At 38.4% G+C, this 288,358-nt stretch overlaps 17 protein-coding genes, 2 long non-coding RNA genes and 2 other non-coding genes across 37 annotated transcripts; 9 read left to right on the forward strand and 12 right to left on the reverse strand.

The window, feature by feature from the left end:
- Nucleotides 1-11,082: 11,082 nt before the first annotated feature.
- On the reverse strand, nucleotides 11,083-15,166 carry LOC126375092 (uncharacterized protein K02A2.6-like). The gene is made up of 4 exons (XM_050021935.1): nucleotides 15,127-15,166; nucleotides 13,799-14,999; nucleotides 13,510-13,645; nucleotides 11,083-13,365 (listed from the first exon to the last, which is right to left on the reverse strand). Exons 1-4 carry the CDS (start codon nucleotides 15,164-15,166, stop codon nucleotides 11,083-11,085), a joined length of 3,660 nt encoding a protein of 1,219 aa, XP_049877892.1.
- Nucleotides 15,167-83,633: 68,467 nt separating this feature from the next.
- Nucleotides 83,634-91,189, forward strand: LOC126375093 (dihydrolipoyllysine-residue succinyltransferase component of 2-oxoglutarate dehydrogenase complex, mitochondrial-like). The gene is made up of 8 exons (XM_050021936.1): nucleotides 83,634-83,809; nucleotides 84,718-84,880; nucleotides 85,761-85,952; nucleotides 86,730-86,890; nucleotides 87,907-88,065; nucleotides 89,304-89,437; nucleotides 90,011-90,168; nucleotides 91,055-91,189. Exons 1-8 carry the CDS (start codon nucleotides 83,634-83,636, stop codon nucleotides 91,187-91,189), a joined length of 1,278 nt encoding a protein of 425 aa, XP_049877893.1.
- Nucleotides 91,190-92,899: 1,710 nt separating this feature from the next.
- Nucleotides 92,900-101,545, forward strand: LOC126375195 (uncharacterized). The gene is made up of 7 exons (XM_050022073.1): nucleotides 92,900-93,197; nucleotides 94,124-97,889; nucleotides 98,194-98,385; nucleotides 99,007-99,126; nucleotides 99,329-99,586; nucleotides 100,128-100,316; nucleotides 101,319-101,545. Exons 1-7 carry the CDS (start codon nucleotides 93,073-93,075, stop codon nucleotides 101,394-101,396), a joined length of 4,728 nt encoding a protein of 1,575 aa, XP_049878030.1. The 5' UTR covers nucleotides 92,900-93,072; the 3' UTR covers nucleotides 101,397-101,545.
- Nucleotides 101,546-101,783: 238 nt separating this feature from the next.
- Nucleotides 101,784-112,434, forward strand: LOC126375220 (ras-related protein Rab-1A). Its single transcript, XM_050022118.1, has 5 exons — nucleotides 101,784-101,970; nucleotides 102,483-102,747; nucleotides 107,809-107,940; nucleotides 110,014-110,228; nucleotides 110,794-112,434. The coding sequence occupies exons 1-4, from the start codon at nucleotides 101,957-101,959 to the stop codon at nucleotides 110,212-110,214; spliced, it is 612 nt and encodes a 203-aa protein (XP_049878075.1). The 5' UTR covers nucleotides 101,784-101,956; the 3' UTR covers nucleotides 110,215-110,228; nucleotides 110,794-112,434.
- Nucleotides 112,435-113,776: 1,342 nt separating this feature from the next.
- On the reverse strand, nucleotides 113,777-116,080 carry LOC126375094 (uncharacterized). Its single transcript, XM_050021937.1, has 3 exons — nucleotides 115,957-116,080; nucleotides 114,934-115,047; nucleotides 113,777-113,896 (listed from the first exon to the last, which is right to left on the reverse strand). The coding sequence occupies exons 1-3, from the start codon at nucleotides 116,078-116,080 to the stop codon at nucleotides 113,799-113,801; spliced, it is 336 nt and encodes a 111-aa protein (XP_049877894.1). The 3' UTR covers nucleotides 113,777-113,798.
- Nucleotides 116,081-116,800: 720 nt separating this feature from the next.
- Nucleotides 116,801-116,993, forward strand: LOC126375370 (U2 spliceosomal RNA). The gene has a single exon (XR_007567575.1). It is a non-coding gene; the product is annotated as a U2 spliceosomal RNA (small nuclear RNA).
- Nucleotides 116,994-117,580: 587 nt separating this feature from the next.
- LOC126375214 (potassium channel subfamily K member 9) lies at nucleotides 117,581-123,506 on the reverse strand. Its single transcript, XM_050022111.1, has 7 exons — nucleotides 123,373-123,506; nucleotides 123,015-123,232; nucleotides 122,564-122,738; nucleotides 122,192-122,298; nucleotides 121,258-121,376; nucleotides 120,571-120,682; nucleotides 117,581-119,506 (listed from the first exon to the last, which is right to left on the reverse strand). Exons 1-7 carry the CDS (start codon nucleotides 123,503-123,505, stop codon nucleotides 119,375-119,377), a joined length of 996 nt encoding a protein of 331 aa, XP_049878068.1. The 5' UTR covers nucleotide 123,506; the 3' UTR covers nucleotides 117,581-119,374.
- Nucleotides 119,719-119,911, reverse strand: LOC126375371 (U2 spliceosomal RNA). The gene has a single exon (XR_007567576.1). It is a non-coding gene; the product is annotated as a U2 spliceosomal RNA (small nuclear RNA).
- On the forward strand, nucleotides 123,027-123,888 carry LOC126375222 (uncharacterized). The gene is made up of 2 exons (XR_007567544.1): nucleotides 123,027-123,148; nucleotides 123,403-123,888. It is a non-coding gene; the product is annotated as an uncharacterized LOC126375222 (long non-coding RNA).
- A 454-nt stretch (nucleotides 123,889-124,342) lies between these two features.
- LOC126375192 (bifunctional glutamate/proline--tRNA ligase) lies at nucleotides 124,343-181,263 on the forward strand. 8 transcript variants are annotated; one of them, XM_050022063.1, is made up of 30 exons: nucleotides 124,343-124,470; nucleotides 124,557-124,889; nucleotides 125,303-125,453; nucleotides 126,105-126,227; nucleotides 126,470-126,596; nucleotides 128,481-128,673; nucleotides 128,840-129,011; nucleotides 130,360-130,518; nucleotides 130,695-130,769; nucleotides 131,571-131,715; nucleotides 132,207-132,451; nucleotides 133,101-133,308; nucleotides 134,224-134,412; nucleotides 161,192-161,392; nucleotides 162,007-162,210; nucleotides 163,540-163,743; nucleotides 164,601-164,816; nucleotides 168,365-168,523; nucleotides 169,699-169,899; nucleotides 170,299-170,472; nucleotides 171,492-171,615; nucleotides 171,723-171,871; nucleotides 172,837-173,037; nucleotides 173,774-173,891; nucleotides 175,938-176,077; nucleotides 177,160-177,286; nucleotides 177,777-178,018; nucleotides 178,884-179,044; nucleotides 180,100-180,243; nucleotides 181,010-181,263. In XM_050022063.1, the coding sequence occupies exons 1-30, from the start codon at nucleotides 124,434-124,436 to the stop codon at nucleotides 181,173-181,175; spliced, it is 5,088 nt and encodes a 1,695-aa protein (XP_049878020.1). In that variant the 5' UTR covers nucleotides 124,343-124,433; the 3' UTR covers nucleotides 181,176-181,263. The 8 variants fall into 8 exon arrangements, with proteins under 8 accessions (XP_049878020.1, XP_049878023.1, XP_049878022.1 ...); XM_050022066.1 differs by having other exon boundaries at nucleotides 163,540-163,638; nucleotides 164,712-164,816; XM_050022065.1 differs by lacking the exon at nucleotides 164,601-164,816.
- Nucleotides 142,209-151,022, reverse strand: LOC126375194 (uncharacterized). The gene is made up of 8 exons (XM_050022072.1): nucleotides 150,942-151,022; nucleotides 150,221-150,659; nucleotides 146,635-148,586; nucleotides 144,990-146,555; nucleotides 144,584-144,852; nucleotides 144,081-144,236; nucleotides 143,418-143,623; nucleotides 142,209-142,454 (listed from the first exon to the last, which is right to left on the reverse strand). Exons 2-8 carry the CDS (start codon nucleotides 150,650-150,652, stop codon nucleotides 142,212-142,214), a joined length of 4,824 nt encoding a protein of 1,607 aa, XP_049878029.1. The 5' UTR covers nucleotides 150,653-150,659; nucleotides 150,942-151,022; the 3' UTR covers nucleotides 142,209-142,211.
- On the reverse strand, nucleotides 154,827-157,808 carry LOC126375208 (uncharacterized). 2 transcript variants are annotated; one of them, XM_050022104.1, is made up of 4 exons: nucleotides 157,540-157,808; nucleotides 156,911-157,352; nucleotides 156,373-156,540; nucleotides 154,827-156,031 (listed from the first exon to the last, which is right to left on the reverse strand). In XM_050022104.1, exons 2-4 carry the CDS (start codon nucleotides 157,334-157,336, stop codon nucleotides 155,258-155,260), a joined length of 1,368 nt encoding a protein of 455 aa, XP_049878061.1. In that variant the 5' UTR covers nucleotides 157,337-157,352; nucleotides 157,540-157,808; the 3' UTR covers nucleotides 154,827-155,257. The 2 variants fall into 2 exon arrangements, with proteins under 2 accessions (XP_049878061.1, XP_049878060.1); XM_050022103.1 differs by having other exon boundaries at nucleotides 154,834-156,031; nucleotides 157,544-157,807.
- Nucleotides 181,264-181,723: 460 nt separating the features above from the next.
- On the reverse strand, nucleotides 181,724-182,590 carry LOC126375219 (uncharacterized). Its single transcript, XM_050022117.1, has one exon. The coding sequence runs from the start codon at nucleotides 182,526-182,528 to the stop codon at nucleotides 181,848-181,850; it is 681 nt and encodes a 226-aa protein (XP_049878074.1). The 5' UTR covers nucleotides 182,529-182,590; the 3' UTR covers nucleotides 181,724-181,847.
- A 1,821-nt stretch (nucleotides 182,591-184,411) lies between these two features.
- On the reverse strand, nucleotides 184,412-185,056 carry LOC126375095 (uncharacterized). Its single transcript, XM_050021938.1, has one exon. It carries the CDS (start codon nucleotides 185,054-185,056, stop codon nucleotides 184,412-184,414), a length of 645 nt encoding a protein of 214 aa, XP_049877895.1.
- Nucleotides 185,057-187,990: 2,934 nt separating this feature from the next.
- LOC126375216 (uncharacterized) lies at nucleotides 187,991-217,662 on the forward strand. The gene is made up of 7 exons (XM_050022113.1): nucleotides 187,991-188,039; nucleotides 205,323-205,340; nucleotides 205,885-206,084; nucleotides 214,762-214,882; nucleotides 215,931-216,104; nucleotides 216,687-216,862; nucleotides 217,471-217,662. Exons 1-7 carry the CDS (start codon nucleotides 187,991-187,993, stop codon nucleotides 217,588-217,590), a joined length of 858 nt encoding a protein of 285 aa, XP_049878070.1. The 3' UTR covers nucleotides 217,591-217,662.
- Nucleotides 206,578-212,774, forward strand: LOC126375197 (uncharacterized). 9 transcript variants are annotated; one of them, XM_050022081.1, is made up of 4 exons: nucleotides 206,578-207,416; nucleotides 207,733-207,825; nucleotides 208,101-208,863; nucleotides 209,442-212,774. In XM_050022081.1, the coding sequence occupies exon 4, from the start codon at nucleotides 209,454-209,456 to the stop codon at nucleotides 212,037-212,039; it is 2,586 nt and encodes an 861-aa protein (XP_049878038.1). In that variant the 5' UTR covers nucleotides 206,578-207,416; nucleotides 207,733-207,825; nucleotides 208,101-208,863; nucleotides 209,442-209,453; the 3' UTR covers nucleotides 212,040-212,774. The 9 variants fall into 9 exon arrangements, 8 of the variants coding, with proteins under 8 accessions (XP_049878038.1, XP_049878035.1, XP_049878040.1 ...); XM_050022078.1 differs by having other exon boundaries at nucleotides 206,578-208,301; nucleotides 208,741-208,863; XM_050022083.1 differs by having other exon boundaries at nucleotides 206,578-208,220; nucleotides 208,741-208,863.
- A 4,824-nt stretch (nucleotides 217,663-222,486) lies between the features above and the next one.
- LOC126375097 (macrophage-capping protein-like) lies at nucleotides 222,487-223,890 on the forward strand. The gene has a single exon (XM_050021939.1). The coding sequence runs from the start codon at nucleotides 222,487-222,489 to the stop codon at nucleotides 223,888-223,890; it is 1,404 nt and encodes a 467-aa protein (XP_049877896.1).
- Nucleotides 223,891-227,158: 3,268 nt separating this feature from the next.
- LOC126375217 (ribosomal RNA processing protein 36 homolog) lies at nucleotides 227,159-235,388 on the reverse strand. The gene is made up of 4 exons (XM_050022115.1): nucleotides 235,238-235,388; nucleotides 234,912-235,156; nucleotides 234,120-234,400; nucleotides 227,159-228,683 (listed from the first exon to the last, which is right to left on the reverse strand). The coding sequence occupies exons 1-4, from the start codon at nucleotides 235,298-235,300 to the stop codon at nucleotides 228,544-228,546; spliced, it is 729 nt and encodes a 242-aa protein (XP_049878072.1). The 5' UTR covers nucleotides 235,301-235,388; the 3' UTR covers nucleotides 227,159-228,543.
- A 1,113-nt stretch (nucleotides 235,389-236,501) lies between these two features.
- Nucleotides 236,502-239,271, reverse strand: LOC126375099 (uncharacterized). Its single transcript, XM_050021941.1, has 7 exons — nucleotides 239,223-239,271; nucleotides 238,903-238,920; nucleotides 237,858-238,057; nucleotides 237,476-237,596; nucleotides 237,018-237,191; nucleotides 236,710-236,885; nucleotides 236,502-236,624 (listed from the first exon to the last, which is right to left on the reverse strand). The coding sequence occupies exons 1-7, from the start codon at nucleotides 239,269-239,271 to the stop codon at nucleotides 236,502-236,504; spliced, it is 861 nt and encodes a 286-aa protein (XP_049877898.1).
- Nucleotides 239,272-241,733: 2,462 nt separating this feature from the next.
- Nucleotides 241,734-244,386, reverse strand: LOC126375223 (uncharacterized). Its single transcript, XR_007567545.1, has 2 exons — nucleotides 243,634-244,386; nucleotides 241,734-242,559 (listed from the first exon to the last, which is right to left on the reverse strand). It is a non-coding gene; the product is annotated as an uncharacterized LOC126375223 (long non-coding RNA).
- A 4,458-nt stretch (nucleotides 244,387-248,844) lies between these two features.
- Nucleotides 248,845-263,941, reverse strand: LOC126375215 (uncharacterized). The gene is made up of 8 exons (XM_050022112.1): nucleotides 263,809-263,941; nucleotides 261,160-261,183; nucleotides 259,557-259,762; nucleotides 253,126-253,255; nucleotides 252,276-252,440; nucleotides 250,641-250,819; nucleotides 249,757-249,863; nucleotides 248,845-249,054 (listed from the first exon to the last, which is right to left on the reverse strand). The coding sequence occupies exons 1-8, from the start codon at nucleotides 263,852-263,854 to the stop codon at nucleotides 248,946-248,948; spliced, it is 966 nt and encodes a 321-aa protein (XP_049878069.1). The 5' UTR covers nucleotides 263,855-263,941; the 3' UTR covers nucleotides 248,845-248,945.
- Nucleotides 263,942-288,358: the final 24,417 nt, after the last annotated feature.

Below are 288,358 nucleotides of genomic sequence, written 5' to 3' on the forward strand. Positions count from 1 at the left end.
TAGGACATTACAGGCTGATCAACTGATTGTCCAAAAAATAAAATGATCCGTGCATCGGAAGGCACGTTAAGCCGTGGGTCACGGTGCTTACTAATATAAGTAAGTAGTCGTTACAGGAGCCATGTCAGGGGCCTTTGGCGGCTCAATAATAACCCTGACACCGGGGTTGATAAGGTTGGTAATTCACCTCACAACCCACACGATAGAAGAATTTACATTTACAATTGCAAGTTTTATGAAATAGGCCCCAGGTGGCAAATATTCACGCTCAAACTCATTGGTGCACAGTATGATCCATGAAATTCGATTTCTACGCTCGTCTTCCGTCACCGTCTCGAAACGTGTTGATAAACTAACGAAACGAAACGATATAACCACAGATCATATAATATGGAGCCAACCTACGGATTTTGAGTATGGCTTTTTGGCGACAGTCTTCTTCGCTTATACTCGTAATACTCATCATCCGATAGCATCCGGTCAGGGTCCGCTTACCTAACCTGACAATTTTACAGGTCCGGTTTATTACAGAAACTGTCTGTCTTACCTTCCTTCGCGGGTGCGAAGGGAAAAGGAAAAAGCCAATACAGGTTAGGTCACATACCTCACAAAACCTCAAAATATACACGCTCCTAGTACCAATTCAGGTAAAAAAAATGTGGTCTTAATATTAAGCTGGATTGAAAATAAATGAAATGATTAGAGGTTTTGTTAAAGTCGGTAACAAGGTAACGTGTAAGTTGTGAGGTGGATTCAATCTCATTAACCGTGGTATCAGGGTTATTATCGAGCCTCCCAAGGCCCCTGACATGGTTCATGTAACGACTACGTACTTATATAGTAAATAGTAACCGAAACCAACGTTTCCACTATTAGGCGACGATCCACAGAGCCTATCTACCCATAGATATACCTTTCACTCGCAACTTTCCCCCTTCAAAGAATGAATGACAAAACCCCCCAAATTTCCCCCGCGTGATATTCAAGACATCTCGTTTGCATATTTCCAAAACACGGTACATCGGATTAAAGCAACCGCCGGCAATTACGACGGACCAATCGAATTATCTTCGCAGTGTCTGGGGCATTGAAGATACTCAGCACTTAGATGTGTTTCTAATGGCTTGATAATTATACCGATGGAATGTGTCACTTCAAACAAACATTATGGGGACGTAGAGCTTAATGAATACCAACCGATAAACTTTTTAAATACAAGCTAAATTTTTTGTTACGAAATAAATGCTACTATTCAGTTAAACAATTTTTGACAGACAGACATACATACACATACATATATAAACTCACGCCTATTTCCTACCGGGGTAAGCAGAGACTATAGAATTCCATTTGCTTCGATCCTGATACACTTCTCTTGCTTCCTCCACATTCATCAATCGCTTCATACACGCACGCCGGTTCAGAGTAGATCGAGAGTAGAACCTTTCCTAAGGACATCTCCAATTTGGTCAATGTAAGTCTTTCTCGGTCTTCCACAGACCGGATCTTTCGGGTTTGACACTGAGTTAAATATCAAATATAATTGTATCTAAAGCGGTTATCACACGACGCGGTCGACCGCGCGATAAACCACGCGGTTAGACGGTGCTCGTGTGTTAAGAATCGACGAAATACTACCTTGTCGACGGCTTCGACGCCAAACCGCGACATGTGATAACTACCTAAAAGATTAAATTTCACAATATGCAGTGAGGATTTATCAGCTCATCGCCTATACCACCTATTACGACGGTCTAACAGGAAACTGAGTGAGGTATGGATACTTAGTTCATCTTGCGATGGATGTACCTCTGACTACCCCAATTGGGATATAGTCGTGAGCTTATGTTATGCCTGTACTTATTATACACATTTTTAATTTAAGAAGACAGGAACAACCATTCCTCAAAATAAAAAAAAGAATGTAAATTGGTTGATTTCCATAAACAGCACACCACCGGTACATTCACACTACATCTTACTTTATTCACACAACGCTGTACCCGATGTAAACCCGTTTCAGACACACACATACACAAGAAGAGCTCATAAGACAACGGTTCTCTTAGAGCAATTATTCTCGGGACGCCGGGGTGACCCCCTGGGGGTGAGGGTGACTCCCCCCTACAATTTCGCCAAATCATCTTCACCCCACCTTTTCACTGATGAAGATATGTAAATGGTCGCGCTTCCGACATAGTTTGTCTCCGGATAAAATGCCAGGGGTTTTCAACCTTTATTCGCTTTTTAGTTTTAGGTTGTTTTAGTTGGATTGTTAAATAATACTACATAATACTGTATCGTTTTTGAATGGTTACCATTCTTTTTTTGTTATTCGTTTATGTTATTTGCCTAAAAAATTGATCTGACTGAATTGAGCGAAATTGTACTGTATTCATGTGTTATGTATGTCTGATTGTTGAAATGACAATGGGCACTTTTGTATGAAACTTGGTCCAAGAACCTCCACTGATGAGACTTATATGTAATGAAAGCTTATGCTTCCCCTATGATTCTGGCAAAGTCCTATCAGATTCTGTCCCGGGGTTCTTTTTTTACGGCCATGTTTGTCCTGGCTAAAAATGTGATAAAATACAGTGGGAGCTAAAATCGACTCAAGATTTGTTGCTGGATAACTAAGTCTACATAAATAATTATGTATCATATTGTATATCATTTTAAAGAGGATCTTTTCCAGAATCCGAAACATAAAAAAAAAACAAAAAAAATGTTTTTGTAAGCGAATTATAGTCAATTTATATCTGCAGCGCCATTGTTTCTCGGTAGCTAAGTTCAAGTTTCATGCCTTTTACCCATTCCAAAAGTATCTTACCGATTTTTTTTATATTGCTTCCGGAATTTGATCTGAGTGATAATAACAAGAAAAATAAATAAACACCTCTCCGATAGAGACCGGCTAAGCTATTGCCTATTGCAAGAAATCGTCATCATTAGCAAGTCATTACGGTATTGCATATTATAAGCTTATCAGCAACTTGGAAATTGGTCCAAGAACCTCCACTGGTGAGACTTGCATGTAATGATAGCTTATACTTGTCCTATGATTCTGGCAAAGTTCTATCAAACTCTGTCCTAGGGTTTTTTTTACGGCCATGTTTGTCCTGAGTGTACAGTAGTGGACTGCAAAATCACCTCAGGATTTGTTGTCGAAAAACTATTTAACTAAGTCTATATACATAATTATATATCATAATGTATATCAATTTTAAAGGGGAAGGTTATCAGAATCAGAAACACAAATAAAAAAAATGCATTATGTAAACGACTTTTAGCCAACTCACGTCCGTAGCACCATTTTTCTCAGCAGCTACGTACGAGTTTCGCGCCTTCCAACCTTTCCAAAGGAGCCCAATCATTTTTTCCTTCTTCTGATATTGCATTCTTAACCTGACAAGTGACAACAAAGAAAAAAAAAAAAAAACAAATAGATACCATTCCGATAGAGGCCGCGTAAGCTATGGACCTATTGCAAGATAACGTACTCAAAGGCTAGTCATTATAATCCAACAGACGTAACATGATTAGAATGCGGGAGGACGCAAATGTAGTATGTTTTCTTTCACCACAATCTTGTTTTATTAATCCAGGCTTATATCTTGTCTTATAAACAATGCCGAATGGTACAACAAACGTATCGTAAACGTAAGGTTGCCTGGTAGTAATTGCTACCTTGGCAATAAAGCCGCCTTTTGCACCTGTTATTGCCTGAACTTGTTTAATAAATGTGTTTCTTTTGTATACAATAGAGTCATTGTATTGCATCTTGATTAGAATGACTTATTTCTTGTTTCTCTCGTACTAAGCTGTATGGTTGTATTGCTGTTAGTGTTAAAGAGACACATATTTCGTCTCTTTCGCATAAGGCGATGTACTACATTTCCGTCCCGCCGCATTCTAATCATGTTACGTCTGTTGGATTATAATGACTAGCCTTTGAGTACGTTATCTTGCAATAGGTCCATAGCTTACGCGGCCTCTATCGGAATGGTATCTATTTTATTTTTTTAATTTTTTTTTCTTTGTTGTCACTTGTCAGATTAAGAATGCAATATCAGAAGAAGGAAAAAATGATTGGGCTCCTTTGGAAAGGTTGGAAGGCACGAAACTCGTACGTAGCTGCTGAGAAAAATGGTGCTACGGACGTGAGTTGGCTAAAAGTCGTTTACATAATGCATTTTTTTATTTGTGTTTCTGATTCTGATAACCTTCCCCTTTAAAATTGATATACATTATGATATATAATTATGTATATAGACTTAGTTAAATAGTTTTTCGACAACAAATCCTGAGGTGACTTTGCAGTCCACTACTGTACACTCAGGACAAACATGGCCGTAAAAAAACCCTAGGACAGAGTTTGATAGAACTTTGCCAGAATCATAGGACAAGTATAAGCTATCATTACATGCAAGTCTCATCAGTGGAGGTTCTTGGACCAAGTTCCAAGTTGCTGATAAGCTTATAATATGCAATACCGTAATGACTTGCTAATGATGACGATTTCTTGCAATAGGCAATAGCTTAGTCGGTCTCTATCGGAGAGGTGTTTATTTATTTTTCTTGTTATTATCACTCAGATCAAATTCCGGAAGCAATATAAAAAAAATCGGTAAGATACTTTTGGAATGGGTAAAAGGCATGAAACTTGAACTTAGCTACCGAGAAACAATGGCGCTGCAGATATAAATTGACTATAATTCGCTTACAAAAACATTTTTTTTTGTTTTTTTTTTATGTTTCGGATTCTGGAAAAGATCCTCTTTAAAATGATATACAATATGATACATAATTATTTATGTAGACTTAGTTATCCAGCAACAAATCTTGAGTCGATTTTAGCTCCCACTGTATTTTATCACATTTTTAGCCAGGACAAACATGGCCGTAAAAAAAGAACCCCGGGACAGAATCTGATAGGACTTTGCCAGATTCATAGAGAAAGCATAAGCTTTCATTACATATAAGTCTCATCAGTGGAGGTTCTTGGACCAGATTCGCCCATTCTCCTTTAGTTCTGTGCAGTATATTTGATTTGATTTGATCTGAAAATAAGACATTTAATAAACACTAGAAATCTCCTACTATCTCAATATATCACAATCAATTTAACAGATAATATATTATATATCCATGTAACAACACAATAATGTAATATAATGTGTGACGTGCCGTATAATACTTACCGTTAATTACAATTTAAAATGGAAGAGAACCACAAAACTGTTTCGCTCCCCTGCCTGACATAAAGTTGTAATAGTTGTTCGCTCGGAGCTCAATTAATCACGTTCTTCATATCATACACGATATGGTTATACACATACGGCTTTACAAATAAAAACTGACTTTACCATCCTTATTTCAAGATTGTACTAGGAATAGATAAACCTGGTATAAGCCGATAATAAGGAGAGATAATTTAAAAAATCCCTGATCGAACCATAAAATCACATCCGTCAATGTCAGTGAGCTTTAGGTATTCCGAAATTAAACCAGGCTGAGGGCTGGTTTAGCGATAGTATGAGACGTTACGCTGAGGTATAAGTTATTCCGAGTTTATTAGTAGTTTTGCTTATTCTTAGATAGATATTCCGGCCAAGTAATTAGTGCCATCTGCGGCAAATCTACAATAAGTCACTTAAGAAAAAACTTAGATAGATAAAATACTTAATTGAGCACAATAAACACAAAATAAAGAGATAAAGACAACATATACAGAAAATCAAAACAGGCGGCCTTATTGCTCATGCAGCAATTTCTTCCAGGCAACCTTTGGGTACAGGAAAAATTTGTACAAATATAATAATAACGGGTTATGATCGGTATAAAAAGTTACACCAGGTTATTTCTAAGGCCGATAAAGCTTACATACAAAGACAAACATATCCTATTCATAACAAAAAACATACAAAATCAAACCGATCACGATGAGATAGCCACAAGTCGTCGATAGTAAAATTTGCAGCCACACCACTTAGCCCAGTTTCAAATAATAACATGCAAATAATTTATTGTTTATTATCAAAATATACAGTCGGCATAATAAATACGTAGTTGTCGGTATTCGAGTGCAGTTTATTAATTAACAATTTGTAGGAAATACCAAAGCAGTTTTGACAGTATGTTTGTCGGAACTTAGTACACATTTTTGTTACGAGGTGCGCTGGAATTAACCCAAAATTCGATGACTATGAACAAACGCCACTGTAAATAGTCGGCAGTGAGTGGGCGGAAATAAAAAAGAAAATTAAATGTATGACACTTTTACGAAATAATTACACCAAAGAAAAGGAAAATACCTAAAACAAAAGCGAAAATTTTAATAGAAAGAAAAAAGACAGAAAAAAAAACAGAAAAATAACACATAAAAATTCTTGTAAACTGAGGAGATTGAATATTATAATTTATAAAAAGTATAAAATCCATTATGAAAAAATTTACGTGTGTCGTTTACAGCTACGATATTACGGCGTAGCATTTGCTACGTTAGCTACGATCGACAACAAAGTAGTTACGGATTCTGTTTTATAAATTCTTATTACTTTATGTAAAGTATAACTTTATTTAAGGTATCAAAATAATAATTCAAGATGCAAATACTATTTAATAATGCTCTTTTGTTTTACGTCCAAACTGTACTCTTAATTAGTAATTATTACACTACTACTACGAAATAATCAATTTTATACTTACAGCTTTTTTGCATTATTTTGTGTGTTTGCATGTCTTGTCTGACAATTGTCTTTCCTAAGAACATAAAAAAGCTGAATATATTTTAGCTGGTTTATATTAAAATGAACTATTTTTCATTTTCCATTAACAAGATTAACAGTGGGACAACATTGGCTATTGAAATAAGATGACTGAATAAAACCTACCAACAGCAGGTGTACATCTCAACACTTCCATGTTACAAACGAGCGTTCCAACCGCGGCTTGCGCCCGCTCGCCGGCAACCGCGGCACCCACGCAGCGAAGATCATTATCTAGCGCGCGAAAGTTGGGAGGAATCCAGTTACCCCGCCACTAACTTGGTATAACTAATTTAGTAGTTGCGTTTAGCTGGCCACCTGCGATACAAGCCCACCCGCCCGTTTGTCTTCATCCTATTTGATTAGCTCTTGTTTTGAATATTAGTTTAATTCTCTGGTTTATATAGTGGATAAGATTTTTTTTTAATTAGTGGATTGAATATAGAATACCTACTGTTAAACTTCTTAGTAATTGTGGTAATCCTGCGGTTCACCAGCTTGCTACTCAAACGGGAAGCGCCGGTTCGAACCGGACCTGTACCAATGAGTTATTAATGTATCTTTAGTGCAGTTTTCACTAACATAGTTGGCTCGGCCATTATAGACGGCGACCTATCACATTGGTCTAACAGAAAGCTCGGTTTATCTTAGTTCATCTTGCGATAGATGTACTTCTGACTACCCCTATTGGGGTATAGTCACCGTGACAGCGTAAAATCTCACATGTCAGTGATTAAAATTCGACATCAATCTTATCAGTTGAATGAAAAAGATCCGACATACCTATCCGCAGTAATCCATCAATTCAGGCATATTTTTTAAAAAATAATTACTTAATGTTATTTGTCGGATGACAACGTATACCGAAAAGTATCGGCGTCCGATCGATATACGATCCCGAAGATCCGATTACTCAAGCCATAGAGGCGGCCAATCAGCTCGCGAAAACAAACACTTCAGAACCCCGATACCGACCCCGCCGGTGTGGTTGATGATTTCCCTCATTCAGCGCTTATCACTATCGACACGCCAGGGTCGATTAATACTTTCAAATATTTTCCTCTCAGGCGACGCCCTGAGCCGTTCGCGGAGAGCCCTCAGAGTTCCCCATTTATCCGGCCGAGTATTTTATGCCATTTGCAGCAAATACTACAAAAAAGGATGACATTGTGATGTACGCCGAAAAGCAAATGAAAGGGTGGTGAGAAAGAAAGGAGGGCTATACCCAGCAGTGGGTGGATACAGGCTGAGTAGATAGAATGTTATTAAAAGTTAAGCTGCCCTTAGAAAAGGTTTAGTACGATCTACTCTGAACCGGCGTGCGTGTATGAAACGATTGATGAATGTGGAGGAAACAAGAGGAGTGTGTCAAGATCGAAGCAAATGGAATTCCATAGTCTCGGCTTACCCCGGTGGGAAATAGGCGTGAGTTTATGTATGTATTTTCAATCCAGTGCCTGTGTCTAATTAAAACTAAATAAATAATTAAAATCTTAAAGCTACTTATCACGTTGGTACAATATAACTCTGTGAAACGTGGGTACCTAATACGATCACGCGATGCTCTATGCTCTACCTCTGACTACCCTCATTGGGAGGATGGTTACGAACTTATATTTATATTTTATAAGTGGTTAAATAGATATAACTAAACAATTTTCTTTACGTACAAGAGAAGTGAGCCTGGTGGCTAACTTCTGAAACAAATAAAAAAGCATGTATTTTTTATGCAATAAAGTGTATTGTATTGTATGTAGAGGGTACATTCCAACCCCTTCACTTATTCTATATTCTGCGTATCGATGACGTAATCTGCACTATCAGGTCATTCTATCACATTTATATCTTACTAGAGGCGTAGTAAAATAAGAGCAGCATGTTAACTCCATACAAACACCTGCCGGGTCTACATGACAACCGCGTCGCGCGCTGCGCGAATTATATCGAGCGCTTGGACCAATAAATGATACAAATGCTATTTACGTAGATGGACGTCAAACGGCTATTGGTCGAAGCGCGACTGGCGTAGATAACTTATATTGTTTGTAAATTCTCACGTGTGAAGCCGGTTACCTATTATCACACTACTCACGCATATACTACTTACATATTTAGATATACCAGTTTGCCACAGTAACCATCTTTCCACTGTATAGATTGATAGTGTGACCCAACGAGTAGTCGTCACATTTCTATATTTGTTTTTTTTAAACACACCTACCAACCCGCAATGGACGAGCAAGGTGGAGTATACTCCATCTATATCCCCTCCGAGTGATTGACGTATATACAATATTATGTTGTGTTGTGAAAGCGAGAGAAAGAGATGGGAGATTTTACCTAGCATGATATTCATTGAGGAACGGTCCGGTGGCACTGAAAGAAAAAAAAAGTGGACCGCGGAAGTAGTTGTAAGAATTTACTATGGCGAGGCTCACGATCCGAAGGTCCAGGGTTCAATTCCCGGTGGGGACATATCACAAAAATTACTTTGTAGTCTCTAGTTTGGTTAGGACATTACAGGCGGATCACCTAATTGTCCGAAAGTAAGATGATCCGTGCTGCGAAAGGCACGTTAAGTCGTTGGTCACTGTTACTACTTACTGATGTAAGTAGTCGTTACATAAGCCATGTCAGGGGCTATTGGCGGCCCAATAGTAATCCTGACACCAGGATTGATGAGGTTGGTACTCCACCTCACAACCCACACGATAGAAGACTGTAGTATATTATAAAGTTGGCCTACGGTTCTGCGTATACTATGACTACAGAAGGCATATTCCTTGCAGGTTGAACGACACGGCACGCAGGGTGCGTGCGCCCCGGTTGCGCGGCGGAGCGTGGGCACGCTCGACCGCGCCGTCTATGTCTTGCTTTATACTATGCTTTATTTTTATCGTCACTGCGATAGCTTCAAATGGAACGTAGGCACGATATCCTTGCAATTTCCACACACAATAAGTAATAGTCATTACGGTCCTGTGGTACAGCGGCTTGCTTCTCAAACGGGGAGCGACGGTTCGAATCCCGGTACCGGACTTACATCAATGAGTTATTAATTTATCTTAAGTGCAGTTTTCACTTACACAGTAATCTCGACCATTACAGACGGCGATACGGCTCACTCACCTACCACGTTGGTCTAACAGAAAACTCAACGTTCTCCTTGATCTACGCCTTCCTCTCTTTCCTTAATTTTTTTCTTCTACGATGTTTTTTTATAAACGAATCGTGTCGTATCCGGTGGCCAATCAACTCTCCGGTTCTTTATAGTCTTTATTATGGTTATTTTTTCTTCTAGTCTTTCCCCCACCTCACACTATCTACTTATTTATAAAAACACATTAAAACTTACACAATAACAAGTCAAACAGCAATCAAAGTTGTATGTAAGCAATAGCCGTGGTATCGGCTAAGTGATCTGCACACAACGGTGCGGAGCACGTAAAATGTGGCGGCACATAAAGTGTTTATCTACGCGACGCCTTAGGCGAGAGAAGAGAAAGTTTGCGGGCTAAACTGTGAGATACAGCGATTAGTATTTAAGTACATAGATAATAAAACATAATATAAGGTCACAACTCACAACTAGGGAACGCAATCCCGACTCGAGATCGCAAATTCGAGATCCCGCGGGATTGGAAATATTGAATTCATCGAATTCACGCCGGCGGGGTCGGTATCGGGGTCCTGAAGTGTTTGGTGTCGCGAGCTGATTGGCTGCCTCTATGGCTAGAGTAATCGGGTCCTCGGGATTGTATATTACGTCCTTCGGACGCCGATACTTTTTAGTTTTACTAAACGTCAAAACGCTAAATTACTATGGAATTTGTATAAAAAAGCACATTGTGACGTCATGGAGAAACGTGACAAAAAGTCTGACTTATTATTATAAAATAAAATTCGTAAATAATTTAAATAGAAAAAAGAAAATGTTTTTAGTTACTTTTAGATCTGTCTTTATCTAGTAATCAGAATTTCATAATTTATCTTGAACCAGTGCGACATTGTTGTAGAGTACACCTTTTGTATACTGCCATGATTTGGCTCGCCAACACACCATCACTCTGTACAGGCAGACCGTCCTGCATTGACTGACTGTTTGTCTTGCTCTGTATTCAGATGACGTATGCGCCCGAGACAAGGATAGCAATATCAATACACTACATCCCTTCCTTATTTTAATTTTATTTAATTATTCTTTAAAACAACAATATTTAAAACAAATGCTTTAATTTTGTTCTATTTTACAACAACAATATTCAAGACATTTGCTAGACCACAAAATATAAGTATTTTGAATATTTGACCCTTAGCCACTAACTATGCTTTCCTGATTTCCATCACCTTCTTTCTCTTCTCTCTGCTCACTTTCATTTTCATTACAAACCTTCCATTGCCCTTCTACTCTTTTCAAATGTACTATGTTTCTTCTACATATCTGTCCTGTTTCGTCATTTTCAACTAATATATCTCCCCCATGACTTTTCCTTACAGTATGAGGTGTAGAATCATAATTGAGACTCAATTTATTATCCTTGCTCATCTGTTTGACATATACTTTATCACCAGCTTCTAAAGTACATCTTTCTGCTTTTCTCTTCCGGTCCGAATATATTTTACCTTTCTCTTTATTTACACGATCCCTGTCTCTCATTTCCAAGTCTCCTTCCTGTGGTTTTCCATGAATGTCATTAATCATGGGTAACTTATCTCTAAATCTTCGTTTAAAAAATAACTCCGACGGAGTTTTTCCGGTCACTGTATGTGGTGTGCTATTGTACATCATTAGGTAATCCAGTAATGATTCTCGCCAGTTTTTCTTTTCGACTTGGCTAATTTTGAGCCTTTTTAAAATGTCACGATTTTGGCGCTCAACTTCTCCATTTTGTTGGGGCCAGTAGGGTACGGTGTTGAAAAGGACTATATTTCTTTGGGTACAGAAAGACTTGAACTCCTCACTACAAAATTGCTTGCCGTTATCGGCAGTGATCGAGGCTGGATTCCCTAAACGACTGAAAATTTCTTTCAGGTGGGTTACCACTTCCACGGTGGTTATTTTCCGACATATTTTAATTTCTTTATAGCGACTGTAGTAGTCGACAATGACGAATAAATAATCACCACTAGGAAGTGGGCCCATCAGATCCACCGCTACATCCATCCATGGTTCTTCTGGCAATTCTCTTCGCTTTAAAGGATGCGGCGGATTTGGTCCTGATACTAAAGTGCAACCTTTGCATGATTTCACCATGGTTTCAGCATCTTTGTCACATTTTGGCCACCATACTTTTGTCCTTAGCCTAGCCTTCATTCCTACTATGCCAGGGTGTCCTTCGTGGGCTGCCTTTAACACTCGTTCACGAAGTGACTCCGGAACCACGATTCTCGTTCCTCGCAGTAAAATTCCCTCGTAAAAACAGAGTTCGTCTTGGAAGATTTTGAACAATTTGACATCCTCGTGCCAGTTACTATTATAAACACCATCTTTTACTTTTAAGATCTCCTGGTCCTCTGAGGAGCACCGCATGATTTCTGTGAGGGAAACTGCTACTGGTAAACTATTTTCCACGATTTGGTGAACGTAGTTGTCCCTTGTAGCAGTGTGCCCAGACTTTGGTTCATTACACAATCGTGAAAACGGATCGGCGATATTCGTTTTGCCCGGACGATAAACCACCTTATAATTATAAGATTGCAAGCGCAAAACCCATCTTTCAATTCTCGCACACGGTTTTGATCTGATTCCAAATATCACTTCTAGTGGCTTATGATCTGTGACCAATTCAAATTGTTTGCCATACAGAAATATATGAAAGTGTTCGATAGCCCATACGAGGGCCAAGGCTTCCTTTTCAGTCTGACAATAACGGCGTTCGCAATCTGTCAGAGTTTTATGGCCATAAGCAATGACTCGTGGGCCGTGTCCATCCACTTGAATCAGGACACTTCCAAGTCCTACTGAGCTGGCGTCCGCCACTACAATTGTGCGGTCTTTAACGTTATAATAGCCCAAAGTCGTCACGTTAGTGAGTGCAGACTTTAAAGCATTAAAGCTTTGTCGCTGGTTTTCCCCCCATCCATTCGTAATATCAAAATTATCACCGTGTTTATTTCTCAATAATTCTTTCAGGGGTTCGGTTAATGTCGCTACATTGGGTATCCATTTACTGACAAAATTTATAAGTCCCAGAAAGCTACGAATTTCTCCAACAGTTGTGGGGGGTCTAAATTGCTGAACAGTAGAAATATATTTTTCTAATGGCCTTATTCCATGCTCTGACAACTCATGTCCCAAAAAACTTACTTTCTTCAATCTATAACGACATTTATCTTTGTTCAACATCACATTATTTTCTTTCAATACCTTCATGACTTTTTCTAATCTTCTATCATGCTCGGCAAGATCTTTCCCGAATATTAAGATGTCGTCGATAAAGTTAATAACTCCATCGCAACCTACTAATATTCTTTCCAGTGTCTTTTGAAAGATTTCTGGAGCGCATGATATACCAAACATCAGACGTTTGTATTGGTATAGTCCTTTACTCGTGATGAATGTCGTTATATATCGAGAATGTGGATCAATCTCAATCTGGTGAAAAGCGTCTTTTATATCGAGTCTAGTGAAAAATTTTGCTTCTCGTACTTTTGGTAGTAATTTATCCATAGTAGGCAAAGGATGATTTTCACGCACAATTGCTTCATTTGCTCGCCGCATATCGATACATATACGTACATCCCCATTATCTTTTAAAATGGGTACTATTGGAGAGACCCATTTAGAAGAACCTCTAACCTCTTCAATAATATCTCTTCTAGCTAACTCGTCTATTTTCGCTGCAACTTTGTCTTCAATAGGTATCGGAATCCTCCTAAGATTAAAACAATAAAAATTAACAATACGTTTTTCTTTATTATACTTAAATCAAATTGAACAAAACCACTAAATTAACTAAACAATCTATCTTAGCATTTATTATTAATTATTATATTTATTGTTATTTTATTACAATTATTTTAGGTACCTGTATGGCTGAGAAATAGGTGTTACAGAATCATCAATTGGCAGTTCAATTAACACGTCCTTTAACTTAGGAAATGTCGAAATGTCTAGCTGATTGATTTCTTCTAAGTTTAATCCAATTTTGAGAATGCCCAAAGCCATTGCCGTCAACTTTCCTAGCAAATTCCGTGTTCCGTTCTTGATAACGTAAAACGTTGCTTTTTTCGTACTGCCTCCAACTTGTATGTTTGCTTCAAAAGAACCTTTGATTTCTAATGGTACATTGCTACCATATGCCATAAATTTCACATCAGGATTCGGAATCTGCTTATCCACTGTCACTTTCTTAGTTTTCATCTTATTCCAAGTTTCCTCCATAATAAGATTTTGTTTACAGCCGGAATCTACTAGCATAGTAACATTGACTCCTCCAATCATACATTCAAACTCATCGTCATCATCTATGTGGAAAACATAGTGAGGTGTCTCAGATTCTATATTTTTTGATATTTTCTCTAGTTCATCTACCTGGTTTATGTCATCTTGCTTATCATTCACTTTAGCCTTTTTTTTTCCTTCAGTATGTCGTTCCGCTTCAAGTTTCCTTTTCAATGGCTGTTTAGTTTTGCAGTACTGTCTAAAATGTCCCACAAGACCACATTTAAGACAGTCTTTATTTCTAGCAGGGCATAATGGACTGCTAGGTCCGTGGTTTCGATTACCGCATCTCCCACAATTCGTCTGTATTTTCAGCTTTGTTTTGTGCATAGTGCTGGTTCCATAGGTATTATTAGCTTTAGTGAAGATCTTATTGATACCTTGCATTGTCTTGTTTACTGAATCAAACCCTTCTAACTGCATGTTGACTGATTCTAGTGAATTAGCTTCTTTAATAATTCTTTCTAGAGTCACATCATCTCCCATTTGCAGGATTTTCTTTCGCAGTTCAATAGATGCACACTTCTCAACAATTTGATCAATTATATTGTCATTTCTGTCTTGAAACTGACATTTGTTGGCTTGCTGTCTCAATCTTACTAAAAACTTTTCAAATTTCTCATTGGGCTCTTGCTTGAGCAGCCGGAACAAATGCCTTTCATATACTTTATTTTGTTTTGGAGCAAAATAATCATCCAGTCTAGATATGGCAACTGCAAATACATCCGTACCCCCTCTAGTTGTCACATTGGCATCTGGTATGTTGTAGAATATTTCTTGTAAATCTAGCCCGCCAAAATGCAACAAGTTTGCTCTTTTTTTTTTCAGTATCTGTGATATTAGCGGCTTCCAGGTAGATGTATAACGCTCTCTTCCACCGCTCCCATCTGGATACTACGGAGCTTGGTTCACCATCGCAATCAAATTTGTCCAAAGTCAAAGCCAAAGCCATTTTGATTGTGGACAATCTGAAATCAAATGCCATCTAATTACACATTTGAATATAAATACAAATGTTATGATGATGGTCACCAAAAGATTAATTATCTAAACCGAAACTTTGTCATAAACAATTTAATGTACACTTTTCTACTCCAATGGAGTACTCATATACACCCATAAAATATAAGGTCATAGTTCCGTTCATGTATATGCTATGCTAAAAGTCAATTTAATGAAACACCACAGCCTTTGCTGACAATCAATTTAATGATATTTACTCATACATGAGGTTACTTCCGTTTGTATTAGTCTTTGCTAATAGTCAATTTAATGAAACACCTTAGTAAGTCTTTGTTGACAATCAATTTAATGATATGCACCCATTCATGAGGCTACTTCCGTTTGTATTAGTCTTTGCTAATAGTCAATTTAATGAAACACCTTAGTAAGTCTTTCTTGACAATCAATTTAATGATATGCACCCATACATGATGCTACTTCCGTTTGTATTAGTCTTTGCTAATAGTCAATTTAATGAAACAACCTTGTCTTTGTTGACAATCAATTTAATGATTATGTACCCATACATGAGGTTCCTTCCGTTAGTCTTTACTAACTAAGTTAATTCAATAAAACACATTTAAGTACTTGTCTACATGTATCAACCATTTTCAAGTCCGAAATCCGAATGTCTTCAGATCTAATTCAATTTAGGAGATAAATTTATACTGATCAATTCAATGATAGGTGCCCATACTAAAATAATTAGTAAGTATGTCTGGAAAATGTTTCCAATAGTTGATCTTGTTTATTTAATTTATACTTTGTAGTGAATTACTATTATAACATTAAACTTAAATTACATACCCTAAATTACTGCAAAATAGGGTACTTAATTAGGTACTTCAAATTATCTTTATTCAAAGTTTCACAATGAGAACTCCACAAAACCCGTTTCTCAGTTTTCATGTGGGATTACATTTTGTATAATATATCTGATACATATTAATTATTATCTTACCTGGAACACTCGTCGGAACAGGATTCTTCACAGAAAACACCAGTAGTAATCAGTTAGAAATATAATTAAAATTCATTCGCTAAGAACACATTTACATTCAATTTGAAGTATTTTGGAGGGAAAAGAAAACATGAAAAAGGAAAACCAAAGTTATTATTTTTTTATTATATATTTCCCGCCCGAATGTAAAAAAAAAATACAAAATTAAATTAAATTAAAATCACGAGTTTTAATTCATCAACTGTCATGTGACACAGGTCAATTACAAATTAAAACACAAGTAGGTACTTATAATAATTTATTTATATACATGTCGTTATTTTAAAATTACGTAATCCAGTAACCGCCTAACCGGGTTATTTTTTCCACTATATCTTCCGCAACAGAATAGGCTGTATATACTCTAATCTCATGCCCTTCCATAATGGAATAAATTAAAGAGCAATAACCCTCATCTCTATAATGCAGAATCGTAAAGTTTTCACTGTTTCTGGACAAATATAGTAAATCCACATACCTTTCCCTCCTTTTTCAAGGTTTACTTACGGTCTTTATCCTCGTCGCCACATATGTAGAGTACACCTTTTGTATACTGCCATGATTTGGCTCGCCAACACACCATCACTCTGTACAGGCAGACCGTCCTGCATTGACTGACTGTTTGTCTTGCTCTGTATTCAGATGACGTATGCGCCCGAGACAAGGATAGCAATATCAATACACTACAATTGTAATATAAATGCCATTAAATATTTTATAAAACAAAGTAAAGATAACATCTAGTACCCACTGAAATAATTTCACATCGAAGCAATTCATCTAAAAAAGCAATATTGCAATTTGACATTTGCGCATATAAAAGTAAGTGCGCAATGCACACAAATCTCAAATAGCAATATTGCTTTTTTAGACGAATTGCTTCGATGTGACGTTTTTAACTCCCAGTTTAGAACTTCATGTCATCAGTGGTTGTAAGTTGTCTTTATTTATAAATGTTCATTATATTATCATCTCTCTAGAGTTACCCCGTTTTCACAGGGCCCGCTTACCTAAACTGAAAATTTTACAGGTTTTTTACTGAAACGACTGTCTGGCTGTCTGATCTTCCAACCTGAAGTAAACCAGCCAGTTATGGGTTAAGTCATATACCTCCGAAACGCAGGAATGTGAGTTATCTCACGATGTTTCAATTCACCGCTGACCACATAATATTTTTTTTTTTCTGTAAATTTTAAGAAAACCAGCCCATCATCATCATCACCACCCTAGTCATCCCGTTTTCATAGGGTCTGCTTACCTAACCTGAAGATTTGACAGGTCCGGTTTTGTTACAGAAGCGACTGCCTGACCTTCCAACCTGTGAAGGAAAAACCAGCCGAATACAGGATAAGCCACATAACTCCGGAACGCATTTCTCGGGGATATATGTCCATTATATAAATGTAGAATATTCTAGAACACTACAGTACCTCCACAATACAGGTCGCTACAGACGGAGTGCGGAGGGCCGCCCTCCTCTGTTCACGTTCATTTCCTCTCGCTAATCGTCTTCGTCGGCGTCTCCTTTGCGCTTCACAACCTATTTCACCCGGCCGTGGAGGTTGCATAATAGCCTGTATATGTGTACGGTCACGAGCATTAATATGTATACACTTTGGTACCATGTCACATTAACTTTTTTGACAAATTGAACTGTAAGTCTCACTAAATGTCAAATATGTGAGTGCGACAGAGTCCTAAAGTGTCTTCATTTATTAATCAGAAATTAATAATTTATCTTTGCCCTAGGAAACTACCCAATTATTCCAATTAGACTCTATTTAAATGTAATTGTGTCTTATGTTATGCGATATCAAATATTTATATAATAAAATTAACAACTTGGTTTTATTTACGAATATGATTATCAGCGAGCGATCTTAAATAATTAAATTAAATACTTAAATTCAAAAAGTTTTTTAAGTAAATAAAAATCTTATAAACGTTCCAGAGTCTTCCAACGACCCTTTCGTAAGATTCCCACAGAATCCCATCAGGGATAGTATCCCACGACATTATGGATGCCCAGGGTCAACGGGCAAGAGTTCAAATCGAACACTCCCTTCAAAAGGACACAGCATCACCTATCTCATTTTGTATGCACACACCTTTACTTATAACTAACCTATCTTTTACCATCCACAATTTAAAAACTACGCGAATTTTAATCCAAAAGTTAAGGGCATAAAAGCGAAAGGGTGGAGTTTTAAATGTAAAATAATCGTGGTTCTCATATGTTCACCCCTAATTTATCTGAAAGAAACCAGTTTCTGGACAATACCTAGGCTTATTACCATAACTCCTTGACCAGTCTGCTAATAAATATTTATAAAACTCAACCATGTTATAATTTACAGTCAAACAGTCAGTCTTTAGGAAGACGCTGTGCTGAGAAGACTCAAATTGAAATACTGAAAATAGAAGTGGCTGAAAATGTAACTGGAATACGGTGAGTGACTATTTATCTTCACGGTATATCCCTTATGGGGTAGTTAGTTTGGAGTTTATTTTACATTGCGTATATTTTCTGTGTTGGGAAAAGTTTTAATATAGGAATATACTTAAGTATATTCGAAAAACGGAATTTGATATCCGCGACATCCATTCAAAATGAGGCATACTTATTATTTATATCCTAAATACAATACTAGGTATTAAATTAAGTTTATTGGAGAAATGCGTCTGACGACATTCACAACTTGACTGAGTAAAGTTACGTGACGTGAGTTCACTAACTGACGTAGGTATCTGAAATTTTTCGAAATCTGATTTGCGCCTTTTGGCAATGTTAATAAAACATAAATTATTGTAGGGATATGAAAGGAAAAGCTCCGAATTCGTTTCCGTCGTTTATTTTATTTTCTCCAAGTCCTCCGTAACCGTCCTTCCAATCGTCCTTCCTCCCTCGCCTCTCTCCTCTCTCTCGCACACTATCATCCTTCCCTTTCACTCACCTTACGTTCCGTTACACGCCAAATCCCACATTCGGCCATCCTGCTCTCATGCTTGTCCCCAAGCATGCCTCTAATATTTTTTATATAAATCAAAACATCTTAATCTAAACCAACCTTAACTGCTAAAAACTTCCTTATCTCTAAACATCGTGAAAACTCTTACATAACACAATCCTGACAGTTTACAATTAACTATGCTATAAGTACATCCTTTTCAACTTTAAATCTTTAAAAACATACTAGAAAAACCTCCACTACAAGTTAATGCCTAAGTTCTGAATGATATCACCATTTAATGACGAGGACACCATGACTGAAACATAAAAACATATTGAATAAAAAAAATAAAAAAATACCTCTGTGCTATCTAGGACAGAACTTCATAGCCCTCAAGAGTCTAAAGTCTCCTGGTCACCATATTGAGGCCACTTCTTCATCTGATCGGCCGAGCTCGATGTTCTGATTGGTCCCTCTAAAGAACTATCAAATTTTTCCACATCGTATCTGTCATTACGCTTACACTTGGTTACTTTGTATGGACCAAGGTACTTAGGTTTCAGTTTGAGCCCTGGGCCGAACTGAGTTCGCTTTACTAGTACTAGATCTCCTTCCTTATAGGTAGTACTCTCCTTCCTCTTCCTGTTGTATGTCTTTCTATTTTCCTCTTGCACTTTTAATATTTGTTCCCTTGCTTGTAGTCTAATATTCTCTCTATTTTCATTATATTGAAGTGTGTGTTCTTTCTCTAATAATTGTAAAATTTCCAGGTCTTCCTTGTTCCTCATCTTACTACCAATCAGCAGCTCAAATGGGGTAGTGTTAATGGTCCTTTGATATGTGCTATTTAAGGCTCTTTGCACCCTCCCAACATGCCGGTACCATAATCCTGGGCTTTCAACTGATAATTTGGTTAACACTGGTATTATTATTCGGTGTACGCGTTCCACCTGACCATTACCTCGTGGTACTCCAGTGGTTATTTTCACATGAAGTATATTTTCCTCCTCACAATAGTCCTCAAACTCTTTACTTGTAAAAGCTGTACCACGATCCGTTATCATCCTACGTGGGTTCCCAAAGATGTTCTGGTGCAATTGAAGCTTACTTATAGTTTCATGACTCGTCGTAGTCCTAACCGGAAATAACCACACAAACTTTGTAAATGCATCTATGATGGTTAATATGTAATTATACTGCTTCTTCGTTTCTGTGAGTGGTCCAATGTGATCCAAATGTAGTGTATCAAAGGGGATACTTTCTTTTTCAATTGGGTTAAGGAATCCCTCCTGTTTTCCTTCTTTCCTCATTGATAATAAACATGGCACACAAGATAGTATAAATTCTTCAATTTTATTATCTACATCGCGTATATAGTAATCTCTGCTTAACAATTCTTTCATTTTAAGTTTTCCAAAGTGACCATTGCTGTGCACTTTTCTTATAATTTCTTTCTCCATAGATCTGGGTATCACTAGCTGTTTCTGCATTCCTTTGTATAACACACCGTTGTCCAACGAATAATCCTCATAAGCACCTCCTTTAAGAATTTCCTTAATTGCCATTAAGCCATCGTCCTTGTCCTGAGCCAATCTAATGCCATCGTTCAAAGTTATTACTGCTACCAAGGGTGTACGGCTTAGAGCGTCTACATGCCTCATTCTAGACCCACTTCTATGTTCCACCTCGAAATCATACTCGTCCAACATCATGACCCATCTTGCTACTTTGGGTGTTACATCCTTTTTCTTAAGCGTCAACTCAAATGCTTTACAATCGGTTATAATCTTGAAATGTATACCGTAAAGGTAATGTCTAAACTTTTTTACTCCCTCTACAACGGCTAATGCTTCCAGTTCGTAGCTAGAGTATCGACTTTGAGTGTCATTAGTAGTTCGGCTCATATACTGTACTGGATGTAGTCCGGAACCTGGATGATACTGCATGAGAATTGCCGCTAGGGCAATACTTGAGGCATCTGTGTGCAACTCCGTTCTCAACTTCGGGTCATATATTTTCAATACAGGGCCACTTGCCAGCATGTATTTTAATTTTTCAAAAGCTACTCGTTGTTCTTCTGCAAATAGAAACTCCTGATCATTTTTTAACAGGTTAGTTAAAGGCTTAGCGATCATTGCATAATTTTCTATGTATTTTCTGAAATAGCCTGTAAGTCCTATGAAGCTTTGTAACTGCTTAACTGTTTTTGGTTCAGGATATCTGAGCACGGCGTCCACTTTATCTGTACCTGGTCTCACCTCTCCATCCTTCACAATATGCCCAAGGTATTCAATTTCTCGCTGTAGCAGCTTGGCCTTTTTCCAGTTCATTTGTAGTCCATATCGTGAAGCTACGCTCAACATCATTCGTAGTCTCTCAAGTCCTTGCCTCTCATCCTGAGCTGGAATGATTATATCATCAATAAATATCAATAAAATGCCCTGAGCTATTAGCTCCCTGAATATTATAGTGACAAACCTCATAAATGTCTTCGGACAAATGGACAACCCAAATGGGGCACGTAAAAACTCAAACTGACCACTGTGTGTTACGAATGATGTATAACTAACTGATTCCTCACTGACCTTTAGGTGGAAAAACCCATTCTTTAAGTCCAACACACTAAACACCTTGGCCCCCCTTAACTTGTCAATAACATCATCGATTATGGGCAATGGAAACTCATCCTTTACTATCTTTTTGTTTATCAGCCGATAGTCAACACAAACACGAACTGTGCCATCCTTCTTCCTCACTAGTACTAAAGGGCTTGAATATTCGGAATAACTCACCCGTATAATTCCTTTGCGCAACCATTCATCTACCTGTTCCTCTACAACTTGCTGCTCCATTAATGATAATCGTCGTGGCCGTTGACGTATGGGAATGTCATCCTTCAGTATAATTTTTAATTGTATGGGTGCTTCCTCCTCTTGAGTGGGCTGGTATTCCTGTACACACTGCATTACCTCATTCCGGATGCTTATGTCCTGCACATGAGCTACATCTACTTCAGTAGAACCTGCAAAAGAATCAATGTTACCTATCCAATTGTCATTCCTCAATGTTACTACTCCTGCATTCATTATCATGGTGACACCACTCAGAAACTCCTGGCCTAATATTACATCGTAGGGCATAACTTCATCAGGAACTAAATGAAATACAACATTGTTATACACATTATCATCTACTAACATTTCAACGTAAACTTTTCCCATGGAACAAACCTGGCATTCGCCTAAACCCGTCATGGTTATCTTTTCATCAATAATTTCGCTACCTATCTTTGAACACACTGACCTAGCCATTAAATTACAATCACTGCCGGTGTCGAACAGTGAATTTACACTAAACTTGTTCAATAAAACTAACTTTTCCGGCTTCTTCACTTGAAATTCTTTGTTTACGCCATGAAAAATATTGAAGTGATCTGTCAAATCTTTTTTTTTTTCGCGATCATTTTCTGGCTCGGTATACGTGTCATGGCCGCTTGCGTCCTTCGTTCGTACGTTCAATTCATTCTCTTCAGTGTTGCCATATCTCGGCAATGCACCATAGACCTCAGACTTCACTCCGAACATAGCCGACCGCTTTCGCCACCCGTCGCCGCCGAAAGCGCCCGAACTCACCCGACGATCGCCGATGTCGCATTCCGCCTGTTCTCGTCTAGCCGACGCCATGTCTGCGTTCCGTCCACTAACACCCGTATGCACTGGATTCGCCTTACAATTTTGCCGAATATGTCCAAACTGATTGCACCTAAAGCACTTTAGTCCATTTTTGCACTCACTTGATACATGGTCCATCTCTCCACAGTTATAGCAGCGCTTATGCACGTATTGCACTTGAACTGGTCGTGAATATCTCGTTCCCGGTTGATTATAAACCGCCCGGTTTCTCTCGGTTTCTCGCTGTCGGCTTGCTTCACTGGCTTTTGTTTTGATTTTTTCGTAGATAGCCAACTTCGTTTTGAGATCGGAGTACGTCGTCACACCGTGTAGCATATGTTTATTATATTCGTGATCTACTATACCGTCTATTATGTATTGAATCGCTATGTAGTCGGGAAATCTTGCTCTCTTTCCCAGCTCCTTCATAATCAGCATGTACTGGTACACAGATTCGTTACTATGCTTTTTGCGAGCCGCCATTAACTCGTGCATTTCCTTCACATTAACGGTGTCTGGAAACTCCTTGGTCAGCGCCGCTTTCAGGTCATCGTAGCTTTTAAAAACTCGCTCTGATCTAAGCCACAAAGCTGCCGTCCCGCTTAGCGTTCGCCTGGCTATAATAAGTTTTTGATGCGGCGTCCATGAAAAAATCTCCGCATTGTCCTCTATATCCTGACACCATTTGCTTGATGAATACGTCGGATCCTCTCCTGTGAATTGGGTGATGTTGCAGCCTTCCAGAAACATCGTTGTCGCCGTCGTCGTCTTTTCTTCCGCCATATTTTTTTTTCGTCGTTCCGTCGTTAACCAAAAATCCGCGTGGCAATCCAACCGTCGTCGTCCTGTTGCACCCGGCACCCGTTCTCCAACCGTAACTTCTCCTTTCAATCCCGGACGAGCCCCCAAAATTGTAGGGATATGAAAGGAAAAGCTCCGAATTCGTTTCCGTCGTTTATTTTATTTTCTCCAAGTCCTCCGTAACCGTCCTTCCAATCGTCCTTCCTCCCTCGCCTCTCTCCTCTCTCTCGCACACTATCATCCTTCCCTTTCACTCACCTTACGTTCCGTTACACGCCAAATCCCACATTATTTTAGCAAAAAATTGCAGATACGTCGGTTTGTAAAGTCATTCGCGAAATGGGAAGCGATTATGCTCTCACCGATCTATCTATTAAATTCTATTAACACGTTTCTAGACAGAGCGTCCAAAGACGAAAACGAAAATCGAATTCAATGTGACACAACTTCTGTTGACGCAAGGTTTTGAGTTTAAAAATCTCCATGTAAAATGTGGTACTTGATGTACTTATATCCGTGTCGTTTTATGACATTTAAAAGCCCAGTAGTATAGTAAAGTAAAGTAAACGTAAAGTTTTACAGGATGAATTGTGTAGAAAATGTTCGGAGAAAAAGTGTATAGGGGAGAAATAACATTTCCTTTGACAGTATTGGCAAAAGAGTAATGTCATTGGAAATGTTCTTTTAGCCATGATACACCCGTGGTACTGCCAGTAGATTAATAGGAAAGTAAAATTCCCGGCACTACTCGTAATGCCATGCAGTAGTGCCAACAGTAAAAAAAAACATTCGTCATTTTCATGTGCGTATCTAGACCCCAGTGTCCCGAAACTCGAAACATGTTCATTAACATCAACAGCCTATATACGTCCCACTGCTGGGCACAGGCCTCCCCTCAACCGGAGGGGGTATGGAGCATGCTCCACCACGCTGCTCCACTGCAGGTTGGTGGTGTTTTTACGGCTAATAGCCGGGACCAACGGCTTAACGTGCCCGCCGAAGCACGGAATCATCTTACTTTTTCGGACAATCAGGTGATTCAAGCCTGAAAAGTCCTGACCAAAAAAAAAGACAATCTCACAAAGTGATTTCGACAATGTCCCCATCGGGAATCGAACCCGGACCTCCAGATCGTGAGCCTAACGCTCTAACCACTAGACCACGGAGGCTGTTAAACATATGTTAATACCCTTTAATACTTCTATACAAACCTTAACCTAAGCTTACCTTGACCGCATATAAAACGAAACATTTTTCAACCACGAAGGAAAACTGATACAAGCAAGAGTAATTAAACCGTATTACCGTAGCATAAAGTTGCATGTAGGAGTATCTCTACCTAAGTTTTGTTTTGCGGCTCGGGGTAAGTGTTACAAATATAGCTTAGATGTAATTATGTCGATAAAGTAACGTAATAATAATGAGTGAAACTTAACATCTTCATCACTTAACATCAAGTGGGAATTAAGTTGTGAAGTTATTAGAAGAAACATAGGTAAATAGGTATACTAAAATAACATAACATAAACTCACGACCATCTTTCCAATTAGGCTAATCAGAGGTACATCTCTAGCAAGATGAAATGAGTACGCATACTTCACCGACTTTTCGGTCTTTCTGTCACCAATTAAAAACAAATATATTTATTTCTTTAAAAAAAAATATTCCATTCATATAAACATGCCGCATGAATAACAAGCTAAAGAGATGGCGGACTTCGTAACTGAAATATACAATATGGATTAATATTAATACTACTTACCTACTAAATGACTGATAGCTCAACCAATATTCATAAACCATTCAAAAGACTAGTTTCCAACTAGTCAAATCAGTTACTTTTTACTCAATGTCAAAACACGAAACTACTATGGAATTTGTATGGAAAAGCACACTGTGACGTCATAGTAACATAGTAAAATGTCGGACTTATTATTACGTTTCTCTTGATTAAAATTTATAAATAAGTAAATTGAAAAAAGAATTTCATAATTTATCTTGAACCTAGTACACGACCCAATTAAATTCCAAATTCAAAACTATTCATCATATTCAATTATTTGAAAACAGAACGTTCCTCGTTTAAAAAGATAAAGTTACAACCCTTGGCACAATTTTAATTTCCCTCCATTTTTGCTTGAGCACAGTGATCATCTTTGACAGACGTACAGTAGTGTCCAAAATGCCAATAAATCGATAGTGGCCGGTGGCGGCTCATCACTAATTTACAATTTTATGGCCTGTGCCCGCGGGAGGGGGGTACCACTCCATTAGTAGAGTTTCACCCCACCCCCTACAGTTAACCCTTTAGGACCGTTGGGACGACAGTTTCGTTTCAAGGACGACGATTTTCTTGTTGATGTGAAATAGTTTTTTTTATTGTTTTGTTCGTATATTTTATTTTTGAACGCCATTACCCTGGATACAGTAAAATATATTAATGTAGAGATATTATGTACCTACGTAAAAGAACTGATTGTCCGAAATAATAAGATGATTTAATGCATTAGAGCCGTTAAGCCGTTGGTGCCAGTTATTAGCCGTAAAAAAACACCTCTTCCAACCCGCAGTGGAGCAACGTGGTGGAGTATGCTCCATATCCACTCCTGTTGATTGAGGCCTGTGCACGTGTACGTATAACATAATATGTGAGTACTTTACTTACTATCGTTTTGATATCGAAATAATTAGATTAAGTATAAATAACTTAAACTAAAGGCATTAATCAGAAATTGAATTTGTATAATATTGCTAACTTATAAAGTTTTATCTGGGCCTTTCTCATTTTAATCAACGTCACGTATTATTACAAACGCTAAATTTACCGAAATTTTCCCGTATGCCAAACAGACCAATAAACTCCCTTTACGCAACTAAAAACTAACTAAAATTTATTAAATACATAAAAAACTACTTCTATTATTATAGGCACAAATAACCATACATACTGAAGTATTTACTTACATACACTTACGTTTAAAGAGCCCTTTACCTTTAACATCACCATAAATTCCTAATTTAATTATGTCAAAGCTATATTTTTAACACTTTCGCCAAATCTGACAGTTAAATGTAATAAAATATCTTTTTTTTCAGTAAGTACTTAAAAAAAGTATCTAATTTCAAATCAAATTTCGAATTCCTAAATCTATTCTGCGCACGGTACGCTCCACGCCTCCCAACAAGAAACGCGTGCAAAGGAGAAAGGAGAAAACTGAGACGGGGAGGGAGGCAGATCTTTAAGATACGTCGCCATGGCAACCGCGACCCACGCACACACTCTCACCCACCCACACTACGTGGCGGAGGTATTAAGAGAATTCGACCCAGCCCCTAAAGTTCCAGTTATTAAGCAAATGCTTTGTAAACATTTCGGGTGGGCACCTTTAGTTTCGCTTATAAATAGGTTTGGTGTAGCTTAAGCTGTGTTTCAAGTAAATGAACGTGGAATAATGGATGGTGTTTTCGAGGTGATGTTTAGACGTTTGCTTCAGTCTCGTGTTTCGTGATCGTTCGATTGAGATACTTTAGGGACAAAAGAATCGGTTTATTCGTAATAAAATTTTCTAAATAAAGTAATTAGTCTGCAACAATATCCAGTTTATTCAAATAAAGAAATATATTTAGAATCATAACAATATAATAATTTATAAACTGTAGCTATATTTTTATTGTTACTTATTAAAATAGGTATCTATGCGAAAGGACAAACATATAACGCAACCGCTATATTCCATTCCTTGAAATATAATCCAATTAACATAACATAAACAGCCTATATACGTTCCACTGCTGGGCACAGGCCTCCCCTCAATCAACCGAAAGGGGTATGGAGCATACTCCACCACGCTGCAAAAAATCCAATTAATATAAGAAATAAAATCAAAGTAATTTTAAATAAATCGAATCAAACGAGAACAGCGATACTGACTGAATCTTGATACTTACTCTATTACAAGTATCAATAACATAACATGTAAGATAAGCTCACAACTAGACCATTCATTGCAAGATGAACTAAGTACCCACGCTTCACCGAGCTTTCTGTTAGACCAGCGTGATAGGTCCAGTGAGACTTTCCAAGTTACCTACTTGATGGCGCTGTAGACATTTAACGTGATAATTACCTATTTTCTCATTACTCGGGTGCATAATTTTTTTTTTTTTGACGTGAATTATTGTAGATTTGCCGCAGATGGCATTAACTACTTGGCCGGAACATAATTATTCAAACATACAAAGTAATGGCAGAAGATTATTATTATACAGGTATAAAAATATTTTTTGCTTGATACTTGGATCACCTGATTGTCCGAAAAAGTAAGATGATTCCGTGCTTCGGAGGGCACGTTAAGCCGTTGGTCCCGGCTATTAGCCGTAAAACCACCTCCACCAACCCGCAGTGGAGCAGCGTGGTGGAGTAAGCTCCATACCCCCTCCGGTTGATTGAGGGGAGGCCTGTGCCCAGCAGTGGGACGTATATAGGCAGTTTATGTTATGTTATTTGGATCACATCATAAGTATATAGAATCACGATATTTATTTTGATCAGAATAATAATGGTAGGAAGATGTAATTTTGCCTGGGTGTAAGAAAAAGGGTCATTATGTATACCCAAAAACGAAGATAAAGATGCATAATATCTGTTGTACATGAAATTAGAAGGTTAAAAAACGAAGGAAAATATTTACAGCGCCATCTATATTGTTTTTGAGTAACGTTGCCTGGATAGTCCCTCGTTATAATTTTAATACATAAAATGGCTTCGTTTCCTTCACGAGTGGGCCGAGCCATTAGTCATCAATAGGACAATCCTCACCCACTTTTAATATTTGTCCCAATATAGATAATAATAAAATAGATATAAATGATATGAACAGCCTCGTGGTCTAGTGGTTAGAGCGTTAGGCTCACGATCTGGAGGTCCGGGTTCGATTCCCGATGGGGACATTGTCGAAATCACTTTGTGAGACTGTCCTTTGTTTGGTAAGGACTTTTCAGGATTGAATCACCTGTTTGTCCGAAAAAGTAAGATGATTCCGTGCTTCGGAGGGCACGTTAAGCCGTTAGTCCCGGCTATTAGCCGTAAAAACACCTCCACCAACCCGCAGTGGAGCAGCGTGGTGGAGTATGCTCCATACCTTCTCCAGTTGATTGAGGGGAGGCCTGTGCCCAGCAGTGGGACGTATATAGGCAGTTTATGTATGTTATGTGATATGAAGTTATGATAAGAAGTAGATACAAACATAACATAAGCTCACGGCTATATCCACGTAGTCAGAGGTACATCCATCGCAAGATGGACTGAGTAGGCCAACGTGTAAAGGTAAATACATAAAATATCGCTATATAACTAGGTAGCTATGTATACTATACAGTACTCCACCGAAGCAATCGGGTGGTGGAGCAAAGTCGCCGTCAACTCGCGACAAATTGCCCGAGCCGCTAACGACTTCAGTTCCAACTTGTTTTACCAGTTTGCGATTCTGCCACCCACCTGGGTTTGCTTGCCTTTTAAGTAAAAGACTTTTCTTTAAAAATCATACTTACTAATAGACCCAACTTTTTAAGGCTATCTTTATTACGCCTTCTGTGTGTGTAAGTGATAGATAAAGAATATCGTAGCAAAATATTTTCATTTTGAAAGAAAGATTTGGTACGATCTACTAACTACAGAAATCGAATATTGATACTTACCTCTAATCAAGTCTGATTCCTTGAGTTATTAAGTGTACCTATGCGTGATTTTTTAACTGTATGTAGTCTATTTTTATGTATGGTATGGTAGAAAACTAAACCGGACCTAAAGCTAAGCACAGACAAATATTAAATATACCGAGCTAGTAATTTTATCGAGAAATTAGTCGGCTACCTTCCAGGCAAATAGGCGCCCCCCTCGCTAAGTTCTGTCCCCCTAATGCGCGGGCTTAAGGCGTCCTTAATTCGACCCCACGGGGGGGGTCACAGAGTCACGACCCCCCCTTACCCCCTAAGACATATTTCATCGGAAACTCCTCCTTAACTACCGCTCGGGTGTAACTTCGAGTAATATTTCACACGTAAATATAAATAATATGTAAGATACGTGAGTTGGTAACTATTTGGTGTCACGTAGAGGCTTTATAGCACTTTGTTGTTTGGGGAAGACAATGCTATGGAGCTGTCTTGTTTATTGAGGTCCGGCGGTTAATGTGCTTTGTCCACGAATTAAACGTAATACAAGTTCTAAAGTACGTTCTTTCTTTACTTTGTATGTTGACGAAATCGTCACTGACTTTACCAACTGACGTATCTGTTTTATTGCTAAAGCGATTTGTATCTTATAGAAAGAAAAAATACTTATTGATGAAATTCGATAGAGTTAACAATCACTGCTCTCTTACGAATATTCAAACTCGTGAAAAACTTTATATTTTTTCTACCGGAAGGGTAACATAACTTATCATAAGCATCAGTGGTACATACATCGCAAGTACCCACACCTCATCGAGCTTTTTGTTAAACCAATATTTACACTCAACCAAACACACACACACACAATCTACACATAAACACACACGCATTTAAGAAGTTTTACTTTTAAGTAGTAAGTAAGTTATTTTATTACCTTTTCGATTTATAAAGTGGGCTAGGAGGAAGTAGTGAATTATTTTACTTACTGGGAAGGCCTATTTTATGTATTACAATGTAATTAAGCAAATAAATGCCTTTTTCATTTCATTTTCAATATGAGCAACGTGAGATGTATCGCCATCTGTAATGGTCGAGCCAAGCCAACTGTATCTTGTTCTTATCGTGTGGGTTGTGAGGTGGAATACCAGCCTCATCAACCCTCGTGTCAGGGTTATGAATGAGCCGCCAAAGGCTGACATGGCTCATGTAACGATTACTCACTTACATCAGTAAATAGTAACCGGGACCAACGACTTAACGTGCCTTCCGAAGCACGGATCATCTTTCTGTGTTAGTGGAAATTGCACTTAAAATAACTCATTGGTGCAAGTTCGGTACCAGAGATCGACCCGGCTCTCCCGTGATATATCATACCTCTATTCAAACTCTTTCTTCTCATGAATATTTTTGATGAAAATAAATTCAAATAAAAATTTGTAATGTTTGACGCTCAGTGGGTAGGCCCGCGACAAGGTGGACCAACGATCTGGTGAAGGTCGCGGGAAGCCGCTGGATGCGGGCAGCGCAGGACCGATCGTCGTGGAGATCTTTGGGGGAGGCCTATGCCCAGCAGTGGGCGTCGTACGGCTGATAATGATGATGAATGTTTCCGATCACCAACATCTATAGTCTCATCATGGTTCATCATAACCATCTTAGGACTTCGTATCAACGGTGGCTGAAAGTTGTGTTTGATTATTTGTGGGTCTCAGTCATTGGGGATAACTAATGTGAGTTTAAGTATGTATGTAATGGTTCCATGTAAGTAGATAAGTCATCAAGAAACGGACTTATGGTTCTCACCGCGATATACGAACTGGGGGGGTTAAAATAGCCACATCGAAGCAATTCATCTAAAAAAGCAATATTGCAATTTGTCATTTGTGCATATAAAAGTAAGTGCGCAATGCAAACAAATGTCAAATAGCAATATTGCTTTCTTAGATGAATTGCTTCGATGTGGCTATTTTAACCCCCCTGTTTGAGCACTCGTGTAGGCTATTCGTTCCGGACAATAATGGGCTTTGCAGGCTACGTTTCCCAAAAAAACATATAGATGGCGCTGTATAAATTCCTCTTCGTTTAACCTTGTAATTTCATGGATAACAGACGCATGCGTCTTTTACTATTGTTTTTGGATATACATTATGACACTTGTTATCTTCCACTCATTACTATTCTGACCAAAGCCCAAGCTAGTGCCCATTTTTTCGCAGCAAAGGTAAATTGTTAAAATAAATATTTTAAACAGATTCACTTGTTGAAACCGTGATAGCTCAGTTCGGAGGACGCGTGTCACGGGTTCGAATACTGGCTTGGGATCTAAACCATTAGAAATTAAATTAGAATTTATGAGTTTGAATTCATGTTTGGATCGTAGATAATTTATATCAGGAAATTTCCAGTATTTGCGCCCGGTTAATGGCACTAGACTCGCGTCCTATTACTTGAGACTTGAGGCTGGCGAGGAGTGGATGTACTACTTATACACTTTGCCTACCCCTTGGAGGATACAAGCCCGGCCAAGTAGTTCATGCCATCCGCGGCAAATCTACAATAAGTCACGTCAAAAAAAAAAAAGGATACAAGCGTGATGCTATATTATGTTTATGTTTATAATATGTTGAATTGTTGACAGACATAATATGTATTCGTAATATTCATAATTATCTAGTTCTTATAGGAAAATGTAAACTGTTACTGGCAATACATCAATCAATAATACTTTATTGCACAGGCATAAACATACGAATAAAAATAAGCACAATAGGCGGTGATATACATTTATTTTATTTCATGTTTTTACCTTAAAATATAATTCAACATTGTAATTATATTCTAAATGTAACACCTACCATCATTTCGAACAAGAATACGCAGAACTATTAATTAAACAGAACATCTACAGCAGTAGTAGAAACATCATGGCTCGTTAAACTATATCGGTGTACCCCCCCGCCGCCGATATCAGTTCTTACTCCCTTCATCTGGGGTCTTGCCCCTCAAAACTCCCGGCCCGCCTTAAAATGAGGGGGGCGCCCTCCTTCGATTATTAGTTTGGGGGTGGCCTTCAATCTCATCCTTGCAACAATATCTAGGGGTGAACCGTAGGCGGTTACATTCTTAACTTACGCGAATTTGCGAAACTGTTTCTCATTATTTTAACTATAACTACCTATATATATAGTCGTAAGACTATATGTCCTTTTAAAATCCAAACCTCATTGTTAAACTATTGCGTTTGGAAATCTCGACCTTAGCAGGATATTACTATTACTATTATTCGTATGTTATCATCATTTGAAATTAGATTAGATATGGCCTTGTCGACGTTGTGTTGAAGAAAATCACATCAAAATGTGATGTTTCAAACAGGCTCTGACGTGGTTTTCATTGTAAGGCGTAGCATGATTAGGTAGTGTGACACATATCTCTTTTCCCAAAAACTCCTTCCGCCCTATTTACTCCCATGCCAGACAGATGATTTACACGACCAACCTATCCTAACGTCAAAACAAAAAATCAATACAGTGGAAGATCTCTTCTGTGGCCAGTGGAATAAATGACCCAATTTCATAAGAGGCCCTTGGTCCCTCCATGGCATGGGGCTGTGAAGGGAGCAGGCTCTGTGAAGGGGTTAAGTGCCCAGTTGGCCTAGTTGGCAAAACTGTGGAATGATTTCCGGGAGAAAAAATAGACAGGTACTTTTGTTGTAGTCGTTTTTAACTGTCAACTGGAAATAGGCGTTATCTTATGTATGTAAGTTAGTAAATGCTTCTAAGACCAGCCAGGTCAAAATCCAATTCCAAGAGGGAAAGTAAAGCAGACGCGCCGTAGAAACACGCGAATTCACATTCGTAATTCAAATATCTTTACAAATACAAATACAATTACACTTTATTGCACCAAAATAAAAATAAATAATTACAAAAAGACTCTATCTTTATTCAGTAGTATTTTTTTACATAACGAACGTGTCATCCGCCTAAAACAACTGCAGTCTACTATTATGACGTCGAGCCACTCGCCGTAAAGAGACTCGCCGTAGCGGGAATCGCCGTTCGGGAAGTCGCTGTCAACGCCATAATTCACTAATACACCTTAAGAAAAGTATCTTTTATTTTGAAATCAATATAAGGCGGGGCTTAAGATTCTCTTCCGTTGCTTAAATAAGAAGTATTTCCCGTGGTCTAGGCGCGTTTATAAATACGTAGACGTAGATATACATATATTGTGTTTGTTAACAGTAATTAAGGTGCCGGCACATCAAAAAATTTCCGCAACGTACTTACGTACTTCTCAGTTTTATATGGTATTTACAATCACTATCAGAGAACAACAAGGTCGGTTTTTGTTGTGTTAAAATCAAAAAATAGTACCAACTTAATAAAACTAATTTATCACGTGGTTCGCCATTCTATCCGATGATACATCAAATTACACCTCTCTCCCTCCTGGAAGATGATAATTTAATTTAGGGAAACCTTTCTACGAAGGGTCAAGGGTCTGAAAGAATGGCGCAATCTTGTGGTAACTCTACCTAGGCATCCACTATGGTATTTGTGTATGTATGATCGTGTATGAATGTGTGTACGTAAGTGTTGGTGTTTGCCGAGTACCGCTTTCATTAAAACTTACTTGGCTTCGACACGTTGGGTTATTCAGATGCTGTTATGGATGGTTGATTGCTGATCTTGTAAAGTTTAAAAAATTTGTATGTAGCTTTAATTAAATTTATTTACGGCCTCCGTGGTCCAGTTTTTGAGCGTCGGGCTCACGATCCGGAGGCCCCGGGTTCTAATCCCGGTGATAATTTTCAATATTTTATCCTTCGGATTACCTAACAGACAGTTTTTGCATATTTGCCTCACCTTATGGTTGTCTGGATGAAATCGCTTTAAACGATAAAGCATTTGCCATGTGCATAGTTAAGTCTCATAACTAGGTACGGTCACGAGTATTAATATTGTGTACACTTTGGTACCATGTCACATTAACTTTTTTGACAAATTGAACTGTAAGTCTCACTAATTGTCAAATAATGTTAGTGCGATTGGGTTCTAAATTGTCTGTGTCCACTTTAGAACCCTATCAGACTAACATGCTCATAACTTTACCTACATTGCCAATGTAGTTTTGTAACTATTTTCTTTTATTTAAGTGCACTATAGTGTAAGTACTTGAATTTGAATTTGACAGCAGCGCCGATCGCATATTCTCCTTAAAATGCGGCGCCTGAAATCTTAATTCGATGCAGAGAAGCTTATATTTAGCCGAGTGGTTTGGCACGCTATCTTACCCGCTACGGAGCCAGCACAATAAACCGTCGCCGCCTAGATTTTATTACAGCCTCGGCCCCGGACACATAAACTATATGAACTGCTCTCCTATAAACTACTCGCAGGGGTTGTCAACTTTTCTTATGTTAAAATTCGAATGTCGAACTTTCCATACCAAAAAATATAGATGGCTTTGTATACTTTTAACGTGATAATTGCCTATTTCCTCTTTCATCAGGTATATTATTATTTAAAAATATAATGTAATGGCAGAGGGGTCATTGATATTTGTATCGGATATGGTATAGAATTATGTTGCTTTCTCATTATTTTGATCAGAATATGACACAGAAGTTCCTTAATATTTGAATCAGATATATATAGACTTAAGTTGCTGCCTATATAGCTTCTCTTCATTTTGATTAGAATAATAATGATTGGAAGTAGTTTTGATACCTGAGTGTACAAGGGTCATCATTTTAACCCAAAACAAAGATAAAAAATGCATATGTCTATTATTCATGAAGTTAGATGGTTAAACGAAAGCAACAATAAACTACGCCATATTTTATGGGAAACGTAACCTGAAAAGTCCCTTATTGAAGTAACAACTTCATCTGACTATAGACAGCCATCATTTTTTATTTTTGCGTTTATTGTTATTTTACAATAAAAACTAGTTATTTGTATTGCAGTTACAGTTTTAATGTCTTAATGTAACGAAAAATACCTGTATAAAAATACGATCTTGGCGAAGCGTGGATACTGAGTTGATCTTGTAAAAGATGTACCTCTGACTACCCCAATTGGGGTATAGTCGTGAGTTAAAGAAGGAAAGAAACATATATTATTTAGGACACCACAGACATGGGTTACATATACATACATTATAATGACATCACATCAAAAGTCAACGCACACATGAAATATTCGTAAATATTCGTATTAGTTCGTGGTATGTTCTTTTTATTATACTTACATACAAATACATCACACACAAACATTATTACACATTAAACATAGCTGGCGTAGAGTTATATATACGGTACACCTCTGCCTACCTGATAAGTTATAAAAGAGTACAAATTCAAAAGGGTTTTTCACCCCTGCTATTGATCCCTCCTAGGAAGATCCTCACGCTTCTACTCGACGATTAAGTCTAATTGCTGTGAAATTTATCGCCGGCCGCGTTGTTTGCATGGAATCTTATTTACTGGCCGCGAATTTTGGCCACCACCTTATGTGGGACTTAGGTTTTTGTTTATTTTTGTCCTCACTTACATTATGAGCCGTGATAGCCGAGTTGGTAGAACGCTTGCCTCTCACTTTGAGGTCGTAGGTTCGAATCCAGCATAGGGCTAAACCAATGATAATCGAATTTGTTTTCGAATTTATGTTTGGACCATAAATGATTATCACGTGCTCGGCGGTGAAGGAAAACACCGTGAGGAATGTTTTCCTTCACCGCGTAGGTCACGGTATGTGACCTACCCTGTATTGGGCTGGTTTTCCCTTCGCCGGTTGGTAGGTCAGACAGGCAGTCGCTTCTGTAAAAAAAACTGGACCTGTCAAATCTTCAGGTTAGGTAAGCGGACCCTGTGAAAAATCGGGATTATGCTAGGGGATGATTTCCTCACTTACATCTACCAATACAGATTTATCCCAATGCGATAACACTATCGCTATTACTACACAGTAATTACGTAAATAACAAGTTTTTTTTTTTAAATAGATAGATAAACTGACATATAAATTCAAGCATTTAATCTTTAATGAGGTGGGAGCCATAAGTATTCTAAAGACAACTTCCCACTTTTGATACATAGTCCTAAGATCGGTATGAAGGATTTGTATCCTTCAAACCCTCTGTCGGTTTTTACGACACAAAAATCCGGGAGCTAACTACGGTCTATGATTTAAAAGCTCAAAAAATCTAGTAGTACAAATAAGTAGGTAGTAATTCTTCTTCTTCTTCTTCTTCTTCCTAGCGTGAATCCCGCCGTCTTGCGCCGGGGTCCGCTTTCCTACTGTTGGTGTTGTTGTTGTAGTAATTACATAATATAATAAGTTTACGACTATATTCCGATGGGATAGTCAGAGGTACATCTATCACAAGATGAACTAAGTTACTCACGCTTCACCAAGCTTTCTGTTAGACACTAACGTGATGATAGGTGGTAAGCCGTATCGTCAGCTATATTATGATTTTTCCTCGAAGTCGAAGAACGAGGCTCGTGGGCTAACAAACAAGCATGTAAGCGCACTAAGGTCTCGTAATATTGTGCGGTCGGAGTTATGCACTATAGTTGCTCTGTTATGCACTAGAGTTGCTCAGTTATGCTCTAGAGTTGCTCAATTATGCATTAGAGTTGCTCAGTTATGCACTAGAGTTACTCAGTTATGCACTATACACGCTTAAGACAGATTAGCATACGACCACGGATATCTTCTAAACATCACTATTCGGAAGAATTTCAGAGAAATATACCTATTTTCTTTTTTTTTAACCAAAAAAATGTACATATAAATGGAATAATGCAGACATACCAATAAACCGTCTTGGGTTTGTCCTGGCATGCCATATATAATTTAGAGCGTTATTTTTCCGTGGTCCGGTTTTAGTTTTTTAACTTGTATTGTTCTTTTTTTCTATGACGTGTGATTACGAACGTAAATCTGGGTCTATCCGGGTACCAGTACGGGTAAGAATACCGACGTGCAGAACCCTAGGGGCGGCAAATAACAAACTTGTTCATACAGCTGTTATACTCGCCCGCGGCCGCTATAGCCGCTATTACTTTCCAACTTCGTCTTACGTGCTATACTATTCGTGCAATATAATGGTATACGTGCTCCTATTATACGTGCTTTTCGTGCTCACAATGCTCGAATGTTTACTGAAGAACTTTATATATCAATTTATAGGCGCGCTATTTCTCACCGTAGTAAGCAGACTGAAATTCCATTTGCTTCGTTTCTGACATACTTCTCTTGCTTCATACACGCACGCTAGTTCAAAGTAAATCTTACTAAACCTTTTCTAAGGACATCTCGAATTTGGTCATATATGTATAGATTAATTATAGATAGTATAAACTAGCATAGATAGTTTTGTATAGTATAGTTTGGTTACCTATATATAGATGGTATAAAAGGAAGGAGAAAATATTGTCTCCCTAGCATACTTAATTACGTTTTCTGAGGGTTAGGACCCGAACAGAAGATTTTACAGGTCCGGTTTTTTTACAGAAGCGGCTCCCTTTTTGACCTTCCAAGTTCCAGCCCGAAGAGTAAACCAGCCCAATTACAAGTTAGATCACATAACTCCGAAAACACTTTTCTCGGCTGGGTTTCCTCCCGATGTTTTATTTCACCGCTGGCCACACGATAATCATAGATCCAAACATGAAATCGAAAATCATTTGTTTAAACCCGTGCCGGAATTGAACTTGCGACCTCGCAAAAAATGACAACCGTTTTTTAAACTAGGCTGCCACGAGTCTTGCTTAATGATAACAAAATCAATTATTATAATTTTTTGCCATTATTTCACTTAAATTTAGAATTTCAAAAACATTTATCAACAATAGTTGGAATTGACAGCAGTTGTAATCTGAATATGTGATATTCGTAAACTCAGTCGGAAGCCATCAAAGCTCTTCTGAAACCGTTCTCCGGATCAGTCAGCTATCACTCCTACCCGCAAACCTTAACCTATTTCACCTCTCCTAATTAATTAGAGAGCATAACACCTCGGTCCAACTTCAATTTAAATTTAAAGTTGTAAAGAGGTATCTCACATCCTCATCATAGAACGATGGACAAAGAGCCTGGGCGTGCGAATTTAAATCCTACCCGCACGAAGGACCTTAGAAACAAACAAATCGACCCTCCCACCACCCGGGGGGGAACGATGGCCGCCTTATACGACCACATCTTACAGGCCCCAATTTCTACTTCCTTTCCATTACACGCTTCACAGGGGTAGCTTTAGGTTTGTGTTTATTTATTTTATTATATTGGATTGATTTTTTTACAGCCTCCGTGGTCTAGTGGTTAGAGTGTTAAGGCTCACGATCTGGAGGTCCAGGTTCGATTCCCGATAAGGACATTGTCGAAATCACTTTGTGAGACTGTCCTTTGTTTGGTAAGGACTTTTCAGGCTTGAATCACCTGATTTTCCGAAAAAGTAACACGTTACGCCGTTGGTCCCGGTTACTACTTACTGAAGTAAGTAAGTAGTTGTTACGTGAGCCATGTCAGGGGCCTTTGGTGGCTCTGTAGTAACCCTGACACCAGAGTTGATGGGGTTGGTAATCCACCTTACAACCCACACGATAGAAGAAGAAGTAGGCGTTAAATAGTCGTTCAATAATAACCTTTAAACCAGTATCGCTGAGGTTGGTAATCCATCTTACAACCCACACTATGGAAGATGGGTATCCAGAACAAATAAAAACATCTTTGGCATAAAGTCTTACAGTCGATATAATGGATACGAGGTTATCATTACGTCACTCATAGTAACTAGTTCACCATGTCGAAGAGGTGATATTCTCTAGTGAACTATTACATCATGCTCGGGTTAACAAGCATCCGATAAAACCGTAGGAGTTCCGTGTTGCTCTAAGGATAAAAGATGCGGAATTTCACATTTTCTTCAGATTTGTCTTCACGTGGTTTTCATCACCGTTAAGAACATCTATTTCAATGTCTTCTATTAATAAAATCCCACTGACTCCTTCTCTGCTCCGCGCTGACTAAACATAATCGCAGAACTTCCTTACGACTCTACCCTTCCTCTGAACTGCTCAGCAGCTCCACACACAAATAACACCTCTACAAACCACTAACAAGGTCTATTTTCCTCTAGCTAGTTGTCGCACTATCATTATCTGATGCCGTTGGGAATTGGAACTAATGTTGATGGGGTTAGAGTGTATTTTGGAGTGGGAGGAAGCTGGATCCAATTTTCGTAGAGCGACCGCTGAAGCGTCGGAGTTAAGAACGGCTCCGTACACGGGGAGGCATTTGGCTAGCGAATGTTGTTTTAAGTACGATGTTCCACGTTGATGTACATTTCGTAGATAGTGGTAAAACAATTCAAGATGGTTTAGTTTATCCACCACTATAGACGGCGATACGGCTCACCACCTACCACGTTGGTGTAACAGAAAGGTCAATGCGACGCGTGCCTGTTGAATTTTACAATCTTGTTTGAGCCCCGTGACTTTTTGATTCTTGTAACATGATTCGCCATTTAGCGTCAAAGTTTTCGCTGTTTGCCACAACTGCAACAAATGCACCAGTATTTTATTATAAGTATAGAATTTTTAGAGGCACATCAACCCGCAATGGACAGCCACCACCTTCAGCATACTTCTCACAAGCCACTAACAGAATCAAAAGCAAGAACAGTTCCGTCCAAGTTACGATGTTACCGCCGACTGTTTGAATAGTAGTCGTGTCGAAACTTGTTTGCTAGATTGTTCCGGGTGTTTCTTACAGCCCGGGGAGACAGGGCAGAACCGGGTAGGACAGGGTAAAACAGGGTAGGGGGGGCCGTGATAAATGCTCGGATATTAATACCCGCCCGTATAGTTTTATGATCTTAGTTGGGTCGTAATATAAATCTGCTTTTCCGGGCTGATACTCCGCCATTGTAAAGGTTAGTGACGCTACTTGAATATTCTAGGACGAAGTACTCAACAGTAATGATGTTCCCGTTTATTCAAATGTCCGTAAACTTATTTAAGTAGAGAGGACTTAAAAGATGTAGAGAGAAATTCCGGTATAAATTTATTGTACAGAATTGTGTGGCGGAAACTTGTGTGATTTTCTTTGTACTGTTTAAATATTTTGTTTATATTGAGATGTATTTCATAATGATTTTTTACTAAAGCCCTTAGGCTCTGTTCATACTTAGATATACTATATACGCAGCTCGCGTGCACTAGTCTATTGTAGATTTTTACGATATAATTATAATCCTTATAAGAAGCTGAACGCATTTGCAGTGCGTATCGACTAATGCTGTTTTGAATGGGTCGTTTGCTGTGGTAAGAGTGATGCGAATTACCTCAGGTTTTTTCGAATTCATTCATTTCAGATTGATTCAGCTCATATGGTCATCATCATCAATTTAAGAGCCACGCTCTTGTCGGTGTAGCATTTTCCATTCCAGTCTATCAAAGGCCAATTCCTTGACTTCCCTATAAGACACGACGTTAACCTTTTCTTTAATCTGTTCCATGTAAGCTCTTCTTGGTCTTCCCCTTCCTCTCTTTCCTTCTAGCTTTCCTTCTATGATGTTTTTAATGAATTCGTCGTGTCTTATTAGGTGTCCAATCATCTTGCCTCTTCTGTCCTCAATAATTCTCAGTATTTGTCTCTTTTCCCTTACTCTTACTAGCACTTCCTCATTTTTAACCCTTTCTGTTCAGCTCATATGGTAGAAATGAAATATAAGTAAATACTTTATTCACTAGAGAAGTGCGAGTGTGTGTTTGAGAGAAAGAGAGTATAGAGAGTAGTGTGTGTGTGTGTGTGTGTTTCTTCTAGAGAAGTGTGTCAGGATCGAAGCAAATAGAATTCCATAGTCTCTGCTTACCCCGATGAGAAATAAGCGTGAATTTCCATATGTATGTATGTGTACTTTCTTTACTACTATTTAATTAAGTACTTAATCTAAGCATTTGGCGGCACAATCCATACGAAAAGAAAAGAAGACATTATCCAAACCCATTGCGGTTCGAATGGACCTAATACAAAAAGTTTTTCGGCGACTCGCACCACGGTCCGAACCGCTTGTGGTCCGAATCGACTAAAGATCTTTAGGCCAGCAAATAAAATTATAGAAATAATTAATTACGTTTGTTGTTGTCTTGTGTTAGTCCCACGTGAACATTTTATGTGCGTGGTCACGTATAACCAATATTCTATAAGATATTGCTAGAAGACATACCAGACCTTAGTAAGCGTATAGCCTTTCATAGATAAATGTGTTTGTTTGGGAACTAGGTAAGGTCCGAACACTACTCTATTGTATGTATAACATAATTATGTTATACCTAGTTGTTGCTTGCAACTTTAACGTTATAGCGGTGAATCCGACCAAGAAAAGTATACCAGTACAGTACAGTCATGAGCAATATAATGTACCCACTTTAAGACCCTGTCGCACTAACATATTTGACATTTAGTGAGACTTACAGTTCAATTTGTCAAAAAAGTTTATGTGACATGGTACCAAAGTGTATATAAATTAATGCTCGTGACCGTACATTGCAATGAAAGACATTTTTAATATTATTAAAAAATAAAAATAGTTCTCAAGAACTCGTCAGATGGCGCTTAACTAACTACGTTACTGGGACATTGCCAAGATGCCACAAACATAATAGGAGATTAATTTCTTTTGCCTTGTAATTTCTTCTTTTATTAAGTTATGTGCTATAAAGTGTATTTGATTTCATAATAATTGCGACAAATATTTTTTTTATTTAATAAAAATACATAAACAATTACATTCCATTCAACTACAATTGTAACAACACACATACTATTAAAAAACAAAATATAAAAAGCTATAAATAAAAAATGTCCTCCAGCTCACCACATCGAGGCAAAGTCCCCAGAATACTAAAAATAATTGTGACTTGTATGTTTCGTTTTGTGATTACAAAAATATATCGAAGAAAATCAGAAATAATGTAATGTAACATTCCTTTTCTTGTAACCTACCAAGGTCAACGCCATCTATTCAGTAGCTAGGAAACAAATTAAAAAAATTAAATAAACTCCCTGATTATGCCATTATAATCACTATCACAGAACTGATTAGGACGATTTTTGTTTAGTTAATTTGAAAACTTCAGATGCCATCCGGTGACGTACGCGTCGAATTCTTCTGATGACGTCACCAGTCTTTTTCACAATATTATAATTCCATATGAAACTAAAATACTGACCTCACGAACGCGCGTACGGTGTGGAAGAATTTCGTTCGGCTTTCAGCTTATGTGCTCATTCAAATCGGTTCACCATTAGGCGTGAAAATGTAACAAATTGACGACATAAAACCATAGAGGTATTTATGTGGAGTAGTTCACTAATAAAATAGTGTTACGTTACCATACATGAATATTTGAATTTAATGACAATTTTTTTTTTATAATAATTCATATTTTTTTACTTACTACGTATAGTGATATAAAAATACAGTTTCCAATTCTAACCCTTCACATGTCGCTCATGTCGTGACCGGGGGTCAAACTCTGACCCTGGCGGTCAGGTTGCCGACATCTACCGTCCATTTCTCACGGTTTTTTTTTATTATATTTTTTATTAACCTGTTGTTAAGAGTTTTATACATATTTATTAATAATCAGAATTTACAGAAACTTTACAGAATATGAATTACTTATACGAATATTAAAAGTAGGTACCTACCTGGCTAGACATAGGAAATAATTTAGGCGTGCCATAAAAGGTGCAAAAAATGAGAAAGACGTTTTTAAAGTCTAATGCAAAATTTAATAGATACATGTAAATAGGTAAGAGGAGCTCGGTGGCGCAGCGGTAAACGCGCTCGGTCTGCGATTGTTAAAGTTAAGCAACTTTCGCAAAGGCCGGTCATAGGATGGGTGACCACAAAAAAAAAGTTTTCATCTCGAGCTCCTTCGTGCTTCGGAAGGCACGTTAAGCCGTTGGTCCCGGCTGCATTAGCAGTCGTTAATAACCGTCAATCCGCACTAGCCCCGCATGATGGTTTAAGGCCCGATCTCCCTATCCATCCATAGGGAAAGCCCGTGCCCCAGCAGTCGGGACGTTAATGGGCTGATGATTATCATGAAATAAGTAAGTACACTAAGATATTAACAAACCTATCGTGGGTACATATTTTCTAGTCAAGTGTATTTATTTGCCGCAATACGATCAAGCTAGTAAAAAGATTGCATTTTCGAAAAAGAAAAACAATAAAAAAACAGTATACTATAAGAAAATATTCTCAGCGTATTTTAAAGAAACTTAAAAAGAAAAATGCATGTCAAAGCGTCCGCCATTGACCTTTGGGTCACACTGACCCCTTTTTTACGTTCTCACGATGCACGATGCATGCACAGGGTTGACTGAATAAAGATTTGCTCTTGGAACTAAGATCATACCAGTTTCATCTCCTGCCAAGTAGTAAACTCCATCCAAGGCAATACAATTAATGATGTCAAAAAATACGAGTTTAATCTTATACTCTCGATGACCTAAGGTCAGTTTAACCCTTATTTTCCCATGGACGCAGCATCCCGTTAAAACGGTTAGTGTTCCAACGAGTTCTCAAATAACTTGTTTTTGAATAATTGTGTTTGTAGGATAATGTACGAGCTTCTTTGCCTTCAATGTATGATAATACTTATTAGCCAGTATTATTATGATAGAAAGATACGTTTTTCTAGGAAATAACTAGAAGCTAGTTTCAAGCGTAGGTAAATGTCTTGCTTACTAAACTCTATCCGCCGTATTATGAAAAAAAAACTAAGTAACCAGGTTTAAAAAATATAGTCCACGGCACGAGAAAAGTCCCCGGATTTCAATTGAACTAATTGATAATAATTGGGGTCGTGTACTAGGATCAAGATGAATTATGAAATTCTGATTACTTACTAAATAAAGACAGATGTAAAACCAACGGAAAACATTTTCTCTTTTTTATTTAACTTATTTACGAATTTTAATCAATAGAAACGAAATAATAAGTCCGACATTTCATCACGTTTTTCTATGACGTCACAGTGTGCTTTTTCTTACAAATTCAATAGTAATTTTGTGTACTTATTGACATTTAGAAAAAAGTAACTGATTTCACTAGTAGGAAAGTAGCCTTTTCTATGCAAAATCTACGACACTAGACGGTCGCGGGACTTCTTTTATCGGTATGGACTGTATTTTCACACCTGGTTTTATCTTTAGTCTTCGTTTTGTAATATGTATAATGGTACACGCATCAAGTTTAAATAAACAATATTAAGGTGACGCATTGATAAACAAATTGTTCAACACTTAAACCTACGCCAGCTAGAGAAATAACCCCTTCAAACAAAGACGTATATAATATAATGACACAACTTATGTAAAGTAGGTATGTAAGGGGGGATGATAAGATGGGGGTGGAGGGAGTTGACGCCCGAGGGTGAACCAAGCACGTGAAGACTGCTACGAAGACGTGTTAGGAACTCTATAGAGCTGAAAGTACCATGTGTAAAGTTAACGAAATTGGGACCCTCACAATCTGGTACTGGCATTAGATGTGACAAATATATATACTGGGTGTTAGTGACATCGTAACGAAAACTTTGAGGGATGATTGAGACCATGATTATGAGATGATATCAAGTGGAATTTTCCGTCGCAAAAGTATGGAACAGAAAATAACTTTAAAAAAAACAAAAATGTTCATGAATTTTCCGACTGAAAATTCCACTTGATTTCAACTCAGAATCATGGTCTGAATCATCCCCCTCAGTATTCGTTACGGTGTCACTAACACCCATACCCACTTGTATGGCTACAGTATGTACTTGTGCGGGGTGTAAGTGTCATCGTAACGAATACTGAGGGGTATGATTCAGCTGATTATTCTGAGTTAATATCAAGTGGAATTTTTCATCGCAAAAGTATAGAATTGAAAATAATTTAAAAAAACTAAAAAAAAATCATGAATTTTGCGACGGAAAATTCCACTTGATATGAACTCAGAATCATGGTCTGAATCATCCCCCTCAGTATTCGTTACGATGTCACTAACACCCTGTATATAGCATCGACATAATTGACAATGAATAGGAAATTATAACAATATCATGTTTATATACCCTGTATCTCTTTGCCATTTCCCTTATTTATGTATTTATTGTCTGACAAAACTTTGGACTCCTAAATTATGAAGAATTAAAAAATGAGAATTTGATAACCGGCATAGATAAATGTTGACGAGGGGATTCATTAATGTTTGTATGGCTTAAATAGCGTTTAGAGGTAATAATAGTTTGTTTTTTTGTTACAGAACTTAAAGATGGTCATCTGGTCCCAAAATGCAGCGCCTTTTGGTAACAAAAGCTCATCACAGCGAAAGAAACAGAAATAATCTACCCACTTGATCCAGACACATCATTTTATATAGTTGAAGGTAAAATATAGTTTAAGTACATACATACATATACATTTACCCACACTTATACCGCTACCCACCAATTTTACGATAACTTCAACATTTCCAAGGCGGTAATAACATCTCTATACAGATCACTCGAGCTCCGCTCGGGTAGAGTCCGGGCGACTTTCGTGAGGGTGAAAGCAGTTTGAAAGTCGGGTCGGTATTGATCGAGTGTCTTACCCTCCCTCCCTCACCCTCTGTTCCCCGCCCGGGGAAGGAGCGCCCAATTCTGAGGACGAGTCTTTACTAAGGAGCGTATTATAGTTGCCTATAGATCCGTCGTGTTGGTAGGTATTTATAGAAAGCCACGGGTGCGTAGCGTATTTGTAATTGATTGCGATGTAAGGGTACATAGATAGATACGTCCACAATATATTAGATAAATGTCTGTAAAACGTGTAATGTATCTTGAATTCTAGATCTGGTTAACACGTGCCTATGTGCGATTCATTTGAAGTTCAACCATTAAATTATACTTATATCATGTTTACTGACATGGGGATATTAAACTGTCTAAATGGACACAATTTCTGAAACTGTTTCAAATAATTTGAATAATAGTTGATAATGGATTTCCAATAAGAAAAAATGTTGATTGACTACTTATTTGAACTATGTAGAAGGTTGTGTTACTTCGCTTTGTAAGTTTTCTACAAGTTGGGTCTCTAGTTGTTTCGGACCACAAACGGTTCGGACCGCGATGCGAATCGACTAATGCACTTTTTGATTGAGTCATTTTACACAGCTATGATTGGAGCGGTGCGAAGTGCCCCGTATTTTTAATGGGTCGATTTGGTCCAGAATGTAAAAGAAAATTAAATAAAAACTCACTAAAGTGAACTTCACTATCCGAACTCACTGCGGTTCCTATAGATAATTTACAAAAAACCTCTGCTTGTGATTTGTTTTCTTATTTCCTTAATAAGAGTTCTTAGTCGATTCGCACCGCCGCGCCGCGGTCCGAAACAACTTCAGAGCCGACTCGTTGCACTAGTGCGCATATATTTATCGATATAAAGCAATTTACAGCTAAGCGCATTCTATATTTGTCGCTACTACTCCAGCAGAGTAGATAAAATCACGTGGCAAACAAGAAATTAAGTATGAACCTACATCATTAGTGAAGTTTTCTAGTGTTAGATTAATAACTGAGGACGGTGTTGTGTGTCGCCACCTGAGAGCGGCCCTGGCCAAATTAAAGGGATGATGTCACATGCCCTATTCTGTGCGTAGTTTCCATGTTGTAACGATAAATCCTACTTTTCTGGCTTATAAATACGTAACAACGATAAAATATGTATAGATTTGACGTTGCAATGACTATTCTCATGTAAATATTATAATACTTGCCTCATTGTGAATAAATAAATAATGTCATTGTCGCTTTTCGAAATTGCTTGCAACTTGGCTAAGCCTACTGTTCTATAACATATTAGACAATAAATTTACCTTTGCGCCTCGTGATCAGTAAACAGTAACAGCGCAGATGCTAAGCAATTCTTATGCCTTCTATGATATTTTCTTGTTTGACTTATTAAGTGTCCAATCATCTTGCCCCTTCTGTCTTCAATAACTATTTACAAAATAATAATTATTGGGGAATACCAGAATAATACTTAAGAGCCATAGCAGCCCATTTGGTAGAACGCTTGCCTCTCACTTTGAGGTCGCAGGTTCGAATCCAGCACAGGCCGAAACCAATGATTGTCGAATTTGTTTTCGAATTCATGTTTGGATAATAAATCACGTGCGCAGCGGTGAAGGAAAACATCGTGAGGTAACCCACATTCCCGAGAAATACATTTTCATAGACATGTGACCTAACCTGTATTAGGACCCGGCCAAGTAGTTAATGCCATCTGCGGCAAATCTACAATAAGTCACGTCAAAAAAAAAGTATTGGGCTGGTTTTCCTTTCAAGTACTACTACTACTTACCGTTACTACTTGCCGTTGCCGTCGTTGGTGTACTTGCCGTTGGTTGACCAAATAAATAAATAAATAATAAAATAATAAATAAGTGTTGGAAGGTCAGACAAGCAGTCGCTTCTGTAAAAAGCAGACCTGTCAATTCTTCAGGTTAGGTAAGCGAACCCTGTGAAAAACGGAATAATGCCAGGGTGATGACCAGAATAATACTTAAGGGTAGGCAACGTAATACTTTCGTCGGTCTCGCCTTACTCTCTTCACTTGATTAATGTGTGTGCCCCGCTAATCGCCACTCGAGATCACCAACCTATCTAGATATTATATACTTTAGTCTCACCAGGGAATATTATTTATGACGAGAATAACTCAAGGATTGCGGTCCCAAGTGTGGCTATAAATGTCTTTTCGCAAATATAGGGTATTCCATGGTATGATAAAACAAGGTAAGAAAAACCGCCATTGCTAGCCGTTTGATGACGTAAGTGTTACAGTTACCATTAAATTGCTCTCCAACATTCCAAGGACTTAAATTTTATTACTGAAAACTAAGCGAATTAACGTACTTAATTACTATCACTTGGCAGATATATAAAACCATTAAAACTGTAAGTAAATCTTTTACTGAAAGTTCAAAATTGCCTTATTACAAAGTAAATTTGTGGGTAAGTACCTAATGTATTTTTTACAAAATGGCTGCGGAAGGTGAGATGACGTCAGCGCGGCTAACCTTGAAATGTCAGCTGTCACTTTTGAGCTACCTTGTTTTATTATACCATCCATCCATCTAGTTCCATAGTTCTAGTTCTAGTTAGTTGGTATTCCATCTAGTTCTTTTTAATCTCAATTATTGTTCTAGTTCGGCAACCATCATTCGGTTCTTTATCATAAGCACGCGACTCTTTCTCGCCGCAACAGAGATCATCTGTTTCTTTCCGTGCAGTACTGTGAGAGAGAGACGGATGACGTATGTCGAGGAGAGAAAGAGTCGCGCGCTTACGGAGCTAAGCCCACAGACGTGGTTATCATAAAAATAGGATGTGACAAAACTATGGTTAGTCACAAGTCGTTAGAAAACTTTTTTTATAGTATGTTAACATAACATAAGCTCACGACTATATCCAAATTGGTAGTGAGAGACATCCATCGCAAGATGAACTACGTACCCACACATCACCGAGCTTTTTGTTAGACCAACGTAATAGCCTATATATATATCCTTCCAGCCGTATTCGGCCATGACGACAAGTCTCCAATCTAGGAACGCCTAAGATGCGCTCTTATATGGCTGACGTAACCGATCTTAGCAGTGAATGTACGGCCACATTCACTGCACGTCAGCACACCTCCGGTATAATTATATGTTATGGCCGCAGATGGTCGGGCCAACAGTGTTAATGAAAACTGCACTAGTAATATTAGTTTATAGTAGTTCCGAATAGTAGTTTCAAATAGGCTGAATAAAAAGTTGCGAATTAACTTGAAAATCACTTAAGCGAAGTGTGTCAGGATCAAAGCAAGTGGAATTCCATATTCTCTACTTAACTCGGTGATAAATAGGTGTATGTATGTACTTATTCTAAATTCGAAAAAATACATTCTGGGGCCCTACCGGGTAAGACGAAGCCGATGCAAATCGATTTGATTTTGTCGTACCGCGTAAGCAGCCAAGAAGGAGATCCCCGATTTGTGACGTCATATTATGAAGTTCGACAAGCCGATTGAACGAATGATTTCATTATTTTTGACAATTCATCGGTACCGGCTAAGAAATCGAAGTTCGGCGTTTGAAGCCCTGATGTTTTCTTAACCGCCACTTTAGACAATAAATAAGAGAATATTGTGTACGGTTAGAGAGCTCTATTTTCGTTAGAGTAGGGATTCAATTCCAAGTAAATAATTCAGTACGATCTAGATACCTAAAATAAAAGCACCTACAGCTATTTAGGAATCTCGGTCACAGAACGTCCAACTAAACTTGGGCGGCCAAGAAACCTATTATTGGTGCTCATTCCAGTATACACCATCTAAGGTTATTTTAAGTTATACCTATCATTTTCTTATCCACCGAAAAGGAAAGGGACGGGCAATCGACAAGCATATTATGGAACACACGTCAATTTCAGGTCGGCAAAATTTTATTTTGGCCAATAATCCAACAGAATTAAGTTAATAACACACTTCAAACGGGTTGCTATTTGACATTTTGTTGACATTGCGCACTTAATTTTATATGCGCAAATGTCAAATTGCTGTTTAGAGGAATTACTTTGATATGGACTTTTTAGATCCCTAATTTTGCATAGAAACTACAAAGATTCTTTTTCTAAGGGTCAGATTTCATGGCTATGATTGTCGGTCACAGCGACATCTCCCTGAGAGCCCTCTGCGCGTCCTATTTGTCCGACCAAGTAGTTAAGGCCATACGCGGCAAGTCTACGATAGATCACGTTAAAAGCGACATCTCAGTTAACTGAGGAAAAATTGTATCCACTTATTTATACAGGATGTTAGTGACACAGTAACGAAAACTATGAGGGATGATTCTGAGTCGATATCGAGTGGAAATTTCCAATTTTTACAGTGTATAAGTAATCGGTCGTCAAACCCTAATGTACCTACGTACCTTAGATAAGATTACTTAATTATTTATTCTATGAAACAAACATTTATAAACCAGCCAAAAATACGAGCACCCAATACTACTTTAGTATCTCGGGCAGGGCGACATCTCAAATAACCCGGGTAAAATTCGGACGGGGTAAGCCGATCGTCGCAACGTTCCATTTCAGCCGGCATAATTAATGACAACCTACAAAGTAGACATTAAGACGAGTCGGCTTTGGATCGATAGGGCAACACTTTGTCGCCAGTGTTGCTCTATCGAAAATTTTATCGAGAATTTTTTGGGTGGTTATCAGAAATCAGAATCATTTATGCAACGTAATTATTATAGATAAACTTGTTGAAGGTCAATTTAACATTTTTGAATCTACGTCATTTGACAAGGTGTTATGGCTGAGGAAAAAAAATGACAAGAAACTGCAACAGCGACACGTCTTTTAATCTTGTATACATTACACGTTATTTATATCTAGAGGAACACAATATTAATACCACAATCTCTATGGTAGATTCAAGACGATGTGTTACAATTATATAGAAAAGGCATTTACTAGAAAAGCGTGACCATCAGGTAAGATTAACTGTGGACAAAAATTCAAACTATATAACTAGATAAGTGAGCGATTTTGATTAATTAATTATATAAAGTCGAATGTTAGTTATTCATACGTAGCCAATAGTAGGTAACACCATATATATACTAAATTTAATCAGCTGAGACACATTAATGTACATCCATCGCAAGATAAACTAAGTACCCACACCTCACCGAGGTTTCTGATAGAGCTGTATCGCTTTCTAATAATGGGCGAGCCAAGTGTGTTAATGAAAACTGCACTTGAGATACATTAATAACTCATTAAGTAGGGGTTCGAACCGGCGCTCTCCATTTATTAGTAAGAACGATAAATACCGTATTTATGTTAAATTGAATACAAAGTATTACTTACTTACTCTCAACTGGAACATAGAATTCATAATGCAAAATCCCGTTACTCAACTAAAGTGTTTCTCTACAATAACTGAGATTAAATTACGAAATCCAATTCCAAATTCATAGCTGGTAACCCTTGCTCCTTGCGGGGGCGTCCATCCCAGTTTTCGCAGGGTGTTTCTTCTTTCGTTCCTTATCTCCCACCACCCTAGAGTTTACGACCACTTTACCCAGAACTTTCAAACTTCATTGGTTGTTGCTCGTGGGTTCTGTAAACAGTTGGGGCGCGGGGCGGAAGAGAGGTCTAGTTTAACTGGTGGAGTTTATATCTTCGCTCCTTGTGGGTTGGGTCGGGGGTTCTGTGTGTGTGTGAGTGGGTTTCTCAACTTTAAGACTGTTAGTGGGGTCGCAATCAGCGGCGGCTAGTGCTTTTCATTAGAGTAGATGGTTATCGCGCTACGTGCCTTGTTTGATGAGATCGGCTCCGTATTTACTCTGTCCTCCTCTTTGTTTTGAGTTCGTTACTGTGTAAATAGTTTTTGGTATTGATTTTGTTGGTGACGCCGAGGCCTCAAGTCATGTTTGTTTAGCCGCCAATTAATATTTTTGTTCTATTCGAATTTCGAAAAGTGAGCACGTACGACCTTGAAGGAACAGACCAAACTTTTCCTAGATTTCTCTTTTGTAACTATTTTCTTTTATTTTGCTGCAATAAAGTATATTTGAATTTGTTTTTTTTACTGTTCCATATATGAACAATGACGAAAGGATGGAAAAAGATCCTTTTTTGTTTTTATTGTAACCGATATTAAATGTAGGTACATACATCTGTGTGCTATTCAAATTATCCCGCGTCATATTACAGTAATAGCTACAGAGCAAACCATTTTTAGCTCCATTACAAGCGTAATTGCTGGCTGTCGCATTGATGTGATGTGCTGCAGAGTATACTATATAATACGAAGTTTGGATGATCACTCATATACATAAATGTTCGAAAATCAAATATCATGTTATACTATGTATTTACATATTTTTAGGATATCTTGTTAGACCAAGATAATCGACAGTTTGCAGTCGGCTGCTAATAAAAAAAGTCAATATTTTAAGTCAAATAAAATCATGTCAGTATAGTTCATAATCCTATCGACTGATATATAATGGTGCTGATTCCAGTACACACCACCTAATTTTATTTTAAGCTATACCTGTCATTTTCCTATCCACTGAAAAGGAAAGGGACAATCGATAAGCATAAAATGTATAGAAATTTAAAAAACTCTCCCAAAATTTCATCTTGGCCAATAACCCGACAGAATCAAGTTGACAGCACACGTCAAACAGGTTGGATATCGGCGGAATGCCTATATTATACGCCCGGGTTATTCATTCATTCGAAAATTTATTTTAAAATTTAAAAAAGAGACCTAAACCCTAGAAAAAGTAAACGTTCAAAAACTTGGAATCCATTTTTAATCCAGCTGGTTAATTTGGTATTCCGCCGTCGTACACGGAATGCACTTCTTTAATTCCCAGCCAGACGGCTGAGACGTGCACTGAACGGACCGGAACATAATTAGAACGTTCTAGAACATTCCAGACGGAAGATTTTTACGAAAGATATTATCGTGAGGATAGACCTGCCCTAATAGCGAATGATAACTTATTATCACTAAACGTTTTATATTTATTTTGAACATCAAATCTTCAAGAAGCAAGGCTTTCTCGCTGAGTGAACTTGTATTAGGAAATTAACACTACACCTCTTATAACACAGCATGATTATAATGACAGCAGGAGGAAAACCACTGCTCTATTTTGCTCTAAAAAGTACGTATAGCATGGAGAATGCTACACCGACAAGAGCGTGGCTCTTAAATCAGTGATGATGATAAGTATGAAAGAGACAGGATATATGTCACTGTAATTATAATACGTTATAATATAAGGGATATAAAGAGTCTATCAATGTTAAACACAATATAAACCAGTTTATACGACATAATCTAGTAAACACATGTTTTAAAAAACGTTTTCTCATATAAAACAAAAATAGGTACATAAAACTAAATTGGACTCTAGAGAAACATCTTCGCGAATAAAGAATGGGTTTCTTAACGAGTAAAAATAGAAGCGACAGTTCGTACTTACATGAGGTGGCGTCTACGACTGCGAGAAAAATAATTTCACTACCTCCCACCTCGGTAGGGGTGCCGCACCGTGATGTTATATTGGCACATCGATTTTTTTTTATACTAATTCCGTTTATAATAAAATGAAGACTAAAGATACTAAGTTTAAAACATAGTCCACACGATATAATTGACATTATTTGACAGGACATAATAATTCTATGCAGATTCTGCGCCGGAGTTCTTTCGTGGCGCGGACTATGTTTCAAAACCTTGTTTCAAAACTCTAGTCTTTATTTTGTAGAAAGGCAGTTTTACTTTACCTTACCTTTAAAACATACACATTTAAAGCAGTTTTCTCAGATTTTTTGAGGCAAATAAGGAATTAATTAACCCAACTACTATCCAAAACGCGTCATTTACAACTTTATCAATACGAGATTTTATAGAAAAATTGTTTAAAACCTATGAGTGTAAAAAACAATCGATTTTTTTCCGTGACCATAACAACAACATAACAAATACTTTATTGCACAAACAGGAAAAAACAAAATACAAAACAAAAGAGAAATAACCCATCATCATCATCTTATTAATTAAAACATAAGTCAACTAAATATTAAAGAATAAGTAAGGTATAATCCATTTTTAGAATGTCTTCGCCGACAACCCTAATCTAGAAAACATTTTGTTGCTGAATGCTAAAGTAGCGGAAAAAGATTTGCATAAAATTATTTTCTTATAAGGTCTCGCTCGGTGCCTAATGCCTGGGTATATTTTTTTATTTTATTTTCTTTTTTAGCGGGGTGTTTTCAATTTACTGTCGCACCACCCCAGCGGGGTAATTTTCATAAATTAGGACTTTTTATGTTTTTGAATCTGTTCTTTTTATTATTTTTTCTTTGAATATCTTAGCAAAGATTGTGTGTTGAAAGACTTTTTTTATATTAAGTATTTCTTTAAATAGTACACCGGCGAGCGTGTGGTTCGAATCCCGGTACCAGACTTGCACCAATAAGTGTCAGTGTCAGTCTTAGGGTGGTAATGGTGCTAATTCCTGTAAATACCATCTAATTTTATTTTAAGTTATATCTGTCATTTTCTTATCCGCCGAAAAGGAAAGGGACGGGTAATCGACAAGCATAAAATTTATGGAACACACGTCAATTTTAAGCACAAATCTAAACCAACCGTCTAAAAATTTTACATCCGTCAATAACCCGACACAGTTAAGTAGACAGCACGTCAAACGGATTGCATACCTGCGACGTACCTTTTTGATTCGCCCGGGTTATTCATTCATTTACTCATTCTTCCTAAAATTAAGAGCTGTGAATCATCCGTCCCTTTCCTTTTCGACGGATATGAAAATGACGGATATAACTTAAAATAAAATTAGGCGGTGTTTGCAGGAATCGGGGCCATTAATAAACTAAACTCAGCTGAGACTGCCCTCAAGACCATGCTCAAGTCCCTGTTTTTATATGAAAACTGTCACATTGACACGATCTTCAGAGCAGTCTCAAAGCTGAGATTAGTTTATTAATACCACCCTCAGTGTATCTGTTTATCTTAAGTGCAGTTTTCACTAACACAGTTAGCTCGATCATTATAGACAGCGATACGGCTCTCCACCTATCACGTTGGTCTAACAAAAAGCTCTGTGAGGTGTGGGTACTTAATTCATCTTGCGATGGACGTGAGCTTATGTTAGGTTATGTTATTTAAATACACATTATGAATATGTGATTCAGGTTTTATTAGGTAGTATAACAGAGTAATTTCTTATAGGTAGTATAATTTTACTTACGCAATCTAAGTAAATTATGTGTCAAATCATTAGGAACTAACATTAAACCATTTTTAGTGTTTGTAACTCACGAACGGTGATATGCCGTCCCATCCCGAGAAACTTTTTTTTCTTTTATTTTATAGGGTTTTTTTTCTATACAGAATATGCCACCCTCATAGTTCTTACAATATTATAGGTTTAACCTACGTTTCTCCGCTGTCCCGAGAAACTTAAAAAAACGTAAAACATTTTACATTTTACATAAGTTTACAAAAGAGGTTTATTACCTAACCTTTAGACACCCAAGATCAGTGTACAAGAAAGAACAATTTGAAAAGTAAAAGCAGCCAGTGTCCTTACTATTAAATGCATGCATGCAAAATGCATGATTTTTTGGGATTTTAAAATTATTTTCAGTTCCTTACTTTTGCGCCGGAAACTTCCACTTTATATCAACTCTATCAAAATCATAACTTGATCATCCCTCAAAGTTTTAGTTACGTTGTCACTAACACCCTGTATAAAATTAATCCCTAAAACACAAACGACAAACACGGCTGGCGAGGAGAGGGGGCATATACTATACAGCTCTGCCTACCCCTTCGGGGATACAGGCGTGTTGCGATGTATGTATGTACCTACAAAAGCTATAAATAATAATATAGGTACGTATATAAACGTCCTTATTAAGTTTAAATTCGGCAATAAAACGGCTGCCGCGCAGAATTAAACGATTCAATTGACGACAAAGATTTACGTGTAGGAATCCGTATTATGTGCCCCTCCAATTGAGTGAGCCTCTAATAAAGAAATTCCAATTGTCCCCAGTGTACCGACAGGAGAAACATTCGTATTACCCGGAACATACATACACTCACGCCTATTTCCCACCGGGGTAAGCAGAGACTATAGAATTCCATTTGCTTCGATCCTGACACACTTCTCTTACTTCCTCCACATTCATCAATCGCTTCATACACGCACGCCGGTTCAGAGTAGATCGTATTAAACCTTTTCTAAGGACATCTCCAATTTGGTCATCGTAAGTCCTTCTCAGTCTTCCTCTGCCAGCCCTACCATCAACTTTTGCTTTATATACCGCTTTTGCAATTCTATTATCCTTCATCCGCTCTACGTGTCCAAACCAACCTAACATTCCCTTCTCAATCTTAGTCACTATTACCCGGAAAAGAGTATTTATTAGAAAAAAATCCTTCAAAGATATAATTAAAATCCGTGATAGCCCTGCCCGTCTTCTTCTTCTTCTCTTCTTCTTCCTCTTATCGGTTGTGAGTTGGAATACCAACCTCATCAACCTTGGTGTCAGGGTTACTATTGAGCCGCGAAAGGCCCCTGACATGGCTCATGTAACGACTACGTATTTACATCAGTTAGTAGTAACCGGTACCAACGGCTGAAGGACACAACGGTGGCGCAACCGCAGTCACGCCACCAACAAAACACATGCAGTTGTATAAGAGTAGACTAACTGTGGTAACGTCTCAGTGGTGTTCTAGTGAGACATGGTCCTTAAATATACCTTTCTCTCTATAGCATTTTTTCTGACGCTACTTAACTCATTTAAAGCGAGCGCTAAATCGTACTCTACACACCCTGACGAATGTAATTTCTTTCACACTTTTATTTACAATAAACAGTTTTCCAAATATTGACTAAGCGAATCGTGAAGAAGCACTTAGTACGCCTACCATAGGCGCAACTGTTATCAGTTGCTACTGCAATTAGGACTTCTCTATGATTACCATCAGACAATACATCAGAGAATTCTAATGTTTAATTTGTTTATAATATCAATGTTTAATTAATTTATATTTGTACGCCGACTGGCAGATCACAGCGCTCTAACTTATATTATTATAACACACACACCCTACGCTACCTGTGTTTCACAAATAAATCATTTTGTATTTGTACTTAACAGTTGTAACAATAAAATATGAAATATGTCGGATATGACATAGTCAACAACTTGGCTATTAATAAAAAAAAATAAGACAAGTTACAGTTACTTTAATGCCTTTTAGGACGAAAGTAGTCTAGTAATTCAGACGCCAGGGTTGATAAGGTCTGTATTGTAAGATCAATGTCAGACCTCATCAGCCTTGGCGTCAGGATTACTCTTTAGCCACCAAAGGAGGACATGGCCCGATGACTACATACTTTATTTATTTATTTATTTACTTTATCATCATCAGCCGGAAATCATCCCGCAAGGCTGGCGAAAATAACTGATCTTCGATTTCAATGTTCTTTTGTTTATTTGTTTCAATATGACTAAACAAGACTAATTACTAAATTACTTTGTGGTCCCTATTTTGGTAAGGATATTACTGGCTGATCACCTGATTGTCCAAAAGTAAGATGATCCGTGCTTCGGAAGGCACGTTAAACTGTTGGTTCCGGTTACTACTTACTGATGTAAGTAAGTAGTCGTTACATGAGCCATGTCAGAGGCCTTTAGCGGCTCAATAGTAACCTTGACACCAGGGTTGATGAGGTTAGTACTCCACCTCACAGCCCACACGATAGAAGAAGAAGACTAAGAATTTCTATCCTGACGATCTATTACCAAATAAATGACTAAATAACAAAATACTAAACTAGAACAAACTAACAAATTTCCACGTAATACCGAGCCCGGAAAACGCGGCAACGGAGCTCTGAATAGTCCGACACAGCTCAGTACATAAGCCCGGTGTCGGGTCCAATCCACAGAATCGTCCTCCATGGATGGAAATCTCTAAGAGTCCGCGCGAAATCGTAAACGGCAACGGGCAGAATACAAAGCAGGTCCGTCCCCTTCACCCCACCACCCCGCCCGTCTTCATGCCCTTCTTCCTTAATGTGTAACAAAGACTCCCCTCTTACACACTATATTCACACATTTGCCCCAGTGTGCGTGTAGTTTTGCGACCCCTGTGTGCGTTCCAAATATTTCATATTAAATTTCAGGCCTCTATCAATATGAAGTTGGGTTATCTATTGTTTTGCGAGGGTTTCGTTTTTAGGTTAGGTTTGTAATGTGGCCTATATTTTCGTGAATATATAATAATATGTTCATGAGAATGGGGTTTTCGATTCTTATCTTACAAAGAAATACAGGGAGAAATATTTTCTTTTTACTTCGCAAACTCTTTTCGTCAGTAGAGTTAGAATTCGTATATATAAATTCCGATAAGTACTCAACAAAATAAACTTTTAAAAGCAATGATTGTCATAATAGACATAATAATTAACTTACCTATAGAGAAAACATAAATAAAATGATTCATTCACAACGTGCTAGACATTAAGAATGAATTTTGTTTTAAATACAAAATAATGTTGTTATGGCGCGGAGTCGTCTCGACGGCTTTTCGCGGGAAAAAGTGTGAAACTTCTCCCTCCCTTCCCGCGCGGACGGTTTAAGAATGCATAATTTCACTTTTTAATTTTATTTCGTTCCACCAATTAGAGGCAGACGGAGTTTTATTTTTAAAAAGAAATGGCGTCTAGGATTCATTTCTTTATTTAAACTAGTTGTTAGTGTCTTGTTGCTTAATTTAGTTTTTATTTTAAAAACATACTTAATAACAATGTTTGATTCATTGGATTGTTGCGTCTTATGAATATGACTATAGTAAGAATAAGTAAAAACTTTTTAGGACCGTTTTTTTGTTCTTTTTTATGATGGTTTTGCAAAGGGCCTGTGCAGTCCCTTGTATTAACATTATACTTGAATATCATTGTCCTTTGCGAATTACTTGTTATTTCGCGTAGGTACTTCGTCTGATTTATGTGAGTAAGTTCCGGAGCCGCGTCGTTATGCTAATCATAGCGGGTTCGAGTTTATTTTCATATACAATTATGTAACTTATGTACCTATTTAAATAACATTGCGAATTTATGCAAGATACTGGAAGATGTAACTTCGCTAGTTTGAAAGCATTCTTGAAACATTCATTGTAATTAGGCATATTTTACAATGAACACGCACTTATCTACTAGATAATCATTGTAATTCAACCTATCTCTAAATGTCAACGGATTTTTTTCTACATCTGAGGGTTTCTGTCGACTATTTATATTATGTTTACATAATGTATGTGACAACGACAACACGAAGTAGACAATCCAACACCACTATATCTGCAAACGGCAAAAAAAAAAAAGCAAAACCTATAAAATAAAAATATATTCACACTTTTTTTGTTTCAGGTCATGGCATTTCTCAACGCAGCAGAAAATAATTGTGAAGAAGCGAATGCATTTGAAGACTCAATTTTTCCTAAAAAACCATCAAAAGGATCATATTAGAAATAGTCTATTGGAATAACTAAAATTGAATTAGTTTGCTACACACTCTGGTGGAAAATTTGATAAATTGATTTCATCATGAAGAATGAATGACAAACGGAAACTGGGTCAATAATTTTAAAATAAGAACCCACTTTTTTATGAAACTCAGCTTGGGCGCTGCTACATAAAAAACATAAAAACTGACTAAACTGAAATTTTTGATCAGCTGTCCACACTAAAGCCTCACTAACCGAAAATTAACCTCAATAGGGGACTGTAACCACGTTAGTGTTTACCAGGTCATGGCAGATAATGCCTAAACACTACCACCCTATTCACACCTACAAAAGACACAAAAACAAACCAAAATCAACCCTAAATCAGTTACGCAAAAAAGCTAAACTTTTTTTCTAACAGAAAAATAGAAATTGGTAAAGGTATTGGGCTAGGGCGGGCTGGTAATTTTCTTTACAACGCTCCGATGGCGCGAAAAATTGTGTTTTTCAAAGGAACAGTTTGTCTGCTTGAAATAGCTGAGTAAAAATAAGTGCGGGGTGGCAGTATTATGGAAAATTCGGGGCTAAACTCTTCACACGTGTATTGATTCATAAGTAGAAACTTATAGACAGATTAAAAAATCATTTATTTATGAAAATCAGTCATCTAGACAAAAGACTTTCTCACTGGAAACTTGTGTTGTAATAACATTCAGCAATTTTCTAAAAATCAGTATTAACAGGTAACAAACCAAACTGATTACTATTTATTTCAGAAAATTCTTTCAAAACCTGTTAATAATTCCACAATACACGTTTTTAAACCATGTGCTGCCATCTATCGCCGAGTAGCAAAAAGTTATTAGTATATGCTACTGAACCCCAGATGAACAAAATTAAAAATAGTAAGGCTACTCGTCGTTTTGATCGCTAGTGTAGTTTCTGCGCCATCTGTCGTCAAGTAGTAGTACTGTTATTTAACAAAGTTATGTAACTGAAAAAAATAAAACTGACTAAGCAACTAGAAGCTTAAAATATTGGTAATAATTACTAGATCTCAAATTTATATCTGTTTATGACTTGCATAAAACGATTGCATGTTCAGTTAAGTATTTCGTAGTACTTACATAACAGACTGGGCTGACAAAAATACTTATAATATCTAACAAAAAATAAAAAATACTGACTTGCAAAACAACAGACTGGACAAATATTCTAGTTTCTTTTTTATTTTAAACAGTTTTTCAATAGTACGACACTGTTCTCCAAAACCATATTCTTTCTTTTTCACCTTGGTGTACATTTTGACGTAAACCAAAAATGAAACCACGCATTCTTGCATTCAGCTTTGTACCGGATGATTTTGATGAAAACCATTTAAAAAAACAAAAACTAAAATCTGCACTAACAGTGTTTAACGTTCCCTAAATCTTTCTTATTTTAATAACATCCAACAAAGTATCAAAAATAGTTTATTTTCAATGTAGAATCGTCAAGGAAATTTAGGATTCTTATTTTAAACATTAATAATCGCTGTCCACTTTGAAAACTGTGCTGTAAACAAAACACGAATGGACAACCAGTGTCATAAGACCCTCCCCCTTTCGATACCCATAAAACACCTCCCATCAGAAAAAATGAAACTCCGCGCAAGTTTATGTTCCCTGATAATCCAGAAAAATATTAAATACGAATCTTAAGAATAAAAATTAAATGTCATTTCTACAGTGGCTATTACAACGTTTTAAATTCTGATATCGATGTTCCAAATTCAAATTTGAATTTTCATTAAACTCGTGTTTTGTGAAACAAAAATTCATAAGGACTTTTTTGATGAGAAGGATAAATCATTATTATCATCACACTGCTGCATATATGCATGTTAAATACATCCCTGATTCACTAAATTCTCCTTAGATATCCTAAAAACAGATCTGTGAAAAAAAACTAAATCCTAAAAAAGTAAAAAATAAACCATTAAAATCAATAACCCTCTCGGTTTCCCAGTTTCACCCTAAAACGTTTAAAATGGGATGTAGACACAATGGATGATATTAGAATAACAAACAGATCGACACAGCTGCCGGACCGGTCGACGGACGACCGCTTGGTGGTCATTCCACTTTATAAACTGTTTGAAACATTTGAAAAAGGAATCCAATTTCTTTTAAAATCTCTTGCTAAGAAACTTTTTGAATGCTTCCTTTTTAAAACAAAAACTTGTTTTAAATATTACATTTAAAATCTCTTTTCAACAAATTCTTATTAAAAATATGTTTTTATTTGCTTTATTTGCTTTTAAAAGAATAACTGTTAAATTCTCTGTTTGTTTTGAAATAAGAATGCAGTTTGCTTTCAACCAATTACTCAATAAGAAAAACTGTTATCATGTCACCGATAATACCTCAGTGCCTTGCTTTTGTGCATATATTTCAAAACAATTTAAGTATTAAATTTTCTTTGAATTCAATAATGTATAAACTACCAGCATATTCATAATTACAAGTATGACAAGTACCTAATTACATATTTAAATATGGTTCTGGCGTAACGTCTTAAGACGTAACTGATATGCATACTTATCTGTTTGTAATTTATTACTTATAATTAATATTCATAGTGTACTAAAGACTTGTTGTAAACGAAATGTCTCTATATCAAAACCTCATAATTGCATAATAGTGTAACTTAACCTAATTTTAGTTTGCCAGCTCTATAAATTAGTTCCGTGCTTTATTTACTTTCAATATGTGTAAGAAAGAGATAGAGCGAGTTTTAGTCCTGTCAAATTTAAATTAAATTTAAGTTGATGGATGTCCGAATCGGGACCAATGGAGCCTACCTAATAGCGTAGTAGCAAGCGGTGACTAAGTGGTGACGTCACAACTGCGTCAGACGAGTCGACCGCATAACTACATCGTTAATAGTAACACTAATTACCCAATCGAGTGCACACACCTGAAATACTCATTTATTTAACACAGCATCTATATTATATTCCGATAAATGTTTATGAATTCCAAATCCAAACTCACTTTCAAAACTGCCAACTTGTTGAAAGTGTAACAAATTGATAAAATATTGGCATTTATTCGCTCCTAAAACGCAAACATAGAGACTAACGCTAAAGGAACAAGAAAAAAGCGAGTTTGGTACAGTTACCAACAAAAGTGTTATAACAATAGTATAGTATAAATAAAGTGTTTTATTGCATGAACATTCACAAGATTTTTACAGAAAAAACTGTGACAACTATTCTTTCTTTTATGTATTCGTTCTTTTTTTAATCATTATTTATTTGTTTAAATCAGGCAACAAGCTACCTAAAATGTGTTAAAAAAAAGTATATTAGTTGATTTATTTCGACACATCATTCATTGTCTTTTGGTCTATTTTGTGTTGGTTAAGTTTTTTCGGATTGTGTTTTGTCAATAAATGAAATTCAAAATTCGAAATGCTTTTTATTTTTAAATTGGTGTGGTTCAAGTAAGGGTCCTTAAATTGTCCTGTACATTTAATAGAAGTGAATCGTCGCATTGAATAGAAGAAATATATAGTACTTAGCTCAGTAATAATAAGAATAATATTTCTGCAAAATTATTTTTCTAAGTATTATTATCAGTAAGTATTACTAGTATTCATCTCAACTAAAACGTCCCCGATCTAATAACACATTATGACTCATTAATTGGCACTAAGTACTTTCATGTTGACTGTGGTGTGAGGTGGATTACCAACTTCATCAACCCTCAGGGCTATTAGTAAGCCTCCTAAGGCCTCTTACATGGCTCATGTTACAACCCAATGAACAATCAGATCTAAATGTCCGTTACAATCACCTCTGTCGCCGACGGTACCTGTTGAACTCGCGTCTTTTTATTCCCGTACACCGGTCGCGCACTAAAAATGGAATAAATCAAAATATAACCGATCGCGGGACAAAAGCTCATTCACGATTAAACCAGTTTTTTTATTCCCTTTTCCAAAAGCACGTTCAAAAACCGCGACCGACGCAGCATCCGCCAGCATCTGGACGTATCTTTTGTCAGTTGTCAAAAGACAATGCTCATAGTAACCGGTTTACATTATTGTGTGTATTTTATTGAAATATCTGGGTCAGCAACGCTTCCGAACGGACTCAGTTTTGATTTGATTTTCGAACGTGACGTATCGATTTATTTGTAGTCTTAAATTACGTGAGTGTTAATTTAAATTTAATTTGGTAAGTCGTTCATATTCTGTACTCGAATGTCCTGAACTTTTTAAAAAAAACACAATCAACTGTAATTTTTAGTACCCTCCTATTATATCTCGCAAATTTAAAGTTAACGGCTTTTGAACGTACTTTTCGCGCTTTCTTCCTTCCAAGGTAGGCAGCTTAAAGTAGGGAAAACCCCTAAGACATAAATAAGAATAAAATAAATTTATTGCCAGCATTAATTTATTTTATTTATATTGGGGTGACCTTTGGCCAGCAATGGGACATAAATTAGGCCACAAAAAAATAAAAGTAAACCTGTACAAGACTGTTACCAATACAACTTTTTTAAACCATTTTCCAACAGTTTTTTTTTTTACCTTATTATAGTTACACCACGCAAAGACCTATTAAAATCTTATAGTATGCTTATACTTAATATTAATATAATAACATTTAAACAAACAAGGAAAAAGTAACTTTGTATTGCACCCCTATAAGTACTAATATATACTTAGATCCTACGTCAATGATCCGGCCAAGTTACGGCAAAAAAACCAAGTATTCATAAAAAAGATTCAACTACGCGTACTTTTGAAAGGTTCGAAACCCACCTCCATACAATTGCCAACAACAATTGAAGTTACATTACGACCCGAAAAACGCAAAAAAAAATTCGCCATCGGATCTCCATACCGCCAATGGGATATCGATTTGGGTAGCCCCTTTCTCTTATTATTATTTTTTTACATAACAAAGAAAATATAAAGGAGGAGTTTGGAAGGGCCGCAAGCCCTTGTGTGTGAGTGAGTGTGAGAATAGTGTGGAGTGTGTGTGTGTGTGTGCGTGGCGCGGAGACGATCGGCCGACGAAAGTGGAAGAAGGGGAATGATTTGACAGGGGAGTGAATGGTTTTGATATTTTCGCATTTTTTTCCAAGTAATTTGTACTATTTGTAGTTTTGCCTATTAAAATATTATCTTGATTCACTTTCTCCAGGGTTAACATGCGCAATGTTTATTTTATTTATTTATTTAAATAAACCACAATTTACATTACATTTAACATAAACATGATAAATTTTTGTCACGGTCATTCTATCGATTGTGACGATATAATTAAGTATGTCGTTCTGTCAAAATACGAACAAAACGTGACACGCTTGTAAGAAAAAACAAACTTATCGATTTCTAAAAAAAATATTGAATCGATCGATAATTTTATCACGTTGCGCATGTTAGCCCTGCTAGTTGGACAAATGGGGACATTAGATGCTTTTCATTATACAGACCAAAGGTTTTCTAGGGAATACTTCGTGTCGGGAATTGGCTGAGAAACTTTGGGATAGAAGCGGAGTGCGCCGATAGTGGTATAGATACACGCTAAAAGGGTAAAGTGAACAGAATAGGCACACCCAGGACACTTCATACAAAACACATCGTTTTACACAGACACTACACACTGACGTTATCGTACACCCGCATCTGTGTGTGACGTCTGATGCCATACGATTGAAGACTAAACTATGTTCGAAGGGGGGTGAGGTAAACCTAGCTTAGCCGTTTTATACGTAGTATTATTCCTTATTCATTCATTACATTCCCACTCTAGGAACATCAGTGATCGAAAAGCTTTACTTAAGCTATCGTTTTTTGGCTTCGCCGTAGTCAGATATAACTTATACATGTCATCGAATATTAATTTGTGTCAGTGCAGTCCTTGCGGCACGGCAACTATGTCTAAAAATAAAATAAAATATCTACGTGGATAGCATTCACTGCGTGCGGCATGGTTGTCGTGCAGATACTCGTCGTGGACTACACCGTAGGTACTTACATTTAAAAATCTCTTTACAATAGTAGTTTAGATGTAGACAAGCGAAAACTACATGACTTCTTCAAAAACATTACATGCACTTGACAAGTATCAACCAGTAAATATCGCCGTACAAGAAGCGAGGGGCCGAAGAAAGCATCTCTTAGCCTCCCCTCCTTGCACACAGCCACAGTTGGTGTATTAAAAAAATACTTAACACATATACCTACCTACCTCTATCAATACAATCATTAGACGCACTTCTTTGACGTAGCCAGCTTTTAGCCCTACCACCGACAAAGTTAAATTTACCACTGAAAATGAGAACTTTCCTACTTTTCGTACTTTTGAACAGCAAAGTTAACTTAGCCGAGAAGTAATTGCGTCTTTACTTGTGATTTTTTTTCTTTTTCAAGGGCTCGGGGCTGCACTAAGGTTCCCTTTAGGATTCCGTTTGAAGTGCGTCTTAGGAAAGGGTTGTGAATTTTTGATTATTCTGTCTCTGACGTGAGACGTCGACGTGAGGGCGAAGGGTCCCAAAGAGATGCTATATCAAAAATAAAAACATAACATAACATAAGCTCACTATATTCCAATTGGGGTAGTCAGAGGTACATCCATCGCAATATGACTTAAGTACCCACACCTCACCGAGCTTTCTATTACATCAACGTGATTGTTGGTGAGACAAAAAAATAAGTATGTCCTTACACAAACTATACCAGCAGGCTTAGCACCGTAAGCGCGCGACTCTTTCTCGCCTCAATATACGTCACCCGTCACCCTCTCACAGTACTGCACAGAAAGAGACAGACGATCTCTGTCGCGGCGAGAAAGAGTCGCGTGGTTACGGTACTAGGCCCGCTGCGAACGTTATATTTCAAAATCCGTGATAAGTAGTCCAGTTTGGAGAAAACGTGACTTAAGACGCGTGTTATGGGTTTGAATCCCGGGTTGGACTCTAAACCACTGAACTCGACATTATGACCTTGAATTCATGTTTGGATCGTAGATAATTGATATCACGTGGTTTCCTTACTTTGTGTCCAGTATAGCTCGTCACTTGCCCCACTAGGGTCGATTAATTCTTTCAAATATTTTTCCTCTCAGACGCCCTGAGCAGAGGTTCGCACCCAACTGGTCACCCTCAGCCCTGTTGTCTTAAACGTTGTACCGGGTGAGAGCCTTCAGCGCTCCGCATTTGTCCGGCCAATTAGTTAATGCCATCTGCGGCAAACCTACAATAAGTCACGTCAAAAAAAACAGCTCGCCACCTATGGGACTTAAACATTAGTTGGCGAGGAGTTGTAGTCTAGTCACATTATCATCATCATCATACACATCAGCCTGCAACCGTGTTGCTATGTTATGTTGATAACGACACCACGTCCAACCCCTAAAACTATGTGCGAGGATCTTTTTCCAACAATATAAGCTATATAAGCCACATGTACGTCGGAGTTGAAGCAGTCGCCGTTGCCGAAATCGGCTGGATCACATTATCATCATCATACAACTCAGCCTGCAACCGTGTTGCTACGTTATGTTGATAACGAAACCATGTCCAACCGCTTCTTCTTCTTATCGCGAGGATTGTGAGGTAGAATACCAGTCAGGGTTATTATTAAGCCGTCAAAGGCGCCTGACATGGTTCATGTACGACTAGATACTTACATCAGTAAGTAGTAACCGGGACCGACAGCTTAACGTGCCTTCCGAAGTACGGATCATCTTACTTTCGGACAATCAGGTGATCAGCCTGTAATGTCCTAACCAAACTAGGGATCACAAAGTGATTTATAAAAGTGTTTTTTTTTTTTAAATATGTATTGAGCAAATATCTTTCAATAAATTAAGATCAAAGTATTTACAGATAAATCTCCCTCCTTGAAGCCCCTCATCCGGAATGTTATAAATACGACTCGCGAGGGAGATCGATTTGTGATCAGTTATGCGGGGGTTGTAGTACAGGGTAGACAGACATAAATCTTAAACAAGATATATGCACATACATGGTGATGCTGTGATGCTGAATCGTAGTCATCATCATCAGCCCATTAACGTCCCCACTGCTGGGGCACGAGCCTTCTCTATGGATGGATAGGGAGATCGGGCCTTAAACCATCACGCGGGCCCAGTGCGGATTGATGGTTATTAACGACTGCTAATGCAGCCGGGACCAATGGCTTAACGTGCCTTCCGTTAGCACGGAGGAGCTCGAGATGAAAACTTTTTTTTTGTGGTCACCCATCCTATGACCAGCCTTAGCGAAAGTTGCTTAACTTCAACAATCGCAGACCGAGCGCGTTAACGCTGCGCCACCGAGCTCCTAGACTTATGTGGAATTCCGTGGTGTCTACCTACACCAACGGGAAATAGTCGTCATCTAATGTATGTATGATGACATACATCTTTGTCGGCTGCAATAGCGACTCCAAGACATTCATATATAATATGTTTGGAATAATATGGTTATCTACGGAGGTTTGAAATTTGGATTGAAAATGTATATGTCATTTTCCGTATGGCTTCATGGCTGACGAAATGTTTGTACTAAATTCATTCTTGTAAGTATTGTGAGACTGTGTCTGTAATACTGTTATTTCTTAAATGATAATAAAGACTTTTGAGATCAATCAATCAGTTATACCATTTGCAGCAAATCTACAAAAAGACACGTCAAAAACAAAACAAAAATGAAAGAGGTCCAGGGTATTGTAACCATATATAAGGTAAATGTAAAGACATAAAAAGCCATAACTATCTATAAACAATAATATAAAAAGTGCCTATATGTAATACAAATGGGATAAGATGGAGAAACAGAATGCGCCTTATAAAACTAGAGATAATATAACCAGTTCGTTACAAACTAATCTCACACCAACACCCACACCAGAAGAAAAAGAATAATCGTATTTATTACAAAAAAAAACATTGATCGTCATCATCAACCCACTAAAGACCAAAGACCACAGCTGGACATAGGCTTCGCCCAAGGCACACCACAAAACTATATGACGCATCCAGTTGCTACCAGCCACCTTCTGCAAGACGTTCCGCCATCTTGTAAAAAAAACATTGGTTTTTACTTACCTATTGTGGTTTTCACTTGCAGAATTTTAAGGGTAAATTGCCTTAAATGTAAAGTGAATCTAAGCTACCCTTTTCCTACTTGTAAATGGAATAGTGGACGGTTATTTCTGTAGACATGGACCAATTTGTCTTACAATTGGTCGTCGTTTGACCACGGAAAGGAGGGCCCGTGTTCTTTGCAAGGGTGACATGATGGGCTCTCAAGCTTCCCTTGTCTCTTACTGAGATCTGTATCAACCCTCTGCTAGTAGTTAAGATTGCTTTGATTTCAAACGGAGAGATCTGTAATTATGTAATTAACATATCATAACATAATCAGCTTGTGAGTGACATAAATGTGCTGAGTTTCATTAGTTGTATGTATGTATTTATGTATATATTATTTGACTTAGTTTTATATTAGTAAGTGGATTTGTTCATCTATTTTGAATTTAAATATAGTACTAGCTATGTCTATCTATATAGTATTATACACTGCATGTTTCCTTGTCACGTAGGCCAGCTGGAAGAAATCTCTTTCTTAGAGATAGGTAAGCTAACCTGTACTGTAGGTTTTCTTTGTATGTTTCTTTTATCTGTTCTACTGTGTGCAAATAAATAAATAAAATAAAAATAATCATAACGAAGCATTCAACGAAGCAAAATTGCTATTAAAAATTCTAAAATAAGCAAATTAAACTCATTCTTTTTGATACATACACACATACATAAACTCACGCATATTTCCCACCGGGGTAAGCAGAGACTTTGGAATTCCGAAGCAAGTGGAAATGTTTCTTCGTTCCTGACATACTTCTCTTGCTTCGTCCACATTCATCAATCGTTTCATACACGCACGCCGGTTCAGAGTAGATTGAACTGAACCTTTTCTAAGGAAATCTCCAATTTGGTCAATGATAATCTTCATTTTTTTCTCCTTCTTTTGTTGATGTTCTTTTTGATGACTTAAAATAATTAATTCTAAATTTGAAAATTTATTTAAAACCAGCGAATCTTTTGTCAAAGCAGTTTAATCAATGTGGCGTAGTATACGATTTCTCAATCTTACGTACTTATAAGTAGTAATTTCCTATCGAGAAATGTCTATTAGCAATCAGATTAGGGGTTCGAGTCATCTCGTCGGTATAACTAGCGTTTCCGCCGGATTCGCCCGCCCTCTGGTCAGAGCGCCGGGCAGGACACACCTACATACTATTTCTATAATTATCTATAGGTACCTACCCAAACTGACATCCAACATTTTTATTCTTTTTTCTACAGCCACGGAAAATCGAAAGCAATTAACCTGTCAATATCAAAGTATTATAGATAGGTAAGTAAAAGCATTGTTCTAAATTTCAAATCTAAACAAAAAAGAAAAATCTTTTCATTATGATATTGCTTACAAGATATATGTACTTACCTATATATAGAAGACAATATAACCAAATGAAGTCTTTGGTAAGAGTGTAAGAAGCGAAAGTGGTGTTTCAGGATCGGAGTAAATGGAATTCCATAGTCTCTGCCTACCCTGACGGGAAATAGGCGTGGTCTTATGTATTTACAATATTTACACGCAACAGAATTACGTTTGCCTTTTTCCTTTGACCATACCCAATAAAAAATAAACTGACAGTGAACGTGTTATGTTCAAATCAAATCAAATCAAATCAAAATTTAATCATATCAAATCAATTTATTTGCGAGAACACATAGAATACAAAAAGGTGGTAAAATTATTCAAATAACAATGTAGTGATTTGTTCGGCCTGCATGCAGGCGTACAAATATACATAAAATAATAATAAAGTAGTGGTACATTGAAAATTAAGAAAATTATTGAAAATTATACTTATTATAAAAAAAAATACAAAATGTAATTATTTTTATGTTCAAAATATTCCTTATTCTTTATTTATTTATTTTTTTCCTTTAATGTTAATCGAATAGTTTGATAATTGGGGATACAAGTTTATCAATTGGGCTAGTCTGAGCTACATCCAACGCAAGATGAACTAAGTACCCACACCGAGCTTTCTGTTTGACCAATGTGATAGGTGGTGCACCGTATCGCCATCTACCCCGCTAGATAAAGTGGGCGTGATGCGACGTTACAATAGGCAATCAATTAATAGAACATGATGTATAGGAAGCATCGAGTAAGCGACAAACTGGTTTTAGAGGGAATCTCGTATACGAGGTACGCCGCATTGATTGGCATTTATGCCTACTCGGTACGACAGTGCACTGTTTTGATGCGACGAATAGGTGCCGAGACAAACCTCTGTGGTTTAACGGCATCATTCAAACTATGTATTTATATTAAGGATATAAAGAAAATAAATAAAAAAAAAAAAAAAAAAAATCTATAATGGTAGAGCCAACTGTGTTCATTTAATTTAAGAACGACGCTCTTGTCAGTGTAGCATTCTCTATGCTACATTTTTAAGCAAACATAGGGCAGTGGTTTCCCTCTTGCCTTCCGCCTTACAGTACTCTGTCTGTCGCGAGTGGGATGGCGCCCAGAGTAGTCTATTTCAAAGCCGTACTAGGACCAACTGCGCCAACTGTGTTAGTCAAAGATAAATTAATATCTCATTGGTGCAAGTCCGGTACTGGGTTTCGAACCGACGGCGGTCCCCGTTAGTTCACTATTTGGCTAATCCAGTCCATCTGAAATATGAAATAATCCAGTGTTCAAAAACAATATTTATTAATACTGGAATATGTATAATAATAGTCTGCGTGTCTGTCTGTAACTTGATCACGTTTCCCTGTCCATTGGCTTATGTCCACACAAACTGTCCACTTATCAGTTGCCAAGTAGGCGGCGGATATTTTTAGTCTGTGGCCCGAGTTATGAGAGACTAGTTTCATTTTAGTATCTTAACGGTGTAAAGCAGTCAGCCTCGGTTGTATGCTGATGCCGATCATACCCCGGACCCATACAAAAATGTCATTATCGTGTGCTGCCTAACGAGTAAATGCGAGCGAGACAGATAGAGGCCTCCTCTTTACTCCTTACTTTCGGCATAGAATAAGAAATAATACTACAACAGAAGACCCAGAGGGGGTAAAGTCGGCACCCAATAAGAATTGGTGCACGGAGAATTACCGTTCTATTCTTTCCTTTATTCTATGAACCAACTGCGTGCGTTTGGCGCGATACAGTCCGACTGACTATATCTTCGGCCATATCTTCACGTTCCTTTTTCAAATGGGTAGTAGTAGTAGGTTTTTGTGACTTTTCGGAGATTTGCCGCAAATGGCATTTAACTATTTGGCCGAAAATACGTTACTACGTATTTCCGGTCACTAGATACTTCTAGTGATGTGTCGTTCTAGTAAATGTTCCTAAAGTAAGAAAGAGTGTTCCCGTTGTACACTTTGATAGCAAGGACGCTGGCTGCTTTTCTTTTCCAAATTGTTTTTTCTTGTACTCTGATGCTATATGCCTAAAGATTAGGAAATAAATAATGCTCTTTTTACAAATTATGCTTTGCGCCTTTTACTTCCGGAAACGTTCCCAATATAGTAACTTTCCTGGGACGACACACCACTGGCAGTATCGCATGTTTTGCCCCACAACCGTATGTCCAAGCAACTCGTCTCGACACAGCGGGGTCTCGAGCCGGCCGCCTGTACAGGATCGTTTCATTACACACTTCGACGACTGTACCGCCGTGTTTTGTTTCGGACAGATTATGAATAGGTAAGTAATCGTTATGGCGGAGGTATTCAATGTTTATTTATGGGTGAAGTGAATACTTGACGTAACCTAGATGAGGATCGGGATGTAAAGAGAGTAAAAAGGAGTGTGTATGTATTTCAACAGCACAGCTGGATTCGAGAAGGGAGTGTTCTTAGGGGCCTACTGTTATTTGCTACTTTATTCTAAACTTGGACACTGACACAGAAAGAAAGAGACTCGAGGCCTTTGAAATGTGGTGTTCGAGGAGGATGGAAAGAATAAGTTGGACAAAAGGGTTACTAATAAGAAAGTGCTAGTAAGAGTACGAGAAAATAGGTAAATATTGTGAGTTATTGAGGACAGAAGAGGCAAGATGATTAGACATCTAAATAAGACACGATACATTTATTAAAAACATCATAGAAGGTAAGCTACAAGGAAAGAGAGAAAGGGGAAGACCAAGAAGAGCTTATATGGAACAGATTAAAGAAAAGGTTAACGTTGTGTCTTATAGGGAAGTCAAGGAATTGGCCGTTGAAAGACTGGAATGGAAAATGTTACACCGACAAGAGCGTGGCTCTTAAATAGATGATGATGATACACAATAATTATGCGGAAGCCCGTGGAAAACTCAAATGAAACTTAACTGGACACTTTTATCAGACAAAATCCTACTGTGTTATTTTCTCTCTTTTTGATAAGATAAGATAAGATAAGATTCTTTATTTGCTATAAATGCAGTGTGACAGATGTTACAAAAAAATATAGTTTACCGTGCATTTAGATTACATAAATCATGCAAAATTTATAAAATTTAAAATATAAAAGTGTCAATACAAAGGTCCTCAAAGATGTCTTCCTATATATCAATAAATTAATAAACCATTAAACAAATAACTTTCATAGCAATGTATTCGTTAATAAATCTGCGCGGTCGACTAGACCCCCTCAGCACGGTAGAAGAAATATCTACATCAAAACTAAAATTATTATTTAAGGGGAGGATACACATAATCGATTTCAATATCTTATACCGATGACGACCGCAGAATTTAGGGGTAGCTATTACCACAACGATTCACATTAATCTTAATAACGTTTTGTAGGTACTTTAGAACGCATTTTATTTTGTCGATTTGTATTTGAATCTAGAAGGAAAGAGAGGAAGGGTCCTCTCTTTCCTTCTAGCTTTCTACAAAAACAATGTAGATGGCGCTGTACAGATTTCACGTGCTAATTACCTATTTTTTCATTCCTCGGGTACATAATTATTCAAACATACAATGTAATGGCAGATTATTGTTGTTTGATATATTTGGATCACATTATGTATAGAATGATATTGCTACCTATATTGCTTCTCTTTATTTTGATCAGAATAATAATGAGTGGAAGATGTAATTGTGCCTGGGTGTAATGAAAAGGGTCACCATTTATAGCCAAAAACAAAGATTAAGAAATTAGAACGTTAAACGAAGGAAAATCTTTACAACGCCATCTATATGGTTTTTGAGGAACGTAGCCTAAAAGGCCCCTAATTGCGATTCTTTCTAACACGCCGGCGAAAGTAAACACTGATTCGATCACCGGGTGAAATCCCGGACCACGTGACCGGATCTAACCGGGTGCTAACCAGTTTTATCCGGTAAATATTTATAGAGTTGTCACCCGCAATCTACACGTTTTACAATACATTTTTTATAGAAAAATACGGTTTTATTTTTAACTTTTGTTATGGAAAACTTTGTCTTTCATATAAGAGTCTACTAAAATAGTGATTATGACCGCTTGTTTATACTATGAGAATTAGTTGTGGTAAGGAGGCGAAATATTGTGAAAGAACGAAATATTTCTAGATCAATCAAATAGTCGAAAAATAATTAGATATAAGTACCTGTAAGGACTTACATTGACCAAATAGGAATTAGAAGTTTAATCTACTCTGAACCGGCGTGCGTGTATCAAGCGATTGATGAATGTGGAGGAAGCAAGAGAAGTGTTTCAGGATCGAAGCAAATGGAATTCTATAGTCTCTGCTTACCCCGGTGGGAAATAGGCGTGAGTTTATGTATGTATGTACCTGTAAGGCAACTAAAAAAACTTAGAGCATAAAGAACACAATCTGCCATGCTATTCATCATCTCCCTAGCATTATCCCGTTTTTCACAGGGTCCGCTTACCAATCTACCATGCTATGGTAGGCAGGCAACTAATTGTCGACGACCACGCCAGAATCAGAATCAGAATCATTTATTCAACGTAATTATCATGGATAAACTTGTTGAAGGTCAATGTAACATTTTTGAATTTACGTCATTTCGCAAGGTGTTATGGCTGAGGAGAAGAAATGACAAGAAACTGCAACAGCAACACATCTTTTAAATCAATGAGGGTACATTACAAGTTATTTAATAACTAGAGGAACACATTCAATACCAGACATTTTTATCATTTAGGTAATCATTAATCTTATAATAGGCTTTTTTACATAAAGTAAGCTTCACGTGAGCTTTAAATTTGTTCTCTGACAAATTTAAAATATTATCTGGTATTTTATTGTAAAAACGTATACATAACCCCAAAAAAGATGAATTTAATTTACTTAATCTAGAATTTTGAACACCGGCGCTTTCCGCCGGCGGGGATTACCCTCATCGTTATCGCTATCGGCCCACTAGGTTTGATTGATTCTTTCTAAGACGACGACTTGAGACGAGTTTTGCGCCTGAACGGTCACCCTCAGGCTTGTTGTTTAAAATTATGTACCGGGCGAGAGCTCTCAGCGCTCCCCATAGAGGCAAGACTTACAATAAATCACATCAAGAAAACACAGAAGATTTTCTATTGATTATTTCTATAAAAAATGTCGTTTGAAACAAGGTAAAGTATTCCATGATGCTGCCACGCTAATTATGATAACGTTATTTTCTATTGTTTCCTACCTTATCTAGCCTATTCAATCCCACTGCTGGGCAAAAGCCTCCCCTAGATTTTTCCACTCCTGTCGACTTTGCGCGATCTCTGGCCAATCCCTCCGATAAGCATTGAGGTCGTCTGCCTCGACTTCTATGCGCGCCTTGAGGTGTCCACTGTTTCTAATACGCCCAAATAGAGAACACCTTTCAAGGGAAATCTAGAATAAATTGTGTCCCAAATAAAAAAAACATGTCAGCCGCGCTTGTTTACATTATGCACGCAACAATTTTATTTTTATTCTGTAGCTAGCTTTCGATAAAAATAAACTTATGGACATTGACATAGAGGTGTGGTTTTTTGTAAGTATTGACAGTTTATGTGGGCGTAAACAGACGTGCAGAAATAACAAGCATAGTTACAGCAACGAAGTAATATTCAACATTTTCAATGTTTTGATTACGAGACTTCTCGATTGTAAAAAGTTGATAAAGCAAGCGGTGCAACTTTAGCGAATCAACGAGTTTCGCTAAGAGGGGAAAAAAATACCCTACCCCGAAATTACGCAATGGAACGAACGCTGAACACGCGCAATAAATCCACAAATCTCGATACGGTGGCGGTGGTATAAATGTACAAATACCGACCCTTTAACAGCTCCCCTTCGATATTTGAAAAAGCAAAATGGCGCCCGCGTCTTGTCTTTATCTTTTCCTTATGTAAATGGCGACATAAATTATTGGTTTTAATGAGGTTAAGAACTTTCCCGCCATCGTCGGCGCCGCCCCGAGCGCTCGTTAGCCCATCGTTTCGCGTTCTTGTTCGAAAAAAGAATGAATTTTGATGCAAGCAACTTTTACGTTCGAAAATGAGTTTTATGCAACTTTAAATCTGCGTAAGGAAACTTCCTATTAGGTCCTTGTTAGTATGACATTAAGTTGAGTTTTCTGCGAATGTCGTAATGGAAGGTGAAAGACGCTGTTTGGAAGATGTAGTCCAAACAGTCTTCTGTGGGACATCTTCCCTTTTTTTTGGTTTTTTCAGTACATCAACATGGCCTTCATAAAATTGTAGCGACACTGTGAACTGTTACTAGTTCATAGACAGTTTAGGACCCTTGTTTCACTAGGACACCATGGTAGCGCCACAAACGGAGAAATCATTAGGGATTCTCTCTCTTTTCTTTTTTTTTTTTGTTGTCCTAGTGATATAGGACGTAACCCAATCGAATTTCATGACTTTCTATACCGAACAATAAAATAAGTAGCCGAACGCATTTTTACTTTTATCTAAGTAATGTTAATTATAACAGAATTGATCGGCTTAATCTTGACTGATACACACTATTCTAATGAACGTCACAACACTGGCTTCTGTAAGTACTTTGACAGATCTAAATCGTACCGCGCATTTAACTATAATCACTAATTGTACTGAACTAGACATTTGTATAATAAGTACTAGCTATAAAGTAAGAATAAAGCAGTATTTTGTGTCTTAAGAAAACAACAAACATACAAGTACATTATAACTCTCCTAGCCTCCTAAGAGGAGGTTGCCAAAATCTCGCGCCAAATTTATTGCCAAGCGGAAGTCTTCGCTACTTCCGGCGCGTCACAATGGCTCTAGATCCGTTTCCTGCACACTCGAGTATGAATATATTAAGAACTTCCTTATACTTAGAGGCAATTTATTTTGTACTCAGGTGCGTATGAGTCATGACTAGTTTTGTATGCCTATAGAAGTAATAAAGAGGTACAACACTGGCCACTGATTTCGTTAGAAATTAAAAAGACAAATGCGAAAAAATTTAAATGTATTTCTGTAGAACAAATTCAGAACTAATTATTTAGCTAGCTCTTAATCTATTTTTTATTTTCTGTAACTTTGCATGTGCAGAGCGTAGCTTGTAAGTTGTCCATAATATAAATAAATTTAGAGCATTCACTATCCCACATTGTTTTAGGTTTACGCGGTAATTATCATAATTAAAACACATAATAACGGGTTCTTACGGCATTTAAATCAGGGATATGAGCAAAAAAAAAACAATTAAATCTCATCAGTCATCCCGTGATCATGGCACTTGCAACAGTGACGAAATATCTCGATTTAAACACGGTAAGAATGCGTTATTATGTGTTTTAATTATTCACTATCATAGATATCTATTGGTACCACAAAAGCTATCAAACTAACGACAAATTTACCGTGCAAACTGACGACGAGATCCACGATTCGAGACCCCAATATCCCGAGGAGCACTCAAGTCAAATACCTTGTCGATAAACTCCGACAAACGATATAGTTCACAACAATCCCGCTTATATCATTGTCTGTAAGACAAACTGGATATCTGTTGTATTGTAGCAACAATTCGTAGACGTACAATAAATCGACAAGTTGCCAACTTGCCAAAGACCGGACTTACGGCCGAAGAAAGTATCTAACTCGCTTACTGGCCGCTCGGGCGGGTAGTGATGGGAAAAAGATGTCGATAAATTCATAAAAAAAATATATTACAAAAAATTGTAACAGTAATTATTTTAAGTATTAATGAAACATAGTCGAAAGCTGTCAATTCACACCACGCTCGCATACATTATTTGTACATTATTATTAATATACAATGATAACACAATCCGTTTTTCAATTGAAAATTGAAATTGAATTAATTAATTTTTACATATTTCCTCGCCTTATGTTTGTCTGGAGGACATCGCTTTAAGCGATAAGGCCGCCATTTGCCATGTACTATCTAGTCTTTTGTTAATATTTCCTATTAATTTTGGATTTATTTTGGTGCAATAAAGTACCTACATTTGTATTGTATTGTATGAACAGTAAAAGGCTGAAATATCCTGCCTATCTGTTCCTGGAACATTATAAATAAACTTAAATATCTTTGAAACTATTATGTCAAAAGTGTGATTCTAAACCGGTAAACCCGTCCTTACAAGAACCAAATAATGAATTGTTTTCGACTTATCCATTATCGAACGACATGAAAGTGCGCCGTGCTTTATCCCTATTAGAGTTTTTAATTATTTTATTTTCCCCGGATGGTATTCATTATTTGGCCACGGACATTACTGCGATACTAATTAACACATAAACAAACTTGAGACTTAAACATAGCTAGCGCGGATTGGGTATATTATAGACCTCTGCCGACTAGGTTATGCTATGTTATGTTATGCTAATTAACACACCGACTGGACCGCAACTGGAGCATAATCGCAGACAGAACGCAAATGCTTCTGAGATGTTTGTTTATTGAATTACGGCGAACGGGCAGCTGTTATCGACGTCACTATCGACCTCGTCCCAGGCCTATGTTTGCGGACGGCAAGGCGAAACGTTTAAGCTGAAACAGTAGCTTACTTATTACCTGAGACGGCACAACTTGCTCTACAGACTTCGTGCTGAAGAAGGAGGCTACCGTCCTACTCTACTTCATAATTTTGGTCATAATTCTTTGAGTATAGAGTTTTTGTAGTTGGATAAAAACTCTTTAATCTTCTCTTCTTTCTACCGATGCCGTTAAAAATATAAGTTTTAAAAGATTAGTAGATAGACGTGGTCGTATGCCGTGGTAAGGGAACTCTTTAAGACATATTGATTGACGGAAGAATGTCAAAGAACCTACCTACAAGGGGTGCTCCCCTACTAATTTGCTAAGATTCTAGTTTTATATATTTTTTTTTAACGTGATTTTCCCGAAGTCGGGTTTTTAGTTTTTGAACTTATATTTTTATTTTTATTATGTCGGGGTCTTATTTATTAAGATAACGTAGGCCTTGTTCTGCCCACCCCAACAATAACTGCAGGAGTGTAGCTATTTGTAAATTTTCACTAGCACCACTCTCTCGGAAAGGCAGGCTTACTTAGTGAGCCAGGTTTGCACGGGTCCTAAACAATACACAAAGTATTAATAACTTAAGACTTCGCAACTTAGAGCTCGGCAGATGCTACAACTATTTTATCGGACCGACCAAATTGTCCCATGATGAATTGCCGCTTCGGAAGCTTCGGAACAACCTAGTTTTAGTTAGAAGGTACAATGTAGAAGGAAATATACTTCTGTACCCTACCAACACCAGTATAGCACAAAAAAGCAACTCAAGTTGTGTTGCTTGGGGTTTGGGCAAATCACTCAGACTAAGAGTTATACGAACCATGTGGCAGTACTAATAATACAGAGTGTTAGTGACATCGTAACGAATACTAAGGGGAATGATTCAAACCATGATTCTGAGTTAATATCAAGTGGAATTTTCCGTCGCAAAAGTATAGAATTGAAAATAATTTAAAAAAACACTAAAATTTTCATGAATTTTTCGTCAGGACAATCCACATGATATCAACCGATTGCATATAATAGATTTTACTATAAAAATTCCAAAATATGCATGCATTTAGATGCACAAAATATTCTATCTATCTATCTAAAAGTTTCAAGGTGCTTAATATTTCAATAAAAATATTATTTTCGTTGATATACTTACTTATAAACAGACACAGCGACACAAAAACAATTCAATTGTGTTAGGCGCGTATGCATCAGCAAGATTCTAAGCACACATACATAACATCATAAATCAGTATCATAAGTCTACTAAGTATGTATAGTATATGTACATTGATGAGCAATATAAATGTACCCACTTTAGGACTCTATCGCACTAACATATTTGACATTTAGTGAGACTTACAGTTCAATTTGTCAAAAAAGTTAATGTGACATGGTACCAAGGTGTGAAATGAAATGAAATGAAATGAAATAAATGAAATAAAATTTATTCGCTCTAGAGTGGTACAAAAGATCTTAAATATACATTATACACACATACATACACATACTAATGCTCACATGCTGTGCTTTGTGTACATATTAATGCTCGTGACCGTACATAAGTATGATCTATGTTTACAGATAGGTATTTGAAAATATTCAATAGAGTAGACACACCGTCTGCCGCATAGATTCCTAATCAAAGATGCGGGCCGGAGAATCTTAGCAAATTAGTAGGGGAGCACCCCTTGTATGCAGGGTTGTCACTAACGACTTTAATACAATTGTCACGATATTATTTATTTATTCCACTAGACGTCCAATTATTCGGTTGAAATTAAAAATAAAAGTTATAGAAAGTGAATTGATTGGATAAATAACCATTAAAATAAAATTTATTATATAGCTTATTGTTTTAGGCACCTCAGCGCTTTGTAGGGCTGGTAAATGGGCGGGCAAAATGGACGCGTAAAATGGACATAAAAATTGATCCATCGAAATATTAAATTCATCGTCTTATCTATCACATTGGACAGAAAAAAAAAACAATTTCCACTATGAGGATTAAAACTAAAAGCTTAAATGTAGGTGGCAGCACTATTGAGTATTCCTAAACGTTGAGAGTTACGAAAAAGATAAGCAGCCAATTGGAAAAAGGCAGATTTGATTGAGTTTTTCTATAAGTTTTTCTCAGTTTTCTTCTTTCCGATCTTTAGATAATAAATAATAACACTATGATTTTGCAGCTATACGCTGCGCAAAGGGATATAGTGTAAAAAAAAACAAGATGTTTGTTTACTCAAATAGTATGGCGAACTGTCAAAATTTAAAGACACTCAACAGTAGCTACACCTGATGGAAAAGTAGGCAGTTTTTATCCTCATTTAAATAATTTGCCACCCCTGCCCATCGCAAGGAGTAACTGCAACTCTTGAGTGGTCCCCGCTAAATGTGCGTCTCAAAGGCTCTCACTACCTTATTTTAAGTGCAATTTGTGACGTCATCATATCGAGCCTTCCTGGCTGCCCCAAGCCCGAACTAATCAAGTAATGTCTCACTTCTTCATTCAAGGTTCAACAGAGTCTAATGGAATGTCTGTATTTATTTTAATATCGAATAGAATATGGAATGTTGCAAACGTAGACGATGGATTTTCTTTTTCTTTCGTTTTGAATTTCTCCGAGTGAAGCCATACGCTTTAAAATAATAACAAATAGATAGGTGCTTCATGAACTTTTTTGCCAAAAGTACAATATTGATGCAAGTTTTTTCTTTTATACGAATATTTCTCTCCAAAAATAATGAATCTGTTATTTATGAAGCTAAATAAATATTAATATAATTATAGGTATCTATTGGAACATTCTATTTTCTGGATGTAGACCTAAGAGGTTGGCAGAATGAGTTTTGAAACTTTCCGATACCATGCGTCAAGTAGCGGAACTAACTTTTACGGCGCCATCTATATTCGAATAGTAGTTACTATATTTGTCTGCCATCTAGTGTCGAGTAGAATAACCTTACCTAAACAAATTATCTTCGCTGAAAACTTTTTCACGAATATGAAACCTTTTTATAACATCTGTGATACATGACATTTCTGCTAGAATAGTGTCGAGAAAAAATATTTTTGACGTAGCTATTGGTACCGACTGAGAAATATTTTTGCTATAATGTTTTATTGTAATACTTAAATTTACACGGAATAGACATCATTGAGGGTAATATTACTGGAAAATGATAAGGCAGACCATAGTTCCCGTCGCATCTACTTTACCTGTGAGTGTTTGTCTACTAGGTACATACTGTCACGACCTGGGGCCTGTTTCATAAAACTTACAATTGTAAATTACAATGACAATTTGGTGTTCATTACGTAGCTAATATGAAACTGCAAAATATTCGTGATCTCCGCAATGTACATCAAATTATCATTGTAATTTACAATTGTAAGTTTTATTAAACAAGGTCTGAATGTTCTGTTCGGAGAAAGCGTGACTTACGCGTATCACGGATTCCACTCCCGGCTCAGGCCAACCACTTTAACCACTGAATTCACCATATTTTGATGGAGTGTACTCAAAATAAATCCGCGAGGTTCAATTTGTACAATACTTTTAGTTATTTAAGATATGTTGGAGGATGTAACATTGCTTTGGCAAACCCATTATCGAAAAGGACCAAACCACTTTATAAATTGGTCAATATAGGCGTAAACTTAAGACAAGTACTTAATGTAATTTGTTTTTAGTACTCATTTTTGTTGCCTTATAGAGCGACATAGTTTCTGTTTGTGACTAAGCTCTTAAATAGAGATTTAAAAAAAACCACTGAATTCGACTTATGAGTTTGAATTCATGTTTGGTTATTCATAGATAATTGATAAGACGTGGTTTCCAAGATTTGTGCCCGGTAAATAACAAAAGGTTGGCCGTCTATTAGCCGGGAATTAAGCTGGCGAGGAATGCGTCTATACTGTATGGTCACGAGTACTAATTAGGACCCCGATACCGACCCCGCCGGCGTGGTCGACGATTTCCCTCATTCAGCGCTTATCGCTATCGACCCACTAGGGTCGATTAATTCTTTCAAATATTTTTCCTCTCAGACGACGCCCTGAGCCGAGGTTCGCGCCCAACTGGGCACCCTCAGGCCTGTTGTCTTAAACGTTGTACCGGGTGAGAGCCTTCAGCGCTCCCCATTTGTCCGGCCAAGTAGTTAATGCCATCTGCGGCAAATCTACAATAAGTCACGTCAAAAAAAAAAAAAAAAAAAAAAAAAAAAAAAAAAAAAAAAAACGAGTACTAATATGTGTAGACTTTGAAACCATGTCACATTAACTTTTTTGACAAATTAAACCGTTCTCATTAAATGTCAAATATGATAGTGCGACAGGGTTCTAACGTGGGTACATGATATTGCTCATTATGGTACACCTCTGCCTACGCTTTCGGGATTCATGCGTGATGCTGTGTTATGTTATGCAATCTGTAATATATAACTAAATAACTTCTTTTTTTTTTCAGGGTATTATAAGTAAACACAGGTGGATTCACACCAACATACTCTGTTCGATTCAACAACGAAGAAAATCGACATCAATCAATCCGTAAGCAAAAATGATTAATTACTTACCTATTAATTACTTACATATTAATTACCGTCAATGTGGCTCACCGGTTTGCTTCTTCGGCTTCTCAAACGGGGAGCGCCGGTTCAAATCCCAGAAACGAACTTGCACCAATAAGTTATTAATTTATTTTAAGTGCAATTTTCATTAACCCAGTTGAAAGGAAAATTCCACTTGGCCTGAATCAACCCTCAATGTTTTCGTTACGATGTCACTAACACCCTGTATAATTTTGTAACTTGTTGCAAACACCTACCTATCTAATTTGATAAGCGTCTTCTTCTTCTTCTATCGTGTGGGTTGTGAGGAAGAATAGAATAGAATAGAAAAAGTTTATATTATAAAAGGTCGCCACACACAAAAAAAGACAACAACATCATATCAAATTTCCACTAAAACAATTACAAAAAAGCAAGACGGATGTTTGTCGAAATGACCATAAATAAATACCAATCTCATCAACCCTGGTGTCAGGGTTATTATTGAGCCGCCAAAGGCCCCTGACATGGTTCATGCTTCAATGCTTCTGTAACAGGTACTCACGATGCACTCCGGAAGCGACCCAGGTGTTGACGTACAGCTGCGTCCGCTCAGGCCGCCGCGGCCTCCACCGGAGTCTGGTCCTTAGGGGCGTTGAAGACGTGTCATCGCCCACATTCCCGGACTCGGTCTCTTCAGGGGATGCTAAGTAAGCAATAAATGTAATCAAAATATTATGTACATTGTTAAACAGGTTAGACTGCCGGTAGAATAACCGTCACACCCATTTCGGGTTTCAGAATAAAAATATTTACACGTCCACACGTTTGTCTAGTATCTATGTAGTTACCTTGTGTTATTGTTAACACACATGAAATACTTACTATATAGGTAACATAGGCAGGCTGCATAGGTTGGTAAGGTAAATATTATGTGTATATTTCTTTTGTATTTGAAAGCAATAAAGAGCATACAAATAAACAAGCCTATGTTAAAAAAATGCTTAGACCTGTTTCGGTTTTGGGAGGAAAGAAAGAAAGAAACATTTATTGTTTTAGGACAACATAGATATCAATATAGATTAAAAAATAATATAGATGTGATGAAACTATATATATATATATATATATATATATATATATATATTAATTATATTCACCTAATATTTGTAAGGACAAATATCATTAATTGCGTGTTAACCTTCTTACGTTACCTGGAAGAAATCCCATTTAGGAATGAGCTCGCCTACGCTTTTATGTAAGGACAATATATATATATATATATTAATTATATTAATTATATTCACATAATATTTGTAAGTATTTATTTTATAAAATATTTGTATAGACAATATTTGTCCTAGTAGTGTGTAGTGTGTTTGTTTGTTTGTAGTTATATAGACTAATCTAATCTAGCCTACAAGATCCCACTTTTGGACAAAGGCCTCCCCTTCCTCTTTCCATTTTTCGCGGTCCTCTGCGTATTCCGGCCAGTCCCTCCGGCAAGCGTCCAAGTATATAGACTAGGCAAGCGTATGTAGACTAGGTACTTATTATTTAGGTGCTGGAGTCAACTAACAAACATGAAACTAAGTACCTCACAATAAACGATTCTCAGATTGTTAAAAAAAGAAGGGGACCCAGTCGCCATGGACGAGGTGGTGATGGAGATAGAGACAGACAAGACAGCCATCCCCATCATGTCACCAGGACACGGCAAGATCGTCAAGTTCTATATCAAGAACGGTGACCCTGTCAAACCACAGATGAAGGTCTTTCAGGTGAGTGGTGCTCCGAAACTATTTTAACGTCAGCTTTACAATTTAATAGACCTAATGAATTTTGCTGAATAATCTAAATATATAAAAGGAGAAACTGACTGACTGATATATATATCAACGCACAGCCTAAACGGCTAAACGTAGACACGTAGAAATTTGGAAGAGACATAGCTTAGGTACCGTAGAGGTGCACTAAGAAAGGAATTCCCGGAATTCCCATAGGAACGGGAATTAGCGGGAAAATCTTTTTGTATGAAAAATCTAAACCGCTTAAGTTAGACGCTTGAAATTTGGCATGCGGGTACCACAGTAAACTTAAAGCTTAGTTGCAACGGGATATTGCAAAATTCCCACGAGAACGGGAGTTAGCGGGAAAAAAACATTTGTATGGAAAAATGTAAACTGCATAGGTTAGATGCTTGAAATTTGACATGCACTCCCCACACACAAAGATTTCTCTCTTTTATAACACGCCACGCGAACAAAGTCGCGGGCAAAAGCTAGTTTGCTATAAAGTTTATTACTTATTTTAAAATGAATGAAAACCAGGGCGAATTATACAGGCATCTCACTGATATGCGACCCGTTTCACGTGTGTTGTCAACTTAATTCTGTCGGCCAATATACAATTTTGGGAAGGTTTTTAAATTTCTGCCTAAAATTGACGTGTGTTGCATATATTTTATGCCTGTCGGTTACCCGTCCCTTTCCTTTTCGGTGGATAAGAAAATGACAGGTATAACTTAAAATAAAATTAGATGGTGTGTACAGGAATCAGCACCAACATCTTAATGTACACGTATTTACAACACGGTTCTGTGTGTGAATTTGTTTATGATGTCAGTGGTAAGGACTTATTGATTTTAAAAACTTGTCGCAGGTGGATATAACAGGTGTAGCGCCAGCAGCGGCTGCGCCGGCGCCGGCCGCTGCGCCCGCGCCTGCGCCCGCCGCCGCCCCTGCCGCCGCGCCTGCGCCCGCTGCCGCACCCCGTCCCGCTCCCGCCGCCGCTGCGCCCGCTGGCCCCACTGCTGTCGTGACCAAAAAGGCGAAAGCACCTGCCGGACCCACAGTAAGCCAATAACTTTGTCATTGAACTTACTTTGTCATTATTGCTTTTTAGGTAAATTGCTTCAATGTGGAACACCTGGAACATCACTGACACTGTCCATGATTGAGGCATATATATTCATCATCATCATCATCTCCCTAGCCTTATCCCGTTTCTCACAGGGTCCGCTTACCTAACCTGAAGATTTGACAGGTCCAGTTTTTCACAGAAGCACCTGCCTGTCTAACCTTCCAACCCGCGAAGGGAAAACCATCCCTCCGAAAATGGATTTCTCGGGAATGTGATTTCATCACTATGTTTTCCTTCAATAAGGCATAATATATCATTCGATGCAATTGTATGAAGATATATAAGAAGCTTAGTTACCCTTCTGACTGTCCTTTTTAGGCCTCCGAACCGGTTAGTAATTTTATAACCCACCTAACTTCATTTCCCTCAAATAGCATTCGCTACTTGGCCGAATATAAGCGTGGAACCAATTAAGTAATCTATACTATATCTACATAACATGAACGGCCTATACCTATACGTCCCACTGCTGGGCACAAACCTCCCCTCAATCAACCGGAGGAGGAAGGAGCATACTCCACCACGCAGCTCCACTTCGGAGTGGCGGATATTGGTGTTTTTTACGGCTAATAGCCGGGACCCACGGCTTAACGTGTTGTCCGAAGCACGGAATCATGTAAAGAAAAATACTAAGAAAAAATAAATATAAAAAGGAAAGTAAGATACTATACATATACCTAACTAAAAAGAAAATATCTTGATTTCCAGGAAGCGGCATTGAGAATAACAGACCCTACAAAGTCGATCTCAGGAACCCGCACAGAGTTCCCGGTGCCGATGAACAAGATGCGCAAACGCATCGCAGAGCGACTGAAGGAGGCGCAGAACACCACGGCCATGCTTACAACGTACAACGAATGCGATATGAGGTGATCATCTTAGTATGTATATAGGAAGAATCTTTTACTTTATCTTTTAACACTATCAAGGACAGAACGTCTACAGGAAAGGTCCCAATTCCAAGTATACTATTATTAGAAGGTCAATAACCCCTGGTTGGCATCCTTGAAAGTGTTAAATAGAAATGAAGTACTTAAATTAATGCCACATCCAGATTTTTGTCACTGATTCTTTCTTCTTCTTCTTCTATCGTGCGGGTTGTGAGGTCAATTACCAACCTCATGGAAACCCTTGTATTAAGGTTATAATACAGGGACCTGGGACATGGCTCATGTAACGACTACTTAATTACATCAGTAAGTAGTAACCGGGACGAACAGCTTAACGTGCCATCTGAAGCACGGATCATCTTACTTTCGGACATTCGGGTAATCAGCCTGCCATGTCCTAACCAAACTAGGCATCACGAAGTATTTTTTGTGTTATGTACCCACCGGGATTCGAACCCGGGACCTCCGCATCGCGACATTTTCTTTCGATCAATCCGACTCTTATCTACATAGGTACTTTTCTTGCGTGAGCTATCACTCTGTCAATCTTTATAACATGTGTAGGTAACTGCTTCAGAGCAATAAAGCCTCACATTTGCACTGTTGTCATTTGTTTTATAAATGTTTGTTTGTTCTCTTTGTGTGCAACAAAGTGTATTTGATTTGATTTGAATTTGGTACTTGCGATGGATGTACGATAAGGTGCAAAAGTCCAATCAGATTCTTGCAAAGTAATAAATTAACTGCTTGCACTTAAGACCTCCTGGTTACATGTCGTTTCTGTAATAAACCAAACACACCTACAAAAATATATTTTTTATAATTATGACAAGTAATGGTTCATAATTTCACCACTGTTTACAAATAATTCGCTGGGCTCAGTGACTGCACTTTTGCTCTTTGATCGTACCTCTGGGTACCCCCATCGGGATGTAGCCGTGAGCTTATGTCAATCTTTAAACCATCTAAGTAACAATCTTTATAACGTCTTTCAGCAAATTGATGGCATTCAGGAAAGCGAACTTGGAAGCATTCGTGAAGAAGTATGGAGTGAAGCTATCATTTATGTCACCATTTCTGAAAGCCGCTGCAAACGCATTGAAAGACCAGCCAGTTGTAAACGGAGTCATTGTCGGGGACAATGTCATATACAGGTACAGAGATTTTTTTTAACGTAAAATAACATAACAGCCTCTGTGGTCTAGTGGTTAGAGCGTTAGGCTCACGATCTGGAGGTCCGGGTTTGATTTCCGACGGGGACATTATATTGTCGAAATCACTTTGTGAGACTGTCCTTTATTTGGTAAGGACTTTTCAGGCTTGAATCACCTGATTGTCCGAAAAAGTAAGATGATTCCGTGGTTCGGAGGGTACGTTAAGCCGTTGGTCCCGGCTATTAGCCGTAAAAACACCTCCACCAACCCGCAGTGGAGCAGCGTGGTGGAGTATGCTCCATACCCCCTCCGGTTGATTGAGGGGAGGCCAGTGCCCAGCAGTGGGACGTATATAGGCTGTTTATGTATGTATGTAACATAACATAAACTAACGACTATATCCCAATTGGGGTAGTACCGGCCTCCGTGGTCCAGTGGTTGAGCGTTGTTATCACCTGATTGTCCGACAGTAAGATGATCCGTGCTTCAGAACCGGAAGGCACGTTAAGCGGTCCTGGGTAACCAGGACCGCTAAAGTTACTACTTACATCATAAGTAGTAACTTTAGCGGCTCAATAACTACCCCGACACCAGGGTTGATGAGGTCACCCACACTATAAGAAGAAGACTTGGGATAGTCAAAGATACATCCATCACAAAATTTATTTATTTATTTATTTATTTATCTAATAATTACAACTATAAGTTACCATACAGGCATATGCCCAAGGCGGTAACTTAGACACATTAATATAAACTTAAATTATTATTTCAATATTTACAATATTATACTTATATACCTAGATATACAAAACAGATAATCTAATAGATACTAAACTTATCAAATATCTTACCTATTATCACATAAAATTTTAATTATAGCCTCTGCGAACTTCGCCAATGAACAATTGAACAGGTCTATTTCCTTGGCAAAATGAACTAGGTACCCACTCCTCATCGAGCTTTCTGTTAGACCAACGTGTAGTGGTGAGTCGTATCGCAGTCTATAATGGTCGAGCCAGCTGTGTTAGTGAAAATTGCAGTTAAGGTCAATTAATAACTCATTGGTGCAGGTCCGGTACCGGGGTATACTATAGATGGCAATACGGCTCACCACCTATCACGTTGGTCTAACAGAATGCACGGTGAGGTGTGGGTACTTAGTTCGTGTCGCGATGGACGTACCTCTGACTTCCTTAATTGGGCTATAGTCATGAGCTCATGTTATTGTTCACCAGGGACTACGTGGACATATCTGTGGCAGTAGCGACACCGAAAGGGCTGCTGGTGCCGATACTCCGAAACGTGGACTCCCTTGATTACCCTGGCATTGAACTTGGACTGAGCGCACTCGCAGAAAAGGCGAGGAAAGGTAAGTTTAAGAATTACGATTCTGCTGAATGCCTTTATATCCGTGAAAGCTCTATAGTTCTTCTTCTATATTATAGGTTGTGAGGTGGATTCCCAACTCCAACAACCCTGGTGTCAGGGTTACTATTGAGTCGCCAAAGGCCCGTGACGTGGTTCATGTAACGTATTAACGTTCATCAGTAAGTAGTAACCGGCACCAAGCCAAGGTGAAGCACGGATCATTTTACTTTAGGACAATCAGGTGATCAGTCTGTAATGTCCTAACCTAGGGTGATTCGAACTCGGAACCTCCGGATCGTGAACCCAACGCTCAACCACTGGACCACGGAGGCCTTAAAAGCTCTAATCCGGTATTATGTAGCGTGCAGCGTCGACGGAAAATTCCACTTGATATTAACTCAGAATCATGGTCTGAATCACCCCCTGAGTATTCGTTATGATATCACTAACACACTGTAATAGGTATTGCACTATCCCTGAATGCATGAGATTCGTTAGTACATATGCATCTGAAAAACTGTACTTATAGTCGAAATATTGATATATGTGATCATATTCTTTTTTTATTTTGCAGGAAAATTAACTCCAGGCGACATGCAGGGTGGAACGTTCACGATTAGCAACGGTGGGGTCTTCGGCTCGCTAATGTCCATGCCTATCATCAATTTACCACAATCCGCCATTCTGGGCATGCATTCTATCGTGCAGAGGCCTGTCGCTATCGCTGGCAAGGTAACGTTCAGTTTATGACGTCATAATGTGCTAATAACGCCAAACCACATTGAACCACATTGGTTACTCAATTGAATCTGAAGGAATTGAATGATTCAAATGAATCTGAAGGAATAAACATCTCCTCTTTTCTAGTATGTCCTGAGTTTAGGTCGTCGACCATGCCGGTGGGGTTGGTATCGGGGTCCTGAAGTGTTTGTTCTCTGGAGCTGATTGGCCGCTGATTAATCGGGTCGTCGGGATCGTATATTACGCCCTTCGGGCGCTGATACTTCTCAAGACCGTCCCCAAGCGGGTTTTAAGTATTCGGAAGCCGCATCTACCAAGGGATTTGGCTGGTGAGGAAGGACTGATCTTGATATGCCTCTAAAAGCAAGAAGATGCTCAACATAATGACAGTCAAAGCATCAATATCTCAACTTCCTTATACGTGACGACATAACAACCACATCAACACAATTTACCAACAATATTGTTGATTCCAGTACACAAAATTTAATTTTATTTTAAGTTATAAGTACCTGTCGTTTTTTATCCACCGAAAAGGAAAGGGACGGGTAAACGACAGGCATAAAATTAATGGAACACACGTCAATTTTAAGCATAAAACTAAAACAACTTTCTAAAAATTTTACCTTGGGACAGAATTAAGTTGACAGCACACGCCCAACGGTTTGCATACCAACAAGGTACCTATTTGATTTATTTTGAAAATGAACATTTGCCAGTCATCTGTCTCTTTCCTTTTCAGCTGATTAGAAAATGACAGGTGCAACTTAAAATTAGGAGATCTCTGCAGGAATCGGAGCCATTATCGCGTCGATCTTGCCATCTAAATACTAATTATGTGTGATATATTTAAATACTGTGTTTTAATTATTTTCAGGTGGAAATAAGGCCAATGATGTACCTAGCATTGACGTATGACCACAGACTCATAGACGGCCGCGAAGCAGTGCTGTTTCTAAGAAAAGTGAAGTCCGGTGTAGAAGATCCTACATCTATCCTAGCTGGCGTATGATTCCTACTAATAAGATGATATTAAAACATTATCTACGGTTTAGACATGGTTTAGGAATATCTTATTGTTTAACTAGCAATGATTTATTTATATTTATGTAACTAAGCACTTTGAAGTCGCTACGTCAAACTTTTAACGTTTCATGGTTCGGCTCTCAAATGAAACCCACCGCACGCAGCGATTTCATTGAAAGTAAGACACATGTTGAATATCCGAATTGCCGATATCGATATGTGGATTAAGCTGCGACCAGGTAAATAAAAAAATACTGAACAACAGGCAAAACCTTAGCCTCTAATAATGGGTTAAACGTATTTATTTTATTGATGGTGACGCGACTTTACATTTAGGTACTCACTTACACAGGAATTTTAAATTAATAGGTACTTATCATGTAATTTATTGGATGTTTTTCATGTTTTTAATACTTAATTTCTGCCTATAAAGTTATTAAAATGAATAGATAACTTTCGTTGAACATCGGACATTATTTATGTATCCAATTTATGTAATCCCTTGAAACTTGCAGTGAGCAATAAATCGTTGCATACTTAGATAACGGTTGTTTTTTTTTTTTGCATAAGTAATAAAAGTCTCGCAAGATCCCAAGAATTATGATAATTTTGACATCCTCGCTGACTACAAAGTCCAAATTCCATTGTGTGGCCAAACTCTTTCCTTGATCTCTCTTCCAATGGGAAATTTTCTTTTGTAGCAGCTCTTAAATAAAGAGAGAGAGAGAATGAGGAACTATCCAGGTGTCGTTCCCCACAAAATACAGATGGCGCTGTATAGTTTTATCTTCGTTTAACCTTCTAATTTCATGGATAAAGACATAAGCAACTTTTATCTTTCTCTTTGGGTACAAACGATGACCCTTCTTATTGTAAACCATGTGGCAGTACTAATTAAATAAATAAAAAAATACCCAGGCATAGCACATCTTTCATCCATTATTATTATAGGTAGCAACATAATTCTATACGTATCTGATCCAAATATCAAGCAGCAGTTATTTTTATATATGCTTCTGCCATTAGATTATATTGAATAATGATGTATCCCGAGCAATGACAAAAAAAGTAGTTAACACGTTAAATCTGAACAGCGCCATCTATAATATTCTGAGGAAAGTAGCCTTGAAAGGCCCTCATTAAAAATGAGAATAACGTGCTCAATAACTCGTTAGATGGCGCTTAACCTGCTACGTTACTGGGCCATTGCCAAAATACCAAGAACGAATAAGAGATTGATTTCTTTTTTCCTTGTTATTTGTTTATTTTCAGAACATAATAATTCTTGTGACATATACGTTTTATGTTTTCAAAATTTCATCGAAGTTAACGAAGTTAAACCAAAAGAACAGAAATAATTAAAGTTTCGTTCCTTGCCAGTAACGTACCAAGTTCAGCGCCATCTATCCAACAGCTAGGAAAAAAACCCTCATTGCTATTTTTCTCTACGGTCTTTTCGGGACGCCGCGTTTATAAAAACCAGGAGTAAAGTTATATCAAAGGAACATAGGAGAAAAGTAAGTTAATATAATTTATCTGTAGCTTATTATATTTTAAATTATACAATCATTTCGAAGTTCGCCACGTTACGCTATAAATTAGATGGCGCTACTGAATTAATACGTTATAACGATTAAATTCTCTTGAACGCATCGTTACCAATGAAATAATACTCTAAAATGGCAACACGAAACGTCAACAAATGTCAAAATTGGTGTCTTATTTTTGTTCAGTGAGACATTGACCAAACTTCTTATTTCGAAATATTTCATTGTTTCGGTGTTTGATAATACCTTATTTGAGTGTTAGAAAATAAATAGCTCCTATTGTGTCCGTTTTTGTAATTGGATATGTGCTAAAAGTGGCAAAATGAGGCGAGGTCATCCTGGCGCTGGTGGCTGGCGGAGCGATAATTCCAGGCATTTCAGGCCTAGAGGAGGCGGTACGCCGCATTTCAGGCACCCGCGAGGCTATGGGCATTCTGAAGGCTCCAGGTAATTATTGGATAGTTCGTCTTTATTGTATTCCTATTGCATCACTGTTCCCGCCGAACAGGTTCGTTCTTGACTTTCATAGTTGTTTTTTATGTACATAGGTACGTACATAAAATAATACGCCGAATCTGCAAAATCGCTTCTGTAATCTGATAAGTTTTTGAAAAGAAATTAGATTACCATGTAAGCACACACCTCATGGTTAGTGTTTGTATAACAGCAATAAATATTATGTGTTTACCTACAAGTTTTTTTCTTATTTTTTAATGCGCTTATAACTTGTGTGTATCAATCAATATTAGGAATAGAAAATAAGAAATACTATAACTATTAAATCTTGTTGGAAAAGGTTTATAGAAATAAAATACTTTTTTGAATTTATTAACCTAACTTTTTTAATTTTATACTATTTAATAACTGGTGTTTCTGATATTGGTGATTCAAGATAGTATGATAATCGTAGGGTTATAGGTTAGGAAATGTCTTATTTTTTAAGACCGGGTTCTTGGTGGTTTAACAATAACCCAGACACCAGGGTTGATAATGAGAATAATAAGAAAGGATACCTAAGTCAACTTCTATAATGTGCATGAAAACGTTTTAGGGTTATGTGCCAGAAGTACATATAATAATTATAGTATAGGTGTAGGAATGTGACATCCCACCACCCTCTGGTGAATTAATCAGTGAACCTGGTGAATTCAACAGTGCAGTCAGTCTCCGCAGGCCTGTTTGTGGCGGGCTGTTAGTGAGTCACAACACACTAGGCTAAGATCCCCAGAGAGACAGACAGGCTCTCCGTCTCCGGCTTGCCTTTCACGATTTTGACTATAGCATATGCATCTGTATTTTTCTGAATTAATAATAAAAGTTAGCAAAAAGGTGGAATATAATTTAATCTACAATAAATTCATTATCATTTTCAGGTTTCCTCATCCTGGCGGAAGGCACTTCTCAGGTCCACCACCTAACATCTACAACTCACCCAGTAAAGACCATGACCACTACCGAGGCAACCGACATAACAGCCAACACAGGATGCAAGATAGAGGGCATCAATATAGTCACGGACCACCTCCCAGACAAATATTCCCACTTGTGCAACGAATGCGCCATAATGCACCACCAGATCACAGCAATACATATCAGGATATGCCAAACTACTATGACAATAATAAAAAAACAAGTCATATTAACAGCATGGGTGATGTTGATGACAGACAACAAGTCAATGTTCCTCAAAATCGAGAATCTTATCAACGCCCTTCACCTTGGGTGAATCCTCCGTATTATGATGATAGAAGCCCATCTAAATCTTATAAACATTCTGATACTGGCGAGTACAACAAAAGTTCACAAAGTACACCAATAAACACCGGCCACAGGCCCCCAGCCTCTGATCATTATGGAAGTAATCATGGCTCGACTATGGACAACTCAAATACCTTCAGTAGGTCAATCGATGATACTGTAAATATAATCCGTAAGAGGCTCTTAACTAGAGAATCGCAGCTTACCTCAGACAATTCCCAGCCAAATCAAAGTGATGTTGACAAATCCAGAGAACCATTGGCCTCATACCCCAGTGCTCCACAAGAACAACCTACAAAAAGGAAGCCTCACAACAATCAAAGATCAAGGAATGTTAAATTAAATTGTGACAAGATAAAAAATAAAATTGTAGATCAACTCTTCATGATGGACAAAGATAAAATTCATAAGTTAATGGATAATCCAAATTCTTCATCAAAATTCGAATTTGCAATCAACAGCCTTGTGACCGAGTCACAGAATAGTTTAAATCGCCATTTAAGATCTGTTGCTGAAAAATCTCTTTGCAGTTCCAGTTCTACAGAATTTATTCATCATGACAACAACACCATTTATGAGGACACTTTCATGAAACAGATGCAGTGCATTTTAGACCCACAAGATACAGTTCTGCTTGAAGACATCAAGCCCATGGTGTTAGCTGAACTGAGCAAAGTCCTCCAATTAGACAACATTGAACAAAGTTGTGAAGTAGATGAAACAACTTACCGAGCAGATGAACCATATCACAAATACCCATCATATGATTATGAAAATTATGAACCTTACAGTGCTGGTGAAGATCAGGACAACTATTATGAGCAAAAGCCCCAAACTGATTATGAACAACCGGACTCCCCTTGTTACGGAAATAAAAACAACATAGATTGTAGCACCAGGCTGCAAGAATTTGACTCGACAAATCTATTTGAAAGACGATCAGGGAGAAAAAGTAAGGATTATGATGAGAGCAGAAGGATAAGTTCCGAAATTCGAAGCAAGGAACGTAGAAATATAGAATGTAATTTGGATGACAACTTGAGGCGAAGTGTAACTACGCCTCCCCTGTTTGATACCAATCCCAACCAACTGTCGGAAGAAGAAGATGATCCTTTTGCTGAGTTAGACAAGCAATATCATGTTGCTGTTGATCACAATTTCATTGAAAATGATGATATTTCTAGTCCACAACCAGTCAAAAGTAATTCACCTTTAATTAAATCAGAACTTACTCCTGAAAAACCTTATAGTGTCACACCACCTGGCAGAATATATGTGAAGGTTCCTGATGACTCACCAGAGAAACTCAAAGAAGAAATTGACCATCAGTTACAGGATATGGCCAAATCTCCATTAAAATTTTCGCCTCTTAATATTAATAGTAAATACGAACTGGAATGTATTTCAAACTCTTTAGAATCAAAAGTAAAACAGGAATCGCACTATTTTAATAATTCCAACAAAACGCCAGAAAAGCAAATGGACGTGGATAACAGAGAAACAGAAAACTTAAGCGCAGAACACATCCCTGAACCTAAAGCAGTAGAAGTGACAGAAAAATCAGAGTCTTCAAGTTGTACTGTAAAATCTTCTACCCCCTGTCAGTCAAGAAAAAGGTCCATTGATCAAAGACCTTCTCATCGAAAGGAAAAACGCAAGAAAAGCGAATCTACCCAATCAGACAACTTATCAACAAACAAACAGATATTAAATAAGAATATCATCATTAACGTTAATGACTGTCCTGCTACAAAATCGGAAAAGTGCGATACCACAAAATCAATTTTCAACTTATACTTCTCAAAAGAGAAAAATAGTAAAGAGCCGCCTAAAGATACCGTAAAAAAAGTAGATACTGTCGACAAAGGATACTCTGATAAATACGTTAAAAGAAAAGATGAACGGAAAAAGTCAAGAGACAAAGATAGTGATGTTAAAAAGAAACATGATTCTAGTTCCTCCAGTCATTCCATGCTTAGTCCTGATTTAAGTAAGAGCCAGACTCCAACGAAAGGAGATGGGCAAACGAAATTAAAACCTATAGACATGTTTGTAGAACAACCACGAAAGCCAAGCGCACATCAAGCGCACAGAAACTCTGCACCGTTGCCTACCGTTCATAATAAAGTTACTGTAGAGACCAAACCATTAGTATTAAGTCGTAAGTTAACCAAAAGACATGTAGCTACTCAAGTAGCAAGAAAATGTGTTTCCAGAGAAAGTCAGACAATGTCAAGTAAGTGCAGCATCTCAAGACATTCTCAGACAGAAAGGAAGAAATTATTCACTAGAGGTGCACAAACTGAGTCTATTTCATTCAACCCAAAAATAAAAGCGACTGATGCCTTTGAAAGAATGAAAGAAATCGACATGGAAATTCAAGCTTTGCTTCAAGAGAAATTCAAATTATACAACTCATTAGAGTCTAAAGAATCTGGTCCGCGTACAATGCAATCTTTAGGCATGACTGTATTAAATGTCACCCCAATAGATGATACACATGCGGACAACGATAGTCCATCGGGAGATACAATCGTAGATGAGTTCACAAACATCCCTGTTGAAGAACTAGAACAGATAGCTCTTGAAACTGTTGAAGAAGAAATACATGAAATTGAACAGTGTGAAAAGAAGAGTAGGCGACAGAAAATTTTGGCGGAAGAGAGGAAGAGATCTATCAGCCCTGCTACGAGCACAACAAGTACAAGAAGCAAGAAAAACACAAAAGCACCCAACATTTCTCTCATAGAACAAATCATAACCGATGATAGACCTTTAGAAGACATTATAGCTCTGGACGATTTCGAAGTTTCGCCTGTAAAAACTAGAAATAAATCACTGAAATCGAAAGGCAAACCAAAAAAGAAAACAACTAAAAAGCGTAAAGTATCCAAGTCTTGTGAGATCGTTAAAGAGCTGGTTGAATATGATTTGAAAGAATGTTCAGTTGCATTGATTCGAGAAGATTTTAGTAAGTATTATCCCATTTTGGAAACTGAGTTGCAATTTTCCACTGGCGAAGTTTTACCTGAACCGGAGACCGCTGCAACAAATGAATCTCAGACTCCGGAAGCTTCTCAGAATGTGGTAGAAGAGCCAGTGAATGATATACAGTTTGATATGCTTGATGTGTCTGAGGACATCGTTATTGGGGATGTGTGCGAGGTGAAGTGTTCTGAGGACAAAGAATTGGGTTATGCTGGTAACCCGTCGATTTGCGAGGAGATAATTCTGGACAACAGTCAGTCGTCGATGGAGGAGGCGACTGCGGACCACGGCTGTGGCAACGAGTGCAAGATGTATGACTACTCCGTTGACGAGAACTTGCGGCGAGACTGCGTCACTGTGTCTGGACATGCTGATGCTGTTCTTGCTATTGAGGTAAGGAATTGCAGTTTGACTGCTTCTTTATTTTTATATAAATCTTATTCATCTATTATAATTAAAAGTCTAATCGTTGCGGATTACCGTCCATCTATACCACTATCGGCGCACTCCGCTTCTATCCCAAAGTTTCTCAGCCAATTCCCGACACGAAGTATTCCCTAGAAAACCTTTGGTCTGTATAATGAAAACCATCTAATGTCCCCATTTGTCCAACTAGCAGGGCTAACATGCGCAACGTGATAAAATTATATTTGTATGAAGTGTCCAGGGTGTGCTTACGAAGTTCTTCCCCCAACAGTGCATAGAGAACAATTTCGTGGCGGCTTGCCTGGACGGCAACGTGTACCACTTCAGCGGCGACGGGCAGCTGCTGAGCACGCTGCGGGGCTCCAACCTCGCCGTCACCTGCCTCACCATCGTCAAGGAGAAGTACGGGACGACCGTCTACACCGGCTCCTTGGACTCGAGGATACGCTACTATGATTTGGAGGTGAGGAAAAACTCATTCTGTATAAGGCTCCATGTACGCTCTCCTTGGTCTTCCCCTTCCTCTCTTTCTTTCTAGCTTCCCTTCTATGATGTTTTTAATAAATTCGTTGTGTCTTATTAAGTGTACAATCATCTTGCCTCTTCTATTCTCAATAACTCTCAGTATTTGTCTAGACAACTACAAGAGTGTGGCCCTTAAATGCCTGTAATGTAAAGTTACAGATCCGAGCATTACATGAACGTATTAAGTATCCCTAGCATTATCCCGTTCTTCACAGGATCCGCCCACCCAACCTGAAGATTTAACAGGTCCGGTTTTTTACAGAAGTCACTGCCTGTCTGACCTTCCAACCCGCGAAGGGAAAACCAGCCCAACACAGATTAATGCATTTCTCAGGAATGTGTTTCCTCACGATGTTTTCCTTCACCGCTGAGCAAGTGATAATTATTTATGATCCAAACATAAATTCGAAAAAAAATTCGACAATCATTGGTTAGGCCTGTGTGGATTCGAACCTGCGACCTCAAAGTGAGAGACAAGCGTTCTACCAACTGGGCTACCACGGCTCTAATCGGATCTTGTACGTAAGGATAAATGTAAAATTCATATGATGTATTTCAGACGGGGCTGGAGAAGGGTCCAGAATGCAACGTGTTGAGTCCCATACAGACGATGGACCGCGCCTGGGAGACCGTGTTCGTTGGCACCAGGACTGGTTTTGTGCTGCAGTTTGAGTGCAAAGTAAGTTATTAATCAATCAATCAATAATCAATAATACTTTACACAGTTGGCTCGACCATTATAGACGGCGCTACGGCTCACCACCTATCACGTTGGTCTAACAGAAAGCTCGGTGAGGCGTGGGTACTTAGTTCATCTTGCGATGGGATACAGTCGTTAGTTTGTTATAAAAAATCTTAACACAACTTCACCTTCTTTGCAGAACAACATGCTAATTCCAGTGAGCACAGTAAAGTTCTCGGAGCAGTCGATTTTAGCCCTCAGGGCCATGAAAGAGGGCCCCCGTAAGGTCCTCTTGGTGGCCGCTCGCTCTGAGCCGGTGACCATAAAAGATGCACAAACTGGACTGCTTCTAAGGACGCTAGAGGGACCCAAGATGACCGTTTATACGTTGCTGTTTGAAGATGGAAAGGTGTACTGTGGGACCAGCAGTCATTTAATACATGTGTTTGATTATTCTGTAAGTATGAGTTTTTCTAAGTAATGTTATTTCTCGTCAAATAAGTAGCGTTGATATACCGCGTGATAAATGTGAAGGAAGCAAGAGAATCCCATAGTCTCTGCTAACCGGGTGGGAAATAGGCGTATGTACGTATTTATGTAGTTAGTTTGGCTTTCGATATTTTCCTCACAAATTAAATATATATAAGATAATATTTGTATCTTTATCTACGAATTTCTGTCCATCTACTCTATGGATTTCCAATCTTCTTCTATCGTGTGGATTAAAGGTGGTTTACCAACCTCATCAACCCTGGTGTCAGAGTTACTATTGAGCCGCCAAAGGCCCCTGACATGGCTCATGTAACGACTACATACTTACATCAGTAAGTAGTAACCGGGACCAACGGCTTAACGTGCCTTCCGATGCACGGATCGTCTTACTTTCGGACAATCAGGTGATCAGCCTGTAATGTCCTAACCAAACTAGGGATCACAAAGGATTCTAATATATATAAATATATATGGATTTCCAATAACTTGTCGTGTTTCTCCCTCAGAGCGGGTCCCACGTAGGATCTCACGAGGGCGGTAAAGGCGCGGTGTGTCTCCGCGCGACCGGAGGCCTACTGTTCGCGGGCTGCTACGACGGCTGCGTCTACGTGTACCGCGAAGGAGACTCCCGCCCACTGGCGCAGCTGCGCGGACCCAGCCTCATGCTGCTCTCGCTAGCTGTCGTCGGCAGCAAGGTGGGGAATCTTAGCAACATTAATAACACACACACATCGAGAACACAGCTACAATAGGGTAGTTACCATTTGGTAACTATTCAAGTATTTTTAATAACTGGTCAAGTATTTTCGTGTTTTGACGTTTAGTAAAAAGTAAAAGTGACTATTTAGTCAAATCAGTAGTAGTCAGAATCTCATATTTATCTTTGACCTAAGAAACTACCCAATTATACATAAAACATACAGAATATACATAACAATAACAAATTTACCATTACAAAGGGTTATTCCTGAAATCTCTTAACCGGGCCAATGACGAAACGTCCTAACGCAGTTTTTGTCGTGCCTTTATGTCATCTTATCGAGCTTGTAACCACTGCTGGTCAAATGCCTCCTTCCAGTTCTTCCACATCAAACGGCCTCCATGGTCTAGTGGTTGAGCGTGGGGCCCACGATCCAGAGGTCCCGGGTTCGAATCCCGGTGGGGACGTAACACAAAAATCACTTTGTGACCCCTCCTGATTTAGTTAGGACAATGCAAATAATCACCCGATTGGTCGAAGGTAAGATGATCCGTGCTTCGGAAGCCACGTTAAGCCGTTGGTCCCGGTTACTACTTATTGATGTAAGTGCGTAGTCTTTTCGGGGGTAGACACCAGGGTTGATGAGGTCGGTAATCCACCTTATAACATAACCCACTCGATAGAAGTTCCTCGACAACTCAGTCGTCTCGCCATCTCCGGCTTGGTCTGCCGTGTGTGCGTCTGTCCCATGTCTTATATAATATAATGGTATTAGGTATTATGTTCTCATCATCATGTATACAACTTGCCAATAAATTGGCGTGGGATTGGTCAATCTGCCGGAGATGTCGGAGATAAAATAAAATTGTTATGACCTTGCGACACACGTTGTTGCCCTAATCAAGAAAATATATACTACTAAAATGTGGAATAAATAGTATTTTACTAAAACTAACTTATTTTTCTATTCATTCAATGTTATTATGTTTTGTTACAGATAATTGCCGGCTACAAAGACAGAAGTTTGTACATATGGAAGATTCCACTTAGTATATTGCAAGAGATGATTTTATAAACTACTTATACATTGGAGTTAATATCCTAATCTACCCGAGTGCAGTAGAATCTTTTAATAAAATACCTGTTTCTTTAATTACAAATAACTAGTAATACGTATTTTTTAGTTTTTATTGTGTAAATACACATTAAAGTTGAAGTTTTAGATATTTGTGTTTTTATTCCATAACCCGCCTGATAGTATGTAAAGTATTTTTTGCTTGTACACAAAAATCTTTATCTTTGTTTTATGGTTTTATATTGGTATGGAACATAATTATAAATGTCTACCATCTCTACCGTAACTTCTTCAAAAACTACCAAATTGGTTTTTTTACTGCGGTTAAAAGTAACGTTATTGTTTAAGGCGTCGTTATATTGAACGCACTTTAGTTTTTGCCAAGTGGCACTCCTGTCGACTGACTTACGTCAGTGTGGGTGTTTCAGTGTCGGCGGCCATTATTCTACGTATAATTTTAATTTTTTTTGCTGTTTAGTGCTTCGAAACAAAGGACTAAACTATTTTCTACATATTTCTCAGCTTCATAATTTGGGAAATAATACAAACATAGTACAAAAATGAATCCAGAATAGTGAGTATCTTTTCGTTTCTATCATGTCTGGAAACAAGGATGGGCAACAATTTCATTCTTTTTTCGCAAATTCATTGTTGTAACTTTCGATTTTTACCTTGCGACCTAAAATATTTGTGCATTTGAGTTCACGGCAGATCGAGTGGTATTAATTTGATAAAATGTGCATCTGGTGACTCATTGTGTATTCGTGGTATATACCATCAAAGTCTACGTAAAAACGTAATCGTACGGATCGTGAATGGCGTATTTATGATCGTTTGGTTGTATCACATTGGTCACTTCCTCGTTCCGAGTTGAAAAACATTGATTTTTGTATATGCTATACTCGGTAACGTGGTGTTTTCTTTGTTTATGGAAGTGAACAGACAAAGATACGCCTCCTTTGATCAGTCCTCGCGGTTATCTGTAGTTTACTGAGTCATATGTTTAGTTTGATACGTGATTGCGTCTCGATGTTAGAGTTCACAATGGTTTTTCTTGTTTATGAATGAGCATTTTGTTATTTTCAGCGACTATTTATTCAAGCTACTCCTGATTGGTGACTCCGGAGTGGGCAAGTCATGTCTGCTGCTCAGATTTGCCGACGATACTTACACAGAGAGCTACATCAGTACTATTGGAGTGGACTTTAAAATTAGGACTGTAGAATTAGACGGCAAGACAATAAAGCTACAGATATGGGACACGGCAGGACAGGAACGGTTTAGGACAATCACGTCATCATACTACAGAGGAGCGCACGGAATTATCATTGTTTACGACTGCACAGACCAGGTGAGAAACTATGATTACAATTATAAAATAAATCATGATTACAAGGGTACTCCTTATAAAAGTAGGTATTTATGTTTTTTTACATAAATCATAGTCCACTTAGCTAGCATATTGTATATTAGTACATGAATGGATTTATAATTAGTCTCAGCATTTAGTCACAAACAGAAATAACAAATTCAATGTAATTTAACTAATTACCTCTTGTTTAACATCATTAATGTCAACAAAAAACAATTAAGAAGCATACTCATTAACATTAAACTATATTAAAGCAAGAGAGAAAAGTAGTAACTTTGATTTATAGAGAAAGGAGCCAATACTGATTAAAAAAAATCTTTCTATCTTTCTTCCTTACTTTTTTTAATTCCTTGAAAGTATTTTCATTCTTGGTTTTATTATTGAACAGGCTATTAAAATATAAAGGAGATCATCGGCTCTCCATACTTTGGCCGGCCCAAATTCGAAAGTGCCGGCCAGAGAAAAAAAATGTGTCGAACCTTTCGAGTACATTGCTGTGAACATTTTTTACTATGAAACCAAACGTGTATGACCATTAGTTTGGCTTTAATTGGATTTTAAAAATCTCGATTTTTCATACATTTTGTAAAAAAAATATTATGTCCGTTGGGAATAAAAGGGATGCAGGCGTATTACAAAGAACCGTTAGAACATTTATTAGTATGGCGCCAGACTTCTATAACCATTATTTTGACGTTTATTGGACTTTCCGTTTTGGTTAATATGTTAAAATGCCGGCCATCGAATTAAATACGTCAAATCTGTCTAATAGTTGCTTCTCAATATTTTTTAATATGACACCAAATATCTATTACCATTATTTTGACTTTTATTGGAATTTACGTTTTAGTTCAAATGTGAAAAGTGCCGACCACCAAAAATACCATGTTGAGAGTATTGAGTAGATGCCTGTTAACATTTTTTTCTATAGCGCCAAACGTGTATGACCATTAGTTTACCTTTTATTGTATTTTAAAAATCTTGATTTATTTTTTGTTTTGTTTAAAAATAAAGTGCTTTAGGCAAAACTTGCGGTACGGCGGATTACAAAGGACCTTTAGAACATTTAATAATCTGGCGCAAAACATTTTTGACCATTATTTTGACTTTTATTCGTCTCTCTTTCCGTTTTGGTTCAAATGGGAAAATGTCAGCCAGCGAAATAAAATAAGTCAAATCTTTTGGTAAACGACTTGAAACGTATTTTTTTACTATATTACCAAATATCGACTTTGGCTTTTTTAAAAAAAACTTTTTATATACATTTTAACAATGACAATAAGCAGAGCTTTCCCTATGACTAGTTATTAGTCAGATAAATACTTTGTGTTTTTGTTTTGTGTGTTGTTAGGTGAACTTCTATATTAATACTATCTGATTTTAGATATGACGTTGGCTGTAGTTATTGCATTCGACTCAACGTTACGGCCTAAGTTTAGGTCGAATTATGGTATTGATTCATCTTGACCGTAGATGGTTACCACCCTCCAAAGATAAGCTTGCTATCTAGTGACGAAACACGTATTTTGGCATGACGTCTGAAGTAGCTGTTAGGGAAGACAGGAGTCGGGCAGTTGTACTTTGTATGTATGCCGATCACAATGTCCTGGTGCTACTCGGCCGACATAGCATCGTAACTCACTTTTCTTAAAAAAAAAAATAAGCTTCTAAAGCGTCTATCACCATCAGGTGAGATAGTGGTCAAACGAAAACCTATTTTTGATTAATAAAAATGTGTCCAAAGACGACCACGATATTACGCCTTTACCTGCATTATCGCCAGATAAAACTTTTTTCGCCAAAGTGTAGGTATCTATGAAAACTCCAGATTTTTGAGAAATCTAATTGAGTTCAAAATAGTGGTCATAGACGTTTAATGTCATAGTAATAAACATTCTCACGATCCTTTAAATAACGCGCCTGTCATATTTTATTTTATAACAAAATAAATCAAGAATCGAGATTTTAAAAATCCAACAACAGCCAAACTAATGGTCATACACGTTTATTGTCATAGTGAATAATGTTTACAGGTATCTTCTCGATAGTTTTGACATGTGTTTTTGCTGACCGGCACTTTTCACTTAGAAACTAAAACGTAAAGTCCAATAAAAGCCAAAATAATGGTCATAGACGTTTGGTGCCATAATAATAAATGGTCAAAGGGATAAGTTTTAACGGGATATACCAATATTGTTTCTTGGCCGGCACTTTACATTTTCACCAAAATGTATGAAAAAACAAGTTTACTTTTTAATTCGAATAAAAACAGAAATATTGACGCTACGGCTTTGGTGCCATAGTAATAAATGCTCAGATGGATAAGTTCTAAGGATATATACCATTATTGTTACTTGGCCGGCACTTTACATTTTCACCAAAAATGTATGAAAAATACAGTTCTTTTAATTCGAATAAAACCGAAGATATTGACCCTACAGCTTTGGTGCCATAGTAATAAATACTCAGACGGATAAGGTCTAACGGAATATAGCAAAATTATTTTTTGGCCGGCACTTTGACTTCTGGGCCGAAATCCGATGATCTCCTTTACTAAATCCATATATTGAGACAATACTTAGTGGCTGTGACAAATTAAATACTGTCAGTTCAAAAATCAACAAAGGACAGTTAAAATGCTTAGTTAACAAGAATAGACAATCAATTACTGTATTAGGTAATTGCTTTCAAAATTTTGCAGCATATTGTCTGTTGTAACAAACCTTGCTTTGTTACCAAGAACAAAAAAAAAATATAAAAAGCCACCCTACCCAACCAGATGCCATTGTCATGTGCCCAAAAAAAATACACCCTTTGTATTTCCTTCCTTTTCGTTCATTTGAATTCTAAAGTACCTAAATGACCATTTAAAATCATTTGGTATCATCCTGGAATTTTGTTGTTAACAATTTCAAAATCATTAGAAAAGTGAGATAACAAATAGTATTGATTTTAGTTTAACTAAATTATCAGTATGATAAATGCATAAAGCAGCTGAATAGATAACTAATTTCCACACAATGATTTCTTTTGTGTATCTATTTATACGAATAACAATAATCATAATGGTACTGTTTCATTTATATTGACCTAGAGGGCAGATCAACAAAGACTTGCAAGACTGACCTTCACACAATTATAGCAATCTGCCTTGTAGCATCAATTGTACTCCAGATTCTATGATGTTATTCATCAAATTCCTTCAATTGTTTAAAAAAAACGTTTTGGCCTGTCCAACTTACGACTCCCGAACTAGTAATCTGTCTGATGATAGATTACTATGATTAGTAATAGTGCTAGTTTCCAACTAGTCAAATCAGTTACTTTTTACTAAACTTCAAAACACGAAATTCCTATGGAATTTGTATGGTAAAGCACACTGTGACATCATAGAAAAACGTGACAAAATGTCGCACTTATTATTACGGATTTCTTGATTGAAATTCATAAATAAGTTAAATAGAAAAAAAATAAATGTTTTTCGTTACTTTCTAGATCTGTCTGTATTTATTAATAATTTCATAATTTATCTTGAACCTAGTATTCCGGTTACATGTGGCTGTCTGACCAGATAGGTTGATTACCTCTCTGTCCAAAATCGAAAGCTACTTAATCAAAACCAGGCTAGTTTGCCCCACTAACCTGGGCTTTGTTTACAAACTGTGCAAGTACCCCTTAACATTGGCAACCTGCCAGCATGTTCTGAAAGCTCTGCTGTAATGTACTGCACATTTACACGCCTCTTCGCCTCATTTACGTGTACTGTGGTGTTCAGTTTCATTAACTTTTACTTTTTTACTTAAAACTTGACATTGGATATGTTTATCATTTCTTTCTTCGTCTTTAGCTTGGATATTTATTTAAGTTTGTTTCAAATTTTTTTGATGAATGAAATTTTGGTCACGGCAGCTATCTGGTTATCTATGTGTCATTTTTTTATCATTTACAACATACTGATTTAATCAATCTTTAATACAAATGTTGCGTATCGGTCATTTACTACTTATTCAAATAGTTTAGGTGACTCATTTTATACTTGAGACAATGATTAAGCTTATTAAGGTACCTATGACTGATGCGTTTGCAGTAGAAGCAGCAATCATCATTACCGTAAGGACTATGCTGTTATCGGTTTAGCGTACTCCATTCTTGTCTACCCAAGGCCAATTCTTTGACTTCTTTATAAGACACGACATTCGCCTTCTCTTCAATTTATTCAACTTAAAAGCTCTTCTTGGTCTTCCCCTTCCTCTCTTTCCTTCTGTCTTTTGTCCCTTTCATAATGTTTGTAATAAATTCGTCGTGACTTATTAAGTGTTAAATCCATAGTCTCTGCTTACCCTTTAACTTTAACTATAACTCATTTCATAAAGGTTTTTTTAACACTTACTCGTGGTTAGGGAATCCCGATGTTTCGGATAGATAACGCAAGCACCGTCGAGATAATGACGATATAGATCGAAAAATTCGTATGGACATGAGGAGGTAGATTAATCATCATCATCATTAGCCCATTACCTAACTTCCCCACTGCTGGGGCACGGACCTTCCCTATAGATGGATAGGGAGATCGGGCCTTAAACCATCACGCGGGCCCAGTGCGGATTGATGGTTATTAACGACTGCTAATGCAGCCGGGACCAACGGCTTAACGTGCCTTCCGAAGCACGGAGGAGCTCGAGATAAGTACATTAATAGTTAAGAATAATACTGTAAATAATTCTGAATAGTCACTGTGGTACACCAGCTTGCTTCATAGTCGGAGAGCTCCGGTTCAAACCCGGACTTAATGGAGTTATTAATTTATCTTAAGTAGGTACCTACAGTTTTCACTAACACAGTTGACTCGACCATTATAGACGGCGATACAGCTCACCACCTATCACGTTGGTCTAACAGAAAGCTCGGTGAGGTGTGGGTACTTACTTCATCTTGCGATGGATGTACCTCTGACAACCCCAATTGGGATATAGTCGTGACCATATGTTATGTATACTGCGTCTTCACTCTTTATAATATATTTTTTTATTATCTTTCCAGGACTCGTTCAGCAACGTGAAGCAGTGGCTGGAGGAGATCGACCGCTACGCGTGCGACAACGTGAACAAATTGCTCGTCGGCAATAAGTGCGACCTCACCACTAAGAAGGTCGTCGACTACACCACAGCCAACGTAAGTACTGTTTAGATAGAAGAGAATCGATCGACCTAATCTCAGCTGATACATCACTATGCTAATAAATGTCACAACAGTAGTTTATGTACCTACTTTGACAGATCTAATTCTTACTTTTTTTATTTATTTCTTTCTCTTGAATGGATTAGCCTTCGCATTTAGCCAATCACCAAAGTTAGGGAAACATGGATATACTCACGATATATACATACACGATATATATATATATATATATATATACTCATGGATATGGATATAAAATTAACGGAAAAGACACGGAAAAGGATTAGTTTGGGATGTTATAATCATAAATAAACTTAATTATTTACACTAATTCTTACTGCAGATTGAGACTATAGGCTACTTGACAACTAGTCAAATGAGATACTTTTTACGAAACGTCAAAAGAAAAGTTTTCTTTGGAGTTTGTATGGAAATCCTGTCTTGTGACGTCATCAATAAAAGCAATCAAACGTCGTACTCACTGTTACTCAATTCATTAAATAAAATTCTAAAATGAGTCGAAAACTAAAATGAGATAGATTTTGGAACATGTTAGTTAGACTGGCTTCTATTTCTAATCACTTATTGTACGGTACATACATACATACATAAACTCACGCCCGTAATCCCAAATGGGGTGGGCAGAGCCACAAATAATGAAAGACAACTTGCAGCCACTGTTGATACGATGTCGTAAGCTGGATATGGTGAACCTTATGGTGATAAGGGATCAGCCTATCGCCCATAACATTAGTCCATCATGTTAGAGGGCGCAATCCCTCTGTCGGTTTTTACGACATTCCCGGGAAGACAAGCAGCTGAACGTGTTCTATGTTTTTTATTTGCTCCCAGAACAGCATAGAAGCAAATTGTACGGTAATTACAGTAATTATTGAACGGTCATACTGTTTAATAGTACCTATATGATAATGAGGGAGTTTTGAGGCTACTCTCTCTCTCTCTCTCTATTTAAGAGCTGCGCTCTTGTCGGTGGAGTAATCGCCATTCCTCTCTTCTTCCCGCCAAAACCTTCACCTACCGATACGACACGACCTGCACCTTCTCTTTAGTTTGTTTCATAAATGTTATCCTAGGTCTACCCCTTCCTCTCTTCCCTTCAATTTTTCCTTCTATAATGTTTGTTATAAATGAATCGTGTCGTATCAGGTGGCCAATCATATTTCCTCTCCAGTTTTCTATAGTCTTCAATATGGTTCTCTTTCCTTCATTTTGAGACGTTCCTCAAAAATCACATAGAACGTGATTTTTCAAAAAGGCGTAAGTGGTTTTCACTATAACTATATAGCTGATAATCATCGATTCCAAAGTCATCGACACAACTTGCTACCTTTTAATTATTTCTTAAATACTTTCCTAATAGTGTTTGAAAGTAATAATAAGAATGTTTGCGGTTAGCCCTAAAACACTAATAGTTTAACGCAATTAATTTCCATTTCACTTGTCTGAGTGACCTTAAAACCCACTTTGTAATCAGTTCGACGTTCATAATGTTGACTTGTGACTCTTAGCACAGCTAGAGTGATACTTTATAGATGCATGTGTGACGCGCGTGCTAACGATAATAATCGTGTCGTAGAATTGAAAATCAAATCATTTATTGTATGAATTTGGATACATAATGGTGCTGATTCCCTTACACACCATTTTAAGTTATACCTGTCATTCTCTTAGCCGTCGAAAAGGAAAGGGACTTGAAAAATGCCCTCCCAAAATTTTATAATGGTCAGTAAACCAGACAGAATTAAGTTGACAGCACTTCAACTTCACATCAACTCAGAATCATGGCCTGAATCATCCCTGTCAGTATTCGTTACGATGTCACTTACACCCCGTACAAGTACATACAGGTAGCCATACAAGTAGGTATCTTATTTTCAGTTCCATACTTTTGCGACAGAAAATTCCACTTGATATCAACAGAGAATCATGGTCTGAATAATCCCTCAAAGTTTTCGTTACGATGTCACCAACACCCTGTATGCTATGTACCTTCGGGGATACAGGCATGATACTATGTTGTGTTATAAATTAATCTCTCTCCTGCAGCAATACGCGGAGCAACTAGGCATCCCGTTCCTGGAGACGTCGGCGAAGAACTCCACGAACGTGGAGCAAGCGTTCATGACCATGGCGGCGGAGATCAAGGCGCGCGTGGGCCCGCCCTCGGCCGGCGCCGCGCCGCCCGGCCAGGCCGTCAAGATCGACCAGGGACGCCCCATCGACACCGGCAAGTCCTCTTGCTGCTGAATGCCAGCCCAACGGTGAGTTGCACATAGATACCAGTCAATATTGTGCCACATGTAAAATTTACGTTTTACAAGCATTGACTAATAGACTACCAATCTGTGTAAAGTTGTGAGGTGGATTACCAACCCCATCAACCCTGGTGTCAGGGTTACTATTGAGCCGCCAAAGGCCCCAGACATGGCTCATGTAACGACTACATACTTAAATCAGTAAGTATTAACCGGGACCAAGAGCTGAACGTGCCTTCCGAAGCACGGATCAGCTTACTTTTGTGATATGTCCCCACCGGGATTGGAACCCGGGATCTCCGGATCGTGAGCCCAACGTTCAAACCACTGGTCTACGCAGGCCGTTAATTAATAATAATATTATAATTAATACACATAATAACGGGTTCTTACCGCGTTTGAAATAAGGATATGAGACTCCCGATATTTCGACACTGTTGCAAGTGCCATGATCATCATGATCATGCCATCACGGGATGAACCCCGAACCCGAACCCGTTATTATGTGTTTTAATTATGATAATAACCGCATAAACTTAAAACAATGAATAATAATATTGTTTTATTCCAGGCTGGCGGCAATACGCATGTGAAGTGGGAGACGCAGGCGCCGGCCACACCCGCAACTAAAATGCAATTACCACAAACTATTAATACATGTCTACAGTTTCAAGATACAAGTACGAGATAGAATAGTCCGCGAGGAACCACCGTCGCCACGCCGGCCACCGCTACCGACCCGGTGGATCTGTGTATGTTTATACAATACATGTTTATATATAATGAATATTGTAGGTTAATTTTGTGCTGTTTCCAAACGATGCAGGTCACTGAACTAGGTAATTGTATGTGAGGATATCCACTGGTATTTTGTATGGTGTAGCGTAACTCGAGCCTTGTATCATACTCGGGCCGTGATGATAGCTGTAAAGTTAACGTAAGTTGAATTTTTATCCTCTCGGAAGCTGTCCATTATTGAAATGTAGGCTAATTTTTGTTTTTATTCCAGCTTATGTTAAATTTTAATTTCTGATCACTTTGAGGTACTAATTATAAATCTACGTATGCACTGGGTGTTTATATTATTCGGTATGTATCTATGTAACTATAGCGTTCTGGGGTTGTGCTGTATGGAAAATTTTGTGTTAGATCTTAAAGTACGAATAGACGATCGAACCTGTGCGGACCGCACCAACAACTCGGTAAGGCTGCGTTTCCATTGACGCGGAGCTGGGCGTAGAGGAGCGGAGATTTGCAGGAATCGACCAATCACCGTGAGGGAGAGAGTGACAGAGCGTCTTCGTTTTTCGCTCTCTCGAACGCCGTGATTGGTCAAATCCGCACATCTCCGCTCTTCTCCGCCCATCTCCGCGTCAGTGCAAACCCGGGCACCCCCAACTCTCCAGTCGTGTCCGAGCTAGCGGTATGTGAACTCGCCTCCCTTATCCAAAACGAGCTAAAATTGCATTATTTGCAGCTACCTTTCTTCCTTCGACACCTATACCACGTTAAATGGAAAGAAAACATAAAAGAATGAGCTAAATTCTATAAAAACAGACATCACTACATGTGCGTACGAAAGTAGAATAGCGACTGGACTGATTTCGATTTTCGGTGCGGTGCGCCATCCACACGATCTAACTTGTCCGGTACCGCTCCGGGTAATAATATGCGGCGCTCCACACGATCAAAATGATGCGATACCGGACCGGCTTCGTGGTCCGTCCCGCACAGATTCGATCCTCTGTTACTACTATTACTTGATAAATGCAATGTTTAACACAAAATTGTAGATATAGCTGATTGGCCTTAGATAATTTAGCCAGATAATATTATAGTATGTAGCCATCGATTACAATCCAGCGGGAACATAGTATTAATTAAAAGACATTCAAGTATCAGTGTCACAGTAATATTGTGATAGTTTTAAATTGTGAAGGGCCGGTGTGGGGTGTGGCTGTAGACATAATTTCGCGGTTAAGTTATTTTGATCCATATTTTTACTTTAAAGTATTAAGAGAGAATTTGGTAAGGAATGCGCGCGACCTCCGCCGGCCCTGTATACACAACTATTGTCGCTCTATATCTTACTCACGTATGTCATTATTTTTGTACTATTATGTCAGAGTTAAGTTTACTTAAATCAATCCGCTAACCCACTGTTATTATGTATTGAGGGTTTCTTAGAAATTAAAACAGTATGCTAATATAAGGATGTTTTATTTTACTCTAATTAAAACACATAATAACGGGTTCTTACCGCGTCTCATCAGTCATCCCGTGATCATGGCACTTGCAACAGTGTCGAAATATCAGGAGTCTCATATCCCTACTTTAAACGCGGTAAGAACTAGTTATGTATTTTAATTCAGATAAGGACGTTATCCTAAACAATCGCCACGCTATAATGGTTGTTTTGACATAATAAAATACAGCTATTTGCGAAGGTTTTATACGAAACTTGAAAACCCAGTTTACAAACACAAATCAATTATTTATTACTTAGTTAAGGTTATCTATTCCGACGCGCACAGCTGATCCGAAAGAATGTACGAGACGATGACGGCTGGCCGAGTGAGTGAATGATCGGTGGCCCCGCGCTCCGCACCTCCGCCCGCTCTCGCCTTTGCCGCCGTCCCTGAGCAAGCAGCGATTAACATGAGAGGGGGACAAACGTCAAAACTGCCATCACAGCGTATCCATTCCAAGAAGGCAAATCACTACACACCATCCTGCGCGCGCTAGCTGACCGGTGGGACTCTCCGATGCTGGCTCGCCGGATTCGGCTGCACGCAGTCGTATGATTGGCCGCCAGCGTCGGGGAGTCCATCCGGATTTGCCATTTTAATATATTTGTATGTTACTAACACTAGTTTGTAAGCTTGCAATTTTACTAACAAATATGGATGTAGTCAATGTGGATAAGTCCGAAATAAATGATTATTATTAAATCAATTTTAAGTTACAATGGTTCAGCAAGAATGAAGAAATAAGAAGTACAACGCCATCTTTATTGTTTTTGAGGAACGTAACTTGGAAAGTCATTCATTTTCTACTATCCGTCATTCACGGGATCGGGTGTGCGAAAACGCCTTTGGTTCATTCTTCTTTTTTATCCACAATAAGAAGTCATTTTCTCGTTATATCGGATTTAACATCTTTCATTATAACGGCAATAAATATTTAAAAAACATCATATAGAGATGTGTCTGTAGAGGAGTATTTAGTGTTTCTCTTTATCTTGGTAATATACTGTTCCTTGCAGGCGCATTGCAAAATATATTGTGACAGAGTGGCCCTTTTCATCGGAGACAGCATTTCGATTTACCACTCTGTCACAGAATTTTGTGAAAAACAACCAAGCTACGTTAATCACTAATCGAGGAACCGATTAGTATTTCGCTAGTATTTTAAGTATAATAAGATAACTATATTTTTGGACAATGGAAAGATTAAATAAAATTCTAAAACATGCTATGTTATAGCAGAGCGAAGGACAGATCATTGTCGATAAAAAAGAAGAACGACCCCTTTACCATTTGACACGGCTAGTTGTTCCGACCCACTTCTTTCCAGTTAACAACAGCATCGCATCATATACTCGTAGTCGTGACAGAGTCCTTGCAGGTTAAGTGGACACTGAAGGAACTGAGGACACATCACTGGAAGTCGGTCTGGAGAAGAGAAATGTTATTTAGCAGGCAGGCAGTTGTAAACGACTGATGAATGCCTGTTGTACAGTCATGAGCAACATTAAGAAACACAATTTATCTGGTTTTTAGTTTCTGCTTACCCCGTTACATGTACCATGGTGTAAGTAGTCGTTACATAAGCCATGTAAGTAGTCGTTACATGAGCCATGTAAGTAGTCGTTACATGAGCCATGTAAGTAGTCGTTACATGAGCCATGTAACGACTAATTACACGAGTATACACGTTGAAGCCATGTCACATTAACTTTTTTGACAAATTAAACCGCAGTCTCAATAAATGTGAAAGTGCGACAGGGTTCTAAAGTGGGTACATGATATTGATCATGACTTCTTCTATCGTGTGGGTGGTAAGATGGAATACCAACAACCCTGGTGTCAGGGTTACTATTGAGCCGCCAAAGGCCCCTGACATGGCTCATGTAACGACTACGTACATACATCAGTAAGTAGTAACCGAGACCAACGGCTTAACGTGCCTTCGGAAGCACGGATCGTCTTACTTTCAGACAATCAGGTGATCAGCCTTTAATGTCTTAACCGAACTAGAGATCGCAAAGTGATTTTTGTGATATGTCCCTACCGGGATTCGAACCCGGGACCTCCGGATCGTGAGCCCAACGCTCAACCACTGGACCACCACGGAGCTCGTTATGTTCCCTTACTATATCAATCTTACATGCACGATTATAAATAGGATAAATAGTAGGCATCAGATATTTAAATGCGCTACGTGAAACTAGTATAATTTTTCCAAAAGTATAATAGCTATTGGCGCCTCCAGAAACTTCCACGATGTCCAGGATTGTGCCCAATCTAGTTGCTCCCCTCTAGATCCGAGCCTGCTGTTCAGAGTGGTCCTGTCTTGGTTGATTTTGGCGCCCCTACTAGGACGGACGGCGCCCGGTACCGTAGCAACCCTCGCGCCGCCAATGTGTCGAACACTTATTAGCAACTTTTGATACAGGTACCTTGCGTCATATTTCTATCAGAACACTTACCGCCAGAATACGCGCACCCACAGCAGTATCCATGTATGACGGCCTCATCATCCTCGCAACTCTTTGGTGGACAGCCGTTACATTGTATGCCGATGTTTAGCCATGGAATGTTCCCTGAAAGAAAATATAGATGGCAGTGTTCAGCTTTAACGTGATAATTATTATCTATTTTCCCATTGCTCAAGGTACATAATTAGGCAATTAATTGTTCAAAAATATAATGTAATGACAGAGGCAATATAAAAATTATTGTTGCTTGACTTCTGGATCAGATAGATAGTACGGTCAAGATACTTTTTGTAATTATTTCTTTTTATTTTAGTGCAATAAAGTGTATTTGTATTGTATTGTACGGTCACGAGCATTAATATGTATACACTTTGGTACCATGTCACATTAACTTTTTTGACAAGTTGAACTGTAAGTCTCACTAAATGTCAAATATGTTAGTGCGACAGAGTCCTAAAGTGGGTACATTATATTGCTCATGACTGTACATATTACCTACCTTTTTTTCTACTGCTGCCTAAGTATATTGGTTCGCATTATTTTGATCAGAATAATAATGGGTGGAAGATGTATTGTGCTGGAGTGTACTAATAAAAAGGGTCATCATTTATACCCAAAAACCAAGATAAAAGTTGCTTATGTCTGTTGTCCATGAAATTAGAAGGGTAAACGAAGGCAACACTGAACAAGGCCAGGTATATTTTTTGAAGAACGTAGCCTAGAAAATCCCTCTTTGATCCTACAGACTAAGGTAATATGCGCTCTTCGATGCCGTTGTAAATAATCTGTTTTAACGGATATTTTTAAAAGTATCCTATGGTGATGTCTCGTCTGCACAAGGCTTAGGTATAACCAATAAGCTGGTATCACCATGCAGAAAGCGGAACCGGGAATCGAAACCCAGGACTATCTCTGATTGATCAGGCAATAGATAGGTCTCAAGAATAACTAATTGGTAAGTATAGGCATGATTTATGTATAAACAATAATAAAATAACACATATAGGTACTTACATCTCGATGCTTTCTTCACAGCACTTATTCCCGTCTCTAAATGTGAAGGAAACCAGAAACCTACAGCACATTTGAAAGTAACGGATAAAATCACAAGGCAAAGCCATTGCTTTGTCCAATACATTTTGGTAAATGACACATAAAAGGTAAAAGGAGCAATTTATAGACTCAAATCCCTTGTAAACTAATTTAGAATAATGAGGGATAGGTCAGTGCCTCGAGATAACATTGTCGTTTCGTTACTAATTTCATATTTCCTTGAAAACCATATTTTATCTTTAAAAAGTAGTTGCCTAAAATACTCAGACCAATCAACAACAAATATAACTAATTTGAACAAAATTTGAATTTAGTTTCTAAAATATCCAATAGATGTCGCTGCGCCGTGGTAGCGTTACAAACTTATATTTTGCGGCTCCTACAATCGTTAAAAGTTATCATAAAGCAATATTTACAATATAATTCATGTTTTAATACAATTTCATGTCATTTTAATACGAATTAGTACCCAAATAATGTTATCGAAATATAGACGGGCAATCAACCTTGTATTTGGGATTGGGAACATTCCCATTTAGACCCATTATTTTATCCTACGTACGCATTGGAAAAGTGGGTAATCTACTTGATATTTTTAATTGAAATATCCCAAAATACCAGATTGCCCACCCATCTATAAATGGAACTAAAATTTAAATACGTTTTTGTATTTTGGGACAAAACTGGTGTACTACATAATGAAGTAACGATTTCGTGGACGGCAAAATAACTTTGTAAAATTCTACATCGCGGTGTTAAGATTTCTGCGCAAACAATGACCCGATCGCACCTCGGAATTTTTGGTATCGCTTCTCGGCCTTTTGGCTAAGATCAAAGTGTAGTATCTGTTCTTTTCAGCTTAATATCTGAAAGTTCCCTCACTGAGGGACCAGTATATTAAACTGATTTTTGTGACCAGACGGGATGTTCGGGGCTCGCTCCACTCCCGTCGCGGGTCGGCCCGGCATTGCAGTGCCGCCGGGATCGGCCCACATAATACCTTGTAATACCTTGGATGATTTCATCTAAACACTGTTGTTGATTGCAGTGGAATTGATGAATTAAAGTTTGCTGAAACGTGGCAGTTACGTTCTGTATGTTCGCAGACTGTGTAAATAATGTTTGGCATGACTCACGTAGGCAATTATTAACTAGATAAAACAAACTCAACAACAAATTAGATCACAAAGAGAAAATAATTCGCTACGGTTTATTAGATAAGTAAGTAGGTAGATACTCGAAAATTATAAAGTTTATCAATGTCAAAATTTACTCTGTGTACTTATTACTTTACTTATTAGTTTAAGTATAGATAGAATAGACTTTGGTGTTTATCTTAGCATTTGCCTATTAGTGGGATCAAGCAGGTAGGTTGGATCAGTGAACTATATTATCTTTCGGTTGGATTAACTATGAAATAATCGTTCCACAAATCCATTCCACAAAAAAGATCTATGGCCCTTGCGAGGCAAAACCGGGATGCACAACTCGAGATGCATCATCAGGAAAATATGAAATGCATTTTTCTTTTATATAAAAACATTTATTTTGACATCAATCCATTTGGCACGTACGACATTTATAATTGTATTAAAATACAAATACACAATTGATAATTACCTATAACATTGAACCCAAAATAACAGAATAAGTACATTATGCTAACAAAAAAAGAGACCAAATCATATCACATACTTGTTTGTGCTATCAACTCAATATAACACTGTTGTGTGTGTGTGTGTGTTAAGCTCGCTCCACCGTCGACCCCTTCTTTACCTCGTGGAAGAATGGAGACAAGAGCAAATCCAACTTAATTAAAAAAAAAAAACTCATTATAATCATACGTATACTAAGTATAGGATATTTAAAAATGGAAGGTGAATCCACAAATATTGTCTTTATTTACTGTGCATTAGTGTGTTAGTGGGTATTTAGTTCATCATGCGACGGATAGTAGGCACCTCTGACTAACCCAGTTCTGAACATAGTCGTATCGTGAACTAGGGTAGCATGTAACGACTACGTACGCCTTAACGTGCCTTCCGAAGCACGGACCATCTTACCTTTAGATGTCCTAACCAAAGCAGGGAACACAAAGTGATTTTTGTGATATATCCCCAACGGGAACCTCCGGCTCGTGAGCCCAAAGCTCAAGTACTGGACCACGGAGGTCGATTATAAATATTATTTCGTCACGAAGCTGATGGCAAGTCAGAATACAAAGATATTATTGGACACTGATCACGAAGATTATAAATAATATGGTACAAAATGTGGCACATTAATTATTGACAATATATTCTATTCTACGTTAGATCGTGGTAAAACGAGTGTTCTTAAGTAAAAGTAGACTCTTTGTCTTTTATTTCGGTGTAAGTGTTAATAGTGTCAAAGTTTTCGAACAAGTACAATAGTACGTTAAATTATAATTATCTAGGGTATCTTATACATTTGGCTTAAATTATCACGAAAAACATGGCACTTTCAACAACGGAAGATTCGTTTCTTTTGGCATCTAAGTATTTTTCTAAAATACCTAATAAATATACGTCACTTTAATACGTCATAAAATATCATCATAACACAATGGAACGAAATTACTCCATAGATATTGGAGCGTATAGTATAAGTATACCATGGGAGCATTGATCTCCATAATTTTTCGTTTTAGTGTACTGGTGGAAACCGTAGCCTATGGCCAATAGTGGGGACGTATTAGACATAAAATAAGGAAGAATGCTACAGCACATTACGAAAATGAACACAGTTTAAAATACCCAAAATTCTGACTTCAAATTCAATACTTATTACGACACCCCTAAATGCTTGTCAGCCCTAATTTTAAATTTCACTTAACTCCAACATTTTTTGCTTACGACTAAAATAGGTAACACTTAGTGCTCCATAAAATAGGTACCTTGGATTTCAATCCACATAATAAATTAATATTTGACCTAATTTGACAAAAATCATCTTAGATTCATTAATAACAACCTTAGAATTAGATATACGATCATCGTATTATTTCTAAAAGATTTAGTTAAAAATATTAAAATTAAAAATACGATACACAGGTTCGGTAAAAAGAAAGGGTACCAATGAAATTATGCGAACTGAGCATCTGACTAGCCCAGTTAGGAATATTATTGTTAGCTTATGTTATACCAAATGATTCCTAGAATAAATCGCTTTCAGCGAATGTAAGTATTGTGATGGATTTTACCAGAGTAAATAGAGTCAATAAGTGTCACAGACAGACAGACCATCCATCCATACGTCTGTTTTTATTGAAGATAATTCTTTTAGAAATAAGCTGTACGTTTGTGTCTTTTCCCCTGTAGAATAAAGTAACTATTGTAATAATAAATGAATTATCATTTTACACAGAAGCGCGCTCGAGGCGATCGGGCGCTAACGACAGGCGGCTCCGTAGAATGCGGTGAGGCACCGGAGTGCCGAGTAGGGCCCCGCCCTCGCACTGCTTGTTGCCCAGGCAGTTGCACGAACACACCTGGCAGATAAGATAAACTAATGAATAGGTGCTTACAAAGTAACCTACGTAATTAATGTTCTGGGACAGAAAATTTGGAATATACCATGCTATCTTGTAGAATTCGAAGACATTTTAATCGACTACAATACAAATAAGTAAGGCAAGCAAGGAGATACAACTAGACTAATACTATACTAGTCTAGATCTGATGATCTACGTGTGTCAAAGGTATTATGTGGGCCGATCCCGGCGGCACTGCAATGCCGGGCCGACCCGCGACGGGAGTGGAGCGAGCCCCGAACATCCCGTCTGGTCACAAAAATCAGTTTAATATACTGGTCCCTCAGTGAGGGAACTTTCAGATATTAAGCTGAAAAGAACAGATACTACACTTTGATCTTAGCCAAAAGGCCGAGAAGCGATACTAAAAATTCCGAGGTGCGATCGGGTCATTATTTGCGCACAAATCTTAACACCGCGATGTAGAATTTTACAAAGTTATTTTGCCGTCCACGAAATTGTTACTTGAAAGATTAATTCGATTAAACTAATGTAATAGATAAACAGTGGTCTAAAACAACAAATAATTAGTTTGATAATATTATTTATGTTCTAATACAAATTATACAATATCAAAAATTGTATTAAAATACGAATTACACAGAAGAAATTGCAGTCTAGGTAACGTTTACGAGAATATGAACCGCAAAATATAAGTTTGTAACGTCAACATGGCACAGCGACATCTGTCGGAATTAATAGGAATTATTTATTTTCCTTCGTTACCTATTGAAGTTTTATATATTCGTCATAAGTTATTTTTGTAAATGAAAGGAAATGCTATCAGGATTTGCAGTGCACTTGGGGGGCTCACAGTTCTCAGGGCGATCTGATACCACAACAATAAAACCACAAAATTCTTTTAGGGTATTATTTACACACACCGACGCCTCAGGGCGCTCTGGGCGCTCAGAGCTCTCAGGGCGCTCAGGGCTCTCAGGGGACTCAGTGCGCTCAGGGGTCTCATTCAGTAATAGAATTAGAAAAATACACCAATTTTTTGGCGCAATATTTACACTCACCGACGCCTGGTCATCGTGAGAGCGTTGTCGGCCAATTATCGCGTGACTATCAATCGGCAGCAGCGTGCGAGATCCGTCTTTGTCTTCCTCGCGGGCGTTCTCTTCGGCTTGCCTGAAAAACACATTTACTTAGAACACAATATATTCTAAATTACGCTAAATAATTCCAAGTATTTTTTTCTTGACTAAATCTGCAGGTCACATCTGCCCTTGTGTCACATTATAAATTCTGAAACTTAATGTACCCTGAGCCATGGAATAAGGAATAATACTACGATTAGAACTGCAACTCTTCGCTCCCCACCAGCGTCTGAGATAGGTTTACTACTCATGTTCAATAAGTAAAGTGAATACTCAAGTTGAATACAAAGGTCACATCATCATCATCAAACCATATCTCACATAGTGAACGAGTGCCCTCTGCACCGGTTCCCAGGTGGTATAGCCGGGCTGTATTGTGTGACGGATGCGGTAGAGACTTGGTTAGGAGAGCTTCAGCTGGATATATGATCCACGCAGGATATTTTATTTTTGTCTGCCATACGCAATAATAATCATCATCATAATAGGTACCTACCACGAAAAAATTACGGATCCTACAATACAAGCTACATTAGAATAGAGTTCTGAAGCATGATCTTGTGTTCTAGGGTGTAAGTGTCTATGGTTGTCAAGAACAGCACTCACATGGTCATGAACCGCAGCACGAGCAAGTTGATACTAGCGGCGACCACAGCCAGCCCGAAGAGAATGAACACCAAGCTGAGAGCTACGTACCCGGGCTTGCTCGTCAACGCTTGGTCATTCTGAAAACAGTTACTAATTAATTGCATTACGCCTGGTATACACGCACTCCTCGCCAGCTATTTTTAAGTCCAATGTTATCGGGGGCCTCCGGGCACAAATCCTGGAAACCACGTAATATCAATTATCTACGAACCAAACACTATATATGATATAAACACCATAAAAGGTCTATAAATGTTCCAATACAGCCCTTAAGAGATACTGGTACTGGTATTTACCTCATTAATAGAAAAAGCTACAAAGCAATACTTCACTGCGAGTGGATCAGAAAACACTGCAAGAAAATTAAGTAAGAAATCGCTTCCTAGATTGACCCAACAAGTCAACTCCTGGTGGTGTAATTGACGAATAAAATATTTTAATATTATTATTCAGTATTATTCGGTATTATGTAGTAGGCTGAGCTGTAGGCCATCTACGGGGACCACAGGTGGCGGAAGCGCACCCCTGATGCCGGGAAGCAGCTGTATAAGTACTGGTTGGAGGCCGAGGAAATGGACTCTGGTAGGGCTCTAGCTAGAACATCACCGATTGAGAAATTGGTCGGTGTACTGGGGAACGGAAGGCGATCGGGGCAACCACCGTTCTACACGCCCTATCTATGGAGTAATGAAAATGGAGGCGAATACTCCACTGACAAGAGCGCAGCTCTTAAATAAATAGAGAGATTCGGTATTATAAGCAGTTTATACGAACCTACAAGTAGAATTGACACAAAAGTTATAAATATTAAGAAGACAAAGATTTTCTGGTAGATACCTATAGGTACTTATAATACTAAGTACACAAAACACCTGCTACATTCAACACTTACTTGTAACGCAACATAGTCACCAAACCCGATGGTGGTGAGCGTAACGAAACAATAATAGAAACTGTCGAAGTAGCTCCAGCCCTCATAGCGAGAAAACACCGCGGCTCCTGCAAGAGATTTAATAGCAATTACACATTTTGATGAATTCGCTTTAAGTGCACGTCTTCCGCGAAAGTATACCTGCGACACTTACGCGCTATGTACTTTGCAAATACTTGATTAGGGTCATTGTGTAGAATTTATTTCATTTTTATTTTACTTTATTACGATTATTTTACTTTACGACGCCACAGAATGACCAAAAAAATACTACAAATATGATGAAGAGTTATTTTTATAAATTTTATTAAAAAATATGTTTCGCCACCCCACCCGTAGTAATAATAATTGACGATAGCATTCCGGTGGCGAACATGAGGTTCATTTCGGTGGCCTCGGTGGTGTTGCAGCGGAGGTAACACTTCGCCCGCCTTATCACCACCGAGGCAAACTTGTTCAGACGCTCGCCTATACTTTGGAACATCACTAGGCCGAGGGGGATGCCCACCTGAAATATTAATAATATTTATTAGCTTTTTAAATGGGATCTTGGTGTTTTAAATGTGTTTTTTTTTTAAATAGACAAATAAATGAGTGGAAGTACTTGTTCTGTGTTCAGTGCAACCACTTGCCCATATAATGGACACTATGGTATAGAGATGACGTAATTTAACTGTTTACAGGAAAAACTACAATATTTATTTTGAGGAAGACCTACTGCCATATACATTCATATCAAAATAAAAATAGAGTTAATTAAAACAATTTTATTCACACAACTCACCATAGCGTAGGCCATACAGAATGCCTTGCCTCCCACAGTGACCGGAGTGGAGTGCCCATATCCAATCATAGCCAACACAACAGTTGCAAAGTAGAATGCCCCAGCAAATTTCCACTGTGGCCCAGCCTTGTGCGGTTTGTTCTCGATTATTACTATCTCTATCATGTGGTAGTCCTCCGGAGTTATGTTGTATTTACGGACTAGACCATTCTTCATATCTAAAAGATTATTTTTTATACTGATATTTTTAGATGGCAATTTTAGTATAGGTTCTACTAATCTATAAAAATTATAAGGTTGATATACTTTATGTACTTTTGAGATTAACATTAAAAACTGCTTAAGTATATGGTACTACCTGATAGGACTTCCCATCGCTTGCTTTCAGTGTCGGACTCCAAAGCATCGAAGACTGCTGCACCAATTAGAAGATACGTAAATGTGCACACCACAAGAGAGAGTGTACGGACATTCTGGCGCTTCATTCTCATTAAAAAGTTGGATTATTTAGCCACAACAAATATTATTTCACGCACCCTGACGCATCATCTGAAAATATTTTTTTTCCATATAACAGTAATAAATTGACACTATAAAGCGACTGAAATAGTTCATAAAGGAATCATAGAATTTTTTTAACTTACCATTAATAGTAATTTTACTCCTGTCTATTTATAAATACAAAAAATCTGCCTCTAATGTCGGTCACACAATAAACAACAAAATAGTGTGAATGTTTTCTATGTACTTTTCTGGCATTTATATTATAATGTATAGAACGTGAAAATTGTACATATACTAAAATATTTATACATTGTATTTAATAAAAATACGTCGCAAAAGGGTATAATAGTTTCACTTAGTTTTGTAAAAATACGTCAATATTATTAGGTGTTTTATTAGGCCTACTCAAAAGTTAGATTTAAGTAAAATAAATAATTATTTTCTAAAGTAAGAAATATAATTGTTTAGATTTTGAGAGTTTGATAATGCATGTGTATATTTTGTTATAGTAATGTAAGATAAAAAACGGCTTTTATTTTGTATTATTTGTTTTTTTCATTTGATAAAAGTTGCTCTATAAAATATCTTGCTGAGGAATGTTCGGAAACTGAAAGTAAAAGAAAATCCATTATTGACTTTTTGTAACAAATAATAAATCTCGATTATAAAAATATTCACTATGCATTCAAAAAATAATATAATTGAATTCTTTGCTCATTTACTACTCTTTAAACCAACAGCTATATACATTGGCTGTGAAAGAAAGATTAGTTTCAGAACACTACATAACAGGTGACAATACTACTGTCATTCTGACTCTGACATTTCTCTTTCGAGTGTGCTCGGTCGGCGAGTGCCAGGTTTTCTTAAATAAACACGAAATATAACTCAAATAACCCCCGTGTTAGCTTCAAAATGAAAATCGTGTGCACTAAATCCAACCCGCCTTTAGGTAAAAGTAGTGCTTCCATACAAATTTCATTATATTGCATCAGCTCTTGAGTATAGCCTAAAATAGCATTTTCCTTGGTTCACCAGGTGGTCTTTTGGCTGTGGAGCTTTATAGGTCTCAGTCGAAGAGTATCGAGGTCGTGTGGGGCAATGAGTCCACTGTTACGCTGCCAAACGCTAAGAAACCCGTGCCATATGGGACAAGCAATGACCTGATAAGGATACTGGAGAATGCCTTTAACAAATCCGCTGGGCCTCTACAGAAGGTGACGATGAACCATTGGCTGTCCTTCAGCCTAATCATGGAGGACGAGATGCCCAAATCTGTGGAGTACTTGGACAAAACTCTTGGCCCACTCACTTATTTAGTTGGTGAATCTTTGTCTGTCTCTGATTTGGCTGTCTTCAGTGTGTTGTATGGTAAGATATAATTATGTATAAGCCTAATTATATTAAGTTATGAATTATTCTCGAACTTATAAGTCATAGTTATAGCAAAATAAGAAATAATTATATTTAGTGTCATTAGAATGTACATAGTTGCATCATAATATTTAAGTTTGTACTATTTGTAATACCTTCTAAAGTGAAATTAATATTTTTAAAGTAATATTTTTAGTCCCATCTAAGTCAAAATTTAAGTTTTTCTCTTTGTTACTTTCCCCAAGCGTGAATAAGTGCTATAATAACAAAAATTATGTATTATTTTTGTTGGCATACTATTAAAAATATAAAGGTCCCACTAGTAAGCACAGGAATTCTTTAAATCAACCAGGGGTATGAAGTACTCCACCACACCACTGCATCTATTGAATAATGTAATGTAATTTCAGTGTCAAATAAGTTCAAGGAGATCTCAAAGTCCAACCCATCAATCAATATAGAGAGATGGATGAAGCTGGTGCAGGCTCAGCCAGCCGTTGCCAAGGCATTGAAGGAGTTGCCTATGGATGCTCTTGAGAACCTATTTAAAGCCTCAAACAGGTGAGACACTTTCATTCTATGACAGAAAGACCCAATTGCTTTTATGATTATCATAAGGAATTTGAAAGCCAAGCTCTTATTGGTGTACCATTATTTTTAATCTAATTTTTATTTAGGATTGAGCCACTCTTGGTGGTTATGCCTCATAGTTTACAGCATTTAATGATGATCAAATCATCACTTAATAAAAGAACACCATTACAGCACTACACCATGCTGTTCAGGGATTGTTATTCCTAAGAGGGACAGTACAGCATTTATATCCTGGATCTTCTAAGAGGCAACCAATCTCTCCTTCATGTAGATTTTGGTGGAATAATTTCCTTCTAATCTCTTTGTTCCGGTCACACTCCACCAAGAAATGCATGAGGTCCTTGACAGTCCCACAACATGTACAATTGGGCCAGTCCTTTTTCCTCATTAAAAAGTAAAATTTATTAAGTGACATGTGACCAGAACACACTCTAAATGCCGAAATTAAAGTGCCCCTCGACAAACCAGCACCATCACCCTTCTAGGTCTTCCGCTGCCAGCCCTACCACCAACCTTCGAATTATTTACCGTTTTCGTAATCCTATTATCCTTCGTCCGCCTATAAGTATATATGTAGCCTATTCCAATTAAATATTTGAATTTGTATTATGTTTTTAGGAGGTCTCCATCTGCCAACCCTGAGACAGCCTCATCAGGTCGGCAGCAGGAGGGTAAGTTTGTGGAGCTGCCTGGCGCTGAGATGGGGAAAGTGGTTGTGCGGTTCCCGCCTGAGGCTTCTGGGTAAGATAAGATGTCAATAATAAACATAATAAAATAGTGAATTTTGAAAGTAATCCCCCCTCCGTCCTCTACGTAATTTTGGTGTCACACCACTTTCGCTTCTTCGATGAGAGTCATCAGTCTTCATAAACATGAAGAATAGGCGATATTCCGGTAACCCATTACTATAGATGCCCAAATTTTCCTCACCATAAGTAAAGAAATAAATATCATACCATAATGTATCAGTGGTAATATTCCAGGTTCCTCCACATCGGGCACGCTAAAGCGGCGCTGTTGAACCAGTACTACCAGCAGGCGTTCAAGGGCAAACTGATCATGAGGTTCGATGACACCAACCCTGCCAAGGAGAACGCAGAGTTTGAAAAGGTTGGTATTTGGGTACTCGCGTGCTCGATAATGCGGGAGCAAATTGTGTAATGCATTCGTTGCAGTGTATAATAAATACCCTATCCCTTCTTATTATCGTGTCAATGGCAAACTAAATAGTCATCATCATCAATTTAAGAGCATGCTCTTGTCGGTGTAGCATTTTCCATTCCAGTCTATCAAAGGCCAATTCCTTGACTTCCCTATAAGACACGACGTTAACCTTTTCTTTAATCTGTTCCATGTAAGCTCTTCTTGACACTAAATAGTATCGGCCCAAAACTTCGCAACAATTATGGCGCTATCTGCAGCGCTCATCAGATCCTTCGCTCATCGTTTGGCGAACAATGCCGCTCTTGCACTTAAAGTCCGAGCCATCCGAGAAACCCCATCTAAACAAATTGTCCGTACTTCGGCCCACCTGAGTCCGAAGTCTATTTAGAGACTTTCAGGTAAGCCAAGGCAAATCAAGGGGGATTTGCCTATACCCCTATATTTCTCATACACTCATAACTCCTTTGGTAAGGCAAATACATATCTTTATATGATAATTTCCATTATCAACAGCTTTGAGAGTGCAAGCTCTCGCGATGACTGGTCGATGCTGTGATTGGTTGATTCCGCACGTGCCCACTCTTGTTCTCTCTTTTACACTTTGGTGGAAACCCAACCTATGGGTGGTTTCGCTGTACCTTCAATCCGAGACCGTAAATGACGGATCCGAAGAGGTCGCTACATCCGATATCCGTCTACCGATATTTCTAAGTAATTTCCTACTATCCTTCATTCGCGGAATCGAATCGGATGTAGTGCGAAAACGCCCTTAAAAGCAGAGAGGAGAGAGCGGAAGTTCTCTCCTCTCTGAAAGTTCTCTCCTCTGTGCTTTTAAGGGCGTTCCGCAATCGACCAATCACAGTATCGATCAGTCATCTCGAGAGGGCGAGGCTCTCTTTGGTGGTAACCTCAACCTCAAAGTTGTTGTTAATGGAAATCGAAATATGAAACTGTTGTCATACATGTCTTCATGTAACACACTAATTCACAGCCTAGTGTGAATATTTTATTTAAATAATGTGTGTAGTATGTCACAAATGTTATGTAATAGTAGCCGACAGAAATATCCGGTATGAACATGAGCGCATTAATTAACTTTTATAATTAATGCCATTGTTCCAATTAAGTTTTGCTCCACGGGAATTCTCGGTACTGAATTTCCCGCCTTCATCACGCCTATATCTCCGAAGGGGTAGGATAGTATACATCCGTTCCTCACCAGTTATGTTTAATTCCCAAGTAATAGAGGACGAGCCTATCGCCATTAACCGAGCATAAGTCCTGGAAACCACGTGATGTCGAATATTTGTGGTCCAAAATTGAATTCAAAGTCATAAAGTCGAATAAGCCCGAGCGGGATTGGAAACCGTGACACGTCGATGTAAGTTACGAGTTCTCCGAACAGATCTAACACGGATTTTCGAAGTTGGAGTCTCCTATGGATGAACACCACCTGAACAAGTTCTCCTACTTGACACTAGCTGATCTCATCCTGCTTTTTTTAAATTATATTATTTTTAATGAAATCTCTCTCTATTTAAGAGCTGCGCTCTTGTCGGTGGAGTAACCGCCATTCCTCTCTTCTTCCCGCCAAAACCTTCACCTCCCGATACGACACGACCTGCACCTTCTCTTTTATTTGTTTCATAAATGTTATCCTAGGTCTACCCCTTCTCTCTTCCCTTCAATTTTTCCTTCTATAATGTTTGTTATAAATGAATCGTGTCGTATCAGGTGGCCAATCATATTTCCTCTCCGGTTCTCTATAGTCTTCAATAGTTTTAATGAAATAGCATCAGTAATAATATACTCGTCTCTTTCTGGTCCTAGGTGATCCTAGAAGACGTGGAGATGCTGGAGATAAAGTGGGACATGTTCACCCACACGTCGCAGTACTTCGAGCTGATGCTGCAGATGTGCGAGCAGCTCATCAAGGAGGGGAAGGCCTTCGTCGACGACACGCCCGCCGACCAGATGAAGACCGAGCGCGAGCAGAAGACACCCAGCAAGAATAGGGACAACTGTACGTTTAAATGATTTTCGTTTTCGTGGGTAATTTATTTTTTACGAAATGGCAACGCAGGGTGGGATGACGTCAGCTAGGCTACCTTGAAATGTTAGCTGTCACTTTTGAGCAAACCTGGTTTTCTTATACCATGGTGTTACTAATGTAGACTAACTCATTCCAGCGGTAGCCCAGAACCTAGAACTCTGGGAGGAGATGAAAAAAGGCACGGCGCGCGGCGTGCAATGCTGTGTGCGCGCTAAGATCGACATGCAGTCAGCCAACGGCTGCATGCGGGACCCCACCATCTACCGCTGCAAGCCCGAGCCGCACCCTCGCACCGGCATGAAGTACAAGTGAGTACAACCACTGAATACATACTCGTTAGCCTTTGTTCACACACACACACGCTTATTCTCAAACACATACGTACAAAGACACGCGCATACACATACACACACACACATTCACGTTAAATTTAAATGCATGCCAAAGGGGGCCGTCCATTAATCATGTGTTTTTTTTTTTGCATTCCCTCCCCCCTATTATCCTATATCACGTGTATTTTTAGTACCTACGAAAATAATTGCACGAAACGCCGCTTTTCGGTTCAGTATCGCGCGTTTGCCGAAAAAATTAATACTCGTGATATATTACTACCCCCCTCCCCCTTATGATATTTCGTGATTTTTTCATGGACCCCTCTCGAGGCTCGCATGATTAATGGACGGCCCCAAGGACGATGAGTCAAAACATCCCCCTCCATGAACAGATTTTTTTTTAGTTGATATTTTTGTTCTGTGGCGACTTTCTCGAAATACGCGGGGTTAAGCCGGAATTCGGGGGTTTCAGTACGATTTTGGGTATTGTTTCAACCAATTTCGAGTTACGACAAACTTTTTTTTTATTCTAAACCCCATGGAATTTGATAATTAGAACTAATCGGTAATCTTTTTAAAGATACTCATGAAATACAATAAATTACCTGTTGGAAGGGACGGGTCTCATACAGTTACGCTCATGCTCATTTTGTATTATAAGTTAAAATTTATGAAATAGGTACAAATAAATAATTGTTACGGTAGAGCGGAGTCTCCTAATACAAGCATATATGCCTGCTTAAAAGGAGATTCCAACCCTTATTTAATGCTATGTACCAGATGTTACTGCAATAAACTTTTTTTTGTTGTCTTGTGAGTAAAATGTAAATGGCTGATCATCTGCGGGCTTAGCACCGTAAGAACGCGACTCTTTCTCGCCGCGAGAGAGATCATCTGTCTCTTTCTGTGCAGTACTGTGAGAGAGTGACGGGTGACGATGCAAGAGGGAAATGCTGCCCTATTTTTCCCTAAAAAAGTATCGTGGATAATGCTACACCGACAAGAGTGTGACTCTTAAATTAGTGATGAGTGATGATCTGGCTTGTTAATTGTTTTTTTCACCCCATTAGGGATCAGTGTTACGTATAAACGTGATATTATGGGTGGTATTAATAAACTAATCTCATCTGAGACTGCCCTCAAGACCATGCTCAAGTCTCTGTTTTTATATGAGAACTGTCACATTGACATGATCTTGAGGGCCGTCTCAAAGCTGAGATTAGTTTATTAATACTAACCTATGAGTTTTTCAAATTGCGTGTGTGTGTGTGTGTGTGTGTGAAGTTTATTTTTTTTTTATTGATAAAAAATGTTCAAATTGCAGAGTGTACCCAACGTACGACTTCGCCTGCCCTATAGTGGACTCGATCGAGGGCGTGACCCACGTGCTGAGGACTATGGAGTACCACGACCGGGACCCGCAGTTCTACTGGTTCATAGACGCGCTGGGGCTGAGGAAGCCTTACATCTGGGAGTACAGCAGGTATATATGTTTTTAGCCGTAGTAGCGCAGTCGGAAGAACGCCTGACTCCCACTGTTGAGGTTCTAGGTTCAAATCCCAACAAGGGCCTCTTTTTTCTGTTGCGAATTTCTGCTGTGGCCTTTTTAGGCCTTCTGATACCGAGACCCCTTTGAACCTGTCGTGTTTTATGTTTCAGATTGAGCATGACCAACACAGTACTATCCAAGAGGAAGTTGACGTGGTTCGTCGAGCAAGGCTTAGTCGATGGATGGTAATTATGAAATTTGTTATAGTATTTCACATACCTACGTAGACTACTATTCAGAATTCCTAACGGGGTGAACAGAACCCACAGCTGATTATGATTATTTACTAGAAAGAAAGATAAAGCCGCCATAGCCCAGTTGGTAGAATGCTTGCCTCTCACTTTGAGGTCGCAGTTTTAGAATTCATGTGTGGATCATAAATGATTAACACGTGCTCAGCGGTGAAGGAAAACATCATGAGGAAACTCACATACCGGAGAAATGCATTTTTGGAGGTATGTGACCTAATATGCTAATATGTATTGGGCTGGTTTTCCCTTCGCGGGTTGGAAGGTCAAACAGGCAGTCGCTTCTGAATAAATTGGCTATGTCTTTACTTACCATCAGGTGAGAAAAAAAAATATTAATCCATGTTATGACAGCACGAAGTGTGTATTCAAGTCATCATTTGATGCGTAATATGGATGTGAGTTGAGGAGCTCGGTGGCGCAGCGGTTAACGCGCTCGGTCTGCGATTGTTGAAGTTAAGCAACTTTCGCAAAGGCCGGTCATAGGATGGGTGACCACAAAAAAAAGTTTTCATCTCGAGCTCCTCCGTGCTTCGGAAGGCACGTTAAGCCGTTGGTCCCGGCTGCATTAGCAGTCGTTAGTAACCACCAATCCGCACTGGGCCCGCGTGGTGGTTTAAGGCCCGATCTCCCTATCCATTCATAGGGAAGGCCCGTGCCCCAGCAGTGGGGACGTTAACGGGCTGATGATGATGATAATGGATGTGAGTTATGTTACCAGTGAGTGCATGTCTGCAGGGATGACCCCCGCATGCCGACGGTGCGCGGCGTGCTGCGGCGCGGCATGACTGTGGAGGGACTGCGGCAGTTCATCCAGGCGCAGGGCTCCAGCCGCTCCGTCGTCTTCATGGAGTGGGACAAGATCTGGGCCATCAACAAGAAGGTCAGTAACGTCGCGCTACAGTCAGTATCGTCGCATTACAGTCAGTATCGTCGCATTACAGTCAGTATCGTCGCTATACAGTCAGTAACGTCGCCTTACAGTCAGTATCGTTGCATTACAGTCAATGTCGTCGCCTTACAGTCAGTATCGTCGCCTTACAGTCAGTAACGTCGCCTTACAGTCAGTTACATCGCCTTACAGTCAGTAACGTCGAATTACAGTCAATATCGTCGCATTACAACCAGTATCGTCGCCTTATAGTCCTAACGTTGCAGGCTGATCACCCGATGGTGGAAAATTCCACTTAAAATCAACTCAGAATCATGGCCTGAATCATCCCTCAAAATTTTGTCGATGTCACTAACACCCTGTATAGCGCACATATAATGCATATTAATATAATTATCTTATTGTTCATTCAATGTTATCTTTGCTTTCGTTCCATACTACGATCGAAATACAATACGACTGTTTTTTTTTTAATCTTACAGGTCATCGACCCCATAGCGCCTCGCTATACAGCTTTAGAAACGAACCCAGTACCAGTGAACCTGAAAAGCGTATCACAGAGCAGCTTCACTGTGGCCCTTCACCCTAAGAACCCCGACGTAGGGTCTAAGACCGTATGGGTGTCTAACAGACTGTTAATAGACCAGGTGGATGCTAAAACCTTGAAGGAAGGTGAAAACGCGACTTTTATCAACTACGGGAATATTATGATTGATAAGATTCATAAGTGAGTATAATATGGTGGTAAAATATTTGTTCCACTTCACTCTAAGAACCCCGGCGTAGGGGCCAAGACCTTATGGGTGTCTAATGGACTGTTAACAAACCAGATAGATGGTAAAAACAGGTGGACCAGTGAGTATTTTTAAAGATCAGGGGTAAAATATTTGTTGCACTTCACCGTTGCTCTTCACCATAATAACCCCGACGCAGGGTCCAAGACCGTACGGGTGTCTAACAGACTGCTAATAGACCTGCTAGCGTCCGAGTTCCTGGAGTTGAGCCCAATATGGCTCATGTAACGAATTTTTATGTGATTTACTATTTAAATACACACACACGCACACTCGAATTTCTGGTTTATGGCGAAAATATCCTTACTGTTTACCACAAAAAGTCGACTAACGACCGTTTAACATATTGTACTTTTTTCTTTATTCTGAGTCCAGCCAAGGAATAAACAGTTGAATACCAAAATTATACGAGGCGAGCCCTAAGCGCTTCCCATTGTCCGGCTAAGTTCGTCGAACGCGTGACTTATTGTAGGATTTTAAACCAGTGAATTCCACTATGTTAAGTTGATCTTTGCCTACTTATGGCGCTGGTTACACAGATTAGTTTGCTTATGTTATAATTCGAAATGCAAACAATTCCAGGTCTGCAGACGGCACAGTGACCAGTATAGACGCGACTCCCAACCTCGACAATAAGGATTACAAGAAGACTCTCAAACTGACCTGGTTGGCTGACACACCGCAGTCGCCCGCTGTGGAAGTGTTCTGCGTATACTTCGACCACATCATCTCCAAACCACTACTGGGCAAGGATGAAGACTTCAAGCAGTATATCGGCCATCAGACCAGGGTCAGTAGTGAATTGATTGAGTGATTTTCGGGACGGCCTGTATTTTCAAGCTGCTTACGGTCCCCGTGGTCCAGTGGCTGAACGTTGAGCTCAAGCTCATCCCCGTTTTGAATCCCGGTGAGTCCGGGTTTGGTTAAGACAAGGCATGCTGATCACCCGATTGTCCGAAAGTGAGATGATTCGTGCTTCAGAAGGCATGTTAAGCATTTGGTTCCGGTTATTACTTACTGATGTAATTACTTAGTCGTGACATGGGCCTTTGGCAGCTTAACGATAACCCTGACACCAGGGTTGATGAGGTTGGTAATCCACTTCATAACGATAGAAGAAAACTATGAATTGTTTTAATGAATAATCTTCCTGATATGCCAGTAAAACGTACGTGTAAAATTATTTTATATTTTAAGACTAATCTAAAGCCATCGATTCCGTCCAGTTAATTTTGAGCAATTCCTGTCCACCTGTTGTAACTTTGTATATTTGTTTATTTCTATATGTCATATTATGGCAAAGAATAAAGAAGAATACTAAGTATATTCACCAATTCATATCGGGCGCCGATCTCACCCCCTCTAGGATCTTACTTTAATCTTAAGTAACTGTAAGCCACTAAGGAGTCTCGCTCGCGCTTACGAGTTAGAAGGCACACGGTACGAATGAGATTTTTGTATTGAGTCATAGATTAAGGAATAATACTACGTACAGAACGGCAACTCTCAGCTCCCTACCAGCCTCCGAGCAAGGTTTACCTCACCCCCCTATTGGTCTTACTTTAGTCACACACACAGATGCGCGTGTACGATAAAGTCAATGTGTAGTGTCTGTGTAAAACGAGGTGTTTTATATGAAGTTTCCGAGGTCTGATTGTGAGTTTAGCTTTCCCTTAAGTTTTAACGCGAATGTTAACAATTCCAGTGGGAGATCCCAATGCTGGGCGAGCCGGAGCTGTCCAAGGTGAAGGTGGGCGACATCATCCAGCTGCAGCGCCGTGGCTTCTTCCGCGTGGACGTGGCGCCAACACCGCGCTCGCAGCACACCAGCCGCGCCGCGCCGCTGGTACTGCTGCATGTCCCTGATGGACACACCAAGGAGATGCCCGGACAGGTATGTGCCGTACTTGTAGAAAGAATTGTTGTTGTAGCCGATATGCTCCATGGGATTCTTCGGATACTTTTCAATAAAGATGCTTCTTGTTTAATTAAAAGATGTATTCTTACTATTTTAACGATGTTTGTAACGTGAAAGAAGTTCAATAAAAAGATGCGTCGACGTCTCAAAGATGAAGATTATGATTATATAGAAGTATTTTTTGTCTGTCAAACTCAAATGACAGCAGCAGCATTGAGTTGAACGCTAACAATTGTTGTTTTTTTATTGTTACAAAACATTGTTATTATTTAACCGTTAAACCCCGAAAGGTATCCCGACATCATACCCACATCACTTATTAACGTATGTACAGCGACATACAACGAAAGGGCCCGCCCGATATAGACCGCTTGGTATTATAATGACGCTTCGCTCTTATCTCAAAAAATATGTCCTTTAAAATATGGATATACCGAAATAAAAAAAATATTATTTAGTATTATGTCTGCATTGATCACGGGCCTAAACCAAGTGATCACTCATTTGATAAATTGGGTTCTGTTACGGATCGTTCTGTCTGTAAGAATTTTCGGACTATTCGGCATGTGTTTAATATTGTGGCGTTTTCTAGAACACTATAAATTTGTCGGGGTGTAAATAGGTCAAGGAGTTGCATATTGTGAAGCAATGCGTATTACGCCAATGGAAATGACTTGTCTCGAACTGTAATCAGTTCTCGAATTTAAATAATCAAATTCATAATAATATTAAAATACATCATATCGATTTTATTTTTACTCGAGTGAGTAATCGATTTGTAGGTTATATATGTCATAACAACACTGGCCAGAAAAAAGTTGATGCTTTTGGCGGGCTGTCATTACGAAAAAACTAAATAATTTTCAGAGAACAAAAGAAGGTGCATTAGAACAGAGAACAGAAATAAGTGAACATTCAGATTATTCAGAAACAGATCAGAGCAGAAATAACAGTGTATTTTCAGATATAACAATCAACAACAGTTTTATCAGACTTCCTGTCGATGTGCAGGAAGAATATTCAGTTAAGTCTAATAATACTTATATATTTTCCTAATTACTTAGATATCAGTTATGCTATAGGTATTTGTATTATTTGGTATGAATCGACAAAGGGAACAAATGAAATTGCATTAAGAGGAGAGAACAGAAATCAGTGAATATTCAGATTATTCAGAAACAGATTAGAGAAGAAACAGTGTGTTTTCAGGTATAACAATCAACAACAGTTTTATCAGACTTCCTGTCGATGTGCAGGAAGAATATTCAGTTAAGTCTTATAATACTTATATATTTTCCTAATTACTTCGATATCAGTTATGCTATATTTGTATTATCCGATACAAATCGATAAAGAGAACAACAGACAGTAAACAGTAAAACGGATAGTAAAACAAACAGTAAAACATTGCAGTAGGTAATATCGTTGTGGTGATTTATCAGGTAATCAGATGAATTTATCAAGGCAATCAGGTGGACAGGGATGGCTGTAAGGGGCGGTTGGAGGCCATTCGCGGGGTTTCACCCCATATTCAAACATCGTGGGCTTTTTGCCCTATATTCAGACGGCTATGGGCACGTTGTCCATTTGTGGGTATTTTGCCCCATTGGTATTCATATAACTATAAAACATTCTAATCACATATTCTAACATCGTTGGTTTTTTACCCTATATTTAGACAGCTATGGGCACGTTGCCCATTTGTGGGTATTTTGCCCCATAGGTATTTCATATAACTATGACACATTTCAGTTTTGGAATGTGATTCAGAATTCAGATAATTCGTGACCTTACATGATTATGTATGGTTCACGACATGGTGGAGATGCTGGGATATCTTGAACATGTAATTTAGTGTTATGATACCCAGTATGAAATCAGTAGATACAGAATAGTTGACATCAAATCAGATGGACCTAAATAGATGGACCAATTCAGTTGTTAAATCAGTTGGCTCAAATCAGATGGGCCAATAAGAGTTGTTAAATCAGTTGGCTTAAATCAGATGGGCCAATAACAGTTGTTAAATCAGTTGGCTCAAATCAGATAGGCCAATAACAGTTGTTAAATCAGTTGGCTCAAATCAGATGGACCAATAACAGTTGTTAAATCAGGTGACTCAAATCAGATGGGCCAATAATAGTTGACTTAAATCAGATGGGCCAATAATAGTAGTTAAATGAGATGGACCAAATCAGTTGTCAAAGCAGATTGACCAGATTATTTGCGAATCAGATCAACCACATCATTTGATAAATCAGAAGGACGAAGCCAGTTGTTAATGTCATCGACATCAAATCGGATAGATCATGTAACTGTTGACCATAACAGTTATCAACATCAAATTGGATTGACCATGTTAGTTATCAACATTAAATCAGATTGACTATACCAGTTATCAACATTAAATCAGATTGGGTATACCAGTTATCAACATTAAATCAGATTGACCATACCAGTTATCAACAAATCAGAAATCAGATCATGAAATCAGATCAGTTGAATTGAGTTGTTAAGTTTGTTGTCAGTCAGTTTATTTACGAGTTTCGAAAAGTATTAATTCATTGATTTTATGTTTTTGGGGTACAAATTTTATTATGTTTTACTTCAATTTATATTGCAAAAATTCAGTGTAAACATGTTCGTGTCATTAGAAGGAATACCAACCAGTTGCTAAGAGTTAAGACCAAGTTTTCAATTAAATATCATATATTAACCAATTCATATACAACAGTTATAGAAAATGAATCAACAATCGTGCTATCAGTGGCGCAGAAGCAATCCAGGAGTCATTTTCCACAGCTAGTGGATGCCTTCCAGGTTATTATTCAGTACAATTAAGAGTTCTTTCTTGTTGACGAGCTTCGGGAGTTGGAGAAGATTAAACAGCAGTTTAATGAGGTAAACCATACGCTGACGCATACCAGGGAGCTGTCAATGATATCAGCAGCCTCGATCTCTTCAGTCGCAGATCAGGATATTCAGGTGAGAGCCTAATTGCCCTCTATTAAGCCGTACCTTCAGTAGCAACAAATTGGAATGCCTCCGATTTTTAGACCTTTTTCAGTCGTTAGTTGTCAGCACAAACCAAACATACCAACATCATCTGGAGAAAGTTGTGATATTAGATATATTAAGTTGTGATGTTACTGTTACTTTCCAGTTACCCAGAATAGACGTATCTGCTTATTTTTATCAAAAACATCAGCCAAATTTTCAGTCAGTGCGCTGTTTCACAATCAACAACAGCTTCAGCTAAATTAACAAGACAGAGAAATGAACCAGAGTTTGAGTCTAATTCAGCAAACTGCTGTTGCTCAAGTTGTTCCGAACATAGTGCAGCAACTTACACAATCTACTCAAAACCTACAGCAGAGTAGAATGCTAAACTTAATCAAAACACAGGTGTATTTCATAATTCTCGCGTCGGGGCAGTGTCTCGAACTGTAATCAGTTCTCGAATTTAAATAATCAAATTCATAATAATATTAAAATACATCATATCGATTTTATTTTTACTCGAGTGAGTAATCGATTTGTAGGTTATATATGTCATAACAACACTGGCCAGAAAAAAGTTGATGCTTTTGGCGGGCTGTCATTACGAAAAAACTAAATAATTTTCAGAGAACAAAAGAAGGTGCATTAGAACAGAGAACAGAAATAAGTGAACATTCAGATTATTCAGAAACAGATCAGAGCAGAAATAACAGTGTATTTTCAGATATAACAATCAACAACAGTTTTATCAGACTTCCTGTCGATGTGCAGGAAGAATATTCAGTTAAGTCTAATAATACTTATATATTTTCCTAATTACTTAGATATCAGTTATGCTATAGGTATTTGTATTATTTGGTATGAATCGACAAAGGGAACAAATGAAATTGCATTAAGAGGAGAGAACAGAAATCAGTGAATATTCAGATTATTCAGAAACAGATTAGAGAAGAAACAGTGTGTTTTCAGGTATAACAATCAACAACAGTTTTATCAGACTTCCTGTCGATGTGCAGGAAGAATATTCAGTTAAGTCTTATAATACTTATATATTTTCCTAATTACTTCGATATCAGTTATGCTATATTTGTATTATCCGATACAAATCGATAAAGAGAACAACAGACAGTAAACAGTAAAACGGATAGTAAAACAAACAGTAAAACATTGCAGTAGGTAATATCGTTGTGGTGATTTATCAGGTAATCAGATGAATTTATCAAGGCAATCAGGTGGACAGGGATGGCTGTAAGGGGCGGTTGGAGGCCATTCGCGGGGTTTCACCCCATATTCAAACATCGTGGGCTTTTTGCCCTATATTCAGACGGCTATAGGCACGTTGTCCATTTGTGGGTATTTTGCCCCATTGGTATTCATATAACTATAAAACATTCTAATCACATATTCTAACATCGTTGGTTTTTTACCCTATATTTAGACAGCTATGGGCACGTTGCCCATTTGTGGGTATTTTGCCCCATAGGTATTTCATATAACTATGACACATTTCAGTTTTGGAATGTGATTCAGAATTCAGATAATTCGTGACCTTACATGATTATGTATGGTTCACGACATGACTATGGGAACTATTGTAATGGTATGAAGGTTCCGTATCCGTGCTATTTCATATTTATTATCTCTATTATCTGCAGCGTATTATTGAACGGTCCGCCCCGCACGAATTTGTATCGGGCGCCGACCTCACTCCCTCTGGGTCTTCTAAATGGCCGTAAGCTGGGGGGGGGGGGGGGGGGTGTTGTGTTTGTGTCTCGCTCGCACTTACGCGGTAAGGCAAAACGTAATGACATTTTTGAATGGAGTTTCCGGGCTGTGTCTATAGTAAGAAACAGAGCACACCGCCCGCGCCATTCTTTAGTACTCCCAGTGCCTGATAGCCATACCAAGGAGATGCCTAAACAAATAAGGGATTTCGCTTGAAATTAAGTCGTAAGGAGTTGTTGCCACAATGTATTCTTCTGCATGTTTTGAATTTGACTTGCAATTGCGGTCGAAAAAGGGCGATAAACAAAGATAGCGATTTTAGCGCCATGAGTTTTGTGCGCGTACCAAATTATTGATAACGAAATAAACGGGTGTTTTCCTTTTTTTCTTGCCGTATATGTTGATTTTGACTACGTTTGAAAATATATTTCCTAATAGGTTTTAATTAAAATTTCTTTATTAAGTATGTTGTTGTTTGTTGTTATATTACCTACACTCCCAATACCTCAAAGCTTTGGTAGCATACTCAGAATGTATCATTGGCTACCGCATTTGGAGAATAAGGAGGGCCGCGTGATTCTGTTGCGTTGCTCAAGTAGTAGGTTATTTTATACCCTCGTCTGTCGTGGTCCACCTCAGTACGGTCACGAGCATTAATATGTGTACACTTTGGTACCATGTCACATAAACTTTTTTGACAAATTGAACTGTAAGTCTCACTAAATGTCGAATATGTTAGTGCGACAGAGTCCTAAAGTGGGTACATTATATTGCTCATGACTGTACACCTAGGTGATTTTATAATTTAGTGAAATGAGATACTTTTTACGAAACGTCAGAACGAATATTTTCTATTGGATTTGTATGGAAATACTGTAATAGTGACGTCATCAGCGGTCTACCATCGTCACTGCTACCTCATTTAGTAATTAAAATTCGAAAATAAGTTTTAAAGGGAAAAAGAGATTTTATGAAGACAATTTAGAAATTCATTTTATGATTTATCTCTTTGCCCTCGTAAAATTCCCTATTGTTTGAAAATTACATCAATTATAATTACAATACTGTTGTATTGTGATAATTACAAGAAAAGTCCATTATTATTATTTAGTCTGTAGCTGTAGCTGTCAGATTTTCTTAACGTCATAATGGTTTAATTTTCTTTACGTGGTTTCCGTTTACAATGAGGCTGACAGCTGTCTAAATGAATTTTCGTGATTTCTACAATAAAATAAATGCAAGTTTTTAGTTTACAATATTGTAAACTGACTATGAAAAAGATTACAAGAAACACTAGTTTTTTTCGTGATTTCTACAATAAAATAAATGCAAGTTTTTAGTTTACAATATTGTAAACTGACTATGAAAAAGATTACAAGAAACACTAGTTTTAACTATTTAGTTACAATCCTTTAATAACTTAAATAGACAAAAAAATATAAAAAAAAACAAATCATTAAAGTTTTACACACAATACTGTAACGTAATAAATTTTTACAATTTTTTTTTAACAATTTGACGACAATCATAAGGCCTCATACAATAATTTTGTCTCACATAAACAAGAATTAGAAGTGAGTTATTTAAAAATCAGTCACTGGTACAGAACATACTTCAATTCAAATCTGGGCTTGAAAACGGTTATACATTATTTAAGGTAGCATGATTATGATAGTACTACTGCATAACGACCTCTGTGGTCCAGTGGTTGAGCGTTGGGCTCACGATCCGGGGAGCCCGGGTTCTATTCCCGGGGACATATCACAAAAATTACTTTGTGGTTCCTTGTTTGGTTAGGACATTACTGGCTGATCACCAGATTGTCCGAAATTAAGATGACCCGCGCTTCGGAAGGCACGTTAAGCCGTTGGTCCCGGTTACTACTTACTGATGTAAGTAGTCGTTACATGAGCCATGTCAGGGGCCTATGGCGGCTCAATATTAACCCTGACACCAGGGTGGATGAGGTTGGTACTCCACCTCACAACCCACACGATAGAAGAAGACTGCTGCATAATAGTACATACTTGTTTAGATGACAGACATGTCTCTTTCGCACTAATAGTATACAGCTTAGGGCGAAAGAGGCGAGACATGTCACTTACGTTAAAGAGGAGTATAAGGTATATACAAGTGGTTAAGGTTAAGTTAATAATTCATAATAATTTATTAGTGAATCATGTGTAACATAACAATGATCTTACAATTACTGTTACCGTTATCATACCGGTATGAAATTACGGTAACGATTTCCTGGGGGGTTAAAATGGCCACATGGAAGCATTTCATCTAAGAAAACAATATTGCTTTTTGACATTTGGTTGCATTGCGCACTTGCTTTTTATATGCGCAAATGTCAAATTGCAATATTGCTTTCGTAGATGAATTGCTTCGATGTGGCCATTTTAACCCCCCAGTTGGTCCGTAAAACGATAGCGTAAACTTAACCCCTTGTATACCGCAACCGCTTTCAAACCCTGCTTCGAATGACGTAAATAATAAGCAAAGACTTACATGCTAACACAACAGAGCCTTACCTTGAGGCTCCTAAAAATATAATTTGAATTTTACAAATAACAATAACTATATAGGATAAGAAGCGAAATAGGCGCTTCTTATTTTAAAGAAAAAAAAACAAAATCTAAAGAAAACAAGTGACAAACGCACCAACCAATGTAACAGCTAAAACTAAGTAAACTTATAACAGCACCAGTAGGAGCAAAAATAACGTCTGAAAAAGTATATAATTAATAATAGGAGCCGAAATGTTATAATACCACTTGAAACGTAGCATGAAGAGTTACATATTTCTCGTCTCTTTCGTACAAAGCTGTATACCGTTAGAAAGGGACATCGTTCGTCTTTTTCACTCTAGGGGATATACTATATCTCTGTTGCCCTAATCATGCTACGTTTTAAGGTGTATAGCGAATGAATAACTTCGGCATTGTGCTGTCGTTTCTTCTAAACGTAACTTACAGTTTAAATATTATAGAATTAACAAAAATGAAAATTTGCGCCTATGAACATAAGCCATCCGTAGTTGGAAGTTAAAATGAAAACGAGGCGTCAAAGACGGGATTGGCTTGTACAAGTTCAATTGGCAACCTTGTATTAGGGTGTATTTGCAGCATCTGTTCAAGAAGGTTGTAAATACTATTTAGTTTAGCCAGATCTCTCATTCGGTTCTTCCTTGACAAATCCTGGCCCCAACGCTGGTAGTAAACTTTCTTCAACCTCGATCCAAGAATGCCGTTTATATAGAAGTCTTGTGCGTTCTTCATAACTGTAGTCTGCAAGATACAATACAGTGGTATATAATAAAGAATAATGCTATGTAGGTAGTATACACCAATATTTATGTTTTGTATTATGGCAACACCGCGGTTTCTCTTTCTTCTACCCTTTTTAACATCATGGCGACGGGGTGTTGCTTTTTCCCTTTTTTTAATTAAAAAAAAAATAATATTTTAGAGTGAGAAACAGTGTGATATGTGGGAGATGTGGTGTAAAAGACGACATAGTGACTAAGATTGAGAAGGAAATGTTAAGTTGGTTGGACACGTAGAGCGGATGAAGGATAATAGGATTACGAAAGCGGTATATAAAGCGAAGGTTGATGGTAGGGCTGGCAGAGGAAGATCTAGAAGGACGTACGGAGATGTCCTTAGAAAAGGTTTAGTACGATCTACTCTGAACCGGCGCTGTGTGTATGAAACGATTGATGAATGTGGAGGAAGCAGGAGAAGTGTGTCAGGATCGAAGCAAATCTACTACTAATACCATAGTCTCTGCTTACCCCGGTGGGAAATAGGCGTGAGTTTATGTATGTACAGTCATGAGCAATATAATGTACCCACTTTAGGACTCTGTCGCACTAACATATTTGACATTTAGTGATACTTACAGTACAATTTGTCAAAAAAGTTAATGTGACATGGTACCAAAGTGTATACATATTAATGCTCGTGATCGTACGTATGTAAATAATTTTAAAATATTACAGTTCATTTCTAAATTCAAGCTTGTGTTTTTATTTGCATACAACCAGCGACGCACACTATGCACCTATCCTTCCGCTCCGTACGAATACGTATCGGAAGTCGACCTCACCCTATCTAGGTCTTAAGTTTAGTTTGCCGATATTTAGTAATATACACAACTGAAGGGGTTACCCTTCACAGTACATAGATTTCTGCAGGAAGTTTTTGGTTGCTTATTTAGTTAATTATAATATAATTAAATAACTTCCTTACCCGACGTCCAAGTTTCCTCTTAAATGTGGTATTGAAGAAATGACAGCGTGCAAACTTTGATTCTTTAATCATGTCAATAGGCATGTAACCTAAAGTGCACATTTGTTTAAAAAGTACATCGTTGTCGAAAGTTCCTGGAAACAACTGAGTGCCTGTGGCCATTTCAAACATCACTAGAGCCGTGGACCACACGTCGACACTGTAATCTGGAAAAAAATATTGGGTTGTCAGAACGTGGAAAATTCTAATGTGTTTATTTATCGACTCCACAACTATGGTATCGGACCAACTTACACTGGATGATGAACAAGTTTATAGAATTATCCAGTATAAGTAGGTCTGATCCGCGCCGTTTTAGCGTTAACAATACTTTTGTTTCTAGTCTTTTGAACCCATACTCAAAAATATCTTTATTCAATTGGTAACATAGTTACACTTTGAATTGGCAATTTTTACATATTTTTTTTGTCCTAACGTTTCATCCGCCTAAAACTACTACAGCTCACAACGTGTATAGCCGGGGAAAACTAACTACCGGGACAAGAAAAACCTCAGTCAGGGAACTAGAGGTTCTTCAAATATTGAAAACCTGATGTACGGTTGAATTACGTTGTAATTTAAAGCATAAGATATAGATGAAAAATATATAAATATGAAACTAACCTGCCGAATAGCCGAGTATGATTTCAGGAGCGCGGTAATTGACAGTACCGATGTTAGTCTTCAATACGCAATCCTGAATGTAATACGCAGTGTCAAACCCACACAGCTTGATTCTGTCATGTAAGTTGTTTATCAGAATATGACCGGGTTTGATATCTGGAAACGAAACAGAAAAAAATGGTGATCTGTTAACGGCCCCTGTGCGTCCCATTGCTGATCTAAGCATTCCCTCTATCAACCACGCAGCTCCAGTGCGGGTTGATGGAATTCCTACTCATCATAAAAAATATACATGTACAAGTATTCATTGACATCACGTGGTTTACCAGACTCGTACCCGGCCCGGTTAATGGCAATAGGCTCAACCCCCTATTATACGGGATTTAAACATAGCTGGCGAGAAGTGGGTGTATTTACTATTCCCCATTGCCTACACCTTATACACCTTTGTACTGTGTTCATTGAAATTCAGGCAGTAGTGTCGTGTAAATAAAGTGTATTACCTGCATGGACGATGTTGTGCGAACGCAACACAGACACAGCTTCAACTAATTGTCTTGACAAATGTTGCACTACATCTATGTGGAGCACGTTAACTTGTTTGAGAGTTTGAAACAAATTCGTAGGGTAACATTCCATTAGAAAACAGGAGTAGTTTTCGACGGTGAAAGTTTTGAAGAGGCAGGGAAAGAGCAGTTTTGACCGTGGTACGTCCTTTTGTAGTGTTATCAGCATATCTCTTTGAGCTGCGCTACCTTCGTTGAAGTATGGGCTATGGAAATAAACACTTTATAAATAAAAATGTTGAAGAATATTCATAAGACAAATCAGCTAAATAATTGCAGTCCAGTGAAACGATTCAAAATTTATAATTTTATTAAAAAATATGTTAGAATATATTTGTCTTACCTTCTGACTTTAACAGCAGATAGACGACCTTTAGAATTGGTACACCTCAATATTTTAGAGTAATGTCCCTTGCGTATTATAGCAGTGACTGTGTAAGGCTCTTTGAGATATGCAAACATGTGTTGTTCCATAGTCTTAATAAATATTTTGTCGTCATTAAATTTCTGGTCTGGCTCAGAGACATCTTTGACAACGGTATTTTTAGGCACTACAATTCCGGTGTTTGAATTTAGTTCGTCGTCGTCTACTTTATTTGATACGATTTTGCTCGTTAAAGTATTCGATGGTTCTACATTAGATTTCTCTTTATTTTCTAAAGACTGCTTGGAACCTGTTAGTTCAGCTTTTGGCGAAATACTTTTTGGTTCTAGTAGTTCTTGTTTATTAGAAGTTTCTGTACTTGTTTCAAGTTCTTTATTTTCAACTTTCGGTGAACCGGAATTTACAGTATTCTTTACTTCCGGTTGTTTTTGTAATATGAAAGATTCTGTAATATTTTGTATTTTTTTCTTTATATCTTTTGAATTTACAGAATTTTCTTCTACATGGTTTTCTTGTTTTATGTCAGTATCAGATTTTTTGTTATCTGCTAAATCTGACATTTTCATTACATCATCCTCATCGGAATCTTTTATAATTATATCGGAACTTGCTAGAATTTGTGTATTGTCGCTTAACAAGTTATCTTCTTCGTTTAATTCTATAGATTTTGTTGGTGTCTCATGTTTCGGATTTTGTTTTGAATGTGTTTCTGAAGGAATTTGAAGGTTGCTTTGGATTTTAGCCGCATTACTTACAGTTTTCATATCTGTATCACTTTCAACATTTGCAATCAATGATATATTCTGACTTTCAGCAGCATTAGCTTTATATTCTGCCAAATTAACACATGTTTCTCTCTCTGTATCCTTCGTCTCATCAGGTTTCTCATGATCAATTATATTATCTGGAACAACTTCAGTTATTTCAGACGTATGCACTTTATTTTCTGCTTCATCGCTATTCTTTTCCGTATAGTCCACATTTTCATTTTCTTCTTTAATATGCGTGATAGTGTAATCCCTTCCTGTGTCATCACTTGTGGGAATATTAATTAAATTACTATCAGACACTTCAAGTGTTTCTTGTTTAATATCAGTTGCAAGCACGGCTGTTTGTAAATTTTCATTATCATTTAATATTTTATAACAGCTATTATTTAAATCCTGCGTTTTAGCATTATCGCAAGCAATTTCTTTGTTGTTGGAAATATCACAATAATCATCAGACGGCTCTTGCTTTATTTCAATTATAGGTAATGAAGCTACTTGCTTTTCTGGTTCGATTTTGTTGCAATCATTTATCTGCATGTTTCCTATTATTTTACTACAGTGTTTATTTAGTCCATCGACTGCTAATGTAGTATTATTACAGCCATCATCGAGTAACTCTTTTTTTATTTCATTTTGAGGTATTAGAGTTTCTTGTATCGGCGATTCATCGTCGTCGCAAATCTCTGTTTTTATAGTCCCGTTCGTACTTGATGTAGATTGGTTTTGTGTGGTTTCGATATTTTGTGCCAGATACCTGTAAAAAAAATTGTGTTTATAAATTAGGTATATGCGAAAAACTTATTTAAAACAAAATGAAACTGTATTTCACTTACCTTTGAGGTTCCGAAGTTAGCTTATTGCTTGTTATGTTTCCTAAATGATCTTGTTCATTCTCACGTTTTATAGACGTTTCGTTTTGTATTTCGTCTAATTCTTCTAAATGCACAGTGGATGCATCTGAGTTTTCATCGTCTGATAAGTCATCTACACAGATAATGTCGTCATGAACTGACAGTTTAGTATTCTTTGCGGAATCTGGATCACTTTTACAATGGTTCAAACTGTCGACGATCTCATCAATATTCAAATCGTCAAGGAAACTCAGATCTTCACTAGTCATCGCGCAAGTATCACCTACTTGAATACTTTCTTCGTCATCAGTATCACTAGATTCTGTGTTTTCACAAATTAAATTTATTACCAGTTTTACTTTTTTGTACTTTTTAGTTTTAACTTTTTGAGCTACTTGTTCTTTTACATCTGGTGATGTTGATTCATTGTTATTTTCGTTTTGAACCGTTATGATCAAATTATCTCGTTCTACCTTTGTTTTTTCTGAGAACTTTTTGCCCGCATTTTGTAACTTTGTAAAGTATTGACTTAAACCTCTACGCGTTAGTTTTGTTCTAAGATCGAAGTTTTTATCAACTACTTGGGTATTTAATGGAGATTTTCTCAAATTGTCTTTCATTTGTATAACACTTTTGATTGGAGGTGATCGTTTTCGTGTTTTAGATGTTTCTTCGGTTTCTTTTTTAGGACTGCATCTTTTTGAAGTGGACTTTATTTTTAATTCACGTTTATCTCTTTCAGAATCTTTCTTTGGTTTAGAGTGAGATAAAACTTTTTTATTTGATCGTTTATCAGATGAAAGGCGTTTGTCTGGTTGTTCTTCAGATTTTTTTTTAAGCTCCATAAGATTTTTTGATTCGCGGACTTTTTTAATCTTATCTTGGATGATCTCTTTAAGTATTTTGTAATCTTTATTTGCTTGACTGCTCTTGTGTTTTGACACTTTGCAGTCTGCAGCCTTACTTGTAGTTTTTTTGCCATCGTGCTTTCGACTACGTGAATCTTTATTCTCTGAATCTGTATACTTATGACCACTACTAGTGCTTGGTTTTTGTTTGTCTTTAGTCTTATATTTGTCTTTTTGTTCGTCTTGATATATATTTTGCATTTTAGTGTGAGTCTTGTTCGATAATCTATTTTTACTGTCTTTTTCTTCTTGAAAAATATTTTGTTTGGGTTTTAAAAGATCATCATGGCTTTTCAGACTTGTATCGTTATGTGTTAGGTTATGTGTAAATAATTGTTTAGCATCACATGCTGTTTTAATTTTAGTTTCTTTTATAGGATGTGGAGGATCACTTTCTGCACACTTAAGCGACAGAGATTTTTTATTTACATCTTTAACTTTGAGGTCGTCATTGTACATTTTGTTATGTGTGTTTTCAGAGAGTGTTGGTAAGTGAGTTGTGTTTTTAAATATTTTTCTATTTTGTACTGTTTTTTCTTTATCTAGTCTAACTTGACTGTCCATACTGCTCGATGAAACGGATAAATAGCTGTTGTGTTCTAAATGTGGTGTTGCAGATTGTTGAAGTGTTACTAGTTTCTGATTAACCTCCTTAGTTACAGTTTGCGATATGTTAATATTTTCGCAGCTTTTTACATTAATGTAGTTGTTTAAATTTGGCGAAATTGTTGTTGGTTGTTGGACTGTAACTGGTTTATTATTAACCTCCCTAGCTACAGATGGCGATCTATCAATAGCTTCGACTTTTTCTACACTAACGTAGTCATTTAAATTTTGCGATATTGTTGTTGTAGGTTGTTGTACTGCAACTGGTTTCGGATTAATTTCCCTAGATTCTGTTTGCGGTTTATTAACATTTTCGTTTATTTCTTCTCTAACACAATTATTAAAGTTATGTGAAGTTGTATTGTGCTTTTGTGTCTCATTTGATGTATTGAACTTTCTCCTTGATGATGATAGATTAAGCTGCAAATACGAAAAATAAGTAGTTTAATATTACAAGGCTACACTTGAGGCCCATGTTGAGAAATAAATTAATATTAAGTTTTCGTCCTATTATCCAAGTGTTGCTTACCATGGCAATTTTAATCGCCATTCGTCATCAATTTCTGGTACGCCTTACACCTTAGTGACAACAATGTTTATTTACCCCAAACAGTTTTCCTATCTTTTGTTTTTGTGTATAAATTATGACCTTTGTTATTATACTCTGGCACAACATATCTTCCACCCCCTATTATTCTGCTCAAAATAAAGAGAAGCAATATAGGTAGCAACATAATCTATACTAAACCATAGAAGATAATATATTATTATATACATACATCATTCCCGCCCGTAGTCCCTAATGAGATGGACAGACACTAAATAATCACAATTTTGCTATAAAGTTCTAAAATGGATATTATAATCATGGAAATATGGCTGTTCTTTAAGATAAAGATAAAGATAAAGATTTTTATTGTGCATAAATTTAGGTACAGTTATAGATAATAGTTAAAATAAAATTGAGATAGTGTAAAAACATGTTGTTTGTGTATGCTGTGAAAATAAATTTTAGAAATAACATGAAGGGCCATTTTGCTTTTCTTTTGGTCAATGTAAAGTTCTTAGATATTTTGTTCCAGTAATTTCTTTATCCATGATTGGGTGAGTATTTGACCACAATCTAATCTAAAGATGGTAAGTGACGATGTGGCTGAGGGTGGGACATGATTACCTAGAAATTACCTACTCACTTTTGCCTAGTTCTACTCTCTAATTATTATTATTTATTATACTTCCGCCGCAGTCAGTAGGTGCTCACATATCTATGAGAATTGTTTATGTTAGCACTTTGAGCATTCTTTTAGTGTTCTACATAATTTAGCATCATGTTACAAATGTATTCATATCTTCTTGCCTATAATATAACAGTATTAATGTTAACAAATATCAAGGCTTTATTAGTGGTTTGTTTAAAATCATAATAGGTACTATTCATTCAAGAAACTTGCATGCATTATAAATTTTGTAAAGACTGCCCACCTATAGGTGCTGCCTACCTATCTGCCTTTAACTGCCTACCTATAAGTCTGGTGTTACATTTATACTCATTATCAAATCAAAGCAATGTACTTAATATCATTGCCAACTAACTTTATGTATTTATTTCTATGCTGGAGTGAGAGCTTAAAATAAAACAGTGGTTTATCATCCCAGTCATGTTGAAAAAAGGACATGTTATCTTATAACTTCTTATTAAAAGAGGTCTTCGGATTACTTGTGGCTCTGCTCACCACATTAGGGGCTACAGGTATGACTTTGTATGTGAGAAGTTGGTAACCTATTACAATAATTTCGACAATAAGGCCGCCTATTGTTTTTGGTATAATTTGTATTCCTGTGTTGTATGTTTGATCCTGGTAGTGGTTGTAAATGTTTTATAAATGTTTGTAAGTTCTGTTTGTATGCAATAAAGTATAGGTATTTGATTTTATTCCTTCTGAATAAAGGTATTATGTATTGTATTAGGTACTAGTAACTTAAATAACAATCATAGTGTGGTCCCTAGTTTTATGTTTTCGCAAAGTATCAATATTCTTTGTCAGTGAACTTACCTTTATAGGTTTCTTGTATGATTGCCCTATGCTTGTCAAGTAGTTGGAAGCCCAGCTCTTCTTTGGTGTGGCATTCACATTCTTTACTGTTTTACACAACTGATCGGAACCCACAGACAAATCATTAGGAACAATATCATTGGAAGTATAAGGCATACGGACTGTTGTGTTTGGTGGAAAGTTTGCTTGCATTGGTGCATTATAAACCTGGTTGTAAGGATATGTATATCCACACATTGGTATATGTGTAGGCACATGTTGTGTTTGTGGCATAGGTATGGAATGTATGTTTTGTATGCTGTGGGGCGTTGGCGTGGGCAAAGGAATACTATCAGCCCTTAATTTCTTGACAGGTGGCTCCTTGTCCGACTCAGAAGGCACTAAAACGATATTCGGACTCGAATATTGTGCGATATACGGCCTCTTCGACATTTTAAGTCTGTAACAAAAAGCATGCTGGGAATAAATACAACTAACAAACTTTAAATTATGTAAGTAGTTAGTTTTGTAACAAAATTATATTTTTTCTATTATCAATGTAGGTTTTAGTGGAACAACCTATTAATAATCGAAATTCTAGTTTGGATGACGATAAACATGTTCACTGAACAAAGTTATCCGACATCAGTGATCACAAGGGAAGTAGCAACTACTGGTTTTTCTTTACAAACTTCTATACAAAATATGGATTTTTATGTAAAAACAATAAAAAATGCAATACCTGATAGGTCACAATGTAACTAACAACGTTAACATTATTATCATAAACTTCACAGAAAGAACGCCGGGTCAGAAAACTCAGAAAGCAAATGCGCGCGACTTGCCTATTTGACTGTTTGTTTCGATTTACTTTTTTTTTTATTTGACAAATTGACACTGCACATTCTCTAATGAGGTTAGCTTAGCTTACGTTCGGAAATATTTTGCAATGGTAGGTATGTATGAAAGATTGCTTTAAAATTATTTTAATAAAAAAACATAATGATATTAATAAATTGTATTATGCAGGTAAGTACTAATACTAGGTACTAATCACAATTTCAATAACCAATTTTTTTGTGATATACCTATAGCACTTTGGGTCTTAAACAACTTCCTTTACACAATGATTTCGAAAGTCACGCTTTTTATCCGTTTTAGGGTAGATAGCCAGACTAATTTACGGACTTCTTATAATAAATGATTCTCTTTCATTATTATTAGGTATTCGTAGTTGCCTCTGGTGTTTGAGTAGGTTACTGAGTTCCAACTCAGTAAGTCTGTTAGACCGTAGTATATTCCTTGAGACCAGAGAGTAGGTAGTATAGGTATTCCTTGAGACGAACGTAGGGCGTCGTAGGCTGCAATCGGGTCAAAAACCCAAAGAAACCTCCGAACAGGAATCAAAGCGGAATGCGCGATTGCGACTGTACGTATAACTTATGATAGGTACTTACGTACCTTAGAGCACACACTTGACACTTCATACAAAAAACAAAAATCCTCGTTCTACACAGACACTACACATCGACGTTATCATACACGCGCATCTGTGACGTCTGACACCCATACCAGTGAAAACTAAAGTAAGACTGAGGTAAACTTAGCCGCAGCGGAGAGTTGCAGTTCTAAGTATACGTAGTATTACTCCTTATTCTATAATTGGAGGACAAGGATCAAGAGTCTTTGTTAGAGGAAGACACAAAGCCGTTTAAGGGTGTCATCTGCGCAGCACGTGTTGTGCAATAAATACTATATTGCGGCTGCCCTATTCAACACCCGTGTCGCCATTGTTGTGACCTCGGGTACTGGATGCTTTACGGTTTGTAGATAAGTCTGCCTTACAGAGGATCAACAAACAAACTAAACAATGATTTCTTACCATACCAGAGTCAGTAACCAGTTAAAAAATAAAACATTATACTTGTTCATTTTGGTGTAGATCGGCAAAAAAACACGTTCTTTGTATCATCATAAACATCCTGTATTATACAGGCCTCCTCTACATTAGTAGGTACCGAGGTAGTTGTTTATTTGGTAGGTACCTAACTGTAGTGTACGGACACCCCAATAGCTTGCAATAAAGGTTTCGGCACACCAAAAGCAGCGGCATGTTAGAAACAGTGCGTTCCAACGCGCGATTGTGTCATGTAAGTACCTAATTGGGAGAAAATTGCCCACGACATTGTGTTTCTGTAATACTTATCTTTGAAACCTTAAAGTCCCCAGTCTCCCCATTGTTTACCTATTCGTGCGCAAGAGGATATAGGTATAAAAACGACTTTTTGTGTAAATTCATGTCGCATGCTGAACTGCGCTGCTGGCCCGCGCTAAAAATACGTAGTATTATTCCTTATTCTATGCCCGCGTTTACATCACATAAGTACATTACATCATAGAAGGGAACCTACAAGGAAAGAGAGCAAGAGGACGACCAAGAAGAGCTTACATGGAACAGATTAAAGAGAAGGCGAACGTCGTGTCTTATAAGGATGTGAAGGAATTGGTCTTTGATACACAAGAATGGAGAATGCTATACCGACAACAGCGTGGCTCTTAAATTAGTGATGTGATGCCCACGTTTAAAGAGCTACTGCTTTTGGTGTGACGCATTTCATGTAGGTACCTACCTAGCATAAAGCACGCGTGAACTCGCACGCAAACAGTGCAGCTTCCGACCTGCTTTTGGTGTACGGAAGCCTTAATACATCAGCAGTATCGTTATAAATGTACTTCGTACGTAGTTATACTTTATTTATTACTCTAGCATTTGGTAATAAGTAGTAGCTCAGTCAGTCTTATGTAAGAATGTGTCTGGCCGATCCTATAAAAAGCATAGCTGCGTTGACGATTGAGGGGTAGTTATGGGTTAGCGTCAGAACCCCTGGACCAAGTGCGATATTTTATTTTTGGAAACTATCAAACTTCAATACCTTTTTGATACTATTTGGTCTCTCTCTCTCTCTTTTTATTTAAGAGCTGCGCTCTTGTCTGTGGAGTACTAATCGCCATTCCTCTCTTCTTCCCGCTAAAACCTTCACCTCCTGATACGAACCGACCTGCACCTTTTATTTGTTTCATAAATGTTCTCTTAGTCTATGTTGTTTGTTATAAATGAATCGTGTCGTATCAGGTGGCCAATCATATTTCCTTTCCGGTTCTCTATAGTCTTCATTATGGTTCTCTTCTCTTCAACTTTAAGTACTACTATTTGCTACCTACATTATCTAGTACCTCAACGAACAGTGAAAAAACATATAAAGAAAGTGGCCAGACGTCAGGTTGTCTGGACCATATTTTTTCACATAGTTTGAGTCAATACGTAATAAATAATCTTAATTATTTATAAGTACATATTCAATACCTGTAGGTACCAAATAGAATCAAAAAGGTATTGAACGTTGATAGTCTCCAAACATAGAATATCGCACCTGATCCAGGGTTCTGACGCTATCGTAGTTATGTTATTCATACCTACACCTTTTTTTTACGCCGCCCGGGGGGACCACGTGGTTATACCACTAAAACGCATAATAGGTTATTGTAAGTTATATCGGTGTGTGTGTGTGTGTGACGAGATGTGCTCACGCTGCGTACCTACACTCAACTAATTGTTTATTTTGGATAATAATACTTCTTTGTACGTCACGCCAGCGATGATTGCTAGTCCACGTTCAAATGGCCCTCCATTTTGGTGGACAGTAAATTGTATTAGATTTAAGGTTGTTATTTTTATTTAATAAAAAAAAACTAAACGGTGTTCCCGCCTGCACGATTTGACGGAAGTCTTAATCTATACACCTACTCAAGCACACTCCAGACCTCAGTCATCGTATCACTTATGTTATACTTATGAATTACGATGAGGTATCGCGTTTCAGTCTTTATTATTGTACTGCGTTGTTTTATGTAGACCAAATGTTAAATGCTGACCAACTGCAAACTAAAATACAATTTTTTATTAAGAATAAATGATTATGTTTTAGCAGTTATTTCACAGAATGCTTTTTACAACTGTTGTTCGCACTTTCAATTCATTAGTTACTTACTACTTAGGATTCGTAAAATATAAATTCATACCCTTATTATAATGTAGGACAGGCAGAACACCAATGTTTTCAGCTAAGGTACCCAGTTTCCTTCCTGCCTTGGTTTCTGTTTGGTTAGACTTTTAAATCCACTTAAGTTTTTTACCTATATACAGGGTGGCCCAGAAGTTCACGTTCAAAATGAAAAATTGGATAGAGGGGCTCATTAGCTATTAGAAACACCCCCATACATATATGTTTAGCGATTATTTACGGTTTAGGAGATATGACCCATTTTGTACCTTTTCTAGATTTTCTACCTTACTTCAGAAATAATCATTTTGTCGCTATTCCTTTCTTAATAATTCTTTTATTTTACTTCATAACTATGGCTAAAGATATGTACCGCTAGGCGCAAAAAGAAAAACAGTCAAATCAAAGATAAAAATAAAGTTATTGGAAGTCAAAGTGAGAATTCGACCAAAAATGTTAAACTTGTTAAAACTTCGCCGAAGAATAATAAACACATGAGATTGTCATGGACCCTGAAAGTATTTCTAAAAACTGCTCCATTTAATAGGCTTTTAGAAACATCCAAAAAAAGTAACCTTAATAATTAAATAAAGAAAGGACAAAAAAAAATATTTCGATCAAACGCATGCCGCCTTTTTAAAAGAGCCAGTTCCGTCACAGAGCTGCTATTATTACGCAGCTTCTGTAGCATTTGCTGAAATATTAAAAACAATATAGAAATATCTATAGAAATTAACATATGCATAGAAAATCTTTTTAATAATTACACAACAAAATCAACAGTAATTATACACATTGTTTGTTAATTTTTATAGCTAAGTAAACTAATAACACAATCAACCCTAAAAACTTGTAAAAAACATATAACTTATGTACCTACTATAATAATATCTTTCGAGAAATGTAGCACACTGATTAATTTATAACTAGAATAATGTCTATATTTTTTTGGTTTTTCTTTCTAGTTTTCAGCATTATATCTTATCAAGTATATTACTTACTGCTCTGGCTTTATACTATATTTTTGCGAAAATTCTACCTCTTGACATAAAATATTATCATTGAAATCATTTTCAATTTTAATTGATATTGGACGATCCCCCAAACAATTTAAAATATTAGAATTTTGAAACTCTACAGGAGTATTTTCGGACTTTATCAATTGAGGATTAATTGATTCATTTTCAAGTTTCAATTGTTTAGGACTATTCCCAAGGAATTCATTTTCATTATTTGTTATATCTGACTTCCCATTTATTGAACACAGTATACCATTTTCAGTTTCCGGTCTTTCACAGTATTCAGTCTTTACTTGATTACAATATTTGGCTTCTAGATTTGCCATAGTCACTGGCATTGAATTAACAGATTCTTCTTTCATTTCACAAGAGGTTTCTAGTTTTATAGTACCAAGAGGTTTAGATGGTAAATACATTATGTTTTCAGTGATAGGATCATGCACATTCTGATTCATTTGACTAACAGTATGTTTTACAGGAGAATAGTCTATAGTGTCTTCAAGTGTAAGGGTGTATTCAGGGTCGTTTTCTGAGCTTCCAGTAGGCTGTGTAGGAGAATATATGTCCAGCTGAGGTTCAAGGACAAGTGTGGCTAGTGACTGAATAGAAATGTCCATTTCACCACTTCTTATTGTGCAGTTATCTACATCCGAGACACTTTCAATGTACTGTGGTGTACTTGAACACAATGGTGTCGGCAGTGCAGTTGATGGGGGCACACTCTCAAATGTCTGGCTCAGTTTTCTTTCGCGCTAAAAATCAAATATAAAAAGTATAAGTAACAAAGTAGGTATATATAATGTAAACATAAAATATTATGATATCTTTTTGCTGGACTATCTTCCTGAATTATAATATCTGTGTGTAGGTACTATGTCATGGATCATGTGATTCCAATAAATATTTTCTTAATTCTGAGAAGTTGGTCATTGATTGAGTTGGTTATTGGTTGACACACAACCCTCTTCTTCATTTTAATAAACAAAAAATTTTACAAAAAAAAATGGCGTCTCGTACTATCGACAGATTTTTTATGTACACCATAACAAGAATACATATTTCTTTGAAAGTAATTTAGAAACTAGTTACTTACATCTCTAGTCCTTTTAATCAGAGTATCCAGCTCTTCATCAGAATAAAAACTGAAGCTCTCAGAGCTTATGTTTTCATAAGTAATATCAGATTTCCGCAACTCCAGTGAGGATACAGGAGATAAATAGTTCGACTTTCTTTTTTCCTTTGATTTCTGTATAGACCTTTCCTGCAAAAAGACAATTTATTCTTATTAGAAAGTGATTCGTTTAGTAACAATTTTATTTGAACTGTAATGTGAATAGGTAATTTATTTGTATAAAAGGGTATCTGTTTTGTGTATAAAATAATTGGAATTAACTATCTTTTTAACAGATTGAGAGACAGTTAGAACTTGTATGCAAAAAAGATTCTGAAAAAAGAAAAAACATAGTACTATTCACATTTCTTGTATTGTATAGTTATAAATAATTTTATTTTTCTAAGCTGGTTAATAATAAATTATAGCGTAAATTATAGCATAAATATTAATAATGGTATGGAAACAATAATCTTTTAATGAGTCAAGAAAAACTACAAAAAAATGAAGTGATACTGACTTTGTTTCTGCTTCTTTCTTTGCTGTGTCTGAGCTTAGTATTAAATTGTCTTGTTATTTTTTCATTTCTTCTGGGTGTGCAGCAGGTATTCCTCAAACACTGTGGTACTATTCTATCCCTATTTGCGTATTTCAAACTAGTCTTCAAAACTCGACTCTTCTTCTGATTATGTTCACAGACATTCGTAAGGTTAATTACACATTTAAACTTCTTTTTCCTCAGTTCCACTTTTTGTGTTACAATCAAAGTTTCTTTATTATTTGCAGTTTCCACTTTCACTTTACGCTTCCTTTTATGATGTTGGCCTTTGTATACATGACGTTTGTTTTTACATATGTTATTAGATTCAGAGATTTCGGAGATATCATCATTTATAACTATCACTTCTGCTTCATTCTGTGGTGAATGCTTTTCTTCATGCTCCATTTTTCTAATATTTAGGCTATAATACAAACAAGGCTACTTATATACAATTTACATGCGAATAATAACAACTTCGGAAAGTGAAATCTTTAACCGACAGTATCTTTAAAATACATGATAGGTACCTACAATCTTGTATGTATAAAAATGTGACTATAAAGACTCAGATATCAATAGTCATAATATTCCTGCTGATAACTACTTACTTACTTTAACTGATCTACATTGTAAAACGCCAGAACTGTGTAAAAAACTGTTGTGTAAGCTTTTCAAATACGCACGATACTCCTTGTACTTCAGTTTTGACGCAAATACCAGTATCAGTTATTATTTTTGCGTCTAGCATATGTATAACAAACAAATAACAAGAAAAAGCAATTAAAACTGATTCAATATCGAATTAACCTGCCTACAGAAATCTGATACAATACAAACAAATAAAAGTTTCCGCGCCTACCGTTCAAAAACATTTTTTTGACAGGTCTTCGCGATCCGCGACTGACTGACATTTATATTTTCGTTCAACAAACAAGTCGTATATTTTTTTTATAAAGCTTTCATGTTTTGACTTTACATCTTTTGAGCGGTCTTTTTGAAATAACTATAAATCACTGAACGACGGATAACAAAATGTAGAACTGTCTTGTGGTCAACCATAACGAGATGAGAATTCATGTTGTTGTAGATGCAAGTTGGAAAACGTTGTCAGCGGCCTTACTACAGCTTGTTGTGTGATACACTGTATATTCAATGTCGTAGATACGGTACTTGCGTGTAAGTGGGTATATAATATTAGTAATCTATTATATATAGAATTGGAGATCATAATTACCATAAAGACAATCTCGACGTTATGTGTACCTACTTAGTAGAGGGCGATATTTCAGCAGCACTTTTTTATTTTCAATCACACGCACTTGTCGATGAAACGCACAATACTTAAGTTATAAGGATCATGTTAACAGTTTCAAAGAGGGTTCACGACTGATAATAGGATAGAGAGTTTGGAATGTGTGACAAGACATAAAAAATCTAATTCCCATCCATGCAGGACAGAAGTAATGGTAAACACGTGCCAGGCAATAAAAAAAAAGCAAAAGCATTGCAGCCGTTTACAATCTCTCGACTTTCCTAGAAACGGGTCCTTAAAATTAAAGATTTTTTGTAAACCGACAACATAAACTATTGGTATGTTTGTTTTAGGTCTAAGTAGGTCTCTGGTACTACAAATGGACGTGAGTTTATGTATAATAAATTAATAAAGTCACTTAATTCACTCCTTTCTAATATGTTACCTACAGATCCCGGGAGGAGGTCCCGGCTTCAAATCCCGGTGGGGACATATCACGAAAATCACTTTGTGGTCCCTAGTTTGGTTAGGACATTACAGACTTCTTCTTCTATCGTGTGTGTTGTGAAATGGAGTACCAAACCGTGTCAGGGTTACTATTGAGCCGCCAAAGGTCCCTGACATGGCTCATGTAACGACTACTTACTTACATCAGTAAGTAGTAACCGGGACCAACAGCTTAACGTGCCTTCCGAAGCACGGATCATCTTATTTTCGGACAATCTGGTGTTCATCGTGGTCGTGGTGGTCGTGTGTGGTGTTGGTTTCATCGTGAGGAAACCCGAGAAATACGATTTGATGGTATGTAAACTAACCTATATTGAGCCGGTTTACCCTACTGTGCGTCGCAGCGTGATGAAAAGTAAAATAAGGGCGAACTTTATTTTGTTGAGAATTCTGTCGCTTTATTCGAAAATCCCGCATAGGAAACGCAGCGATTGCTATGTACAGTCATGAGTAATATAATGTACCCACTTTAGGACTCCGTCGCACTAACATATTTGACAATTAGTCAGACTTATAGTTCAATTTGTCAAAAAAGTTAATGTGACATGGTACCAAAGTGTATACATATAATGCTCGTGACTGTACGTGGATAAAAGTCGTAGGTACGACTATTATAAATGATTTGATTTTTTTGGTCGAACAACATGACAACATAGCATCACGCCTAGCCTGTATCGTCGAAGGGGTAGGCAGAGGTATATAGCATAGTATCTTATACATCCACTCCTCATCAGCTGTTACCTATTGGTCGATTCGAAGCGCCTAAGCCGCAGGCGCAGGCGACTTTAAACTCAAACTGAATGTTAATAAAGTGTAACATGTTGAACATGGCACCATCACTTATTTAAAACACATTCACTTTCGCTAAGCCATATTCGTTAGCTTCGCGGACTTAAAACCGTAAAATTTTATCACTAAAGACTGTATACATTGCTCCGTTTGTTTCACTTACCAATAATACAAGTTGAGTGACAGTGGTAATGTGTTGGGAACTTGCATGAAAGTTTAAAACAGGTTTTGCGCGCGTTCTTTAAAAATCGAACGTGATAACGGGCCTCCACATCACACCACGTTTTGACGTTTAAAAAAAGTTTGTCTTTGCGTGGACTTAATTTAGTATTTAAAGTTTTTATAGCATTAAATCACGGGTAAGTGTTTTCTTTCACTGCTTAAGTAGATCTGTGGCTTGATTTGAAGGGGATGTCTGTTATCGTATCGCCATCTTAAGTGGGTTGAGTTATAATAACATATGGGACACAAACACAAACATTTAGTTGATGATTTATTCTGGAAGTTCTTACTTAAGTATTTCGTTTTGTTTACCTTTAAACATATACATGTGATGTATATGTATGTATTTTGTGAAAGGCTTTTTCTTCTTCAATATTTATAATTTCGTACTTACTTATCATACATAAAGATATACACGTACATAATGTAGGTATGTTATTAAAGTTATATTTAATTTATTTACCATGTAGTATTCAGTATTTGAGGAGCTCGGTGGCGCAGCGATTAACGCGCTCGGTCTGCGATTGTTGAAGTAAAGCAACTTTCGCAAAGGTCGGTCATAGGATGGGTGACCACAAAAAAAAGTTTTCATCTCGAGCTCCTCCGTGCTTCGGAAGGCACGTTAAGCCGTTGGTCCCGGCTGCATTAGCAGTCGTTAATAACCATCAATCCGCACTGGGCCCGCGTGATGGTTTAAGGCCCGATCTCCCTATCCATCCATAGGGAAGGCCCGTGCCCCAGCAGTGGGGACGTTAATGGGCTGGTGATGATGATGATTCAGTATTGTAAGATAAGGACACCCCTCATCACCCTAGCGTTATCCTATTCTTCACAGGGTCCGCTTACCCAACCTGAAGATTTGATAGGTCCGGTTTTTTACAGAAGCGACTGCCTGTCTGACCTTCCAACCCGCGAAGGGAAAACCAGCCCAATAAAGGTTACGTTTCATTAAGTCACATACTCCCGAAACGTATTTATCGGGTATGTGGGTTTCCTCACGATGTTTTCCTTCACCGCTGAGCACGTGATAATAATTTATGATTCAACATGAATTCTAAATACGAATTTCTAAAATCATAGGTTTAGGCCCGTTTATTATGTAATTGTGTGCATTTAGTGCATTATTGTTTAATTTAGTAAATAATACAAGCGTCATCAACGTGTCCCGTTCCAATTTCGAATTTAAAATTAGATAAAAACCACATCAATAAGTTCGCGATCCGCGGGAATGTTCCCACTTTGGGAATATATGCTTGAGTCCACGTAACCGGAACTACCCGCTTAACGTGCCTTCCGAAGCACGGATCATCTTACTTTTTGGACAATCAGGTGATCAGCCTGTAATGTCCTAAACTAACTAGGGATCACAAAGTGATTTTTGTGATTTATCCCCACCGGAAATCGAACCCGGGACCTCTGGGTCGTGAGCACATTGCTCAACCACTGGACCACGGAGGCTGTCAGTATCAAAATTTTGTGAATTGTTACAGCCAAAGCCGGTGCAAACATCAGCAGCCAAGCAAACGGCTCCGAGTGCCGGTGGTGACGCTGCCAAGTTGAACGAGGAGATCGCCAAGCAGGGTGACCTTGTCCGCACTCTGAAGTCCGGCAAGGCTGAGAAGGCCAAGGTCGATGAGGCCGTGAAGGCGTTATTGGAGCTCAAAGCCAAGTACAAGGCTGCTACTGGACAGGTTAGTGTTTCAATATTTCTGTCGCCAAGTAGGGCCTTATATCTTCGAGGAGCTCGCTGGCGCAGTGGTAAACGCGCTCGGTCTGAGATTGTTGAAGTTAAGCATCTTTCGCAAAGGCCGGTCATAGGATGGGTGACCACAAAAAAAAGTTTTCATCTCGAGTTCCTCCGTGCTTCGGAAGGCACGTTAAGCCGTTGGTCCCGGCTGCATTAGCAGTCATTAATAACCATCAATCCGCACTGGGCCCGCGTGATGGTTTAAGGCCCGATCTCCCTATCCATCCATAGGGAAGGCCCGTGCCCCAGGAGTGGGGACGATAATGGCCTGATGATGATGAGGGCCGTATATGCACTGCAAGATGCTAACACGTCCTGCATTTGTTAACCAAAATATTAATTAATAAGAAGAAAGAAAGAAAGGAAACAAGAGAAGTATACCAGGATCGAAGCAAATGGAATTCTATAGTCTCTGCTTACCCCGGTGGGAAATAGGCGTGAGTTTATGTATGTATGTAAGAAAGAAAGGAAAACATTTCCTTTGAGAAATTAGTACTTAGGCACACAGTATAGAGGAGTGAACAAAATAATAAACTTAAACATCCAAACTCTTTCTAGGAGTGGAAACCAGGCGCAAACCCACCTGCATCAACCGCAGCCCCAACTGCCGGTGGTGACGCAGCCAAGTTGAACGAGGAAATCACCAAGCAGGGCGACCTTGTCCGCACTCTGAAGTCTGCCAAGGCTGAGAAGGCCAAGGTCGATGAGGCCGTCAAGGTCTTATTGGAACTGAAGGCCAAGTACAAGGCAGCTACTGGACAGGTTTGTACATATTTTAATGCTTTTCTTGCCTAGTTGCCAAGACCTAACATTAGGAACTACGAGTAATTGATTCAAGCGAAACCGAGTTTGTAGTATAATACAAATAAAACAGGAAACTAAATATACAATTTAGCAATGCCCTATAAAATTGGATTGGTAGATGAAAGTTAAATGATTTCGAACAATAATTATTACAATGATGATGTTTGCTGATTTTCTTTTGTTTTAATATGTCATTGCTTGAGTTCAAGGCCAAATATAAGGCTGCTACTGGACAGGTAAAGCAATAATTTAGCTCAAATATGCTACTTTGGGGTTACACATACACACTTACATAGACTCTCGCTTATTTCGCACCAGGGTAACCAGAAACTATGAAATTCCACTTGCTTCGATCCTAGTACACTTCTCTTGTTTCCTACACATTCATCAATCGTTTCATACCCGCGCCGGGCCCCAAGGGTCGATTAATTCTTTCTAATATAATCGTCTCAAACGACGCGCTGACCCTAGGTTCGCGTCTAACCTTCAGACCTTTTATCTTAAAATTTGTACCGGGTGAGACCCCACAGTCAAGTAGTTAATGCAATTTGTGGCAAGTCTACAACAAGCTACATCATAAGAAAAAACAAATATACCTACTATTAGATATTATCCGAGGTTGCCGAGGTTTTTCTTGCAGCTTCTTTTCCCCGGCTATACATGTTGTGAGAAGCTGCAGTAGTTTTAGGCGGATGAGACGTTCGTTATGTAAAAATTGACGATTAAAAGTGTAACTGGGTTGTTCTTCTTTTTTATCGACAATGATCTGTCCTTCGTTCTGCTTCTGATAAGTTATGTTTTAGAATTTTATTTCATGTTTTGATTGTCCAAAAATATAGTTATCTTATTATACTCAAAATACAAGCAAAATACTAATCGGTTCCTCAATTAGTTATTAACGTAGCTTGATCGTTTTTCACAAAATTATGTGACAGAGTGGTAAATTGAAATGCTGTCTCCGATGAAAAGGGCCACTCTGTCACAATATTTTTTGGAATGCGCCTGCAAAGAAAAGTATGTTACCAAGATAAAGAGAACCACTAAATAGTCCTCTACAGACACATCTTTATATGATGTTTTAAAATATTTATTGGCGTTATAATTTTAAAGATGTTAAATCCGATAAATCGAGAAAATGTCTTTTTATTGTCGATAAAAAAGAAGAACGACCCAACTATGTTACTTAATGAATAAAGATATTTTTGAATTTGAATTATCTGACTTAACAGTCACAGTTCCTATGAAAGACTTTCCGATATTTATTAACAAATTTTTATCTTTGTTTAGGACTGGAAGCCAGGTGCAAATCCTCCCGCGACAGCTTCAGCTCCAAGTGCTGGCGGTGACGCTGCCAAGTTGAACGAGGAGATCACCAAGCAGGGCGACCTTGTCCGGACTCTGAAGTCCGCCAAGGCTGAGAAGGCCAAGGTGGACGAGGCCGTCAAGGCTTTATTGGAACTGAAGGCCAAGTACAAGGCAGCTTCTGGACAGGTATTAACATAGTTCAAATACGAATCTATTGAGAAGCTATTCTAAGCTCTATTAAATAAAGAGCAAATAAAGAGTATTTCTATTTCTATTTCTATTTAATACCAGCGCCGCGGCCCGTGCTAAGCACGTGTCACGGCATTATGCTGAGGGAGATCCTTTTTTTATTTTGGGCGCCTCCATTGTGTATTTAATGTCTGTAATTATTTGTCTTTTTGTCTTTGTTTTTTTTTTAATTTTGTGTAATTTAAGTTTGTAAATGTGGCGTCCAATATGGAAATACATATTTTCTTTCTTTCTTATTTCGAACGCTGGACAAGCGAACCAGTGGCTGGGGTTTTGTATGAAACCATAAACAAAATGCATATTCCGAAAGGGTCCCATTGAGCAGTTGTCCGGCAAACATTATCAAGGTTTTAGCTCACCTCGGACACTTCATACAAACAACCTTGTTTTACACAGACACCACACATTGACATTATCGTACACGCGCATCTGTGTGTGTGACGTCTGACGCCTTACGATTCAAGTCTATAATATGTTCGAGGGGGGGGTGAGGTAAACCTAGCTCAGACTCTGGTGGGGAGCGGAGAGTTGACGTTCTATACGTAGTTATTCCTTATTCTAAATAACTTGTCAATTTGCACTTCTATAAGCTCACGACTCACGACTATATCCCAATTGGGGAAGTCAGAGGTACATCCTTTCCAAGAAGAACTACGTACCCACACCTCACAGAGCTTTCTGTTAGACCTACAAAAATTGAGATTATCTAAAAACAATTTACGTACTTAAATAACTGAATAGGTAAGTCAGATTTAAGTTGAGTGACTAAAAATACGTGTTTTTATCTTCCTCAGGACTGGAAACCAGGTGCAAATCCACCTGCTTCAACCCCAGCGCCAGCCGCAACCCAAGTGGCCGGTGGTGACACTGCCAAGTTGAACGAGGAGATCACCAAGCAGGGCGACCTTGTCCGGACTCTGAAGTCCGCCAAGGCTGAGAAGGCCAAGGTGGACGAGGCCGTCAAGGTCTTATTGGAACTGAAGGCCAAGTACAAGGCAGCTACTGGACAGGTTTGTACATGTTTCAATGCTTTACTTGCCTAGTTGCCAAGACCTAACATTAGGGACTACGAATAATTGATTCAAGCGAGACCGAGTTTGTAGTATAATACAAATAAAAGAGCAAATGATTAAATATTATTATTTATTTATGTATCATCATCATCATCAGCCCATTAACGTCCCCACTGCTGGGGCACGGGCCTTCCCTATGGATGGATAGGGAGATCGGGCCTTAAACCACCACGCGGGCCCAGTGCGGATTGATGGTTATTAACAACTGCTAATGCAGCCGGGACCAACGGCTTAACGTGCCTTCCGAAGCACGGAGGAGCTCGATATGAAAACTTTTTTTTTGTGATCACCCATCCTATGACCAGCCTTTGCGAAAGTTGCTTTACTTCAACAATCGCAGACCGAGCGCGTTAACCGCTGCGCCACCGAGCTCCTTTATTTATGTATAAAATCTTAATACTAAATATACAATTTAGCAATGCCCTACAAAATTGTATTTGTAGATAAAAGTTAACATGATTTCGAACAAAAAATATTACAGTGACGATGTTTGCTGATTTTCTTTTGTTTTAATATGTCGATTGACGTCATATTTAGTGATGTTCTTTCTCTGTTAAGTTCTTTGTTCGCGTCGTTTTAAAATTAATAATTATGTGTTTAATGATTTGAATGATAGATTGATTGATTCTAATAGTATTTCGCCTTCTTCGGGTATGAATACCTCTTTAGCACATTTAACACCTTGTCTATGAGGAGGTAATATTTTACGCTTCTTTGTTGTTCCAAGAGCGAATAAAAAACATAGAACACTTTCAGCTGCTTGTCTTCCCGGGTGTGTCGTAAAATCCGACAGAAGAGTTGTATCCTTTCTAACATGATGGATAATTGTTATGGGCGATAGGCTGATCCCTATCACCATAAGATTTGTCATATCCATCCTAGGACTTCATATCAACCGGTCAACCGGTGACGTATCATTCGGTCACCGTCTAAAAACCTTTTGTTGGATATGGAGCTATATTCTTATGACGATTTTATGAAAAAATTATATTGTATTGTATTGTAATTACTTGAATGTCATCATCATCAGCCCATTAACGTCCCCACTGCTGGGGCACGGGCCTTCCCTATGGATGGATAGGGAGATCGGGCCTCAAACCATCACGCGGGCCCAGTGCGGATTGATGGTTATTAACGACTGCTAATGCAACCGGGACCAACGGGTTAACGTGCCTTCCGAAGCACGGAGGAGCTCGAGATGAAAACTTTTTTTTGTGGTCACCCATCCTATGACCGGCCTTTGCGAAAGTTGCTTAACTTCAACAATCGCAGACCGAGCGCGTTTACCGTTGCGCCACCGAGCTCCTCAAACTACTTGAATGTAATTTTATTTATTTTATACATAATTAATTTATTATTTATTAGCCATGACATTGTAATTAATTTATTATATTTTGACATTTTGATTTAATTTATTATTTTGACATTCTTTTATTATCATTTTCGACGATCATATTTATGTTGTTACCGTTTCATATTGTGTCTAAAATGTGTAAATAAATAAATGTGAAATAAATAAATCTAATCTAATCTAATCTAAACGGTGGCTGCAAATTGTGTTTAATATCTTGTTTGACTCTCATTCTATTAGGCATTGCGGGCGTCATGTGTAATATACCGGGTTGTAGCTGAAAATCAGCGATTTGCTCGAAAGGGCAAAAACTTGCGCTGAGCTATGACCGTTTTGCGCTGCTGCAGCACACATACATACCTGGCGTGTTTTAAACATTTTGTATGTGGTGTGTATTGTTGTTGATTTGTATTGTATGCATGTGTGTCTGTAGACCAAGTAAATCATTTATCTATCTATCTATCTATCTATACATCACTATTACTCGTTTTAACAGTTGAGTAAACAACTGATCGATTATGTATTATGAAATGTTCAGTCAATATTTTAATTTTGAATAGTATTACAGTTTCTCGGTTATAAAGTGTCAAAAGGTGCTTTGTATAAAGCAGGTATAAGGCTGCGTTCACCAAAAGCAATGTCGATGGCGTTGTACAGATTTAACGTGATAATTACCTATTTTCTCATTACTTGGGTACAAATTTTTTTAAAAAATATAATGTAATGCAGAAGCATATATAATAGTAAATGTTGCTTGATATTTAGGTCAGATTATCTATAGAATTATGTTGCTACCTATAGCTTCTTCCGGCCAAGTGGTTAATGCCATCTGCGGAAAATCTACAATAATAATAATAAGAAGAATCTTTATTTCGCACCACAACTCAACATAAGGAAATATGAAATGTGACAATATAAGTAGATGACAATGGTAAATATAAAACTATTAACTAAATGTTCAGTTGTGGCAGACTGGTGCCCGAGCTAGGCAGTGAGCCTGTGTTACAGGTCACCAGGCCTCCACTCCTGACCGCGTCATGCAACACGGTTTAGTGATGACATTCTCAATACAATGTGATAGATGTCCAACCATTTAAAGTGCGAAAACAATATTATGGTAAGAAAATAAGAAATATACGTAAGTAGTTTAAAAATAATAATAATAACAAAAAAATAAAAAAAGAAAAGTATGAGTGTGTGTGAGTGTGAGTGTGTGTGAGTGTGAGTGTGTGTGTGTGTGTGTGTATGTGTGTGTGTACGTGTGTGTGTGTGTGTGTGTGTGTGTGTGTGTGTGTGTGTGTGTGTGTGTGTGTGTGTGTGTGTGTGTGTGTGTGCGCGCGTGTGTGTGTGTGTGTGTGTGTGTGTGTGTGTGTGTGTGTGCGATACAATAAGTCACGTCAAAAAATATATATATATTGCTTCTCTTTATTTTGATCAGAATAATAATGGGTGGAAGATGCGTTGTGCCTGGGTGTAATGAAAAGGTTATATATCGAAAAACAAAGATAAAATATGCCATATGCATATTCTCTCTGTTGTCCATGAAATTAGAAGGTTAAACGAAGGATTTTTTTTACAACGCCATCTATATTGTTTATGAGAAACGTAGCCTGGAAACTCCCTCATTCCATCGAACCATCCTCATATGGACTACATTCGTGTATTCTGAAGAACAATGTTTCTAACATTTATCTGAGGAGCTCGGTGGCGCAGCGGTAAACGCGCTCGGTCTGCGATTGTTGAAGTTTACCAACTTTCGCAAAGGCCGATCATAGGATGGGTGACCACAAAAAAAAAGTTTTCATCTCGAGCTCCTGCGTGCTTCGGAAGGCACGTCAAGCCGTTGGTCTCGGCTGCATTAGCAGTCGTTAATAACCACCAATCCGCACTGGGCCTGCGTGGTGGTTTAAGGCCCGATCTGCCTATCCATCCATAGGGAAGGCCCGTGGCCCCGCAGTGGGGACGTTAATGGGCTGGTGATGAACATTTATCTTAAGTGCAGTTTTCACTAACACAGTTGGGTACTTACGTAGTTCATCTTGCGATGGATGTGCATCTGACTACCCCAATTGGAATATAGTCGTGAGCTTATGTTATGTTTATGTTGTTTTTAACCGTCACCGGTTGTGTCCAGGACTGGAAGCCGGGTACAGCCCCCGCCGCATCGCCCGCCGCTGCGCCCACGCAGGGAAACAACCAAACCGCTGCGCTGCTCAAACAGATCGCCGCGCAGGGAGACAAGGTGCGCAAGCTGAAAGGCGAAAAGGCTGATAAATCTACGGTTGATATTGAGGTAATGAGTTTTTGTTTTATTTATTTGATATTGTTACTCGATTGTCTCAGTATGAAGTACTGAGGACAGAAGAGGCAAGATGATTAGACAATTAATAAGACACGATGAATGTATTCAAACATCATAGAAGGAAAGAGAGGAAGGGGAAGACCAAGACGAGCTTAAACATGGAACAGATTAAACAGAAGGAAGGAAGTAAAAGAATCGGCCCTTGATATACAAGAGTGGTTCTCCATTCTGGCGGTCAAAGCGGGGGCACTGAAGCAATTTATTTAAACAAGCTATATCTGCTATTTGACATTTTGTTATCATTGTGCACTTACTTTTTTTGTTTTGGTTTTCCCCGAAGGGCAAGGCAAAGGGAACTATGCCCATACAGCCATGTTTTACGTATTTTTTTCTTGATGATTAATGAAATGATAAGGTTGCCTGGCAGAAATTGCTGTTTAGCAATAAGGCCGCCTATTGTGCTTATGTTTTATTCGTATGTTTATGTCCTTTGTATATGTTGTTGTGCAATAAAGTATTATTGATTGATTGATTGAATGATGAAAGGTGATGATGATGAAACCTAAGCCCCCACCCTCGGAGCAGACTCCTACTCCGAACCCCAAACGAATTAACTCAAAAGTCCGCATACACTTTCGAGTTATGAAGCGGCTTGTTGGCACGAAGCGAAAATAGATAGATACACTTTGTTTATTGAATATTCCGATATAACAACAATGTCGCTAATATTTTCGAACTAACTTAACGCGATTATTAACCACAAAATACCACTTCGTATTAATTATTTAGATTATTCAATGCAGAAAGCAACTGTCCCGTTCCCCTTCCCGCCAAAAAGTCCTTTGTGCACTTACTTTTATATGCGCAAATGTCAAAAAGCAATATAGATTTTTTAGATGAAGTCAATGCCTGCCTTTTTAGGCCCTCTGTTATCATTCAGTGTCCTTTATGTTTTGTTTATATGCAATAACAGTTTTTGTAATGTATTGTTAAATTAAGAACAAGAACAAGAATGGAGAATGCTACATAGACAAGAGCGTGTCTCTTAAATTAGTGATAATGTTAAATTAAATCAACTAAAATTTTTACACTTAATTACGTTCAGCTGCGAATTACGATATTCTGTTTCATACCACATTGATTAAGTGTCCTAAATCAACCCATAGGTGAAGAATCTCCTAAACCTGAAAGCCCAATACAAGGCAATAACGGGCGTGGATTGGACGCCGAACGCAGCGAAGGAAGCAACGCCGCCGAAGGAAGCGAGCGCAGCAATGAACGGAGCGGACGCAGCCGCCGCGCTCGCTGCGGAGGTCGCCAAGCAAGGGGACCTTGTTAGAGATCTCAAGGCTAAGAAGGCTGATAAGGTATAAATAATTAATAAAAAAATAGGCTTAATAAAAATTATTAATAATTCAGACATTACATATTATTACATCAATATTCCGTCGCTTTTTGTGAAAACGACGTAACGTTAAACTATTTTATTATTATTTATTTGTATGTCGTTATTATTACCTGCTCATTTCACCTACTTCAAATACATACATACATAATTAAAGACTTTTTTGTTATTATAGCACTCACCCGTGCGTACGCGCATGGTTTTTCGACATAATTTTCTCTTTGTGATACTTACATAAGATCATGTCTATTTTCCGTTAGGGTAACCAGAGGGCAAGGAATTCCATTTACTACGACCCTGACACACCACAACTACACAAAAAAAAAAAACAAAACAAAAAGTATGTTTTTAATTTCCCCAGGCAACCGTAGACGCCGAAGTAAAGAAACTTCTAGAATTGAAGGCTAAATATCAGGAGCAGACTGGCACTGCGTACGCGCCGCCCAGCCAGCCGCGCGAGGCCAAGCCTAAGGAGAAGAAAGAAGCTAAGCCTAAGGATGCTAAACCTAAGGAGGCCAAGAAGCCTAAGGAACAGGTTTGTTTTTGTATTTTTTGCGTTTCAGTTTTGTGACAATTGGGCAGTTTCCTAGGTCGAAAATAAATTAGAAAATCATAATTACTTATCTCCTGCAAGTCTAAAATTAATAAAACATAAATTACTTTTTTTCTATTTTATTTACTTCCGATAGCAGTCAAATGGAAGGACGTAACGTAAAACTTCGTTAATGAATGTTTGTTACAATATATAAAACTCACGCCCGTAATCCCTAATGGGGTGGGTAGAGCCACAAGTAATCAAAGACAACTTGCAGCCACTGTTGATACGATGTCGTAAGCTGGATATGATGAACCTTATGGTGATAAGGGATCAGCCTATCGCCCATAACATTAGCATTAACATTATGTTTGTTACAAAACATTGTTGATATGACAATCGCCATGAAAAATAAATATTTATAGGCGCCACGCAGCTGTGAGATCTAATATTCGAATCATACGAAAGAACAACGGCGTCCAATTTCAAAATTCGAACTGTCAAAAAATAAAAACAACGATCCCCGCGCTGCCTTCACCATTCAAGTCTAAACTATGTTCGAGGGGTTTGAGGTAAACCTACTCAGACGCTAGTGGGGGGCGGAGAGTTGCCGTTCTAAACGTAGTATTATTCCTTATTCTATGTCTAAACTATGTTCAAGGGGGTGAGGTAAACCTACTCAGACGCTGGTGGGGAGCGGAGAGTTGCGGCAAGTTGTGAAATTTAGGTTTTTTCCCATGTGTTATATAAATAAACATAACTAAAAATAGCAAGATTAACTATACCTACTCGTTTTGGTTATTTCGTTCCTAATAGGTAATATAAGTTTTCAATAAGTAGGTAAGTACATACATACATAAACAGCCTATATACGTCCCACTGCTGGGCACAGGCCTCCCCTCAATCAACCGGAGGGGGTATGGAGCATACTCCACCACGCTGCTCCAATGCAGGTTGGTGGACGTATTTTTACGGCTAATAACCGGGTAATTAACTATAAGTGTTTTCGTTCGTTTCAGTCACCTAAACCAGCGGCTCAGAAGGAGGAGTCATCAACAGGCGTCAAGAAAATCACCAGGCTAGGTCTTGAAGCCAGCAAAGACAAAGATCTGCCTGAGTGGTACTCACAGGTCATCACCAAATGTAAGTTTTACATAACGTAAGCTCACGACTATATCCCAATTGGGGTAAAACGAAGTGTCCGAGGTGCGGTTTAGTGTAATAATTGAATTTCATTTTCGTGATTGCAGCGGAGATGATTGACTACTACGACATCTCCGGGTGCTACATCCTGCGGCCGTGGTCGTACAGCATCTGGGACCGCATCCGCGCGTTCCTCAGCCCGCAGTTCCGCAAGCTCGGCGTCAAGGACGGCTACTTCCCCATCTTCGTCTCCAAGGTACATAACATACATAAACAGCCTATACATCGTATTCACGGTCACTTTATGAGTACATCACTTTATGAGTACGTCACTTCATGAGTACGTCACTTTATGAGTACGTCACTTTATGAGTACGTCACTTTATGAGTACGTCACTTTATGAGTACGTCACTTTATGAGTACGTCACTTTATGAGTACGTCACTTTATGAGTACGTCACTTTATGAGTACGTCACTTTATGAGTACGTCTCTTTATGAGTACGTCTCTTTATGAGTACGTCACTTTATGAGTACGTCTCTTTATGAGTACGTCACTTCATGAGTACGTCACTTCATGAGTACGTCACTTCATGAGTACGTCACTTCATGAGTACGTCACTTCATGAGTACGTCACTTCATGAGTACGTCACTTCATGAGTACGTCACTTCATGAGTACGTCACTTCATGAGTACGTCACTTCATGAGTACGTCACTTCATGAGTACGTCACTTCATGAGTACGTCACTTCATGAGTACGTCACTTCATGAGTACGTCACTTCATGAGTACGTCACTTCATGAGTACGTCACTTCATGAGTACGTCACTTCATGAGTACGTCACTTCATGAGTACGTCACTTCATGAGTACGTCACTTCATGAGTACGTCACTTTATGAGTACGTCACTTTATGAGTACGTCACTTTATGAGTACGTAACTTTCAGTGTTAGTTACGCTTTTGTACAGTCATTTTGCTCAGACGGTGAAAGAAAACAACGTGAGGAAACCTGCAAGTCTGAGAAGACTTCTCTCTTAGAAGACTTGTGAAGTCCTCAACCCGCATTAAACCAGCGTGGTGGACTATGGGAAACAGGAGACCCGACCGTATATGGGTGGGACGTATATGGGTTGGCATGATGATCAGTATTATATATTTTTTTCAGACACTGGAGAGTTTCCGTTCTATACGTAGTATTATTCCTTATTCTATGGTTACAGGCAGTGCTGGAGCGCGAGAAGACCCACATAGCCGACTTCGCCCCTGAAGTCGCGTGGGTGACGCACTCCGGGTCCTCGGAGCTGGCTGAACACATCGCCATCCGGCCCACCTCCGAGACAGCCATGTACCCCGCCTTCGCCAGGTGGATACAGAGCCACCGCGACCTGCCCTACAAGCTCAACCAGTGGAACAACGTTGTGGTAAGTCACATACTGCTACATGCCGGAGTTGCTATCGCCTAGTGTTGCCTATAGTACTTATAGGCCAATATCGATAGTCCATCTATCACAAACAAACAGCCAATATACGTTACACTACTGGGCACAAGCCTCCCCTTAATCAACCGGGTGAGGTATGGAGCATACCCCACCACCCTGCTCCACTGCGGGTATCAACCGGGAGTGTGGAGGTGTTTTTTATAGATGGGACCAACGGCTTAACGTGCTCTCCAATGCACGGATCATCTTACTTTTTCGGAGAATCAGGTGATTCAAACCTGCTATGTCCTTACTAAATAAAGGACAGTCTGTCCTCATTGGGAATCGAACCCGGACCTCCAGATCGTGAGCCTAACGCTCTAACCACTAGACCACGGAGGCCGATAGTCTATCGATAGTTTTGAACAAAAAACAATCGTATCGATAGCGCATTTAGAACGAATAATTAGCGGGATGATTCAGGCCATGATTCTGAGTTAATATCAAGTGGAATTTTCCGTCGCAAAATTCATGATATTTTTAAAAATCATTTTCAGTTCCATACTTTTGCGACGGAAAATTCCACTTGATATCAACTCAGAATCATAATCTGAATCATCCCTCAAAGTTTTCGTTGCGATGTCACTAACACTGTATTTAATGGATAGCTGAAGGTAGAATAAGTAAAGATATTAGTCTATGAAATCTTATTTGAATTATTAATTGTTCCCTAACTCAGCGATGGGAGTTCAAGCAGCCGCAGCCGTTCCTGCGCACGCGCGAGTTTCTCTGGCAGGAGGGGCACACCGCCTACCGCACCACCGAGGAGGCCGGCGAGGAGGTGCTGCAGATACTCGGTATTGTTAACCTACCACCACGTACCACGTCACCACCACACCACCTATCACATTGCTCTAACAGAAAGCTAGGTGACGTGTGGGTACTTCGTTCTTCACCTCTTGACTACGCCAATTGGGATATAGTTAGAGATATATTGGTATTGGGATATTGGTGTATACTAAGGTAGTCAGAAGTACATCCATCGTATCATTTGTTTGGTAAGGACTACATCACCTGATTGTCCGAAAAAGTAAGATGATTCCGTGCTTCGGAGGGCACGTTAAGCCGTTGGTCCCGGCTATTAGCTGTAAAAACACCTCCACCAACCCGCAGTGGAGCAGCGTGGTGGAGTATGCTCCATACCCCCTCCGGTTGATTGAGGGGAGGCCTGTGCCCAGCAGTGGGACGTATATAGGCTGTTTATGTACTACATACAGAACGGCAACTCTACGCTCTCCATCAGCGTTTGTGAACTAATCTGCCTCCTTGCGACTTCTAGTAAAACATAGCTCCCCACCATTTGTGTTGCATTGTGTGCAGTGCGCTCGCTTTATCGCAGCCCACTACTACCCTATTTTTTATTTTCTTTTTATATTTCTATATTATTTTGTGATTTTTTCTCATGTAAGCGAATATAATTCTTTATGAGAAATAAAGTACTTCTTAAACCCGAAGTAGCACACCTCACCGAGCTTTCTGTTAGACCAACGTGATAGTTACGTTGTTTTAAGTTTACGCGGTTATTATCATAATTAAAACACATAATTACGGGTTCTTACCGCGTTTAAATCAGGGATATGAGACTCCCGATATTTCGACACTGTTATCGGGAATAAGGGTAAGAACTCGTTATTATGTGTTTTCAACGTGATAGTTGGTGAGACGTATTTTGAGAGCCAACTGTGTTTTTAGTGAAAATTACACTTGAGATAAATTCCTAAGGACCTCGATACCGACCCCGCCGGCGTGGTCGACGATTTCCCTCATTCAGCGCTTATCGCTATCGACCCGCTAGGGTCGATTAATTCTTTCAAATATTTTTCCTCTCAGACGACGCCCTGAGCCGAGGTTCGCGCCCAACTGGGCACCCTCAGGCTGTTGTCTTAAACGTTGTACCGGGTGAGAGCCTTCAGCGCTCCCCATTTGTCCGGCCAAGTAGTTCAAGCACGTCAAAAAAAAAGAGATAAATTCATAATTCATTGGTGCAAGTCCAGTACCGGGCTTCGAACCGGCGCTCCAAAATTGAAAAACAAGCCGGTGAACCGCAGGTTAGCAGCCGGTAGCCCGGCGGCAGCAAACTGACCATCAGAGGTTCAAATCCTATTAGCATCCAGATTTTATCCATCTTTTGTGTCACGAAGACTTATTTAAATAAATATATAATAAAAAGAACCACAAACACAAATATTACTTACTATGTCGTATGTATGTTATTAGAAATCAGAATCATTTATTCAACGTAATTATCATGGAAAAACTTGTTGAAGGTCAATGTAACATTTTTGAATTTACGTCATTTCGCAAGGTGTTATGGCTGAGGAGAAGAAATGACAAGAAACTGCAACAGCGACACATCTTTTAAAAACCAATGAGGGTACATTACAAGTTGTTTAATAACTAGAGGAACACTCAATTTAAATTCAATACCTGATATTTTTATCATTTAGGTAGTCATTAATCTTATAATAAGTTTTTTTACACAAAGTAAGCTATTATTATGTCGTACTTCATCATCATCAGCCCATTAACGTCCCCACTGCTGGGGCACGGGCCTTCCCTATGTATGGATAGGGAGATCGGGCCTTAAACCACCACGCGGGTCCAGTGCGGATTGGTGGTTATTAACGACTGCTAATGCAGCCGGGACCAACGGCTTAACGTGCCTTCCGAAGCACGGAGGAGCTCGAGAAGAAAACTTTTTTTTTGTGGTGTCCCATCCTATGACCGGCCTTTGCGAAAGTTGCTTAACTTCAACAATCGCAGACCGAGCGCGTTTACCGCTGCGCCACCGAGCTCCTCATGTCGTACTTACCTCGCTCTATCTAATGTTCTTTTCACGACAGATCTATACGCGCAAGTGTACGAAGACCTCCTAGCGGTGCCGGTGATCAAAGGCCGAAAGACTGAGAAGGAGAAGTTCGCGGGCGGAGACTACACCACCACCGTGGAGGCCTACATACCCGCCAGCGGCCGCGGGATACAGGTGATTGTTATTCATCAGCCTATACAGGGTGCTAGTAACTTCGCAACGAAACCTTTGAGGGATGATTCAGACCATGATTTATTTATTTTCATGGGATAATCAACAATGATATGTTAACAATAGGTGTAGGTTAATTTCACATAAGTACATGTACAATCTACCACATTATCAACTTATTAGTTGATTCTGATTCTGAGTTGATATCAAGTGGAATTTTCCGTCGCAAAAGCATGGAACTGATAATTATTTAAAAAAGACACTAATCGTGAATTTTCCGATGGAAAAATCCACTTGATATTAACTCAGAATCATGGTCTGAATCATCCTCCTCAGTATTCGTTACGATGTCACTAACACCCTGTATATTTAGATAGAAAAGAATCGATCGGCCTGATCTCGACTGATACATCACTATGCTATTGAATCTCACAACACTAGATTCTGTACGGTCACGAGCATTAATATGTATACACTTTGGTACCATGTCAGATCAACTTTTTTGACAAATTGAACTGTAAGTCTCACTAAATGTCGAATATGTTAGTGCGACAGAGTCCTAAAGTGGGTACAGTCATGAGCAATATAATGTACTCACTTTAGGACTCTGTCGCACTAACATATTTGACATTTAGTGAGACTTACAGTTGAATTTGTCAAAAAAGTTAATGTGATATGGTACCAAAGTGTATACATATTAATGCTCATGACTGTACTTTGACAGATCTAACTAGTACCGCGCATTGGAGCTATTGTAAAATGTTATCTATATTGAAATATAACCACTAATTGGGTAGTTTCCTGTTCTAACTAGTCAAATCAGTTACTTTTAAACGTCAAAACACGAAATTACTATGGAATTTATATGGAAAAGCACACTGTGACGTCATAGAAAAAGTGACTTATTTTTAAGTTTTTCTTTATTAAAATTCATAAATTTGTTAAATAGAGAAAAGTAAACGTTTTTTGTCACCTTTAGATCGGTCTTTATTTAGAATTTCACAATTTATCTTTGACCTAGGTAACTACTCATTGTTGTAATGGAGGTAAATTGCATAAATAGTAAACATTGACGTTTGTTCCAGGGCGCAACCAGCCACCACCTGGGCCAGAACTTCTCGAAGATGTTCGAGGTCGTATACGACGACCCCGACACGCAGGAGAAGACCTACGTCTACCAGAACTCGTGGGGACTCACCACCAGGACCATCGGTAAGACCAGCTCTTGATAATATGTCTAGTTGTCTGTGAGTTGTCATTTTGGGAATTAAGACGTTGATTAAGCCAAAGTGACTGCAAGTTGTCTTCGGATTTCGGTTATACGGACCACCCTATGGGCGGAAGTTGTGTATAATGTGTATTGCTTTCCTTTCCGGCGAATAAGAAAATACGGGTATAACTTAAAATAAAATTAGGAGGTGTCTGCAGAAATAGGCTAGTTTCTAACTAGTCGAATCAGTTACTTTTTACTAAACCTCAAAACACAAAATTACTATGGAATTTGTATGAAAAAACACACTCTAATGTCATGGAAAAAGTGATAAAGTGTCGCACATATTATTACGTTGTTCTTGATTAAAATTCATAAGTAAGTTAACTAGAAAAAAGAGTACGTTTTTGTCACCTTTAGATCTGTCTTTCTTTAGTAAATCTTGCATCCAGTACACGACCCAATTGGGGCTAATATCAATTTATCTTACAGGAGTAATGGTGTTAGTCCATGGAGACGACCGCGGTCTGGTGTTGCCGCCGCGAGTGGCTGATATCCAAGCCATCGTAGTCCCTTGCGGCATCACGGCCTCGAGCACTCAGGAGGAGCGGAAGAAGCTCATAGACTCGTGCAAGGAGTTGGTGGACGAGCTGGTCGCAGGAGGCATCCGCGCTGAAGGAGATTATAGGGACAACTATTCGCCGGGGTGGAAATTCAACCATTGGGAGCTTAAGGTTGGTTTTTCTTTGTTTTCGTGGTACGTCAGTGATATACAGGGTGTTAGACGCCGTACTGAGGGGGATGCTCCAATACGGTACTTATACAGGGTGTCACTAACATCCGTACCGTACCGTAATTGAATATGAGCGATCAGAAAGTGGAGCGAAAAGTTAGAGCAGAAATAACGATGCATACTTACTCTGACATTGCATATATAAGTCGGCAATGATTGGCACGGTGGCGACGATGACCGAGTGGATTTGTATAACCCGACCGCGTTATGAATCACCACGCGCTACAGGTGCTCACACAATAACCGTACTTACGTAATTTTTGTAAATTTTATTAAATCCATATGCCGCAGCGTATTAATGTAATTACAGCTAAGCTAGTGTCAAGTTTCGCAGCGAGATGTCATATGGCTATTGGTCAAAACCCTCGCGCGGCGTGGTTGCCGTGCCGCGAGGGCTAGTTACCTTAAGATAACAATTAGGGTAGTTTCCAACTAGTCAAATCACGTATATACTAAACGTCAAAACACGAAATTACTATGGATTTTGTATGAAAAAAAAAACAACCTGTGACGTCATAGAAGAACATAGGAAACTGTCGCACATATTATTACATTTTCCTTTATTTAAAGTCGTAAATAAATTAAACAGAGAAAATAAAACGTTTACAATACAATACAAATACACTTTATTTCACCAAAATAAAAAGAAATAATTACAAAAAGTCTCTTAACGTTTTTGTTACCCTTAGGTCGGTCTATATTTAGTAATCAGAATTTCATAATTTATCTTTGCCTTAGGAAACTGGTATATTGGTATTGTCGACTGACATAGGCGTCCAACTAACTTACCTATTTTATTTCGAAAGGGCGTACCAATCCGCGTGGAGCTGGGCCCGAAAGACATGGCAAAGGGCGAGATAGTAGCGGTGCGACGGCTCAACGGCGACAAGCTGACACTGAAGCGCGCCGGCGCAGCCGCCGAGGTCGACGCCCTCTTGGAGAGGACCCAGAACGAGATGTTTGAACGGTAAGCTATGGTTTTTGCCATCGTATAGAGTTCATCCTCAACCCGTGTGAGACAAATTGAATCCACTTCACAATCACACACTGAACTCACACACACTCACTCCCTCACTTCACACACACATTCACTCCCTCACTTCACACACACAGACACTCCCTCACTTCACACACACTCACCCACTTCTTTTGAATCTCGCGTGCCTACCGCGTAAGCGCGAGAGAGACAGACAGTCCGCGCGCTTCCCTTTACTCGTTGGCGGCTTACGGACTAAAGTAAAACCCAAAGGGGATGAGGTCGGCGCTCGATATATATTGGTGCCAGGTGGAGAGTCACCATTCATAGTAACATAAACAGCAGGCCTCCCCTCAATCAACTGGAGGGGGTATGGAGCATACTCCACCACGCTGCTCCACTGCGGGTCCACCTCTATCCGTAATATTTACTCAATGCCTATAGTCTGTTTACGGAGACGAGCTAGTACTCAGAAAAGAACTCTGTGATTGGTAAGTGACCTAACGCTTAGGCCGCCTTCACATTGCGTGTGTGTTTTGAAGCTCAATCTGCACTTGCGCGGCGCAATTTGACATTTAAATATTTTTTTTTTTTTTTTTTGGTTTGGTTTTCCCCGAAGGGTAAGGCAAAGGGAACTATGCCCATACAGCCATGTCTGACGTATTTTTTTTCTTGATGATTAATGAAATGATGAAAGGTGATGATGATGAAACCTAAGCCCCCACCCTCGGAGTAGACTCCTACTCCGAACCCCAAACGAATTAACTCAAAAGTCCGCATAAACTTTTGAGTTATGAAGCGGCTTCCTGACACGAAGCGAAAATAGGCAGATACACTTTGTTTATTGAATACTCCAATATAATAACACTCGCGAATGTCTTCCGACTAACTTAATGCGATCATTAACCACAAAACACCACTTCGTATTAATTATTTAGATTATTCAATGAAGAAAGCAACTGTCCCGTTCCCGCCTCCCGCCAAAAACTGACATTTAAATAGTTGAACATAGATTAATTATTTATGACGTATGTACTAACTTGCAGGGCGACTAAGGAGCGCGACTCGCGCTTGTCGCTGGTGACCAAGTGGGAGGACTTCACGGACGCGCTGGAACGCAAGCACATCCTGCTCGCGCCCTTCTGCGGGGATATACCCTGCGAGGACAGCATCAAGAACGATAGCGCCAGGTAATTTAATTTATACCCGGAATTAGGATCATCGATAATAACAATTCTACTTGGTTGTACATAAAGAAGGACTTTCTAGAGTGGTTCTCCGAACAGCGGAAATCAATATCATTATCCTAGAACCTTGTGTCCTTTCGTAAATATCCAGTTAGGCCTTTGCGACGGAAAATGCCACTTGATATCGACACAGAAAATCATCCCCCTTACTATTCGTTACAATGTCACTAACATCATGTATGTAGCCAACTTTCGTAAGTTCTAATTGGATATTTGCATAAAGAATAGAATAGTTTATTTGCCAGAAAACAGTATAATAAGATGTTGTTACAATTTTATGTCCAGTGTTTTCAGCTTACACGTAAGCATGCAAAAATCAAATCGTCGCCAATATATAAAAAAATAATAATAACTATAATAACAATGATAATACAATTAAAATTAAATAAAATTAAAAATGTTAAAGTCCGAATTTGAAATTTAAAAATTCATTTACACTATAGAAGCATTTACACTATAAAGACAAGATTCTAGAATATTTTTTGGATTACAGTAATGCTTCTGGCCAATGATCTTCAAAGATCCACCCTCTAGTCTAACCACCAGGAACGGGATTTATTCTAGTTAGTTTTATATCAATTTGCTGATTTCTCTGGGAGTAAAACAAACCTTAACAGCATATTGTCTGTCTACTAGCTATAAAATTTTATTTATATTTAATTTTATACCATTCACCTGTTTATATTTACTAAGAATGAATTCTGAACAGGACGGATGACGACCCTACAACCGACGTGAAGGCTCCAGCGATGGGAGCCAAGTCTCTCTGCATCCCGTTCAAGCCTCCTCGTGAGCTCACTGCCTCTGACAGATGCATCCACCCCGCATGCAAGAATAAACCCAAGTTCTTTACACTCTTCGGACGAAGCTACTAATGTCTTCCAACATAATACATTGTTGATTTTTGCTAAGAAGTAAAAAGTGTATTTTATAATAATAAATAAAATAATTTATTAATTCATATTTCTTTGTTTGATTATAACTTTAGAATACTGTCTTTTCATGCAATGGGCTTATTATCTATCAGGTGTGGTGCATACAGAAAATGACTGCATATTGTCTTATGATTAATGTTCTGCCCGCTCAAATTGCAAAAAAAATAATAATAGTGTGTGTGTAAAAGTGTAGTACAGGGGTTCTCAAAACTTTAGAACAGAAAACCACTTACACAGCCCAGCTTTTACATATCAAATGATTACTAATCCAAAGGGCCATGTGATGAATGAAAATAAGTTTGGTATTATGTCCATCAGACAATAATGTAGTTAAAACCTAGTGTTTTCCACAGAACCCACTGTAGTAATCTACACCAGTGACATCATTCACTAACACTTTACTAACTAGAAAACTAGAAAATTCACACATTACAAAAGTGTATAAAAATATGAGTTGATTAATTGTTGTTAATATAAATGAAGCCAACTTAGCTGATCACCAATTTATTCCAAATCATTACTTTGTACTTGATCATTTAAACACAATTCAACAAAATTACATTTCTAGTTTTAGGTAGCAACTGCAACATAGGCACTTATATTTGAGGTATTTCAGTCCAATTCATTGTCTTGAGTGCAAGATTGTAGCTCTTGCAGGTTTTGTTCCAATAATTGAATCCTTCTCTTTTTTGTATTCAACAACTGGACAAATTTTCCATAAACTGACATTTCTAGGGATGTCTTCATGTTCATAAATTTCTCCAGTTCAGTCCTGCTCTGCTGCAGTTCTGTACTCAACATGTGAATATTCATATCATAGGCTTGAAGTTGTAGTTTGAGATCTTTGTTTTCTTGTAGTAGTATGTCTATGAGTGAATCTTTATTTTCCTTCGACTGGTCCTGGTGCACGGGGACGGAACCGTGAACCAGTAGAACCTCTCCATCAAACTTTTTCTTCCAACTAAAAGTCGCCGATGTCGGATTATCGGGAAGAGGTACAAAATCGTATACAAACATTTTATTGCTCTGCGAAAGACAATCCTTAACACTTTCCCGATATTGTTCTACAGTTTCATCGACTTCATTCCTAAAAATCTCCGCGAATTCATTGGAAAATCTCCCGGTCCAGCAGTAATTTCCATCATACAATTTTATGTGAAATAAGTCGTGTTCGTTTTCTTTCCAGTCAAACTTACCATAATAAAATTTCCCTCTGATGTTGTATTTGGCGATACATATATTATTGTCCATTTTCATTAAAAATTTAGTGGTTTTAGGAGATTTTTTCGACATTATTTTGTCATTTTATTGCAACTTGAGTTTGTTTTGTTTTGTGATGCTGTCATTGTGACAGCAGCCGTATCGTTCTGAAACAAGAAGTAACTTAGAACATAACAAGACTTTTAGTTTATGCGGACTTTTGAGTTAATTCGTTTGGGGTTCGGAGTAGGAGTCTACTCCGAGGGTGGGGGCTTAGGTTTCATCATCATCATCTTTCATCATTTCATCAATCATCAAGAAAAAAAATACGTAAGACATGGCTGTATGGGCATAGTTCCCTTTGCCTTACCCTTCGGGGAAAACCAAAACAAAAAAAAAAAAAAAATAACAAGACTTTTAGTTTTTTTGCTTGAGTGTTGCTCTAGGCTTCGGGCCTTTGGGCTTTTTGGCGGGATCGTGAACGACATGGTTGTGGTTGGTTAGTGATCTGATTCTGATAAAGTTACTCGGGAAACATTCGAATATTCAATAAACAAAGTGTACCGCTGTGTACCTATCGATTTTCGCTTCGTGCCAAGAAGCTGCGAAATAACCAAACAACAAATAACTCTGAGGGTAGGGCTTTGTCATCCATTATCGTTTCATTTATCATCATCAGGAAAAATAAAAGTAGTTCTTGCTCTATATTTGGACCAGATACGTAAATAATTATGTTGCTACCTATATTGCTTCGATCAGAATAGTAATGGGCGGAAAATGTGTTTGTGTACCTCTGTGATATAATTTAACTAGGGTCATCATTTATACCCAAAAGCAAAGATATAAGATGCAATAGAAGTTAAACGAAGGCAGCCCACAGTACCGTACCGTAAGGCTGTACAGCGCCATCTATGTTTTGAGGAATACAGGGTGTAACGGAACGGGGGTATCAACCCGAAGTGTGCCTACTCTGTCACTATCTACAAATCACATGCGAGAGTATTGGCCGCCTAAATTCATATTTGCATTAGTTATGAGCAATTGAATTCCAGGTCTTCATGTAATAAATTCAAATTTGCACAACACTACGTAGCAATCAGCTGTTCAAGGTATTTAACTTTTGAGTGAACGGCTACCACCTCTTTTATTTATGCCTGCCCTAGTAAAGGATAAACGTGCCAGTGATGGCCATATTAATCAATATTTTTTAAATTGTTTTGTTTCATCCTTGTAAGGCCAAGATTTCCAGACACAATAGTTAAAAAGCAATGGGCTTTGGTCCCGGTTACTGCTTACTGATGTAATAAGTAGTCGTTACATGAGCCATGTCAGGGGCATTTGGCGGCTCAATAATAACCCTCGCACCAGGATTGACGAGGTTGGTTATCCACCTCACAACCAATAGGATAGAACAAGATGTGAACATGCATAAATCACGGCCTGGAAAGCCTGGAAATATAATAAATAATATAATAAATATAATAAATATAAAATAAAATAATAAATATACATAGCCTGGAAAGTCCCTCATAAGTAAACGAATACTGGGGATCGAACCGGCAATAGGTACCTCTACTTGAAACGCAAGCCGGAAAACCACACGACCTTAGTGAGATATAATATTATGTACGTTTTAGATACCTAGGTAAATAAATAATTGAATTGTAAATATTTCTTGTGCAAATAATGTGCTTAATTATTTATTGTTCGTTTGAATAAAATATACAATATTTGTTGCATAACACGACCTTCAATTACAGAAAAGTTCATAAATCGAATCATAATTTAATTTTTGGTGTTCTATAATTCATCACGTTCCTACTTAATTACTCTATTTATGTTAGACTTCACATAATTTGAGTTTTTTGGTTTACACTCGAATTTCATACAAAGTAAGTAAATAGACGTTTGAAACCAAAAAACTATTGAAGTACTTTTACTAATTACAAAATGCGGCCGCTATAGAATTACCCCACTTATTGCAGGATCACCTCACCCCTCGTCGGCGACTTTTCGCTTTTTATGCTTTTTTCGCCTTTTAGTTTCGAATTAAGTTTATCATTTACGTTTTCTAACTTATTTTTCTTTGTATTTACTAAGTTAAGAAATTTTTCACAAAGTGACTTTTCCATCTCTATTTTCAAATTCAAGAATTCCTCCGTATCTTTTAGACATTGTTGAAAGTCCGTTTTGATCGTATGGTACTTGGAGTGGTAATCTTTGACTTTGTCTTTTAAGTTTTTATTTATTGCCAGTAGTACTTCAACTAAATTTGGGTGTTTTTCTGTAGGAGTAGTTTCTACTGGTAAAAATCCTTCTAAGATGAGTGAATCGTTCATTCTTCGTTTCCAATAGAAGAAACCACTTTTCATCTCGTATACATAGTCTTCGTTGTACTGTGATAAACAGCGACGGACTTTGTCAAAGTATTCTTCTCCGCTCAAGTGCAAGTTCTTACTAAACCCATACATACGGTTTTTGGAGAACCTGCCTTTCCAGAGTTTGCCGTCGCTTGTGTACAAATACATTTCAAATGCATTCAATTTCCATTCGATAAGGAGGTAGCTGCGTTCATCGTCAACGTATAATTTAGTAATAGTAAGAGCTTCACATAAATCCATGTCTTGGCGACAATTTTCAAGTTATATGAGTTCATTGGTCAGATATATTTTTTAATTTTCTCCATAATGTTGTAAAGATTACAAATAATTTGAATTTGCCATTACAAATTTTGAATAACAAAATCTTGAATAACAATTGAGACGTTACGTCAAAGTTACTTTAAGCCGCCATGATTTCATTAGAATCTCAAAAGAAAGTAAATGTATCCTAGTTTATGGACAATTATAAAAAATAAACAAGGATATACTTAGGGTGTTAGTGACATTGTGACGAATACTCAGGGGGATGATTCAGACCATGATTCTGAGTTGATATCAAGTGGAAATTCCTGTCGGAAAATGCATGAAAATTTTAAGTGTTTTTTTAAAATTATTTTCCGTTCCATACTCTTGCGATGCAAAATTCCACTTGATATCAACTCAGAAATATGACCTGAATCATTCCTGAAAGTTTTCGTTACGATGTCACTAACAGCCTGTATACTTATATTCAAAAATTGTGTCATACTTATACTAAACTATAAATAAGTAACTAAAAAGAAATGTCTAATACTTATGAAGGTGACTCCATGCATCCAAGAAGAGTTTACCGTTGGAGTCTGTTTGCAGATGATCTCCTTGCTTTCGATTTGATATGGCCGAAAGAAGGTATTAACACAGCATCACGCTTGTATCCCCGACGGGGTAGGCAGAGGTGTATAGCCACACCCCCTCCTCGTCAATAAACGGGCACAAGTGCTCGAAACTACGTGATATTAGTTACTAATGATCCAAACATGAATTCAAACTCGTAGTGGTTTAGAGCCCCATCTAGGATTCGAATACTTGACACTACAATGGTGCTAATTCCTGTAAATACCATCTAATTTTATTTTAAGTTATATCTGTCATTTTCTTATCCGCCGAAAAGGAAAGGGACGGGTAATCGACAAGCATAAAATTTATGGAACACACGTCAATTTTAAGCACAAATCTAAACCAACCGTCTAAAAATTTTACATCAGTCAATAATCCGACACGTTCATTTACTCATTCTTCCTAAAATTAAGAGCTGTGAATCATCCGTCCCTTTCCTTTTCGACGGATATGAAAATGACAGATATAACTTAAAATAAAATTAGACGGTGTCTCCAGGAATCGGGGCCATTAAGTTATGAGAGTCAAAATGGCGGATGTGACGTCATTCATCTCCCTAGCATTATTCCGTTTTTTTACAGCTTTAGGACAGTATCATTTAACGAACTTGGATATTAAACACTTTTTGTCAAACCTACTTACTTTCTGACTCCTTTTCAAAAATGGTACCTACTTTCCTCTCTGATGAAATATATCATTATCTCCCTAGCGTTATCCCGTTTTTCACGGAGTCCGCTTACCTAACCTGAAGATTTGACAGGTCCGGTTTTTTACAGAAACGACTGCCTGTCTGACCTACTAACCCGCGAAGGGAAAACCAGCCCAATATAGGTTAGGGCGCATACCTTCGAAAATGCGTTGCTCGGGAATGTGGGTTTCCTCACGATGTTTAAATTTCCTTTACCGCTGAGCACGTGTTAACCAAAAAAAAAAGTAAATATGACGGACTTTGGACTCCGATCCGCGGAGGTCCGTGTTGCTCTATGACTTTTGATGATGGGGTGATAACCTACCATTACTATCATCATTATTACCATTTGATGAGGATTATAATTTGCATAAAGCAAATTAATTTGCTATTTATCTATTGCAAATTTGACCTAAGACGGGGCGGTTAAAAAGGCTACACAAAGGCAATTCGTCTAAAAAAGCAATATTGCTATTTGACATTTGTTTGAATTGCGCACATACATTTATATGCGCAAATTTCAAATTGCAATATTGCTTTTTTACATAAATTGCTTCGATGTGGCCATTTTAAGCCCCCTGCTTGTGATTTCAGAAATAAATGAATTTTGTTATTTTATTTTATTCTTGAGACCGCAGTGATGAATTAATTAATAGTCCATACATACATACATAAACAGCCTATATACGTCCCACTGCTCGGCACAGGCCTCCCCTCAATCAACCGGAGGGGGTATGGAGCATACTCCACCACGCTGCTAATAGTCCATATTTTCGCTACATTAACTATCAGAGACATTGAAAACGTGTATATAGCATAACATACCATCACGCCTGTATACTCGAAGGGGTAGGCAGAGGTCTTCTTCTTGTCGTGTGGGTAGTGTGGGTGATGCGGTTGGTAATCCACCTCATCCTCCTCCACATTACATCAGTGAATAGTAACCGGGACCAACAGCTTAACGTGCCTTCCGAAGCACGGATCATCCTACAGTCGGACAATCAGGTGATCAGCCTGTAATATCCTGATCAAATATTTTTTTTGACGTGACTTATTGTAGATTTGGCGCAGATGGCATTAACTACTTGGCCGGACAAATGGGGAGCGCTGAAGGCTTACACCCGGAACAACGTTTAAGACAGGCCCAGTTGAGCGCGAACCTCGTCTGAGAGGAAAAATATTTGAAATAATTAATCGACCCTAGTGGTTACTGTGGCGTCCTCTAATAATAAATACCTTCTTTCTTTCTTTTTGGGGGAAAAATGGTCAACCACGCCGGCGGGATTCGTATGGGGTCCAAGACCAAACAAAGGTGAAGGCAAAGGTGTATAGTATGCGTACGCACTCGTCTCCAGGTACATTTTTGCACTCAGCCTAATAATGCGTTGTTATCTGGCAAACAAGCCTTATTGTCTTGCAAATTCCTGTTTTTATTTAGACAGTCTTGCACAAAACGATGACTGACATAAAATTAATAAATTACAATACAATATACATAATATTTTTATTAATGCGGAAACGTCACGACACTTGTGCCAACAACCGGGGCTTATTAGAGTCATATAAAAGATGGCGGGAAACATAGCAAAGGCAGAGTAACATCTAGCACCATGAAGCAAGCACTGTTGATCCTCCTGGCCACCGTCGCCGGCACATATGGTGAGCTTTCAATACCTGCTCTTCTACTTTATGCACTGACCAATGTCCGGGTAAGAGCCCTCAGCACTCCCCATTTGCCAAGTATAGATAATGCCATTTGCGGCAAATTTACAATAAGTCATGTCATAAAAATAAAATAAAAGAGGCTACGTCCTGTAATTTATCCCCCCCCCCCCATGCTCATCCCCTTTCTCCGTGAGCTATGGTCCGCGGATGTCCGTGTTGCTCTATGGCTATTAAAAATATTACCTAAATAAAACTATTTATTAACTAATGTTTTTTTTTTCATTTTTCAGCATCGGCGAGTCTGAAAGGTAAGAGGTTTCACGTCGATTTTTTTCCAATATCAACTAAAATGAATACGCACTGTTTGCACGCACTGCATAGCGCATGACGTCAGCAAGCGGGGCGCAGGAGCAAGCGCTCTATCGTTTGGGTTGTGAGGTGGAGTACCAACCTCATCGATCCTGGTGTCAGGGTCACTATTGAACCGCCAAGGACCCCTGACATGGCTCATGTAACGACTACTTACTTACGCCAGTAAGTAGTTACCGGGACCAACGGCTTAATGTGCCTTCCGAAGCACGGATCATCTTACTGTCAGATAATCAAGTGATCGGCCTGTAATGTCCTAACCAAACTAGGGACCACAAAGTCATTTTTTGTGATATGTACCCACCGAAAATCGAACTCGGGACCTACGCTGAACCACTGGACCACGGAGGTCGGAGCAAGCGCTGTTTCATTATTAAATACCTTCCAACTCCTCAGGAACTAATATTGTTATTTATTCGAATAGGCTAGTTTCCATCTCAATAAGGTAAACCAATAGAGGCGCAATACTCTTACTTCACAATGTTATTTCGATAGTTCCCTACTGACGAGTACACCAACAACATATTATACGTAATTATCAATGTTCTACTATGTTACTAAACGTCAAAACACGAAATCAATATGGAACTTGTTTGAAAAAGCACACTGTGACGTCATAGATAAAATATCGGACTTATTCATAAGTTAAATAGAAAAAAGAAAATATTTTTCGGCAGTTTATATCTGTCTTTATTTAGTACTTTTATCAGAATTTCATAATTTATACTTAATCTAGTGCGCTTCGGTGCGCCGTTGACGAAGCGCTTCATCAAGATGCCTCTGACGGTGACTGAGGCCAGTCAGACCTTCAATTGGACGGAGACCCCGCGCCCAGAGAACAGTCTGCTGCCCTCGCTCATCCTGTACTGCCACGAGTCCAGGAAGTCATGCGTGCTCTTTGACGACACCGGCTACATCGCCGGCTACCAGACAGCTGTGAGTAACATGCTACAACTGCCTATTGTACAATCACTTGCTTCCTTAAAGTACTTAACCACTGATCGAGTCTTCCCGGTCAAGTGGCGAATGCCATCCGAGTCCGAAGCAAAACTACAATAAGTTATGTCAAAACAAACATTATGGTATCGAGAAAATTGCTTATGTACTTATATCAATCACCACCTTAACAATTGGAAAGTAATTAAGTAAGTGATGAGATGATGCAAAAAAAATAATATCTCACAATGTTATTTCGATAGTTCCCTACTGACGAGTACACCAACAACATCTACGACTGGGAAGTGCAAGGTTTCACCAAGTGGACTCCCTCAGACGACGGCAAAGTTTACTACGCTACTCAGATCTACTTCGTATCAGAAGGTAAATAAGCTAAATAAACATCTATGTACTTATAAGGATATACTAATGAAGCACAAGCATTAGGCCGCCGGTCGCACTGTGGACACCCTTTCGTAGGAATTGCAACGTACATAAACGTAAGAAGACAGGGGAACGATCACAATTTTCTAAATGCTACAAGAGTGCGCACACTGGGTGCAAACTGCGAATTGGTCACCATAGACCTACGATGCAAATTCGTCCGAAAACGCTTTCAAAGTGCTGGTCGTCAAAATAGCACTTTGTAATCCACAAACCTTGTATTTCAGAATTCATGGCTAAGAGCAAAGAGGAACGTTACGCAGCTCGCGTCAGCAACAGCATCCTGCAGCTGGACGGCATCTGGGTGTCAGGCTTCAACGGCAAGCTTATGAAGATCTCTAAGACTTTCGAAGACATCAAGAGCACCCTCTTCACCAAACAGGCTTGCATTCCTGGCATGGGTAAGTGAAGTGACACCCATCGGATCAGATAACATTCCGATCCGAAGAGATAACCACCTTCAAATGTTGTTCTAAACAATTGTTTCCCGTCACTTGCCGAATCGTTCTAATAATGTTTAATGTTTCTTGCAGGTCGTCACTACTACTACAACATGTCAGAGAGCCTGGAGTGCTCAGCGGAGACGATGCTGCCGTGGTTCCCGCTGTTCCACGGGGGCAGGCTGGTGGCAGTTGGACTGGTCACCTACGGCCAGATGCCCGAGCAGAGCTACGACGTCTTCGAGAGACCGCCCAAGCTAGCTGTCAAGGTACACTACAGCATAAGCTAGTAGGTAGTTTAATTAATGTTTTTACGAAGGCTGTAGATATGTAATATTGTTTTTATGTTCGCAGGTCATCGTCCCCAAGGGTCCGCAGTGCTTGTACAATTTAGCAGACAACCCTGGGCTGGTGACGTCACACATCTACTTCGATGTCGACTCTCCTTCCCTCAACCTCAACTGCTTGTTTCAATAACTCTTGATTACAACGACCTTCAGCTACAGTCACCGGAATAAGACAATGAATAAAAGATCTTTACAAAGTTATTAGTATGTTTTTTTGTGAATTTCTCCACTTCCGTGAGTTGAATAGAAATTATTCTAAGTACCTATTCTACTCGTACATTGACATACAATAAGACGATATATAAGTTGTTTTATATTTATTTTATTAAAAAGGTACACAAACAGATTGCAAACAATACAATGATATAACTCGAACTGGTTTAGAACTAGTTTACAATCCAAAAAATAGTGTACACCGCATGACAAAATAGTAGAAAGTACAGAACTTAGGATATTAAAGCAATACATATTTAAACCAATTAATACATTAAAAACATCACCATAAGGACAAAACGACAATAGCTAAAGAAGCAAGTGAGACCACAATAATCGTTTAAATTTCGTAATATTACTACACATTACACTTACACACGTAAGTACACGTATTCTTCTTCTATCGTGTGAGTTGTGAGGTGGATTACCAACCCCATCAACCCCTGTGTCAGGGTTACTAATGAGCCGCCAAAGGCCCCTAACATGGTTCATGTAACGATTACTAACTTCCATCAGTAAGTAGTAACCGGGACCAACGGCTTAATGTGCCTTCCTAAGCACGGATCATCTTACACGTACTTATGGGATAAGTAGTGCGGCTCGATGGGTGGTGATGGAGCCCCGACGTGCTGGCAGAGTAGTATCAGGAGAGTAGGATGAGTAGTAATAGCGAAGGAAACAATAAACACCAACAGGAATACACAGTTTATTACTTAGCACTTCACAAACAAGAACTTAACGAAATTTCAAATGATTGACGGTAAGAAGGAAAGGCCAGTGCAGAGTTTGTACTCTGCTACAGTACAACGATTTATTTTCGTCATTGTTTCCGGTACATTCAGATATTTACCTTTTTTTTTTGACGTGACTTATTGTAGATTTGCCGCAGATGGCATTAACTACTTGGCCGGAAGCATTAACTACTTGGCCGGAAAGACATTTACCATGGAACTATAATAAGTAATTAGCTATAATACACCAATGCCATGGACTAACGCCGAAAGTAAGATGAAATGTAAGAAGTGCGATGATCCGTGCTTCGGAAGGCAGGCCCTTGGTCCGGTTACTACTCTCTGATATAAATACGTAGTCCTTACACGAATCATGTCAAGGGCCTTTGGCGGCTCAATAAAAACCCTGACACCAGGGTTGATGAGGTTCCATCCACTTCATAACTCAGACGATAGAAGAAGATAAAGTAACGCGATCGATGCTAAACTATCTCCAATAGGCTAGGCTAGGTTTTTACCGACTTCAAAAAAGGAGGAGGTTCTCTATTCGACCGTACATTTTTCGAATGAGACGATGATTATTATTAAGTATAAGTACAATTAAAACATACCTAGATAAGTTACTGTTAACATAATCTTAGATACCCACTCTTTGAAAAAATAATGAGTAACAAATAACCCTATGACAGAACAGGATGCCATGTAAGATATTGCTCCATATTTTTCTCCAGGCGTTTAACTCGCGGATGCGATTTTCTCCGAAAAAGCACAAAACTAGCAGCAATATTTTGTTGAATACTATTCTAAGTACATGTGTCGACACGCCTACGTTGATACTTTTTTGTGGATCAACCGGGCTTGCAATCTAAAAAACGGCCTCCGTGGTCCAGTGGTTGAGTGTTCTGCTCACGAACCGGAGGTCCCGGGCTCGAATCCCGGTGGGGAGAAATGACTTTGTGATCCCTAGTTTGGTTAGGACATTGCAGGCACCTGATTGTCCAGAAGTAAGATGATCCGTGCTTCGGAAGGCACGTTAAGTCGTTGGTCCCGGTTACTACTTACTGATGTAAGTATGTAGTCGTTACCTGGGTCATGTCAGGGGCCTTTGGCGGCTCAATAATAACCCTGACACCAGGGTTGATGAGGTTGGTCATCCACCTCACGACCCACACGATAGAAGAAGAGTCTAAAAAAGGACCTCCGAGGACGGAGATTTGCCAGTGACGAGGAAATGAAGGCGGCCGTAAACGAACATTTTGAAGACAAAGACAGCGAATATTTTTTGACCGGGTTAAAAGCGCTGCATGCATGGGGAAGGCAAGAGGGAAACCACTGCCCTATTTTTCTCTAGAAAAGTAGCATGGTAAATGCTGCACCGACAAGAGCGTGGCTCTTAAATTAATGATGATGGATGAAAAGCGCTTCAAATAATAAATGTAAGAAGAAGAATAGGGCAACAAGGTGTGTAGAGAATGTAATAAAATAGAATAATTATATCGTCAGAATCGATAAAATGACAAAATTTTATCACGTGCGCATGTTAGCCCTATTGCTGTCTTCCCGGTTGTATAGGGCGGTAACTTTGATCGTTTTTAGGTTTAGAAAAAAAAAAACAAAACAAAAAGAAAACCAAGATCAAAAATTGTTAACAAAAAAGGGAAACAAACCAAAATCATAAAAATCAAAGTACCTAAGTATCCTAAATGTGACGCAAACGTAAATAACACGTAGTGTCATGAGCATTATGTACCTATACACTTTGGTACCATTAACTTTTTTGACAAATTGAACTGTAAGTCTCACTAAATGTCAAATATGTTAGTGCGACAGGGTCCTAAAGTGGGTACATCATATTGATCATGACTGTACGCAGTGTAAATGTAAGGGAACCTAGCCCGGAAAGTGTCTCATTGCGTCTACACTGATGTGAAAAGCTGTAATTGCTCATGGCGACGTTAAATATTGCCGTTAGTAAGCAGATGAGGGGACCACTGAAGGTTTTAAAGGACACGATTTGTTATTAAAATAGTAATTCGACGTAGAACTTTCCAGGCTACGTTTTCCAAAAACAATATAGATGGCGCTGTACAGATTTTCCTTCGTTAACCTCCTAATTTCATGGATAACGGTCATAACCCAAAAACAAAGACAAAAGTGCATCTTTTATAAGTATGAGGACCTTTTTTATTACACCCAGGCACAATTACATCTTTTACCCGTTATTATGCTATTTGATGAAAATAAAGAGAAGCAATATAGCGACATAATTTTACTTATACATAATGTGATTCAAATATCAAGGAACTATTATTTTTATATATGCTTCTGCCATTACATTGTAGTTTGGAATAATTATGTACTTACCCGAGTAATGAGATAATTCGAATTCAAAAATATATTATCTTTATTCAGTAGGTAACATAGTTACACTTTGAATCGTCATTTTTTTCATAACGAACGTCTCATCCGCCTAAATCTACTGCAGTTTCTCACAACCTGTATAGCCGGGGAAAAGAAGCTGCAAGAAAAACCTCGGCACAGGGCCCTAGACGTCCTTTAAAAAACATAAAATATTATTATACAATTGAGTAATTTAGCTGCCTAATGACAGTTCTCAGACAGTTAATCCCATGCATTCATATTATTATCTTCTAAATAATCACTAACCTTATAATAACCTTTTTTTTATGTTTAACTACTGTCTGAAAACAGTTGAAAGGCAAATTCTGAATGTCAATGGGAATCTTATTGTAAAAACGTATGTATACATTGGCCCTTAAAAGATTTAAGTAGTGATTTTATGTAATCGACTGACTTGTAAAGCAAGTTTATTTTTATTCCGGGTATTAACAATGTGCCGATCGCTATTTTTTGCAAACAATCCTATAATAATATGTTTTTTTACATATTATATTAAGTTTTCAAAGATATATTGTGATGCCAAAGTTAAAATACTTACTAAGTAATTTCTTTAAATTTATAACGTCCCCACTGCTGGGGCATGGGCCTTCCCTATGGATGGATAGGGAGATCGGGCCTTAATCCATCACGCGGGCCCAGTGCGGATTGATGGTTATTAACGACTGCTAATGCAGTCGGGACCAACGGCTTAACGTGCCTTCCGAAGCACGGAGGAGCTCGAGATGAAACTTTTTTTTGTGGTCACCCATCCTATGACCGGCCTTTGCGAAAGTTGCTTAACTTCAACAATCGCAGACTGAGCGCGTTTACCGCTGCGCCATCGAGCTCCTCAATATAATTAGTAATTATAAGAGAATAGGGTAATGGTTAAGTTTTACTAAGACATTTAATGAACTTTACATTCGATAAGCTAGTCTGTCATTCCATTAAAATGAAAATAAGGTTAGGTGCGAAGGAAGAAGATCAAAGTTGGATGTATTAATCTTCTTCTATTGTGTGGGTCGTGAGGTGGATTATCAATCCCATGAACCCTTGTGTCAAGGTTTCTATTGAACCGCCATAGGCCATGACATGACTCATGTAACGACTACGTACTTACATCAGTAAGTGGTCACCGGGACCAACGGATTAACGTGCCTTCCGAAGCACGGATCATCTTACTTTTGGACAATCAGGTGATCAGCCTGTAATGTCCTAACCAAACTGGGGATTACATTTACCTAAACTGAAAATTTGACAGGTCCGGTTTTTTACAGAAGAGACTGCTTGTCTGACCTTCCAACCCGCGAAGGAAAAACCAGCCCAATACAGGTTAGGGCACATGTATACTTTCGAAAATGCATTGCTCGGGAATGTGGGTTTCCTCACGATGTTTTCCTTTACCGCTGAGCACGTGATAATAAAAAAAAAACGCTAATAGAATAAATTAGGTAAATATGACGTTCTTTGGACTCCGGTCCGCGGAGGTCCGTGTTGCTCTATGACTTTTGATGATGGGGTGGTAACCTACCATTACTATCATCATTATTACCATTTGAGCCGTTGGTCCCGGTTACTACTTACTGATGTAAGTAAGTAGTTACATGACCCATGTCAGGGGCCTTTGGCGGCTCAATAGTAACCCTGACACCAGGGTTGATGAGGTTGGTAATTCACCTCACAACCCACCCGATAGAAGAGAAGAAGAAGACCATTTGATGAGGATTATAATTTGCATAAGTTCCTATTTACCTATTGCATATTAGACCTAAGACATACCTATTTAACCCCTTTAGCAAGGCGACAGAAAAGTTCCGGTACATTCCCAATACAAGTATTCGGATTACTTGTTAACTGGAAAGTCCTTTCCACGAATATCGGGGCGGTTAAAAAGGCACATGTATACTCCCCACAATAGTACATCACCAAGGCTATTTATCTAAAAAAGCAATATTGCTATTTGACATTTGTTTGCATTGCGCTTTTTTCGATGAATTGCTTCGATGTGGCCTTTTTAACCCCCCTGCTTGTAGTTTTAGAAATAAACGAATTTTGTTATTTTTTTTATTCTTAAGACCTCAGTGATGAATTAATAATGCATATTTTCGCTACATTTACTATCAGAGACAATGTAAATGAGTATGTATCGTAACATATCATCACACCTGTATTTTCGAAGGGATAGGCAGAGGTCTTCTTCTTATCGTGTGGTATAAAATGTGAGTGATGCGGTTGGTAATCCACCTCATCCTCCTCCAAATACTTACATCAGTAAATAGTAACCGGGACCAACAGCTTAACGTGCCTTCCGAAGCACGGATCATCTTACAGTCACAATCAGGTGATCAGCCTGTAATGTCCTGACTAAACATTTATTTTTTTGACGTAACTTATACAGTCTTGCACAAGACGATGACTGACATAAAATTAATAAATAATACAATACCATAATATTTTTTTATTAATGCGGAAACGTACGACACTTGTGTCAACAATCGGGGCTTATTCATATAAAAGATGGCGGGAAACAGAGCAAAGGCAAAGGCTTTTTAGAACTTTTTAAAAGAAAAATAAACACTTGACCTAATAGAAGAGTGATATAAAAGATGTTCGTTAACAGAGCAAGGCATAGTGACATCAAGCACCATGAAGCAAGCACTGTTGATCCTCCTGGCCACCGCCGCAGGCGCATGTGGTGAGCTTTCAATACCTACTCTTCCACCTTATGCACTGTAATTTATTCCCCTCCCCGTACTCATCCCCTTTCTCCGTGAGCTATGGTCCGCGTAGGTCCGTGTTGCTCTATGGCTATTAAGAATATTACCTAAATAAAACTATTTATTAACTAATGTTTTCTTTTTCAACTTTTCAGCATCGGCGAGTCTGAAAGGTAAGAAGTTTCACGTCGACTTTTTTCCAATATCAACTAAAATAAATACGCACTGTTTGCACGCACCGGAAGGCACGTTAAGCCGTTAGTCCCGGTTACTACTTACTCATGTAAGTATGTAGTCGTTACATGAATCATTTCAGGGGCCTTTCGCGGCTCAAAAATAACCCTGACTCCAGGGTTGATAAGGCTGGTATTCCACCTCACAATCCACACGATAAGAAGAAGGAGAATGTACTTTCCTAATCTACTTTTTTACTAAAGGCAAAAACACGAGATTAATATTATTATTATGAAACTTGTATGAAAAAGCACACTGTGACAAAATATCGGACTTATTCAAAAATAAGTTAAATAGAAAAAAGAAAATTATTTTCCTCAGTTTATATCTGTCTTTATTTAGTAATCAGAATTTCATAATTTATCTTAGACTTAGGATACTGCACTACCTAATTACGCGCTATATTGTAATATCGTTTATCTAGTGCGCTTCGGGATTTCATTAACGGACAACTTCATCGAGATGCCTCTGACGGTGACTGAGGCCAGTCAGACCTTCAACTGGACGGAGACCCCGCGCCCAGAGAACAGCCTGCTGCCCTCGCTCATCCTGTACTGCCACGAGTCCAGGAAGTCCTGCGTGCTCTTTGACGACACCGGCTACATCGCCGGCTACCAGACAGCTGTGAGTAACATGCTACACCTGCCTATTGTACAATCACTTGCTTCCTTAAAGTACTTAACCACTGATCGAGTCTTCCCGGTCAAGTGGCGAATGCCATCCGAGTCCGAGGCAAATCTACAATAAGGTATGTCAAAACAAACTTATATCATATCGAGAAAATTGCTTATGTATATAATTCCCGCCGCATTCATCATTTAGCCGTTGGTCCCGGTTACTACTTACTGATTTAACACTTTCAAGGACAGAACGTCTAATGACGTTCCGATTCCAAGGTGTCATACTATCTATTATAAACCATCAATGACCCATAGTCTCTGCCCGTGAAAGGGTTAAGTACACGTAGTCGTTACATGAGCCATGTCAGTGGCCTATGGCGGCTCAATAATAACCCTGACACCAGGGTTGATGGGGTTGGTAATCCACCTCACAACCCACACGATAGAAGAAGATCATTCCCCATCTTAACAATTAGAGAGTAATTCAGTGGTGAGATGATGCAATAAAATTAATATCTCACAATGTAATTTCGATAGTTCCCTACTGACGAGTACACCAACAGCATCTACGACTGGGAAGTGCAAGGTTTCACCAAGTGGACTCCCTCAGATGACGGCACAGTTTACTACGCTACTCAGATCTACTTCGTATCAGAAGGTAAATAATCTACATAAACATCTCTGTAAGTCATCATCATCATCAGCCCATTAACGTCCCCACTGCTGGGGCACGGGCCTTCCCTATGGATGGATAGGGAGATTGGGCCTTAAACCATCACGCGGGCCCAGTGCGGATTGGTGGTTATCAACGACTGCTAATGCAGCCGGGACTAACGGCTTAACGTGCCTTCCGAAGCACGGAGGAGCTCGAGATGAAAACTTTTTTTTTTGTGGTCACCCATTCTATGTAAGTACTTATAAATAAATAAATAAATATAAGGACACACTGATGAAGCACAAGGCCGCCGGTCGCTCTGTTTCGTAGGATATGCATCGTACATAAACGTACGAACACAGAGGAACGATCCTAATTTTTGAAATGCTACAAGAATGCGCACACTGGGTGCATACTGCAAATTGTTCATCATAGACCATTAGCACTACGTAGGTATCTACGATGCAAATTCGTACGGAAACCGTTCAAAGTGCTTCCAACCGTCTTTAAATAGCACCTTGTAACCCACAAACCTTGTATTTCAGAATTTCTGGCTACGAGCCAGGAGGAACGTTACGCAGCTCGCAGCAGCGACAGCATCCTGCAGCTGGACGGCATCTGGGTGTCAGGCTTCAACGGCGAGCTTATGAATATCTCCAAGACCTTTGAAGACATCACGAGCACCCTCTTCACCGAACAGGCTTGCATTGCTGGCATGGGTAAGTGAAGTGACGGCTGTCACTCTCTCAATCGGACCAGATAACAATCCGATCCGAAGAGATAACCACCTTCAAATGTTGTTCTAAACAATTGTTTTCCGTCACTTGCCGATTCGTTCCAATAATGTTCAATGTTTCTTGCAGGTCTTCACTACTACTACAACATGTCAGAGAGCCTGGAGTGCTCGGCGGAGACGTTGCTGCCGTGGTTCCCGCTGTTCCACGGGGGCAAGCTGGTGGCAGTCGGACTGGTCAGCTACGGCCAGATTCCCGAGCAGAGCTACGATGTCTTCGAGAGACCGACCACGCTAGTTGTGGAGGTACACTACGTTTTTGTCAAGCTAGTAGCTAGTTAAATGAAAATGTTTACAAAGTTTGTAGGTATATAATATTGTTTTTATGTTCGCAGGCCATCGTCCCCAGCGGTCCGCAGTGCTTGTACAATTTGGCAGACAACCCTGGGCTGGTGACGTCCCACATCTACTTCGATGTCGACTCTCCTTTCGTCGACCTCACCTGCACCTCTTGATCTTACAACCTTCAGCTTACAGTCACCTGAAGAAGACAATTAATAAAAGATCTTTATCAAGTTATTAGTATGCTTTTTGGGATTTCCTGAGTTGAATAGAATTATTCTAAGTGTTGTACATTGACATAGAATAAAAAGATTCTCCTCTTTTATAACTTATTTATTTTATTAGAAAGGTACACAGACAGATTGTAAACAATACATATGATATAACTCGAACAGGTTTAAAACTAGTTTACAATCCAAAAAATAGTGTACATAGCATGACAATATAGTAGAAAAGGACAGAACTTAGGATTGAACAATACATACTTAAACCAATTAATAGATTAAAAACATCACCACAAGGACAAAATAGAAATAAACAAGATAGCTAAAGAAGCAAGTGAGACCATAATAATCGTTTAAATATCGTAATATTACTACACACTACACTTTCACACGTACACGTAAGTACGGGATAAGTACGGTCACGTGTACTAATATGTATACACTATTAAACCATGTCACATTATCTTTTGACAAATTAAACAGTAAGTCTCATTAAATGTCAAACATGATAGTGCGACAGGGTTCTAAAGTGGGTACATGATATTGCTCATGACTAATGTACCTACCTAATTAGATTCACCTAAGAATAGGGTAGGGCAACAAGGTGTGTAGGGAATGTAAAAGTATTTTTTTTTAATAGTTCATACATCACATCATAAGTTCATACATCGCTTAGTTCCCGTTGGAGTAGTCAGAGACCACGGAATTACACTTTCGCTTCTTCTACTCTCATCAAAAATTTCATAGATGCTCGCCGGTTTAGAGTAAGTACTCTTGACCTGGCCTTTCTTTAAAACTTCTTGTATCTGATCACGGTATTTCCGGCCAAGTAGTTAATGCCATCTGCGGCAAATCTACTTACAATAAGTCACGTCAAAAAAAAAATGATAACCGTATTTACACCTTGGCCTTCCTCTTCCAACACGATAGGGTTAGGGTAGGGTTAGGGGGGTGGGGTTAAGAGGGGTGCTAAATGAGTGATAACTTACACCAGTAAGTACCTTTCTTCTTTCGTCTTCTTAAGTCCTTTTCGTAAGTCTACTTTCATTCGCTCTCTCTACATGTCCGAACCATCCCTTTCTCAATTCTGGGCCCTACATTTTCTTTCACACATTCGACACGCACACACACTCGACATTTCACACGTTCCTATGTACGTACGGTCACGAGTACGACAAAATACGGCGAAATAAAAAGGGTCATCATTTATGCTCAAAAACAAAGATGAAAGTTGCATAATATATATCTATTGTCCATGAAATCAGAACGTTAAACAAAGAAAAAACTCTGCAGCGCCATCTATATAGATTTTTAGAAACGTAGCCTGGAAAGTCCCTCATTAATTCGATAATGTTCCCAAAGTGGAAACATTCCTGGCAACGGCAGCAAAAAATACAAAAGTTATTTAAAAAGAGCTTTACTCGTAACACCTAGCCATTAGGCAGAATAGAAAGAACAATTTGAAAAAAGAAAGCCGGTTTGGTGCTACTAATCGGAAGCCGTCTTTGTACAGAATCAGAAAAGTACTTAAATACTTTAAATTCATTTTTCGTTCGAATAAAAATTCAAACATTTTCTTTTGTATTGATCGAAATATTTATATGCGCCATACAAGATAATTCCGATTTTAAATTATATAAAAAACCACCTGTACAAAAGAAAATATCAAAATCGAACTTGTCTCTCGCAAATTAGAAGTTAGGAAGCTCCGGGTGAGCCGTGGTAGCCCAGTTGGTAGAACGCTATTGCCTCTCACTTTGAGGTCACAGGTTCGAATCCAGCACAGGCCTAAATCAATGATTGTTGAATTTGTTTTCGAATTCATGTTTGGATCATAAATAATTATCACGTGCTCAGCGGTGAAGGAAAACATCATGAGGAAACCCACTTTCCCGAGAAATGTACTTTTCGGAGGTATGTAACCTAATCTGTATTGGGCTGGTTTTCCCTTCGCGGGTTGGAAGGTCAAACAGGCAGTCGCTTCTGTAAATGACCGGAACTGTCAATTCGTCAGGTTAGGTAAGCGGACTTTGAGAAAAACGGGATAATGCTAGGGAGATAATGATTAATTTATTATAAGTAAGTACTTATTTTTTTTATTAAGTATGGTATTTTTGCCGACCAGCGACCCGTGGCGTATCAAGGGATAGGTGGTGCTGTGCAATAGAAAACTACTTACTTAAAAAGACCTTCACCTTTCGGTTGGTTGGAAGAAATTAAAACGGGGTTACAATATGTATAATTAGTCATCATCATCATCATCAGCCCATTAACGTCCCCACTGCTGGGGCATGGGCCTTCCCTATGGATGGATAGGGAGATCGGGCCTTAATCCATCACGCGGGCCCAGTGCGGATTGATGGTTATTAACGACTGCTAATGCAGTCGGGACCAACGGCTTAACGTGCCTTCCGAAGCACGGAGGAGCTCGAGATGAAACTTTTTTTTGTGGTCACCCATCCTATGACCGGCCTTTGCGAAAGTTGCTTAAGTTGAGCGCGTTTACCGCTGCGCCATCGAGCTCCTCAATATAATTAGTAATATAAGAGAATAGGATAATGGTTAAGTTTTTCTAAGACATTTTAATGAACTTTACATTCGATAGGCTAGTCTGTCATTCCAATAAAATGAAAAAGAACTTGATGTTAGGTGTTAAGGAAGAAGATCAAGGTTGGATGTATTAATCTTCTTCTATCGTGTGGGTCGTGAGGTGGATTACCAACCCCATCAACCCTTGTGTCAAGGTTACTATTGAACCGCCATAGGCCCTTGACATGACTCATGTAACGACTACGTACTTACATCAGTAAGTGGTCACCGGGACCAACGGATTAACGTGCCTTCCGAAGCACGGATCATCTTACTTTTGGACAATCAGGTGATCAGCCTGTAATGTCCTAACCAAACTGGGGATTACATTTACCTAAACTGAAAATTTGACAGGTCCGGTTTTTTACAGAAGAGACTGCTTGTCTGACCTTCCAACCTTGAGGGGAGGCCTGTGCCCAGCAGTGGGACGTATATAGGCTATTTATGTATGTATGTTTTGTTATGTATGTTTTCCTTCACCGCAGAGCACGTGATAATCATTTATGATCCAAACATGAATTTGAAAACAATTTCGACAATCATTGGTTTAGGCCTGTGCTGGATTCGAACCTGCGACCTCAAAGTGAGAGGCAAGCGTTCTCCCAGCTGGGCTACCACGGTTTCATCACTGGAAGTACTGGCACTGAGAATATCGTATTACGAAGAGCGCAGTGCAGTGCACGTCCTTGTTTGATTTGCCGCGCTCACTGCTGTAAAATATTATGTTATAATAATTGCATCGTTACAAGTGTCTCCAATACACGAGCGAACTACCCGTGTAAAACACCGCATTTGTAAACAATAATTATAATACAAACACGTGTAAAAAAAGTACAATAATTACATTATAATTTTATGTAAAAAACCTAAAAGAATCAACAATTTTTAAATAGGTAATGTGTTATCGGTAATAATTAGACAATTTTGTACAAAAGGGTAATAATAAAAAGGCTAAATAAATTATAATACTTAAGTATAAGAACTTTTTAAAAGAAAAATAAACACTTGAGCTAATAGAAGAGTGATATAAAAGATGTCCGTTAACAGAGCAAGGCAGAGTTACATCAAGCACCATGAAGCAAGCACTGTTGATCCTCCTGGCCACCGTCGCCGGCACATATGGTGAGCTTTCAATAGTGTCCGAGTACCGGATAGCTGGTATAATTACCACATCCAACGGCCTCCGTGGTCCAGTGGTTGAGCGTTGGGCTCACGATCTGGAAGACCCGGGTTCGAATCCCGGTGGGGACATATCACAAAAAACACTTTGTGATCTCTAGTTTGGTTAGGACATTACAGGCTGATCACCTGATTGTCCATAAAGTAAGACGATCCGTGCTTCGGAAGGCACGTTAAGCCGTTGGTCCCGGTTACTACTTTGACGTAAGTAAGAAGTTGTTACATGAGCCATGTCAGGGGCCTTTGGCGGCTCAATAATAACCCTGACACCAGGTTTGGGTTGGTAATTCACCTCACAACCTCACGATAGAAAAAGATTAATACATCCAACTATGATCTTCTTCTTTCGCACCTAACCTTATCAAGTTCTTTTTCATTTTAATGGAATGACAGACTAGCTTGTAAAGTCGATATGAAAAGCTTATCGAATGTAAAGTTCATTGCATAATATACTTAATAGTAAAATGTCTTAGTAAAACTTAACCATTATCCATTCTCTTATATTACCAATTATACATGTAATCCCGACACAAGGATTGACGTGTGCGTCAAGCTAGCGGCCTCAAAAAAAAAATGGGCACGAAAAAATAATTTGACCATACCAAAAAATAGTACTCTTATTGAAAAAAATAGTACCTGTTGTAAAAAAATTAGTACCATCACGGTTCTGGATTTATAGCCATGTTTTATTGCACTTGCTAGCTTGACGGTGAGCGAAATTTGGCGAGAGTTAACGACAAGGTCTTTCGCTTTGATTTAAACGCCAAAAAATAGTACCGAAATAGTACTCACCCCCTGCAAAATACCGAAAGTAGTACTTCAACGGTTCCAAAGTTATAAAGGCAGTTCTTTGATCCCGCTAGCTTGACGTTTTGAAAATACCTATTATCTGGGGAACGCTTGCATACTTCAGTTTGTAACTAATGTCAATAAACTCGTATGAAATAGTACTCCCTACCATCATAATTTGGACCTGATTCTCTTTGTAGAAATATGTCAAAAAGTCATTATAACCTATGTCATACATTTATCAAGACAAGTACAGTCGCGAACAAAATTATTACACATGGTCAAGAATGTTGTCAGATTTTAGTATTTTTCCCCATTTTTGGGTAAAAATTGGTGAAGTGCCAGGGTTGTCAGATGAAAGTAATATCATTGTTGAAACTCTTTTGAGTTATTCTACAAATACTGCAAATTGTTTATTAACAAACACTTCGATCCGTAACAAATTCAACATGAAGGTATAAATTATAAAATAAAACAGCAGATTAAAAATGTATTATGATGTATTAAAATCACAGATTGTTTTCGATAAGAACTAGACCCATGCAGCCATTTTCTATTAAAATTAGTGCATATGGGTGTATGCAATAGGAATTTTTTGTAATAGCAGCACTCTGAAGTGCAAAGAAATGGTAGGGTAGACCTCCAAAATGGCAATACTTACGAATAAATTGTGAGGTTATGTAATTGTCTACGTGACTGTATCAACAACAAATGTATGGCATAGGTTATGATGATTTTTTAACATTTCTACAAAGAGAATCGGATTAAAATTATGATGGTAGGGAGTACTATTTCATACGAGTTTATTGACATTAGTTACATACTGAAGTATGCAAGCGTTTCCCAGATAATAGGTATTTTCAAAACGTCAAGCTAGCGGGATCAAAGAACTGCCTTTATAACTTTGGAACCGTTGAAGTACTACTTTCGGTATTTTGCAGGGGGTGAGTACTATTTCGGTACTATTTTTTGGCGTTTAAATCAAAGCGAAAGACCTTGTCGTTAACTCTCGCCAAATTTCGCTCACCGTCAAGCTAGCAAGTGCAATAAAACATGGCTATAAATCCAGAACCGTGATGGTACTATTTTTTTTACAACAGGTACTATTTTTTTCAATAAGAGTACTATTTTTTGGTATGGTCAAATTATTTTTTCGTGCCCATTTTTTTTTTGAGGCCGCTAGCTTGACGCACACGGATTGACGAGGTTGGTAATCCACCTGACAATCTACACAATAGAAGTCTATACATGTGCGTACCTACCTACTATGTACTTAAATAAACTTTTAATTAATAATCTTCTTTCAACTTTTCAGCTGCGGCGAGTCTGAAAGGTAAGAGTTATTCGGCACTCCATCCAGTAAGAGACATTCAGTTCTAAAATCGAAATCAATTTAAATAAGTATATAGAGGTGTTAGTGACATCGTAACGAATACTGACGGGGATGATGCAGACTATGATTCTGAGTCGATATCAAGTGGAATTTCCTGTCAGAAAAATCTGCTATAGTTTGCAGTAACTGTCAGTACTATTCAGAGGCGGAGGACAGGAGTCCTAGTATGACTTTGTAATATACTACTCTGCCATCCCACTTGCGTCAGACAGAATACTGCCGTGTGGAAGGCAAGAGGGAAACCATTGCCCTATTTTTGCCTAAAAAGTAGCATGGAAAATGCTGCACCGACAAGAGCGTGGCTCTTAAATTGATGGTGATGATGATGAGTCTTGAGAAGGAAAATTTCACTTAATATCAACTCAGAATCATGGTCTGCATCATCCCTCAAAGTTTTCGTTAGGATGTCACTAACAGCCTGTATATACCTATATATATTATAATATCCTGCATTCGATATACGTATTTCAAAACGTTTATTCAGTACGCGCCGGAGATCTCTCCTCGGCGAATTACCACATACCGATGCCGCTGACGGTCGCTGAAGCTCTGGCTCAGAGCTGGACCCTGACCTCTCGTCCAGAGAACAGCCTGCTGCCCTCTCTCATCCTGTACTGCCACGAGTCCAGGAAGGCCTGCGTGCTCTATGACGACACCGAGAACATCGCTGGATATCAAGAAGCTGTGAGTACATGACATACTTAGGATAATAGAAGATTGAACATAAACTCACGAGGCACTACTACATTCCCAATGGTGCTAATTCCTGTAAATACCATCTAATTTTATTTTAAGTTATATCTGTCATTTTCTTATCCGCCGAAAAGGAAAGGGACGGGTAATTGACAAGCATAAAATTTATGGAACACACGTCAATTTTAAGCACAAATCTAAACCAACCGTCTAAAAATTTTACATCAGTCAATAACCCGACACATTCATTTACTCATTCTTCCTAAAATTAAGAGCTGTGACTCATCCGTCCCTTTCCTTTTCGACGGATATGAAAATGACGGATATAACTTAAAATAAAATTAGGCGGTGTCTGCAGGAATCGGGGCCAATGAATGACTTTCCAATCGACGTTCTCCAAACACACGATAGATGGCTCTTCCACACATTATTATTCTGATCAAAATAAAGAGAAGCAATATAGGTAGAAACATCATTCTATATGTTGTGAATTAGTTGTAGTGGCAACACTAGCATTTATAAAAAAAAAAAAAAAAATATAGATTGTCAGACTGACGGATGACAATTGGCTTTTCTTTTTGAGACCGGGCTGCTCCGAACCCCGCAAACACGATAAGATTTCTGTAATATTATATTAAATAGTAAATACCAAATAAATGATAATACAAGTGAAAGTAAACGAGTTTAATTGCCGAAACACATAATCGACAACAATTGGCGACCGAAGGAATTTTCTAATCTGCAAATTACAATATGGATTCCAAGGTAGATTCCAAGACAAAGGAACGTGATCAAATGAGAAGACAATTCACAAGGACATCGAAAAAACTCGAAGACTATATCAAAAACACGGAAATATCATCGGCGATTATAGAATACGAATATTTGAAAGAATGTACAGAAAAAATAAAAATGTTAGACAACGTGATTGCGGAAAAAATGATAGATGGCGACGAACACGTTTATAACGAAGAGTGTGACCAAGCAGCAAACTTTAGGAAAATCTACCTAACACTTAAGTATAAAATGGATAAATTAATCCAATCGAAATTCACTAAGGAAACAACTACGTCAAATTTAAATTTACCAAAAATTGAATTATTAAAATTTGATGATGACCCACGCAAGTGGATTGCGTTCTGGGGTCAATTTAAGAAGATACATGAATCGAACACATTGCAACCTGAAGACAAATTCCAATACCTGCTACAAGGGCTGAAGGAGGGCTCTAAGGCAAAAATGTTAGTCAGCAGCTTTCCATCATCGGCAGCCAACTACATAAAAGCAATTGAAGAATTGAAGGATAGGTTTGCAAAAGAAGAGGTACTGATACAAGTTTACATTAGGGAACTTTTAAATTTAATATCAAGTTCGAAAACCTTTAAATTTGACTTGTTAACGTTATATGACAAATTGTCTACTTATATATTGGCCTTAGATTCTTTAAATGTAACCAAAGATAAATATGAGGTAATTTTATATCCAATTGTGGAATCCATAATACCAGAAAACATTTTGATTGCATATAATAGGTCAAATTTATCTACAAAACGACTGGCACATCTTCTAGATTTTCTTAAACGTGAGGTTGAATCCGAGGAAAATATCCGTATGGCAAGGGCTAATTACACTTTTACAGATATGACAACATCTCAACAGAACACGAACCAAGAATTAATTCCAACGGCGGCGTGCATTGTCTCCAATGTAAGCAAAGAAAGGCATACACAAGGTAAAGATACTATATTGTGTTGCTTATGTGGCAAAAATAATCATGTTATCTTTCAGTGTACAAAGGCAAACAGCATGACGTTGGAGGAGAAAATGAACAGCATCAAAAAATCTGGTTTTTGTTTTATCTGTCTCAAGAAGGGTCATTTAGCAAATAAATGCAAAACATTTACAAAATGTTTGTCTTGCCATAAGAGACATAATGTAATCCTGTGTCCCAACGTACATAAAACAGAAAGTACCCTGTTTACTAAACATAATGAAACTTTTTTACAGACATTGATAGTAACAGTCAGCTATAACGGGAGAAACATGAAAGTTAGAGCGTTGTTGGACAGCGGTTCGCAAAGGTCGTACGTCAAGAGTTCGGTAGCAAAAGAATTGAAGCTAGAGAAGGTAGGAACAGAAAACATTAAACACACATTGTTCGGAGGTACCACGGGACCCGCTCGAGTCTACAATCAGAGAAAGTTAAACGTAAGTAATATAGATAACTCATTCTCTTTTCAGATGTTAGTACTGGAGCAACCAAACTTGTGTGGGAGCCTACCTAGTATAAAGGATGATGCAACTTTGTTGCAAGAATTAAAAAGCCATAATATTCAGATCAATGACAAGAACATTGAAATAGGGCTTTTGATAGGTTCAGATTACTTTGGGTCCATAATGACAAATAATTTGTTTTCCATTAATAAAAGCTTGCTAGCAGTGGAGACAAAATTAGGATGGACAATACAAGGACCTACACAAATGAATGATTCCACCGTGAACAATGTCAGTGTGTCATACGTGTCACAATCAGATATTTGTAATTTATGGAATATTGAGCTGTTAGGCATTAGAGACCCCTATGAAAAACAGGAAAAAGAAGTGATCAAAGCAGAAATATTAAAATGTTTTAATAATAATATTTCAGTAAATGAAGATGGCCGCTATGAAGTATCTCTGTTATGGAAGGAAGGGTGTCCAGAGCCTGACGCAAACTACGACGTAGCGCAAAAACGACTGCAGAGCACTACGAGAAAACTTATAAAAACAGGTAACCTTCAATCATATTCTGATGTTTTTAAAACATGGCAGAGAGAAGGTATCATTGAAGAAGTGATAGTGGACAATAAGAATGAAGGCCACTACATTCCTCACCACACTGTCATAAAGCCGTCTAGCACGACCACGATGTTACGACCCGTGTTCGATGCGTCGGCTAAAGACTGTAAAGGTTTGTCTCTGAATGACTGCATAGATAAAGGCATTAACCTTATTGAACTCATACCTAAGCTGTTAATTTTATTTAGAAGAGGAGCTTATGGAGCGATTGCAGACATAGCTAAGGCTTTCTTACAAATCTCAGTCTCGAAGAATGACAGAAAGTATTTAAAATTCTTGTGGTGGAAGGATTTTGAAATGCAGCAAGAAGTAGTTACTTATCAACATAATAGAGTTATGTTTGGGGTGAACTGTAGTCCCTTTCTTTTGGCTGCCACAATTAATTTCCATTTAGATAACTGTGGTAACAAGTATAGAGAAACAGTTCAAAAGTTAAAAGAGTCCTTTTATGTGGACAACTGTACAGCCAGTTTTGATACAATAACACAACGTGATAACTTCATTTCACAGTCGAGAGAAATAATGGCGATGGCGAAATTCGACCTACGTGGCTGGGTTACTGCTCCTGAAAGAATGGAAGGAGCTGTGAAAGACACCCACGTGCTGGGATTAACGTGGAATACCGAAGAGGACACTTTAGGCTGTAACATCAATTCTAATGAAAACTATAAAGGAAAAATCACAAAGAGATATTTACTGTCCGTGACACAGCAAATTTTCGACCCTCTAGGAATCGTCTGCCCGGCGACAGTTGTACCTAAGCGCCTACTCCAAAAAGTATGGAAAAGAAAATTCGACTGGGATGAAGAAATATGTCCAGAGCTAGCACGTGAATTCAAGATATGGCAAAGTACAATACATCTACTAAAGAAATGCAAAATACCTAGACGGTTAACAGCAGCACCAATTAAGAAGTGTAATAATAGCATCCACACTTTTTCAGATGCAAGTGAAGACGCATATGCGGCCTGTGTATACCTGCGGACTGAACAGGAAGGCAAGGTGCATGTACAACTCATAATAGCTAAAAGCAGAATCGCCCCAGCGAATAAGAAGATGTCTTTGCCACGGTTGGAGTTGATGGGGGCTGTGATAGCCTCGCGACTGTACAGAGAGGTCATTGACAGTGGACTCATGACACCAGAAACAAATTATAATTCTTATTTTTGGACAGATTCGACCGTAGTGCTTGCATGGGTAAAACAACAGCGTCAATGGAAACCATTTGTAAGCAATAGAGTAAAAGAGATATCAAGAAACTCAGATATAGACTCATGGAATCATATATCGGGGGATTGTAATCCTGCGGACCTGCCTTCTCGCGGTTGCAATGCAAATGCGCTGCTCGAGAAGCGTTGGTGGGAAGGACCGACGTGGTTGCGTAACAGGCAGGATTGCTGGCCCATATCAAGTTCAATACAGGCTAAACCAAATGAAGAAATTGTAAGAAAAGAAGAAAAATCACAGTCTCACGTAAACATGTCTGTTACTGAACCTCTGTTTAGTAAGAGGTTGTTGTATTTTTCAAAATACAACAAAATAATCAGATTGGTAGCATGGTTACTTCGTTGGAATCCTAAGGTAAGGAGACAATTTGCCGTAGCTAGCGACTTGTCTAACGACGAGTGTGTGTATGCGGAAAAAACATTATTTAAATTGTTACAGAAGGAGGATTTCGCCGGGGGACATTTACCAAACAACTTCAAGACACGACAAGGCAGCGACGGTGTACTTAGAGTCAAGACAAGACTGGAACTAAGTCACGAACACAAAGATTTCGTAAACCCGATACTGTTATCTGGAAAAAACGAAATCGTGAGACGGTTCGTACGACAGCGACACGAGATTCTACAACACGCAGGGACACAGACTTTAATGTCTAGCATCAGAAATGAATTCTGGGTTTTAGGCATAAGACGTCTCGCAAAAAGAGTTGTTTCAGAATGTGTCATCTGCAAGAAGTACAAATGTAAACATTACGAAGTTCCAGAGGCACCCCTGCCCACAGACAGAGTGGAAAGTGTGACGGCCTTCCAGACTACAGGCATAGATTTTGCGGGACCGTTGGTTCTACGAAATCAGACGAAATGTTGGATCGCTCTATTCACGTGTGCGACATATAGAGCAGTACACCTCGAACTAGTGGAGTCATTGTCAACAAACAGCTTCATAATGGCACTACGAAGATTCATTGCTCGAAGAGGACGAATACAAGTCATATACACGGACAATGGAACAAATTTTCAAGGTACTGCTAACTTGTTAAATAATGTGGATTGGAAGGAAGTCGAAGTTACCACAGCCGTACTACCACAGCCGATAAAATGGAAGTTCATCCCGCCCGCTTCTCCTTGGTGGGGAGGATGGTGGGAACGTCTGGTGCGCGTCATGAAGGAAATGCTACGTCGGATATTGGGAAAAGCGTCATTATCATGGATAGAGCTGACCACCCTGCTATGTGAATGTGAGTCGGTTATGAATAACCGTCCCTTGACGTATATAGCTACAGACGACGACACGCCACGCCCCTTGACACCCGCTTTATTTTTACAGGGACTATCCACGGCAGAGACACCTGATTTAGACGTAATCGATGCTCACAATATGAACATCAGATTGCGCTACCTGCAGACCCTGCGGACGGAGTTTCGACAGAGATTTAGAAATGAATATATTTCGTTACTTATTAGCAAGAACAAAGGTAAGTCGAAATTCCCGTCGGTAGGCGACGTTGTCTTGATACAGACTGATGCAGGTCGTCTCTATTGGCCTCTTGGCATAATAAAAGAATTGGTTACAGGTAACGACGGCATAACAAGAGTCGCGAAAGTACAGACTGCGATGGGAGAGAAGATAAGAAGTTGTCAACGCCTCTACCCATTAGAATTGTCGGCAGTCACTGACGAGTGGCATACACCTACTGTCCCTAAGCAAGGTGAGCCCGACAGTGCTGACTTGCGGGCTGGATCTAGCTGTGTTCTAGACCCAACTGCAAACTCTCACATTGACGAGACACCCGCGATAACAGTGGGTGATGAGTCACACCCCTCGTCTACCACTACAAGACACGGTAGAGTCGTTAAGCTCCCACGCAGATTTTTGGACTGAATATGTGGTATGTAGATCCCTTTCTAATGTGTAATAAGCATATTGACTTGCCTATAAATTTGGTAAATAACAAATTTGGTGAATTTGGACTGTGCCAGTGGTTTTTGTTCTTGAATTGTCTACGTGACGAGTGAATTTGGAGAATCTGACATTTATATTATGTGTATGATCTTTAATTTCGAATGGTTAGCCTATTGGGAAAATTTATGACATGTTTACAAACGAATAATGACCTAATGACTTAATAATGAATAATTTGAATGCTATAGATTTGTAATTCAGTACAAACACATTGTGAGATTTGTTTATTTTAACAATTGTGACGTAGAATAGTGTAATATGTAAAGTTCTATTTCAGCATAGGAAGACATGTTGCACTAGCTTTTCTTTTGTATGACGTAACCTCTTAGGATGGTTGATTTGTTTACCTTTACTTAACATGTTACAATGTACTTGTAGCTATTGTTTTGATAACTTTGTACTGATGTATTACAATTTGTAATTTAATATATTTTTTTGACAATTTCAATTTTGTATTGTAATCTAGACTTGAATTGTTAATTGTAAAATGGGTCTTATTTCGTCATATTCTGCAGTGGTTTTTTTTTATTGTTTGTTATTGACAATGGTTCGGAGTTGCCTACTTATTCCTTTCTTATTTCGTGGTTTAGAGGATGTTGTGAATTAGTTGTAGTGGCAACACTAGCATTTATAAAAAAAAAAAAAAATATAGATTGTCAGACTGACGGATGACAATTGGCTTTTCTTTTTGAGACCGGGCTGCTCCGAACCCCGCAAACACGATAAGATTTCTGTAATATTATATTAAATAGTAAATACCAAATAAATGATAATACAAGTGAAAGTAAACGAGTTTAATTGCCGAAACACATAATCGACAACACTATACATAATGTGATCCAAATATCAAGCAACAATTAGTTTTATAATGCTTCTGGCATTATAATAATAATAATAATAATAATATAACTTTATTGCACAAAATAGGAGAAATACAAAAATTGTTTACTTAAAACTAAAGGTGTGCTTATAATCTAATTAGTTTTCAGGAGTTGTACAGGGGTCCCCAAACTAGGCAATGCCTGAATCTTGGGGAACCAGATATTTTTTTATTTTTTATTAGCCTTAATTTTACTTACAATGTAAAATTATAACAAAAAACAAAAGAAAACAAAGATAGGCATTACAAAATAAAGTGTAGTATAATTGTAAATTGAGGAAGAGGTATGTAGAAAATTTATTTTACGAGGTCTTCAGTAGTGGTATAGTCCAGGGTGAGTAACCAGTCTGTTAACACGGACTTTGCTAGCGGAATAGGGCAGTCTATAATACAGCAAGACTTAGCTACTGCATTGTAAGTGCGAGATCTCACAAACTCTCCAAATCTACCCGCGAAAGCCGTGTTAACAGTCGGCAAAGGTACGCTGAAAGTGCGTTTTTTTAACAGTTCTTTATATGTGTCAGAATTTAATATGTGTTTGTGGGTGATAATGCATGTCTTTAGAATAAATAACTGTCGTATTGTTAGTACCTTGGCTTCCTTATACAAGATGTCTGTGGGGTATCTGTAGGGTTTCTTCAGCATTACTTTTAGAACTGATCTTTGTGCTCTCTCTGCATCCTTGAGCTTAGTTTTTGCAGCACTACCCCAAACGGAGACACAATAGCTGGCAACCGACTGACATATAGCTATATAAACAGATCTTAAAAGAGTTTTATCAGCAGACGACCTTAATTTCTTAATTATTCCTATGGTCTTTCTAATTCGTTTTGAAAGGCATTGAATATGAGCATCAAAATTTAAATGTTGATCTATCATGATGCCAAGATACTTGATATCCATTACACGCTGTATGGTACTACAGTTACATAGTTGTGGAGATGCCATATCACAAACATGAATTTTAATGTCATTTGTTACAGGTGGACTGGATGCGGCGGTTTTGTGGAAACATATGTATTTGGATTTTTTGTTGTTTAACGTTAAAAGATTATTCCTTAGCCAGTTATTAATGACTGACATACCATGCTCAGCAGATTGGAACGTATCTTTCCATTTTTTCCCTTCGAAAAGAACAACGGTGTCATCTGCGTAGCAGATAACTTCAGCATTTGGTAGAGTAAGATTGTGGATGTCGTTCATATAAATTATGAACAAGGTAGGTCCTAATATACTCCCTTGAGGAACCCCGAAATGTACTGGAGTAAGGTCACTTGTATGGGATCCTATTCTTACTAACTGCACCCGACTAGAGAGGTAACTAGTGAACCAGTTGAGGGCGAGTCCTCTAACACCAAGCTGTTTTAATTTACTAATTAAAATTTTGGAAGAAACTTTTTGAATAATTGTGTCACAGCAATGACAAAACAGGTAGTTATCACGTTAAAAGTGAACAACGCCATCTATCGTGTGTTTGGGGAACGTTGTTCATCTAAAAAAGCAATTTGACACTTTGCGTATTATAAGAGTAAGCGCGCAATGCGAACTAGTATCAAATACTTAGTAATATTGCCTAATTCTTAGATAAAGGGCTGGTTTATATCGAAAAAAGTAATATTGGAATTAGACATTTTGCGTATTATAAAAGTAAGCGCTCAATACAAACTAATGTCAAACACTTAGTTATATTGCCTTCTTAGATAAAGGGTTGGTATAACAGTGGAATGAAAGTTTAAAGTTGTCACAATTTTATTTTCATAGTTCCCTACTGACGAGCTTACCGACGCCGTTTACGACTGGGGTGTGCAAGGATATACTAAGTGGACACCCTCAGACGATGGCAAAGTTTACTACGCTACTCAACTTTACTTCGTTACAGAAGGTAAATGTAGTGTATTGATATTGCTATCCTTGTCTCGGGCGCATACGTCATCTGAATACAGAGTAAGACAAACAGTCAGTTAATGCAGGACGGTCTGCCTGTACAGAGTGGTGGTGTGTTGGCGAGCCAAATCATGGCAGTATACAAAAGGTGTACAGTAAATAAACATGGTACTTAATATGACACATATACATGAACACACAAACGGATAAATAATAATATAACATAAACTGCCTATACATATACGTCTCACTGCTGGGCACAGGCCTCCCCTCAATCAACCGGAGGGGGTAAATAAATAACAATAATAGTTTATTTAGGTAAAACCTACTACACTTAAGTCAAGACATTGACATGGGCAGAACTATAAATTACCAAAAGACAATTATTATTGGCACGATTGGTAGTGAAATGCTACGATATGAATTTGATTCACGGCCACAGATATTGAGTGGAAGAAAGTGCTTCAGAGAATTAAGGTCGCCCATTTGTAGTGTAGTATATTTTATATGTTGTATATTTTTGTATTCGATTTGATATACAGGACGTTAGTGACATCGAGATTGAGACCATGATTCTGAGTTGATATCAAGTAGAATTTTCCGTCACAAAATTCATGTCTTTTTTAGATTACTTACTTATTTTCAATTCTATACTTTTGCGATAGAAAACTCCACTTGAAAATTACACCCCGTACTTGCTCATACTGGCTATACAAGTACGTATTGGTGTTAGTGACACCGCAACGAATAATGAGGGGGATGATTCAGAACATGATTCTGAGTTGATATCAAGTGGAATTTCATGAAAATTTTAGTGTTTTTTTTTTAATTATTTTCAGTTAAGTACATACTTTGTCGACGGGAAATTCCACTTGATATGAACTCAGAATCATGGTCTGAATCACCTCCCAACCCCCCTTAATATTCGTTACGATGTCACTAACACCCTGTATAGATTATCAGCCACATAGTGCAGAGGACACAGACACCTAACCTGACGTTATTCTGACACACGAGAGAAGACTAAAAAAACATCTTTATTGTAGAATATTTGGCTACCAGCAAGGCAGATCGTCTCTCGTCTCGGAATGCCAGCACTGTCCTGCAGCTGGATGGCATGTGGGTGTCAGGCTTCAACGGCGAGCTGGTGAAGCTGCCCAAGAACTTTGAAGAAGATGAGAATACTGATTTTACTAAGCAAGTTTGCTCAGCTACGATGGGTAAGTAAACAGAAGGAAGGTTTGAAGATAAATGATAGAAAGATGACTAGAGCGAAAGACGAAAGATCACTGGAGTGAAGGATGACTGAGTGATTAATCAAAAGGGAAACTGGAAAGTTTACTCGTGTAATTTCAGTGGCGTATTCTTTTGGCTACAAATAGGGAAGAGAGTAATTTCATTTCATTCGATTCGATCGACTAAATGATCTTAACGTGCAATTCGTATCGCTCGTATTGCGTCCTTAAAATGACATGTAGAGGCTTTTCAAAAACACACCCATAATTGGTAGTCTATAAAGCCTACTTCTCCACATTGATAAGTAAACGGTTTCTTAGCCTACCTACCAGGGGGGTTAAAATGGCCACAACGAAGCAATTCATCTAAGACAGCAATATTGCTATTTGACATTTGTTTGCATTGCGCACTTACTTTTACATGCGCAAATGTCAAATGCTTGCTTTGATGTGGCTTTTTTTAATCCCCCAGATATGTCTTCGATAACTGAGCTGATCACCCGTTGGTTCTGGCTATTAGGCACTTATATACAACATTTTTTAAGTAGGTATGTATATTTCCTACAGGTTATCACTACTACTACAAATTCTCGAAGGATCTGGTATGTTCTGCGGAGACTCTGTTCCCGTGGTTCCCGATGGCAATCTCCGGTAGGCTGGTCTCCCTAGGCGTCCTCGCTTACGGCAAGATGCCCGAGCAGGACTTTGATGTCTGCGAGAGATACTCTAGAGCGGTTACTGAGGTAATACTTCCATATTTACAATAAGATCACGCCGTCTCATTGGAATAGGCAGAGCACCACATAATTCCACTTACTACGATCCTGACATATCCCCTGGTAGTTGCGGCTTCCGAATATATCCCGCTTAGGGACGGTACTGAAAAATATCAGCGTCCGAAGGAAGGATTACTCTAGCCATAGAGGCACTGAACACTTCAGGACCCCGATATCGACCCCGCCGGCGTTGTCGACGATTTCCCCCAATCAGCGCTTATCGCTATCGTCCCGCTAGGGTCCTTATTCCTTCAAATATTTTTCCTCTCAGACGACGCCCTGAGCCGAAGGTCGCACCCAACTGGGCACCCTCAGGCCTGTTGTCTTAAATGCTATCTCCGGCAAATCTACAATAAGTCACGTCCAAAATACCTATATCGCGTCTACCACATAACAGTAACGTCTGCTGGTCGAATTAAAAAAAATCTGCACCAGTAGGGCTAACATGCTAAAATAACGTGATAAAATGTTGTCACAGTCATTTTATCGATTCTCACGATATAATTATCATCCCACAACGTTTTCTTTACGATGTCACTAACACCTGTATATAATATATTTTATGTTCTCGACAGTACATCGCGCCTGCTGCACCAGAGTGCTTCTACGACTTAGCAGACAGCCCTGGTATACTTTCGACGCACATCTTCTTCGATCTCGACGACCCTTCAGCGATCCAATGTCCATCCTCTTGAATGCTTTTTAGAAGGCAAATAGACTTGAAGTGAATACATAATGTATACGAATTCGTGAATAAAAAATGTTAATAATGCTATGAATGTATTTTTTTTTCTATAAAAACCTGGGAGGGTTAAAAGGGCTACATCGAAGCAATTGATCTATAAGGTAAGTGCGCAGTATCAACAACTAGCAATATTTTATTTTATTGGTACACAAATAGATAACATAACAGACTTAAAGTACCTATACAGGGGGGTTAAAAAGGCCACATAAAAGCAATTCACCTAGAGTTTTTCGACGTGACTTAATGTAGATTTTCCGCAGATGGCATTAACTACTTGGCCGGGTAAATGGGGAGCGCTGAAGGCACCAAAAAAATGAAATATTAATAAATATTATTAATATTTTTTCTGTTAAATTTTGTATCGGCTGAGAGCTCTCAGCTTTCCTCCATTTGTTCGGCCACGTAGTTAATGCCATTCGCGGCAAGTCTACTTAGTCCCGTCACAAAAATGTGTAAGTATAAGTACTTAATACTGTATTCTGTGGTAATACCTACCTACATTATTATCGGTTACCTACATAGCTTGTGTTGTGATTATGCACATAGCAACATTTCCAACTTGACTAGGCCCTCAGCATTCCTTGACAGTGCTAGGTACGGCTGATCATCTTTCCGCAAGCGCATGCGCAAACTTTATAATTTTTGTTGACCTTGGCATGTCAACACTTGTTTAGGTTCACCTTCGCTTTTAGTACTTACCTACGTCCTACCTATTACTTATATCATTAAGGAAGGATAACAGTGCAGGGAAAACCGAATGATGTTAATGTTATTACCGGTTTTAGGTAAACAAGGAGAGGTTCACGAACAATACCTTCGACTTTGCGACGCAAGAATGACTGTAAACGACTCTAACTACTGATCTCTGCCACAGTACTTCGTTGATGGTGAGAAGAACAGGTGGGTTAAAATGGCTACATCGAAGCAATTCATCTAAGAATGCAATATTGCAATTTGACATTTGTTTGCATTGCGCACTTACTTTTACATGCGCAAATATCAAATTGCTTTCTTAGATGAATAGCTTCGATGTGGCCATTTTAACCCCCTGTACTTACCATAGTAACACTACTTACCTACATTAAAAGCGAAAGGTGACTGACCGACTCAGTCATCGCGAAATCTCAGAATCCCAAATTTTGTAGAGGGTTTCTTTTAGGACGTAGGTGCTCAAGAATTAAGGGATTAAGGGTGGCTAGGTTTTTAAACGAAGTCGCGGGTAAAAGCTAGCAATGATAAAACATATTTAAACCGTTAACAGCCTCATAAAAACAAGCATATACACATCACTGCTGGGCTGATAGGCTTCCTCTCAATCAAACGAACGGGAAAAGGGGATTCAGCACACACCGACACGATGCCCCACTGTGGGCTGGTGAAGTAGTCTGAACAAATAACACAACATATTATTACAAAACAGAAAATAAATAATAACCACTTGCTTTTAAACTAGTGCAAGAAAGTACACTCTACACAGCAATTTCTTCTAAGCAACCTTAAGGTGAAGGTCTTTTTGTGATCGCACCACCTATCTCTGCGATTGATATGTCACTGGTCACTATTCGTCTAAAAACGGCCTCCGTGGTCCAGTGGTTGAGCGTTGGTCTCACGATCCAGAAGCTCCGGGTTCGAATCTCGGTGGGGATATATCACAAAAATCACTTTGTGATTCCCAGTTTGGTTACGACATTACAGGATGATCACCTGATTGTCCGAATGTAAGATGATTCATGCTTCGGAACGCACGTTAAGCCGTTGGTCCCGGTTACTACTTACTGATGTAAGTAAATGGTCGTTACATGAGTCATGTCAGGGGCCTTTGGCGGCTCAATAATAATCCTGACACCAGGGTTGATGAGGTTGGTAATCCACCTCATAACCTACACGATAAGAAGAAGATCAACTCCCTAGCATTATCCCGTTTTCACCTCACGATTCAACAGTTTCGATTTTTTACAAAAGCGACTGCCTGTCTGTACTTCCAACTCGCGAAGAAAAACCATCACAATACAGATTGGATTAGCATTATATACTTACATCCGAAACGCATTTGCGCATGATCAAACGTAAATAGTTTTGAGGCAGTAATTAAACAGAAACTTTGTAAGAAAGGTTATTATAAGGTTAGTGATTATTTAGAAGATATGAATGCATGGGAGCCAAGTTACTAAATTGTATAGCAATATTTTATGTTTTTTTTAAAGAACGTAGGGCCCTGTGCCGAGGCTTTCCTTGCAGCTTTTTTCCCCGGCTATACAATACAGGTTCTGAGAAGCCATTTCAATAAATCGCGTCAAAAAGAAAATGGTAGCAAACTTTCGTATCCCCGGCGTGAAGACAAACTTACCAATGACTTCGCTCAGTGACTGATAAATAACCACAGAAAAAAGAATAATACTGATAACAGTAGGTAAATACTGACTCTGATGCTATATGTAAGTAAGTACTTAATACTGTTATCAAAATCGGTTACGTCCATGAGTTTTACTTCGTTGAATAATAAATATTAACACACAAAGTAGGTATAGGTAGGTTGTTTTTGGTTTTGATTTTGTACAAGACCATTAACCTGACCCCAGTGGGACAGTCATCTCTGCCCTCCACTAGGGCAAATCCTGATTCCACTCGCGTCATACAGAGTACTGCGGGGAAGAAGGTTTGGGGATGGTCAGCGGTGCTAGCCCGCTGAATCCTTCTTTGCTTTTTAGATATACTTTGTCTCGTTCAATAGGGTACGTTCCAATCACAACACAAAATTTTACATCCAAAACGTTTATTGCACCTCTCACAGTCCACCATTAAATTTAACTACTGAACTAAGTACTCAATCAATTATTCATCCACCGTAAATAACGCACAAACTTTTTCCGCTTCTTTAATCGTACTGTGTTAAAACTCTTGTCTCTCCCGACTCCCGTGTGTGTGCGGGAGCGCGGGCGGGGAACGACCGCTGATTGGCTGACGGTTGGCGGCAGTTTTCCAGCCGCCACACCACCCCCCTACGGAGTCAAGAAAACCCGGAAAGAAGAAGGTCAGAGATCGAACGGCTTAGCAAAGCGGACTGTCCGACCTGTCCTAGTGGTGTAGGGTTTGCGTGAGTCTGGAAAAGTCTTAGGTACCTTTTAAGATGTTCACTTATAAGTACTTAATTAAAATTATTATAGCTAAATGTAACACACAAGGTTTATCTTAGTTACCTGGATAGTAAATTAATATTTTTAAAGGTATTACATGCACAAACCTGTATCACAACACTAAATAGATAGCTAATTAATAATAAGGAATGTAGTAGGTTAAATGTTTATGTTTTAGATCGGCGTAGAAATTAGTTGTAGTTATTGTAGATAGTTAGGTAATTCACTCCACATGCAGGTATCCTTCTTCTAGGAGTCCTCAGTACTTCTCAGCTATGTGTAACTTGCTGCAGGCAAAAACATACATGCTATCCACTACCAAATTGAAGTCCACTGCCAGGTAAGTAGGTATGTACTTTCAGTAAAACACCACAGCTCTGATGCGGTAGATATTTTCGCAGGTAGGTAGGTATCGCTTAGTTTCAGATGCAGTAGATGAGTGCTGGATGGAGATCGTGTGCACTGATCGTCTTTGAAGTACGGGAAACGGAGTATTTACGGTCGGCAAGGGTAGATAGGATGTCTTCGCATCTGATCAGTCTCGCGGTGCTTGAATGGGTAAAGCTCTTCAAGGACAGTGTCGAATCAGCCTCGCGTCGATGACTTTGAGTACGTAAGCCGCCTGGCGACTGCTCGCGGAGAAATTTGAGACTTGCCTTGAGCCGAAGAGTAGGTTATTGTGTATGTAGAACGTCGTCTGGGGTCACCAATTTGGGGATGGTCAGCGGTGCTAGCCCGCTGAATCCTTCTTTGCTTTTTAGATATACTTTGTCTCGTTCAATAGGGTACGTTCCAATCACAACACAAAATTTTACATCCAAAACGTTTATTGCACCTCTCACAGTCCACCATTAAATTTAACTACTGAACTAAGTACTCAATCAATTATTCATCCACCGTAAATAACGCACAAACTTTTTCCGCTTCTTTAATCGTACTGTGTTAAAACTCTTGTCTCTCCCGACTCCCGTGTGTGTGCGGGAGCGCGGGCGGGGAACGACCGCTGATTGGCTGACGGTTGGCGGCAGTTTTCCAGCCGCCACAAAGGCAAGAGGGAAACCACTGCCCTATTTTTCCCTAAAAAGTACCTAGCATGGAGACACTAGGTCACCTGCTACACCGACAAGAGCAATTAAATTAGTGATGATGAAGTAGGTATAAGTAACGAATCTGTGACCAATTGACCATGTTTAGGCACAAATCGACGCATAATAAAAACCACTATTTGTTGTTACAAATCAATTAAGTAGGTACCTAATGACTTATTATATTACTCATGTCTATAAGCATTGTAGGTAGCTAGACTTCACTAACATAATACCTAACCTACCTATAAATCGGTAGTTTTATTAACAAACAAACACACACAACAATGAGTTATTCTCTTTCAGGACAGGCATAGTTCAGATGTATAGGTAACAAAACAAATTTAGATAATCAAACAGATAAATGACACATAAGCTTATATTATTAAGCTATGCGATTTATGTACAGTTATAAAATGCTACAATCCTATAAAACGTATAACATCTTGTTTGACGAGTTTCTGGGACCAGTTTCCTCAGAGTCGCTCGGAGAATAATAAAGATTGCAGAAAACCCAGAGTACGGTGTGTCACGCCCGACCGCGGCGCAATAACAACACAGCTATGAGGATAAACCTCAGTCAGAATCAATCAGCTGCCCCGTGCTAACGCGCGAGCGTAAACAAACATGCAGAATCCTAAAGAGACTCTCAAGAACTGTGGAAAAAAACCCGGACTCGAAGTGTTCGTCGTGAAAATAATAAAACCACCCAAAAAGTCGGGTTTGTTTTCGGCTCCTCCGCCTACTGAAGTGATAGAATACAAAGTGTTCCCCGTGGCGCCGAGATATCATGGAATTTTTTACTCTGAAGATTTATACGTTGTAGTGAAGACACACGCAGATTCCAAGAAAGACATTCATTTCTGGTTTGGACAAGTTTACAAAGAGACCCCTCCATCATGGGTGGACAACATCGACGAGCTGGAACTGGATTGGGCAGTCAATCAGCACTTCGAGTTTCAAGGTCACGAGTGCAAATTGTTCGAGAGCTACTTTCAGAACAGCCAACCTATAATCAGATACAAAAGAGGCAGGCATCCTGAACCCAATACAGATAAAGAACGCGGTGCAACGCGCTTCTATAAATTACTGAAACTAGACTCTGGGAGTTACAGAGTGCTAGAAATTCCATTCAACATAGCTCTCATGACTAAAGAAGAATGCTTCATCCTCGATACAGATTACAACACGCGTGCCTATGTCAGTGACAGAACACCCATCCATGAGAGGGATAAGAGCGTCCTCGTAGCCAACCACATGAGGGAATTGGAACACGAAGGGAACGGAGAGGTAGAGGTTGTAGACCTGACGACGTTCAAGAACGAGTCAGATAAAGAAGCTTATATCATAGCGACGAACATACACGACATAAAAGACGACCCCACCCCAGTGATAGATTACGACCAACCAGACGATAATCCGGAAGAAGCGCAACTAAGCATGTTGTCGTCGCTCTACAGTGAAGATTCAGAATACAGCTATCCTCCTCGATTTAGGTATATTCCGAGGCGTAAAAAATCAGTTGTAGAGGATAAAAATAAGGAAAAAGATAAACAGGCGAGCGCATTCACTCGCTTGAGGAAATCAGTTGTGAGCAGGATTCGAAGACTATTTGGATACGAAAAGAAAAAGGAATTGGAGGTCGAACCACCTACTCTGGAAGAGAAATTCGCCATATCTCCGGTAGTGAAGCCATTTAAGAAGGAAGAGTTAAATTCGAAGAAGTGTTACATGATACAAGGAGCGACAGGAAAGGGGATAATCCTTTGGATAGGGAAAGCTTCTGAGCCTATAGTTAAAGAAGAAGTAACTCAGTGTGTTTGTAATGAAATACGTAAGGATGAGCCTTTGAACGAAGAGTACATTAATAGAGACTTTACTTTAGAAGTAGCGACTGAAGCATATGAGAAGAAGATCGATGATAAAACTAAAGATGGTAATGACAATACGGCTCGGTGGACGCACATTTACAAAATATCAGAGGGCAACGAACCTCTAAAATTCAAAAGATATTTTCAAGACTGGAATTAAAAAGCGCATTTTGAACAGTCTTTGTATTTTGCATTTAACTGCTTATTTTATACAGCTAAGGAAAACTATTGTTATGCAAATAAGAAGTAATTACTTAAGTATACGTGTTATTATAATGAAGATCGTATTATTTAACAATTTCCGTTGTCACAAAGCTGGTGAAAAACCCTACTATTTAGGTAAGTAATGTAGAAAATATTAAACAGGTTGGAAACACTAGGTGATTTAATCGTGCCCCTACTAAGTTAGGCACAGATAGCCAGAATACGTCTTCTAGTTTGAACACCTTCGTCTTTGTGATCCATAGTTCTAGTTTGTAGTTAAGACATTGCAATCTAATCACCTATTGTTCGAATGTAAAGATGCTTCGTAATTCAGAAGGCCCGTTAAAAGCAGTCGGTAGCGTAATTAGAAATGTTAGTTCAATACGTCCCCGCCGCCGGCCGAGACGAACTGGAGTAGGGTTTCCGAACGTTTTTAGCGAAAAGCGCCCGGAAACCCTACTCTAATACGCCCCAGACGGTGACGAACTGGAGCAGGATTTCTATGTTAATATACGTTAAAATGTGCTAGAAACCATCATTCAACTCGTCAACCTTGCGTGACATATTAGTATACTTAGGAATTCAAAGCGGAAAGTAGAGATTATCCTAATTCTTGTATGCGATGGATGTATCTCTGACTATCCCAATTTTCATTTCCGATTACGGATTTCCGATTTCCAATTACCGTATTTAGTTATACGTCCCGGTAACTATTTATCTATGTAGGTATGTAGTCGTTTCATAAGCAATATCAGAGAACTATGGCGGCTCAATAGTAACCCTGACACCAGGGTTGATGAGGTCGGTTATTGAACTCACAACGTACACAAACGAAGTCTTATCTTAACAAGTAACTAGCACATCGCCTATAATAATAATAGCCTCAAACAAAACCCCTTTAGATAGGTATTCAAATGATTTTCCTCAACAATACACCTACTAACTATTATGTAGATATAGTACAAAGATAACGCTAACAACTTATCCGTGATGCAAAATGTTGTACAATAAATCAAATCAAATATACTTTATTGCACAGAACTATAAATAAATGACTAAATGAATGTTCAATAAATGATTATTTAATAAGTTTGTATGCTTCTATTCATATAAATTCTTCTCCTATCGTGTCGGTTGTAAGGTGAATTACTCACATATCATACATAACACAGAAATTAGGAGTGTGGTTCATACATAGAGCAACACGGACAAAACATCGTTCCCCGCTTCGCAATGATCTTTCATTCTCTGGCTCGGTACCACTTTTGTCTGCATTGACCTTAATAACGGCTTAGGCTGCGTGTCAAAACGTGGACCTAGGTACATAAAGATCCAGACATCTAAGACGCTAACGCGACGACTGTTCACATAATAGGGCTATCAGACAGCTCACTTCGTAGAGGCTGTTTAGAGGCAGGAGAAACTGCCTTCCACGTAATCTCGGAGTACGTGTTAGTTACAGCACTAAATGCTCAATCAAATGACGTCTCATTATTCGACATTCTGTAGGTATAATGTCTGAGCTGAGGGCACTGTCTGAGCGTTGGGACTCTCCCATTTTGATAAGGTGGCTATTGGACGATTTTTTTGGATGGGGATTTATGTATAATCATACATAAATGTCTCTGCTACCTCTTTCATCCTATAGTAAACATATGGGTATATTTTATTTATTTGGAAAGTTTTTAATTATTATGTGATATAATATCATTTGATATAATGAAACTTATTTAATGCACTAAAAATGTTTTTATTTCAATGTAATGTAATCCCTTGCCCCGGGATACGGGTGACGACCTCAACGGTTGCAGAGGCGGAGATGGGAGCCATCGGTACGGCAATGCAGGATGGAAGAGGCAAGTCATAGGGACTGTAACCTGGGACCTGACAGAGAGCAGCAGTAGCTGTCAGTACCATTCAGATGCGGACGACAGGAGTTCTAGTACGGCTTTGAAATAGTCTACTCTGAGCGCCATCATATTCGCTTCTGACAGAGAACTGCGGGGCGGAATACAAGAGGGAAACCACTGCCCTACTTTTTCCTTAAATAAGTAGCATGGAGAATGCTACACCGAAAAGAGCGTGGCTCTCAAATTAAATGATGTGATGAATGTAATATAAATTAATATGGACCATAGTCTGAAATAAAGAAGTTTAGATTTTGAATTAGATCAGCAAAATTATTTAATACCTATCTGTCGAAAAAAAATCTGAAGCAACTTAGGCTGTGTTTTCATTGAAGCGGAGCTGTGCAGGAATCGACCAATCACCGTGAGGGAGAGAGTGACAGAGCGTCTTCGTTTTTCGCTCTCTCCAACGCTGTGATTGGTCAAATCCGCACGTCTCCGCTCTTCTCCGCGTCAGTTGAAACCCGGTCCTACGCCCGTATTCTAAGATGTTAACTCCAACCTTCTTAGACTCCGTCGTCAGTTGAGGCGGTCTCTGTCTTCCTCGAACTCAACTCAAAATCAGTATTCTTATACATCGCTTCAACCGTACCTAGAGTTTACTCCAGTACGACATGACGTCATTATTTTCGTATTCATTTGTTGGCAATACTTATATGATACCTATGCTCGACTGCAGTGAGTAAAGACCTCAAGTCGAGGACGGAAATGTCAAATTAAAATATAAGGCAGTCGAGTAGAGGATGAATCGAGTTGACATCTTAGAATAAGACAAATCAAATCAATCATTTATTCATATAGGTTTTTATGGTTTTATCAAACAGTTGGTAGGTTTTACGTTCTAAAGTTTCACATGATTCGTTAGGTAAACAAGCGAAATTTTAGAAGGTACTAACTTTTCGACAGCATTTGTTTACTATATAGATAGGTAGTTTTTTTACGTAAGTATAATGTAGGTGTTTGTATTGAATTAATTAACAGACTCAGGTCTTATAGATTAAACATTCGAGAACATTAATTATTTTCTTATCAATAATGCTTACTAACGAACTTATTAGTAATAAGTTGTTAATAGTAACTTCATTAATGTAATAAATATTATTTTATTTCCAAGTTGCTGATTATTATAACAATGGCAAGTAACATCATTATTTTCCTTGTGTATTTTCCCATTCTTCTTCATAACAAAAACAATGAATAGTACTTAATATATACTACTTAAATGATTGTTATACATTCATACCCACTAACTACAAACTGAAAACATTTAAAAACTATAGATACCGAAATTAGGATTCAAGTAAATTAAAATATGAATAGAATAGAAATTGTTTATTATAAAAGGATGCCACACACAAAAACAAGACTATAACATAACTTAAAATTTTCACAGAGCAATTACAAAAATAACATAGAGAATGTTCATTAAAATGATTATAAGGTGGTGGACGTCCTGAGATAAAAGGGCCTCACTCAGCACAAGTCGCGGCGTGAACCACGACGCTGGTATTACGTGGGCCCTGCTGGGTGAGGCGCGAACGTGAGTCGTGTTTCATAAATATGCGTTAGTGTACTCGTACATAGATTATTTCGTCGAAAGGCAAAATTATTTAATCGCCAAGAGGCAATTTCGAGAAAAATCCGTTTAAAGTATTTCTCAAAATTTTTTACCCATTTATCCAATTTCGACGAAGTCCACGTACGATTACCTACATTGTTTTTTTTTTTCATTTTTTGGATCTAGCAATACATAATTACCATAACATAGACTGCTATTTTAGGATATTTTGGCGATAACGTAATTTTGCCATTCCAGTGACGATATATTACCAAATTACTTACATAGAATTTAAGTGTACATAAACAAATATTATGAAAATGAATCTAAAATTAAAACATTTAATTACAATCAATATATTATTATGTACATTGAGGAGCTCGAAGGCGCAGCGGTAAACGCGCTCGGTCTGCGATTGTTGAAGTTAAGCAACTTTCGCAAAGGTCGGTCATAGGATGGGTGACCACAAAAAAAGTTTTCATCTCGAGCTCCTCCGTGCTTCGGAAGGCACGTTAAGCCGTTGGTCCCGGCTGCATTAGCAGTCGTTAATAACCATCAATCAGCACTGGGCCCGCGTGATGGATTAAGGCCCGATCTCCCTATCCATCCATAGGGAAGGCCCGTGAAGGACGTTAATGGGCTGATGATGATGATATGCACATGAAACATTTTACATAACACTATAGATACATTGAGGCCACATTCCCCGACAAAAAAATAGATGGTGCTGTACAACATTGCCTTTGTTTAACCATCTCATGAATAACAGACATGTGCATCTTTCATCTTTGTTTTTGGGTATAAATGAGGTGATCACCCTTGTTATTACACCCAGGAACAACACATTTTCCATTCATTACCTTCTCCTCCTTATCCTTGTGATCAAAATAAAGTGAAGCATTATAGGGAGCCACATAGTACTAATACTTAATATCTGATCTAATCAATAATATTTTTTTTATATATGCCTCGGCCATTACGTTTTTTTATTTATGTAAGTATGTGAGCAATAAGAAAATAGGTAAATAAAATATCCCGTTATATTTGTAAAGCATCATCTATTTTACTTTGGGGAAAATGGGAGGGAAAGTCCGTCATTTCTAACAACTTACTTTTATTTATTTTAATTTATACAGCTTCTCCATCAACTGACTCCAGTGGGTGCCTTGTGGGAGCGTTTCTTGACCTTCTGTTGGCGTCTCTTTAGATGTCTCTGGATGCGTCCAGTGCCTTCCTTCTTCAGCTCCTCATATTGTCTCACTAAAGCCTCAACTCGACTCTCAGCTGTAAAATTAAACATTGTCATGAATTACAGAACAGGAATTTGTGCTAAACGGTGTAACCTATTACCAGATTGGTGCTAATTCCTGTAAATAACATCTAATTTTATTTTAAGTTATATCTGTCATTTTCTTATCCGCCGAAAAGGAAAGGGACGGGTAATCGACAAACATAAAATTTATGGAACACACGTCAATTTTAAGCACAAATCTAAACCAACCGTCTAAAAATTTTACATCAGTCAATAACCCGACACATTCATTTACTCATTCTTCCTAAAATTAAGAGCTGTGAATCATCCGTCCCTTTCCTTTTCGACGGATATGAAAATGACGGATATAACTTAAAATAAAATTAGGCGGTGTCTCCACGAATCGGGGCCATTGTCTACTTTAACTGGGCAATTAGAGAAAACTAACCGAATCTGAAATGTAGTATTGTGTATTGGATATGGCTTTATACATACATAATCTCTTGTCTCAATCATACTAAGCTGCATACCATCCGTGCAAAAGAGACATACATATCTCTCAACTGCTGCCATGGTATGTTTTAAGTGGTATAGGTGGAATATTCTACTGGAATATAGTTATGTGGCCTTATACATACATGTCTCTTGTCTCATTCATACTAAGCTGTATACCATTCGTGCAAAAGAGACATTTCTCTCTTATCTTGCGCTCTTGGCGATGTACTATATTTCTGTCCTGCTGTCATGGTACCTATGTTTTAAATGGAAAGGTGGAATATTCTTATCTAGTAAATGTCTGTGCCATAGAGAAAGCCCTTTTTATTATTTTGGGCTTTAAGATAAAATTAATTTATCATTCGTTCCTTCCGGAGCTGTCAAAACCTTGTACATACTTGGATGGCGCTCCGCGTCAATAAGAGTTTTCTAGAGTAAAAGTGTATAACCTCACGAGATTTTGTGTATAAAGTGTAGAACTAATCGAAGTGCAAGTGTACTAGTGTTATCCCAGTGTTACGCGTGCGAAATTCGATAAAATCTCAAAATCTGCGCAGTGCTCAGCTAAACTTTTAATTAACTACCCACAAAAATATTCATTATTATTTCTATTCCTTTCCACCCACCCTCTTTTCTCTGAACCTATCATTGTCACTATGACAAACGTCAGTCAAGTGACACCTCCTGTGTTGCCATAATAACCAAATTCCTACCAAAAGGATAAAAATGAGTGAAACATCGGCAAATAGCGAAGGAAACTGTCAAAAAGTTTACACACAACAAATTTTTCATCCTAGTTTCTTTGAAAAGAAAACAAATCCTCAGCTACTAGATAATCTTCCAACCGAGACAAACGCCAGTCAGTTAGCCTCGAACGATGTTGTAATAAGTAGCGACGATGAAGAAAAGCAACCACCTCCATGGCAACGACCACTCAGTAAGAAACGCAAAATGGGAGCAAACTCTTCTCCAGTCTCACCGTCTACTCAACCGAATGTGACTCAAACGTCTAATCGCTTTGATGGGCTACTCCTGGATCAAGATGAAAACACCCTGCTAAAACCCACTAGCAAACCTCCTCCAATTATTCTATACGGTATTGAAGACGTCAATGAACTGTCTAAGTGCCTAGAAACAGTCACAGACAAGAATAGCTTCAAGCTAAGGATCGTGAATAAAAATCTTCTTCGAATTCTTATAAATTCCACTGAGGAATACAAAAAAGTTATCTGCCTGATTAGAGAGAAAGGCCTTATTGGACACACCTTCACGAGAAAGGATTCTAAATGCTATAGAATAGTAATTAAAAACCTTCACTACACTACCCCACACTCAGCTATCATAGAAGAGATTGAAGCTTCAGGCAACAAAGTACGTGGCGAGGTAATAAACGCCCGTTACGGACCCAATAAAACTCCCACTTCCACGTTCTTCGTCAACCTAGAACCTAGCACAAATAACAAGGCAGTAAAGAATATAAAATACATATTTCACCAAGCAATTAAAATCGAAGACGCTCATAAGTCTAGGACAATAGTTCAATGTCAACGTTGTCAACAATATGGTCACTCAAAAAATAATTGCATGAGACCATATAGGTGTGTTAAGTGCGGTGAAGAACACAAAACTTCTGATTGTGCCAAGAAGGATCGGAACACCCCTGCAAAATGCGCTCTCTGTGGCTGTGACCACCCGGCTAACTACAAGGGCTGCGAAGTGTACAAACAAATCACCAATAGAAAGTCTATCAGTCGCTCTCAACAAAGGAATAACCCTACTGCTAGTGCAAAACTTAATACCTACTCTGAGACCCAAGATCTCATTAACAAAAATAAAAACAACAACAATTTGCAAATCAACCAAAACGAACCTCCTAAGAAACTGAATAAGTCCTATTCTGACGCACTCTCAGGCAAACAAGAACCTCCGAACGACAACCAAAACCAATCCCAACAGAAATTAAATATTACCAACTTGCAAGATGTCCTCATACAACAAAGTCAAAAAATAGACCTCTTAATCCAACAAATAGGTACCCTTTTGGGACTTATAACAACTCTCGTCAGTAAACTAGTAAAATGACTACTCTACGTATTGCCGCGTGGAACATCAACGGACTTACCCCCAATATACTGGAACTTGAATCAGTTATAATTAACAACAATTTGGACATTGTACTTATATCAGAATCACATGTTACCAAGGCGAACTGCGTCCGTATCACTGGATTCTGTGTCTATCTCACTCCTCACCCAGATGGAACAGCGCATGCTGGCTCTGCAATAATAATCAAGAAAAACATTAAACATCATCTCTTGGAATCATACATAACTGATCACATCCAAGCTACAACAGTTAGAGTGGAGGAACGAGCCGCTGCTTTTAATGTCTCAGCTGTTTACTGCCCGCCAAAGCACAAAATAACTGAGTCTGCTTTCTCGGATTTCTTTGATACACTCGGCAACCGCTTCGTAGCAGGAGGCGACTGGAACGCGAAGAATACATACTGGGGATCACGTATCACTACAACAAGAGGCCGAGCTCTGAAATCTTGTATGGAAAAAAATCGTTTACTACCTATATCATCTGGCAGTCCCACCTACTGGCCAACAGATCCAGAAAGAAAACCAGATTTAGTCGACTTTTTTGTAACAAAACATATCTGCCACATGTACACGTCCATCGAGCCAAGCCTAGATGGCTCATCAGACCACACACCCGTCATCTTGTGCATTTCATCATCAATCATTTATCGTTCTCCCATTCGCGAGAGCTTATACAACAAAAGAACAGACTGGCCATCCTTTCGTGACTATCTCGACAAACATCTCAACCTAAACATTTCTCTAAAATCTGAGCCTGAAATAGATGACGCCTGCGTTTGCCTAACTAATCTTATTCAAATCGCATTGTGGACTAATACTCCAATATATAACGCATCTAACCCATCCAAATCCAATGTACCCTCAGAAGTTAGAAGAAAAATATCAGAAAAAAGAAGACTAAGAAGAAACTGGCAGCAAAGTCACCACCCTGACGACAAAACAGCTCTTAACCGCGCCATAAAGGAATTGAAGGAATTGCTTCAAGAAACCGCAAATGAAACAGCAAAAGCCCATATTAATCAGTTGTCACTGAACGGAAATGGCAAATATTCACTGTGGAAGGCCACAAAATCCGAAAAATGTCCACAGCAATCATTCCCTCCGCTTAAAGTTGGTTCAACCTATGCTAGAACTGACTCTGAAAAATCAGAGGCCTTTGCCACCCACCTGGCATCGGTCTTCAAGCCAAATGCAACTGAGGGCGATAACTCGGACGTTGAAATAGACGATGTGCTTGCTCAAGATCTTCAGCTATGTCTGCCCCTTAAACCAGTCTCACCAAAAGAGCTAGCTGGGATAATATCTGAAATGAAAACCAATAAGGCGCCAGGGTTCGACCTTATAACTCCCACGGTACTAAAAGAACTCTCCAGGAAATGTCTTGTTTTTATTGCTACTCTCCTCAATGCCACGCTTAGAGTGGGATACTACCCAGCGCTCTGGAAAGTATCGGAGATTATCATGATCCATAAAGATGGAAAACCAGTTCACGAAACTGCTTCATATCGGCCTTTTAGTCTTACACCTGTACTATCAAAGCTGTGGGAAAAAGTGTTCGTGTCGAGACTGAAAGTACTCATGGAAGACTCTCCGATCATCCCAAACCACCAGTTTGGATTTAGGCAGCGGCATTCTACTATAGAACAGGTTCACCGTGTCTATCAGAAAATTCGACAATGCTTTGAGAAGAAAGAGTACTGCTCAGCTGCATTCCTGGATGTACAACAGGCTTTCGATCGTGTTTGGCACAAGGGTCTGTTGTACAAGATAAGGACTCTTTTACCTCATTCAGTGTTTCCCATATTGAAATCATATTTGATGAACCGCATATTTTATGTGAGACAGGGAGATGCAACATCACGACTCCATAAATGCCTCGCAGGGGTGCCCCAAGGATCAGTCCTAGGGCCTCTACACTACAACATTTTCACATGTGACTTACCGCAGTCTCCTCGGGTAACCATTGCAACATTCGCCGACGACGCGGCATTTCTCTGCACCGACCCAGACAAAAGCACAGCTTCCTATTACCTCCAAAACCAACTGAATGCCACCGCCGCTTGGTTGAAAAAATGGAAAATTAAAGCTAGTGCTTCTAAGTCACACCACATAACATTCGCTCTCCGCAGAGGTGACTGTCCACTAGTGAAGTTAGGCCACGAACCACTCCCTCGGACAAACTGCGTAAAATACTTGGGATTCCACCTCGACCGACGGCTGACCTGGAGTGAACATATCACTCATAAAAGAAACACCATTAACAACCGTTTCCGGAACTTGCTTTGGCTGCTTGGCAGACAGTCAACCTTGTCGCTTCGCAACAAAGTCATGATTTACTGTGCTATCCTAAAACCTATCTGGTTGTACGGTATAGAAATTTGGTCAACTGCTAGCAAAAGCAACATTCAACGCATCCAACGTGTACAAAATAACATATTTAAAACAATTTGCAATTCACCCTGGTTCACCAGAATGGATGAATTGCACAGCTACCTAGAAATGCCTACTGTCGCTGAAGAAGCACAGCAGCGTAAAGCAGTACACAAGGAACACTTGGTCCACCATCCTAATCCTTTAGCCAACTCCCTCCTATCCTCCTGGGACATAAAAAGACTGAAACGTGCGAATGTACTTACAGACTAATGGACAATGCAGTGCTGGCTGTATAGTTCAAAACAGTGAAAATAACAGAACAAATCTGATAATAGTCTAGCGACTGATGGCAGATAACATGGGAAAAAAAAAAAAAAAAAAAAAAAAAAAAAAAAAAAAAAAATCATTCGTTCCTTGGATAATTTACCCTAAATCTTAGAAAACTCTTATCTTACCACCAATTTAAAAGTACCAACAAAAATAAAGTAATCTTACATTTGTTTTTGAAGTGTGGATGTTTTCCTTCCCTAAATGTTTGCTCTACTTCTGTCTTCTTCTTGTGTTTGAGTTCTCTCTCTTCCTTCTTCTTCTTGGTGGCCTTGTGCTGGTCGTTCATTCTCTGTAACAGTCTACGGAGCTGCTTCTCTTTCTCTGGGTCGGTAGTCTCCTTCAGCTCGGCTCTGATGGCTTTAATATCTTTCATGCGTATATCTGACAGAAAATTATAGTTGTCTGAGAATTCCTTTTTATTGAATTCACCGCATAGAGGGTCGAACCTGAAATAGGAACATTTGATTTTAGAGCACGTTATTATACACCTTTTTGTAACCTATGTTATGTAATAAGAGGCTGAGATAAGTGGAAAGAGCTGGAAGACTCCTTTGTCAAAAGACAAATGGATGAGGAAGACAAATAATATCTAGGTATAAACATATTTTAAATATTAAGTTTAAGCAAAATATCAAGTTTTTATGTTTTAGTTATACGTATTGTTTATAGTTAGATTAAGTTCATAATAAAGACTACATCTACATCTCATTTAAATAATTTAAATATTTATATCAAGTTAAGACATTTATTTCGGATTTATTTTTACTTACACAATTATGTATGTGTGTCATTGTTATGTTAGTTACTTATTTTATTACTACGGCCAGTTACTACTATGTGACGACATTTTACACAAAAACATTGAATTCCAGACTATTTGTGTAGTAAATTGGCTCAGAAAGTAGTGGACTGAGGCTTTTGGCAGATCCCACTAACATTGTCAAAGAAGAGACGTACCTGGGGTCACGAACTTCTTTCTTCTTCACCTTAGGCACGTCCAGAATCATAGGAACAGGTTTTTTCGAGCTCATCTCACGCGGTCTGTTTTTGTTTTCCCTTTTGAAGACTTTTGGCACACTCTTTACCATTTGCTTGTCATTTTTCCCAAACAAGGCTTCCTTGTACACCTTAGCACCTATCCTTTCTTTAAGTTTCTGAAGCTCTTCAAACGATAAAGAGGATAATTCAGCCCTGATAGCTGTCTGCAAGTTAGTTTTATTTTATTATAAATAATATTATTAACATAACCTACACATCTGGTAAAAGTGTCTTAAACTACTTACTCTATCTCCGTCATTAAGCTCCTCTTCTTCAGAATTTATCGAGTTATCGTCACTGCTGCTCATTTTCAGGGCTTATTTCTTCAAAAATAGTAGAAATTTACTAAGTTCACTAAAATAAACGCACAAACAACAAACACTATAAATTTTTAAGGTTAGGTTTTTTTGATTGTTGCTTTTCTTATTTGTCAAATATGAATAGACAAAAACTTTGTGCCATACAGCCTAGTTAGTAATTTTATTTTTAAGTTGATTTTTTTGGACCAATTATAGTATTTTAATTTTACAATTACTACATTTTCACGGGGTCCGCTTACCTAACCTGAATATTTAACAGGTCCGGTTTTTTACAGAAGCGACTGCCTGTCTTACCTTTCAACCCGCAAAGGGAAACCAGCCCAATACAGGTTAGGTCACATACCTCGGAAAATGCATTTCTCAGGAATGTGGATTTCCTCACGATGTCTCATCTCACATGGTTTAAATCATTTATGAACCAAATACTTAGTAGATATTATCGCTTATTCTATGAGCCAAGTGTGGCCTTAGGCTGATAATACTATGAATCTTTGAGCGAATAAGAAAAGTTTCTTCGAAGTTCGGATTGCCTACTGATATTAAATTTATTACCTGTGGCTCTGTCCATACGGCTTTCGAATACATCCCGCTCAGGGGGGCTACCGGCTATGAAAACTATCAGCGTCCGAAGGACGTAATATACAATCCCGACGACCCGTTTACTCTAGCCATAGAGGCGGCCAATCAACTCGCGACACCAAACACTTCCGAACCCCGATACCGACCCCGCCGGCGTGGTCGACGATTTCCCTCATTCAGCGCTTATCAATATGGACTTGCTAGGGTCGATTAATACTGTCATATATTTTCCTCTCAGACGACGCTCTGAGCCGTTCGCGGAGAGCCCTCAGAGCTCCCCATTTGTCCGGGCAAGTAGCTAATGCCATCTGCCGCAAATCTACAATAAGTCACGTCAAATAAAGTTCATACCTTGACTTGATTTCCGATTTTATGAATGTAATTAGGACTTATTTATAAAAACTATTTAAGTACTATTGTGTCGTAGTGTCCAGGATTTTTTTCTTTGGTGTATAATTATGGTGAATACCACTCCAGCACGCTATACCGATTGCGGGTTGGTGGAGGTGGAGGTAAGTAGTGGAGAAAAAATAAATTAATATTGCATTTGTCCTTTATTCATTAAATTATTCCGGTGACTGTAATCTCAAGGTCGTTGTAAAATCAAGAGTTATTGCAAAATGCAGTTGAGGTTGAGGGAAGGAGAGTCGACATCGAAGTAGATGTGTGACGTTACCAGCCCAGGGTTGTCTGCCAAATTGTACAAGCACTGCGGACCGCTGGGGACGATGGCCTGTGAAAATATAAACAATATTATATACTTGCAACCTTTGTAAGAAAATTCATTAAACTACCTACTAGCTTGTGCTGTAATGTACCTTGACAGCTAGCTTAGGCGGTCTCTCGAAGACGTCGTAGCTCTGCTCGGGCATCTGGCCGTAGGTGACCAGTCCAACTGCCACCAGCCTGCCCCCGTGGAACAGCGGGAACCACGGCAGCATCGTCTCCGCTGAGCACTCCAGGCTCTCTGACATGTTGTAGTAGTAGTGACGACCTGCAAGAAACATTAAACATTATTAGAATGATTCGGCAAGTGACAGGAAACAATTGTTTAGAACAACATTTGAAGGTGGTTATCTCTTCGGATCGGAATGTTATCTGATCCGATGGGTGTCACTTCACTTACCCATGCCAGGAATGCAAGCCTGTTTGGTGAAGAGGGTGCTCTTGATGTCTTCAAAGGTCTTGGAGATCTTCATAAGCTTGCCGTTGAAGCCTGACACCCAGATGCCGTCCAGCTGCAGGATGCTATTGCTGACGCGAGCTGCGTAACGTTCCTCCTTGCTCTTAGCCATGAATTCTGAAATACAAGGTTTGTGGATTACAAAGTGCTATTTTGACGACCAGCACTTTGAATGCGTTTTCGGACGAATTTGCATCGTAGGTACTTGACCAATTCGCAGTTTGCACCCAGTGTGCGCACTCTTGTATCATTTAGAAGATTGTAATCGTTCCCCTGTCTTCTTACGTTTATGTACGATGCAATTCCTACGAAAGGGTGTCCACAGTGCGACCGGCGGCCTAATGCTTGTGCTTCATCAGTATATCCTTATAAGTACTTACATGTTTATTTAGCTTATTTACCTTCTGATACGAAGTAGATCTGAGTAGCGTAGTAAACTTTGCCGTCGTCTGAGGGAGTCCACTTGGTGAAACCTTGCACTTCCCAGTCGTAGATGTTGTTGGTGTACTCGTCAGTAGGGAACTATCGAAATAACATTGTGAGATATTATTTTTTTGCATCATCTTATCACTTACTTAATTACTTTCCAATTGTTAAGGTGGTGATTGATATAAGTACATAAGCGATTTTCTCGATACCATATGTTTGTTTTGACATAACTTATTGTAGTTTTGCTTCGGACTCGGATGGCATTTGCCACTTGACTGGGAAGACTCGATCAGTGGTTAAGTACTTTAAGGAAGCAAGTGATTGTACAATAGGCAGGTGTAGCATGTTACTCACAGCTGTCTGGTAGCCGGCGATGTAGCCGGTGTCGTCAAAGAGCACGCAGGACTTCCTGGACTCGTGGCAGTACAGGATGAGCGAGGGCAGCAGGCTGTTCTCTGGGCGCGGGGTCTCCGTCCACTTGAAGGTCTGACTGGCCTCAGTCACCGTCAGAGGCATCTTGATGAAGCGCTTCGTCAATGGCGCCCCGAAGCGCACTATATTAACGATATTACAATATAGCGCTTAATTAGGTAGTGCAGTATCCTAGGTCTATGATAAATTATGAAATCCTGATTAAGTACGAAATAAAGACAGATAAAAACTGAAGAAAATCATTTTCTTTTTTCTATTTAACTTATGAATAAGTCCGATATTTTATCTATGATGTCACAGTGAGTTCATACAAGTTCCATATTGATTTCGTGTTTTGACGTTTAGCAAAATAGTAGAACATTGAAAATTATGTATAATATTATGTTGTTGGTATACTCGTCAGTAGGGAACTATCGAAATAACATTGTGAAGTAAGAGTATTGCGCCTCTATTGGTTTACCTTACTGAGATGGAAACTAGCCTATTCGAATAAATAACAATATTAGCTCCTGAGAAGTTGGAAGGTATTTAATGAAACAGCGCTTGCTCCGACCTCCGTGGTCCAGTGGTTCAGCGTAGGTCCCCAGTTCGATTTTCGGTGGGTACATATCACAAAAAATTACTTTGTGGTCCCTAGTTTGGTTAGGACATTACAGGCCGATCACCTGATTATCTGACAGTAAGATGATCCGTGCTTCGGAAGGCACGTTAAGCCGTTGGTCCCGGTAACTACTTACCTACTGGCGTAAGTAAGTAGTCGTTATATGAGCCATGTCAGGGGCCCTTGGCGGTTCAATAGTGACCCTGACACCAGGATCGATGAGGTTAGTACTCCACCTCACAACCCAAACGATAGAGCGCTTGCTCCTGCGCCCCGCTTGCTGACGTCATGCGCTATGCAGTGCGTGCAAATAGTGCGTATTTATTTTAGTTGATATTGGAAAAAAATCGACGTGAAACCTCTTACCTTTCAGACTCGCCGATGCTGAAAAATGAAAAACAAAAAACATTAGTTAATAAATAGTTTTATTTAGGTAATATTTTTAATAGCCATAGAGCAACACGGACATCCGCGGACCATAGCTCACGGAGAAAGGGGATGAGCATGGGGGGGGGGGGGGGTATAAATTACAGGATGTTGCCTCTTTTATTTTATTTTTATGACATGACTTATTGTGCATTTGCCGCAAATGGCATTATCTATACTTGGCAAATGGGGAGTGCTGAGGGCTCTTACCCGGACATTGGTCAGTGCATAAGGTAGAAGAGCAGGTATTGAAAGCTCACCATATGTGCCGGCGACGGTGGCCAGGAGGATCAACAGTGCTTGCTTCATGGTGCTTGATGTAACTCTCCCAAGTAGCAATCAAGAATTGTGATTAAGTCATATATGTCTAAACTTTAGCTAAAGTGAGATTTATCCAAATCAAATAGGACTTATTAGGACTTCATAAATTCATTTCCTTCTTTAATACTATATAGTTTTCAACAAATCCTACTTTAGATAATTTAGAATACACAAAACCAAGTTAAGTATTCACAAAACTATTTAGTCTTATCTCAGCCTACTGTTAAGTCTACAAGTATTCTTTTACTTTACTCAGATTATTTGAAGGTTCACTTAACACTAAATTGATTTAGTGAAGTATCAGTTTAGTCTTGTAAAGTAAAAATTGATTGCCTAGATATACTTAAGGCAATTTTTATTATTTGTTGCTCCTATACAAAACTGTTTTATTCGTTTTTGACTACAATAAGTAAAACATAAGAAAAGTCTATTCAATGGACGATAAAATCGAAATAGAAGCAAGCAGAAAGATGGATGACGTCCAAATAATAAAAGGATCTGGTGGTTTTCGAAGGCAGAATATTAAATACAGAAAATAAACCTGTGTTAATGCACATCCCACTGTTTTTGTTAGCGATGCGATATCTTCTTCATTGCCATCATTTTTTTTATATCGATTGGTATAACACAATTTTTTTGGCAAAAAAATCTTAAGTTCCTGTTTTTCAAATCCGATCCAGCGTGTGGCGGCCCAGGTAGCTACGTCTCGCACAAATCTTCTCAAAAATGACTAAGCTAGTCTAACCTAGTCTAAGCGCACGGCAACACTACACCATGAAAAATGGAGTTTTATATTAAAACCTGCTAAGTTCAAATATAAAATTAGGTACCTATTAGTCTAATAACAAATAAATCCAATCAAAAACATAAATGTGAAATGAGAGCCAAGTTCAATATTATGATAAATGCTTTGGTTGTTGACTTCAACGACAAAAGAAGTGAGATCTAAATGGGTGCCAAGTTCAATGGTCAGTCCTGAAATTTATTTATAAGTAACAGTATAACATATCATATCTTCTTATAACATAAGATAATATATTGTAGCCTAAGGTCTGTCTTATTATAGGTAAGTACATATCCTCGTAACGCGTGGGTCCTTTTAAAAGGACAAATTCAAAACTAAAAGTCGACTTTATAGATATAAAACATTTGAATACCTATTAAACTCGTTTAAGATTCACGTTAAGTTAAAAAAAAAAATATGCCAGTAAAATGGATGAGAGTTGTGTTGTATCGTGGGCGAAAAGCTGACAACCTATCACCGCTAAACACATGTTCCAACTTGCTTACCTACCCTTAAAGTACTTGTCGAATGTGGCATCAAGTGGTTTTATGATCACTTAGTGCTCTGCCTACCCCGAATATAGGCGTGATTGTATGTTATGTTAAGTTAATCTACATACCTACCACAAAAAGACCGGCTATCATGAGTTTTGATTACTTACTGATTCTTACATCTATAGTTAGATACAGGCACTAATTAGGTATTTATGTTAAGCGTTCATGATAGAATCTAATTATTAAAAAGTTGCCAGTTTTTTTATTTTTTCCTTTATATTCATCTAATTACCTATCTGCATACCAAATTTTAACTCTAGGTCATCTGGAACTGGGTAAGAGTTTTGATCTATAGGTCAGTCAGTCAGTCAGCCAATGATAAAAATGAGGATTTTAGGATAAGCTTATGAAATTTAGAACACTTATATGTATCTCACAAGTCTCAATATATGAGCCAAAGGGCATTGAACATTTCACTATGGAGGCTGGCATAGCCTGGTGGCGCCACCTAGCGGATTTTTTAAAACTGCGGCGCACGATGAAACCTGTGCATATCGATAGGGGGCACTTTTCTGAACAAAAAAGCTTTAATGAACCTATGCTCTAAAGCGTCACGTTTTCAAGATATTTAGCTTGAAAGTTCCGAAAAGTGTTGTATGAACAAATCGATTTTACTTTTATATGCAATTGGAATATAATGACTAAGTGATTATGCATGGAATATTAGTGTTTAATATACCACATATTTACTTTATTGAAAAATAAATAAATAGAAAATAGGTAAAATAAATATCTATAACTTACTTTTATGTGTAACTTAAAAGAAATCCAGAAACGCGTCGTGAGATGTACAGCTCATGACTTATTCTCGTGGTAATCACGCTCAAAGTTATTTGCTATGATTGTCTAACAATTTCACACTTTTTGAGTTTTTATGTTTATTCAATGAAAGCAGGTGGGGTGTGAAAATTCGCTTTTAGGACTACTTTACTTTACAGCAGTGTATGGAACATACCTAGTTCGTATAGACACACCAACGGGGTGTGTGCCTTCAATGCAACGGGACCTTAAGCTGTTTAGTTCATAACAATCATATTACATGAACACATTGTTCAATTATTCATCGATTTTCTTAGTTGTGTTTTTATAAGTATGAAATAAAACATCGTAAAAGTAGTCATATAGTTATTTATATTTTGCTTAAAATGAAATCAATACTAATTGTTATTGAATACATACAGTGTATATACTTATAACAAATAGGCTTTTTTTATACAAATTCGTACCTATTAGGATAATGAATATCAGTCTTCTTGAATAATCAATCTTCTTCTTCATCAGAAATAATAACTTGATCTAAAAAGGCAGCAGGGGGTTGAATTTCTTGGTGCCGAGCCCATCCCATATACCAAACTATGCACATGACATGAGCACAGCACCCGAGTGTCCGTTTTCCAACTATACAGCTGCAATAGTGACCGACAAGTTTATTTCTGTTTTTCAAACTATTATTTAGCAAGATATATACAAAATAAATTCTGTTGCTCTGGTGCCTCGAGAGTATTTTAGCTCTTGTCAGCCAAGGATCACAAACTACTATGTTGTATTGATTTAAATTATAGTCAACTTCAAAATCTTCATACACTTCAATGAAAAACGTTCCGTTTTCTTTTAGGTGTTCGCCATAGTAGCTTCTTGCCTGCGTCACTTGATACGGCCCCAGAGACATTATCAACAGATCCTCATATGATAAGATGGGAAACTGTTGAAAGCCTTCACTTGAGTTCATAGCTTGGAAAGCGGCTCTGCGTTGATTTAAATTGTTTTGTATTACAAACTCGCACAGATAGTTTGGGGCGTCGTGCTTAAGGTATATATCGTTGATTATTTCATTTACGAGTGGGTGATCTGTCACCCGTTTTCCGAAGGCATTTATTAGGGCGCAAGCAATCCTCACTTCCTCTTTTAAATGTGGCATATTCGGTATTGCGTAGTTAGCTGGAAACGATAAGAATACTGTTCCATCAATAATGAAGTAAGTACGTCACATTTAGACTGCGTTTCCACCAGTAACATGCTAGATGCTACGTTGCATACCCTACAATCGGGTTCATTGTGCCGATCAGAATCAGACCCAATTATCTGATTGGTGGATATTAAACCTAGCAACGTAGCACATGTCAGATGAAAAAACAGCCTTACCGTTGTGCTTGCATTAATATGAACTGATTACTCTCTACTGTTACAAAAAATGCAAATATCATTTATTATACATAATTAAGTGGTAATAGTTGGCTATAAAATCTATTGAAAGCGTAAGTCTGGTACACAAGTGATACGCTTGGCGTAAGAGCTATCTCTGGCTAATTATAATAGAGATAAGTTGACGACTTTCTGTTAAAAATGTTTTGCGTTGATTACACTCCGTCTAAGACGCTACATAATGAGAGCTTCGATAAAGTAGGATATATATTATTTTCATACACGAATTTTTTTTCGTATGACATTTCGATTATGAAAAGCACGATTGAGAAACGAGCCGAATTATACATTGTCATTTTATGTATTATACTGACCAGGGACTATAATATAGATACCAGATACACTGCATACTGAGATTTTTAATTTTTGCAATGTTCAAATAAGATTACTTAGCTCTCGATCGTCAAATAAGTGGCGAGCATAATTCAGGATGTTGGGGTGCCTAGCAATATAATCTTCAGTTGTCAAGTAAGACTATATAGGACGCCGAGATCTTCGGCGCGGGCCACGAACAGTGCTTACACCACAACAAAAAACATTGCTTGGCACCAACATGACTGGACATCTTGCCAAGACAACAACAACAAATTCAACAATAACACTAACAAAGTCAACAAAAATACTAACAAACTCAAGAGGAATATTAACAAACTCAACAGTGGTAACAAATACAACAGAATGAACAGGATAGAGTCTCAGAACAGAGAAAAGCGCGTGCGCACGTTGAAGATGAAAGTGGCAAACTGACTGAAAGTTCACCCGGCTGCCAATCGTCTTATTGTATTTATTGTATGATGTTGTCTCACTCACACTTATTGTATGGCTATTCGCTATCCTTGTTGATTCCGCCGAAATAATAGAAATTCGTGCAACTTTAAACAAAGGACCTCCATTTTCGTAGTTCCTGGAATTAAACGAGAAAGCAAAATGGCAGTTAATAAGTACACCATTTTGTTTCTCTTACACAGATTTCTTAAACTTCGAGAATTCTGCTTTTTAACGAGTACTAATGATGCCGCACTAAACGCATTGCGTTTATAAAAATGTAAACTTTATTTTATATTTCATTAGATCCTATCGTTGTGTCAAGTAAAATCAAGTTAAGGAGTAAATGACGCCTATATCATACATAACACAAACTGATAAACTCAGTTTGCAATTAGTAACCTTAGATAAGGTGTGCACAGTTAAGTACCTATGTACTTCCTATATAATGTAGCAAAGACAAAAACCATTAATGTTGTTGCAAGTATTTATTAATTTCATTTTTTCAATAAGATAAATATGTTGTATATTAAATAATGTTTCATGTATAATCAATCACTTTGTCACTATATTACGATTGTATATAGATAAATAGTAAAATCGATTTATCCATACGACACTTTTCGTAACTTTCAAGCTAGATATCTTGAAAACGTGACACTTTAGAGCATAGGTCCATTAAAGCTTTTTTGTTCAGACAAGTGTCCCCTATCGATTTGCACAGGTTTCATCGTGCGCCGCAGTTTTAAAAAATCCGCTAGGTGGCGCCACTGAGATATGCCAGAAAGGTTCATAGCCCTTTGATACGTTTATGTGAAATAGTTTTTGATTTATGAGGGGGTCAAAAATATTACACACGGTGCGGCTCGCCAGTTCTATTTCTTGAACTTGGCTTGACACGCTACTTACTACTATTACTACTGTCTAGATACTTTTCTTTCTTCTTTCATTCTTTCTTTTAATAATTTTAAAATGTACCTATTTTTAACTATGCTTTATTCACAATCATAAACAAAACATATCTATTTTAAGTTTTGTGTATGGTTAAATGCATTTAAAGTGGGCATTAGATTCGATTCCTTTATTGTTTTAGCTTGATAAAGACATCGGGAATTTGGCCGCCTTTTTTAACAATAATGTTTTTGGTGGGATTAGAAACTACCGCGCACACACACGACGTTAATCAAATTGCAAGGGTTCTTCGTATATACAATATTCAACGGATACTCGTAAATTTTTACAATGATCACATTATTTCCGTTGGCAATTAGAAGCGCGGTGATCGTACCTACTTTGCGTCAGCGAACCATGTAGGTACCTATGAGAATGTATGCGCGGAGACTCATTAGCAAATTGAGTTTATGTTTGTTAGTTCCAATTGTGATAAATATTAAATAATTAAGTAAATCACATTCCTATCCAAGTAAGAACTCAGCATAACAATATTTTTTTATCTTCCACGAGTCGAAAAACTTACCTCTCAAACAAACATACTTTCCATAGGTTTTAAGCTTGTTCGATTTTAATTGTTACTTGTTACATAGATGATTCTGGCACAGAATAAACAAACATGATTTTACGACATTACTTTACTAAATCAAAATAGAGGATCACTTTAGATATAAGAGTTTTAAGTAGGAATTCACTAAATACTTTTTGTCTTAAGTTGGTATACTCCTAGACAATTGAAGTAAAATTTATCTTAACTAGTACTTGATGAAGTGCAACTTGACTTTACTTTTCTAAACTGATTCTTACGAAATCAATTGTTTCTAAAATCTTACTTCATTTAGAAAAATATTACTTAACGCCATTTTGCACTTACAGGAAGAAAACATGTAATATTTTTTTGACAATATTATCGTCAAAAACTGAAGTAAATTGATATATATTTCTGTTGTAGTAACAATTACTACGTTCAGCTGTCACATATTAATAGAAAATGAATTTCTCTATACTATATGTCACCATTTTTTTTATTTGCTGAATAATCAATCCAAATTTTATTATTATTTTTCTGGTATATTAAAGGCCCTTCTGTTTTTTAACACTTTCTATCGATTTTACACGAGAAACAATCATGCGTTTATAATTTCCTGTATGTGAAACGGCAGAATAACCTTTTGTTAAAACAACTTAACAAATATTTTAGACGCCATTTTCTTACAGACTTCATTTCTTGTGTTAATGTAAATGTTCGCCATTATATTCTAAAATAAAGACGCGTGAAGTAAAAATTGTTTTAGTATGACCTGAAGTTTTACTTCGTTAAGTTACAATTGACTCAGTGCAATTCAATCCTATAGTCTAAACTAAGTATTGTAGATATCTTCAAGTATACATTCTTGGTATTAAGTGATACTACAAGAATTCTAAGTTTAGAATACGCAAGAACATTGTCTAAAGTAGGGTTTAAGTCTGACTTAGCGTTGTCTTAAGTCTGTCTTGTATAAGAGTTAAAGTATGTGCCCACTTTTACTAAACTGTGTCTTCAAGATATCTTGAGGGATATCTTTGAGACCTATAAGACTTATCCAAGACAAGGGTTTGATTTAGTCTACTTGCCTTCAAGATATCTACAATTCTCTTTTAAGACAATCGGTTGCTACTTGGGCTGCCTTTGCTTTATTTCCCGCCATCTTTTATATGACTCTAATAAGCCCCGATTGTTGGCACAAGTGTCGTGACGTTTCCGCATTAATAAAAAATATTATGTATATTGTATTGTAATTTATTAATTTTATGTCAGTCATCGTTTTGTGCAAGACTGTCTAAATATATACAGGAATTTGCAAGACAATCGTGCATATTTACCTGTTTAGTATCTTCGCGCAACAGAATAGGAACAGCTTTCGGAGACAGGTGTGGGCTTTTTTTTGTGACTTTTTGTAAATTTGCCGCAACTACTTGGCCGGACAATTTATGTGTGGGCTTAGACTACGAAGATACTGCAGAATCAGGACATCATCATTATCAGTAAATTTTATCAACTTAACGTTAAGCTGTTGGTCCCTTTTTTTTTTTTTTTTTGACGTGACTTATTGTAGATTTGCCGCAGATGGCATTAACTACTTGGCCGGACAAATGGGAAGCGCTGAAGGCTCTCACCCGGACTGTTGGTCCCGGTTACTACTTACTGATATAAGTATGTAGTCGTTTCATGAGCCATGCCAGCCTGGTCATTATGTAATAATAGGCAAAGTTATGGGCCTGTACTAGGCGGTAGACATTTCCCCTCCAAAAAAAAGGGTAGTGATTAGTGTGACCTAATGATAACAATCCAGTAGGGTTAATTATATTATTTATTAGGTACATTAGCTATTTTTAATTAAGTACATTTAGCAGTTTCTTTCATCTCAAGGTTGCCTGGAAGAAATTGCTTAATACCTACTTCTTTTGTCCTATTTGTAATTTTATTGTTATCTTGTCGTTTTGTTCAATAAAAAGTTATTCTATTGTAACAGAGACGAAGTTTATGGTCATAAAATTTCGGATAGTACTTAGGTAACATTTTTCTTTATTTATCATAATATGTTACTTAAAATGTTTTTAATTATTAAGGTACATTAATTTGTTTCTTACCCCGCACGTTGACTTGATATGCTGAAATAAGACACAGTGATTTGATTACTTTATTGAAAAAATATATAAAAAAATAAATACAATATAAAAAAATAAATAAAAAAATAAATAAAATAAAGCTTAAAACACAATACAAACAACAATACATTTATAACATAACATCACGCCCAGCACCCATACGTGTATTCCCGAAGAGGTAAGCAAACGTGTATAGTATATACACCCACTCCTTGCCAGCTATATTTAAGTCCCATCTCACCTTTTATAATCCTGTGCATAATTAACAATACCTCATCATCTCCCTAGCATTGTCCCGTTTTTCACAGGGTCCGTTTACCTAACCTGAAGATTTGACAGCTCCGGTTTTTTTTACAGAAGCGACTGCCTGTCTGACCTTTCAACCCGCGAAACCAGCCCACTACAGGTTAGGTTAGGTTACATAACTTCGAAAATAATATGATTAATAATACCTATTTACTCATAATTCATAAAAATTAGGTGCTGTTTTATATGTGTAAGTGATAAAGTAAAATATCTTACAAATTTTGTACCTAGTGAGAGCCCTCAGCGCTCCCCATTTGTCCGGCCAAGTAGTTAATTCCATCTGCGGCAAATCTACAATAAGTCACGTCAAAAAAAATATCTTATCTGATGTAGCACCCACAACCACAACTATTATCACCAAAAGGTTCTTCATGTTGGTCGTTTATTAAATGTCCGCTGATTTAAGTACTTTACACTCTTATTTATATACTTAAATACTAATTAATAGATAATACTTATCATTATTTGTTCATATCTTTAAAAAAATGGGTTTGAGATGCGTATCTTCCTTTAATTAAGTATGTATTTTTAATCTGAGCGTGTCTTCCTAATGAACACGTACTTAGTTAAAAATCACGATGACGTAACTAAATCAAAATTCTGTGAAATAGTCCGGAACATTATACCATAAACATCATTAATTGTGTTAGTGGGTTATGAGGGTTTAAAAAATTGGTGAAACGTTTCGAGAGAAGATTGCAAGAGCTTCGCTTTGCTCGACTTGGCGGGGGCACTACCGTGCCCCCGAATACCTACCTCCTACATAATAATAATAATAATAAAAGATCTTTTTATTTGTTCTCCACAATGTACATAAATGGGTTTCACAAAATAATGCACAATTGAAGGGTATGTACGAGTGGAGACTGGCGCCCGAGATAAGCCAGAGCCTGTGTTTCGGGATCACCAGTGCTCCAGATGTACTTCCCGGATGTCTTAACATTAGTTACTATGTATGCATGTTTAAGTTTTAAACTAAGAAATTTAATTGATGAGTGTGCGTGTGTGTGTGTGTGTGTGGGCACACACACAGCTCAGCACAGCTGGGCACAGGTCTCCCCTCAATCAACCGGAGGAGATATTGGAGCGTAATCCACCACCGCGGTACAGTGCGGATTGGTGAAGGTATTTGGGCTAGTAGCCTGGGACCAACTACTTACGTTTTTGGACATTTGTTACGCGTTTTCGGACAATCAGGTGATTCAATCCTGCAATGTCTTCCCAAACACAGGGCAGTCCCACAAACGACAATGTCTCCATTGGGAATTGAACTTGGACCTCGAGTGAGCCCAACATTCTGGCCATTAGAACACCGAGGTTATCGTGCAGAATAAAAAAAAAAACTAACAATACGTAATCCAAGAATATAATGCGTTTTAAATTACATTTAAAATATCACATAGTATCTTTACTTATAGCCTGATAATACAGGATGTTAGTGACACCAAAATTCATCCACTGAATAACTTCTTGATCTGATCGGTGATTTGCGACGCGTACCGGTATCCGTTGAGGAGCATCCTGTCTAGAGCTGGGGCTGGTTTGATGGAGTCGCCGTCCCTGGATAAAATATAAAGCCAATTACAGTGGGTCGGATTGGCTAGACGAGAAGATGGTTGGTAAACAAAAGCCGTCGTAGAATATTGACTACGGGGAGGGAAAGGTCAGTTGGCAGACCAGCGCTAGACGTCAACAGTGGGAAAGTTATGAGATTAGCGCAGGACCGTAGAGAATGGTACAAAACGGAGGAGGCCTATTCAAAATAGGACCATACATGCTGATTGGATGGATATTGAAGTGTAAATGAAATGCCTCTCGAGCATTGGTGCACCGCTTCGTTTTAGAGTCTAATCCATGTAATGGATTTTGTGGTCCAGTGATACGGGTGAAGACCACAACGGTTACAGATGCGGAGATGGGAGCCATCGGTACGGCAATGCAGGGCGAAGGGGAAGCGTTGTGTTCTCGATCCAGGTCCTGGATACACGTCTGCGTCTGTCAGATTCCAGGTTACAGTACCTGTGACTTGTCCCCTTCGCCCTGCATTGCCGTACCGATGGCTCCCATCTACGCATCTGTAACCGTTGTGGTCTTCACCCGTATCCCTGGGCAAGGGTTCTGCGTTATACCCTGTAGTTCTGAGTCCCTATCCTAACTCAGTCACCATCTCACTCCGTCCTACTGAAGTAAGGGACGCCCACCCCGCGGCAATTGCAATTGGACTGGATTTGGAGATTTTTCTAGATGAAATATATTACTCACTTGCAACGAATGTTCCAGGGTTTGTCCACATAGTAGATGTGCAGGCTGACGAGTCCATAGTTTTGTGCCCACTCGTAGAGACACGGTGGTCCGTACGGGATGGTCAGCTGTCAACATTATATACCTATGTTACAAGGCTGTAAGTTAATTGTTATGTGATTAATTTTGATAAAAAAAATATTTTGATACCATTATTGAGTACCTCTGGCTTTCCAAGCTACGTCTCCCAAAAATACAGATGGCTCTGTTCAGGTTTAACGCGATAATTACCTATTTTCTTATTACTCGGGGTACATAATTATTCAAAAGTATAATCTAATGGCCGAGGCATATATTATATAAAAATAATTATATATTGCTACTCTTTATTTTCTAGTCCGCACTGGGCCCGCGTGATGGTTTAAGGCCCGATCTCCCTATCCATTCATAGGGAAGGCCCGTACCCCAGCAGTGGGGACGTTAATGGGCTGATGATGATGATGATGATTTTCTAGTTTAGATTCCTAGAGGTAGTCAAGGAGAAAACTATATCAACAGAGGTAAACAGCACTCTGTAGCCAATAACCTAATAACCTGTTTTTCGTAGTAAAACTGTATCTAACTTCAGAGGAAAAAAAATACAAAAAATAAATTAAGAAAATAGAGGAATAAAGATTTTGATTTGATTTGAGTAAAGTCTAGTAGTTAGTGTGTGTTTTAATGTTTAGTCCCTGTTTACCCCGGTGGTAAATAGGCGTGAATTTAAGTATGTATGTTCAAAGACTGTAACACTCCTAATACCTTGATTCGCTGAAAAAATATTTTCTTTTTATGAAAAAGAAATTAGGTTGATATAGACAATAACCCTCTGTACTGTGATAACAATCAAATATTAATTACGTTACCTTCGCGCTCGTCTTCCCTCCGGGGGTCTTCTCGAACCACTCGCGGTGCCGCTGCTTGGCCAGCTTGCCGAAGAACTGGAACCCGGAGCCGATCACCTCTCCCTCGGAGACCAGCACGAACCACGGCAACAGATCCTCGCACCGCATTTGAGGAGTCATGTTGTAGTAGTAGTGGGTACCTGGAGAAATATTCTTCTATCGTGTGGGTTGTGAGGTGGATTACCAACCTCATCAACCCTGGTGTCAGGGTTACTATTGAGCCGCGAAAGGCCCCAGACATGGCTCATGTAACCACTACTTACTTACATCAGTAAGTAGTAACCGGGATCAACAGCCACAACGTGCCTTCCGAAGCACGGATCATCTTACTTTCGGACAATCAGGTGATCAGCCTGTAATGTCCTAACCAAACTAGGGATCCCACCGGGATTTGAACCCGGGACCTCCGAATCGTGAGCCCGACGCTCAAACCACTGGACCAAAGAGGCCGTTGGAGAAATATTAAAAAAAATCGGAGAAATATTAAAACCGCTTGAGGTGTACGTGACCTAGGTAAAGAAGTTTTTTTCCTTTTCTTTACCTACACAAAAAAATGATTGTTTTTTTATAATTATACTGTAATATTCATAAGATGACGAATATACCTACATATTTTTTTTAAGTTTACCCATATAAGTTTCAGCCTTCTAAAGTGTGATGTTGTGTGTTCATATGTAAATTGAAGTCAATATGCATAATACTTACTCATTTAATTTATTCAGCAAAAATGCGTATGTGAAAAACATCGAGCAACACTTGGCCTTGAAAGGTGCAAAATTAATGAAAAGTTGTGACTTGTGACACATCATGGTCACCCCACAAAGGTCTTAATTTTTATACTTTTGTGCGTATCCTTCTTTGTGAAATCGTTTGAACTTTAAAATAAAAAACAAGCAGTGGTTGTTGTTGGTTGAAATTGAAATGTTACTTGTAAAACAACGCATAGAATCTACAACCATCTACCGTACTTACGCGACGACGGTCTTCCGGTTCTAAACGACCCCGCCGGCGTGGTTGACGATTTCCCTCATTCAGCGCTTATCGGTATCGGCCCCCTGGGGTTGATTAATTCTTTCAAATATTCTTCATCTCAGACGACGCCCTGAGCCGAGGTTTGCACCCAACTGGGCACCCTCAGGCCTCTGTACCGGGTGATAGCCCTCAGCGCTCCCTATTTGTCCGGCCAAGTGGTTAATGCCATCTGCGGCAAATGGTGCTGAGAGCTCTCACCCGGTACAAAATTTAAGACAACAGGTCTGAGGGTGCCCAGTTGAGCGCGAACCTAGGCTCAGGGCGTCATCTAAAAGAATAATATTTGAAGGAATTAATCGACCCTAATGGGTCGATAGCGGTTTGCGCTGAATGAGGAAAATCGTCTACCACGCCAGCGGGGACGGTATCGGGGTTTGTTGCCGGGAGCCGATTGGCCGCCTCTATAGCTAGAGTAATCGGGTCGTCGGGATCGTATGTTACGTCCTTTGGGCGCCGATACTTTTCGGTACCGTCCCTGAGCGGGATGTATTCGGAAGCCGCGACTACCAGGGGATAACCCAGAACTGTCTTCAGAACAAATAGGCTTGATAAGATAAGACGAACCCATGTTAGGTATACAGTTCTGCTTCTTGAAGGCCGTGGTGTTGAGTTCGGCTTCCGTGGTGGGGATGCGCATGAGTCGCGCGTCCAGCCCGTAGACCCACACGCCGCCATCTTGCAGCGTCGCGCCGTTTTCGATCTGCGGCCCCGCTCCCGCCTTCAAGGATTCTGGAATAAATACTTAATTAATTAATCTGCTTAGGACGTAGCTAAGTTGCAAATTAATGTTCTTAAGTTCTATACTCGCTACGTATAGGGAATTGAGGGATTCTCAATTGTTTATGAGGTATAAAGTCGGGTTGGAATGTGAGATTAGGAGTCAATTCATAAACATAACCGGGTCTGTTAATAAATTCAGGATGTAGGCGGGTAAGTCTGGGGAGATAATGAGGGCCTTAGGACTAGTCACATCTTCACGGTACAGCAAGGTACGCAACTAGGCCAGGCACAAGACAACTCGCCAACATGGAAATTCGCTGCGCCGGCGTCATAACAAGGTATGACACCGTACTGTTCCACGTTGACTTGCACTTCAGGACCCCGATACCGACCCCGCCGGCGTGGTCGACGATTTCCCTCAATCAACGCTTATTGCTATCGACCCACTAGGTTGGATTAATTCTTTCAAATATTTTTTCCTCTCAGACGTCGCCCTGAACCGAGGTTAGCGCCCAACTGGGCACCCTCAGGCCTGTTGTCATAAACTTTATAGAACCTTCAGCGCTCCCCATTTGTCCGGCCAAGTAGTTAATGCCATCTGCGGCAAATCTACAATAAGTCACGTCAACAAAAAAGCCACGTTGACCAGGTCTGGTGCCGTGGCGGCATGGCTACGGCCTTAGTTCCAACTTACCATCAGAGACAAAGAACTGCGGCAGCACCCAGTACTCCTTGCTTGGCTCTCCGAAGGCAGCCTGCGCGCGCCACTTGTTCATCTTCATCTCCGGCTTCTCACCGAGGGCCTCGAACTCGTCTACTGGCAGCTGAAAAACGTACATCATGACTGATCATCATCATCATAACTGATCATCACCATCATGACTGATCATCATCATCATGACTGACCATCATCATCATGACTGATCATCATCATCATGACTGATCATCATCATCATGACTGATCATCATCATCATGACTGATCATCATCATCATGACTGATCATCATCATGACTGGTCATCATCATCATAACTGGTCATCACCATCATGACTGATCATCATCATCATGACTTATCATCATCATCATCATGCATGATCATCAAGATCATGACTGTTTCCCGTTAGAGCGTAACCACGTCAAGCTCTCTGGTTGGCATCATCTCTGGTCACTACTGTCAGGGACCAGAGAATAGTGTAGTTTCCGACTAGTCAAATCAGTTACTTTTTACTAAACGTCAAAACACAAAATTACTACGGAATTTGTATGAAAAAGCAACCTTGGACGTCATAGAAAAACGTGACAAAATGTCGCACTTATTTTTACATTTTTGTTTAATTTTAAAATTCATAAATAAGTTAAATAGAAAACATTTTTTGTCACCTTTAGTCTGTCTTTATTTAGTAATCCGATTTTGTTAATATAAATTATGAACTAGGATACTACTCAATTCCATTTACTACGATTCCTACACACCCCTTTCACTTCTACTCTCATCAGAGACTTTATGTATGCTCATCGGTTTAGTTATAACGTAGTAAGTACTGTAGCAGAGTACAAACTCTGCACATAAGTACTGGCCTTTTGTTCTGACCATCATCATTTTAAATTACGAAATTCTCATTCCATTCCATTCGCATTTCCTTTCATTTTACTCTTTTTTGACTCACTGCATCCCCGACCTTCATAAAAACAACAAGTGTATTATACTGTTTAGGGCCGTGCCCTCTAATTCCTAAGTCTTGATTCTTTTGTGAAGTGTGTATATTGTGAACTATGTATATTAATATCCTGTTTGTGAAGTGTTTTTAATAAACTGTATATATTCCTGCTTGCTGCTTGCTTCTAATTTATCACCGTCATCACATCATTCCCCTACTCTGCCGGCACGTCGGGATACCATATCCTCACCACCCAGCGTGCAGCGTGCAGCTCTACTATTAATTCTGTGGTGAATAATTACATTTTATAAAATCATTAGGTAGGTGAACTGCCTTAGTATCTAGAGGGCCACCATGTTTCAACGGACATCTACGTGTTGGCTTGCCCCACACATGTATATGAAAGGTCTGGGATTCTATAGCCTCAAGATATGGAGATATCAGAAAATAAAATACATACATATAATAACTCACATCCCTAATCCCTAATGGGGTGAACAGAGCCACAAGTAATATGAGAGGAAACTTACAGCCGCTTTTGATGCGAAATCATGAGATGGATATGATATGAGAATCGTATGACAGGCAGACAAAGTAGTCAGCTCACCCCAAGGTCCATCAAGTTAGGTGACAGGGGATTCATCATGTTAGAAAGGACACAATCCTTTTGTTTTTACACCATGCCCGGGAAGGCAACATAGTTTTATTATTTCAAGTAAAAGCTTAGCCGCATTTTACTTGAAACTTGAGAGGTTTTCTGCATATTATGCAGGAGGTATTCTCCTTGAAAGTGTTCGTGTAAGTTTCTAGCAGGTGGTGAATAATGCAGGCTTGGAGCCTTGTCTGCGCCGTCCCGAGGGACTGTGCCGCGTTGTTGGAGAATTATTCACGAACTTGTTGCTGTAGTATCGACACAAATAATGTATTTTGTTGTTGCAACATTTATGTAAATGACTGCTAGCTGTTCCACTAGTTTCCAACTAGTCAAATCAGTTACTTTTACTAAACGTCAAAACACGAAATTACTATGGAATTTGTATGAAAACGCACACTGTGACGTCATAGAAACACGTGACAATATGTCGTATTTATAATTACATTTTTCTTATTAAAATTCATAAGTAAGTTAAAAAATAGAAGAAAGAAACACCTTTAAAAACAACTTTAGATCTGTCTTTATTTAGTATTTAGAATTACACAATTTTGGTATTCCTGGTCAAAGATATATTTACCTAGGATCATCATCATCATCATCCCATTAACGTCCCCACTACTGGGGCACGGGCCTTCCCTATGGATGGATAGGGAGATCGGACCTGGCCCAGTGCGGATTGATGGTTATTAACGACTGCTAATGCAGCCGGGACCAACGGCTTAACGTGCCTTCCGAAGCACGGAGGAGTTCGAGATGAAAACTGTTTTTTTTTTGGGGTCACCCATTTATGACCGGCCTTTGCGAAAGTTGCTTAACTTCAACAATCGCAGACCGAGCGCCTTTACCGCTGCGCCACCGAGCTCCTAAAATTTATCTAGGATACTACCTAATTATAGAAGTTTCATACAAAGATTGCCAAATCTTTTAGGGGTTGATTTTCGCAAATTCCCGCCTTAATGACCAGGTGACGTAGGTACCTTAGTCCTAAAATAAGCCCTCCTGTAAAATTAGAGATTCCTACACGCTATTTGCGATTTCGTAATGAGTGAGTGAGTCAATCAGTCGGTGAACTTTCGCTTTTATATACAGAAGATAGATAGATATAAGGTAAGTACATGCTGCTGGGGAAAATCTGGCTTTATCTTAATAGGTATAAAGAAATAAACAATTGCATCAATCTACTCCTGTTTATTTCAAGTACCTAAGGCAATTTCACCACGGTGCGTGATGCATCAACTTATTTGACATCAATCATGATTATGGCCGGACGATTTGTAACTTGTTATTGTGATGAATTTTATTGTTCTTAACTTGTTTCCACTAACGCAGTTGGCTCGACCATTATAGACGGCGATTCGGCTTACCACCTGCCACGTTGGTCATGGTTGGTGAGGCGTAGGTTCTTAGTTCATCTTGACTATTCTTAAAACATGTATTAAGCATAACATAAGAAAAAAATAAATTTAATTTATGTACATTATGTGCCAAATTCTATGTACATTATTCATTATGTGTCAAGTCCATTGAGGAGCTCGGTGGCGCAGCGATAAACGCGCTCGGTCTGCGATTGTTGAAGTTAAGCAACTTTCGCAAAGGCCAGTCATAGGATTGGTGACCACAAAAAAAAAAGTTTTCATCTCGAGCTCCTCCGTGCTTCGGAAGGCCCCGGCTGCATTAGCAGTCGTTCATAACCATCAATCCGCACTGGGCCCGCGTGATGGTTTAAGGCCCGATCTCCCTATCCATCCATAAGGAAGGCCCGTGCCCCAGTAGTGGGGACGTTAATGGGCTGGTGATGATGTGCCAAAAACAGAAATAAGAAGTTTAAACGAAGACAAAACTTAACGCCATCTATCGTATTTTTGGGGAACGCCAATTGTAAAGTCAAATCAAATGAAATATACGTTATTGCACAGAACTAAATTTCAACAATCACACATAACACGTGAATACAGAACAATTTGGGCGGCCTTATTGCTCTAGAGCAATTCCCCCCCCCCCCCAAAAAAAGCTATTTTTTTTAAAGTCCCTCATTACTTATAACTTTTTTTCTGACGACTGTGTCACTACGACGCATGCGCGATCGCACATTCGCTGGACCCTTACATACATTAACCGAACTCATTGGTACAAATAAGATAATCACGTAACAATCTGAACACCCGACACTCAATTGCCGCATCAAGGAAGACATTGCACTGTAATGGGATGGACTTGTATGACCGATGATTTGTTTGTATGAAGTACAATGACGTTTTGCAATAAGGAAACATCCAGGCTACGTTCACCAAAAACAATGTAGATGGCGTTTAACAGCTTTAACCTGATAATTGACTATGTTCTCGGCTTTTCGGCGGGAAACGGGAACGGGACAGTTGCTTTCTTCATTGAGTAATCTAAATAATTAATACGAAGTGGTGTTTTGTGGTTAATGATCGCATTAAGTTAGTCGGAAGACATTCGCGAGTGTTATTATATTGGAGTATTCAATAAACAAAGTGTCAAAGTGCCTATTTTCGCTTCGTGCCGGGAAGCCGCTTCATAACTCAAAAGTTTATGCGGACTTTTGAGTTAATTCGTTTGGGGTTCGGAGTAGGAGTCTACTCCGAGGGTGGGGGCTTAGGTTTCATCATCATCACCTTTCATCATTTCATTAATCATCAAGAAAAAAAATACGTCAGACATGGCTGTATGGGCATAGTTCCCTTTGCCTTACCCTTCGGGGAAAACCAAAAAAAAAATGACTATGTTCTCATTACTGCTTCATTAATGCTTCTATGCTGTTCTGGGAGCAAATAAAAAACATAGAAAACGTTCAGCTGCTTGTCTTCCCGGGCATGTCGTAAAAACCGACAGAGGGATTGTGTCATCTAACATGATGGACTAATGTTATGGGCGATAGGCTGATCCCTTATCACCATAAGGTTCATCATATCCAGCTTACGACATCGTATCAACAGTGGCTGCAAGTTGTCTTTGATTACTTGTGGCTCTGCCCACCCCATTCGGGATTACGGGCGTGAGTTTATGTATGTATGTATGTTCTCATTACTCGGGTACATATTTATTCCAAAATGGTGGAAGCATAATATTATTATATAAAAATAATTGTTGCTTGATATTTGGATCACATTATGTTGCTACCTATATTGCTTCTCTTTATTTTGATCAGAATAATAATGGGTGGAAGATGTCATTGTGCCTGGGTGTAATAAAAAGGGTCATCATTTATACCCAAAAACAAAGATAAGAAGCATGTCTGTTATCGATGAAATTAGAAGGTTAGACGAAGGAAAATCTGTACAGCGCCATCTATATTGTTGTTTGAGGAACGTAGTCTGAAAGTCTTTCATTGCCTGCCTAATGTTAGATAGATAGATAGATAAAAACATTTATTTGGTCTACAGACACACATGCATACAAAAAGAAAAAGATTAGATACAGACAGCCAATCAACAGAGACGAAGCTCTGTATTAAACACGCCAGGTATGTATGTGTGCTGTAGCAGCGCAAATCGGTCGTAGCTCAGCGCAAGTTTTTGCTCTCACGAACAAAACGCTGATTTTCAGCTACAACACGGCTGTTATCGTTATAATGTCAGTAAAATACTTACGTGGCTATAGGTATGCAGAGGATTTTATGCATGCTATGCATGCACGCGGCAGATTTTTAAATTTTATATACAGGGTGTTAGTGACATCGTATCGAATACTCAGGGAAATGATTTAGTAGAGTCTGCACGGTAACCGCGCCGCGCGCGATTTGTACCGAGGCCTTCGACCAATAGCCGTTTGGCGTCCATCTACCTAGATATCATTCGTATCGTTTATTGGAAGCGCTCAATATAATTCGCGGTTGTCATGCAGACCCGGCAGACCAAAACAAAAAAAAAAAAGAAAAAAATCCACTGGATATTAACTCAGAATAATCAGCTGAATCATCCCTCTCAGTATTCGCTACGATGTCACTTACCTACACTCGGTACAAGTACATACGGTAGTCATACAAGTAGGTATGGGTGTTAGTGACGCAGTAACAAATACTGAAGGGGATGATTCAGACCATGATTCTGAGTGGATATCAAGTGGAATTTCCTGTCAGAAAATTTATGAAAATTCGATTGTGTTTGAAATTATTTTCCGTTCCAAACTTTTGCGACTCAAATTCCTCTTGATATCAATGCATAATCATTGAATCATCTCTCAAAGTTTTCGTTACGATGTCACTAACAGCCTGTATTATTTCTATCAATTTTATAAATGACGATGAAACAGACAGATTTTATCGCGACATCATTTATACTACCTGTACGTGCTGAGAGTTCAGAGTTTAGAGGTATCGAGTAAACGGAATCCGAGGCTATGATCACTAGATTCAAAGCACAATTTCAAATAAACATTTACGGCCTTACAAATAAACCTGGTGTAACTTTTTATACCGATCATAACCTAAGAATAAGTAAAATCTCTACAAATAAACTCGGAATAACTTATACCTCGGTGTAACGTCTGACACTATCGCTAAACCAGCCCTCGCCCTGGTTTAAGTTTGGAATAACATAAACCTGACTAACATTGACAGATGTGATTTTTGGTTTGATCACGGAATTTTCAAATTATCTCTCCTTATTATCGGCTTATACCAGGTTTATCTATTCCTGATACAATCTTGAAATAAGGATGGAATACTTAGTCAGTTTTTTAATTGTAAGGCCGTTATTCTTGACTCTAAACCTACTCAACCTAGTTTTTGTAAACTAAGGGAAAGGGAAATTTGCAACAACTAAAAACTACCATTATTTTGATACTCACAGCGATCTGCAGGCCCGCAACGAACCCTCCAACGTCGTAGAGCGCGCAGACACACCTGTTGGCCATGCAGTACATCCTGAGGTCCGGCAGCTGGTCTGATGGTCTACTGGTGCGCCGCCAGCCTGCCGCCTCCGCCTCCATCATGCTGCGAGGGATCTTGTAGAAGTATTCCACGTCAGCCAATGCGTCTGACCACCCGAATTTAACTACGGAAAGCATAAAGGAATAATACTTATAACAAGGCTGAGTTTAGTCACTGAACAAAACACATAGGTTTTGAGTTTGCTACTTAAAAAAATACATACTTAAGTATAAAAACAGTGTTGTTTAATTTACTTACCTTTTTATTAGCAAAGTTAAGAAAAGAATATGCTGAAGTTCAGTTTTTTTTTGACATGAGTTATTGTAGATTTGCCGCAAATGGCATTGACTACTTGGCCGGACAAATGAGGAGTGCTGAGAGCTCTCACTCGGTACAAAATTTAAAACAACAGGCCAGTTGGGAGGCTCAGGGCGTTGTCTGAGAGAAAGAATATTTGAAAGAATTAATCGATCCTAGTGGGTCGATAGACACACGACCACATACAAACGACCTCCGTGGTTCAGTGGTTGGACTCACGATCCGAAGGTCCCGGGTTCGATTCCCGGTGGGGACATATCTCAAAAATTACTTTGTGGTCCTTAGTTTCGTTAGAACATTACTGGCTGATCACCAGATTGTCCGAAAGTAAGATGATCCGTGCTTCGGAAGGCACGTTAAACTGTTGGTCCCGGTTACTACTTACTGATGTAAATAAGTAGTCGTTACATGAGCCATGTCAGGGGCCTTTGGCGGCTCAATAGTAACCCTGACACCAGGGGTGATGAGGTTGGTACTCCACCTCACAACCCACACGATAGAAGAAGAAGATAGACACAGAACTGTGGAGATTGACTGGGGAAAATAGTGTGGAGGCTGACATCCGCATATGGAAATGGCGGTGGATTGGCCATGTCTCGGCATGTCATGGGAGCAAGCTACAGAGGCTGCAAAAGATCGCGAGGAGTGGAAATCTGTTATTCGAGCCCTATATCCCAATAGGGGATAAAAGGATTAGAAGAAAAGAAAAGAGTAGGTCGATAGCGATAAGCGCTGAATGAGGGAAATCGTCGACCGCGCCGGCGTAGTCGGTATCGGGGTTCTGAAGTGTTTGGTGCACCTCCAATGAGAAAGTTACCTCCTTTACTTAAAACGAAAGTTTATTCAAAAAAATTCAAAATTCAAAAATATCTTTATTCAATAGGTAACATAGTTACACTTTGAATCGTCAATTTTATATTTATAACGAACGTCTCATCCGCATAAAACTACTGCAGCTTCTCACAACCTGTATAGCCGGGGAAAAGAAGCTGCAAGAAAAACCTCGGCACAGGGCCCTAGACGTTCTTTTAAAAAAAATAAAAATAAACATTAAATATTGCTATACAATTGAGTAATTTAGCTGCCTAATATCAGTTCTCAGACAGTTAATCCCATGCATTCATATCTTCTAAATAATCACTAACTTTATAATAACCTTTTTTGTAAAGTTTTTGTTTAAAAACTACTGTCTTAAAAAGTTACCTCTTAGTCCATCGTATTGAATACCTGTAACAAAAAAGAATTACTTAATCTTTAGATCTTCTTCTTATCGTGTCGATGGCAAACTAAACTGTATCGGCCCAAAACTTGGCAACAAGTATGGCGCTATCTGCAGCGCTCATCAGATCCTCCTGCGTACAGGTGTTCGGGCACGCAGGACACGATGTAAGATGTTCCATCGTTTGGGGAACAGTGCCGCACTTGCACTTTAAGTCCGAGCCATCCGAGAAACCCCACCTGAACAAATTGTCCTTACTTCGGCCCACCTGAGTCCGAAGTCTATTTAGAGACTTCCAGGTAAGCCAAGGCAAATCAAAACCTGGCGGAGGTCTCTCGGACGACGAAACAAAAGGTTTTGGGAGGTGTACCCGTTCCGTAGTCTTTAGATCATTCAGATTATAAACACTCTATCAATACTCTATCAATCAATAATTCTTTATTGCACAAAACATAAACTCTGGACATATACAGACGAATAAGTACAATAGGCAATAGGTGTCTATATCATCACTACATAGTATAAGACAAAGTCGCTTTTTCTGTCCCTATATCCCTATGTGCGCTTAAATATTTAAAACTACACAGCGGATTTTGATGCGGTTTTTTGTAATAGATAGAGTGATTCAAGAGGAAGGTTTATATGTATAATAACATCCATTTAATGGTGGAGAAATACTGTTATTTTTGAGCTTTTTAATGTGATGTCATAAATAATTTCATTTTTCCTCAGCATTGCACCCGAGCGAAGCCGGGGCGGGTCGCTAGTCTATTATAAAATACATCGAATTTAAAAAATATACGAAACAAAAATGGACTTCATCTGTTCTATATACTTACTAAGTGATTATATATTTTAATTGCATACAAAATTAAAAGTTATCAAAACAAAAGAGACCAAGAAAGATAATAGAAAGAGTAAAAGAGTTGTAGAGAAGAATAGTGTAGAGTTGTTACTAGGACTTCAATGCCAAGGGACTTTCCAGGCTATCCCCCCCAAAACAGTGGATAACAGACATATGCATCTTTTATCTTTGTTTTTGGTTTGTTATTACACCCATGCACAACACATCTTCCACCATTTATTATTCAATAATAATTAAGAGAAGCAATATAGGTAGCAACAGGGTCCACATAATATCAGCGTCGTGGACGCCGCGACTTGTGCAGAGTGAGGCCCTTTTATCGCAGGACGTCCACCACCACCTTATGATCATTTCGACAAACATTCCTCTTGCTGTTTTGTAATTGTTTTAGTGGAAATTTGATATTGATGTTATTGACTTTTTTTTTGTGTATGGCGCCCTTTTATGATAAACTATTTCTATTCTATTCAACATAATTCTATAGGTATCTGATCCAAATATCAAGCAACAATTATTTTCATATGTGCCTCTGCCATTACTTACATTATATTTTTTTATTATTATGTACCTAAGCAATGAGAAAATAGGTAATTATCACGTTAAATCTATATCTCTCCATCTATATTGTTATAGAAGAACGTAACGTATCCCTTAGTGTTATGGCACATGAGAGTTTTATTTATCTGCCTATCAGATATCAAAACAAAGTTCCCGGGATAACAAAGACAAATTATGAAAATCTGATCACTAAATAAAAATCAGTCCTGCGCTGCCCGCATCCAGCGGCTTCCCGCGACCTTCACCAGATCGTCGGTCCACCTTGTAGCGGGCCTACCCACTGAGCGTCGTCCGACACGTGGTCGCCATTCCAGAACCTTTCCGCCCCATCGGCCATCGAGCATCGCTGGATGCGGGCAGCGCAGGACCGATCGTCGTGGAGATCCTTGGGGGAGGCCTATGCCCAGCAGTGGGCGTCGTACGGCTGATGATGATGATGATGAAATAAAAATACATTTAAAACTGATGAAAACAATTGTTTTTTTCTATTTATTTATTTATTTGGGTGCATATCAAAATGTGTCAAGTTTGGTGGCGACTGTCTATAATTTTTTCGTGAAAAATTGGGGAAATTGGGAATTGAAAAAATCCTTTTTCATGTCGGAACCGAGGATCCTTTTGGATCTTTTTCATGTCGGAACCCAATTTTTCACGAAAAAATAATATGAAATTTTGCCACCAAACTTTAAATTTTGAGATTCACCCATTTACACACATTTATTGCACTAACAGTTAATACACCAAAATGTACAATAAAGACAATATTAGACAAAACACAATTACAATTAGATAATTACAGGTAACTTAAAAATACAGTACAACTTTCAATAAAACATTTAAAACTAGTAAAATATATTTATCCACTTCTGGGTATTGAGCAAGCAAATAGTTACCTTATTTCAGAATTTTAATCAAGAAAAACCTACCTAATAATAGGGTAAGTCCCACATTTTATAACGCTTTTCTAGAACGTTACACAGAGTGTCCTTTATCATACGTGTTTTGACTTTTAAAAATAAAAAGTAACTGATTTGAATAGTCGGAAACTAGCCTATTATGTATACTAATCTAATCTAGCCTACAAGATCCCACTGCTGGGCAAAGGCCTGCCGCCCTTCCTCTTTTAATTTTTCGAGGTCCTGTGCGTATTATGTACACTAATTAGGTATATACATTCTTGTATAAATGTTACTATAGTAACGGTACTTACCAGTAGCAACACAAACAGTGGCCAACAGAACGATCAGTCTCTTCATATTGGCTTCAGTCTTCGATTTACAAATGAGATGACACCACTCGTGTTCAACGTTTCAGATTCCAATGTCGTCCAATTGCCTTCAGAGGGGACTCTGCACTGACTCGCAGCGGTTTAAATGGGGGCCACTTGTGAACGTTAACTTGGCCAGATCATAGTCAGGAATTATCTTTAGGTACTTAAATAGTAACTGTTGCCTCTGACTTCGATCGCGTACACTTCAGTTATATCGCCGTAACACTTCAATTCCGTCTCTGAAAAAGTACCCTGTCTCTGGGTTCCGATATCTGTGCCAATTTTTATCCAAGTTGGTCCATCTAGATTGTTATAATATGATTCACATGAAAAATATGTAGGTATTAAGAAAATTTCTACGTGTGTTTTAACCTAAGGGTAACTATTTATGAGCACTTATCTAGGATTTACATTCGGATTTTAAAATGTCATTATGTTTTTAATTTGCTTTTTTACTGCTGATGTGATTGTCACGTTTGATTTTCTGTGGGCCAATTAGCATAAAAGTTATAACAACATAACAACACACGACATAACACAACAACGCACATGTTTTTTTTATAATATGAGCTCAAGATTATATCCCAATTGGGGTAGTCAGGGGTACATCGCAAGATGAACTAAGTACACACGCCCATTGATGTATAATATTTTGCTTTTTAATATTTTGTATGTACTATTTATATAAGTAGGTATATATGTAGGTATATATATTTGTATGTATGTTATATATTTATTTGCATGTATTTATTGGTAAGTAATACTTATAGTTTGTACCCGCAATCTTTCATTTTTTACATTTTTCCTCACTTCATGGTTGTCTGGAAGAAATCGCTTTAAGCGATAAGACCGTCATTTGCCATGTACTTTAGTTAAGAGTCTTTTTTGTAATTATTTATTTTTATTTGGTGCAATTAAGTGTCCTTGTATTGTATTTTATTCTATCGTATCGTATCGTGTCGTGTCGTAGCGTATTGTATTTGTATTTAAATTTATAACACATTGATCCAAGTCCTTTGTCCAAGTAGTTAATGCCATTTGCGGCAAATGTACAATAAGTACACATACATACATAAACTCACGCCCGTAATCCCTAATGGGGTGGGACAATAAGTCACGTCTACAAAATGATAAAAAAGGTGCAAGTTCGATACTGGGGTTCGAACAGCGGTCGCCGTTTGATAAGCAAGTAGGTGAAGTGACTTTTATGTTTATATGGGAAACAATTAGAACGTGGTCCTGGTTTCCCGGACCGTGATCTCAGCGCTCAACTACTAGACCACGGATGCCATCGTACGCCGTGCACGTCTAAACATCTGGTTTTCTATCATTTACCTCAGTGGAAAACTCTGAGACTAATGGTTGTATTAATAAACCAACCTCAGCTTCGAGACTGCTCTCAAGATCGTGTCAATGTGACAGTTTTCTTATAAAAACAGGGACTTGAGCATGGTCTTGAGGGCAGTCTCAGCTGAGATTAGTTTATTAATACCACCCTAAGTGATTGTTGAAGAAAACTTCGGGGTTTTACCATCATCACTTGGAAAATGATTTTGGTCTTTTCATTTGGGTAAAAAATTGAGACTACAATTGACAACATTTTAGGATTCACCAGCGTAGTTCGCGCGTTTACAGTACCACATCGTCACCATTACAGTAAAAAATATGTAAGACTCTTTTTGAAAACTCACATTCGGATGTGATTATTGTTAACAAAACATCGCAATAGACTCGCTAATTTCAAACCTGGTATAAAAAATTGAAGTCTCAATTTATACCTATTTTGAAAGAAATTGAGGTTAAAACGTATGAATTTATGTACCTAAAAGAAATTCACAATTCAAAAAGGCGCTTTCGTGCTTTTTCCTGACGATATTATATCTAGAAAAATAATGATTTATTAATCCTGATATGGCCACATGAACGCTCACGTCCATTATCCGCACGAGCGCTGATTGATACATCAAGTGCAGACGGAGCGGTTCGGGCAAATAACGTCCATTATCCTGTGGCAAATTAGCATTACATCGATTTGGTTCTACTAGACTTGGAGTCTGTGATATATGACAATAGGCTCTATCGTCTATGACATACTTAAAAGTACTTTTGCACTTTCAAACATATTTATTATCTTTTTTTTTATCACGGTAGTGATATTTCTTGTATTGTTATAGGAATAAAATATTTTTAAGCGTCAAAGCAAAAGAAAGCATTCGAGGCAAAATTTCAGACAAGATCAATTTGCACCTATTTTGAAAGCAAAGAATTTAGGTAAACAAAGTATAATCCAATTATAGACTTTATGGTCTTTATTTCTTAGTGATAATTTTAGTTTAAAATGTATTTATTATAATTTATAATAGAAACTGACATTATAAAACCACTAGCATCCACCGCAGGCTTCGAAAAACATAACTACCTAATTATCTAATCACATAATTACATACTTTTCTAGAGAATTAATTTAAATATTCTTAATTTTTCGCTCTTTGTCTTAGAGTATTTCTGTTGATTTATATTGTCTTTATCTGTGTATTAATATACACCATTCGTACAAAACAAATTGTTAATCGAGCTCTAACGCCTATAAAAAATATAAACGCAAAAGCGTATATAGCACAGCATTGATGTTAGTATAAAGAATCTTGCAGGCGCCAACCGGGCGTTGTCAATTTAACGATTTGGCTTGTGGCCCGCCAGTAAGTAATAGCAGCTCCAAGTAAACTTGGAGAAATTATTGAATTTTAAAAATTATTCCGACTGAAGACGTTCGTCTTATGCCAAGACGGTTTAAAAGTTTTAAGACGGGATTTTTCTTTTGCGTGATTACAAATGAGATAAAATTCTAGATTATGTAAATTACTTACATTCATCTTTTTTGAGGTTATGTATACGTTTTTACAATAAAATACCAGATAATATTTTGATGTCCGAAAATAAATTTAAAGCTCATGTGAAGCTTACTTTATGTAAAAAAGGTTACTATAAGATTAATGATTACTTAAATGATAAAAAATGTCTGGTATTAAATGTGTTCCTCTGGTTATTAAATAAGCTGTAATGTATAAAAAATGTGTTGCTGTTGCGGTTTTTTGTCATTTCTTCTCTTCAGCCATAACACCTTGCGAAATGACATAAATATAAAAATGTTACATTGACCTTCAGCAAGTTTATCCATGATAATTGCGTTGTATAAACGATTCTGATTTCTGATATTTTTAAGCTATTAATTTCAAGATATGAGAGTTATTAAAAAAAGGATTATTTTTTTAAAAACTGTATAAAGTCAGCGTGGTTTCATAAAAAATATTCTCCTTCTAACGTGTTGGTTGTGAGGTCGATTACCAACCTCGTCAACCCTGGTGTTAGGCTTATTATTGAGCCGCCAAAGGCCCCTGGTCGACGTGACGACTACGTACTTACATCAGTAAGTAAAACGGATAAAAATATTATTAATACTTACATTGATTAATACAAATTCACAGTAGGTAAGGGTAGGTATGGATAGGGGGGTAGGTAGGGGGGGCCTTGAGTGTTTGTACTGGGAAATAAATCCGTAGATTTGTACAATCAGCTATAGAAAAGGTTGCTTTACTAGAATAGATTCACAATAATATTTCTCAACTTCCATTTTCTCAATTTCCTCTCTGTTAATAGAAAATTCTCCTATTCTCAATCACCAACCGTTACCTCATTCCAACGTAAATTAACCTTTGTTCATATCCCGACCAAATTGCAGGCAAAGCCGTTACATAACTTTCTTAAAACATGTTGCAAACCCGAACACTGAGTCAATATGTTTATGCAATGAATACGCTAGCACATTGGCAAAGTTATATTTACTCTTCCAAAACCCAAGTCTACAAACTTCAGTATATGAAATGAGGGTTTTCCCGACTGTATTAAGTAAGTTTGTTATTAGCCACTTGAACAAAGTTACATTTGCGGTTTGAACGTAGTTGGTTGAAACGATATGGTAAAGAGATTGGAGTTTGGCAGTGATATTTTGTAAGTTTGTTGTTCGTAACAACAAAACTATTACACCACGCGGTTTCGCTTGGCTTCTCCATCCGGTACTACAATTATTTGGGGATTATCCTGAATTGTTTATGAAACACTATTGTTTTATATAGTTTCCCTATATTGAAGGATGTTATGGTAAAATATTGGGACACTATGAACAATCGATTTACAAAACTTTACTGCTTAGTCACTCGTGCATAGGTGCTGTAGTGACTGGCCGTTTAGGCGATAATTTGGTTACTTGTCACCATAAGACTGATCTGTATTGGGTTGGTTTTCCCTTCGCTAGTTGGAAAGTCAGTCAGGCAGTCGCTTCTGTAAAAAAACCTGTCAAATCAAGGTTACCTAACCAAGCGGACTCCGTGAAAGTGTAGGGATATGACGTCACCTAAGGAGTGCAATACTTTCCGAGTATAGGTGTAGGTTGTCTGTCAGTCTGTCTCATTGAAATGCAGGCTATACAGCGAACCACTGAACATAATAAAACGAAAAGTCTCCCGTGAAAAACCAACACACCTACACAATTTCGTACGAATTGTAGGTCTGATTTCCCAAAAGACGCTTTTCATATTGTACGTTATATAAAATGAATGTCAGACTGTATAACGTTGAAGTCTGAAGCACAATGTGATTGTCAATAGAGGACTGCACGTCTGTGCAAAATATATTGAAATTTTTCAAGGAATTGTAGCGCGCCTTTGTACAGACGATTTTTATTTTTTGACGTGACTTATTGTTGATTTGCCGACCGTTTAAAAAGTAAAAAAATATGACTTTTAGGATTTAAGATTTCGTATTGCCCCGATTTTCCGAATCAGCTTTTTTTCACGTGACTTATTGTAGATGTGCCGCAGATAGCATTAACTACTTGGCCGGACAAATGGGGAGCGCTGAAGGCTCTCGGTACAACGTTTAAGACAACAGGCCTGAGGGTGCCCAGTTGGGCGCGAACCTCGGGTCAGGGCGTCGTCTGAGAGGAAAAATATTTGAAAGAAGTAATCGACCCTTACGGGTCGATAGCGATAAGCGCTCAATGAGGGAAATCGTCGACCACGCCGGCGGGGTCGGTATTAGGGATTTGTACAGACAAGCAGTTCAGAAAAATGGCTTGAATATTATGACTTCTGAGAGCCACTTACTCGTATATCCTAATCATGTGATATTTCGTTAGCTTATATCAATTCCATACATTTTCTTTATAATTATATCTAGCGGTAACGGCAATAAATTCTGCGTGAAAAGAAAAGAACTAGGCAGTAGATGCCAGTGAAGAAATGTAAGTGACTTATATGCAAAGGGACACTGTTTGATAAAAATAAATATCTCATTTGGAATTACGAGAATACGAATACGAGATTTTCCTTGAATTTTCATATAATTTTCTCTCCCTGAGAATATTTCGCTTTTCCCTCGAGACCGTGCCCGCCAAAGCTCGATTTAGTTTTATTTTTATTGAGAAAAAAAATCAAATCAAATCATTTATTCGCATAAATCAGACATTTACAAGAGGAAACACGAGAAACTCGTCTGGGATGACTGAACTGGTACACTTACATAAGTAAATTCAAATTCAAAATTCAAATTCAAAAATATCTTCATTCAGTAGGTAACATAGTTACACTTTGAATCGTCAATTTTACATAACGAACGTCTCATCCGCCTAAAACTACTGCAGCTTCTCACAACCTGTATAGCCGGGGAAAAGAAGCTGCAAGAAAAACCTCCAAGAAAATTGTACCTAAGTAGATGACTTTGACTATGTAGATGACGACAGCCTCCGTGGTTAGAGCGTTAGGCTCACGATCTGGAGGTCCGGGTTCGATTCCCGATGGGGACATTGTCGAAATCACTTTGTGAGACTGTCCTTTGTTTGGTAAGGACTTTTCAGGCTTGAATCACCTGAAAAAGTTAGATGATTCCGTGCTTAAGGAGGGCACGTTAAGACGTTGGTCCCGGCTATTAGCCGTAAAAACACCTCCGCCAACCCGCATTGGAGCAGCGTGGTGGAGTATGCTCCATACCCCCTCCGGTTGATTGAGGGGAGGCATGTGCCCAGCAGTGGGACGTATATAGGCTGTTTATGTATGTATGTATGTAGATGACTTACATAAGTAAATTGTACCTAAGTAGAGGAGCTCGGTGGCGCAGCGGTAAACGCGCTCGGTCTGCGATTGTAGAAGTTAAGCAACTTTCGCAAAGGCCGGTCATAGGATGGGTGACCACAAAAAAAAGTTCTTATCTCAAGCTCCTCCGTGCTTCGGAAGGCACGTTAAGCCGTTAATAACCACTAATCCGCACTGGGTCCGCGTGGTGGTTTCAGGCCCGATCTCCCTATTCATCCATAGGGAAGGCCCGTGCCCCAGCAGTGGGGACGTCAATGGGCTGATGATGATGAGATGTCTTTTGGTAATCTGTGGTTCTTCGTACCCCGGTTTGATAACGGGCGTGAGTTGTGTCTGTACAAAAAATAAACTAAAAATGCACTGGGCTAATATATTTTGCTTATTGTTTATCGAATCGATCATCGTAAGACTTTCTTTATTATTATTTACATATTTCCTCGTTTTAAATTATAAGGCCGTCATTTGCCATGTACATTTAAGTCTCTTTTGTAAATATTTTCTTTTATTTTGGTGCAATAAAGTATAATTTGTATTGCAAAACAATCGAATGTCAAGGATGTTTCAGATTACGTATCGTCTTATACAAGTTTGTTGTCTTAAATTTTGGTCCTCAGCGCTCCCCATTTGTCCAGCCAAGTAATTAATGCCATTTGTGACAAATCTACAATAAGTCACGTAAAATAAAACACACACTACTTGGTGTCTTTCCGTGTAAAAATGATATTACAAACTTTTACCTGGATTTAAAGTATGTAATATCAAATCGCTACTCGTAGCGAGGTTTTGTTACCAAAAATCATAATCCGAACGTGATACTGCAGAAATGCACATACAATACAATACGATATTCAGAGAGATTCTGTGTTCATGGCAGCAGCCGTGTTATCTGTGTCCTTTGATGACCACCTGTTATTAATCCAAGGTCTGTCTGAATGCCCATGACACAAATATACAGAACTGAATCCGGTGTGTATTTACCCAATGATATAGCAGCAGTTAGGCAGAGTATTTATAGCAGTAGTTTCTAGACTTTCTAGTTCAGGCTACTTTGATCCGGTGTGCGTGTAAGAAACCATTGATGGATGTAGAAGAAGCAATATAAGTAGGGAATGCAATCCCGATCTCGCGAGATCTCGTCTAATTTTTCGGGATCAATCCCGAAGCACAATATGACGAGATCCCATTCAAAATTTGGCGGGATTGGGCGAATATCCTTGAGTTATACTTTTTGTGTTGATTATGCTGATTTCCAAAGAAAACTTAATTATTTAGTTTTAATTTTAGTTTTAATTAAGCTCACTGTCACAAACAAGCAGTTTTTATTGTTTTCAGCCATCCTCATTTTAATTTTTTTATGAACTAACTGAGATCCCGAAAATTTCGGGAACTCGCGGGATTGCCGGTATATATTTGAATGTAATTGAATTCCGTAATAATATTTAATTTAATTGAATTTTGTAATATCTGTGACGTGTAATTATTATTATCAATAAATGACTATGGCTATGAAATTTCCAACCCCGCGGGATTTGGAATTTGCGATCTCAAGTGGTGACTGCATTCCCTAAATATAAGTAAATATGCCAGGATCGAAGGAAATCAGAAATCTGAAATCATTTATTCGCATTTGTTCAAATGGAAAACATATTCTCTGTCAAAAATCTCCCCCTTGCCGTGCGTCGTCTAGCGCGTAAGTGCGAGCGAGACAGACAATCCGCGTGCTCCCTTTTACTCCTAAGCGGCTCACGGCCATTTAAGACTAAAGTAAGACCCAGAGGGGGTGAGGTCGGTCCCCGAATTGGTGCGAGGGGGGATAGCACTTTCTTTATTCTAAGCTTCGAGGAAAGTAAACACACAGGATCTGGGGGGTTAAAAAGAAATATTGCTATTTGACATTTATTTGCATTGCGCGCTTACATTTATATGCGCAAATGTCAAATTGCAGTATTGCTTTTTTAGATGAATCGTTTCCCGTGAAATGTATTTTCGGAGGTATGTGACCTAAGCTGTATTGGGCTGGTTTTCCCTTCGCGGGTTGGAAGGTCAGACATGCAGTCGCTTCTGTAAAAAACCGGACCTGTCAATTCTTCGGGTTAGGTAAGCGTACCTTGTGAAAAACGGGATGACGCTAGGGTGTACGTAGATGATGAGAAGAATTGTTTTGATGTGGCATTTTTAATCCCAATGTTCAGTTGCTCTTCACTCCGGGTACGATTGTAGGTCGAAATACCCCTCGCAATTATGTACAGATTTGGCAATTCCACGATAATTATACTTAATCGTCACAATCATCAAACAAATTGACCCACAATGCATGTTGCATAAAATAATGATTGTCAAAACTGGACCACGGTGACCATGCATAATTATAATCGTATATTATAACTACTGACAATATATATGCAATAAGTCCGCGAGGTCGTTTTTAGGGTTCCGTAGCCTAATGGCAAAAAACGGAACCCTTATAGATTCGTCATGTCTGTCCGTCCGTCCGTATGTCACAGCCACTTTTCTTCGAAACTATAATAGCTATACTGTTGAAACTTGATAAATATGTGTATTCTGTGAACCGCATTAAGATTTTTACGCAATGATAGAAAAAAACAATAAATTTTAATTTTTTTTCTTCAAACCCATACGCGTGGGTTATCTATGGATAGGTCTTCCAAAATGGTATTGAAGTTTCTAATATCATTTTTTTCTAAACTGAATAGTTTTCGCGAGAGACACTTCCAAAGTGGTAAAATGTGTGTGTCCCCCCCCTGTAACTTCTAAAATAAGAGGAGGATAAAACTAAAAAATATATACCTATGATGTAGATTAGCATGCAAACTACCAACGAAAATTGGTTTGAACCAAATCTAGTAAGTAGTTTTTTGAATACATCATAAATCGTAAACCGTAATTTACTTTCATAGTTCAAACATCAAGTTACTACGAACTAAGAAAAAAATCTTTTATATTAGGTATATTACTTGCTGTTACGGAACCCTTCATGGGCGAGTCCGACTCGCACTTGGCCGCTTTTTTTGAAATTGTCAACATTAGTTTATCTTCAGTAGTCGTGAGTTTATGTGTTTGAATTACTATGAACCGGCGTGCGTATATGAAATGATTTACGAATGTGGAGGAAGCAAGAGAATTGTGTCAGGATGGAAGCAAATGTAATTCCATTGTCTCAGCTGACCACGGTGGGAAATAGGCGTGTATTTATGTATGTATATACTTATGTGTGTTTATGTTATGTTGTGGAGGAAGTCTTTGGCCGATGGGTGCAAAGCACACGATAAAACCTGTTTCTAGATTCTAGCCGACAAGCGCGAGAGGCGACACAGAAATGAAAAGGCCGATTTACGACCTGTATCACCTAATAACCCTCAACTACAATGCCAGCCGTGCGGCCGCTACTGTCGCTCTCGCATCGGACTTTACAGCCATTTTAAAAGCTGCCACAGAAACGCTGTTTGAATCATCTGATAAAGATGTACTCATAAAGGCCTGAGAGAGAGAGATGTTATGTTGTATATAGTGTTGGGTTCTTACCCGGAAAATTCCCGCGTTTTGGAAATTTTCCCAATTCTGAGGGAAAAAACCCGAAAAATTCCCATTTCAAGGGAAAATATTTTTTATCGCATATATTTGTATTAAAAGTGAGGATTTCCAACAAAGACCATTTAAATAAAATGTATGCCTACTTATGCCCAATTTATCTTCTGTCGTAGTGTCGTATGAACTCTTAAAAAACTTAAAGGAGATCATCGGATTTCGGCCCAGAAGTCAAAGTGCCGACCAAAAAATAATTTTGCTATATTCCGTTAGATCTTATCCATATGAGCATTTATTACTATGGCACCAAAGCTTTAGGGTCAATATCTTCGGTTTTATTCGATTTTAAAAAACTGTATTTTTCATACATTTTTGGTGAAAATGTTAAGTGCCGACCAAGTAACAATAATGGTATTATCCTTAGAACTTATCCGTCTGAGCATTTATCAATCAATCAATCAATCAATCAATGTCTTTATTGTGCTAGATATTTATTACTATGGCACCAAAGCTGTAGGGTCAATATTTTCGGTTTTATTCGAATTAAAAAAAAAACTGAATTTTCATACATTTTTGGTGAAAATGTGAAGTGCCGGCCATGAAACAATATTTGTATATCCCGTTAGAACTTATCCATTTGACCATTTATTATTAGGGCACCAAACGTCTATGACCATTATTTTGACTTTTGTTGGACTTTATGTTATAGTTTCTGTGTGAAAAGTGCCGGTCAGCAAAAAACACATGTCAAAGCTATCGAGAAGATACCTGTAAACATTATTCACTATGACAAAAACGTCTATGACCATTAATTAGTTTGGCTTTTGTTGGATTTAAAAAAATCTTGATTTTTGATTCATTTTGTATAAAAATAAAATATAACAGGCGCGTTATTTAAAGGATCGTCAGATTGTTTATTACTATGGCATTAAACGACTACGACCAATATTTTGAACTTAATTCGATTTTCCAAAAATCAAAAAAAAGTTTTATCTAGTGATAATGGAACTATCTTGCTAAAGGCGTAATATGGTGGTCGTCTTTTGAAAAATAGGTTTGCGTTTGACCACTACCTTACCTGATGGTGATATACACGCTTAAGAAACTACTTTTTTTAAAAGAAAAGTGTATACAAGGAATAAACAGTGGGGTGATAGAGGTACCTACTATGTTATCGGCCGAGTAGCACCAGGACATTGTGATAGGCATACTTGCAAAGTACAACTACCCGACTCCTGTTTTCCCTAACAGATACTTCAGACGTCATGCCAATATACGAGTTTCGTCACTAGATGGCAAGCTTATCTTTGGAGGGTGGTAACCATTTACGTTCAAGGTGAATCAATACCATAATTCAACCTAAACTTAGGCCGTAACGTTGAGTCGAATGCAAAAACTACAGCAAACGTCATATCTAAAATCAGATAATATAGACAAAAACACAAAGTATTTATCTGACTAATAACTAGTCATTGGGAAAGCTCTGCTTGTTGTCATTGTTAAAATGTATAAAAAAAAGTTTTTTAAAAAAGTCCAATAAAAGCCAAAGTCGACATTTGGTAGTATAGTAAAAATACGTCGTTCAAGTCGTTTACCAAAAGATTTGACTTATTTTGTTTCGCTGGCTGACATTTTCCCATTTGAACCAAAACGGAAAGGGAGACGAATAAAAAGTCAAGATAACGGTCAAAAATGTTTTACGCCAGATTATTAAATGTTCTAAAGGTCCTTTGTAATCTGCCGTACCGCATTTTTTACCCAAAGCACTTTATTTTCATACAAAATAAATAAGAAATCAAGATTTTTAAAATACACTAAAAGCCAAACTAATGGTCATACAAGTTTGGCGCTATAGAAAAAAATTGAACTCTCAACATGATATTTTTGCTGGTCGGCATTTTTCATATTTAAACTAAAACGTAAATTCCAATAAAAGTCAAAATAATGGTCATAGATGTTTGGTGTTATTAAAAAATATTGAGAAGCAACTATTAGACAGATTCGATGTATTTTTTTCGATGGCCGGCATTTTAACATATTAACCAAAACTGAAAGTCCAAATAATGGTCATAGAAGTTTGGCGCCATACTAATAAATGTTTTAACGGTCCTTTGTAATACGCCTGTATACCTCTTTTTCCCAACGGACATAATATTATTTTTTACAAAATGTATGAAAAGTCGAGATTTTTAAAATCCAATTAAAGCCAAACTAATGGTCATACACGTCTGGTGTCATAGTAAAAAATGTTCAGCACAATCTACTCAAAAGGTTTGACACATTTTTTTTCTCTGACCGGCACCTTCAAATTTGGGCCGGCCAAAGTATGGAAAGCCGATGATCTCCTTTGTAATATATTTTGAATGGAATGTTCGATTTTAAAGATATCTACATATTATAGGATATATAGGATGCTTTTGGCACGAGAGAATGTCATCATCGAGGAGCAACATGGTTTTGTGCAAGAAATTGGGAGGCACGAATACCTACAGATATTATTTACTTGGACTATGAAAAAGCTTTTGATCGAGTTCCTGTCACACCATTGATTGCTAAATTAGAGCCCTTTGGAATCAGAGGCAATGTCGTGAAGTGGATTGAAGACTTCCTGTCAAATCGCACATTCTCTGTGCGCATCGGAGAATCATACTCTGTTCCCAGAAAAGTCCTCAGCGGTGTGCCGCAGGGATCGGTGTTAGGACCTATTTTATTCAGTATCTACCTTACAGATCTTAAACATGGTATCATGTCTGATATATCACTATTTGCAGATGAAACGAAAATAACGGGGAATCCACTTATTAGCCATAATATAATCCAAGATGATCTTGATAGAGTAATTGCTTGGACCCGAGATTGGCTAATCGCATTAAACGTAGACAAATGCACTGTGTTGCATGTTGGCAGTAACCACCCCACGTTGAGTTACACCATTGACTCAAAACCTCTCGAGTGTGTTAAAAAACAAAAGGACCTTGGCATAACGATAACACATAATCTAAAGTGGGACGAACACATTATTGGAATCACTAACAAGTAGAACCTCTTATACATAATTAGAAAAGCTTTTTATCATATAGATACGGAATTGTTTCTTAGGCTTTACAAAACTTACTTACGTCAGACCGCTGTTAGAACATGGGTTTCAAATATGGAGACTTTACTATCGGAAGGACATTGCACTACTAGAGAGAGTCCAAAGAAGAGCAACAAAGATGGTGACAGTACTGGCTGGCCGGAGTGGACCTTAGCGGGGGCCGCAGGACTTTCACCTCTGGCTCGCCTTCATTGGCCAGCCAGAGTGGGGCGTTAGAGCTATACGCTCGCAGGGTGGAAGTGAAAGATGCATAAGTCGCGAGTTGGTAAGGCGGGTAAACCGCCTCGCAGAAAGCGGTGTACACCTCTTGACACCCTGAGATGCTCACAACCATGTTGCTGCCTTGCCGTCCAGTCGCGTCGGCTAGATAGGTGGCCCAACCAGTGAGTGACGAGTCACCGCCTGCCCAATGTATCTCTGTTATTAACATTGGTCGAGCAGGCGCAGTAGCCCCAGTATATAGGTTCACTAACCCCCAACCCAATAGCCCAGTTCCTTTTGTTCCCATAATCTGCAATAGTCCTACACGAACCAGGGATTGTCTTTGGGTGCACTCCCATAATGCATACAGGGATAATCGCCGGTTGGTGTCACAACACATTTAGAGTAAATTGTCTTAAGGGGCCTCTACGTGTTGGCTTCGGCCCCACGCACGCCTTCCAAAAGTCCGGGACTCCATGACAGACCCGACCCGAGACATGGAAACGACATACAAATAATAATAAGATTAAAAATAATTAAATAAAAAATATTTTCCCATGATTCGGGAATTTTTCGGGTGTTTATTTTATTTTCCCATATTTTCCCGATATTTTTTCTTTCCCACCCAATTTTTTCTTTCCCTGCCCATCACTAGTTGTATACGCCTTTTTTATAAACATTTGCAAGATATACTGGCACACGTACTTATAGAAGTAGGCAGAAAACTACAAGTCGTTAGAAAACAAAATATTAGGAATCAGTAATAAAAAAAATATGTGTGTGAAAAAAATCACACTGTAGGCGGAAAGGCCCATTTCAAAAAGGCACTTGGGTATTTATTTTTACGAATTAATAAGATCACTGCAGTTATAAACCAGACGGGAAAGTTTCCGAAAATATTATGAAATGGAAATGAACAAATATTATGAAATGGAAATGAACAAAAAATCCAAATGTTTCATTGGAAAAAATATTGTATGTAGCGTAATTAAAATTGTGTTTTGCACTGTACAAGCAAATGACAGACGCGACGTCAATCCACTCGCCGTAGCGGGAATCGCCGTTCGGAGAATAGATGTTTGTGCCTCACCTAACAGGGTCCACATAACACCAGCGTCGTGGTTCACGCCGCGACTAGTGCTGAGTGAGGCCCTTTTATCCTAGGACGTCTACCACCACCCTATGATCAATATTTCGACGTAAGTACATCCGTTTTGCTTTTCCTTGTAATTGTTTTGGAACATTTTAAATTATGTTATTATCTTGTTTTTGTGTGTGGCGTACTTTTATAATAAACTATTTCTATTTTCTATTCTATTCTATCAACGCCATAATTGATTTTACAAACTAAGTACTTCGAGGAAGGATTTAAAATCGTTTAAGAACTTTTACTGAAGCCAGACGCGCTCAGAAACTCAAAATTCTGATCTGGTCCTTGGGAACGCAGACCTTGTAATGTTCACGCATAATAAAATGATAAGCAGTCATTCTTTCGCGACAGATGCCATTCAATTCCCAATCGCGTGTTTTTTGCATTTATCTTCTGGCTTCCAAGTTCTTTTTTTATTCTGTGATATGAGTCGCCATTGTTCCGCCACCTGTGTTCGCAGACAAAAAGACAATCTGAGCGACTCGCAATGTCGGACAGGTGTGTGGTGTGATCAGACCTTTACTTTTTGTATTCTTTTTCCTTTCGTGTGAGTGAATCTTTGTTTTAGACCGGTCGAATGTGGCTTCTGTATACCTATGGTACCTAGTACAAAGGAAATAGGGATTGTTTTATTTACGAACTCCACCGGTCCCATTTACCTGCAGTGCGCAACGTGAAAAAAATATCAAAAAATCAAAACCAAATCAGTTATTCGCATAGGATTCATGATTTTGTCAACTGTTGGTAGGTTTTATGTTCTAAGTATCACATGATCCGCTAGACATAAGCATGTGAAAATTTAGGAGGTAAGTAGATAGGACTTACTAACTTAACTAAGCTAATATAAATATAATAAAAAAGGGTCGGTATCGGGGTCCTGAAGTAATTGGAGTCACGAGCTGATTGGATGCCTCTATGGCCCCGAATTTGCTTACTGCCGCCATTCCTGTGGCTTGCAGTAATTTAGTTATAGGTTTAGACAGCGCTACAATTCACCGAAGACAATGTGTGGGGGGTCCTTCGTAAAATATAAATAAGTATATTATAATACTTAGACCCACTCCAATATATTTCTGACTATATAACTAATCAGGAGGAATCACGAAAGTAAAAACACTTAGTGAGTTTAGAATCTGTATTGTCCAGTAAACACTGATTATATATATTATGAGGAACACCGGGAAATAACACGCGGTTATATTAAATACAGGCAGTGTACCTAGCCTGATGACGACGCACTTAGTACTGAAACCTAGGTATGATGAACCGTAATGTGACAGGGTATCAACCCGTCGCTCTTCGAGATATTCCACCCACCTTTATCCAAATTAATAACACATTATAGCGCCAATATTCGCACCCTCGTTAACGGAAAGTAACGAAACGATTAACGTAGCCTTGATAGCAGCCCTATAAATAGGTAAGTGGGGTAGGAAATTGCCTGCGCTGCGATAAGGGATGAGTCGGCAGATATCGCGATGGTGATGGTGACCACGCAATTTGGTGGGAACCTTGTGGGAACTGTATTTGGACTATTGCGTGTGTAGAGGTGACGGAACTTACTTAGTTGTATTGAAGATGCACGAATACTAAGGGGGATGATTCAGACCATGATTCTGAGTTAATATCAAGTGGAATTTTCCGTCGTACTTACAAAACTTAGTAAACTTAGTACTTACAAACATAAGTGGAACGTTTTTCACATTGTGATCATACATACATACATAAAAGGCCTATATACGTCCCACTGCTGGGCACAGGCCTCCCCTCAAGCAACCGGAGGGGGTATGGAGCATACTCCACCACGCTGCTCCAATGCGGGTTGGTGGAGGTGTTTTACGGCTAATAACCGGGACCAACGGCTTAACGTGCCCTCCGAAGCACGAAATCATCTTACTTTTTCGGACAATCAGGTGATTCAAGCTTGAAAAGTCCTTACCTAACAAAGGACAGTCTCACAAAGTGATTTCGACAATGTCCCCATCGGGAATCGAACCCGGACCTCCAGATCGTGAGCCTTACGCTCTAACCACTAGACCACGAAGGCTGTTGATCATAAACTATTATTTAAGTGCCTATAATGGATTTAGCTTTAGTGTAAGTACCTATATCTAAGTTTGATATTTTTTCTACGATGAATCCCTAGGTGTACGTACAAATCCCGACCCACTAGGGTCGATTAATTCTTTCCGGCGCCTGAGCCGAGAGTCGCGCCCAACTGGGCACCCTCAGGCCTGTTGTCTTAAACGTTGTACCGGGTGAGAGCCTTCAGCGCTCCCCATTTATCCGGCCAAGTAGTTAATGCCATCTGCGGCAAATCTATAATAAGTCACATCAAAAAAAATGTGTTTAAGTATGTTTTATTTTGTACATGTTTGCTTAAAAACGTGTCAAAAACACGTATTTTTCTTTCATAAATGTTTCATTTTGCACTAAGTATTTTTTTTCAACATCAACAACAAAAATTCACCTATGTTTTTAATCCGTTTACTGAATTTGGATTTTTTTGACGTGACTTATTGTAGATCTGCCGCAGATGGCATTAGACTTGGCCGGACAAAACTGAATTCGGAAAAGAAATTCAGGTTACTATTGCGTTAAACGCTATACTGTTATCGTAATGAGCCCTGTCAGTATTACGAGAATGGGAATTTCCCATGCATTTCCTTATCAGAGGGCTTCAGGCATAGCGTGAGCCTCAAGCCGATTTTATTCCGATACGCCGCCCTTGTAATTGTGGGGTAGATTGGCCAGATAGGTAGAGGTTGCTTTGGTCAGATACTGTTACGGTCTATTTTTTTTTTCATTTTTTTTTGGGAGCTTACAGCTTAATCCACACAATGTTACACTCAATAGTAAGTAAAGGCCAATTACAAACTACTACAAATAAATGAAAAAGAGTTATACAACAAGACAAGAGAGCGGAGATGTAGAAATTTAGATTGAATGCGCAATTTAGCAAGAATACAAATTAAAACATTAACACTAATTAACAATTATTACCTATTACCTCTAATAAGCTTATAAGTAGTGAATGTTGTAACTCTATCCACTGTAGAAGTCGGTTAACGAATCACACATCAAGGACAGACTCATAAAGTGATTTCGAGAATATCCTCATCAGGAATCAAACCCGGACCTGCAGACCACGAACCCAACGCTCTAACCACTAGACTATGAAGGCTGTTTGAGATCACACACACACACACACACACACATATAAAGTTTGAAATCAATTCTATCTAAATGCTTGTGTTGGGCACAGGGTACCATAAACTGTTGGTACTTGTAAATCGAGTTATATTTATCCATAAGTACTTACAACTATAGATTGCATTATCTTTTCGCCTATTCATTGTATGGGTAATACAGTAAACGGCCGAGAGACCTCAACGGTCCCCATTTGTCCGGTCTTACTTGGCATTTACTAGTGTTTATGTCATTTGAGGAGCTCGGTGGCGCAGCGATAAACGCGCTCGGTCTGCGATTGTTGAAGTTAAGCAACTTTCGCAAAGGCCGGTCATAATTGGTGACCACAAAAAAAGGTTTTGATCTCGAGCTCCTCCGTGCTTCGGAAGGCACGTTAAGCCGTTGGTCCCGGCTGCATTAGCAGTCGTTAATAACCATCAATCCGCACTGGGCCCGCGTGATGGTTTAAGGCCCGATCTCCCTATCCATTCTTAAGGAAGGCTCGTGCCCCAGCAGTGGGGACGTTAATGGGCTGATGATGATGATGTCATTTACGACAAATCCACAATAAATCACATTAAAAAATAAATGTGTAGGTAATAGGATACAGGTGTCCACAGATAAGAAATGGGTTCTCTTACACGAGTGGCGAACTGACAGTGACAGATTGGGAGGGACTCGGGCGGTCCTCTATCAATCTCGGGAGTCTCGAGACCTCGACGGGATCGATTAGCGAGGTGATACCACTGGTTCTGATTAAGATCGAGAACTTTGCGACTATCGTGAAGTTTTTTACATCTCCGCTTGACTGGAAGTAGGTTACATATACATAAATAGCCTATATACATCCAACTGCTGGGCACAAGCCTCCCCTCAATCAACCGGAGGGGGTATGGAGCATACTTCATCACGCTGCTCCACTGCGGGTTGGTGGAGGTGTTTTTACGGCTAATAGCCGGGACCAACGGCTTAACGTGCCCTCCGAAGCACGGAATCATCTTACTTTTTCGGACAATCAGGTGATTCAAGCCTGAAAAGTCCTTACCAAACAAAGGACAGTCTCACAAAGTGATTTCGACAATGTCCCCATCGGGAATCGAACCCGTACCTCCAGATCGTGAGCCTAACGCTCTAACCACTAGACCACGGAGGCTGTACAATATACCTACCATAATTTCCTGCGTAAGAATTGTTAGCAATAATAGTTATAACCTTATAACCCAGTGAGAAACTACTTTCTTTTGTTTTGAAATCACAGTTTTTCATGAATATCTTTTATTCCGTAGTAAAAAGGGATCTTTAAGTGAATCATTAGTCAGTGACAGCTAAGTAATTCTATTGTCCCTCACTCGTAAATATAGGTATGTATATATGTGAACTACTTACTATAGTTGATGCCTTTTGTAGCGCTGTTAATTATTGGAGCATAGTGGTTTTATTAATCGATTTTGGGTACACGTACTTATCTGTGGTGTGGGATTACTTGTGTGTGTGTGTGTGTGTGTGTGTGTGTGTGAGAGAGAGAGAGAGGGAGAGAGAGAATGTGCTAATTCTGCAAGACGGGTAAATATGCCAATAGGGAATAAAATACGCCTTATGGGGGTGGGTTAGGCTACAAAGACAACAGAAGACTTGCAGCAAAATGAAAAATGTGTTTATTATCCTTTACAGCAAAATACCGATCTCATTATCCGAATAACGACCTCCGTGGTATAGTGGTTGAGCGTTGGGCTCACGATCCGGAGGTCCCGAGTTCGAATCCCGGTGGGGACATATCACAAAAATCACTTTGTGATCCCTAATTTGGTTAGGACATTACTGGCTGATCACCTGATTGTCCAAAAAGTAACATGAGTACGTTAAGCCGTTGGTCCCGGTTACAACTTACTGATGTAAGTAAGTAGTCGTTACATGAGCCATGTCAGGGGCCTTTGGGGGGTCAAAAATAACCCTCACACCAGAAGCTCTCACACGATAGAAGAAGATTATCCGAATGTACCTACGTGTAAGAAAGTCAGATCAAAGACGAAAAGAGGTCGTGACGTGTCAAATGAAATTTCACAGGCGGTAATGTGATCATCCCTCGATATGTCTTACATCGAGATAAATGGGTTCGCAGCAAACAGGATGTCTTTGTATTTGATATGTAAGTATATCTTTCATATTTTCTTTTGACGCTAAGTGCTGAAACATACTGAACTTTTTGCGAATCATAATGTGGAACCTCCAGTTAGTAATCACTGCTTCCGTTCCCGGGAATGACCCGTTTTAAAACTGTTTAATACTAAGGTCACTGGCTGCTTTTCTTTTTCTTGTACTCTGGTCTTATCTGCCTGAACTCTACACCTCTCCAGTCTCCACTACACACCTTATAATATAACTTACACCTCTGGCTTCCTTTTCGGGATGCAAGAGTGATGCTATGTTTTTTTAATCAGATCAAAATCATTTTTTTTTGTGTGCAAATATCGTACAGTCAGATGTTATCACATTTTCCAGCCAAATATTTAATGTAGATTTAATGCCATTTACAACGAGTCACGTCAAACAAAAGATGTTATCTCAATTAAAATAAGTATCACATACATTGTTTTAAGTTTACCCCGTCATCCCGTGATCATGGCACTTGCAACAGTGTCGAAATATCGGGAGTCTCATATCCCCAATTAAACGCGGTAAGAACCCGTTATTATGTGTTTTAAGTATCACATATATTATTTAATCGGATTATGATATGTAAATACCTCTATAAGTTTACTTCTTATTACCAACCACGTCGACCCTGGTGTCAGGGTTATTATTGAGCCACCAAAGGTACTTGACAAGACTCATGTAACAACTACGTACTTACACGAGTTAGTAGTAACCCGGACCAACGGCTTAACGTGCCTTCCGAATTTTCTAAACCAACCAGATCTCACAAAGTGATTTTCGTGATATGATCCAACCGGGATTTGAACCCGAGACCTATGGAGCGTGAGCCCAACGCAACCACTGGACCACGGAGACCCTTAGGCGATCTACTTCTTATACAATCCCTCTGCATGCAGGCATATACAAAAAAAAAATACCCCGTACGCCGCACGCCCTGCTACGTGTTATATGGGGTCTAACTCTAACATGATTCTGTTTTTAGGGTTCCATAGCCAAAATGCAAAAACGGAATCCTTATGGATTCGTCATGTCTGTCTGTCCTTCCGTCCGTGTGTCCATCCGTCCGTCTGTCCGTATATCATAGCCACTTTTTTACTATATTTACCACCTTACCAATAACAAAACTAAACAAGCGATAAACGTATATAGAGTGTACATACACCTTCACAGATGAATTGTTTTGTTAGCTAAGTTTTAAAAAGATAACTGCGACTTTTCAAAAACGTAGTCTACTTCAAATATCTCGAACAGAACTTGTCAAAGAGCTCTTATCTTAGTTGTTCACTGAAGAAAGTTTAATGTCAAGCGATTACAGAACCACTGGGCAGGAAACAGTGACTCATCAAAGACCCAACTGCCGGGACTTTGTCAAGAGTATTAACAGGAGGTTTGTGACCTAGTGGGAATGTTCCTGATGTAAATACTTTAATAGTAGGTGAGGACAGTGCCTGCTTTTCTTTTTCAAATTATTATATCTTGTACTCTACTCCTATCTGCCTATACGATCCCGACGACCCGATTACCCTAGCCATAGAGGCAGCCAATCAGCTCGCGACACCAAACACTTCAGGACCCCGATACCGACCCCGCCGGCGTGGTCGACGATTTCCCTCATTCAGCGCTTATCGCTATCGACCCACTAGGGTCGATTAATTCTTTCAAATATCAGACGACGCCCTGATCCGAGGTCCGTGCCCAACTGGGCATCCTCAGGCCTGTTGTCTTAAACGTTGTACCGGGTGAGAGCCTTCAGCACTCCCCATTTGTCCGGCCAAGTAGTTAATTCCATCTGCGGCAAATCTACAATAAGTCACGTCAAAAAAAAAACCTATCTGCATAAGGGCTAGGTAATGAAGATCTTTTTTACATAATTTTTCATCATACTTTTTGATGGTGGCATCATGGTGTCCTAGGGAGACAGGGCCCTTCTAGTTCCGAACGAGCTCAAGCTAAAACATAACAACATAACGTAGCATCTTGCCAGTACCATAGGGGTAGACAGTGGTGTTACACTCACTCCTCGCCAGTTATTATTATTATTATTAAATTATTTATTGAAGTTACTAGGACTCATAATTTGTTTACAAAACTTATATATACTTACTAGGTTAGTAGATCAAGGAAATTAAATTAAATACGGAAGAGTTGAGCCGCGACTCACCGCCTCGCCACACCCCCAGCAATAGCACAGCAGCGAGACATGTACTGTGAGCTATGTTCAAGTCCCATGTAAATATTTAATACGAAGTCCTTTGCATATTAATCGGGCACACATCCTGGAAAACACGTGATATCAATTATCTATAATCCAAACTCATAAAGTGGAATTTAGAGTTTAGAGATTTTCCCGAGCTAGGATTCAAATGCATGACACTACGATGCAAAGTCACGCGGTCTCCTAACAGGGCTATCACGAATTTCTAATAAACATTTGTTACTAACTTAGGTATTCTACAAATGGCACTACAAACAAGAACAACCGCCACAGAATACACATTCCCACTGCAGTAGAAACAACAGTATGCTGTATAATATCCCAATGGCCCCGATTCCTGCAGACACCTCCTAATTTTACTTTAAGTTATACCCGCCATTTTCTTATCCGAAAGGAAAGGGACGGATGATTGTCAACAACTTAATTTTAAAACAAATGAATAACCCGGGCGAATAAAATAGGCATCTCGCAGGTATTTAATCCGTTTGACGTGCTGTCTTACTTAACTCTGTCGGGTTATTGGACGATGTAAAATTTTTAAACTGTTGTTTTAGATTTCTGCTTAAAATTTACGTGTATTCCATAAATTTTATGCCTGTCGATTACCCGTCGCTTTCTTTTTGAACGGATAAGAAAATGACAGGTACTTATAAGATAGAATAAAATTAGATGGCGTCTGCAGGAATTAGCAACATTGTTCATGTTAAATAAATAGTGATGCTCATGGGATTGAGGAGCTCGGTGGCGCAGCGGTAAACGCGCTCGGTCTGCGATTGTTGAAGTTAAGCAACATTCGCAAAGGCCGGTCATAGGATGGGTGACCACAAAAGAAAAAGTTTTCATCTCGAGCTCCTCCGTGCTCCGTTAAGCCGTTTGGCGGGTCAATAGTAACCCTGACACCAGGGTTGCTGAGGTTGGTATTCTACCTCACTACCCACACGATAAGAAGAATATGACGGAACTGAGTTGTCTAACTTTCATGATAATGTGCTATGGCGCAATGGTGACCTTATTTGATGACGTCAATTTGTTATTATCAGATTATGGTCTTTCTCTACACCTACTCAATGTTCTACTCGACAATGCTCAATAACTTAACCTTAACCTACCGCAGGCGGATCTGAATTGTTTAACTTTCGCAATAAGACGAAATATAATATATAAAGTTTAGTGATCGCATGTCTCAAACACGAACGGATCCAACACTGTACTGTCAGTGACCTCAGTGGTTCCCCGTGTAATGACGTCATAGCGTTCTCGTGTCTTTCTCTAAACAGGCTAACAGCGAGTCGAGTCGTACTTGTGCATCTACCATACCAATACCAACCATCACCCAAGTTATTGCACCAGAAAATAGCAAGAGTCCAATCAATTTCTTGCAAAGAAATAAATTAACTGGTTGCACTTAAGACCTCCTGGTTACATGTCGTTTCTGTAATAGACCAAAAACAGCTAATAGCGTAAATTTTATAATTATGACAACTAATGGTTCATAATTTCACCACTGTTTACAAATAATTCGTTGGGCTCAGTGACTGAACTTTTGCTCTTTGATTGTACGTGTAACATATATCAGCATCAATGCTTTGTATGTATAATATACAGGGTGTTAGAGACATAGTAACGAATACTAAGGGGGATGATTCAAACCATGATTCCGAGTTAATATCAAGTGGAATTTTCCGTCGCCAAAGTATGGAATTGAAATAATTTAAAAATACACTAAAATTTTCATGAATTTTCCGATAAGAAATTCCACTCGGTATCAATTCAGAATCATGAGTCTAATAGCTTCTTAGTATTCGATAAGATGTCACTTACTTCTGGAGGGATTGGCCGGAGTACGCACAGGACCGCGAAAAATGGAAATAGGAAGGGGAAGGCTTTGCCCAGCAGTGGGATCTTGTAGGCTACATTAGATCAATCCAACTCGCATTGGAGCAGCGTGGTGTAGTAATATGCTCTACAACCCCTCCAGTTGATTGAGGGCAGGCCTGTACCCAGCTGTGGGACAAATATATATATAGCCTTTTTTTTTAAATAATATTCATATCAAAATACAAAAAAAAACGAATCATAACTTTTCTAATTTGTCTAACACAATTCGAAATGAAACGATGTGCTGTTTTATAAAAACCCTCAAGCGGAACAGGATAATCTAATGAACTAACTTAAATGAAATAAAACGTGTGCTAAAAAGTATAAAGTGGTCAAATCATCGTAAGTATGTCACAAAATGCGGCCGGATTTGACCATCGCACCAACTGCGACCTTAGTGTTTCCCCCTGTGAAATAGGCGCATGCGTCTTTAGAGTTAGGTAATAGATCCGGCTTGTTTAATCTAACCGGAATATCCTCTAAGGACCGAATGAAATAAATTTCACAATTCCACCGTACAGGGCTTATTGACATCAGAAAGCTTACGTCAGCGGCGTGACGTCATCCGTGGTTCTTTCATAATATACCAAATAAAAAAAAACATCAAATAACGTATGAATTCGGGTACATAATTGGGTCTTAAAATTTATTCAAATTCAAAAATATCTTTATTCAGTAGGTGACATAGTTACACTTTGAATCGTCAATTTTTACATAACGAACGTCTCACCCGCCTAAAGCTTCTGCAGCTTCTCACAACCTTATATAAAAGCCGGGGAAAAGAAGCTGCAAGAAAAACCTCGGCTCAGGGCCGTAGACCTTCTTTAAAAAAAAATCAACATAAAATATTGTTGTACAATTGAGTAATTTAGCTGCCTAATATCAGTTCTCAGACAGTTAATCCCATGCATTCA

The sequence above is a fragment of the Pectinophora gossypiella genome, chromosome 18 (genome assembly GCF_024362695.1).
Source record: "Pectinophora gossypiella chromosome 18, ilPecGoss1.1, whole genome shotgun sequence".
Classification (NCBI taxonomy): Eukaryota; Metazoa; Arthropoda; class Insecta; order Lepidoptera; family Gelechiidae; genus Pectinophora; species Pectinophora gossypiella.

Excerpts from the sequence above, each read along its gene's own strand:
- LOC126375092 (XM_050021935.1), bottom strand. The coding sequence starts at position 15,166 with ATGGCTTTGGCTTTGACTTTGGACAAATTTGATTGCGATG. Across the intron at positions 15,000-15,126 it reads GGACAAATTTGATTGCGATG|ATTTACAAGAAATATTCTAC; the intron begins GTGAACCAAGCT and ends TTGGCGGGCTAG. Across the intron at positions 13,366-13,509 it reads TTTTAAAAGATAATGGGGAT|ATTGAGATTGATCCACATTC; the intron begins GTACGTATATGT and ends GCTTTTCACCAG.
- LOC126375192 (XM_050022063.1), top strand. The coding sequence starts at position 124,434 with ATGAAAATCGTGTGCACTAAATCCAACCCGCCTTTAG. Across the intron at positions 134,413-161,191 it reads CCAAGGAGATGCCCGGACAG|CCAAAGCCGGTGCAAACATC; the intron begins GTATGTGCCGTA and ends GAATTGTTACAG. Across the intron at positions 173,892-175,937 it reads GGAGGTGCTGCAGATACTCG|ATCTATACGCGCAAGTGTAC; the intron begins GTATTGTTAACC and ends TTTTCACGACAG.
- LOC126375097 (XM_050021939.1), top strand. The coding sequence starts at position 222,487 with ATGCAGAATCCTAAAGAGACTCTCAAGAACTGTGGAAAAAAACCCGGA.
- LOC126375094 (XM_050021937.1), bottom strand. The coding sequence starts at position 116,080 with ATGTATTGGACAAAGCAATGGCTTTGCCTTGTGATTTTATCCGTTACT. Across the intron at positions 115,048-115,956 it reads TGTGAAGAAAGCATCGAGAT|GGAACATTCCATGGCTAAAC; the intron begins GTAAGTACCTAT and ends ATTTTCTTTCAG. Across the intron at positions 113,897-114,933 it reads TGGGTGCGCGTATTCTGGCG|ACCGACTTCCAGTGATGTGT; the intron begins GTAAGTGTTCTG and ends TCTCTTCTCCAG.
- LOC126375220 (XM_050022118.1), top strand. Across the intron at positions 102,748-107,808 it reads TTTACGACTGCACAGACCAG|GACTCGTTCAGCAACGTGAA; the intron begins GTGAGAAACTAT and ends TTATCTTTCCAG. Across the intron at positions 107,941-110,013 it reads TCGACTACACCACAGCCAAC|CAATACGCGGAGCAACTAGG; the intron begins GTAAGTACTGTT and ends TCTCTCCTGCAG.
- LOC126375099 (XM_050021941.1), bottom strand. The coding sequence starts at position 239,271 with ATGAAGCAAGCACTGTTGATCCTCCTGGCCACCGTCGCCGGCACATAT. Across the intron at positions 237,597-237,857 it reads TCGCCGGCTACCAGACAGCT|TTCCCTACTGACGAGTACAC; the intron begins GTGAGTAACATG and ends TTATTTCGATAG. Across the intron at positions 236,625-236,709 it reads CGCCTAAGCTAGCTGTCAAG|GCCATCGTCCCCAGCGGTCC; the intron begins GTACATTACAGC and ends ATATTTTCACAG.
- LOC126375215 (XM_050022112.1), bottom strand. The coding sequence starts at position 263,854 with ATGAAGAGACTGATCGTTCTGTTGGCCACTGTTTGTGTTGCTACTG. Across the intron at positions 252,441-253,125 it reads GCAGTTCTTTGTCTCTGATG|AATCCTTGAAGGCGGGAGCG; the intron begins GTAAGTTGGAAC and ends TATTTATTCCAG. Across the intron at positions 249,864-250,640 it reads GAGGGAAGACGAGCGCGAAG|CTGACCATCCCGTACGGACC; the intron begins GTAACGTAATTA and ends TAATGTTGACAG.
- LOC126375214 (XM_050022111.1), bottom strand. The coding sequence starts at position 123,505 with ATGAGAATGAAGCGCCAGAATGTCCGTACACTCTCTCTTGTGGTGTGC. Across the intron at positions 123,233-123,372 it reads GCGATGGGAAGTCCTATCAG|ATATGAAGAATGGTCTAGTC; the intron begins GTAGTACCATAT and ends ATAATCTTTTAG. Across the intron at positions 119,507-120,570 it reads CTCACGATGACCAGGCGTCG|GTGTGTTCGTGCAACTGCCT; the intron begins GTGAGTGTAAAT and ends CTTATCTGCCAG.
- LOC126375197 (XM_050022076.1), top strand. The coding sequence starts at position 209,001 with ATGTTACGACCCGTGTTCGATGCGTCGGCTAAAGACTGTAAAGGTTTG. Across the intron at positions 210,513-210,596 it reads TACTTCGTTGGAATCCTAAG|AAGGAGGATTTCGCCGGGGG; the intron begins GTAAGGAGACAA and ends AAATTGTTACAG.
- LOC126375194 (XM_050022072.1), bottom strand. The coding sequence starts at position 150,652 with ATGTCGAAGAGGCCGTATATCGCACAATATTCGAGTCCGAATATCGTT. Across the intron at positions 148,587-150,220 it reads CATACAAGAAACCTATAAAG|CTTAATCTATCATCATCAAG; the intron begins GTAAGTTCACTG and ends TCGTATTTGCAG. Across the intron at positions 142,455-143,417 it reads AGAGGAAACTTGGACGTCGG|ACTACAGTTATGAAGAACGC; the intron begins GTAAGGAAGTTA and ends TGTATCTTGCAG.
- LOC126375216 (XM_050022113.1), top strand. The coding sequence starts at position 187,991 with ATGAAGCAAGCACTGTTGATCCTCCTGGCCACCGTCGCCGGCACATAT. Across the intron at positions 206,085-214,761 it reads TCGCTGGATATCAAGAAGCT|TTCCCTACTGACGAGCTTAC; the intron begins GTGAGTACATGA and ends TTATTTTCATAG. Across the intron at positions 216,863-217,470 it reads ACTCTAGAGCGGTTACTGAG|TACATCGCGCCTGCTGCACC; the intron begins GTAATACTTCCA and ends TGTTCTCGACAG.
- LOC126375208 (XM_050022104.1), bottom strand. The coding sequence starts at position 157,336 with ATGGAGCATGAAGAAAAGCATTCACCACAGAATGAAGCAGAAGTGATA. Across the intron at positions 156,541-156,910 it reads AAGAAAGAAGCAGAAACAAA|GAAAGGTCTATACAGAAATC; the intron begins GTCAGTATCACT and ends GTCTTTTTGCAG. Across the intron at positions 156,032-156,372 it reads TGATTAAAAGGACTAGAGAT|CGCGAAAGAAAACTGAGCCA; the intron begins GTAAGTAACTAG and ends TTTGATTTTTAG.
- LOC126375095 (XM_050021938.1), bottom strand. The coding sequence starts at position 185,056 with ATGGATTTATGTGAAGCTCTTACTATTACTAAATTATACGTTGACGAT.
- LOC126375217 (XM_050022115.1), bottom strand. The coding sequence starts at position 235,300 with ATGAGCAGCAGTGACGATAACTCGATAAATTCTGAAGAAGAGGAGCTT. Across the intron at positions 235,157-235,237 it reads AGCTTAATGACGGAGATAGA|ACAGCTATCAGGGCTGAATT; the intron begins GTAAGTAGTTTA and ends ACTAACTTGCAG. Across the intron at positions 234,401-234,911 it reads AAAGAAGTTCGTGACCCCAG|GTTCGACCCTCTATGCGGTG; the intron begins GTACGTCTCTTC and ends TTCCTATTTCAG.
- LOC126375195 (XM_050022073.1), top strand. The coding sequence starts at position 93,073 with ATGAGGCGAGGTCATCCTGGCGCTGGTGGCTGGCGGAGCGATAATTCC. Across the intron at positions 93,198-94,123 it reads GGGCATTCTGAAGGCTCCAG|GTTTCCTCATCCTGGCGGAA; the intron begins GTAATTATTGGA and ends TATCATTTTCAG. Across the intron at positions 98,386-99,006 it reads TACGCTACTATGATTTGGAG|ACGGGGCTGGAGAAGGGTCC; the intron begins GTGAGGAAAAAC and ends GATGTATTTCAG.
- LOC126375219 (XM_050022117.1), bottom strand. The coding sequence starts at position 182,528 with ATGTCGAAAAAATCTCCTAAAACCACTAAATTTTTAATGAAAATGGAC.
- LOC126375093 (XM_050021936.1), top strand. The coding sequence starts at position 83,634 with ATGCTTCAATGCTTCTGTAACAGGTACTCACGATGCACTCCGGAAGCG. Across the intron at positions 88,066-89,303 it reads GGGGACAATGTCATATACAG|GGACTACGTGGACATATCTG; the intron begins GTACAGAGATTT and ends ATTGTTCACCAG. Across the intron at positions 90,169-91,054 it reads CTGTCGCTATCGCTGGCAAG|GTGGAAATAAGGCCAATGAT; the intron begins GTAACGTTCAGT and ends AATTATTTTCAG.